The 225101-nt window shown below is 37.5% G+C and overlaps 1 protein-coding gene across 8 annotated transcripts; it reads right to left on the reverse strand.

The window, feature by feature from the left end:
• Nucleotides 1-15756: 15756 nt before the first annotated feature.
• Nucleotides 15757-179321, reverse strand: Arap2 (ArfGAP with RhoGAP domain, ankyrin repeat and PH domain 2). 8 transcript variants are annotated; one of them, XM_040747090.1, is made up of 35 exons: nucleotides 179090-179321; nucleotides 161853-161893; nucleotides 160411-160515; nucleotides 159159-160195; nucleotides 147058-147116; nucleotides 145987-146063; nucleotides 145051-145139; nucleotides 142108-142458; nucleotides 128988-129057; nucleotides 120531-120651; nucleotides 112369-112547; nucleotides 98927-99042; nucleotides 96757-96956; nucleotides 94093-94178; nucleotides 93239-93421; nucleotides 92663-92837; nucleotides 92103-92237; nucleotides 84128-84272; nucleotides 82978-83080; nucleotides 82139-82337; nucleotides 81901-81964; nucleotides 68776-68939; nucleotides 64561-64773; nucleotides 60584-60689; nucleotides 57579-57726; nucleotides 54730-54798; nucleotides 52307-52381; nucleotides 48946-49063; nucleotides 43140-43268; nucleotides 35349-35476; nucleotides 29099-29181; nucleotides 28119-28154; nucleotides 26751-26814; nucleotides 21589-21723; nucleotides 15757-17961 (listed from the first exon to the last, which is right to left on the reverse strand). In XM_040747090.1, the coding sequence occupies exons 4-35, from the start codon at nucleotides 160034-160036 to the stop codon at nucleotides 17578-17580; spliced, it is 5082 nt and encodes a 1693-aa protein (XP_040603024.1). In that variant the 5' UTR covers nucleotides 160037-160195; nucleotides 160411-160515; nucleotides 161853-161893; nucleotides 179090-179321; the 3' UTR covers nucleotides 15757-17577. The 8 variants fall into 8 exon arrangements, with proteins under 8 accessions (XP_040603024.1, XP_040603023.1, XP_040603022.1 ...); XM_040747089.1 differs by having other exon boundaries at nucleotides 160411-160606; XM_040747088.1 differs by lacking the exon at nucleotides 179090-179321 and adding an exon at nucleotides 178730-178923 and having other exon boundaries at nucleotides 160411-160606.
• Between the last annotated feature and the right edge of the window lie 45780 nt (nucleotides 179322-225101).

Consider the following 225101-nt stretch of genomic DNA (forward strand, 5'->3'; position numbering starts at 1 on the left):
AATGAGACAAATCTGGGGAAACCCTGATCCTGAATGTCAAGAAAATACTTCTTGAGGTCAGCTCCTCAAAACGAAACTCTCTCTGCTTTTGCCAATGCAGAACCCAAAAGTGGCCTACTTAAACAAGTCTCAAGTCAATGCTGATTTTGTTGAAGAAGTTACTGAAAATCTGCTTTCTCCTAACGTTTTTATGCATCCCATCAAGATAGCTCTGGTGTGGCACTCAGAAAACAGCATATATTAGGACTTGCTTTAGTACTCTCATCAGATGAACACGACTCATCCTTCCCACCTTTTCCAGCAATGCTTTTTGTTGATCTGAAAAATCCAATAATCTTATACATTTGAAGGGAAAACAATATTATTCACAGTTAATATTTTTATTTTCATGACTATCACTCAAAAATAATTTCCAAGTATTATTTATTTGGTTAAAATTGCCTGATTTGTGATATTATGTCTAGGCTCCTACTTTCAAATGGAAGATATGTCTTAATTTCTCCCATGCTTCTAAAATTTATCATTGAGCATGAAGAATTTATTTTCAACACTATGAGTCTAGAAATTTCTTTAGTGCTGTGCTTGTCATTAAGGCTAATGAATAAAATTTCAAATAATTTTGATGGGTCTGATTTTGGGTGGTCATTTGAGAGTATCATTTCAGAAAATCATTGATTTGAAGAGATAAGTAGCCTCAAAGGCTTTATATTTTGTGATCAGAGGTAAATTCTGTTTTTTAATTTCCTTGTTCTCTTAGTTCACATCCTTAGGATTCATTTATTCCATCTATCTTTCTTTTCCTCTACCTTTCATCCTTCCTTCATTTTCCTTGCTTTTCTTGTTTAATCTTGGAAACATCTTTTAAATGAAGTACTTTTTTGAGAATTAATGAAAATCAATATTTATAAATCTATATCTAAAGACACAGATTTAGAAATATAAACCAAAACCAAATAGTTTTATTTTTTTAAAGTTAAAACTTGAAAATATTTCTAAATCTTAGTCAATAATATATTTATAATAATATAACAGTATAATATAACATAAATATAGTATAAAGACTTTCTTTTGGAAAGTTAATTGTCTGTAAAATATGACTGATAAGCAGTACCTCAATGTTTTCATAAATCTATATTAAATATAAAATAAACCATATGTACATAGTATTCATTTTATTCTTATTATATTTTTGTTGAGCCTGGGCAGTTTCTGGACCTCTACCCTGGTGTACCATTCAAATACTGAAAATAGTTTATATGAAATGAATAAAGTATAATAAAATTTTTGGAAGCTAAATATTGTACATCCAAGTACAGTCATTAAAATCTTAAGCAGAAATAACAAATAATAAAATGTGACATTTACTAGGAAAATATGCACATCAGTACCGCAGTAATTTGAATATGAATATAGAAACAATATTTCCAGCAAACACAGACATTAATAGCATTTAATTAGAACACATCAAAAAGAAAAAATAAATGAAGGCAGCAAGTTATTGAACTTATTCATAAAGAGCAAACGTTAATATATTCTAAGTAGTTATTGTTAATGCAATTTCCAGTAGTGGATAAATCAATGTTAATTAAATTATTAAAGAAACACATGTAAGAAGCAACTTGTCTTGTTATGAACAGTGAATACATATGAAAAGGCAGCTTTAAATTATATAACGCAATTTCATGCTGAATATATCTACAGACATGAAGTAGCATGAATCAGGTATGTCCTTAATGCTTCATGTTTCTTCCCCAATTTTATTATGTGAACAAAGAGGCAGCCAAGTTAAATGGAAATTTTATTTAACCAGCCCAAGACCACCATCCACTACTCAGATTCTAGCAATGTCATTTTACTATGCTAGCTCCATCCTGCCCTATCATCTGTCCTGTCTTTCAGTCCATGAATTCACCTTGCTTCTACACATTTAAGATGCAATGCAAATACCCTAAAGTACCCCCAATACTTCAGAATGCAGATTTTTTTCAAATGGAATTTACATAAAATGAAATATACATATCTTGATTATGTCCACCTCAAATTATGATGTACTCACATGTCTGTGCAGCACAAAATTTGATAAAGGTACTGAATACTATCCACTCCAGAAAAATCCTTCCAGTTAATATTCCTGTAGTTCTTAGGGTTACTGCTGTGGTGATAAAATACTAGTAATGAAAGCAACTTGGGAGGAAAGGGGTTATTTTGCTTATACTTCCACATCACAGTCCATCACCGTGAAAGGTCAGGGCAGACCCCTGATGAAGATGCAGCCTCAATAGAAGTGAAAACCCCAAAACTGAAGAGGTCAAGAAGAGAGGCTGAGCCTTGGCATCATGTTTCTGGGTCACTGAAGGGAGCCTGGGGGAAGCTAAAGTTCAAGTTGCAGTGGAAACCTGAGCTTTTTGGAGGTCTCAGTAGTATGTGATGAGCTCCAATGGCATCTGTGGAGTAGAGTTGGCCTGAACCTTGGAGAAAAGCTACATTTGCTGTAGGTTATTGTCCAAGGTCTATGGTGAAATCCAGAAAATTGTGAGTGAATCCTAGGAATTGGACATTGAGTTACTTACAATGTGGAAGCTTGGTTTTGCTTTGATTTGATTGTGACTGAGTACTAGTTTTCCCTGTTGGAATAAGAAAATACTTAATTTTGATTTTATAGGAGTCCACAGTATTGAGAGCCTCTGAGTATGTAAAAGAGACTATGGTTCTTTAAAAATTTTTAATATTCTGTATAATCTCCCACAGTCTGTATTAGTCAGGTTCCTCTAGAGAATTGGAACTGATATAATTAACTATATACTTTAAAATGTTATTACTGTGGCTTACAGACTGTAGCCCAGCAAAAGTTTCCTTAGGATGTTTCATAAGCCAGGCATACATCATTTGCATTGATCTCAGCATCATGTCCTAAAATCCCACAGAGAAGCCTGTTGATCTCTAGATTTTCTATGGATGTTTCAGCCCCAAGTTCCAAAGTACTTTCACAATTCTCTCAAAACATGATCTGTTCTGTCAAGGCACTCCTGTGCCAATTTTTATGTTAGAGAGTCTAATTCTGTGATAACATCATGACCATAAGCAACATGGGGAGGAACAGTATCATTTTACTCCCACTTCCTCATCAAATTCTATCACTGAACTTAGAGCAGTAACTCATGTCAAGAACCTGGAGGGAGAACCTGATGCAGAGACCATGAAGTCGTGCTGCATATGCGTTTGCTATAAATGACTTGTTCAACTTGCTTTCTGACAGCACCCAGGTCCACCAACCTAGAGGAGTCCTCACCCACAAGAGGCAGGGCCTTTCCACACCACTCACCCATCAAAACTACGTGCTATAGGTTTGCCTGACTATAGTAGAATCCTATGGAGGCATTTTCTCAGTCCAGGTTACCTCCTCTATTTTTCAATAAAAAAATATCAAAGCCAGAGATATGAGTCAGTTGATACAGTGCTTGCCAAGCATGTTTGAGTGCTTGAGAATGAACAGCACACCTGAAATTTCTAGAACAAAAAGAAGCAAACTCAACCCAGAGGAGTAGGTACCAGGAAATAATCAAACTGAGGGCTGAAATCAATAAAGTAGAAACAAAGAAAACAATACAAAGAATCAATGAAACAAAGAGTTCCTTCTTTGAGAAACTCAACAAGATAGACAAACTTTTTCTAAACTAACTAAAAGGCAGAGAATGAACATGCAAATTAACAAAATCAGAAATGAAAAGGGGGACACAGCAACAGACACTGAGGAAATCTAGAAAATCTGTAATCCACAAAATTGGAAAATTAAAAGGAAATGGACAATTTTCTGGATAGGTATCACTTACCAAAATTAAACCAAAAACAGATCAGCAATTTAAATAGACTCAAATTACACCCTTTCTTGCTCTCTCTCTCTTTAGAAAACAGGCAGAAAAAGAAACAAAATAAAATAAAAGCAACCCTGAATAAGACAAAACAAACAAAAGTACTGAAAAAAGAACTAAAGAAACACATACAGATATAGTAACACGTTTGCATATACAAAAATAACTACAAAAACAAAAAGTTTGAAAACATAACAAACAAGCAAAAATCTGTAGGTTAAAAACAAACAAAAATATTCAGATAAAGCATTATAAAACCAAATAAATAAATAACAAACAAATAAATAACTTGGACTCCCAAAATAGCATTGAGTTTCTTCATTGATGGTCATTACTACTGTGTGTGGTGATTACCCTTAAGTGTGATTTGTATACCCAGTAAGACTCCATTGGAAAATCTAATATTTCCTTCATGAGAATTCATCAATTTGAGATAGCATCTATATTAGGGAAGGGGATTTGGGTCCATGTCCACTCTTAATACTGGGACCCTATCTGGCTTCAACCTGTGCAACCCCTGTTTTTGTTTTGTTTGGTTTGGTTTGATTTTTTTTTGAGACAGGGTCTCTCTGTATTGTTTTGGAGGCTGTCCTGGAACTCATTCTGTAGACCAGGCTGGCCTTGAACTCACAGAGATCTGCCTGCCTCTGCCTCCGGAGTGATGGTTTTAAAGGTGTGCACCACCAACGCCCAGCAGCTCCTGTGTTTGATACCACAGTCTCTCTGTCAGTTCACATGTGCATCAGCTCTGCTGTGTCTAGAGGATCTTGTTTCTTTGGTGTCTTCTATCACCACTGCAAAATGTTTGCCCCTTCTTCTGAGGAGTTCCTTGAGTCTAGAGTAGTAGGGTGGGTGGGTGGACACTGATGGAGACATCCTATTTAAGACTGGGTGTTGCAAGATCTCTCACTTTTTGTTATTGTCTTGTTGTGGGTTCCTGTATTTGTACCCATCTACTACAATAGGAAATTTCTATGATGAAGGTTGAGCAAGTCACTGATCTGTCAGTACAACCATATATTGTTAGGAGTCAAATAATTTATTTTAGCAGAACAGTACTATTTGGTTTCCTAGGTGGGCATATGGCCCACCTAGTCTCAAGTTATTGGTTATTTGAACAGTGTTGATTCCATTTTGAGGAATCAACCTTTGGTTGTTTGTAATTGACCCCCCATAAGCTCATGGGGAATGGCACTTCTAGGAAGTGTGGCAATGCTGGAGTAGATATGACCTTGTTTGAAAAAGTGTGGTGGGATTTGAGGTCTCCTATGCTCAAGCTTTGCCCAGTATGGAGATGATTCCTTCTGCTGTTAGTGAATCTGGATGTTGAACGCTCATCTCCTTCTCCAGCACCATGTCTTCCCGCATGCTACTATGTTTCACCACCATGATAATGGACTAAACCTCTGAAACCATAAGCCACTATAATTCAATTCTTTTATAAAAGTTGCTGTGTCATGTTGTCTCTAATAAAAAGCAGAAATCCTAAATCAGGGCCTTAAATCCAATAAGATAGTGGTTGGTTAGTCTCACAATTTTTGTGCTACTTATTGCCCCAATGTATCTTATAGTCAGGTCACATCACTGATCAAAGATTTGTACCTGAATTAGCATTATCTTTTTCTTGTGGTAGCATGCAGAGTACTTTCCACTACCATGAACATGATTTTGTAGAGGTGAAGGCTCTATGTAGGCATCAGCTCACCTTCTCTGTGTTTAACGAGCTATGTAGATATTGTCTTCAGACATAGGGGGATATGTAAAGCTATCTCCATCAGCTTGTGGAGAGAAACTAATAACCCTGAAAAAGCCTAGGTTGTTTGGGGATTTCCATTGGCTAACAACTCAAATAGATACAACCTATTCCCACCAATAAAGGTTTCACTTGGTATTGACAGATATCAAATTGCATGTATGTCTGCTCCACTATTTGGTGATTCCATTTAGATTTCTATCATGTGTGTATATATTTAAAGACACTCCTGTAGTAGGTTCACACATAACCCCTCAAATGGTCCTTAATTTTAGCTGCTCCTCTCTCTCTTCTCCCCTTATCCCCTTATACCTTTATCTCTTCATTTGATCCTCCCATTCCAGTTCCATCCACCTATAGCAATCTATTCTAATTCCCTTCCTAAGGAGGTAATTCCCCACCACTAGTCCCTTACTTTATATCTAGCCTCTGTGATTCCATGAATTGTAGTCTTCTTACTAAAGAATTAACAGCTAAGATCCACATATAAGTAAATGCATACTACAACTGTCTTTTGGGGGTCTGGGTTAACTCACTCAGGTTGGCTTTTCTCTAGCTTTCTCCATTTACCTGAAAATTTTATATTCCTTAATATCTAGAATATTTATACTTTTGTTTATAAACAGTCAGGTATTGACTCACTCATCAAGATGGTATACGCAGGGTATTTTGGAGAATCATTGCTTTGCAAGTTTTTTCCCAAGTTATTTAGTGGCACACTTGTGGATTTTACTAATTGGTGGTCTCCTCTATCATTAGTACTGATCAAATGATTCTCCAAGTGCTAGCACTGCATGAAAATAGTTATCTCTTTGTTATGGTGTAGGTTCTTTGTTATAGTATAGTTTCTCAACTTATAGCTAAATCAGTTTAATATTTAAAACATATAGGAGATGATGAAAGTAATAAGAATGTGATATATTTTGTATGAACCTGAGAAAGGATAAAATAATTATTAAAATGTCTATACTAAAGTCACTTTATCGATTGTAAATAGAGGAAGGAAATATGAAAAAAGTGCAGTTATAAAACTTAAAAATAAGCCATTAAAACGTATTTATGATTACTATCATTGCTGTTTGCTGGTTAGTTAGTACCCAATGAGTTCTCAATTATAAATATTCCAACTTTATTTCAGTATAATTTTTTTCTACCAACACTGGTAAGAATAAAGGCAACCACAACTCCTAAGTGAAATATAGGTATTTCTACTGCTGCTTACTCAATGCATTTGAATTTAATAAATTATGGAAATGACATGTAGAATTTATTTAAATGTCCATCTCCAAAATCATGCTGAATACAAGATAAAATGACAGCTATATAGAGAAAATAAGAGAGATTTTTCCCAATCTTCTACTCAAGTATTATGGGGAAAAGGAAGCAAAGAGTTATCCAAACAACATCAGAACACATACAACATTAAAGATATCATTCCACTGTAACTGTATGCTTTTCTGTGTCACACCTGGTCCTGAAGCTACTTAATAATCTCTCAGAGGCTTAATATTAATTATAATTGTTTGGCCAATAGCTCAGGCTTATTACTAACTTTAATGTTTAAATTAAACCATTTCTATTAATTTATTTATTGCCATGTGTCTGTAGCTTTACCTCACATCTTGTTTCTCTGGTAGCTGCTGGTATCTTCCCTTGACTCCACCTTCTTTCTGCCTGAATTCAGTGTGGCTTTTTTACTAAGTTGTATTCTGCCCTGATATAGGCCAAAACAGCTTTATTCATCAACCAGTAAAAGTATCACATATCCGCACCATACAGAAGATCATCCCACATCATTCTATTGCCAAAGACCAACACATGAACAAGCATTTATAAAAATATCAAATATCTCGAGTCCAGGGAAGCAGCTGTTCATCCAGCAGTATCAGGTAAACAGGCCGGCTTCCCGGCCTGTGCTCCAGTGCCTGCAGATCGCCTGGGACCTGCACAGAGCTCCCAATCCCGGCAGGAGCCAAGCACCCCAGACTCCAGGTCTTCTCTCCCACCAACGAGACCAGGAAACCAGAGGAGGCTGGGAGTCCAGGGAAGCAGCTGTTCCTCAGGCAGCATCAGGTAAACAGGCGGGCTTCCCGGCCTGTGCTCCAGTGCCTACAGATCGCCTGGGAACTGCACAGAGCTCCCAATCCCGGCTGGAGCCAAGCACCCAGACCCAAGGTCTTCTCTCCCACCAACGAGACCAGGAAACTGGAGGACCCAGGGAGACCAGGGGAGTAGCTGTTCTGGATCAAGTACAACAGGACCCAGCATAGGGTCCAGGGGACCAGGTAAGAGGATAAGCGCCCCAGATTCCTGTTCTTCTTCTCCACCCACGGGACCAGCATTTGGACAAGGAATAGAAGAACCACCAGATTATTGGACTTGCTAGCACCCACCAAAAGGGAACTCTGGTCCCCAGACCAGTAAGGGGCTCTTTCTGCACCCACTAAAAGAAGAGATGGGAAAGAGACAATACAAAAACACAGTCAGCAACAGAAAAACAAATATGACACCGCCAGATTCTGGAGACTCCTCACCAGCAAGACCCCAACATTCCATTGCGAACGAAGCAGAAGAGAACGACCTTAAAAGCACTTTCCTGAAAATGATAGAGGCCCTAAAAGAGGATATTGGAAAATCCATCAAAGAAATGGAAGAAAAAACAACCAAAATGCAAGAAATGGAAGAAAAAACAAACCAAAAAATGCAAGAATTGGAAGAAAAAACAAACCAAAAAAGGCAGGAAATGGAAGAAGAAATGAAGCAAAAAATGCAAGAAATGGAAGAAAAAACAAAGCAAAAAATGCAAGAATTGGAAGAAGAATCATACCAAAAAAGGCAGGAAATGGAAGAAAAAACAAAGCACAAAATGCGAGAAATGGAACAAAAAGCAAACCAAAAAGTGCAAGAAATGGAAGAAAGAACAAACCAAAAAATTCATAAAAGGCAACAAACGGACGAACAGATAAACAGAAAATTGCAAGAAGCAATGCAAACACTGCAAGGGTTGAAAACTGAAATAGAGTCATTAAAAAAAACACAATCTGAAGAAAGGCAGAAAATAGAAAAGCTGGACAAACAGTCAGGCACTACCAATACAAGCATTACCAACAGAATAGAAGAGATGGAAGAGAGAATCTCAAGTGTAGAAGATACGCTAGGAGAAATGGATTTATCAACCAAAGAAAACCTTAAACCCAACAAATCCTTAACACAAAACATCCAGGAAATATGGGACACGATGAAAAGACCAAACAAGAATAATAGGTATAGAAGAAGGAGTAGAAATCCACCTCAAAGGGTCAGAAAGCATATTCAACAAAATCATAGAAGAAAACTTTCCCAACCTTAAGAAAGACATGCCAATGAAGGTACAAGAAGCCTACAGAACACCAAATAGAGTGGACCACAAAAAAAAAATTCCCTCGCCACATAATAATCAAGACCCCAAACATACAGAATAAAGAAAGACTATTAAGAGCAGCTAAGGAAAAAGGTCAAGTAACATATAAAGGCAGACCTATCAGAATTACACCTGATTTCTCCATGGAAACGCTGAAAGCCAGAAGGTCCTGGATAGATATTCTACCTACACTAAGAGACCATGGATGCCAGCCCAGACTACTATACCCAGCAAAGCTCTCAATCACTATAGACGGAGAAAACAAGTTATTCCATGACAAAACTAGATTCAAGCAATATGTGTCCACTAACCCAGCCCTACAGAAAATTTTGGAAGGAAAACTCCAACCCAAGGAAGCTAACTACAACCAGAAAAAAATAAGCATTAGAGAATCCCTCTGTACCAACAGCCAAAAGAACAAAGGGGTGAAATTCCACACATAATTCCACCAACAACAACCATCGCAAATCGAAGAAGGATGAGCAATCAATGGTCATTATTATCCCTCAACATTAATGGCCTTAACTCACCCATAAAAAGACACAGACTAGCAGAATGGATTCGAAGACAGAAGCCTTCCTTCTGCTGCATACAAGAAACACACCTCACCCTCAAAGACAGACATTACCTGAGAGTTAAAGGTTGGGAAAAAATTTTTCAATCAAATGGACCCAAGAAACAAGCAGGGGTAGCAATCCTAATATCTAACAAACTGGACTTTAAAATAAAATCAATCAAAAGAGATGAAGGAGGTCATTACATACTCATCACAGGTGAAACCCACCAAGATGAAGTGTCTATCCTGAACATCTATGCCCCAAATACAAAGGCATCCACATTCATTAAAGAAACATTATTAGAACTTAAATCTCATCTAAAGCCCCACACAATTATAGTGGGAGATTTCAACACACCACTCTCACCACTAGACAGGAATACCAGACAGAAACTCAACAAAGAAGTAAAAGGGCTAATAGAAGTAATGACCCAACTGGGATTAACAGATATCTATAGAACATTTCATCCACATAAAAAAGAATATACCTTCTTCTCACCACCACATGGAACCTTCTCAAAAATCAAACACATACTTGGCAACATATCAAACCTCGGCAGCTACAAAAAAATTGGAATAACTCCATGCATCTTATCAGACCACCATGCCTTAAAATTAGAATTCAACAACAACACAAATTATAGAAAACCTACAAACTCATGGAAATTGAATAATGCTCACCTGCACCATCCCTGGGTCAAAGAGGAAATAAAAAAAGAAATTAAAGACTTCTTCGAATTCAATGGGAATAAAGACACAACATACCCAAACCTATGGGACACTTTGAAAGCAGTGCTACGGGGGAAGTTCATAGCGCTAAGTGCTCACATGAAGAAAAAGGAGAACAGTTATACCAGAGAATTAACATCACAGCTGAAAACTCTAGAACACAAAGAAGCACACTCCCCCAGGAGGAGTAGATGCCAGGAAATAATCAAATTGAGGGCAGAAATCAATAAAGTAGAAACCAGGAAAACAATACAAAGAATCAAAGCAACGAAGAGTTGGTTCTTTGAGAAAATCAACAAGATAGACAAACCTTTGTCCAAACTTACCAAACAGATGAGAGTGAACACGCAAATTAACAAAAGTAGAAATGAAAAGGGGGACATAACAACAGACTCTGAGGAAATCCAGAGAATCATTAGGTCATACTTTGAAAACCTGTATTCCACAAAATTTGAAAATTTAAAGGAAATGGATGACTTCCTGGACAGCTATCAATGGCCAAAACTAAATCAAGAACAGATAAGCAATTTAAATAGACCTATAACCCCTATGGAAATAGAAGCTGTCATCAAAAGTTTCCCAACCAAAAAAAGTCCAGGTCCAGATGACATCAGTGCAGAATTCTACCAGAAATTCAAAGAACAGCTTATACCAATTCTTCTCAAAGTGTTCCACACAATAGAAGCAGAAGGGTCTTTGCCAAACTCTTTCTATGAGGCTTCAATAACCTTGATCCCCAAGCCACACAAAGATACAACTAAGAAAGAGAACTTCAGACCAATATCCCTCATGAACATTGATGCAAAAATACTCAATAAAATACTGGCAAATCGGATCCAAGAACACATCAAAACAACCTAGATGTCCCTCACCTGAAGAGTGGATAGAGAAAATGTGGTGCATCTACACAATGGAGTACTATTCAGCAGAAAAAAATAATGGAATCATGAGATTCGCAGGCAAATGGATGACACTAGAAGAAATCATCCTGAGTGAGGTAACCCAGTCACAAAAAGAGAAACATGGCATGTACTCTCTCATATATGGATTTTAGACATAGATCTGGGGAGTGCCAGCCTACAATCCTATGGCCAGAGAGTCTGGGAAACAGAAACTTTATTTAGTGGCTGATCGAAGAAGAGGCTGACTCCCTTGGTTAAGTACTGAGCTGAACTCAAGAAAGCCAATAACAGAGAGGGAGGACTGATGATCAAAGGGATTAAGACTGGGCTGGTTTAACCCCCAGAAGCAGCTGACCAGACAAAGGTTAACTCTTGAATCCCAGGCATCAGCCTGGGAATCCAGCATGGGACTGATCAAGACCCCCTGAATCTGGGTGTCAGTGAAGAGGCCTAGGGAATCTATTGAGCCTTGGGCAGCAGATCAGTACCCATCCCAAGTATACACAGGGACTTTGGACTGCCATAGAACAATGTGAGGTGCACTCTCACCCTGAACTCTTGGGGAAGGGTCTAGGCCCTGCCCTATATGAAATGACAGACCATGCACACCCCCATGGAGGGCCTCACCCTCCCTGGGGAAATGAGGGGATAACGGGGGGGTTGGGGGGAGGAAAAAAAAAGAATCTGAACGTCAGTGACCACTAATTCAGAGGACAGTTTTTTGTAGATTTTTTGAGAATATTTGCATTTTACTAACAAATGCAGTATCATATGTGAAATTTCCTTTAATATGTATATGCTTCTTAGAAAACCAAATGGATTGAAGATATTCTCTTAAAAAATATAAAATATCTCACTACATGTAAAACTGCTAGTTGCTCATATCTATGCTGATACAAAAGAAATATGTACTTTTTTCCTGAGTTTAAAAAAATTAACAAGTCTGAATGCCTGCAGGATCCTTTAACATATTTTAAATGATTGGTTACAGGAGTTGCTTTGCAGGCATAATTTGAAATATGTATTAATAGAAATTGACTCTGTTTAGTTAAATTGTTTGTAAGTCACATCTTTTAACACATGCAATAACTACTTGTTTTGATTGTCATTTGAATAGGCAACTGCACTATCAATTATTTAAGCATTCCCAGTGTCTGAATTCTATTAGTTGAAACATTTTAAAATATTTTTAATTTTACTGAAACCTTCGGTAGACATAACTACAGCCTTCATTACTGATCCTTAGTCTTTCCACTCAAGCTCTAGCCTTCATAAGATGTAATGAATTATCTGTGATAATTTCTTATTTACCTATCAGGTGTATATACTTTGCTTATGAATATACACAACTTTCATGGTTATGTATAAACTATACCAATACATTTTGCAAAAACATACTTATATGAATATAACGATCTTTATTAATGAAATCTATCATGTTCAGCATGTAACTTCTAATGAGTCCTTAAATATTATATAGAAGTCTAATTTATTGTTTTTCCTACATACTTGGATAGTGAGTGATTAAACTATTTCCTTCAGATTCTTCTATCTTGTAATACCACACTTTCAGAGAAAGAGAACAGGTTTTAATTTAGCATAATATTACTTAGGACCAGAGTCCAAATTCATTTACTAGAGAAGAAATATTTCTTTAAAGGTTGCTCACTGTTTTTATATGGTAATAGGCTAGCTGGAAAAAAAACTTTTAGAAACAGGATTGATTCAAATTTATTCAAGAATACTGGTTCTATACATTAAGTCCTGTAGTATTATTTAGATGAATATACAATTCTTTTCATTGGGATAGTCATTTGTTGAAGATATGTGGTGGTATAAAATGTGCTGTGACATGTTTGTAAAATTGGTTATGCTTTTCAGCACCTCCACCTATCAGGGTGATAGTTTCCCCAATAATTGTGAACTTGGGTTTTCATTGTGAAACTTAAAATTAATTTTATTGGATATATAAGAACTTATTAATTTACATCTCCCTCAAGGAAAGACCTATCTCATAGAAAAAAGTAGTTTATCTGAAACAAAGCTTCTGTTCATGAATAATGTTGTATTATGGAAGTTTGGGGACATCAGCTTTGTTGGAAATTAGTGTCCCTGTAGCATGCATATGTGAACTTCAAGTTCTTACTTTAAACACCCATTTTAAACTAAAATCATATCTAAAGTGAAGAACATATTTCTCAATTCACTATTTTAAACTTGAAGTGGTTAGTGGTATATTGGGGATTTTACTTACCACCTTATTGTTGTTCTGACTTTCATCCTTTTAATGTTTACTACATATATATTATACATAACATATAATATGTATGTATAACATATATTTACATTATATACAAATATCTCATTTTCAAGCAGATGCTCTGTATATAATATATGCATCCTTGCCTATGACACTTTTCCTACAAATTTTCCACTCATATTTCCCTGCTGCTTGAAACTTCAAAGGCTTTTTAAAAATTTTATTCTTTGATTCATTTTACATACCAACCACAGTTCCCATTCCATGTACCCCAAACCCACACCTATGCACTTCTCAGAAAGAGTAAGGCCTCCTATGGGGAGTCAATGAAGCCTGGCACATTCACTTAAGGCAGGACTAATGCCCACCCACTCCTGCATCAAGACTGAGCCAGGCTTCAAAAGGCCAGCTCATAGCAATAGTTCAGAGGGTGCCAAAACTGGCCTTCCCTTGTAATCAAATTGGTGACTACCATAGCTGTCACCATAGAACCTTCATCCAGAAATTTCAGAAGTTTTAAAGGCATCCCTGTGCTAGACTGAAAGGTTACAGATAAGTCTCATCAGCTAATGACTCAGTCTTTCTCTCTTATTGACATGGGAAGCAATAAGAGGAGGTTGTAGAGAGAAGCCTTTTCCTTGCCAGCTGCTTTGGTTTTTCCCCAGTCGCCTGGGCTCTGCCACTTTGCAGTCCCCAAATAACACACAAGACACTGTATTAATTATGAAGCTGTTGGCCTTGCTTGCTTCTTACTAGCTAGCTCTGACTTAAGTATTTACTCCACCATTGTTAATCTAAGTATTTCTCTTACTGGAGAAAGGGGTCCGGACATCTTACTTCTCTGGAGGGCTACATTATGACTCCCTGTGTTTCTACTACCCAGAGTCCTCCTAGACTCCTAGTCCCACCTATCTTGCTTCCCTATTGGCCAACAGTGCTTTATTGACATATACACAGGGCTTTCCCATCAGGAGGTGGCATGGAAAGGACAAGAAACAGGGAGTTTGAGATATATTGGAGTTGTCAGTGGGGTATGTTTGGGATAGAGATACAGTGGTTCTATTGGGCATGAATCCACACTACTTTTTCTTTTGCATACCCTATTGTCCTCCAAGGGAACTTCTCGGAACAGAACAGAGCTTACTGTCATGATCCCCTATATTAACAATTCTTCAAAGGACCAACCTCAAAGTAATCACTTTTTGAGGTCTTGATGGTTAAGGCTAAATGTTAGATGTTAGGACAATTCAATCAATACAATGTGGAAATTGGTTTCATTAGTTTGCTATTTAGTATAAAAGGAAAACCACTGGAAGCCCTTTGAAAGCCAGAAATATCTATTTAGATAAAAGAACTATAGAAACACATTAATATTGATTGATACTCATTCTATGGATATTATTTATATATTTACCTCATATACTTGATTCATAATGCATGTCTATACATGGATGAATTTTACATGTATACAATAGCAATCACAAGACAACTATGTACAAGGTAGGTAGTTATTACTATGATTTAAATAGTTTTTTAATCAAAATTTTTAAAGTCTTAACTTAGAGAAGGTATGAATTATTAAAATTTGACATTCTACATATACCATCTTGGTAGAGAAGGTGAAGAAAATGTAACTGTGAATACCTTAAAGTTTACTAAACCAAAATAACTGTATGCTTTAAAAAGACACACTTTAGTAATCTGTAGGACTCATTAGTGTGTGGTTTCCAATTAGAGATAAATATAGATGCACGTGATAGCAAAATGTTCATATTTTAAACTTAAATCTCACTTCTGTTGAGTGATGTGTCTTGGAGGAAATTACGATAGCTACTAGAGTGTGAGTCATCATCTTTGTACATGCTAATCAGATGTCCAAGAGCAACCCCCATTTTCTAAAGTATCCCCTTCTGCTATATGCGCTCTTCCAGTACTTTAGAATTAAAATTTGTCTTATGAGCCATGCTAATCATGCTTTGCCTCCACTGATCCTGCAGTTCTTGCGGTCATTTTGATGAACCACCATGTAATGTCATTATAGATCATGGCTGATAACTGAGTTTACAGGAGCAGAAATGAAAGTTGAGTGCTGTCAGTCCTTCTAGGAAATATCTGCATGTATTCAGTCTTTAAAATAAAACATTGTGGCTTTATGTGTTTTATAAGTGACAGAAGACAATTAGATTTAAATATTTAAACAGAAAAAAAGAGAATACAAAGAACGTGATTCATTTTGCCAGAATAACTTGATATTTCTGAGAGTAATGAAAAATGAGGAGTCATATTCTAGTGGACTTGTAAAACTATTTTAATTTTTACTCAAAATATGTGAGATGTAACCATTAGCCCTTATGTTACATTTTAAAAATGGAGAAAATCATACATAAAAAGAAAGAAAACAGAAGTGATCAGATTTCAAGCCCAACTTTCCAGGAGAAATTCCGGTAGGATAGGTCTAAGTGCATGACATTTTGCCAAAATGCCAATGACATTTATTTCCATATGTCTCTTTACTTCATAAAAATATATCATTACTTATCAGAAATAAGCCTATTAAAATTAATTTTCCTTCCAGAACAACATGATATCTTACTTTAAAGGGAGGCTCATCAGTAGTGTTACCAACTCATAAAACTGCCATGCAGCTTTACTTATTTTTCCACTACATTTTATTTAGATTTAAAGAATAAATATCACTTATACTTGGTAAACTCTGCTATCTTCAACAAATATAAGATGTTAGCATTTCTGAGTGAAGACAGCTCTAGTACTTTATAGCATGTTGCTTGCCTGAGTGACTGAAACAAGGGCTTTATATCTCAAGTCAAAAAGACCCCAAATACAGAAGAGGACATAGAAGCACCGGGAATAAAGATCAGCAAGCCATATAACCTGCAGTTGTAAGACACATCAACTCATCTTGGAAAAAAATTATTAAAAAGTACTGTCTTTGATGCTAGTGTAGTCTGATTCAGGAAAATTGTCAAATCTCTACCTGATTATTATGTCTCAACAAAAATACAGGAATATGTCATTTCCACAGGTAGAAAGGAAATACCAAATGGAATGTCAAGTGCCTACCTACAAATGTGTCATGTAAGTAGCCATTGGCTCCTTCTAATGGCCACATATTGCACATTTCCAGTTGATACCGAGAATGCAGAAGCAAGCATTATGTTACATTAAGACATGAAGCAACAGCAGCAATAAGAAACAGAATAAAGGAAAAATAGCAAAAGATCCCATGGTGATGAATTTTGTTCGTACCAAAAAGACAGTCTGTATACAGCAACTGTGCAAATGACATCTGTGCTGGGCCCATGCACACACTATTCAGTGCAATGCCAGTTCCTCTGAGCAGATGCTGACAAACAGCTCTGGTGTGCTGAACAGGTCCTGGGGCTGGTCTACTGACACCATAAATGACAGTGGCTAGTGCCAACACTGACATGAGTTGGCTAGTTGGCTAGATATTATTTTTGAAAACAGTCAAGACACTGGGATTTCTTTTTTCATAACTAGAAGTATCTCCTTAACATGTTTCATTCTTGCTGAATTAGAGTGAAGGTTCGGTCACCTCTGTGGGCAGGAGAATATTTTTTAACTTCTTGTCTTTCTTCCCAATATTTTTTGAACAGCCACTATAATATCTTTCCCTTTTGAACTCACTTCCCTATCTTTTCCCTAAGAAGGATGCTATGTAAATCTAAAAACACATGGCAACTCAATATACAAGCCTTCTCAAAGTGCAAAATATGATACAGTTTCATGTACACACAGCATTTTATACAATACAGTACAGATTTCTGCTTATAAATTACCCCCACTTACATATCTACTTTCAAAGATCTGTCCACTTACAGTAACCCAAAGACTTATTACAGTTAATACAATTGAACTTTACAAGTTTCCAGACCAAAATAAAGTTGATCTTATACTTAACCACATATATACATATTTTTAAATGATCTTTAAATGCTTAGGCATAGATAAACAAATTTCTTAAATACAGACAAATTTGTCTGGACAGAGGAATTCAAGAATTACAGTTTGATTTCTTATTTGCACATGTTGTACACAATGTTAAAAAAATAACTCATGTGATGTTTTATTTTATTTCTTTCTGTGATGTCTGTTCATCTTGTAACTCTTTTGGGAGGGTTCTTGACCTCTGGAGAACCACACTAAGTTCCTCGATGACTTTTGATGGAAGCTTATGATCAGGGTCTAAAGTAGTCTTGCTATTCCTGTCCTCAGTTTTCTTCAGTGTCTTAGGGCCTTTAAAGCCCTTTGGTAGGCTGTGTGGGATCTCCGCCTCTGTGTCCTCCAAGCAGTTGAAACTGCGGTGTTTCCTGGCACGATTTCGAAGTTTATCATCTTTGTGCTCCAAGCAGTGGGCTATGATGGAGGCTCTGTCTTTCAAGCTGGGATCCATGAAGTCTCTATCATGCTTTTCACCCAACCGCAGGCGTTCAAGTTCTGCTCTTGCACTCTAAAAGCAGTTGGAAATCAAATATGTCACAGTAAAATAATATTTAAGATAACTGATATTTAGAAAATACACTAAGCAAACAATTGATGCTTCCCATCCTATAGTTTATTGTTTTTTGATGATGCATGCTCTAATTTTACTTTGCCCCAGGCAGCCTGCATGTCTGGATTTTTTTTTTTAACACTCTCTCAAAATTTTTACTATATAAAACTATTTTTAAATTTAAATATATTTTCTTCATATTCTTCTCCTTCCCCATGTTCATGCAGATCCTCTCCTCCTCCCTGCCCACCTAATTTATTTTTTTATAAAAATCAAACAAAAAAACAACATAACAACCAAACACCCAAAACCTAGAGAATAAAATACAGCACCCAAGAATAAAACAAACAAATATAACACTATAATCAAATAAACACACACACACACACACACACACACACACACACACACACACATGAAAAATGTGAAGTCTATTACTTGTTGGTCAACTACTCCTGGACATGAGATCTGCCCCAGAGTGGTTGAGATATACAGTGTCATTCCATTGGAGAAAAGTGATTTTTCCCTCTCACAGCAGGTAGAAATGACAGTTCCATTGCTGACCTTTGATGTCTGGATTTGTGTCCATGTCTCAGAGCTATAGCCACTAATTTCAGTGTCACAATATAAGTCAGCATAGTAAAGGAACTGATAAGCAGTGTTGCACAAAAATTTGTTCAACTTGGTTTCCTGTTTACTTTTCTCCCATCATGTTTAACCAGTGGAAGTTTTCCCCATATAACACTTGCTCTGATTTCCCAGTCAACTTTTAAAGTTACTGGAGGAATATAATGTTTGTGTATGTTAATGCCCACTTTTCTATCAGTATGTAAGAGTACAGATTTACACTAAGTATACAGAAAGGATTGGCAGTTTCAAGAAGCAACAAATAAACAGTGGATTCTGAACCCAGAATTCATGCTATCTATTGGCTGGGCAATATATATCTGAAGGAAACTGCCTCAGGTTCTCAGAGTATTATAATTCAGTAAGTGTAGGATACAGCTCTATCATCTATCTATCTATCTATCTATCTATCTATCTATCTATCTATATCTATCATCTATCTCTTTATCATCTCTCTTTTTCTGTCTATATCATCTATTATCTATCTACCCATCCATCCACTATCTATCTCCCAGTGATCATTCTTACTACTTTTCAAGCAAAAACACCAAACCAACCAACTAAACAAACAAACAAAAAAACCTTTGGCTTTCTTAATGCATAATTTAAGGGTCATGTATTCAAGCAATATGACAGACAGCATTAATGATTTATAATTGTGTTTGAATGCAGGACAAGTAACATGTTAAAAGTCAAATAATGGGAAAGTAAGGACAGGAGATCATATGTACTTTACATAACTCATAGGATATGTGCTATATGCCCTGCATGCTGCAACAAAGAAAGACATGAGGAAAGGGGTGTGTTGTGCTGGTATCAAACGATAAAGTCATTATTTCAAAAGAGAGATGAAGGCAGCCAAATTCCAGGAGGGAATTTGGCACAGGCAGGGCCAGTCTGTGTTGCCTTGGTTTAATAGAAACAGAGCTCTTCCCCGAGGTTCAGATAGCAGTTTCCACTGTTACAGCCAGAGCAATGGATGGGGAACAGCTTCTCAGAGCAAATCCTTCACATGCTTTAGTCTGGTGCTCAAAGATTATCCCATGAATTCAGACATGGGGGTCACTGACATCATCTAATGATGGCAAAATATAATGTGACCAATATGTACAAATACCAGTGTGGGAAAATCCTTAATGACTTCCCTTGATGAATTTCTGCATAAGTGAATAATATCTACATTATAAAACGAATAGTCACATTGAGATTTAAGTCCTGAAATAATGTTTGAGCTCACTGCTCGTTTTTTAAGGTGCACATATTTTCATTTTAAAATTTTACCCTTTATTTCTTCCTCTACTGGTCACAGGACAGTGTCAGGAGATGCTGAGGTCACTGAAAGGCCAATACCTACTATATAAAGGCTTCATTGGGTCAAGTTGTGATTCTCTAGCTCAAGTGTCTATGAGAGGCAACTTTTGGAATTAAGATTCTTATTTGGGCCGGGCGTTGGTGGCGCATGCCTTTAATCCCAGCACTCGGGAGGCAGAGGCAGGCAGATCTCTGTGTGTTCGAGGCCAGGCTGGACCGACAGCCTCCAAAACAGAGAAACCCTGTTTCGTAAAACCAAAAAAAAAAAAAAAAAAGATTCTTATTTGGTTAAGAAGCCCACAGCCCTGCACAGTGGGGTACGCTCCCTCAAAAGCTATAGGTACACAATGGACAGAGGTGCAGTCCTAGTTTCTTTCTTTCTTTTTAAATTTAAATTAGAAACAAGCTTGTTTTGCATGTCAATCCCAGTTCCCTCTCCCTCCTTTCCTCCCCTATCCCTCACCAACACCCTATCCCATCCCCTTTTTTGCTCCCCAGGGAGGGTTAGGCCTTCCATGGTAGATCTTCAAAGTCTGGAGCAGGGCCTTGACCCTCCCTCATGTGTCCAAGCTGAGAGAGTATCCCTCTATGTGGAATGGGCTGCCAAAGTCCATTCGTGTAATAGGGATAAATACTGATCCACTACCAGAAGCCCCATAGATTGCCCAGATCTCCAAAATGACATCCACAAATTGCAACAGACCTGCAAACTCATGGAAATTTAACAATGCACAATTGCACCATTCCTGTGTCAGGGAAGGAACAAAAGGAATTAAAGGAATTAAAGCACCCCTAGTTTCTTAGAGACAAACTTTCCTCTTATTACATGAGTTACAAAAGACCATGTAGACCAACACTCAAGTACAGGGTGACACAAGCAAAACATGTACAAGATATGCTACCAGTGTTTACAAAGAATGATTCAAACACTTAGCCCAAATTGAAGTCCAAAGAATATAAAATCTATATCACCTTTTATATAGGTTATTTTCTTGTTTCTTAATTGTTGTCTTTGAAAAATTCAGTTAGGGTACTATGCCAAGGGTAACTCCCAAAATGAGTTTTGAGTGTATGCAGCCATGTTCTTTCCCAAGAAACCCAACTTCATGTCCCAATTGACAGTAATTTGTGTTCTCCCATGCCATAAGATGGCAAAGGGAAAAAAAGGAACTTTTTGGAAAAATGTCGCATTGATATTCAGAGGTTATCTTGTGGCTCCTTTAAAACATGCCAGGTCTTCAAGGCTGGATTGTGATTGTGACACTAGACTTGGGTATCTGTGACATGATCTGGGCATTTTTTGTTCCAAATTCACTCAAAGGCAATTGTGAGTAACCTTGCAAAATTGATTTGAGACTGGCTGACTGGCTTTGAAACCATGGTTTCTACTTAAATATATAAAATTGTTTGGCTACTTGAGAGCCTGGGGTGTCATGTATATGTAATGCATGGTCAATGGTATTAAAACAAGTGGCAGAGGATTACTGACACAGTTCTCTTCATGTACTATGGACATTATTGAGCTGTGCAAAGTGATTACTGCTATACTTCTGAAGCCAATGAGGTAATTAATTTACTCAGTCATGTTAAGTTGTAGGAAAAATAAATGGTGGAGGTTACAATAAGAACAATAAAATCATAACCAACCTCAATGTTCTTCCGGGCCTGGGTTGCATTTCTCTCATGTTGGATGGGAATCAGAGGTAAGCCTCCAATCTTGGGATTTTTGGTTATTGAACGTTTTCGTTCTTTTCCAGCTGGTGGCCATATATCATTCTCATGCTGTGGAAACACAGTTAAGTGCCATTGGTGTGTGATTTCATTATGTGCTACACCACATTAGTCACTTGGTTCCCCAACACATCCTCACCAAATAATCTACTTTCTGTGAGAATGCCATTTGTAATTACTTCGAGATTGACTCTGGCAGGCACATGGCTCCAGGATGTGAAACTCTTAAATGAACTGAGCTTTGAGGTCTCAGTTCAATTTCTACATTTCAAACACATGCCTTCGGTACTACTTATCAAACCAAACAGTAGAAAATATGGGAGGAAAATGGTAAGTCTCTTTGTAAAACAGAAATAATGTACTTGTCTGTATTTTCTAGCCTCTGTAATCAAAGTAAGTAAACATTTATTTCCTCCTTATATCAAATGTGATTTTTAACATGAAAATAATTTGATCTTATATATCCAAAATTGACTCAAGGCATGGATATCTGAAAAAAATTAGCTTATTTTGTGACCTTTTGAAAAATAGTATTTCTTCATCTAATTGAATTTCAAAGAAATGTTACCTTTTACACAAATATTTACAGTGAAAATGACTCTATAACAGAAAGAGTGGTACATTTGTCCTCAAATTATTGGCCGAATTCTAGTTCACTAAACCATCACAGTCATGCCCAGAAGAAACTTAATTTTGCAATGGGGGATAAGTGCCCACAGGTAAAATTGTAATCTCTGAGTGCTTAATCTTTGAAATACACATATAAAACGTTATTTAAAGAAAATATCTATTTCCTAGGGTAGGTTAACATTTTACAAGTAGGGGAAAGCAAATTGATTTTCAGACAGCAATCTATTAAAGAAACAAACAGTAAATACCAAACCGAGTGTAGAGATACTAGATGAAATAAAAATGGTAACTGTATGTGACTAAAACCCCACTCTTTATATTGTTCAAATTTTAAGATACAGCAGCAAATTTTTATGAGTACTTAGGATTTTAGCAAGCAATTCATTTCCAGAAATATTGACACTGTATCTATTATATTGTACTCCTAATTTATAATGAGGGCATATTTTGTCTTTACAAGTATACATACGTTCATTTAATCCTCAAGAATTCTACAAAAAGTTCAATTATTTTCAGACTTGATAAACATCTCTTAGAAGCATTTATCTCAATCCATACAAGCTATAATGATAGATTACATAATATTCAGTCACTGAAAAACTATATTATTTTTTATGTCATGACCTTTGATGCTTTATAAGTGGGATATTCTCAACAAGTAAAACTGACAGAAAACAGACTGAGCAGAAACTCAGTAATTTTATAAATTATGCTTGCCAATTCTTGAGATAAATGGATATGCTATGTATATGGGGCGGGGGAGGGTTCCAGGTTTAAGTGGATATTTTCATCTGACATTTAGTAAGTGATTTCAGAAGTCACATAATGGAGATTATCTAGCTGGGGATTGCGCTATGGTCATCTGTTTCTCACTTTCTTGCCTAGTCCTTTCTATCTTTTCTGCTTACTTCATTCACCCACTCTAGATATTCTTTTGACTTTTGACCCTTGAAGCTCATCACTATCATCAGCATTCTAAGTTCTTCTTTGTCTTGTCCTTCATATTTTCGCTTACATTTCATAGGAATTACTAAATTTACCTCCTAATAATTTCCCTCAAGACCTGTGCTTTTTTCCTTTTATTACATCTGTCTCTTCATAGGCCTGGACTTTATCATAACAGTATATACTAATTGATGATTTAAAGATATGGAGGACTTTTCTGTAGCTCCATTTAATTTTAAAGTTTACCTTATTTAAACTTATAGTGTTTAGCAAACACTGCCAAAGGACAATTAGTTTCCTCATTATTTGAATATTATTTCTTACTTCTCCCTAAAACTTCTAACAGCCTTTCTTGTCTCACAAGCACTAAACCCATTGATTTAATTCAAATAATTATCACTAATCAGTTAAATACATAATTTTACATTGTAAGATAAACTAATTTCCCTACATCCATAGCCATGTAACTGAGTTCCTTTTCTTTGCTGTCAGCAGTTGTTTTAATTGCAAGTAACCATTCTCCATTATACCTTACAATGCCCAGTAAGCCAGGACAAAATTTCCCTGTAGCTAATCATCTGAAGGAAAAAAAATCTACCACTCCATCTGATATATAAAGACTTTGAGTATTGATGAACAACAGTGCTTCCTTGTGTCTGTCCATGACCTATGTGACTCTTCTAGTTACTGGGTTATTTCTGTTGGCAAATGTGAAAAAATATATATTATCCCATTTTCAGTAAATTCAATTGAAATCACAAAACCTACATTGGCCTCATACCCCTAACTTTTCATACTAGTTACAAACTCATTATCTCTACCTGTGTTTTTCTTGTCATTACACCTTCTATTATTTTCAAGTCTGCTTTACCACCAAAATATTGAACACCATAGTGTGTGCTAACAGTTCCCTGTTTCTCCCTGTGTGCTTCTTTTTTAAAATCCCATGCACTTTTACAGCTTTCAGTGCAATCCAAATGCCATCTTCTCTCACATATACATTTCAACTTCATTTGCCTAAATTTATAAAGATGGGTTTGCAACTCAGCATGTTCATTTGTGCATCTCACAGATATCATGAACTCCATTTGATCTAACAGAACTCGGTTTCCTTCTATAGCTCTGGTAACATATTTACAATAATCAATTGTCTAAGTCCTTAAAATTTATTTAAATAAAGGATAAAAAAGAGAGAAAACTCACAAGAAACATACACATTGAAAACCAGGTCATCAATGAAAGGCACACCTTTTCTTGTGTTTACACCCTCAAGTTTTGTATGAAGTGATAAAATTTCGCTTACTTAGAAATATGAACCTATTATCATAACATTATCCCAAATGCTGCAAATTTTCCATAATTTTTGAAATTGAAAACCACGAAGTATTCAAACTTCAAAGTACAACAAAATTACCATTTACTAATTTTGTACTTAAGGAATAAGCTATTCTGACTCACAAGGAGGCTCTGCAGTGAATGTAACAGAAGGTAGACAGACCTCACTATGGGATGTACAGCAAGAAGGTGCCAATTTCATGGAGATGGCCTTCCATACACAGTGTGTATCTTTAGTATGAAACATGACATATCAGAAAACAGAAGATTTGCTTTAAGAAAGAAGCTCAAATGAAAAAGAAAACAGTAAAGCCTACTTCAACAGAAGAAATAAAAGTCTTCTTAGAAACAAACACAAAATTAGACTCTTCTTTAATTTCTATTACTTTCAAACTTAATAGCCCATGAATTAAAGAAAAACACTTCATTTTATCTCAAAAATATTCATCAATCTTCATGTTTGGCACATTGTCTCCACCCAAGTGTGGGGAGATATCTTCTACATGGATGTTCTTCCTGTTTCTACTAGAAGAGAAGACTCTATAGTGCTGTCTCAACATGTTTTTTTTCCAATTAAAAAATACTACAATTACATCTTTCCTAAAGCTCTCACGAAGGATCTCACCCCTTCCTCGTTTCATATCTTCCCTTAGAGTTTTAAGATATTTGTGAAATGAACAGTCTCCGGTGCCACCTCAAGTCTTGGAGCTGTTGGTCCCTTCCACAGAACACCACCATCCAATATCCGGAACATACACATGAACTTCAGCTCACCTATGGGCTTTTCAGAAATCCATTCCCTGAGACCCACTCTCAACCTGTGCCTTATTTACACCACCTCTTTGCCAATACATGGTATTTGCTTCATTTTACCCCACTTTTCATTTAAGATCTGATCCAATTGCCTGCTTATTTTAGTCATTGTTTTCATACTTTGGAAACTCTAAGTACATATTTTGGAAAACACAATAGGCTCCATGAGACAAATAAGGAAGCATTGTTCTTACTAAGTTTACACTATAGCAGAAAAGGCACAAACAAAACAACTAATTACACATATGCTCTTAATTAGTGCTACAATGGAGAAGTACTATTTAGTCCTTGACTGTCAACACAAAGGTCTATTGACTCCATGTCTGAAAACAAAAACATCTCATTTAATTGTGCTATAAACAGATAATGTAACAGCTTTTGAATGTATGCTTCAAATTTTAAACACAATATTTCTCTTTTAGTTTTGGTTTTTAAGTACAGCAGAGATATCTGATTTTTCAAAATGAAGAAATGACTTGTGTTAATAATCCACCTTTTTTTTCCCTCCCTACAAATGCAGCAGATAGGTGATAAAGCAAAACAGGTTAAAAGTGCCATCTATAGTCTTCAAAGGAAAAGTTAGAAAACTAAATCACAGAGAAATGCTTTTCAAAACAAATAAGGACTAGATTCAGGAGTGAGTTAACATATTCATTGTAAGAAATAAGAAAAGATCTAAGAGCAGTAGTGTCACCTTATCCATTAGCCATGCACTCCAATGCTCTGTGAGAAGCAGTGTTTCTAATTCAGCTAGAAAAGGTTAAAAAAGAAACCAATTCAATTAACAGGCTTTTGTCAAAAGAATGTTTCTTCAAGTGGAAGACTAAGTGTGAAGCTAGGTCTATGGCCCTCAGTGAACTCTAGAGGTGTACACTATTTTAAGGAACAGTTTCAAGAAAATCCAGTATCTAGTATGCATCATAAGGGGTACAAAACTTGATTCTTATGCAGTAGTTACCATAGAGCAGGTATCAAAGAAATGTACTTTCCTAGCCTTGCTTCTGCGATGACAGAGGAGACAGGATGAGAGGTGAAGGCAAAGTGTACACTTGGTAGGAAGATATGTATGCCACTGCAGAGCAGTGAGAGCTTAGACAATGCTCCTATTTGGACCAGCACATTCTCCCTAAACTTAAGGAACACTGCACTGAAGGAACAAGAAGCCTGGGGAGTCACATTAGTCTCCTCTCTCAAAGAGCAATGGAAAATATGAATTTCCTTATATTTAAAAATATAAATGAAAGGTTGCCAATTGTATACACTACAAACAAAAATTCAATGAAAATTGCAAGCATATTAGCATTTCCTTTAACCACAGTTTACAGTAGATTAGATGCTCATAATAGATATCATACCTGGGCAATAAAGATACTGGCCATCCACTCCATCTGGGCTTGTAAACTGTCACAACACAGGTGCCTACAAAACAAGGTTTATATAATAAATACTTGCAAACAACAGTAATTCTTCCCACACTGTGGTTAGTAATTTTATAGTCGGAAATATTTCTGAACTCTTCCGAACCTGTGGTTTGATGAAATCAACCTCAGACTGTGTCAGCAGAAGTGGTTACAGTCCTCTGGAACGTAAACCTCCAGTTGGCAGGAGGATAACGATCAGCGACATTTTGGGAAGGTGAAGTCAGTGTCATTGGGTGTTTGCAGGCGCGTGACAGTAAAGCAACATTTCCCCCAGAGACTCTGATTGGGACATATGTGCACATGCACAGGGTGATCTGTTTTAGCAAAGGGCTTAGGCAACGTCTCACCACATACACATCACTACGTGTGTGTTGGCACTCACTCCACTAATGCTTTACTAAAACCCTACAGAAAGCAGCTCTTGCTCGCAAGCTTTGCACAGTACATTAGGGAAGCTAACCACACAAACAAAGAAACAGCACAGTAAAAGAAACCAAGAGACACGCTGTAGAATCCAGGCACAGGGAGTCTGGAGGGGGTGAGAAGTGGTCCCTTTCTAAAGACATAAATTTTGCACCTGATGTTACAGTGAATACTGGACATTTCAATGAAGTTATATTCTTTATATTCTTGGAATAAATAGGGTAAAACAACATTTCTGAAGCTTGTTTTATTTTTCATTAGTTTTGTTAAGACATTGTCTTTTTCCATTACCAAGCAAATGTGAAATTATCCTCTATGGTCACTGGAGAGAAGTCAGTGGTATTTGGGTAGAGAGCTTAGTAGGAAACTAAAGGAGAGTCTTAAGTGTAAGAAACAGTGTACTCCCCATAGGCCAGTCAGATCAAGAAACCCTGGACCCTAGGACTGGGGTGAAGAAGGCATGAGGAAGTGTCCAACCTAATATAACCTGGGAACTAATTACACATTGGTCAGTGAGGAGCAGGTTTTCGAGGACATCAGGGAGACAGGCAGAAGGGAGACAACGTTAAAAAAAAACAATATAAGGAGAAAACATGTTTGAAAACATGCTATAGATTTTTTTTTCTAAGTTTCAAATCAGGTCTTATCTTTAAAAACCTGAACCTTAATTTTGCCCAAAAGCTGGATTCCAATACTATCTACTCTCTATGAAAGAAATAAGTTGAAGTTTCTTGAAAGAGACATTTAAAAGGATGTAAGATTATAATTAACTGAACTTAATGCAAGTTTTTCTTTTTCTTCTCTGTCTATTCCATGATGTCATTCTTTACTCAAAGTTGTCGATATTATGTAAAATCAAAAAGCTGCCAGTCCACTTACCAGTGGTGTTTCTCAGAATATGCAGTCAATCCCCAACTGCAACAAAGAAACAGTATGTTAAACATTCCTGCCATTGTCATACCTCATGATGTGAGACAACTGTAGAAGGCCCATAAACAGAATTCAGCCAATAAAGGCACCACATCCTAGAGCCCCGAAACTTAATCATGAATGCCTTTATTAGATATACTAGTAAACTTTAGTGTTATCCTAAGTAGTCTGTCTTGGATATTGTTTTTATCACAAAACATATGGTGAATATGCTAAGGACAAATATCTATAAAAACAGATGAAATCAGGTGTGTCTATGTGTACATGCGTAATACTTGTATCTGTCTTAAGCTTAAAAAAAAATATGGAGGCAAAAATAAAAAAAAAAAATCAGTAATTGAATCTGAGAACCACGGGTCATTATAGAGTTTTCTGGAATAATATAACAGTATTACTTAGCTAATCAAAGTGACTGTGATAACAAATTATGGTATAAATTAAATGCTGTGTTCACCAAATATTAAAGACATACTATTTAAGAGGGTTCATGTTCTCGGTGCTAAGAGAAAATTCCAAACTCAGAAGCAAAACATTCTAAAAGTGAAGCATCAGAAAGCTGGAGGGCAGTGTGTGATTTCTTTTATTCAGTGTGCTTGGACCATTCATTCCAGATGCTGCTATGTCCTTGTCAAGGAATGGGAAGCCAAGGAATCCTGTTCTGGAAGTTGCTGAAGTCTCCCTAGGATTTCTCAACTCATGCAGGGCAGAGGGCAGTCTGTAAGGAGCTTAACCTTTTCCGCAGTGTGAATACTATGCCTCTCATATACTTACAAAGCCACTGAGTCCACCCAAGGATCCCAGGTACCTATGAAGGATTTCTGGATTTACAGATGTTAAACCAATGCCACTCATCACTAAGCTCTCAGCAGACTAAATTCCTGTTGTGTTTTGTTTTGTTTCTCTCTTACCCCTTTCCTTTCAGCCTTTACCTGGTTGGGGGCTTCATTTTCTTTTTCACACCAAGGTAAAACTTCATCAAGTTAAGAGAAAACATCTTGTCATGTTTGCTGCTCTGAAAGGGAAGCAAGCATAACCTGGCATCAAGAAGATTTTAGCATTTCTCTAGAATATTAATGAATGCATTCAGAAGTCTTTATTTTGTTCACATTTATGATTATACTACAAGTTTTAACAAATAGTCTGATATGATCATAATATGATCAAATAAATATATTTGTTTTTTGTTTTTTTATTTAAATTTAAATTAGAAACAAGGTTGTTTCATAAGTCAGTTCCAGGTCCCTCTCCATTTCCCTCCCCTTCTCCTGTGCCCTCTCCCCAATCCCCCCAATATCCCCTCATTTCCCCAGGGAGGGTGAGGCCCTCCTTGGGGGTTTCTATAGTCTGTCATTTCATCCAGGACAGGGCCTAGACCCTCCCCCAATCAAGACCCCCTGAATGGGGGTGTCGGTGAGGAGACCTAGGTAATCTATTGAGCCTTGGGCAGTAGATCAGTATTTATCCCGAGTATACAAATGGACTTTGGACTCCCATCCAACAACGTAAGATGCACTCTCAAATAAATATATTTAAGTAGAAATGTATAACATCATAATTGGCACAAATACAGGGTCTATATGTCAGGTTTCTCTGGGTTAGATTTTATCACTGAATGAAAAAAGAATTTTATACATTATGGATTTCACAGTTAGGGAAAACAGACTGTGTACATGCAGGGACACATACTAAATAATTCTAAGTAGTTACATTGATGACAATTATCAAGAAAAATTTGTTAAAACATATTCTAAAAGTGATTCATGTTTCTCTGGATCACTGTCTTGTTCTTGACACCCTACCGAATATAAGCGTCTATGACTCAGTATACGTTCAAAGGATGCTAAATATTGCTTGCAGAAGGAAAACGACAGCAAGACCCAGAGGAAGTGGAGGATTGAGGGAAACATCTTCTGGACACAACAGAACTGATGCACGTGTGAACTCACAGAGGCCGTGACAGTGTGCACAAGAACTGCATAGGAAAAAGCCACACAAATCCTAGCCTTCAGAAAGCAAAGTGGACACAGAGTCCAATCACTAGCCAAGAAACCATTTGCAATTGATACCTGCTGAGAAAGGAAATTTCATTTTTTCCAGTGAAATATCATTTTTCTTCTGTTTTCCCATAGTGTTTTTTCATCCCTTCCTCTGCTTTTAAGCGTGTGTTTCTGTCTAATTTAGAACTTTTTTTTAAAACTGTATGTTGCTTTTCCTGCTTTATTTATTGAGAGAGGAATTAACATGAAGTTGGGTTAATAGACTTATGTCTTGATGACAAGTGGCCTCTGACAGTGACTGAGCCCTGGGATTTACATAGGGAACTTACACCTACACAGTAATAGCACTGTTTCTTATTATCATTGAATATATATGCACACACATTTCATTAATTAATTAGCCATTATGGGCCAGTAACAGCAATAGAAGCACATATTATGAGTAAGATGCTTTCACTAATCTAACATAAAACTTCAATCTTGAACAATGTATATACATGTCTTTGCCTATTTCTTTTTGTTAGCATTTAAAATATTAACGTGGAAACTAGGTCTCTTTTAAATAGAATGGTCAATTTGAATTGCTGTTTGCCTTAATTTGCTCTTTTTGTTTTGGTTTTTTTTGTTTTGTTTTGTTTTTACGAGACAGGGTTTCTCTGTATTGTTTCAGAGGTTATCGGTCCAGCCCGGCCTCGAACTCACAGAGATCCGCCTGCGTCTGCCTCCCGAGTGCTGGGATTAAAGGCGTGCGCCACCACTGCCCGGCCTTAATTTGCTCTTTTAAGAGGTCAAACAAACGGATTGTTTTTTCAGTAAAGCTCTTATGTAGCCTCAAACTCCAAACTCACTATGTAGCTGAGTATAAACTAACCCATATGTATCCATTTCACAAGTGCTACGATTACAGAAATGCACCACAACATGGGGATTAGACATTCTTCACTTTTGTTAATTCAGATATTCTGGTACAGTTGACTGAAAATCATTTTCATGGTCTTGGGAATTTTGATGGTTGCTATTTTAAAATATTTAATTATTTTATGAACCTGAAATATTCTAGATTTCAACATAAATAAAAATTTGCAGGAGGCTGTAATTTCTATGGCACTTAATGATTCCTCTATAGGTTCTACTTAAGAAGGACATAGCTGGTCCCTAGGCCTGCATGCTATAAGGTTACCTTTATGGGGAGTTAAAACAAACTACAACTTAGGCTAACTTCCTACCCAACATTTTAGTAGGCTAATCCCTGGTACACAATACGATGCTTACAAGGTAGAGTGGAAGGCAGCAATTCCAACGGCTTGGGAGGAGGGCATTTGCATGTCTTAGACTGCCCATACCCAATGTTGCTGGTCTTTACTTATTCAGGACATTGGTACAGTCATAACTAGAGAGGTAAAGAAATCTCTCGTGTGTTTTGATATTCAAACTTAACATACATAACAAGGAACTGCAAAAGTCCCAATAGAAAGTTATATAAAAGTAAATCTCAGTTGGCATGATACCCTCCCCCTCTTTCTGATATGTCTAATTTCTGGAGAATGCCTCCAAATATTCAACAGTCTAAACTTTTATGAAATATATAATGTGTTACTTGAGTTACTATATTTCAAAGTGAAATCAGTAAGTAAGTCAATTAAATAAGTGAGTGTCAAAATTATTCCTGAGGCTAAAAGGAATCTGTTTATTAGTTCATGCAACTGTTAAAGATATCCCCACTTTCTCATTTGCGTTTTTACCTTTCCTTACCCATTTTTCACACCATTAACAGTGTAACAGCAATATTCTTTGAAACCTCTCACCTTTTATGTAAATCAGCCTGAACATATTTTAATTAACATTTTCTGTGCATGGAAAACCTGCGAAAACAAAATCTATCTTCCCTTGTGTATTACCCTAATTTGTTGTTAATGAACATTCATAAATTATTTCTAATTAACAGTTGCTTTAAATATACTTCTCAGTTTATAATTTCTACTTCCTTCTCAGGAAATAATTTTCTAAATGTATACAGAGCACATATATTAGTGAAACCTGTCCTAGAGTCAAATTTATACTCAAATAAATATAAGGATTTTAACTATTGATTATCTAATATTCAATCATTTGAAAAGTTAGCATTCACAATGACATAATAATCAATATTAACAGACCTATGCTGTGAAAAATATAGGAGCAAAGTAAAATCATAGGGTGAAAACAATAGCAGTTTGAGTTTAAAGGAAAGAATTCCACATCTGCTGTCCTTGATTGCAAGGTAAGGCATGAGCTGCATAGATTTATTTTGGTGGGACAAATGGATTTTAAACATTTAGTAATCATACTATATTCTATAACTCTAGTCCCTATGGTTTAAAATCCTGGATGCTTATGAGATATTGGAAATGACCCTGCATCTATGTCTGTCTACTGTGTGTGCTGTCTGGAACCCACCTATATCAGATAAGGGCATGTGACCACCTAGGACTGGAGACACAGATGTTTGTGAAATGCCAGGTTGGTGGTGGGAATAAAATCTGCGTTCAGAGCCGGGCAGTGATGGCGCACGCCTTTAATCCCAGTACTCAGGAGGCAGAGGCAGGCGGATCTCTGTTGAGTTCGAGGCCAGGCTGGACCGACAGCCTCCAAAACAATACAGAGAAACCCTGTCTTATAAAACAAACAAAAAAAATCTGCATTCAGTGTAAAAGTAGTCAGTGCTCTAACTATTAAGCCATCTCTCCAATCCCTGTATGACCACATTTATTATCTGGATGAAAAGGTCCAACCATGTTCAAATAAATTACTGAGCAACAGTGATATTAATTTATTGTCCTCAGGTAATCTGTTCATAGAGCCTTTGAAATCTGACATCTTGGAAAGGATTTTGTCTTCATTGCTTATTGGATATGCAATTTCTTTATATACCAAGAAGGAATTGTAATAGTCCCTATTCTGGCAAGCTTTTAGAAACATGCCACGAAGCCAACCAAACCACATATTCTTCTGCCGTACAATAGTCACACAAGTGTTATTTTGGAATAGCATGGCCACACTGCTATTCCTTCTTGAAATTAATACCAAAAGATTAGTTGTTTTATGGGCCTTCTATTGGTGTACAGTAAAAGAGTCAGGGCCTTGACTGGACAAAAATATTCAATTTGATTTTGAAAATCCCTAGGGTGATACCCAACTGAAAACATGACTCTTTAACAACATGTTACTAGTATGTAAGATCAATGATCAAGTAAATCAGAAAAAGGTGGATGACTCATTACAGAAGTGTAGGCAATGTAAACCGGGTTACGTTTTAGATCACAAAAATAATCAACTGTAAAATCTAGCTTTGATTTTCCCAAATGCAAATCTAAGGTTTGATAATCTTAGAATTCATTCATATAACTTAAAACTTGAAGTTAACTTATTTCTAAAAAGTTTAGTTTTCCTCATCAGAGATAACAGAATCACAAGACCAAACAGCAACCAAGTGATAAGTCTCTCTTTTGAGTGTGTCAGTTGGAATGAGGAGATAGTTAGTGCTTCCCTAGCAAATACTGCATCTTCTTCCTGCCCCCTGGGAAGTTCATGGCTATTTTACTACCCGGGCCAAGCAAAACCTTTGGAGTCATTTTCACCACAGAGTGAACACAATGGTTTGGTGTATAGCTCTATGTTGACTGCTGTGTTTCTTTTGTTCATCCATGTTGTGTCATCTACTAGAAATATCATAAGTAATATACTATCCATGCATGCATTATTCTCCTGTTTATGGACACATCTGTGAATGAAGTTGCCAACATCATTCATTTACAAGTGCTTGGGGGTTATAATTGGCAGATGGATGAATAACTTAATTTTGAAACTATTAAAGAATCCTACATAATACTGGGAGTTTACCTTCCCACTAACTGTTTATGAACCCTCCAGTTACCCTATATTCCTCTCCAAACTGGAGTGGTCACTCATGATTTTCATCAAAACAAACGGTTTTTAAGATGGTATACTAAAGATGACTACCGATGTTGAACACTTGGTCTAGTGATTCACAAGTCATTTCTATACCTTCCTTCATGTAGTATCTGCTCAATCTTATTCTCAGTTGTCTACTGGGATGTCTATATTGCTGATATGGAATGGCTCATAATATCCTGGATGAATCATTTAATTAAGATATAGATATTTTGAATAAATTTGTTCATTCTGCAACTTACCTAATCCTACTCTTAGGGGCATCAAACTGTTATGATAATATATATTTACGAGTGTTTTACATTTCAAAAAATACTCATATACATACTCTTGTTGTGAGGTGCACTCTCACCCTGAACTCTTGGGGAAGGGTCTAGGCCCTGCCCTATATGAAATGACAGACTATGCACACCCCCATGGAGGGCCTCACCCTCCCTGGGGAAATGAGGGGATAACGGTGGGGGGGGGTTGGGGGAAGGGCACGGGAGGAGGGGAGGGAATGGGAGAGGGACCTGGAACTGACTTGTGAAGCAACCTTGTTTCTTATCTAAATTTAAACTGGAAAATAAAAAAAAAAAAAACAAAAAACATTAATGCCATTGCTCTATTGGACTCACATTATAATCATCACATTCATATAAAGGTAGAAATGCCAAGTTATGTATTCAGTATTTTATAGCTACATCATTTGTTTAAAATATGTAGTTCTCCATGCTTTTTCACATTTCTTCATTAAATTCAAAACTTATAGGGAATAATCTATAGAAGCCAATAAATATGATATGGTGGCGAATTTATTCAAGTGTATAGGGACGATATTAACATTCATTAAATACTTTGAGTTTTGTCTTTTTTATACCACTCGTCATTATATCTCCATTAGGTCACCCAGCCTCCTTTTGCCTTTAGGATATAACACACTCTTTCTCAATTCTATTGGCTGTGATTCTGCTTTATATGATAGTTTGTGTTAACAACTTAAAGTCTCTTTGGTGATGAAGTAATTTTCTTTCAACAACAACAACAAAACCTGAAGTTCACAGAAAAGCCACAGGAAGTTCTCGACTAAGTTACTCAATGGTTTGGTGATACATCTCAGAGACTTAAGGAAGTCACCAGCTTACATCAAGCATTGTTTTGAAGAGACATGATTGTGAGTAGTGTCAGATAAAGACATAAGTATCTCCACAAAATAATAATAGCCATGCTCAATTCCCACGTATCCAATTACCTTTGGATCCTTGTAAAGAAAGAGATGTCCATCTCGTAAAACAATGTATCGATCTTGAAACTTATTTCCAGACAGTATTTTAGATGGTTCTTCTTTGAGTTTTAAGGCACCTTCCTTGACACTTTTCTCTGTAAAACAGAGCAGACTTCTGGAACATGGATCCATCATAATTTTAAATGTTGGCTGCAAGTTGACATAATTATAGTTTGGATACACAATGTTAAATAAAATATACTAACATAATAGTAAAATGAAATCCATCTGTTCATATTTTTTTAATGTGACTTCTCTAGAAGTGTGGGATCCTTATATTCTTTCATAGCATAATAGTTTGTAATAACACACAGGCATCAAGGTAGTCACGCCCTTCACCCGATACTCTTTCAATTGTCACTGGGTCTGTTTACCTAATCAGAAGTTGGGTTTCACAAATAATGTGACCAAGGATATAAAAACTAGGCATGGCACTATGTAATGTCTAAGTATAGAAAGTGTTGCACGAAGGAAGAACATGGAAAAGAGACTTGAAAGGAAGTACTGTGTGCATATCTACTTTCAACTGGGAAAGGGGACCTATTTCACAGAATTGCTCTAATGGAGAAAACTGCTTAGTGACAAGTGCGGGGAAATCATCTAACTCACCTTTGTTAGTGTAAGAGATCTGAATAGACAAAGCACTATCTAGAGCACTAGGTCTCCCAGAGAATGATCCAGATGTATACTAACAGACACAACTTCATTTAGTATCTGTTTTCCTCTAATCAAATCCCAACACCCGATTAACTTCACTGCCACTCAAGCATGACTACTTGTAGCTTAGTGAAACTTGTTTGGTTAGCACTTCAGATAAGGAAGCAAATGCTTTCCCGTAGTTCTCTTGAGGTACTACTTTACAATTAGAAAAATACCTATTTTTCCCAATATAATATTTTATTTACTATTTGGAAATTCCCTTCATGCATCCTGATCACATACTTTCCAGTCCTCCAAGATCTGCTCGCCATCCTTATGATACCCCCCTATAAAAGAATAAAAGGAAAACAAAAAGCCACAAGTCCAATTTGTGTTACCTATACTCACTCATAGGAGTATGGTCAAAATTCCAGTAGCCAGTAGCTAGCCACTTAAAGAATACTGAATCCTTCCCTATGTGCACCCCCACCAGAAGCCTTCATGTGAAAAAAGCTACACTTCAGCATCCGTATCCCAACTTTTTAAGAGTTCTCTTCAATGGTTTCCTGTCTAGGCTGTTGGGGGTGTGGTAGGGTGGGGGTGAGAATCACACGTATAACAAAAAAGGCAGAACTTCTGTCATGAAGGCAGACTTGCTCACCACTGCAAAAAGAAACCAATTTGCACATGTAACCTAACAGAGTAGATGATATACTCAAGTAGAAAAAGTATGTCATGAATCCGAGTCTGCTCGCAAACATAAGATTCACAAACCATTTGATTCATGCTTTTATATTAAAAAATAAGAATTCCCTAACTGATACTCCTTAACACTAATGAAATATACTCTGTATGACATGGCAGCAGTAGTAAGGAGAAAGACATTCTGATGACATATAAATTGTGCCTGTGACTAAAAACCCACTGCCTAATTCACTCTTGATTTCAGGGCTGTAGTACAAATAATAAAATACCAGAGACAGATATTGGGGTTCAAGCTGAAGAACAGAAAAGCAAAGCAGGCAACCATTAGAGACTTCTTACTTTTATGAAATCCTCAGACTGAAAGGACAGATCCTGCCTCCAGGAATTCTTAGACTGCAGTCCTCTGAGTTCCTGATTCTTCCCACTTTATATTCCTCTCTCCACCCAGTCATATCACTCCTGTCTCTACTTCCCTAATTCTGAGATTAAAGGCATGAACTGTTTCTCTCTTAGACTGATTCACTCTCCTGTAGCCCTGGGAGGCCTTGAACCGACAGAGCTACATCTGCTTCTGTCTCCTTAGTCTTGGGGTTAAAGGTGTTTGCCACCACTGCCTGCTGTCTACAGCTAATTAGTGTGGCTGCCTTTGTATTCTGACACCCGAGCAAGCTTTATTAAATCATAAAAAATATATCACCACATAGGGCTTCAAGGGTTAAAGACAAACTAGAAACTGGGCTGAGACAGAACAAGTCTTGATCATAATGCTTGCTCCTCCACTTACCAGCAGGTTCCCTGATGGAGTTACATGTCTCTATGCTTTACTTTCTCCATGGGTAAAGTCTAGTACTTACCAGTGACTAACTCTCAAACATAGGAGGAGGAATAAATGAAATGTTACAAGCAAGAACATCATTGCAAATTCAAATAGAGAAAGGAGAAGAGGGAAAGAACATAGCCCACCATTAGTAGATAGCAATTGCAGTGTCAGGACACACAATCCCATATATATGATCCTATAAGTGGCAAATGAAATGTATAGGTAAGAAAACAAACTGGCATATTCCCAATTACACTGGGAAATTCATTTGTGAGTAATTACATTATTAAACCAGTATATGCCTCTGCTCTTATTGAGAAAGACCATTTCCTCAAGCCGGAACACAATTTGAAAAAAAATTGCCTTGCTGAAGCTTTCCATGCATAGTAAATGCTGAAGGACATAAACAGGCAGCACCTATGAGTGATCCTTAACTGAAAATAAGCTACAGCAAAGTCATCTGACCAACATTTGCAGGCAATATCCATAATATCTTTTAACTTCAAACTTACTCATTTCCCCTTTGTTGAATATCAGTTGCATAGTACATGTATATTTCTTATAATGTAGAGAGATTAGAATTAGTGATCTATTCCATTTATTGTATAGCATTTCCTGTAAAGTATATTTTACTAAAACATAGTTCTAACAGTGAGAAAGAAATTAACCTGGGTATAGTAGCTAACTGTATAATATCTCTCTTTTTCTCCCCCATTCATTATGTTTCATTAACATATGAAGACTTACTAATCTTTAGAAAAAAAGGGCTTTTTCCCCCTTACTTATGTGGTGGATAATAAAAAATAAAAGTAACATATATAAATATTTTGATCTTCCACAAAATAAACTATGTCTTAAAATTCTAAATATCATCCAATTTCATATTTTGAAACAAGGTCTCACTAACTATTCTAGCCAGTTCTGAAACCCATGATCCTCCTGTATAACTCTTACAGACCTGTGACGGCAGGTACATGCTGCCATGCCTAGAATATATTCCCTTATCTGTTACTTGCTTGGAAATAGTATCATTCTATAATTAGATTATATATAGATAAGCCAAATTATAAATAAAATAGTACTGGAATATAACTGGCTAGGCTATTTGTACCAGAGAGATTTTTCAAATTTATACTAGAAGCTATAACTGCATAAAACAAATAATTACTTTGTATGCTGTGTTTATTATTACACAGAATCACAATACACTGTTTCCAAAATAAACCTAGCATGACAAGTGATGCATTTTTAATATTAAATCAGGGTATAATTTTCAACACATTCTCAAAAAACATAAATGTATAAATAGTGCTAACCCTAACCCTAAGCCTAACCCTCCTGTGAGTTTCAAACCTGTTTCTGAACAGAAACAGAAGAGGAGTGGATGGGGAGGCAGGGGTTTGGAGCAGGAGGAAAGGATGAAGGAGAAACTGTGAATTGGATGTAAAGTAAATGAAAAAATTAATGAATAGACAGTAGATACAATGTTATTAAATTTATAAATGTGAAAATTGTGGCTTACTATGGTTCTCTGACAAGTTAAAAATAAACCTACAATTATAATGTAGATATAACATAGAATACTATTTTCTATACTGAGACAAGAATGAGCAAAGAATGACATTTTCCTCACTAGAAGATCTTCCTTGTTAGGGTAGATGTCAACAGTGATACAGTGAATTTAGTTTTATGTGCTTGAAAGCACTGAATAAGCATTTTGACCCACACAGTCATTCAGTGCATTCTGTATTTGTAGTCCTACATTAAATAGGTTTTGGACATTTAGATTTCTTTTACTTCCCTCTGGGTAAAGATGATGCTTAACAATCCTTTAAATTCCTGGTTATAGATTCCTGCATGAAACAGAAAGCTAATAAAACTCACCAATTGCTTTCCTCCCTACAGAATTAGTCTATCAGAAACTATCTGGACATTCACAGCCTACAGTGACTACCAAGGACCATTATCATACATCTTCAAGACAATACTTCCCCTGGAAGTGATCTAGGTTGAACCTTCAAACTTGTATACATACATGAATTCAGCAAGATTCCATGCAGAGTGGAATACAAATAATTTCAACTAGGTTATGATTCATAGTCCTAGTTTTACTGTGATTTTCTTAAGTCTACTAACAGCAAAGGTTTTAAGTGTCCTGTGTGAATTTTCCAAAATCTATTACATTTGGACTGTGTAACCATCTGCCCCATACAGCAATATAAATGTAGACAAACACACTGGATCTGCAGTTGACATACAATGTTCTGTGTTTAGAGTATTTCTTCACTATTCATATCATTAAGATTTGATTCTAGGAGTAAAATTTTATTGGAGCAATTTAAAGTATTTTTTAATTTAAATATGATTCAACAATATAAAATTATTTTATCTGGAAGTTTACAGATGATAAATTTAAACTTTACTCATGAAATAGATGTGGAAAGTTCGTATAAATGAAATGGAATAAAGGATAGTCTTAGAATAATAGCTAGAATAAAAGTCTAAATAGCAACTTAAATAAAGCTTCATTTTCTTTATCTCAGTGTTTCAATTTGTAGTCCATAGGGAAGAAATGAAACCTAAGGACTATTACTCTGTCTTTTCAAGTTAATTAACTCATAACAACAATGGCCATGACATTAAATGATTCTCAGACATGAAAGGCTATTCCTGAGCAAACACAGGCTGAGTTTTAAGTAATGACAAGAAATATTTACTCCATATACTTGTATAAAAATAAACCACATTATCTCATTACATTAAATGAATGAGCAGTAATTAAGTGCTGCATGATTCTAAAATTCACTCCTCCGTATGATATCTACATTTTAAATGGTTTGGGTAAAGCAGGACACCTGGGGAAATTAAAATCCTTATAACACAGCGAATACTGTACAGTAAAGTTCCAAACTTAAAAAGTCATGGAAGCATGACTTCAAACAGATTCATATGCTCATTACACATGAAGAGAAAAACTTACAGAATCAATAAAATGTAAACACATAATGTGGGAATGAATAAATATCAAATAGCTAGGAAAAAAAGAGACAGCAAAGGGTGTTTTAGTGGAATTTCTTAACATTGCTGTAGATTGAAGCCAGGATCTTACCCTTGCTAAGCATGTACTGTGCCAAATTTGCTTTAACGAGATGCTAAAGCATTAGCTGTCTGTTGCTTACACAAAATGTGGTTACATCTAATTGATCTTGTTCTTAAAGCACTGATATCAACTTGGTTACTAAGAATTCTTAAAATTTTAAATATGGGAAAAAGGTCTTTAATATTACTCATTCACTGCTTTTTTTTTTTGGTTGAGGTTGTTATTTTAAATTGAATTTTTACTGTTTTGCTAGTATACACAACTTAATTTTTATCCACACTGCTTATTTCTTTTTTATATTTTTCATTTAAATTAGAAACAAGCTTGCTTCACATGTCAATCCCAGCTCCCTCCCCCCCTCCCCTCCTCCCCTGCCTACTTGCTATGCTACCCCCTGCCCAATCCAGACTCCATTCCCCAGGTAGGGTGAGGCTCTCCATGGGGGATCTCCAGAGTCTGTCATTTCATCCAGGCTGAGAGAATATCCCTCATTGTGGGATGGACATACAAAGTCCATTCGTGTGCCAAGTATAAATACTGATCTACTACCCAAAGCCCCCTAGGTTGCCTAGGCCTCCTCATTCACTGATTTTTTTTTTTTTGGTTTTTCAAGACAGGGTTTCTCTGTGGCTTTGGAGGCTGTCCTGGAACTCGCTCTGTAGACCAGGCTGGCCTCGAACTCACAGAGATCCGCCTGCCTCTGCCTCCCAAGTGCTGGGATTAAAGGCTTGTGCCACCAACGCCCGTCTCACTGATTTTTAACAATGACTATTTTTCTTAAACCAAAGTTTTCTGCTAATGAATTGTTAGGGAAATCCTATCAGCCATGCTTACATTATTTTTATATACAAATTTTAGGGTGTAATGGATGTCAGAAGTGGAGCAATAATTCTAGAAAAGGGAGCCAGAATCATTTGCCAATGGACACAAAGAAGACTGAATACCTACCACATCCAAAATCCATCACAATATAAAAGACATGAAGAAAGTTAAGATTACAGAAAAAAAAAACTCATTGGTGAAAATCATTATTCAAGAAACTGACATTTAAAAAGTCTATAGCCAATCTAAAAAGATAACCCCAACTTGCCTTTAATCCCAGCACTCGGGAGGCAGAGACAGGCGGATCTCTGTGAGTTCGAGGCCGGGCTGGATCGATAGCCTCCAAAACAATACAGAGAAACCCTGTCTCGTAAAAACCAAAAAAAAAAAAAAAAAAAAAAACTGTAACAAAAGAGGTTATTTTCCTTTAACAAATTTGAGTATCAGTCAACCCCCTTTAAAACATTAATGGGAAATTTATAGAAGAGTTAAAACCTTTTAAGCAGCTTGCAATTCCTATCTCGAGCCCCAAATAACAACTACTAACAAAAAAAAGCTTCAATCAAAACATTTACTTTTGAAATTTTTCTAGGATCTCATTCACTTTGGGGGATATATATTAATTCCTGGAAGAATGAGCTATGCACAGTATAAACAAGGAATCAGGTAGGCAGACATGTTGCTGGAGAAGTATCTGAGAGCTACATTCTGATCCGTGTGAATCAGACAGACAGAGAGACTTGGCACATGGGCTTTTGAAGCCATTAAGCCTGTTTCCAAAGCTATTCCTCTCAATCCTTTCCAAAGAGTTCAACAACTGAAACCAACCATTCAAAAAAAAGAAATTTTCACTCAAACCACCATATGTGGTAATGGAAAAGGGGAGAAATTGAAGGAGAGTAATTGGTAGAAGGACTTTTGCCAAACATAATCAAATTTAAATAATAAGTAAAATATTGTTAGAATTTTAAATGATCAGTGCTATCTCTAGTGCTTGGTTAATTGTACATGAATAATAAATTGTAATGGCTATTATTGACATTCCTTATCGTTGTAATACACAAGTTCATATTAACAGATCTTAATGCTTAGCTTTGAGGTTTGTTTTAAGTATAAGACCAGATGAAATGTTGATCTGAATTGTCAGTTGATGACACCACACCAGAAGAAAAGTGTCGAGATCAAACCTTTGACATCTCATGTATTGAGAGACCATTGCCTGTGGTTTGCTCTGCTAGCTGACTTCCTGTTGAGCATCGCTGTGTGTCTTCATTCCCTCCCGTTAAATGTTGTGTCCCTGCATTTGTGTTTATTTCTAAACATCATCAAAATAACAGTGAGGCATATACCACACACTAAATATCAAATGGCCAGAAATTAATGTCTACATTAATCAAGACGACACCACAAAATAAAAACTAGAACACCCATAAGCACAAACTACCACTAGGGAATAAACATCCACTACTTCCATTGCATCCGCAGGTACCATCACATGAGTCAGCTACCACCTCAGTGAAACACACTAAACTTCCTCACAATACCATGGAATCAGAGTCTGTATTTTTCCATTCCTTTTCCCCCATTGTCAGACACCACTTGTGTCTTAATAACTACTCTTCAGCAACTTGAACTTTTAACCACCTTTGCAATGTGAAGGAAGCGCGCCTACCTCTGCAGTGTTTAATTGTGTCAACGGTTAAGAATCTCTTCACCACAAGATAAGCAGAACCGGGTTCAGCTAATGAACTCCACTGAAGCACCTGCTCCAACACATTCTCTGTGTAGTGAAGAGGACGCTCTGAAAAAACAAACCAAGTTAAGCTGAAACTGATATAGAAACATATTTAATGATTACAGGTTTTCAAAAAATCTCATGGAAAGATATGTGTGCCATGGCATAAACATTTTTCATTGAACAGTGACAGTACTAGAATTGTAAACAAGAGAACCAAATACATACAGGTAACACATGGCAGTGCAAATTATTATATAAATTAATCTATACAACCATTATTTCAAATTTTAGATGTGCTGCCTTTCAGATAAAAATCTCATTTACAACAATGACGATGTATCTTAGTCTAACTGTTTTTAATTTAGATAACTTTTCTATTAGCATATACAATTAAATAACTTTAAGAGGACTAGTAGATTAATCTTGTCCAATGTTAGTAGGTACAAATTAATACTTTGTTTATCTCAATAAGATTATAATCTTATAATTTCCAATAAATAATCATGAATAATTTATAGATACTATGCTCATAGTGAATCAATATCAAATCATAAAAAAATGGTTGCAGAGAACCTTTGAAAATAAGAATAGTACATTATTTATTCCTCTTTAACTATGAGTAGAAATATACGAACCTTGTGGTAGTACTATAAATTAACTCTACACAAGAAGCCTACAAGCAAGGAATTAAATGATGTCTGAAGCAAATCTCTTTGATGATTTTTAATCCATATATATTTAGCTTTAGAAAACTGTATCATACATTCTTAGCATGGAGTTTTACAAAACATTTTCAACAATAATTAAAATTTCATAAGGAAGTTATATTTGTAGATTAAAATATGTCAAATTGTTAATAAAGATGTGTGTACAAAAGCATTTTCTGGGGATATGCAACTTTTTAAATTGTGGAATAGCAGCAAATAAAAAAGCAGACAGAACAGAAGTTCTGATATGAAGATGCCACTGTTCTTTCCCAACTCTGCAGCTGGGCATCAGTTAATAATTTCAGTCACCAAATATGCATCACATCAATTCTGGAATATGTTTATAGTTAAAGTACTAATGCTAACAACAAGCAAAGAAGAATATGCCAAATAGTACCTAGCTGTTGACTTATCCTACTAAAACTGATGACAGAATCATGATAACTATGCAATAAATATATCACCTCATCTCCTTCTATTTAGGAGGATTACATTATTTAGGAGGAGAGAAGTCATCAGTAAAACCAGGTATCCAAGAAAGAAATTAAAATTTTGGCTTCTTATACATAAAAGAAAATGTTGTTTGTCCTTTTGTGCCCATTAAAACATGTCTACTTATTATTATAATAGCTATTAACCATGCATCATAAAGATATACACACACAAAGCACAATACTGACTACATAGTAGATTCTCAGTAACTATCCCAGGACTGAAGTCCATTGGGAGTTTATATCGTAGACCATAATTAACAGAAAATAATTATCAGGTAAACAAAACACTGTCTTTGTAAAACCAAAGGACAGAAAAGTGACAATTGTTTTTGTTAAAATGATTTTGCTTGTTACAAATCTTTTCTGGAAAATTGGACAAAAATCCAAATTGCTTATAATTTGTCTAAGTTATAACTCAATTACTGATTAAAGAGATAGACTCACAAAGAAATCCTTGGGTAGTTGGAAGTAGGTACATCCAAATATAAATCTAATCACAATAAGTATTCCAATTACACACCTGTTGTCAACGACATGCAGGCTAATAGTACTGATCACAGCAGAGGCTGTCAATTTCCAGGATAACCACTGTGCAGATACTATATGCATTGTGTATGATATATTAATTATTAACATTCTCACAACTCAACTCTTCAGTACCAGTCAGTAATCTTCTTACTTTACAAGTAAGGGGACTTCTCACAGAACTTTCCTTTTTGGTCTACTCATCTAACAAGTATGGCAGGAAGCAGATTTTGAATCCTAAACCTACTGCACTTTAAGTCCTGATATTTTAAGTTCAATTGTTAGGATTACTTTGGTCAACAATGTAAGTTTCTCATAATGGTTGCTGATATCTGATTTTTGGGAGGGAAGAGAGTCTAAAGATGTTTTTGAGTTCAAAATAAGGTAATATGAGCCAAAAAATTAGGTTGCCTTTTTCCTTTTACTGGTAAGTACATTAGCAACATTACATGTAGGGAAAATGATTGAGCAATAAGAATGACAAGGCAGGTATTGGAGTAGGGGATGAGCCATGCAACAGAATTGATAATGAGATTTCCAATTATCAGAAGACCTATACCAAAGAGCATAACTATCACACTCAATTATAAGCAGATTCTGTCTTCTCACTATACTGAAATGTGTTAGAGTAGACACAGAGGCTTGTTAATGGGTAGATAATTAATTCTTGTGACAAAATTTAAGAGTATTTTTATTCTGCTCAGGATCACTTCATGAAATAATTGAGGAGGATGGAAACCTTGCAATTTCAATTTCCTAGATAAAAAATGAGATTGAAAATTAAGAGACAAATACTACAGCCCAACAAACACAACTGTAAAATCACACAATTTCCAATTCAAGAAAGGGTTGAAAAATAGACTGAGGCATCAATCACTATTAGAACATAAACAGTTACAAATATATGTTTGTTGATGGCGCTACCAGCCTTGAGTGACCTTGTGTCATGGCAGATTATATAGGATAGGGCATGTATCTTGTGGGAGCAGGACATTGTCTAGAATCAGCACTTTGTACTGTCTACTTCATTCAGTGTAAAGAGGGTACAGATTAGGAAGGAAGTTCTCCAGTTTCATAAAAATAATGTCATCAATTGATTAAAATAATATGCAAAGAATTAAACTTTTCTACCTAGTTCAACAGGGAAAGCAGTGAATTTTCATTGGAAATAACAGCTGCTATCAATAAATATCTACCATTGATAGCACAGGTTTCCACAAATGATTATGGCAATTTCCACTTCTACTTCTTTGGGCCAAACTCAGGGCAAAATTCTCTCTCCATTCCAACTGGCATTTTGTTAGCATTTTCCTACAGGTGAGATGAAAGAGCTTGAAATAATATTAACAAAAAGCACGTAGTTCTTCCATACCATAGTATTTTCAAGTTAAAAGGAAATATTTTGCTATCATATTGCTGCACAATAAGTACTTCCTTCATAAAACTAAAATCCTCACTGAAGTCTACTTAAAGGGAGGCTCCTCAAGCAGATAATCCTTTGAAAAGTATAGGGCATACATACAGAGTAAGATCAGTTTGGGGTTAAGTACTAAAACCACAGCACTGCTTAGAACAGAGTAGCTGATGATGGAGACAAAACATACAAACAAAAAAAAACCCTCTGCTACAGCTTAGGTTCTGAATATCTCCTAAGGTCGTGTATTGAAGATTTGGCCAAGGCCTATGGTGCTCTTCTGGTATAGTGGAACCTGTGTCTAGTGTTCTGTAAGTGAAAGATGCCAGCTCACTGGGGCATGCTCTTGAAGGAGAAATTGAGACCGTGACTTCGTCTCTTTGCTTCCTCACTATCAAGTGATAAGCAGCTTTTCCCTGATTCATACTACCCACAAAGATGTTTCGCCCTGCACAGGGCCAAAGATCAACAAAGCACACGATGAAATGTTTGAGTGGTGAGATAAAAGAACTCTCTCCCTCTTTTATATGGCTTATCACTGCTATTTGTGACAAGAACAGAAAGCCGATGAATGGGAATTCAGCAGAAAAAAACAATGGGTCATACACATGATCGCAGCTTATACATGAGTCAGAAGGTTGTGTAATTGATTTGTGTTAGGAGTTTGGAAATGTGTAGAGAAGGATAATAGAAACCTAGCATAGAATAAACAGAAATTAATAAACATTCATGGTCTCTATAACAGAAGCCCAGAATATAGATTGAAATGTCGATAACATAATAAGGTTGTAAGTTTAGGGTAGAAATGAGGACTCCATTGGAATCTGTAACAGAGAGTATTTATATTTCTTCCTGACCAAAAAAAAAACCTTGAGCATATTTGATCCATGTTTAGAAATTTGTGGAAGGTCACAATGATGGAATAATCAGGGAATGAGGAAGCAATGAAAAGATGCTTTTTAATGATGGAACAATATAAACTGGTTTGTGACTTACATAGTTAATCTTGGCAATAACGATAATAGATCTCTTTTACCCACAATTACAATGACAGTGGGAATCAAAATGATTTATTTTGGGAAAAAATTAAAGGAATCTAGATCATAGGGTTATATACTATGCTTTATTTAGTCAAGATATTAAATTTATTGTTATTATTTATAATGCCCAGAGTTGGAAATTAGAGACAAAATCAAATTAAAACAAAAATGTACTAACTTTACCATGAAACATTTATTAAGGCAGGTAGCATGAGCACCAATGCAGAGACACTTTGGTCTTAGTAAGAACCAGCAGTGGGTTACGGTGGGCAAGAACAAAGATATATATAAAAAAATGCTATCTCCCAATGCAAGTCAAACACAATGGGTATGTAAAAGTAGAAAAGGATAACAAAAGGAAATTCATAAAGACAAACACAATGTTTAACAATGGACAGAAGAGGAAGAAAACACAAATTTGATGGAATGACTGAGAAATGAAGAAGAACATGGAGGCAGCACTGAAAATAGACTGGATATCACCACAGGAAAAAAAGAAAGGTCATTAACAATCAATGGCACAGAATGTCAGGTAGAAGCTGAAAGCTGGGCTGCTGAGTTTCACAGTCGGAGGTCACAGGAGTCACTTGCCAGAGCAATTCTGTACACTGGGGACTGTGTCTAATGAAGGGAGATACTGAGAATTGACACCCAGGCACCAAGGAATACTGTATCTTGACACGACGTATTGGCAATATCGTATTGTAAGTCCCATTAATTTTTAAGGAATTATGCATGGAAAAATCAAATGAATACAAATATTGAGATGGAGTGATGAAGGAATGAATACTAATCCCCTTCCATTCTAATTCTGACATCAATATTCCAAATCATGCATCCTGGGTAGCTCAACATTGAATTTTAATTTTTATCTTGAGCTCGGTTTTCCTTTTGGCAGCTTGACAGCTAAACTTGAAAGGGTCCCAAGACCTCAGTAGGTATCATCTAGACAGATGGTCAAGGTACAATGAAATTCTGTATCATATTTTTTTCCTAGATGTCTTTAAAACCAAATGGTGTCATTAGAATGTTAAGCTTATTCAGCACTTCAGAACCAGGCTAGTCAAGGTGTTTGAAATGGTTTCTTTAGTCTTCAGTTTATTTGGGAGGAAAGATGACAAAGTGATACAACGATGATAGAAGAAAATGGAACAGCCAAAAGACAGATTTCTGATGGATCTAAAATTACTGATTTGGAGAGAGCAATAATCTTTTAAATATTTATCTTTTGTTCTTACTAAGACCACACAAAGATAAGGCGATGGGAGGTAACATCATTTAGGATATTGCTATAAATCAAACATTATTTAATGAGGTAGCAAAAAATATACCTATACTTATTTATATAATTAATGAAAGAATTAATTATTCTGATGAGCAACATCATAGGATGTAAATTTCAAGTGGTGATAACATATGTCAAGACAGGCACAGAGGTAGATTGGAATTCACAATGAAACGTGAGTCCTTTGGAAAACAGCAAATGTTAGTAATAGCTAGTCACGAAGTGTACTTCTTTTTATAAGAAATTAAAGAATCTCTAGCATAAAAGCCACTCACCTAGCTCTTCATTTTCAATGACTTCAAATGTAGCCCAAACATCACCTTTAGTAGGAACAATATTTTTTATTGCTAATATGTCACTAGTTAACTCTTCCGCTTCCATTACAGGAGATATCTGTAAAAGAAGAAGCATGTTTTCAATGATGTCTGACATAGAAACAGTTTTGTGCTAGGGCAATCAGGTTCCCCATCTCATGATTCTCCAAGCAATGAAAACATGACAGTGAGATTTTTCTCCACAAAATATATTGCAGTATAAAGTTAAAGAGATATTGTAATATAGAAACATTGGGGATTGGGGGGAATTATTTTTCTTAAATTAGGTCCCTCATACAAGATAAACCAAGTCTCTCTCTCCCTCTCTCCCTCTCTCCCTCTCTCTCTCTCTCTCTCTCTCTCTCTCTCTCTCTCTCTCTCTCTCCCCCTCTTTGACACACACACACAAACACACACACACTATCACACTATCAGATAAGTCATATAATTTACTCACAGCAAAACTTGTCATTTGCCTTTCTATAATCAAGTGTATAGAGTCACTTGTTTTATTCAGCATGGACACTAAATAATATGAAGATGATTAAACAGTATCTGCCATGCCAAGAAGCCCCAGGGTTTTGGTGTTTGTGGTATAAACTGCAAAGCCAAGTGACAGATGGTGGCATACCAACATACAGAGTGCATTTCAGGATTCAGTAGAATCTGCAGTGCCAGCCTGGGGCCCAGATCCACAAGCATCTCAAAGTCAGAGGTCACTGTATGAGCATATCACATTTTTAGGGACTTCTGGGGTTTCTGAGGTCTTTCCAATTTTTACTGTCTATTATTTAAAAACAACAGGGTTTTCTTTAGTTAGAATTTACTGATAATGTTGAACAGCAGACATATTAACAATTAGAAAATTACAACTGCAACATAAGTCTGCAAGAATATTGTAACTTAAAAATCTGTTAAAATTCTCATCAGTTCATATTGTGTGGGTGTGTGTGTATGTGTGTGTGTGTGTGTGTGTGTGCACGCGCGTGCGTGCGTGCACGTACCATTATACATGACTGGCTTGTTCTATCTTCATGAAATTTGGGGTTTAATTTATAAAATAATTAACTATACAATGAAGCATATTACTTTTCCATTTAGAGAAGCATAAAGAATTGTAAACTTACATTGGATCTCAGTATCCAGTAAAAGTGAAGAACATAAAACAATGGAAACAGCAAGTGAACAATTCCATGATGCCTCAAATCGGCGTGGCCCTACATATTTTTAAACTTATTGTATTATTTATTACTTATTTATTACTTAATTATTTATATCATTATTTTATTATGTTTTGGGTTTGGATGCTTTTCCTGAATGTATGTTTGTATCACTTGATAGCCTGATGCCCACTGAGGTAAGAAGAGGGTTTCAGATTTACTAGAACTGGAGTAACAGACAGTGTGAGCTAACATGTGGGTTCTAGGAAGCAAACTACAGTCACATAGAAGAACATCCATGTCTCCTAACTGATGAGCCACTTCTGCAGTCCTGGAAAGAATTTTTAAAGAAGAAATATAGCCCGCCCTTTTTTTTTTGGTTTTTCAAGACTGGGTTTCTCTGTATTGTTTTGGAGGCTGTCCTGGAACTTGCTCTGTAGACCAGGCTGGCCTCAAACTCACAGAGATCTGCCTGCCTCTGCCTCCTGAGTGCTTGAATTAAAGGTGTGTGCCACAAATGCCAGCTTAATATAGGCCTTTCTTAAAGGACTAAAACTGAGTGAAAAAAATGAAATATGTGAAGTAGTTAGCAGGAAGGGCCTTGAACTCCACATGCAGGAAACATATTAATTTATGGAATGCAAACAGTAGTGTAATGAACCCAGGTCTGTGGTGTGCCCCTAATGTCTCTTAGCTCCTATTTTCCATTCCCTAAGATTTGGTATACCATCTGTCTACAGGGCGTGAGGTCAAAATCAATAGTATAAATATAGAAACTTGATTTTTCAGTTGAAGCTATGTGCAAAAGTCACTGATTATTTGATCATTGCTATATAGCTTGCTATTGCTGTTCTGCTTTTTGGTATTATTTAGAATTACATAATCTTTTATTTTAAGACAGTGAGAAAATATGAGAACTTTGCATATTAATAAAACTTAATTAGAAAGACAAAATTAAAACATGCTTTTAAAGAGTATATGTATTCTTGTTATACATATGTATATATATATTTATATTTACACACATGCAGAGTTAAATCATGTATCCTATCTCTTCTAGCATTATCAATAGACTTTTTCTGGGTGACTTAGTCTGCCATTTAATTTGTAATAGTTTTTCATATCCATTATAACAACAGTCACACATTCAGCCTAAGAACTATGCTGAGATAACTGAAGAGAAAAGTGCCCCCCAAGAGATCTGATCATAGACTCTATGATTATGCTCTAGCTACACATCCTAAACAAGGCAGCTAATGACATGTAGTCACCATAAATAACCACTGGAATTACCTAAGTTAATAGTCACACTATATTTAGCATCCTTAGAGTTTAAAAGAGATAATGAAGTGAATTTCTGTTACACAGAAGGATGTATACTAATTACACAGGAGAAAAGAGGATCTTAGCATGATAGAACACAGGCAGGCACTGCTACTGTCCCTAAAGAGAAGTAGTTACTAAAGACAATATTAAGAAAATTATCTATTTTTAACTTAGCTCAAAGAAAAGGAAGAGTTATCTAATATTTAAGTTTAAATGTTAGAATATAAGAAATGAGATTGGGCATTTTTTTGTTTTGTTTTACGAGACAGGGTTTCTCTGTATTGTTTTAGAGGCTGTCGGTCCAGCCTGGCCTCGAACTTACAGAGGTCCACCTGCCTCTGCCTCCCGAGTGCTGGGATTAAAGGCGTGTGCCACCACCGCCCGGCTGAGAGTGGGCATTAATAATACTAAAATAGATACTTAATAAACAGCAGTTTGTAAAACAATTTGCTATGTGCTTACATACTTTTAGATTAATGAGTCATCCCATCAATGACACAATATTAGTAGTGCAATTTTTCCTCATTTTATAATTAAGAAAATGGAGGCTGAAGCAGAATAAATAATTTGCCTCATGTTAAAATTATAGGGAGGGGAGAAGCAAGTCCTTGAGTACAGTTTATTTCCTAGCATATAGAAAAATCTTAACTAATGCACAGATGATGCTATCTTCCAAATAATTAAAATACTAAACTTCTCAGGAAAGATCAATATTGTTGTCACTCACTGTCTGACCTGAAGAAAACCTAAAATACAAAATATGCTGGAAAATATGTCAGTGAACATCAGCTCTTAGGATTCCAACAGTACCCTTTACACTGTTCCTTAGTACTCACCCGAATTATAATACTACAGTCAGGTTCCTTCCTTTCTACAAATACTTCTATTAACAAGTCTCCAGCCTGGGACACCTAGAAAGGGCAGATGTGAAGAAAGCACATGTAAGTATGTCACAAAAAACACAGACACAATACCTATGAGAGCTACAACACGTTTGTCGCACTTCTCAAAAAATGTACACCAATGAAATTAACTCAATTCCTCTGTTAATTGTTGTTAGGTATGTATTTCAAAATACATTGATTACAGACAAGAGGGTCTAAAGCTTAGACGAAACAATTGGTACAGATAGCAACAACATTCACACTCTGATTTTTTTTATGCCATGGTTAAGGCCTTAGTAGCTTCAAATACTGAAGCAGTGACTCTAGGATAGATGTAGACTGCATTTAACAACAGTTTAGGAACCAGAGAATATGTAAAGCTCTTAATCTATGTAGATATAATCTTAAAAGACAAAATATGCCTTGGTAAATTTTCATGCAGCTGACACATGCAAACTCTAAATGGGGAGGAGCATTACCTCAAGCTGAACTAAAATTATAAACAGGAAAAGTTATTTAGCAAGAAAAGTAAGAGTAAAATAATAGGATAAGTAAGACAAGCATGGCGAGGTTCAGTTTTTATTATCCCTGCTGAAGCATTTAACAATGCTTATTTGGGTCACTACATGCCCAAACAGAGACGAAGTGAAAAGTTACAAGGAAAAAGGAAAATGACAGACTGCACAGTGTAGATGAACAGAATAAAATAGAGACCAAAGAATAAAATCAAAATATAAAATCATAATTTGTAAAGCCCTTTCTTCAGAAATCCCCTATATAAGCACTGAAAACATCTGTCACCAATAATTTAAAGAAATTCTCAGATATAATCATTCTGATGTTAAATTTTCCTTAGCATAAAAGTCTAAAATCTAATGAGTAAGAAAATTGAAAATGTACAGGGGGGATAGACTGGAATGTACTTTGAAGAACTATTCTCAGGTATTTTGTCAGCGTATGCACAGAACATCTTATTTACAACTTTTCTTTCTCAGTTTTGGCTTTACATATGATGTCTAGGGGAAAAGATAGCTAACATTTTTGCTTTTCACTCCTTGTATAAACATCACAGCAAGAAGAAAACATTTTAAAAACTGAAAAGGCAAACACAAAAAACACACAGCATAGACAAACAAGTAGCTCAGTAGTTAAGTAATTAAGTAGCTGAGAATTAAAACAAGACAGAAACACTCAGCAAATACTCCAAAACAGGGCTTTAAACAGACTGAAGCAAGACTCAAGCAGCAATAACCATTTTCGACATTATTCTCATTATCTTTCTCAATTTATTTTACATATAACTGTTTTATTTATGATAAGTCCAAGGTATCCAAGACCTTCTTCTTTGTTGTGCAATGTAAGCAGATACTCCAGCAATAACAATATAGGCTAGATGGCCAAAGACTTCCTTTCAGGCTCACCATCCCTCATTTCAGGACTGAAATACATCCACACTGAATTGTAAACACTGACAACAAGTCAGATTATTTTTAGTTTAGTGTTATAGCTAACTCCTCTGGAAGTTGTATTAATTACTTTCAGTTAAAATGGAGGGAATAATTTGTTAAGTAATTAATAGCATAGCATTAGTTCGAGGGTAATCTAAGCATGCGCTCATCTGCTTCATGTTGACTGATAGCTGCAGTGATTCCTTTAATTAGAAGCAGACATTTCAGTACTGATGCAAACTTTGGGTCTGACTAATAAGCAGGAATTTGCCTCATTATCTGAGTGTAATTATGAACACAGTACATTTGACCCATTTCTATTATTTACAGTGAAATCCTGAATCCATTATCATTTCTAGTTACCAGAAGATGATTAATGATCAACCTTAAGACGTCCCAGTGAATTCATCAAAAAAGGGAAGGCACCCTGGAAAAGCACAGTGCACCCTGAACACACAAATCCAATGTAATGTGACTAGGAAAGCAGGACAGAATTTAGAAGAGCAGACTTCAGACAAAAGTTAGTATGTGTTACACAGGTCACCTTAGAAACCTTCTCATTAGTACAATCATCTGAGAGCATGCAGAGTAGAAGCATGTAAGAAATCATTTACATTTCCATAATCATAAGGAAGAAAATCATTATTCTGTGGGATTTTAGCCTAGTATTTCTTTGGCTTTAAATGCTTCCTTTGCAATCCACTGGCATAGCCAATAGTGCTTCGTTTTTAGTAAATAGTAATCATGGCTTTCTTAACATTGAAGGTTACATTAATAAGGTCTGCATATACGCATCAGGTTTCAGAGCTGCTCCAGTCTTATCAGTCTCTTTCACTTTGCTTTGAATAGGAACTTGAACACACACACAAATGTTATTTACAAACGTTTTTGTCTTTAAGTCTTTAGAGACTAACTCTTACTACTCACTTGAGTGTCTTTCCACTTGGTTATAAAGCTATTTTCTATGTCCATTTGTTTGACTTGGTCTTCTTTAACCTGTTTAAAATATAATTTGGGATATTCTAATAATGCAGAGTACACAGAGCAAGAGTGCTCTTTCTCACCTAACTCCTCAGGAATTTAAATAACAGCAAACTGCAAAGAGACCAGGATGGTGATCATTATCACCATCTTGATCACATGAGCCCTACAATTTGGGCAGCATGAAGCCAACGGAACAGAGCCTCATAGGGCTCAGAATACGCTTTGACAATGTCAATTCAGACTGTAGAGATTACTCATGGAAAACCATAGAGATTTACAAGCACAGGTTCCCACAGACGGTTTCTGAAAGTGCTTGCAGGTGAGAAATAAGACTCATCACTCAAATATAAATATTCCTTAATGACTTATTAAACTTTTAGTTCAGTAACTAAACCATTTAGCTTTATTAAAATAGTAAAGAGAGCATGTAAAGCCACTTTTATTTTTGTGTATCTCAGCATCAGATCATTTCAAAGCTGCTGTTGATCAAAACATGAAAACACTAGAAAAAAAGGAGGAAATGAGAAAGAGACCAAAGCACAATTAAAAGGCAGTTCTGAAATGAACTCCCCTAGAAATTGAAGTACATACTATTATATTACTAAAATCATTCATTTTCCTATGATAAGCAATACTGTCCCACTCTTTGGCATATACCCAAAGGACACTTAAATCTACCACAATGACATTTGCACAACTATGTTCGCGGCAGATTTATTCATAAAAGCCAGAAATTGAAAAAAAAAAAACTTAGATCTCCCTCAACTGAAGATTGGATAAAGGAAATGTGGTACATATATCACATGGAGCATTACTCAACTGTTAAAATAAAAAGACAGGTAAATGGATGGTGCAAACATGGTGTATACTCATTTATATGTTGATATTAGCTGTGAGGAATGTATAGTAATGCTACAATCCACACAACCAGAGAGGCTAAGTAACAAGCAGGGCTCAAGGGGGGAATGCATGAATTTCCCTAGGAAGGGAAAACAGAATAGATTTTAATAGAATTCTTAGGTGGACTGGGAACAGGTAAGGATGGGAACAGAAGGAATCAGGTGTCAGGGGAGAAAAGAGGAAGAGAAAGTGTAATTAGGAGGCATTTAGGGGCAAATTTGAAACCTAGCATGATGGAAACTTCCTGGAATCTACGAGGGTGACCACAGGGAAGATGCCTAGTAATGGAGGATATGGAGCCTGATCCTTTCCTGAACAGGCAAGGGTTCCAGTAGAGGGTCTGGCATAACAGCCTAGCTACAAAACCTTCAGCCTACAATTTGTTCTGCCTGTAAGGTATTCTGGGAGTAAAAGTGGCACAGAAACTGTTGGAGTGGACAACCACTGACCTGTCCAACTTGAGAACCACACCTGACATTGCCTGCAGGGCCAGAAACCAGAAGCTGGATAACCCAGAGACCTAGGATAGAATCAAACACTACTGGCGGGTTAAAAAAGAAAAAGTCAATGAAATGATTCCTAATGATATTCTGCTATACTTGTAGACAGAGAGGCATAATCATCATCAGAGAGGCTTTATCCTGAGAGGGGGGTGTTCAGCTTAAGAGGGGGAGGAAGGATTATAGGACCCAGAGGGTTCAAGGATATCATAAGTATATGGCTCACAGAATCAGCTAGCCAGAACCCACAACATCTTATAGAGACTAAAAAGATAATCAAGGTGCCTTGATGGGTCTGACCTAAGTTCTCCAAATATATGTTATGGCTGTGTAGCTTGTTGTTCTTGTAGGAATCCCAACAGTGGGAATGGGGTTGTCTCTGACTCTTTTGCCTCCATTATGATCCTTTTCCTCTTACTGTGTTGCCTCATCCAGCACTGATAGGAGTAAGTGCCTAGCCTTATTATTATGCCATGTTTGGTTGATATTAATGAGAGTCCTACTCTTTTCTGAAGAGAAATGCAAGAGGGGTAGATCTGGAGGAGAGGAGAGGTTGGGAGGGAAGGAGGGAGGTGAAACAGTAGTCAGGATGCAATATGTGAGGAAAGAATAAATAAACTAATTAAAAAATAATAGTAGCAAAAATACATAATTCTCAAGATGATTAAATGGTCCTGCCAACTCATCTGGTTTCATCTGGCACATCTGTTTCCACAGAATACAAGAAAGTATCAGTTGAGCGAGCTCTGAACCACACTGGACCAAAGAGGGGATGTAAGAGTTATTTACACAGTGGAAGGGACTTTTCCCCAGAATTAGTAAGGCCTGATCTTATCTCCTATATTTTATCTTCCTTAAACAATAAAACCATTCCAGTTCTAATAGTTTACTAAAGAACATAAAAATACTCACTTCAGAGAACCACAAACTGAAAAGTGAAATAAACACAAGTGAGGACTCAACAAAAGCCGTAAGATAATGCTCCATAATTCTCCTCCAACTGAAGCACAGTATTTTTTTAAAGGTGATTTCAATAGCAGCATTTAACAGGCTTTTGTTGATCACAGAATTTGTTACTCATAACTTCACACCTCTCAGCAGACATACTTAATGCATATACACAGTGAACAGAAAACACACACACAAGCCCTGTAAATAGTATGCTGTCCAACAGACAACAGATGGTGAAAATTCTTAAAAGCTGCTACATTTAAATAAATGGTTACTGTTTTAAAATCCAATTATATCTAAAATCTTCAAAACAAACTGTCCTTCGTGGTCTCTATTTTTAAGTATTCACAAGGACCCGAGTAACATTCTGAAATAGGCACCATGTTCTGCAAGCTGTGGTGACTAATCCATTGGAAAAGGGGGAAGATTTAGAATTCTTACCTCAAATATTTCAACGTAATTATTAATTAGATCTTCAATTACATTGACTTCTTCGCTAGTTTGTCCCTTAGTTTGAAATAAGCAGGATGAAAAGACCAATGCCAAGTTATGAGCATTCATGTGATTGATTTCTGAGCATTTCTGAACCCTGTTATGGGAAAGTATATCTCATTATGACATACTTGTATTCACGAATTTCATAGAAATGTAAGTTAAAATCCTCAGTTACCATTTATCACTTTCAAACACACACACACACACACACACACACACACACAGAGTATGAAGCTCTTCAAAACAAAATGTTCAGTAGGGATTTAAAGACACTTACAGTCTAGTTAAGAGTAGAAGCAAAACTACTGTTGAAAGGAGCAGTGGTATTTGGTGCTCTGAGACTGACTGCACACAAACAGTTGCAATCAATGGACACCAACCACCTTCCCAGAGCACAAAAATGTGTGAGTCCTGTTTGGAAATGATGTACGCAGCTGCATCATAATGAAATAAGGGGAAGGGCAAGAAGTCAAGATACTACAGGCTCTACAGGGACTTCCTGAACTTGTAATAAGAGGTTCCCAGTCAGAGGCTGCATTTTCCACCAAGTGTACCATCACTTAGGTACATATATTCTTTAGCTTCTCAGCAGAGCCAAGACAACTATTTTCCCCTGGACAGAACAAAATACAAATGGTTCTTTATGGCAAGTCCTTTCACAACAGGTGTTCATCTAGTTATTCAAAACAGATATCATTGCATCTCAAAAAACAAAAGCATAATTTAAAAATGCTGCCCTCCTCATGTTAGAAATTACTAAGAATAGCTTCATTTTATTGTTTATTAATGTGTTTTATTTTATTTTATGAGTACTTACCTACGTGTTTGTATGCGCACCATGCATGTACCTGGTGCCCACGCAGAGCTGAAGGGGCATTGAATCTCTAGGAACTTAATATACAGATGATTTTTGAGCTGCCATATGTGTGCTGAAAATGGAATTTGAGCCCCCAAATGAACAGTAAGTGATCTTAATTGCTAAGGTATCTCTTCACACTCCCAAAGCCTTTCTCAAATAAATAGATATTGACAAATAAATTAATTCTTCTACTAACCTTTGGATATTGTAAAAGGTACTTTAAACATTCACTCATATAAGTTAAAAGTGCATCACTATGGCAGTCACCTCCACAAGGGGGACTTACAAGGATAAAACTGTCAAGGAGAATTACAAATACAAGTGCCTCGTTCATGATCTCTATTGAGTTTTCACAAACTGAATATAGGCCAGCTACATGATTCTTGACTTAATTACATTGCAAAAACCACACACACACACACACACACACACACACACACACACACACACACACACACACACACCATGAGAGAACAGACTGTTTCTGACTGAGAGAGGTGCTCCTGCGTATATAGAACATAGACTCTACGAGATGCATGCAAAAAAAGTAGTAAACATAGTAGTAATATATATGATAATGTCAGAAATCCATAATAAAATGCAAAATTGCATAGCAGAGATTAGATAAAGAAATGGCAGTCATCATGGGTGATTTACAAGATGGGAAAGGAACTTGAATTTAATAAAGGAAGAGGTAACAACTGCAAGGACTCCTTCAAACCATTTCTGCACTTTTATCACACTAGACTGTAAATATCTAGAAAACTTATCTCTGGGTCTCCCTTTTCCTAGAATCTCAGTAAGAGGCTTGCTTTAATCACTTTGTAGTGCATAATGAATACATGGTGAGTGGAATTAAGTGGTTGCTACTAATGGCAGAACCGAGTTGTTATCCAGGGCAGGTATTGGATTAGAAGCTTTATCAATCTGACAGCATCCAAGGTGACTCCTCACATTTTTGATTACATTACTCAATTCCTGAGTTTCTTGAGCTATCCCTCTGGGACCTCTTTACTTATCAATAAACTTAGTTTTCCTAATTATCTTAATTTCTGGAATAAACTGTGTGTGTTTTCTTTACTTCTTGGTACTGAGATGTTATTGTTTCCCAGTATTTCATATCTAGCCTTCTGATAGTCTTACTTACTCTGCCCTTCTCATCTGAGTCCAGGAAAATCTTTCCTAATTAGTGTTCCCTGTCTCTTGCCAAGTGTTACCTTTATAGCACATAGTATGCTAAGTCAGATTATGCCAGTCATTCCTTATAACATCCAGATAGTTTTGCATTCTTACAAAGCCTGCCATAACCTCCTGTCAGGCAGCTACTCTGGTCACTTATTATTCCTGTGTCTCAGAAGGTAACATTCCACCCAGGTATTGGGTCTTTTGCTTGCAAGCTAGTTTACACAAGGTCTATTGTGGTCAGGATGTTCCTGAACTCCTGGGTTCAAGCAATTTTTCTTTACAAGCTTCCTAGTAGCTGCGACCACTGTGTTTTTTGTTTGTTTGTTTGTTTTGTTTTGTTTTGGTTTTGGTTTTTACGAGACAGGGTTTCTCTGTATTGTTTTGGAGGCTATCGGTCCAGCCCGGGCTCGAACTCACAGAGATCCGCCTGCCTCTGCCTCCCGAGTGCTGGGATTAAAGGCGTGCGCCACCACCGCCCAGGCAACTGTGTTTTCTATCCAGTTCTTATGTCTCTTTAGCACTGAAGAATTGTCTGAACTGCAGGCTTTTTTGGGCGTCAACATATATTGACTCCTTCATTTTCTCTTACTTCTAAGATTATACATTAAATTTTATTCTAGCATCTCATATAGTTATCTGTATGACACAATATGAATATATGTTTTATAGGTTTTGCCGATAGCTCACTATGGAATCTCACTTAACATATAAAATCCCAACCACCAGAAGAAAAAACAAACCTGGGAGATAAACAAAAACCCTAAAAATCAGTTTTATGGTATTCTAAGATCTGTAAGTCTTCAAGTAAGACTTGAAAGTCCAGCTACACAACTTTAAGTTTCAAAGACAATGGCATACTGACGGGGTCATGCTTTAAAATGCTCTGAAGCTTCAGGCATCCACCTACCTGTAAAGGTGTTCAATTATAGCTGCCAGTGTCGCTCTGTTGACCCCCGGAAGAGTGCGGATGAATGCTCTGTATTTTTCAGTTCTTACCTTCTCATCTTGTATATCTAGGGAGAAAATTCTTTACATTTAAACTAGTCATTTATATTGTAGACATATCATTCAATATTATTTTTAAATAAAAATTATAAGCATATAAAAGATGCAATCAGGTATCAAGAGAAAATATTCAAATAAAAAAATTTCCTCAATATATGTTTTTATTTAAATTAGAAACACAAATGCTTCACATGTCAATCCCAGCTCCCTCTCTCACCCCTCCTCCCTTGTTCCTCCATCAGTCCCCTCCAGCCCCCCCCCAATCCCCATACCATTTCCCAGGGAGGGTGAGGCCCTCCTTGGGGGGATCTCCAGAGTCTGCCATTTCATCCAGGGCAGGACCTAGGCCCTTCCCCATGTGTCCTCTATTTGGAATGGTCTTCAAAGTTTATTTGTAAGCCATGGTTAAACACTGATCTACTACCCAAGGCCCCAGAGATTTCTGAGGCCGCCTCACTGACACTACATTCATGGATTCTAGATCATTCCCCTGTTGGCCTCTCAGCCATCAGTCTGGGGTTCAAACTTTTAACACAATTGCCTGTAATTGTAAAAAACAAAGTATTTAAACAACATCACACAATCATATATTATAATTCTCATAATCTGTAATTTAAAATTAAGCACATTCAAAATGGGAGGGCAACAGGATTTTTTTCCCTTTAATATAGCCTATTTTATGTACTTTTACATCTTAACAGAAATACAGTCAACAAATTATTCAAATCTCAGTATACATTGAAAAGCTAAGCCTGCCAAACATATATTGTATCTGGCTATAGAGGGATTTCATCAATTATATTTGAAAATGATATTTCTGACCCCTTTTACTTATGAAATCCTAAAAGTCTTTCCAAAGCTATGAGACATCCCAGAACTATGAACTGAACTATTCATGTGATCTACATAAGGAGCCAATTACCAGCCAGGCTACCTTCAAATCTCAGATAAAGCAAAAGGACGATGTGGAGAGGTGATGAACACCATTAATACCATAGTTCAGATTCAGAAAATAATGGTCCTTGTGCCTTTGTCAGGAAAAGAAATTAATCAGACCATCAAAAGACAAATGAGAAAGGATTGTCCTTTCTCCTTTTAACTCAAGAAGACACTTCTGTAGAGTAACTGAGACCTGAGTACTTTCCATATTGTAGAATTCAGATGGATTACAATGCCAATTCAGTCCAAACTACCAGCTGACACAGTACCAACCACTCTTCAGAGCAACAACTTTTGCTGACTCTGCCATTACTCTTTTGGTTCAATGGCCAGTGACCTCTGAAAGCAAGGTGTTTCCATTTCCTGCTTAGTCCTCCCTAGTTACTACATAAGAAAAGCCAGGGACATTCTAAAGATTCTTTAAATGTATGCAGTCACTTGAAAAGTTCCCTAAGTTCTCACAGTGATGCAGGAACTGTGACATACTTCAAAGTACATTCCTATTCAAACTCACAAGTGTTTGTATTATCTTGGAATAACAAATAATTCTAAACTTACTGGTGACTTGGATATTTTCCCTTCCTGCTTTTCTGAGTCATCTGTTCCTTTTATAGATCTCATGTGTAGTTTCAATGAGCCCAAGAGACAACACTTGCATTTTAATACTATAATTCAGATTTAGGAATTAATGGACTTTGTGCCTTTTTCAGGAAAAGAAATTAAGTTGTATATGTGCTATCACAATCCACAGTCTTTGTGAATTCTCTGTGTATCATTCTGTTTTTGTTTATATTGAGACAGAGAAAGACCCGAAGAGAGAATACATGAAGTTGAGTGGGTAGGGAGGTAGAGAAGACCAGGGAAGAATGGGAAATGGAAAAGAATATAATCAAAATATATTATCTAAATTATTCAATTATCAATACCATAGCAGGAAAATCTTGGGATTATAATTCTTGTGTAGTACCTAAGCCCAACTTGACTATCAACACATGGATGACAGTGTTTGGCAGAATTGCCAGCTCTTGTGTATTATGTGATGACATAATATTATGGAAACTTTAGATGATCCTGATACTGAAATAAAGGTAAAATGCACACAAAAAATGTGATTAGAACTACAACTTTGTACCACAGTCTCCACTATACAGAACATGCAAAATGTAACATTTCAATTTAACAATTATGGGGAAAATACTGTATTACATCAGTAAAAAACAAGAAAATTTAAAAAATAATTATAAAGAATAATTCAGATATTTTAATAGTGTTCTTAGAATCTCCATGATTTTACAAATACTTAATATGCTACTATAAGAATTATTTGGGTTTTTCTGTTGATTTCTATTGTTTGCTGGTTTTTCCAGACAGGGTTTCTCTGGGTAGCCCTAGCAGTACTGGAACCTTCTTTGTAGGCTGGCCTCAAACTCATAGAGATTCATATTCTTCTGCCTCTAGAGTACTAGGATAAAAGGTATGTGCCACCATGCCTGGCTTACTACAAGAATTCTTAGCTTCAATTGAGCCAGACCCTATAAGGTCACACAAAGTCTAAGGTGAGACCCAAAGTTATGCATTCAGAAATGGCTAGGTGAGGCATATTGTGTCTAAAAGCAAAAGACCTGCAGGTTTTTCAAAGATGTCTCTAAGAGATATCTCAAATATTTATCAACAAGTCAAAAATGAAAACTTTACTTTCTGAAAAAGTCTTGACACTTGCTAAACACCTCTTCTGGGTTAACTGACAACAGTAAAGACTTCTCAGTTACAGACAATTTTAGCAAAAACTTATTGGCTCTCTATTTCTTGATGAATAATTTTACACGAAAACAAATTTTATTTATCTTTAAATCTTTAAAATGAGTATCGTATCATAGGAAAACTGGTCTTATGGAGACATAATAAGTAATGACATAGTTTCCATCTCAGGAAATTATATTGTTATCTCTTCTTGAGATTATAGTTAACCTTTTTGACTAGAGAAATACTTGGAAGCAAATCAAAAACTACCTTCTGAGTTAGGTAGTTAAATTACAAACACTACACTTTTAGTTGCAATTCTATTCTCTTCTTGCTGATATTACTAAGGGCTATTGTGGAAAATGAAAAACTGCCATAAATTTGTGACTTGATTTCAAAATCAGACCCTTTAAACATACTAGTTGTTTAAAGTTGAAAGACATGGCCAAATTCAAGAGCCATTTTCCAAAGTTTTTTCAGAATAAGATTGTATATATAGGAAATGCCTGTGATATTATGGCATATAAAAAGTTAAAAATTAAAAACAAACTATAAAGATTGAAAATAAGCATTTTGAAAACACTTCAGACACATGAAAAATGCTAGTGAATTACTAAAAAATACATATATTGCTTACAAGTATGGAATAAAAACTATAAAACAGAAAAAGGAAAAATATTAAATGATTACAATGTTATTATCCTTGTATGGCTTCAACAAAGGAGCTAGTTTTAATTAAAGTTTCATTTTATTCATTTGGTTTTTCAAGACAGGATTTCTCTGTGTAGCCTTGGCTGTCCTGGAATGTACTCTGTAGACCAGGTTGTCTTCAAACTCACAGAGATCCACCTGCCTCTGCTTCCCAGGTTCTGGGATTAAAGGTATTTGCCACCACTGCCTAGATTTAGTTTTAATTAATGCATGTAAAAAATTTTTAGTAGAAGTAGCATGACCTAATAAAGAATTTAAATAACCATTGGTCTATTAATATATTCATCCACTAAGATTCCATATGGAGTAACTTTACCTTATTATGTGGATTCCCTAGAAAATGATAAAAATTTTGTCAGTTATATTAATAAGAGGTAGAGTAAATGACAAGAGAAACAAACAACTGTTCAGTAGTTTTCAGAGACTTAAAAGAAAACTCTGAGTATTAAATTAGAAGGCAGGCATGATGTCCTGACTCAAGGGTATTACCTAATGTGGAGACCCAGTATGGATAGAGCTCCTTTGTGAGAAGCGCATCATCAATGTCAGACAGAAAACTCTTCAGCACGCTCGTCACATCTTCAAGTTGATGCTTTCCAGCTCGCAACTTAACACTCCTGGCATCCTTTTTGAAACTCTCCAGGAGTTCACTTATGTGTGAAGAATCACCATTCTTTTGATAAATGTGTTTGCATCCTAACCCTGTAATAAAAATGTAGAAAGTTCTATGAGAAATGTCTGTAGCCATTCTATTTTGATATCTTAGGAACAGAACAGATTCTTCCATGGGGATCATGAACAAAATAAGTCATCAGACATAAGGTTAAAGACCTTGCAACCCTCAGTTTTAAATTTGAATCCTACAAATAGACCACCAGATCCCCAGCCTCAGCTAACCTCCCACAGGTCTCCCTCCAGTTCTCCATATTATCCTTTTCAAAGGTATTTTTACCTGATGGTGAATTTCTCCATATTCTCAGAAAACAAGCTTGCCTACATTTGGAAGAATAGTATAAAACTAGGGTATATATTCCTCATATTCTCAACAAATATTTTGTCTGTTGTTTTTGCTGTGTCTACCTATACCATTGCCCAATGTTTCCAGCTCATTGTCTCATAAAAGTCAAAGTAGGGATTAGTGGCAGAATGTGGGTGGAAAACGATGGTGGTAGTGATACACACAAACAAAAGCTTTGGGTCCTCCCCAAATCTTTCTCCATGTGAAACCAAGATAAATTCAAGGTCCTTTTTCTATGTGCTCATATTCCTGTACAATCTCCAAAGGGAACCTCCTGTATTTGGAACACTGTTATTAAGCATATCAATGGTATTATCTAGATGCCCTTCAGTTTTAGGATAATGACACCACCTGCAGCACATGACAGCCCTCAGAACCTGCTGAAACATTCTGCTAATTTTATGGCTTTGCATGGAATCATGACCTTACATGTATTTTTCTCTCTGTCTAGGACTATTTTCCCAGTGTTCTGTTCATGGGGCTCTTCCAGTCTCACTTGTAGTCTCTTTTTTTCCACATTAGAAAATTCTCCGGGTAGACCTTCCCTCCTTATCATCCCATATATGGTTTACCTGTTTTTACCTGGATTTTAAGTCTTAAAATTTCTACACACACACACACACACACACACACACACACACACACACACACACACACAGAGTCATATATACACAGAGATAGACACATATACCAGTCATAATCTCATAGGAAATCATAAAAACCTAAAGGAATTGATTTTTTGCTCCATTCATCAGCTTCCCTTCCAATCATATTTTTAAATTCCTCTCCCTAACCTCAATGGATGGGTTTACTTTTTCCTTACCTTAAGTCAAGTCAGAATCATTGTAACTAACTTCATTAAATTTGGCAAAAAAATTCACTCTTCTTTCTGTTTATATGCTATTGTCTATGTCTTAATTTCCTCATTACATTATATAGCTCCTGCCCCTGTTCTGCAGATCAATTTGTCCTCACAAAGTTGATGATGTGATACTATATAGGTGTGTTAGTCTTATTGTCAGAAGCCTAACAATCTAGATGCAATTTTCCTAATGCCTGCAGAGAAAACTTACACAATTTTATAATGATGCATTAAAAACCTACCAGAGCTGGTCTAATCTCATGCCTCTTGTATATATCCTTTCCTTGAACACTACACTCTGGGCACACTGAACTACACACACATTTTCCTAAACAGGCAAACATGAAGCTATCTATTATACACCCTCTACTCTGTAGGAAACTTCCATGCACACTATAAAACCATGAGCCTCTCTACTACAGAATCTTATGCCCCAAGATGTTACTATCTCCCCATGTGCCTATTTCTGAACCATCAATGTATGAGCCCCTAGAAGCCAAGGAATCAAAAATTAAGTCTTGATTTCTTTTCACAACCGACCGGAACATGACATGGGAAAACTCAAAAGGCACTTGGTGAATGACTACTAACTGAAAAGATAAATAAATTCGACAAATTAATTTTAGCTATGTGCCTGAGACACAACAGTCCATGCTGAGGGTATTACTAATACCAAGGAATTAAACAACTTCAGCAGCTTCTTGCTCCAAGCTTGGAATCTTGAATTTGGTCCAATGGACCCATAGGCAAATTGTCCTCTGGCTTATATACACTTATGTGCTGTGGCACACGCGTACGCACACACACACACACACACACACACTCACTATTTAAAAGTATTGAATATCATTTTATATAAATTGAAATAACTTCCTCTAAGAATTCATTACTATACACGATTTAAAGATTAAATCCATAATACATTTTGAACTTGGTAAGGTTCAAAATATTAACATGAAGATCACAGAAAATCGTCCTTTATATTTTAATACAGAGCCTAAGACATTCAAAATAATTGCTACTGTAGAGAGACTCTGAGGCAAATACTTGCATCCTGTGAGCACTGTGCAGCATCCAAGTTCCTATCAAACTTTTATGCTAGTGCACAGAACATAAAGGTTTATATTCTACTACAGTTTAAACAATTAAGGCTTTATTACATTAAAGCAGAAATTAATACACTTTGCGTTAGTTATAAAGCTCTTAAAACATATAAAACATAACAGATATAGTTGAAATAACCTAGGGCTTAATGATTTTAAATTCAAATAAACACCGCAGGGAAACTTGTGATTTCCCCAGAGAAACTTTCAAATTGGTTATACTAGAACTATCTGTGTTACTGTAATCATTTATCAGATTAAAAAGATGCTATGCCACTATGAAACTAATGTGAGGTGAAAGTTCCCTGTGAGCTTATACCCTTGCTAGCACAGTACATGCCCCTCACATCCCTGTGAAATGCAGCCAAGCTAACATGGATGAGCACACTATATGAAGACAACCATTTGGAGTTCTCAAACATAAAGAGAACTACAGCTGTTAAGAAATATGTTAGCTCACTATGGAAGCAAAAAAGAAAAGCCCTGTAATAAGGTCCACACACATGATTATTTGAATAGCCTTGGCATACATAGAGCATGAACAATCAATACTGAATATATCCAAGGGGAACTGCTCACTCTAGCTGCATGCTTAACAACACAATATTTTTACTACATTTTTCTCCCTATTTGTGTCTCCTTTTCAAGTTAAAACACCCCCAAAAACCTATAATATTAAGAGACTAGAAAGCTAATACAACTTCAAAAATACTATCATTTTATTCTTTTCTACATCTTTTTTTTGCATAAGGACATTTATCCATCTGTGAAAAGGTAAAAAACACATTATAACCAAAATGCATATCAAGGAATATATGAGCAGTAGAGCACTAGTCTGGCTTGCACAAGGCCCTGGATTTGAACCAAGAGCTGAATGAATGAATGAATACTTTCTATCTTTTATACACATCTTTTATACAAATGAGGTATGTACATATCATTTGTGGATCCATAATAATTTGAAAATAAATATGAAGATATAGATTACTTTATAAGTAAACTTTAAAAGCCTGCCCTAGCACATGAGAATTGACCAAGTAGGTATAGATAAAAACATTTTTGCTTGCTTATTGTTCATGAAAGTATCTGTAGCAAATGATCCAATCATTAAAATGAATGATCACCCTTAATATAAACTTCTGACTATTGTATGCTTAATGAAATAAACACAACATAGTTTTTGCTTACTAACAGAAAGGGCATCAATTTGCAGATTATGCTATAGCTTTTTTCTGATTTTTTTAATTTAAATTAGAAACAAGTTTGTTTTACTTGTCAATTCCAGTTCTCTCTCCCGCTCCTCCTACCCTGTCCCCCACTGATCCCCTATCCCATCCCCTTTCTGCTCCCCAGTGATCTTCAAAGTCTTTTACTATTTCTAAAAACTGTCACTTAAGCACAGTTAGTTACTCTTGGCTTTGTTCTCAAATTTTTACCAATAAAACCTGCCTTTACTATTTTTATATACATTTTATGCCATTTCGTTTAACGGGTTACGTAGCATCTTCATAGACATTAAACTAAGGCAGCTGTGAGAAATCATTACCTAGTGAAAATGAGTGTCCCTGCGAGGAGTGGGAGCAGTGACTGTGCTTTTAGTTCTCACTGGTGTCCTTACCAAAGGAAAAGGCACTGATTCGTTCCAACGGAGGAAGCACTTAGAAGCAGTAAGAAGGATACCCTAAGTTCTAGGAGTTGAATAAACATCCCGTGATACGTACCATACTGTGTAACAAATGCTATGCAGCTGTTCACAATAATGGGCACGTCATTTTTGCAGAGCTGCTGATCTTGTAATGCGTTACCATCTGTACCTGCTGCTTTTTCAATTGCAGTATGCCAGACTGTGAAATCCAACTTGGTATGCCCATGGATGTATAGCGTTCTGTGAAGTTTAAAAAGCACTTCATATTATAATTTTTCTTTACTTAAAATTACTCCCAACACAGATTACCCTAAACTCCACATAAATGTGATATTGTCTCACACATTATACAAACAAACAAACAAACAAGAAACCCTTTATTTTACCTTCTATCCACCAGTTGTCTCTCTGTCCCACATAGCAATAGAGGAAGCCATATCAATGCAGTCTTCCTTTTCCAACTTCCTAGCTCTCCAATTCCATCTCTAAATAACTTAATGAAAGCCACTGAGGTAAACAGTAATAGCACCTAGCACCATCACAAATGTCTGTTCTCTCTCTCTCTCTCTCTCTCTCTCTCTCTCTCTCTCTCTCTCTCTCTCTCTCTGTGTGTGTGTGTGTGTGTGTGTGTGTGTGTGTGTGTGTGTGTGTGTGTTTCCAGTTCCTGTGATCTGAAATATTCACCTTGTCTGCAGTTCTTCTCTGTTACTCCAGAACTTCCCCTCCCTTTGAGGTCACCAAAACACCTGGCAGAATTCTTTTCCTGATGCCCTCATTTTAGTCTCTACTCCTCACTATGACCAAATCATCATGTCAACAAGATGAGGCTAATGACAGCAGTTTGGGATAACTGTCATATCTTTAAACCTTTTGTTTTGTCAACAGAAGGGTCTTCATGAGCGTGGTCTATTTTTTCCACTCTGACTCTGTAACATCTCATCTTTGCCTGCACAGGTGCTTGCTCCCAGCCAATGATGTAACCCCAGTGAGGCTCCCAGATGCTTTCTCCCAGCCAATGATGTAACCCCAGTGAGGCTCTCAGGTACTTACTGATGTCTCTATAGGCAAGCAAAATTGTACTTTGGTCTCTGCCCAAGACTGATAGCTCTGGAATTTACTGATATGTATCTCCAAATGTTATTCTCAGTACAAAACATAAAGAATTAAATACCAATGCATCTCAAGTATATTTATTCTAAAGATACACTACTCAATTTTGGTTTTTAGCTAAGGTTTGGATATTTCACATTCAGCAACAGTAAGGGAAGAACAAGGTGATGAAATCTTGGGGCTTCTGTGGGAAGTCAGGGAGAAGGAATGAAATTGCTCACATTTCTGAACATCACTGCCTATCAGTTTAAAAGAAAAAGGAAATATACTACCCTTTTGTATTTTTTTCTCTCTTCTTGCAATGCTCTTCCAGGAAGACAAAGTAAACAACAGCATTCTAACACAACTCTGAAGTTGCAGGAATTAATTTTTGCTAGCCCTTGTGCTTATAAATCCTTGGCTCTTGCTTTCTGACATCTTCATCTATTGTTTTCATTTTCCACTCTACCACAACTTCCTGGACCCACAGATTCTGTAATTTTCTCTTTGAAGAATTCTGACAGTGGTCTAACAGTTTTGTAGACCTTTAGATTTTCCATGTAGTGTACATCATCGAAAGCATCCTACCTGAGTTTTTGTCTACATAAGATAGCACAGCTAATTATCTAAAAATCAGGAAAGCCTTTCATATATATGACTAGTTAAAATTCTGTTTTTTCTAAATTCAGGTAAATACTAATATTTTCTTGATTTTAATTTTAATAATTGTATGTCATAATTCAGTTGCCAGTATGACTTAAAATCCTCGAAAATCCAAGTGTAATTATTCTAGTAGTCCATGAAACAATCCAAAATGTACAAATGGTCCTTTAAGACCAATATAGCCCTGTTACTAACTCTGTGAATATTTCAAACTCTGATTTTTCCTTCTAGTCAGGAGAAATCCCACAATGGAAAGTTAGCTGTCTGCTTGTGAACTAGCCAGGGCTAGAACAAGTAATGACAAGTCAACTCTTGTGTCAACTTGTCAAACAGTGAATCTTAAAATATATCATCTACTGCAGCCCATGGGATGGTTGACATTTAACTGCATGGGTTCAACAACCTTCCATTCTGTTGCTTATTTAAACTCGAGACATACTTATTAAAGCATCATAAGACATTTCAATGTAAATGCTTACCAACATTTTAAATTTCAGTGTTACTAAGCTACCATTTCACATTCTGAATAAGAATTTCAGGTAAAAATTCAATTGTGTACTCAATATCTGAAAAAGTTATTTTCATAAACTCTGATCATAGCAGATTTGTATATTATAATTGACAATTTCTCAAAATAAATCTCAGTCATATAAAGATATTTTATTTTTAATAAGGAAGTTTGGTAGGCAGTTTTCTACAATATATAAATGAATTTTTGTTTATACTGGTTTGAGTCTAGTCAACTCAAATTAACCTGAAGTCTCTTGAAATAAGCAATCAATAAATCAGAGTGTATAAAAAAACAAATTTATCCATAAATACCTAAAGCAAATGCCATACACCGTAAGTATGACTTAAAAAGTGAATAGCCTAAGCATTTATAGAAAAATTAAAACTTCATGTCCTCGGCAAAATACAGATATCAATCATTAAAGAATAACACATGCAAAAATTGCAAGAGACAATATGCATAAACTAGTTTAGCAATCATATATATACATATATATGTATATACATATACATGATTAACAATCATGTCAAAAATTTTCCAAGTATTAAAATGCAACTAAAGAGTATGTAAAAAGACAAAGTATTTTATATATGGCACAGATATTCTGAAAAGACATTTGCCAAAATGTACAAAGAAACTTAACATGTATATTTTGACAATTCCCAAGCACAAGACTCTGCAACAAGCACATAATTTGAAGTGAAGTCAAAAATCTGTTTCTGTCCCTCTGGCATGCATGTGTGCTTGGCACTAATCATATTTACTAGAGCATCTGAAAAACGGACATAAGCTTAGATCTGCCAAATTTGGGAAAGGTCAACTGACTTGGAATACATTATCCTACATATCTGGATAATGTGTGTACAGAACAAAGAATATGTCATTACACCCATGTATAAATTCTGAAGTATAAATTCTGTCATATTTCCCCAAACATCAAACTGTCTCTAGTTAGAAAACTCATGAATATTTTGTCTCTCTCTTCCTCTATGGTCCTGTTTTAAAAAGCTGTAAGAAACAAATGATATAAATCAAAGTATTCACTCATTACTTACAGTCCAGCCATGTGGGACAGACTTCTGAAGCATGTCACCTGTGTTCTGCACTGAGCTTTGAACCGGAAAAAGGGAAATCTGTCTGCCAGCTCTTCATTTATGAAAAGCAAACTAAAGCATAGAAGGTATTTGTTTGAGGCCCAAGGATGAGGAAGGACTGGGAAGCTAGGTTTTTATTCATTTATTTTCATTTTGAGAATTTTATACATGCATATAATCTGTTCTGATGAAATTGTCCCCCTTTTCTCCCCTAAAATTTCTCCTCTACCCACCCTGCCATCACTTTTCACTCCCACCCTCATATTGTCTTTCATTTAAACCCACTGAGTCCGCTGAGTGCTGCCCATATGTGCATGGATATAGAGCCATCTACTGGAGATGGTTCGCCTCTCAGGACCCACACCTCAGAAAAACTGACTCCATCTCCCTTTGCAGTCAGCAACTGCCAAGAATACCTTTCTAAATCTGCCAACTATCACCTAGTCCATGATCCTGTGCTCAAGAAATGAAAACCTAAATTCTTGGTCTTCAGTTCCAAGATATGCTCGTTACAGAAATAGCATTAATGACACTTCTTCTTAGTCTTTTTATGACAGAATCACAAAACATGATTTTCTGAAGAAGCTGGATCAAAGACAGCACTGGAAGGGGCCTGGAACTTGATCTAATGGAACACAGTAAGATCTATTTCTCTTCATTTAAAGGATAATCAAACCAGGTATGGTCGTGTAAGCCTTCAATCCCAGAACTCAGGAAAGAGAAGTAGACAGAACTCCCTGAGTTCAAAGATGGCCTGATCTCCACAGAGAATTATCATGTCTTCAAGAGAGAGAAAGACAGAAAGACAGACACAGAGAGAGATAGGCAGACAGAGTCAGAGGAAGTGTATATTCTGCCTTGCAAAGTGTTTCATAGCTGCAAAGGATATGGCTCTAAGATACCTGGAAATGCCCGCTGCAGTTTTCTTTCTGCCTCCTAAGATACTCTCAAAGAAGAGCACATTAATCACCACAGCAGGCTTTTTGTGTCTAATGGGAAAAGATGAAACATTTTACTGCTATGAGTGACATTTGCTCATTAGATTTGTAATACACTCATTTTAATTGTGTGGTCAAAATGTTTTTACAAATGCATATTCCCATGCGACTTCTACCAAAATCAATAAGTAAAACATTTCCATCGTTTACAAAACTCCCACATAATTCTTTGTCGTGCATCCTTTCTTTTATCCATCGCGCACACACCCACACACACACAAATCACAAATCTTGTCAGTTCTCTATCATCATATATTAGACTCCTAGATGATCATTTCCTATAAAAGATAGACTATGCTGTTACACTATGGCATCTAGTTTCATTTAATCAGTAGAATACTCTTGAAATGTGGCTATATTGTATATTAGTATTCAATGCATAAGTGTACAACATACTTTGATTATACATTCACTCACTAGAGAACACCTATTCCCTTCCCACTCTTTGGTTTTAGAAACTGAGCTGACTTGAACCATTGTACTGTTATGGCTACATGTTGTAGTGTATTTTGAGTAAATATGCTAAAGCTAATTCGCTAGAATCTAGATTAAGTATACTTTAACTTTATTTTAAAAAATACTGTCACTGGGGAAATGACTCAGTGGATAAAGTGTTTTCCACATAAGTGAGGACCAAGTTAAGCAGTCATGTAAAAGGAAATAGGTATGGTGGCATAACTGACTCCTAAGAGGCAAGTATGTCAGATTCCTTAGCAAAATGGATAGATAGGCTAGCCAAATATTAGAGTTCCAGGCTCAGTCTGAGAAGCTGCCTCAGTAAATAAAGTCGAGAGGTATAAAGAAAGACATCCAAAGCTAACTTTTGTCCTCTACACACTCCAGCAACACATGTAAATGTATGTACCCACATACAATCAAATACACATATATAAGAGACATACATACACAAAAATAATCTGGCTAAATTATTTTCTAAATTGACTATTGTATTTTATGAGGATATCATAACCCTATTTAACCAATCCACTCACTGCTGTTTATATTAATTTTTCTAGTTACCAACTATTTGATTTTTGTCTCTTTTTCTTAATGTGTGTAGAACACGTTTTCTAACTTGAAGGACTGGTGGGGTTCAGACAAGGACTAGCTAGAACTTAATATATAACCTAGGCTGGCCTCTAAATCATAATCTTCCTGCCTTAGCCCTTGAGGTGCTTGCTGAATACGAGAGGTAAGCCATCAAGCCCTAATTAAAAGTTTGTAAAATGTGAAAAAGGTATTACAGATTTAAATTTTCAACTCGAGTTTCAAGATTTGCAACTATATTTCAGTTATCATTCCAATATTAGTGCTTCTTATCAAGTTTATCATACTGACCTACAAATAAAATGCTGAATAAAGCGTGAACATGATTGCCTAGTTCAAGCATCTGAATTGTTGCATTGTATCATAAGTGTTAATGTCATTTATGAGTTGTTTATAAGAATTCCATTTTATTTTAAAGAGTACATGACCCAGAGTTAAGTTTCTTCTTGACACTGCCTCTGGTAATGCACATTTGATGCCCATCCTTCCTGATTTTTTTCCATTTCAGTATGGTAGATCAAGCACAGGACTGTTGACATGTTAGGTAATTCCCAACAATCCAGACCTGTACTGGATGTGTCTTGAAATTCTTTTTTTTTTTTTAATTTAAGTTAGAAACAAGCTTGTTTCACATATCAATTCCAGCCCACTCTCCTTCCCCTCTTCTCCTGCCCTCCCCATCAGGTCCCCCAGTCCCCACCCAATCTCCACTCTGATCCCCAGGGAAGGTGAGGACCTCAATGGTGGATCTCCAGTGACTGTCAATTCATCCAGGGCAGGGCATAGGCCCTCCCACAAGAGTCCGGGCTGAGAGAGCATCCCATATTGTGGCATGGGCACTCAAAGTCTCTTTCAACACCAGGGATAAATACTACCCAAGGCCCCACAGATTACCTAGGCCTCCTCACTGACACCCACATTCAGGGGGTCTGGTCAGTCCAATGCTTTCCACACAGCCATCAATCTGGGGTCCAAAAGCTCCCTCTTGTTCGGGTCAATTGTTTCTGTGCGTTAAACGAGGCCAGTCTTAATTCCTTTGCCCATCAGTTCTCCCTTTCTGACACTGGATTCCTGGAGTTCAGTTCAGTATTTGTGGGTATCTGCCTCTGCTTTCATCAGTAGCTGGATGAAGGTTCTGTTTCCCTGACACTCTGACAGTGGGATTGTATGCTGTCACTCCCCTGACTCATGTCTAAAATCCATAAATGAGTAAGTAAATACCATGTTTCTCTTTTTGTGACTGGGTTACCTCACTCAGTATGGTTTCTTCTAGTGTCATTCATTTGCCTGCAAATTTCAACATTCCATTGTTTTTTATTCCGCTGAATATTAATCCATTGTGTAAATGTACCATATTTTCTCCATCCACTCTTTAGTTGAGGGACATCTAGGTTGCTTCTAGGTTCTAGCTATTACAAATAATGCTGCTATGGACATAGTGGAACAGATATTCTTGTTGTATGAATGTACATCTTTTGGGTATATGCCTAAGAGTGGAATTGCTGGATCTTGTGGTAGACTGATACCCATTTTCCTAAGGAATCTCCATACTGATTTCCAAAATAGCTGTACGAGTTGGCACTCCCAACAGCAGTGGAGGAGTGTTCCTCTTTCTCTATATCCTCTCCAGCATAAACTGTCCTTGGAGGTTTTTTAGCCATTCTGACAGGAGTGAGATGGTATCTCAGACTTATTTTGATTTGCATTTCCCAGATGGCTAGTGATGTTGAGCACTTTCTTAAGTGTCTCACAGCCATTTTAGACTCCTCTACTGAGAATTCTCTATTTTTAGATCTGTAACCGACTTTTTGATTGGATCCTTTGGTGGTTTCAAGACTGCTTTTCGAGTTCTTTGTAAATTTTGGAGATCAGCCCTCTGTCAGATGTGGGGTTAGTGAATATCTTTCCCCATTCTGTGGGGTGCCTTTTTGTCTTGCTGACTGTGTCCTTTGCCTTGCAGAAACTTCTCAGTTTCAGGAGGTCCCATTTATTAATTGTGATCTTAGTGTCTATGCAACTAGAGTTGTGTTCAGAGAAGCAGTCTCCTGTACCAATTCGTTCAAGGGTGCCACCCACTTTCTCTTCCAATGGGTTCAGTGTGCCTAGATTTGTGTTGATGTCTTTGATCCATTTGGATTTAAGTTTTGCGCATGGCGATAGACATGGATCTATCTGTAGTCTTCTACATGTCAGCCTCCAGTTATGCCAGGACCATTTGTTGGAGATGCTTTCTTTTTTCCATTGTATAATTTTAGCTTCTTTGTCAAAGATCAGGTGTTCATACATGTATGAGTTAATGTCAGTGTGTTCAATTTGATTCCATTGGTCTATCTGTCTATTTTTGTGCCAATACCAAGCTGTTGTCAGGACTATAGCTCTGAAATAGAGCTTGAAGTCAGGGATGGTGATGCCTCTGGATATTGCCTTGTTGAACAGGGTTGTTTTGGCTATCCTGGGACTTTTGTTTTTCCATATAAAGTTGAAAATTCTTTCAAGGTCTGTGAAGAATTTTGCTGGGATTTTAATGGGGATTGCATTAAATCTGTATATTGCTTTCGGTAAGATTGCCATTTTCACTTTGTTAATCCTACCTATCCAATAGCATGTGAGATTTTTCCATCTTTTCTGGTGTCTTCTTTAATTTCTTTCTTTAAAGACTCAAAGTTCTTGTGACACAGTCTTTCACTTGTTTGGTTAGCATTACCCCCAAGATATTTTACATTGTTTGTGGCTATTGTAAAGGGGGATGATTCTCTGATTTCTTTCTCAGGCCTTTTATCATCTGTATATGTAGGGCTAATGATTTTCTATGCTGAAAGTATTTATTAGCTGCGGGGGTTCCCTGGTAGAGTTTTTGGGTCTCTTATGTAAACTATCATATCATCTGCAAATAGTAAAAGTAGTTTGATCTCTTCCTGTCCAATTTGCATCCCCTTGATCTCCTTTGTTGTGCCTTCCAGGAGGTGTTTGTGCCTGACCTCTTAGATGTCCACTCTACAAGTGTACAGGTAAGTCCTGAGGAAAGGGCACAAAGAAAACTACGACAAAGACATCAAAGCTTTACATATTTCTTTCTGCTTTGACATTCCTGTGAAGTCAGGCTCACAGGTCTCCTATCTCTGAAATCTCCACATTGTGCCTGGCTTCCCCATTCTCTCTGCCATAAGTGTATGAGAAAGTGCAGACCACCTGAGGGTTCACCTCATTTGATTCCTTTCCTTCTGTAATCACATTCCAGAAAAACCAACTGTTATAAAACCTGAGAACAGTTGCTTCCTCTATTCTGTCAAGCTTTCCAGTTTTTTAAAGAGGAATAACATGTGCCATGTGAGTGATCCCATGGTGCCAGAAACAGGTGTCTGGCACACTGTATTTAGCAATGTGACCCTAACATCTACATTTCACTTTAGGCACTTTTTTTCTACTCCTTCTTGTAAGAAAATGGGTTAGAGAGATGGAGTTTTAGTAAGAAAAAAAAGGCTAATTATGAAGAAAATATGCACATGCAGAGGTAGCATCAATAAGAATGAATTAAAATATTATTATAAATAGATTGCATATTTTCAAGCCTAGACCCCAGTAAACAGCCTCAAGCCACCTGATTCCTCAAGGAGGATGAGCTAGTTTTCCACTCTCATCACTCACAGTATCAGACAACACTGGCACATGGAATGTGAGAAAAAAAATTGTTGCAAGTCTGCTCGAAGCATTGTTGATATTTCACTGACGGAAGAATGAGCCCACATCCTCACATTTAACAATAACTCTTAAAATGTTCTTTATGATAATGTCTGCATTCTTTAAAAGGTCCTGAAATTTTTCAGGATTAATTTAACTGGAAGTGCAATACGTCATCCACTTATCTTCCCAAGCCACTGGCTCAGATTTTGTCTTCAAGTTATCAAGGTTAGGTCCTACTTGGACTGCATCTGCTCCTAGTCCCCACAAATTCTCTAAGGCTGTAGTGTCTAACTCTTGAAAACCTTGATCTCTTAATTCCATCATTGTATTTCTACTGGTATCAAGATCTAGTAAAAATGTGCTTTTTCTTTCTGGGGAAGATTATCCTGCTCACACATACCATGAAAGAGAGCCTCAATATTCTCTACATTTTCTTCACTTACAACTATTTATTAATTAACAAATTTATTAATTTATTCATGCTTTGTAAGATAAGGTCTTACTCTGTAGGCCCCAGCTGGCCTTAAATTCACTATAATCCCCCTGCCTCAGCCTTTCAAGTATTGAGGGTACAGTCATGAACCAATACAGACAGATTTCTCTCCACAACCTTTTATACACTACTGTACTGAGACACTTCTGCATGAACACAAATTGTGAAACAAATATACTCAAAATTCATCTTTTATAAAAACATACTCCATTCATCTAAATTCTCTTTACCATAAAATCATTTTAAATGTACAATAGAATAGTCCTTTGCTTCAAAAATATATGTAGGTATGGTAAAGAAAAGAATCTCATCTTTTTCTGAGCAAAATTCTGATGAACTCATTGCTAAGAATTAAATCACAAATTTTGCAAAAGCAGTCAAGCTTATATTGTGGGCAATGGGCTACTGTTTAATTTGCAATTACATGCACAATTTAGAAACCACTTTAAGATAATTTAGCCTCAGGACGATCACTAACATAACCTCTCCCACAAAGCACAATTCTAAAGGGAAAGGAAGCACATACAAAATAATTTAATAGAAAATAAGGAACTTAAATTTAAGGTACTAATCTTCCAAACTGAGCAAAGTCCTCAGTTCCAAAATTGTGGAACATACTGACATGGTCTTTATTCCCCAGTGTCTGATTCATTATGTCTGGGATTTGCAATTAAAACTGAAATGCAGTCAGCCTTGGGAGCCATCAAGCACAATGTGCTTTCCTATAGGTCAGCCAAGGGACTGAAACAAAACATGAACAAAACATACCACGTTCGCTCCTGTTTTGATAACACAGCTGATTTATTCCCTATGTTTAATATAACCAAAGCCTTTCAGTAAAGGCTCAGTGATCAGTATCTTGGCAAGTGTGCAGGCAGCCTTGGGAAACAAAGGCAGCAAGGAAAGGAGCTTATTTGAAAGACATGCTCAGAGACTGGGGTTAACGAGCACAAACAGTTTCTAATTTTGAGAAAAAGGTGTTGTAATCCATTGAGTATTGCAGTCGAGTGGAGATCAACTGTCTAGGAAAATGCCTTCTGACCTCTTCGTCTGTATGTTAACATGAAATCTACTCAAACCATGATGATTTTTTTTTACACAAAGAAATTCCAACAGGGCATTATAAAGGACACAGATTCTATATTCCAGGAACAACCTCAACCTGCACACAAGAAATGCTTAAGTATGATCATGAAAGCTTTATTTTCTAAAATAGTAGTTTTTAAAGAACACAAAGAATACAAATTAAAGGGAGGCCATCTGTTTTACCTTCTGCTTAGAGCTTTTTAGAGAAAAATCGCTCTGTGTGTGGAAAATATTATTGCAATATTCCTCTCTCTAAATACACTCATGATGATATGCATATAGAGATAATTATCAAGACATATATATATGTATATATATATATGGAACTATATGCAGTGGGTGATTATCAATTTATGAAGTTTTTCAGTTCAGAGAATTCTTTTTCCATCTTGCCATTAAGAAATATTAATGGATTTACACAAAGTTATACAGGGATGGGGAATATGTAAGATTAATTCATTAAATTTATTTACGATTCATGTCTATGATTGAAGGTGTTAATAGCAAAATAACAAACAACAGAAACAAAAAACTAAAGGTTAAAACTTGCAATTGGTTGGTTTGCCTGAACCTGGCTTATTACACTATCTCTACATCAACATGAGTAATTGAAAATTGTTTATTTCCAAAGAAAAAATTTTATCAGTCATCCAAGCCCTATTTTAAGCCTATAGTCACTATTTACAAGAGATCTAACAAAGCAAAGGAGTGAAAAAGTACGTAATGTGATAAAGTTGTTATTTTGCCAGAACATTCAAACAACTTTTCAACAGTCATGGCAATAATTAAAAAGCCAAATGTGAGACAACTGAATATGTGCACACTCTTCATGCAGTCACTCAGACTAAAATAAGTCCAGGACTCACCCTTACCTCCAGTCCTCAAAACAACATTCCTATATCAAGGGGAGTGAGTTCCATGGCCCCCACCATCCATCAGCTCTCCTCAGTGTGTCTCAACTGGGAATAACTGTTTCATGTTTGGACCTTTACACCTTTAATCCCTCTCTTTTCTGATCTCTTTTTATCCTTTGAATTTATTCAAGTCCAGGCCATCATAAAAGAAACTGTGCACATACTGAATTCCTAGGTCAAATATCCTATCACTCTAATCTCATTATCCTCTAGACATCTTTGAAAGTTTGTCCTCACTAAGATGTGAACTGTAATAAATGCAGTCTGTGTTATAAATGGTAACTTCTCAGGGTGAGACAAGGGAAATGAGTTAGCTATGAATCACCATATTTTGTTTACTCTAGTACTTCCACATTTCTTAATTTTCATCTTGCTAACACACATCTCCACATTACTATTTCCAAAAATGAGCTCTTAATAAATTGTTCCAATCTTGCAAATATCCAATTTTACTATACATGAACTATTAGCTCAAAACTAGTACCATAATTTGGGTAACTGTTGGAATAAAAACTTGGAGCCACCCTTGCTTGTGAAGAACACTGATCTAATCTATCAACACATCATCTTCTTTCCTGATATATTCAACAACTCTTGCTTGACTCTGTGACAAAACTGTAACTGGACATTAAAGTTGACTCCTGTCATCCAAAGTAACTCATCAGGAATCAGAGAAGAAGAGTTTTTTTAATATAAATGAGATAAATTCCACTTTCCAGTTAGAGTCACTTATCATACTTAGAATAAAAAAATAGTTTTATCTTTACATCATGTTACTTGTAATGTCCTGTATGATCAGAGTCTGGTGATATGACTGAAATAATTCCTTCCTGTTTTCTCACTCTTTTATCCTCCCCCATGAGCTACAACACCTTTGTGCATGACAAGCACAGACATGTAACAGTATCTTTGACTACCAGTGACTGTATGTCTGGACACAGCATTGAATGTGTCACATCACAGGATGCCTCATTTTATGCAGATATTTATTCATCACAATGTCTGTGCTCTCATCATCACTAACACAGAACACTGTTCTCATTCACTGTTTCATTAACTTGATCATTTTTCTTCAGAGAGTTATAATGATAGGCAATGATAAAGAGGAGGCTCTTGTTTGTGTGTTTGCTTTGGGGCTCTGTTGCTGATTTGTATCATATCGCCCACTACCATACTTGCTTTATGAGGGCATATTTATATGAGGACAGGGAACTTGTTCATTTTCACATAAACCTATCCATAACAAGTCAAGTATCCTGATGCATAGGAGATGCTTAATTAATAGTTCTTGAAAAGTCAAATGAATTCAAGAAATCAAGTTCTAGCTATGAATGGCTCACATGCACAGGCCATTTGTAGTGTTACTGACCCTAAAAATACACCTACAATCATCCAAGTCCTATCGTATGCCTAAATGACAATCTCCCAGGTCTACAGAAAACTATAAAAATCCACCATGATACTTTGTCATAAGACATATGAAAAAAATTACCCTGTGATGAAAGCCTATCAGAGTTTACATTAACAGGAATTTCTAAAATATTAAGATAATGGTTTTCCTTTAAGAACTTTAACAAAATATCCTATTCTCTAACTGAGAAATAGGAGGAGGGGGAGGTACTTACCTTCCTTTTTCTACTAAGAGTAACACATCTAATTTTTCTCCATTGTGAACCATTGTGCTGATTGCTGGAGAGATAAAAAAATATTTCTTTTTAATGTTAAAATGTGTTTAGAGATACAATTAATATAATTCAGTCACAAGTTTGTGGTTAAGGATTCCAAATTCCATTTGAAGCTACCCATTACCACATGCAATTGGGAGGTATGTCCCAAGAAGGGTCAACAACAAGATCCTCTTACTTAGCTCCTGTAGTCTTCTTAGGTGCATTCTTTCTTCCTGAGCTTCTTGCGTTTGAAGGCAAAAACACAAACTAGACTTGTCCATAGCAAACCAGCCTTTTCTCCACTGGTCCAGGGCATGGCAGTCTTTGTAGAAGAGTTGACCAATCAAATCATAGTCAGCTTCTGTTAAGTTTTCAGCAACAAAGGGAACAAAATGCTGTTAAAACAAATACAGAAAAGTAAGAAAGATAGTGAAAATAGGAAAGCCCTTTCCTATCTACAGATGGACAAAAATATGGAAAACTTATCTTCGGTTTCCTATTTTTAAAACACCCAAGTAAATGTCTAATTGAAACTAATGAGAAAAAAACTGCTATGAGATTTTTAAAAATAGGTAATGTATATTTTCAAACAACAGCAAAATATGCCTTGTTTTCTAAGCATATAGAAAATAGTCTTTCTTGCTTGGTGGACTCACAGAAGAGGTCAGGTTCCCATGAGTGCTCCATTCACATCAGTTCTTTTCCTCGTATACATTGAGGTAAGTAACATACCCATGAGAAGGCATGGGAAAAAAATGACTTTACAACATGAATACTCTACCTTAATCATCAAAACTACAGAATTAGCTTTTTAGAATGATTTTTGTCAATTTTAGAATGTCATGTCAAACATGAATTGCTTGTCCTTTTCAGGCCCTAGAAGTTTTCTTTTAACCTTCCATGATAGTCAGCTTTGAAAATATGAAAACTTTCTTCCTAAAATTGTAGCTAAAATGTTCATGGATCTTTGAATCTCAACTACAGACCTCAAGTTAAGGATCCTTCCTGGAATTAGCAAATATCCAATTTAAATACCTTGGCTATGGTCTCTGTCCATTTTCTTTGAATCTGAGATGTTTCAGCTCCAAACAAAAAGACACGTTCTGAGGGTAAGTAGATCTCAAAGACAAAGATTGGCCTACAGAAAACACAATCAAAAGACAACATCACACAGAATAAATGGATGTAATTGAAAACTATAAAAATCAAAAGAAAAGCAAATTAATTAATATCAGTTTATGCAACATTGGCAATTATTCAATAGAAAAATAGCTCCTTCAAATGACTCTCAAGTAGGATATATTCATAATTTTGTAATAATGACAATAGAGTTCTTATAATATAAATAAAATAATCATAAAAATTTCATAGAAAAAATTACTACAGTTTATTTCTAAAACTGTTGATTTTATTTAATTTTTATACATTTTCATTAACTATACTGTAAAGCAAACATAGTAACAAACTCTCTCTCACATTAGTATCTCTCAGGCTGTTTCTAAAATCCCTCAGAGTATTGTTCAAGTATTTAGATAAGTAAAATACATTATATAAATTTTTTTTGGTTTTTTGAGACAGGGTTTCTCTGTATTGTTTTGGACTGTCCTGGAACTCACTCTGTAGACCAGACTGGTCTCAAACTCACAGAGATCTGCCTGCCTCTGCCTCCCGAGTACTGGGATTAAGGTGTGCACCACCAACACCCAGCCCATAAAGAATTTTTAAGCTTTTAATTTCAACATTTTCATACCACAAATGTACTGAAATATATCTCAAAATTTATCTTTGAATGTGTTATTTAATATGTTTAAGAGTTGTGGATGTTGCTTAATGGTAGTATTCATCTGATATTTTGTTCATTTTAACATAAGCCAATAATCACAGAACCTTCTCATCTGTTTTATATATGATGCCCTTTCAACAAATACACAATTTTTGCTTTTAGTCCACCATTAAAATTAAGCAGAGAAACAAAAGTACTTCAGTGATCAACAATGGAAAATGATTTAGTTTTAGAAAATTTCCTGTGGGGGTATCAGATCAAATGAACTGGCTTGAAGAAACGATAGAATCTTTTTACAGGAAGCAATAGAAGAACATAATAGATAACTAAATCCTCATCACCTGGTACAGGGACTGCCAAATCCCTTTCACCTCCCAGACAGATGCTCAAGGGGAGACATACCCAGTATTCAAATAGAAGTCCTCTTTATGAACAGCCAGGCAGATAACTTCGCTGATGTTAATGGTGCCATTTGGTGTGGTACACTTGTCATTTTCATAGTAACTCAAGAAGCCGCCTTCCAAAACACACCACTTTTTATTTGTCTCTAGGAATCAAAAACAAAACAATTAATAAATGGACCTATAATATAAACTTTTTGAACAAACCATGACTGCATTCAAATAAAGAAATAGACAAATTCCCCATTTTAGAAAAGAAGCATCACACTATCACACAGGATATAAAGTTGATACACTTTTGTTTTCAAAGAAACTAACATCTCACTGTAAAGAATGTACCAGACAAAAATGAATATGACATTAATGACCAGAGCAGCAGAACAATTCATAGAGTAAAAAGCTGCAAAGTTCTGGAGCCACAAAGACTGAGGTCTTCACAGAGCACTATGGGAAGAATAAACATAGAACAAAAATAAAGTCTTATTTTTGATTCTGAAGGATGTAAAAGAAGTGTTCAGATCTGTGCAAAGTCTGTAGTGTCTTATTTCAGAGTTTTCAAGTTCTTCTTTACACAGGGGTTAGAACATCATGGATAGAAGCAAAATTCAACCACCATCATCTAGTACAATAAAACTTTATTGGTACACAGTGACATATACTCTTTGTGGATGGCCTGTGGCTCATTTGCTACTACAAGGACTGAAATAAATTAGGGCAGAAGTTATGGGACCCAAAAAGTTGAAAATTTTGCTATGAGATCCCTTTAGGGAAAGGTTGCCAACCCTTGATTAGGTCTATGGAGGAAAAGCCACAAAAATGGTTTTAGCTGTGGAAGACACGCAGGTATGAATTTTGTGCATTTTGATTACTTTAATGATTATGTTTCAGAGGGTGAAGACAAGCAGAAAAGGAAGATGGAGAAGATTAAGGGAAGCCTTTTCTGCTCTGGAACCAATTAATGTTTCTTGCTACCTGAGAGTGACCAGTTTCAGCACAGCTGACCGAACCTCCACAAAAGGAATACCTGCACAGAGACTACAGCAGAGAGGAAGACCCTGATCCAGAATATAAAAACAGTCGGTGAATCATGCATAGGACCAAAGCATATATGCCTTGTGGGTACTAAGAATTCCTTTCAATTTTTTTTTTGTTCCATGTTTTTGTCTTCACAGAATACTTTTATCAGATGGAAGGTTGCACTGCACCCCTCATAAAACACTTTGTAATGTTATTTACAAAAGAAAGGCATTTTGATAGTAAGGAAATATATAAAAGATAAATCAATTCCCATTCCCTCACGTAACCCCTAAGTCAATGTTACTATAATAAAGAAGATCTAATTTCAAAGGAATCACACACACAAACACTTGAAAAAAAAAAGACCTACAGTTCATAAAAACCAAAACAAAAAAACAAAAACAAAATGGATTCTTCAGAAAGACAACAGATGGTACATTCAAATAAAAACAATCATGAAGAATTAAGCAATGTCCTACAAGTTTTCAGAAGGGGTCAGTGGGCTCACATCTCATGAATACAAAATGAGAAGAGAAGAAATTAAATTTGTATTTGTCCAGGTAGGACTACCCACATTCTTACCCCCAACCCACATCTTACCACCAACACCCACCTCTACTCCCCACCCCATCCACTACCATCACCTAATAGCTAAGTTGCTTTACAACATCACTCCTACGCTACAAGAAAACTTGGTCTCTTACTCCAAAGAAAACAATAGGTCAAATTCTAAACTAAGATTCAAGCACTGCCTGAGGCTGCAGGAAAGCTTACTACAGGAACAAAGTGATTACGTGGCAGTCTACTCAACAAACAGAGTATCTGACAATTATCATTTAATAAAAGGTAAGAGCTAGGGCTCACCTAGACTCATATAATACTCTGCAAGAGACTGGGTTCAGCCTTCCAATTGACTCCAACCATTTAGCAGAAATCATGGAGCGTTTAGTTCTCGGAGAGCCCTCAGGACAGCCTAGGGAACACCTGGATTTTAACCCAGTGATGCTGACACCAGGACAGCTGACACTAGTGACCCCTGACACCAGGAGGGGGAAGGACTACATCTCTGTTGCTTGATACCTCCAACTTGGTGATAATTTGTGAACTTGTAAGTTCACAGTAGCATGATAATCACATAATCAATAAATAATAATATTATTTTTAAAATTTTAAACTTGACAGAAAGCATCCAGCCTAAACTACTTTGGAAAAACAACAAGACAACAAAAAGAAGCCTAGCATCAGAGCACTTCCTAAGTTAGATTTGGTACTATGGTTCTTTCACAATAGTTATTTCACTTGCAAATGTTCTTGTAAAGAAATACACTCTGGCCAGGCGGTGGTGGCACACGCCTTTAATCCCAGTACTTGGGAGGGAGAGGCAGGCAGATCTCTGTGAGTCTGAGTCCTGGCTGGTCCAACACCCTCCAAAACAATACAGAGAAACCCTGTCTTGTTAAAAAAAAAGGAAAGAAAGGAATACAGAAGTAATTTGAATAAAGAAAATATCTGAAAATAACAAGTAAATAAAAAGTATGAATGAGAGAAAGACAAACACACGCATAAACACACACACAGAGAAACACAAATATGAGGATAAAACTAATTAAACACTAATAATTGTATCCTATGAGCTACACATAAATGGAAATTTCTTTATATTCTTCTAAGTTTCTGTATGTCTCAAATTAAGTCAAAACTATGAAAGAACAAATGCATTGGCTTGATTCTTGAATTTTCTTTTATGCCTTCATTGGAGACTTAGGGAAGAGTAGCCATGAGTAGCTGAGAAAAAGACAATACAACATTTGACCAAACAATAGCCAGAAACCCTAAGGCAGGCAGGACTGACATAGTGGGAGAACCTGCAAAGGAGACTGACCGAGGAACAACAAGCAGATTAAGTCCTCCATGGCCACTGGAAAGGAAAGTTAACAGAGGCAATGTCAGTTCTTAGAGGAAGGCAATGAGGTATTCCAGGGATTCAAAATTCTGAGTCACAGTATATATCCTGCGACATTACAGAAGAAAAAATAAATTAAAAACCAGTTAGTTTGAAATTAAAACTTTAAACTATTTCCCTAAAATACTGTAAAAAAAAAAGCCTATGCATTAACAAAAAGGAGTTCATGCACTAATTTGAAAAGACAGATGAGGAGAACCTTCAAAAAGCAAAAATGACACAAAGGCACACAGTGCCAGAAATTACTATTCCACACCAACTCCTCACAGCAGTTTATAATCCCCTTAATGGGAAATGCCTGTGGAATGATAACAGTCAGGTAGCCCCATTAGGGACTATGGAGGAGCAGAGCATCCCCAGAAAAGAACAGTGTGAGAAAATCCTATCCTTCCCACAGCTTCTGCAATGTAGTCTTTTATGGTTGGGGAGCAAGTTTCTACAATAGCACACAGATTCAGAGTGAAAACTGCCCAGGCTCCTGAGAAACAGCAGGAGGAGGCAGCCACAGAAAGATACATTGTGAATACCCTATCTGGTTAGACGATCAGGTTAGAGAGGATGGCAGGAAATGGAAAACAAAACTACTACACCCAGTAGAGGTAAGACCCTCATAGTCCTTCAAGACTCACGAGTGTGTTCCTCTCAGAAGACAACTGGGAACTACTCAAAGGCCAATGGAATGATACAGAGAACAAATGGGAATGCTGAATCTAATTAGGTGTTTTCTAATGGAAAACAAATGACAGATCTCTTTAAAGAGGGAGATCCATACAAATGTGGGCTTGAAGAGAATCAGTTCTATACCTCTGACTTGCTTTAGAAACGGGCCAGAGGTCAGACAAGCTAGGCATGGTTCTTCTCTTCAAGGATCGAGAATAACAAAGGTGGGATAGGAAATCGTGACATTCCTGTTGATTTGGGAAGCAATGAAAACCTGTGAAATTGTGGTTGTCAATGTCCCCAAAGAACTCTTCTCTGTGACAGGAAGCAAAAGCGGTTTTGTAGGACGTCCACCAAAGTGAATAAGCGGTGACTCTCGGGACTCAGCTGGCTAGCAAAGTGAAAGATGGGGTTCTTAATTTTTCTTCAGTTGGATTTTTGGGGCAAGGAAGACAATCATAAATCATGTAGGATTTATCCATACCCTATGTGCAATTCCACAATCTATTGTAGTATTCCTTGGAGTGATATGGAAGTTCTAGTTTAGAACTAGGGTGATTAAATGTAGCTCAGAGGACAAGGCACCTAAACTCAGAAGCTGACAGCATTCCAAAAGCTGCTGTGCTGACAGTGAGCCCTCAACAGCTCCTCTCCTCAGAACCAGTTCCATGATTCTTGATCATGTTCACAGATACTTGATCATGTTCACAGATAATGAAAATTCTACTCATCTTATGTGTATGAATCCATGGAGCCTGCAGAATGACATCAGAACCGTGCCCAAACCACTGTCTTGTACCCTTTAAAAATGACTTAATTATTTATTATACATATAGTATTCTGGTTGCAAGTATGCCAGCAATACAGAAGAAGGCACCAGAACTCATTACAGATGGTTGTGAGTCACCATGTGGTTTCTGGGAATGTAACTCATGATCTCTGGAAGAGCAGTCAGTGCTCTTAACATCTGAGTACCATCTTGTATTCAGCCCCATCTTTTGGCTCTTTATAGGCAAAGAGAAGTTGACTAAGTTTCCCCAGGTCACATGAAGAGTTCCTATAAAAGGGAAGGAGAATTCAAACAGGTAACATCTTGAAGCTACCCTTTAACAACTGAGGAAACCATCTGTGTGCATATTACATGACTGGACCATATAACCACTTTTAAAGTGTCATGGTGGAGAAGTCCCAAATTCTAATATGTGTGTGCACAGTAAATCTGATGTAGTTAAGGCAAAGATATTATTTTCCAAAACTATGAAGTCATTTCCTAAAGTTATGATATTCAGCTTCCACTTATGAGAGGAATATGCATCAGTAATTTTTTCATTTAAATAAATATGCTTTGGTATTGAAAACACGTTTTTATAAATAGTAAACAACTTAGGCTTTCCTAGAATAGGGGACTTTAAAAATTCCTCCTTAATGTATGAAATTAACTATAAACAGAATGAAATAGAGTCTAGTAAACCCTATCAACCACTTCCTTTTTTAAAAAGCAAAGGCTGCACAAATGAATCACAGCCAGACACCAAGGGAAACATACAGGCTTGCGGGAGGGAAACAGAACACAAAACTGGGATGCTATTATTCAGCTCTGTGCAGAGGTATAACAAGGCTATCAATCTTTCTTTTCATGAACACTAAACCGAGAAAAAAAAAGCAAAACACAGATCTGTCTTCATAAGCAAAATCTATAAGAACTTGAGATCTAGAAGAGCTGCACTAACAATGCGGAGCCTCTATGACTCTGAAGAATGTATGCATTTCATTCCCAGACTCCTGTCTTCCTGTTAAATCATTTTGTTTTCTGCCTATGCTGACAAGGGCTGATGGAGTGGTACTGTCCAGCACTTGCCTTTCAGAGGCAAAGGTGACAGCCACACTTTAATCTCTACATTTTTGCAAACAACTCATTTCCTTCCTATAAACTTGACATTCAACAATAGTTGGCCCTCTTGAGAGGGCCAAGAAGGATCCCAGGAACACATGCTTACTCAGAGTTTAGCTTCTGCTTCTTGGAGTAGCTTTTTCTTAGCAAAATATGCTGTATGCCAGCAACTATATCTTTTGATGTGAAACTTTCCCCATTTCTGTATGGGAGTAGGGATACCCATGACAAGACTTTCAGTGTCTGTCTGAAACCTAGAAAGTACTGAATCCTGCATGTAAGACTTCAAGCATACTTGAAGTTTAAATTATAAATTATGTGTTTTGGAAACTTAATAATACATAACAATATAACTATAAAATATTTTAATAAAAAGTTTAAATTCATTCATTTTTCTGCAATTGTATTCCTTTAATAGTTTTTAGTCTTAGTTAATTACTGATAATTCAAACTCTGGGGAAACAACTGGCTAACGATCAAGCCATACACATAATCAAATACTAAATACTAGCAAGTGATTTGATCATTTAAAGTTGCTAACAACTTTCATAAAGGTACAGTCTCATTCCACAAATATTTATCACTTAGTAACAAAGGGTTAACATTGAATTGGACATCAAACACTTAATGAATCTGAACAAAACAGAGAGAACCAATGCATGACTGAGTGAGTCTTCACTCCTCAGGGAAAGACAAAGAAATGAAGAAGGGGCTATCTTGGACTTGGTAAATGCCATATTGGAGCTGCACAGCATCCTCAGAAGATGGTGACTGAACAATGCAGAAGACATTTGCATAAGTTCACAGACAGACCTTGCAATGTGGTAATGAAACAACCGTTGAAAAATAAGATAGCATCAATTTGGAAATAGGACTTCCAGATGGTCATGAGGAGAGAATGCAGCCTTTTTAAGAAACACATGAGGCTATGGAGCCAGGAATGCCCCCAAATGAAGAGTCCCGCAAAAGAGAACTTCCAAGTACTAAACACAAGTACCAGTGGTTGGTCTGCCATGGGATCCTTCTCTCTGCCCTTGAGCAATGGCTGAACAAGGTCTTGGTTCTATTCTGAAAGTAATTAAGTCTGCTTTGTTTTTGTAAGTTTGCAGGAAATCTAAGACAACTATAAGAGGACAAAGAGGTAGTACACAGCACGGCAGGGCCCGATGATGAGCAGAGCTGGGCTGGTGTCAGCAGATTCTGTTTTGAACATGAATCTATAAAATGTGCTAATAAATCAAATAGAAAAGGGCACTCAGAGTATCTTACCGGGAGATAATATTTAAATGAAATAATTTCTAGTGTGCTATGTAACCAAATCTGCTTGAAATTACTTTTATAAAAACATTCCAGATGGAAAAAAACCTCCTAATTAACATTCATGTATAGTCAGCCAGCATTGCATATCTATGGGTACTGAATTTATAGATCTAGGCCAATAACTAATGAAAAATACTCCAAAAGTTTAACAACTTTTCTAAATGTAAACAATTTCTTGTCAGTATCTCCCAACAATATTAGGCAGTAACTTTTTACAGAGCATTCCTATCATGTAATATAGAAATAATCTACAGATGATTAGAAACATATGGGAGAAAGAACACTAAGTAACATGCAAATACTTCCCAACTTAATTCAGGGGACACAAGCATGAGCAAAGTTATATTAATATCTACAAATGTCTTGAACCCAACTCTTAGTAAAAACTTAAATCACATGGACAGAGAAGAACATCTTTTAGTTTTGATGTGAACTGTACCGAAAATACTTAAAGTTAACACATGAAATCTAAAGCAACAGATTCAGTAATAAATTTTTATAGAATCAAATGTGCAGTACTCAATTCCAGTACTCATATTTGAAAAAAGATTAAACAGATCTGATGAGCCTATTATTAGTCTAGACAATAGTTTGTTATATTGAAAAACTTTAAGAAATTTCAAGTTCTTGACTATCTGCACTAAATTAAAGACTGAAGAATGGCTATAGAACACTCTAGAAATCAGCAAAGGCATTGTCAAGTACTTTATTTATGGTATTATGAAAAAAGTTTAGCAATAGCTATATTTGATGTGTGGTTTACCCTCTCAAACCTTTTGGAAAGTTTGGCATTTATTATCCCTTAGGCTAGGTAAAAGACAAGAATAAAAATCATTGTATTGTTTAAAATATACATTTAAACATGTATATATTTAAGCATATATATATATGCTTAGATCTGATAATCTTTTTATTTGTATTAGGAACATTTAAATTAGTAAAGGCTATGAAAATATTCTCAAAAACAAAGAACAACAAAGCAAAATAAATCTGAAACAATTCTGGTTGGAAGCATTTCTAATAAGGGATACTGGAAAGAATTTCAGTGAATAATCATTACAAATGAGCAAACATCAGGTAAAAGTTTTATCCAGATACAAAATCTAAGAGGAGCAGAAAGAATACCTTCCAGAAGCTTTTTCTCTGTAGAGACCCGGGAAGCAGTGGCAGGAGCCTGATATAAGAAGTCACAGAGGAAGGTGGACTGTGCAGCCTCCTGACTTGACCCACCCTCAGAATGAACATCATGCTGGGGAAAGTCTAGAAAAGGCAAAGAGATTTTTACACTTACATCTGAAATATGATAAAGTTCCCATTTGTTTAGGAGTTTGTGATGGTGTTTGCAACTACAAGTAATATAGGTCCTGATTTATGACCAAATCAATACAGAGAGATTTATTTTACTTTGTATAAATTTTGCAAATAAGCACATAAGCCACACTTATTATTCAAATATGAAAACTGGATTTAATTTTGAAAGAAATAATTATGTGGGATTAACTGTTTTAATCTTCCATTTATAAGATTGAAGAACATAAAAGATACATAGATGCTATACTTTTTCCACTACAAAGTAGTACTTGAGTAATTACATAATTTTCTTGGTCAAAAGTTAATATACTTGTGCTTCTTATTTTTCAGAGATATATCTGAAGACAGTAGACAGTATAGGGTGAACGACAAACCTGAGAACTTGTTATGGTAGAGAAATTCCATCTGCAGACTCTGGCCAGCCTTCTTGGCCAGCAGGTAGGGTGTACTGTGCACAGGGTCTCCTGTCGCACACATGACATCCGCTCCACTGAAAAGCAGGGCCATTGTTTCCAGGACATCTGGCTTTACTACTGCAGCACACAGAGCCTGGCCATTAACAGAACATACACCATTTATGGGAAGTGAAGGGGAGTCTAGTTCTCAAAAGAAATGCAAGATGAACAATGTGTTTATGAAGCCTGTATCCCTTTTTTCCTATATTTATTAAAATCAATGACCTGAATCAGTCAATGGACATCAAAGGGCTAACCCTCATGTAGTAAAGACGTAAGTAAGGGCTTCAAAGTCTCTGTCCACTGTCTTGGTCCTGGGATGTTTCTCCTCCTGAACCTTCCAAGTCATCATAAGTTCTCTGGAAGACCTGTTTTGCTATTATTCAGTATTGGCTGGGGCTAAGAGATTTAAAACATTTCAAATGTAATAAAGTGTCTGCTAAATAATCTACTTGAGGAGCGCTTATTTATAATGATCTATGGCATTAAATTCACCTTATTTAACTCTTCTTTGGTCAGAGATGCTAAAAGAGTCTTTCTGAATTTTCCTTCTTTATACTTCTGTGTAATAAAATTTTTCCTCTTTTCAACTGGTGAGTCCATGTGTAATTCTTCATCTTTTTGAAGGTTACCAGCCCAAAAGTCATTTGCTCTCTTGTTTCCAATGACAATGAATAGCTGAAATTGAAAAGGCAGGAAAAAATGTATAATTTTATTAAATGTGTTCGGACCTTCAAAATTGATTTACATCCTGAACTAAAACTCAATTGAATATAAAATATAGGCGAGAACATGAAAGCCAGTGCTCACAAGGCAGATGAGGACAAAAAGAGGACAGCAGACACTAGTTCTAATGCAGCATTGGCTGGGAAACCAAGCACAGGCTATACAAATGCAACAGGAACAACCTTACTTTATAACTCACATTGAGACAAATTCATTTTAATGGCCTCTACTAGTCTGTCTCAAGGACAGGTGGTGGAACAGGAAAGGAAACAGAGACAGAAACAGTGACATAGGACCAGTGGGTGAATGACAAAGCTCAGCCCAGAAAAAGAATGCTAAGCTTTGCCAAATATGTCCATTCCCTTTCCTAATACTTTTCCATATGGGTTAAAAAAAGAAACAAGAGTTCTCACTTTCATCAGAGTTGACACGTCTTTATATCCTGAGTATCATTAAAGTTCTTTGTAGTCTTTATTTTAAAAATAACTATCTAATTTGGGAAGCATGTGCCATTTTCATACTATAGTGAGAATTTCATCTATGAACTTCTTTAAAAAAGTAATCACTGCCTACTGCCAGTCTCCTCCAGATTTTGTTCACACAGCCCAGTGAACAGGACTTACCTCAATGAGCTCATTACTCCAAATACTGGCATCCATTTTCAGACTTCTAACCTTGGAGTCCTTTGGCCCCAATGATCTATGTTGTCCTGAAGGAAGAGACAATTACATTTCCATTTTCATTTGAATATGAATTTATTTTGCCTTATTTTTTAAAATATGTATAGGAGAGCTAGAAATACAGTTCAGTGGTCAAGGGCTTGCCCACATGTGTGACACCCTATGTTTATTTCCCAGCAATCCTTTTCCCTCCCAGGCCATACACATATATGTATAGGGGAGGGAAGAGGAATACTTCAGCTGGTAAAACTTGCCTTTCTTGCAAAGACTTAAACAGAATCCCCGAAACCACATAAAAATATCTAAGCATGGCGGTGTGTGCTTATAATCCTAGCACTGGGGAAGGAGTGAACCCTTTGGGCCTGGTGGTCAGCCAGCCTAGTTTACTAGATAATTTCCAGGTTAGTGAGGCAACTTTTCTCACAAAATTAACTAGCCAACAAAGTAACTAAATAAGTGAATAAATAAATGTATATGTACCTGAGGAACAACACTGAAGGTTGTCCTCCAAACTCCACTTGAATGCATAGATATGTGCCATATGTAGAATGCATGTGTGCACATACTAAAATACAAACATGGACACACACACACGCACACACACACACACACACGCGCGCACAACAAAATGTGTATAGGTATATATGCGTGCATCTATGTATATTCATAACATTAATTTAAAGCATTCCATTTCTTACTCTCCTAAATGCCCAAAGCACTTGTATATGATGATTATACAAAAAAACAACATAAGAAACCAAAATGGATAATAATTGTTAGATTAGTCACTATCATGTATTACCATAAAATTATACTTTAAAATAATATGCATGTATGTATATACATATATAAGGGTGTGTGTGTGTGTGTGTGTGTGTGTGTGTGTGTGTGTGTGTGTGTGTGTGACTAGCCTGGGACCACCAAACATTTTTTTGCCTTTGGTGATATGGTGATCACCTTAGGCCTTTGTACTTGTCGGAAGTGTTCTAATCCTGAGCTATTTTTATAAACAAGGAAAACCTTTATGGTCAGTTAAATCTCGTGCAGCATGTAAATACATCTAATAAGATAACTACAGTAAAAATGAGCTTTTAATTGTGACCTAAAGACAACATTAGAAGCCTGAGTTGCAGAAGGAGATGCTACAGCAGCCTATGTAAAAAAAGATGAGCTCAGGGAACCAGAGAGATGGATTAGCAGTCAAAAGAACTGGCTGCTCTTCTAAAGGCCAGGGTTTAATTCACAGAACCCATAGGGTAGTTCACAGCCATTCATGACTCTAGTTTCAAGACACCCAATGCCCTCTTCTGGCTTACATGAGTACCAGGCGCACACATGGCCACAGACATGCATGCAGGAGAAATACCAATACTGATAAAAATAATTTTTAAGATGGAATATATGAGCTCTACATGGAAGCAAGAGGACTGGACAGAAACAAAAATGCCAGTAAGATGGCATGGGCTTTAAGAAAAGCATAGGGCTTAAGAGTGTCTCTTTCATTTTAGGCCTGAGTGTAAGGTAGGCAGTATGACTTCTCATCAGTATAGGACAAGGATGAAAATATGCAGGCTTACACACTGGGCTAGAGGCAGCAATGAAGACTCTACTTCTGACATGTTATGTTTTAGTATCTTTGGGGAAACTAATCTGAGATTCTCATAGGCCATGGACATCGCCTTTTTAATGAGTGTTCAATAAAAATGAAAAGTAACATTGATACAAAGAATGAGAATTAAAAACAGAGCCCAAGGCACACATGTCCTTCAGAAGCATGAAATGGTGAGGTCAATGAAGTATGGATGACACCCATTTAGACAGCAAGACAGCATGGTTTACTGAAGCTGAGGAGGACCAACATCAAAGAGACACATACTAGATTCCAAATATTCCAGAGAAAACAAACTAGACAAGACAGGACCAAACGGAGACTGAGAGGCAAAATACATTGCCAAAGATAATGTAAATACTTGTACTGAGTTGAGAGAAAATAAGGCTTATTACAAAATGCTGAAGGAAAATGAAGTTAAAGAAATGAAAAAAACTGTGCTGGTCACTGTAGAGTAGTGAAAGCCACCCAAATTTGAAGGGGGAACACGAACAGAGAGCAATGCAAAGAAGGGACTGACGAGCATTAAGAAAGCTCAGTGAGGCCAGGCAGTGGTGGCGCACGCCTTTAATCCCAGCACTCAGGAGGCAGGGGCAGGCGAATCTCTGTGAGTTCGAGGCCAGGCTGGACCGACAGCCTCCAAAAAAATACAGAGAAACCCTGCCTTAAAGTAATGATTAGACCATGACTGAAAATATTCATGCAAGCATGCAAACTTGTTCTGGATATATTCCAAAAAACACCAAAAAATTATATATGTTATTTTAAAAACCTATGCATGCTATGCATGGACCAGTAAACCAAAAATATTGTTATATATTTAAAAATAGAACTGAATATGGGATTATATGGTATTTCTAAATGGTCTCCACTTTAATAAGGTTTATCTCATTTCACTTTTCATAACCATTACCCAGGACACATTATGCCTGATGACAAAGAACAGCCAACGCCAATCTGCCACCAAGCAGAGACGAGCATAGTTCATCACTAATTACCTGCACACTTCTTACAAATGACAACACAAAGATTGATGGATGCCCAGTCAGGATCTGGGGCTTTACAATCCGCACAGCTCCTGTTGGATTCATTGAACCAAATCTTCTCTGCTACTTCATAATCAGAGAGAGTTTCTGCTATCGACTGCTGCACAGCTTCAATCCAGTCCTGCTTCTCTTTTTCAGATTCTGCTGTAAAGCTAAAACAATTAACATTCTGCATTATTGATCTGCCTTACAGAGGCCAATTAAGCAGGGTATTCAGTTTGCATATTCATTTCAGCCACAAATTAAATAGAAGCTAAAATTATGCCTGCTGGGCAGTATTGGATTGTCTTTTGCTATTAAAAATTATCTAATTTAACAAATCATTTTCTTTTTCTTCTGATTCTCCATACTGCTTATGGCCCTGTTCGCATATCTTTAGCCAAAATTAACATACTTATTATTTCTGATAAAGATATACAGGAATTGCCTTGGTAAGTCAAAACAAAGAGAGCCATGTTTCTGAAGCAATGGGTTATATAATAGTCAAAAAGAGACTGGCAGTGTTTCATGACTGCTGGAATATTTTTCCAGGAAAGTATGCCATCATAGTCTAAAACTAAAATTATCAAAAAACACCCACCAGAAATTGTGATTTTTGTCAGATTTAAAAATGGAATTTTTTTAATTAGAAGAATGTCCAGATGGCATTAAGAGACTGAGAAGCAAGAAAAGTTTTAAATGGTTACTATTTTAAAGGATTCCTAACTCAATTTTAGCCATCTCTGACATAATCTCATTTCTTAGTGTTAGCTTGATGCCTCACAGAAGGGATGAGATGTTAAACAGAAGATTTATTGATTGTTACTATAGGTAATATCCACATATGCCACAAATGACTCAGAAAAAACCCACTGTAAGTTATCTACCACATTATTTTTTCTATGAAATATGCTTTGAATGTCATGAAAATAATTGATAGCTGAATATTCAAAGGGATTCATAAAATAAGTAGCTTATAGCAGATGTATTTTCTGAAGAACTTTATGACTACACCATTACTACAATATTAACAAAATTCTTATCGATTTCAGGTTCCCCTAGAGGTCAGTTACAGCCAGCAATTCTGTTCAGTTGAGACTGGAATCATTCTCCTACTCTTTCTTTCTCTCTCTTTTTCTGTCCGTGCATGTGTGCATACATGCATGCAGGGAGGGGTGTGTTTGTGTGTGTGTGTGTGTGTGTGTGTGTGTCCTTGTGTGTGTGTGTGTGTGTGCTTGTGTGTGTGATATGCAGTGTGTTGATGGTAGAAACCAAGGTCTTCTGCATGTTAGGCAAACACAGTGCCACTTAGCCATAATCCAAGCTTCAGATCTCCAAGTGTGAAAATAAAACTTATTATTCTTTATTTAATAATTTTAAACAAAGTTGGAGCCCATAGACATATTTTGAGAAACAAAATGTATGAGAAACTTAAGAGTATCTCAGAAAGAATTAAATCATTAAACCTAGAACAAACAATCTGACCTGTGTCATTTGGGACAAATGCATCAGTGTAGTTGCACTCAACAAATTGCCCATGTCTATACTACACTGAACATATAGAATCATTACACACGGTTAAAGTATGCTAAGTACATTATAAGTATTGCTCATTGTCATAGTAATGCAATTACTCAAATACCATAATATATTTCATTTTATACATACATCAAGATGTTGAAAAATTTGAATCAATATCTTTATGTGATCCATCAAACCCAAAATGACTCTAAGTTGAGTCACTGGAAGAAATCACATGCAGCAACTGCAATTAAAAATGAGTCTTAAAGTGGGATTCACCTGATTAGGCTAACAGAAAGTAAGCACAACCCAAAGACAATGCAACATTATTTCATTGCTCCTAAATGTAAAAGAATTAACATATCTACCATGCTCTGCTTATTAACCAACTGCTGAAGAAAGAGGTAATTCAAGACCCATGAAAAAAATATCTTTGCCAGTTACACAGTTCTCCAAGCCACTTTCATCATGAATTCCTACATGCCCAGCAAGCTAGACAATGTGGACAAGATTATGTTGTTTCATATGATAACGCCACCTCCAGCAACATCAAATGAATTTCCCAGGCCTTTTAGTAGTCATAAAACAAAAACTCACATAAAAATGTTTAAAAATAGCTTACCTGAAACTCCTGTAGGGAGTGATTATCTCAAAAGATTGTTTCACAGCTCGATCTACTTGTTTTACATTTGCAACATTCATAGGAATTATGGTAATACCGAGTCCACTCTTAAAATCCTAGTATGGGGCAAAAATACAAAACTGCTTTTGAAAATACAACCACAAGGTCTTTTTGATTCAGAAACTCCTAGTAACCTTACTATATATACGGATGGAGGTAAACAGTTTCAAATAGAAAAGGAAAAGATCAGTTCTTGCAGGAGGGAGTCCTTTCCAGTATATGCTGACACTCCACAAGCCTAAACTACACTGAAAGTTGATATCTTTCATATGAAAGCTAAGTTGACAAGGCCATAGATATATGTGCCTTGCTTTGAACAGTAGACACTATATTTACCTGTATCTAATCAACAAAGGAAACTAACAAATCAGCAACCCTTGTCATATGTCAAACATTTGTTAGGAAAGCCAAAGGGCATAAATAGCCTTAGTATGAGAAGATTCTAAACCGGTACTCAAAGAGATAGTACAAGTGATATGAATCTAGATTTATAATATCGAAAGGAACAAGATATGTACCTGTTGGGTTTTGCTTAATCATATTACACTGGCCCTACTGTGGAAATGTATTCCTCTTCATTTACTTTGAAAGGCATCACCCTCTTATCAATTATACAATTTTACATTCCCAATATTCCATTCAGACTCTTGAAAACCTCCTCTAGTGCCACTGTGATATGAAAACTACCCTTTGTTCACCACTGATAGACACTGAATTCACAGTGCTGTACTGAAAATTAGAATATAGGAGAGCACAATATAAAAGCAACAATGTTGACAATATGCTGCCTAATCATACAGGCTTGGTAACTTAGCAATAAATATGCTCAATATTCGCTAAATCACCACCCCCAGAAGGGGATGATCTGTGTAAATAGATTCAGATTAAATGTTCCTGGAGCTCCTAAATTGTGATAAGAAAAATATATCCATACTGAAGGACAATACAAAAACATTGTTCCATTTTCAATAAGGACACTTCTAAAGATAATTTAGAAAATTGAGAAGGAAAAACAACTGGATCGAAAAACAACTATTTTAACTGTTGCACGGGGAGGGAGAGTATTATGCATTTCTGTTCCATGTAAGGCGATATGTCCCACATTTGATCAATATATCAAATACAACATACAAGGACATGCAGATACCTATTACAAGAAGAAAGGCTTTCAGCCCTTATCTTTCCATATTGTCTAGCAATCTCATCTTGAAATAAAGAGGTCATTTTAGAAGATGGTAGTACTTGAGAAGTCTTTGGACAAATAAGTGTGGAGAAGACCCCTGTTCCTGTCCACAGTAGTGTTTCTTTGCCCTCGCCAGAGTTCCACTATAAGAAATCCTGTGTCTTAACTTTCCTGTAGGTTTTTTGTGGTTAAAACCAATGCATTTTAGTTAACAATACTACAATAAAACCATTTTCCCATATATATGTGTATATATGTATTTATGCATGTATTAAGAGCCATTTTTAAGGCACACATTGTGTAAAGTCATGTATTATGATACTATCATTCATTTATTTTTATATGTTTATATTTCTGGTCTTGTGAATGCATGATTTTATGCATGGAGGGAGATCAGAGGAGGATGCCAGGTGATATGGTCTGTCACTTTGCACATTATTATCTTGAGACAGGGTCTCTCACTGAACCTGTAGACAAGCTGGTGGCATTGAAGCCCCAGCAATTTCCCTCTTGCCATTCTCCATAGTGCTGGGGTTACATTAATATATGTGGACATGCCTTACTAGAGTTACATGCACATGTGTAGACATGCCTGTTTGTAGTTAAATACACATGTGTGGATATGTCTGGCTGGAGTTAAATACACATGTGTGTACTTGCCTGGCTGGAGTTACATGCACCTATGTAGACACGCTTGGCTGGAGTTATAGGTGTATGTGTAGACATGCCTGACTATGATCCCTAGGACCCTAAAACAGGTCTTCAAGCTTGTGTCATAAGTGCTTCTACATACTGAGTCAACCCTCCAGACCCTATTTTTTATTTTTCACTGTAAAGGTTTATAGATAAAATCAGAAAAATGATTTATTTAGAAAACAAATCATCAAACTATAACATTTCTGATAGAATAATAACTGGCTCACAATGTTAGGATAGAAAGTCAGAATTTGAGAATAAAGAATATAAAACTATATTATCCCAAAAAATTAAGAAGACTGTTAAAGCAAAAAGGCACAATAAAATATTGACTATTGTGAACTAGTTAGAATGGGAGAATGATACATTTCCACTTTGTATAGTTATGACAAACAGCATGCTAAGTGAGGAGGGTCCTGAAGCTATTCTAAGCGGTCAGGTTTTAACACTTTTCCACTTATCAGTGCAGGACTGAATTTACTTTGTAAGTTAAATTACCAATTCCTAATTATCCATATAAATGTCCCTTTTGGATAATGCAACTTCTGGATAAACTCTCAATGTTGTGTGCCTAGAAACCTAAGCCTTTTTTTTATAAGTAAGGACTGTGGATGAGGACAGCAAAATGAGTCACCTGTCTAAACTTGATATAGGGATAAAGTCAAGATAAAATAGTATACCTTCGCTGAATGGCCTTCTGACAATTTTCCACAATGAGGCAGGTGACAAGAGATGGATATCAGGCCACTCCACAGTATTCTATGAGGTGCCTGACCTGTAAGCATTGTGTGACACTAAGGGTAGAGGCTCATAATGCTTTGACCACCAGACTAGCAGATGGTGGGAATGGCAACCCATTATCGAAACTGATGAGGCCCATCATGGTTTCTGCCTGGATGGATGGCACTCATCTCTACAAACGAGGCATAAAATCTCTACAGCTAAAGCTGTAATTCCTGGCAAAGTAGGGGTCAGATCAGCATTCCATAGTTCTCCCCAGCAAGACAAAGATGATATTTTCTTATCATAAAAAATTGTAACCCATTTATCAACTGTGTGCCATGACCATATGGTTCTGAGTAATTAGAGGATACACACAGCTCATAAGCACCAATTGACTGTAAAATATAGAACAGAGTAACAAAATAAATGTCAGTGCTCTTGAGAGCCATTAAATGTGAAACAATGGCATTTCTTATTAAGAATACTTTGGTGATATTTAGCCCACTTTCAGACTACTAGAACATGTTCAGACTATGTCCCATTTCTGGGTGTTTGACAAAATTATCTATGTCCATCTCTCTTTCACATCATGAGAATTAACACCGTGAAAAAAAAGAGCAGAACTATAAAAGTCTGTAATTTAAAAAGCTAAAACTCTCACCTAAGATTCTGATAATTACACTGAATCTCAAAGGGAAAATGCTAACAGAACTCCAACAGTACTGAGTCTAGACTATCTAGATACCAGGACCCAGACACTTCCTTCTGCCTTCTGTGGAGTAAAATACAGAGAACAATACAAAATTCCATTAAGACTACTAGTTGCAAACAGGCATGAGGACACAATAGAATTCAGTTACTATTTGTCCTGGGCTTTGAATCCTGCGCAGGGCTGAAAAACCATCTTGCTGCAGCCATGCTTGTTTAAATCACTGTCTAATGTTCAGGAATTTACAAATGTCTACCTAATGTGATTGTCTGGAAAACTCTGAAGTAGGCAGCATGAATCTTACTATTTATCGAAGCAGGGATACTCGTCCTGGAAAAGCTGTATAGATTTAGGGCTTGAATTATGCTAGAAATTTTACTAGAATTTATATTATTAGAACTTACAATGTAACATCAGACTTACAAGGTACATAAAGCACATGGCCTAAGGAAAGATGAGAGCAAGTTGTAGTAAGATCACACGAGAATACATAGTTTTCAGCTAAATATCTTTACCAGCTTACAAACAGACAAACAGACACAGACAGACAGAAAGTATGGAATTTGTATTTATAAATATGTTTTCAATAAGAGCTGATACCTTTCAAATGACACCACCAAGAAGAACTAATGTTCAGAGACATCATCTGCTTCAGTTCATGTGTTCAAAAACAATAATGACACCAGCTCCCTCAGCATCACTTTAGGGAGGAGCAATTTAATGTAGGTAAAAGAGGCTCAGAAGAATGTCCAGTCACACTGAGTGGCATACAAGTCTAGTGAGCTATCATGAACCCCATCTCTTCTATCTACCACTTCCATCTGTAGTCAATGGAATGCATTACCTATTCTCAAGATAAACTTGAGAGAGTACATGATTCAAAGTAACAAACTGACAGGATGCTTTTAAAAGTATAATAAAATAGGAGTGTTAAATGTTCAAAAAATTAAATTACCCAGTAACTACATTCTGACTGTGAGTTTTATTCTCAGTCTGAAAAAAAAAATTGAAAAGCAAAAGAAGTCAAACTTTCAATCCTTAAAAGGCTGTGTGTGATATTTTATGAAAGGTAAAGGGCTAGGGAGGGCTTGCAGAGTAAGCAATCCCCTAAATTTAATTTCTGTGGCTAACACAGATTTTCAGAAAGCAAGAAATTACCACTAGCAACAAGGATCATATGTGTTGTTTAGCAGATCCAGACACTGCAACTGTGTAAATGCCTTGACACTGACAGACTCAAGGAAGAATCCCGGCTACAGAAGCACTGGCAAGCTGCCTATCTAGACCTTAACTGCATCATTTGCAAATAGAGTAAGTCTACCTTAAAGTATTGTTATAAGTATTAAGTGAAATCATATCAATTAAAACCTTGACATGTCCAGACAACTCTTTCACTCTAAGTTTCATAGGCAGAATGATTCCATTTCATCTGTAATCACAGAAGAACTCTGGACTAAATATTCAGAATGAATTTATCACAAATATTGACCAAGATACCAAAATGAGTCATTTATAAAAATTTATTCAATAAGAATAATTCTGAATTGCTAAAACCATATAGTTCGAGAGCAAAATGAAATGCTGATCCCTAAAGAGAGAAATTAAAGAAGAGTTTGTTAACCCCAAACCTGCTGAAATCTCAAACCTATTTTTAGAAATAGTGAATGCTCGGTTTTCTCTGCCAGGAATTTAAGAACTTGGTGCTTAAACATTTGTTGAAAACAGATGTGGCATTGTATGACATTGGCACCAGACTTCTAGGAAACACCAGATGCAGAGATTGGCCAGAGAGACAACCCAGAGAATGTGAGGTCACCACCTACATCCTGTGGCTTCATTCTGTGTCATGCAAACCAAGCCTTCGGAGGCCTATTTAAATTCTATTAGTACTCCATTCCCATGCCAAAGCATCAAGGGACTTTACATTAGGAGGAAGAGCCTCTTGTTTTACTGTGATTTGAGGATATTTAATCAAATGGGTTTATGTAGTTAAAACCCCATTGCCACAGTCAGCATCAAATAGATGCCCAAATCCACCAAGCAAGACATCTGTTTCTAATGAGTGGGCTAAATATAACATGATATTTTAAAAACTCATTAGGAAGAGATGGTAGACTATCAGGAAATCGTAACAAATGGAAGCCAAGGCCAGTTTTCTTAAATATGTTTCATGTCTATGTGCTGAAAGTCTAACCAACTAGAAATACCAGGAACAAATATAATACACATATTTCAAAGTATGTCCATACTAGGTGTGGTGATAAATACCTCCTGGTACATGGAAAGCTGAGGCAGGAGGACTGCCACAAGTGTGAGGCCAGCCTGGGATACACAATGAGCTGGAGGCTAGCCAAGACAACTCAGTGAGGCCTTGTCTCAAAAGACCACACACAGAGACAGGAAAAAAAGTATGGGGTTTACACATACTGGTTTGGTTTGTTATCTATTTTTTGTTCAGGAAAAATAATTTAGAAAATAATAATTGATTAAGAAAACAGAGGACCAGTGTACTTTAAGATCATTAAAAATACTTTAGTTACATTATGCACAAAATTTCTACAAAGTAAAATTAACAAAAAAATGAAATGTAATCAAATGATCAGAAAACATCTTGTGAAATCTCATTGCTTAACTATATAAAGGTCTCAAAGGAATTGCCAAAAAAATTAAAATAAAATAAAGGAAAATACCAAAGAAGACAGAAAAATACAATGAGATTAATTAATTCAAACAAAATATAATTCTAAAAGAAAAGCTTTTCATAAAAAGATAAAATCTCAAGGCAAGGAGACAACTATAAATGACAATTAATTCAATAACTTAATTCTAATTCAGCAAGTTGATGCTGCATGTTAACACAATAGAAGCTTCTTGCTTGAAACTCACAGTGAGAAATGAGACACTGAAAAGAATAAGCATTCTCATTGCTACTTAGCAATACAAAAACTTACAACTCTTTAGAAGTAAAGAGGCTGGAGAGATAGCTCAGTGGCTAAGAGCACTTGCAGCTCTTGCTGCAGACACACTCAGGTTTGGTACCCAGCACCCACATAGTTTAGCTCACAAGTGTCTACACCACAAGTTCCAGGAGATCCAATATCCTCTTCTGGCTTCCTCCCTGTTGTATATATGCAAATTTAAGTACACATACCACACACATACACACACAAATAAATCTTTTAAGAAAAATGTTAGTGATCCTTATTACTCTGTAGATCAGAGATTTTTACCCTATGGGCCATGACCTCTTTGGTGACCTCTATCTCCAAAATTATTCACATTATGATTCATAAAACTAGAAAAATTACAACAATGAAGTAGCAACAAAATATTTTATGGTTGGGTGTCACTACAAATTGAGGACTTGCATTAATGGGTCTGAGAACCACTGCTGTAGACAGTATTTCGTTTTCTAAAGAATCATTTTATTCATGTGTGTGTGTGAGAGAAGTGAAGAGAGACAGAAAGACAGACAAAGAGAAAGGGGTAGAGGGAAGAGTGTCACATGAATGCAGACAGCACAGGGTCCCCGTAGAAATGGAGTTGTGTGCTACCAGACTTGGTTTCTGGGAACTGTCTCAGTCTCTAGTGCACATGGTCCCCTGGGAGAGACTGCCTGCTGCTGAGCCATCTTTCCAAATCCCAAGTAGGCAGCATTCCAAATGTAAAATACCGTTGGTGGAAAGTATCACCACTTTTCACCCATGTGTTTGTCAGCATGTCTATCTATCTGTATGTTTGAGTGTCTCTGAATGTAGGCCTGTTCACCAAACAGTGGCAATGTGGAGGCATGGGGACAACATCAGCTCTCAGTCCTCCAATTCTACCTTGTCTGGGATGAGGTCTCTTTGTTGCCCTTCTGTTCCACACAAGACAACTCATCTCATAGGTTTGTCAGGGTTCTCCTATGTTCATGTCCCATCTCATTGTAGGAAAACTGGAATACTGATGCCCAAGTAAAGTATTTTGTTTTTACATGTGTTCCAGGCATTCAAACTCTAGTCTTCTTGCTTGCTTGACAAGATTTTCTGCCCATTGATTCATTTCCCCAGTCTATTAAAAAATTGTAGGATTAAGTACTGAGTTTACAACCACCCATTTGGGGAGGAGTAGACAGAGCAAGGGGGAGATAGAGAGAGAGAAAGAGAGAGGGGGAGAGAAAGAGAACAAATTTGAATTGATTGAGGAGAGTGTAAGAATGGGGAGATGGCTCAGTGGTTAACATACCTGACATTTTTAAAACCTGAGGAACTCCGGAACACATGTAAATGCTAGCCTGCCTGTCATCTTGGCGCTAGTGCTTAGAATATAGAGATACAAGCTCCCCAGGCACCCTGGCCTGTGAGAAAACCCACTCTGGTGAGATCTTGGCTCAGCTGAGAAACCCTATCTTAGTTCATAAGGCAGAAAGGAATGAGGAAGACTCTTGATGTCAATGTCAACCTCTGGTCCCCTCAGGCATTCACACACCTCCACACACCTTTACACACACACGCATGCACACAGACACACACACTCCCACTCACACACATACACACGGCCATACACCACACATGTATAAACACACATCACATCACATGTATGAGAAAAAAAATGAAAGATAACAATATTGTACAAAGATTCTCAGAAATTTCCTGGGTGTAAGTTTTAGTAATACTCTCACTACAAACAACATTTCCAGATAGCAGAGGTCAATCAGCTTTCCACAATTTCCTAAATGGACAGAGGAATCTAGAAACATAATGACTATAGTATAACCTAAACACATCCAATTACAGAAGTCCTTTCAAACAGAGTTGAAATGGTAATACGAAAATACTGTCACTATTGTAACACACTCCAAGTATATAAAATATAAGCAGGTATAAGGAATAGAAGAAAATGTGCAAAAATTGAAACAGAGAAGACTTTTGAGACAGAACTATGTAGGAAAGGGGTAACATTTGACTTATGTGGTGAGGGCAATGCACTGCTTTGCAACAGCGTAATTAGGCAAAGAACCTTAGTGTTGGTATCCAAGATGTTATTTGCCTCTCTAACAAGGGTCTTCTCTAATTCTTCATCTCTTTCCCCTTCTCCTTAGAGTCTAGCTGGAAGAAGAAAAGACTAAAAACACCTCAGGCTGTATTTAATGTAATTCCCCTCCTGTCTCTCTGCCAGGCAGCCTGAGAGCCCCTCTGGGTTTCAGATCCAACGGTGTACTAATGAAGAAAAGTGCATGAAGCAAGGGAAGGAGGCAGCCTCTGAACTGAGCAGTCAGGAAACCAGAAGCTCTTGTTAAACACGGGCTGGCATCTATTGCTCACGGAGCGAGGACCAGTCGGAGAACACAGTACACATGAGCAACAAGACTGCCAGCAGGCTCGCACCAATGCTCTTAAGAACGAGAGGGAATTTCAAAAGTCATAAAAGCGTTTGTGGCAAAAGTGAGTTCGTGGTGGTTTTAAGTGAGAAAATGCATACTCTTGTCTCGGGACTAGAGACAGGCTCAGGAAATAAGGAAAAAGATTACTGAAGATGTGCCTGCAGGCAGGCTGGAGCTGTGAAAGCATCTTCAGGGACTGGAGGAAATGCTCTGAAACAGCAACTATTCAAAGCAGAGTGACTTCTGCCCATACAAAGTGAAAGAAACCCAGGGGATCAAGCAAATGAAATAAGTCTAACGGCTTTCCCTTTTTTCCTGACTTTCCAATGATACAACTGGATTTGTTTGTTTGTTTTCCAGATAGGATTTCTCTGTGTAGCCGTGGCTATCCTGGAACTCACATTGTAGACTAGGCTGACCTCGAACTCCCAGAGATCTGCCTGCCCCTGCCTCCCAAGTGCTGGGATTAAAGGCATGTGTCACCATGCCTGGCAGATTTTTATTTAACCCTTGGAAGAAGTCACTGATAATACAACTCTACAGTAAGTAAAAAGAAAAAGGTCAGGCAAAATTTCAAGAAAAGCTGAACACAGTACACATTTCTACAAATTACTGACACTTCAGTAAGGGTGCAACAATAACAGTGCAGGTTCCAGACCCATTCAAAATTATGTACAGTGTTCTATGAACAATCTTTCAAATTCTAAAACTATACTACAATAGTTCTTAATTTTTTACTAAAATGTTTGTCAGTTCCTATCTTTTCAAATGCTCAGATGAGCAAAGATTATTCTAGAGTAAAATTAATAGAAAAAAGATATCACCCAGGGTGAATAAGTGAATGAAAGGCCCACTGCTACTAACGTGGGTGAAGGAAATTTCACATATTATCCAACTCCAGGATTCCTATTCCCCTTTGAGTTGGATGCCTACTACTTAGGAAGGAAAAAAAAAAAACTGAGCAGCATTTCATAGTGTGTGGTTTTGGATTCTCATGCTACTGAACCAAATATGATACCTTCATGGATGCATATGAACCACACATCTCAAAGGTTAAATCAACTAACCTGGATCAGGCCACAAAATCTGAAATTTCAACAAAGTAATAACAGCCTTGGAAACAGCCATCCTCCTGCCTTAATGATGACACAAGTTCATAAGAATAACTGCATTACCTGAGACAGGTAGTTACAGCAGAGCAGGAATAAAAACCACCTGCTGCAACCTCCCAGGATCCTCACATGTGTTTAGGATAAATGTGATGTCTCTGTAATGGTCAACATTCACCTCTATCCACTGTTTACTCTTACTGGAATAATCAACAAATTAATGAAACTGTGTATCCACTGACAGAAAGAAAACTGAAGATAATTCCTGGGTTAAAGGATACATTTTAATTTCTCTCTTATTCTCTAATTCACTGCTTATGCATAATAAAAACAACCATGTTTTGTTATATAGCTGTTATATAGATACAACAAAAAATTATGATACAAAAGTTCAAATATGAATAACTCATATTTTAAATTAATATATTTGTTTCATAGCCTTTAAAAGAAACTGGTGTGTGAGTGTGTATATATATAAAATGCTTACATTGGGGGTTGGGGGGTTGTTGTTGTTTTTCATTTTTTGAGACAGAGTTTCTCTATGTAGCCCTGGCTTTCATGGAATATACTCTATAGACCAGGCTGGACTTGAACTCAGAGATCCACATGCCTCTTCCTCACAAGTGCTGGGACTAAAGGTGCGTGTCACCATCACCTAGCTCAAACATTTAGATTTTACATCAAATAAATATCCTCACCATTCTGTGCCAACGCACTCACTTGGATGAAACTGTGTGTTGAGAAAGATTGTCCTATCTGAGCAGGCCACAAGATTGTTGCCATTACCTGTTTCCCTATGAGATCATCAATAAACAGCTCTCCTCCAGAAAATAAGGCATTCACCAAAATGGAAAGGTATCAAAGTTGGATCAGTAGTGTTGAGGCCAAAACATGCATGGCTTGCTCAACTTATCCACTAGTCAAGTTGATTCTATATAATATGATACAAGCATCACACACACACACACACACACACACACACACACACGCATACACCCTAAAATATATATTTAAAGGTAAAATATCAGTACCTCAATGTATAGGGAAAAAAAGACTGAAAAACATACATTAAAAATATGTTTACTAATCTCAAGATGATGTGTGCTCCAGTTCTACTGATTTGTTGTTAAATTATTTATTCAATACTTATGTAAATGAAAGTGTTTCTAGTTCTCAAATTTATTTATTGCCCAGTGTCTTGGACCTCTACATAATGCCTACTCATAGAAGCCAGCACTGAAAGATATAAAGGCTCAGGACTGTAACCTCAACACTTGAGAGGTAGAGACAGGAGTACCAAGAGTTCAAGGTCATCGGCTACAAGAGATCTTGTCTCAAAAAGGAAAAGCAAACAAATGCCCAGGCAGCAAAAGCACTGAACTTATTACCTGTCGCTTCTCTTGCCTGGCATTTCACCCTTGCAGATAAAACTGCCCTTCTGGATAAGCACAGTCCTTTGAGAGTGCACAGCCTGACACAACATTAACCGAGCACAGGCCCTAAAAGTCCTAGGCAATGAAATTAGTCACAAAACTAATTCGTGCCTATTTCTAAAAGATAGAAACTCAGAAGAGATTTAAACCAAGCCTTTAATAAGAAACAAGATTAGTGTTAGAAAACTCTAGTTTTAAATTAAGCTTGGCATGATGAAACAGTTGTGTACTAACTAGGTAAACTTCATTTTCCTCATCCTTAATGCACACATGAGAGGCTTTCCTTCCTATAATTATAAGCAATATTAAAAAATCAGTATTTATTAATTAATTAGCATAGAACCTGGCACTCTACCAGAGACAAGCATTTTAGATTTTGCCTTCAAATACTGTTACTAGAGCAATGATTCCATATAAAAATCTGCTTTCCCCCAAAGGGTTAATAAAGTTCGAAAAGCATATTATTTCTAGAAAAAAAACCCACAAACACAGATGATCTAGCTAATGTGAGCAATGAAATGAGTAACAGGAACTATATTTGGTCTGTGCAAGTGAAAAAAATTAATCCCTCAATTTTCCAAAGTAGCTTCAACACAGACACATGCAAATTATGAATTTTTAACCTGAATTTCTATGAGAAAGATTTTAATCACCTAACTTCAGAAATAGAATTCACACACAGTTCATATACATCACTAAGCTGTATGTCACTATTTTAGGACTATGCTAAATATTCACATTAATAATTTGCTTGTGTCACTCAATAATTCCTTCCACAACTAATTGGCTAAGATATCCATCCCCCCTCAAAAAATAATGAATACATTCATGCTGAATTTTGAGAATGCCTTGCCTAAGATTTGTAGTTTCAGTTTGTAACGACTGCTTGTTTTGAGTTGATAACTGTCTTTGGCAGGAAAAGAGGACATCTCTATTCTTGTAGTCCACTATTAAATGAATTCACCTTAGGTTAGACACTCAAAATATATTCTTTCATCCTCAAATAGGAAATAAGCACCTAATGAGGAAGAATTTTCTTTTACATATAAAAGTCTAAAATAGTAGAGAAAAGGAAGCCTATACTACAAAGTCAAGTATAAAGCTTACAAAACACAGAAAAATACTTTATCCACAAGTTTCCACAAAAATATTTAACTATCTTTGTAGTGTTTCCTATTAACTTAATTCAACAATTTAATAGTTAAAGGCCATTTACTTACGCATATGTGAAATGCATATATATAGTACATATATATTCACTTCTCTTTAATGTGGCTCTACCACCAAAACAGTTTCATAACAAACAGAATATCTGTTCAAAGAAAAATGCAGACAATACACCTGGCGTGTTGGTTTCAATAAGATATGTCCCCCATAGGCTCAGATTTTAGAATACTTGGTCTTCAGTTAGCAGCACTGGTTGGGGGAGGTGGAAGAAGTATGTTATTGCTGTTGGGCTTTGAGAGCTTTCATCTTTGTCACTTAGTTCACTCTCTCTGATTTGTGTTCATGGTTATGGTTCAAGATGTGTGGTCTCAGCTTAATATTCTCACTGCCATGCCTCTCAGCCATGATGGATTCTTATTTATTCTAGAACCTTAAGCTAAAATCAATTTCTTCTTCCATAGGGTACCTTGGTCATGCTGTTTTTACATCAATAGAAAAGTAACTAATACACCTGGCTACTTGTTATTGTCTTCTAATTTTCTATCATACAGATATGGAATTAGTCCCATTTGACAATATCTGTACTTATTCTCAATTATTCTCTGACAGCTATATTTACTTCAACTAAGGTATACATTTCAACAACTCTTTTCAACAATGCTACTTCCTCAGTCTGTTAAAAATGTGGCATGCAGCCTCGGGTCTGATGGAAGTACTTTTCTGAAACAATGCATTCAACCAGATTTTCTTTGTTATTGATAGTGGAGTATTTAAAGCAACAGCAAGACTATAAATAAAAGCATAAATGCAGCTACAAAACTCCACCAACCTCCAAAGCTGAAGAGAAATAAAAGTAAATAATCACGCCTAAGATCACCCAACTGGGTCAAAATAGTAAAAAAGTTAACAGAAAAAAAAAACACAAATAATTCTCAAAAGCAAACACAGTTGCTATCATCAAAGAATAGCAATTTACAATTAATGTAACAAAGCTTACCTGCTCATTTTTGCAAAGCCACACACTATTTCCCCTTAATACAGTAAAAATTTTGGCTTTATAGCCTCTCAATTCAAGATATCCACATTTCTCGGGTGCCATGGTTGCTTGCAACTGTGCAGTAAGGGATGGTGACTTCAGTGCACTTAATAATATGCTGATCCAATCATTTCTCTCTTCTGAAATTAGAGGAGAGTATATATAAGACATGTGGGCATAAGACATCAGCATGAGATCAGCTTGCTTTAAAGCAAGTTACATACAAATTCTTTATCACAACCGTAGTCTAAACTCCACTGTCAGCAGAGGCAAGAGTTCGAATTCAGCAGAACAGAAAAGACTATGTAGATGTCCTGGATCCAGAAAAATGAGTTTCTTCTAGGACCATACAAGAAAGGACACATCTCAGGCTCCATTCCAACCCCAAAGAAGGTTCAACGTCTTAAGAAAACTCCACAAGGCCTATGAGTCTATTCATGCCTGAGAAACACTTTTAGATGATTTAGGAGATTGGGTTTCCTTGTCTCCCTCCCCAGTTGGTGGCACTACTTTGGGAAGTAATAGAAAGTGAGTATAGGGTCACAGCTGGAAGAAGTCACTATACAAAGAGTACTTCTTTTGAAGGCTATACCCAGTGATAAGTGTCTTTCATCCTCTCTGCTTTTTCTCTCTAAGTAGGTCAAGAAACTTCTGACCTACTCTCCTGGCAAGCTCTTCCCAAGAACGTGGGGCTAAGTGGCCAGGTACTGAGCTCTCTGTAACACGTTTTCCTGTAAGCTGTCTGTCAGGTGCTTGGTCTGAGCCTCGTAAAAATGCTGAGTACAGAAGAAAGTAGCATCAGTACTCAACTGGAGGATGAAACAGGGAAATACTTAGAAAAGAAAGCTTTGAAATTCAGCTGGCAAATTAAACATGGTATTCATGCTCTCTCTGTACAAGCCAAGTGACCTTCAATTATGTACCACATATTGTATTACGGACATAGAAATGTGATATAGTCTCCAAAGAGCAATCGAAACAATAAGTCAAGTTAGACTTGAACAGATAATGGAGCACAGACTAGAATAAATGTCATACAAATGGTATCAAGTAATATATGAGTCCATTCAACTGAGGTAAGTGATTTGCTGAAGGTCACTGGAAAAGGTAATGCTAAAATTATAATAAAAATTATTTCAACTGATACACAACTGCATTTGGCAGCATAAAAGGTGGGGGGGGACTTGTGACAGATCTTGAGAGTGAGGAACAATGTGAAAAATCAAACTGAAGCCTAAAGAACAGAGCAGGATTCTAAGTAAGGACAACACAAGGGAAAAAAAGCATCAGGAACCAACACTGGTTCAGGGACTTAAAGAGGGGCATATGGATAATTTTTCACTCACAGGGAATTATGAGAAATATGAGCAGAAATCATCCACTAGCTGCTTTAGATTACAGAAACAAAGGAAGAACACTTCAGAATGATTAACAAGGAAGAGACAGGATTGAGATGCCTATGTTTATGACTGGTAGGCCAATCAATGGAGAGTTCAGGAACAAGACAATAGAGATCAAGTACAACATGTGAATATTCACAGTGTTGGTATATTAAAGGGAGTAAGACATAGCTGATTCATGAAAGTTCACTTAAAATAAACGGCCCAGAATAAAAGGAAGTTTGATGTTATAAGATGGCTATGAAATAAGGCAGGGCAATCCAGTTCACAGAACACTGCCCATTTTCAGGACACTGGCATACCTCAGCAGAGTAGGAGCAACCTGTGAGCAGAGATGTCCTCTACAAGAAAACACCCATAGATGCGGATAAGTGTCAAATGTACAGTGAGAAAACATGCAAAAACCAGGAGTCAAACTTTATCTGCAAGGACAACAGTAGCTTTCGAAACCAAACAGGGAAGGGATTATCAGGACAAAAGAAAAAAAAATAAAACAGACTGAATCTCATGTAGCAAATTTTTTCAAAGAAAAGGTAACCAAAGCCAAACCAGGGGATATAGGACACGTTTTCTGACTGGAATGCCTATCAGAGAAGCCACAACTTCACTGTGGATCACAGTCTCCTTTTGAGATACACTCATACTGAATTAAGAAAACAAAACTACTTCACGATAAATCTTAATTACTAAATTATCACAACTTTTGAAGTACTAAAGAGACTCCTATCAATGCTCAAAGCCAACTTTGCTTTTGTGATATTGCATATCCCCAGTGCTGTTATACATCTGCAAGTATTCCAGAATCCTTAGTCAATGCCAGCAAGCAACAATTGCTCCACAGCATGACATCTTCAGCAGCAGGTTCAGGCTGCACTAGGAAAGTGTACTATAATAACCTTACGGTGGTTATTACTTGTGCACGTTGGTTACATACAAGATATTTCTGCCAAGTCATGTAAAGGATGATTGCTTGGCTAAATATTCAAAAAACAGTTTCAAACATAAATGTAACATAATAAAGCAGATCAAAGCTTTGTGGCATTTAGACCACAGTAAGCTACATCTCAGTTTCTCAAGAAATAATTTGAAATTGGCAACTGCATCTTTTGAGTGTTTCTATTAGGGCAGTACTGAGACAAATGGATCTATCCCTAGGATTATTTGGCTCCTGAGTCTTCCAACAGTAATGGGAAATAGACAAAGAATAAATGAATGTCCTGGTTGGGACTGAAAACTCACCTAAAATTTATTCTAAGCCCCTTGAGGATTCTTTTGTCTACACATGCACTACTGTTCACTACAAAGAGACGTTTCTCCAATGATAAAAGTTGTTTCTATGCATATACACATAAATATTGAGACTATACTTTAGTTCCAAGGCTATTTAACTATAAAATAGTAGGGAGGGTCTATGACCTTCCCAGTCATGGGGTTTGGACCAGGTTTACAGTACCAGGCATGTGTCTCTTAATATGGAGCAGCCCTCAATTTCAAAAGGCTCAGAGAACATTTCAGAAACATGGTAAGAATTTAGGAGGCAAAAAGGGAGGGAAGTGAGTGACTTGCAATGCTATCTTCCACACAAAGCAGTCATTGTCATTTTATTACATCTGTAGTTACCTGAATTGGGCCTGATCAAGACTGCCAATTGCCAATCACAGACTGAGGACAGGCTCATGGACCCCTATCCCTGACTGCTGAATTCCTCAAAACTGTTAGATTCTGGGAGAGGGACAGTCATCTTCAGTTGTACACAAAACTGTTAGGCCAGCAAGTTCCAATGGATATTTGGTTACACTTATAATGATGGTTAAAAATCAGGGTGTAAACAAAACGACACAAAGAAGACATAGATACAGGAAATGAACCTTTAGGAGGATGACATCGTAACAGTGGTGAAAGGAAATTAAGTAGGAGTGGGGAGTGAGAGTATAGAGAATGCAGTGTGTGTGTGTGTGTGTGTGTGTGTGTTGTTTTTATTGATTAAATTTGTTTGTTGATCATATATATTGAATTTTCAGCTAACAAATTCCATGCATTAAAAAAAACAACAGCAAGAAATAACAAGAACATCCAGTTCACTAAACAGAGAGAAACAGTAAAGAGATAATATAAACAGAATAAAACAGATTGTAAGGGTCATTTGTCTTAGGCTGTGCATATGTGCATCCTTAGATGAGGGAAACATGCTTTGACAATTTCCAAACCAAATAATCATTTTCCATTTGATAAATGGTTTGAGACGAGCTAGGTGCTACTGTAGCTGAACCAGTGAACTACAGTTTTTAAAAATGTGTGAAATTCCAAAAACAAGCAATTAATTAGCTTTAAATTACATGCCATTCTTAGTAGTGTGCTAAAACCTTAAGCCATCCCACTCTGTTCGGCTTTAAGACATGGGGCATCTCTTATCCCAGCATATACAATCCATTCTGCATGAAATGTTCTTATATTAGGCATGAAGTAGCCATCTTAGTTATCAAGTAAAACACCATGGCTGTGCAGTACCTGTATTTAGTAATGGTGTTGAAGTGTGGCCACAACAACACATGGAAATTTAGAATATGTCCAAGGATATCAATGTGAAAAAAGCTAAAAGGATACTCAGAATTTTTAGAAGAATGATCATATTGTGTAAGTTTTACAAAACTATGTTGTCACAACTGTTCTGCTTTATCATAAGCTATTGCTGGTCATCTTACTGTCTCTAATTTAAGAATTAAATTTATCATATGTATGCATGTATAGGAAAGAATGTAGTATATTACTAGTATTATTCAGAAGTCCCAACATAGATATGGTGAAAAGTAGATACAGACTTAAGAATGCCTTTGTTCATTTGGAAAACAACATTTTTAAAAGGATTTAGGAATCCTAGCATGGGCCTAAAAAATCTTTAAGAGATTTCAAAAACACCATGAAGTAATCATCAGAGCAAAAAGCTACCCTTAATGAGAATAAGACCAGCGAATAATGAAGAGGTTGAAAACATTTCAGAATTTGCTTCTGACCCTGTTATAACTCCCCTAAACAACCAGGGTGTACTTCTTATGCCAGGTCTAAGAAACTGTTTTTAATTTAAGAACCTCTTGGGTATCAGAGTCAGAGCAACATTGTGGGACTGTCTAGTGCCTAGAGTTGAGTGTCTGACTAGCCCACTTCCCAGGGTCTGCAATGTGCTCAGATAGACAGAAACATAGCATCTAAAATTGACAACCCAGTTCTGAGAACAGTATCGGGCCAAGGAACCCCCAATCAGAACTGTTAAGCTCTGCTCCAATCCTGAGAAGCAGATCCTCACAGTGTCAGCCGTCTGAAAAGTTCTATATATGTGCAGCTATGACTGAGAACCATAGCAGCATGAACTCCACACCCATTCCAGTGTTTCTGCCCCAGAACAAGAGGAGTCAATGAGAGATTTCTCTCTGAGAAGACAATTTTCAAAGTAATTCTATTTTAATATAATTCACATTTAATTAAGAAAATACCAATATTTTATTATGACACCCAGAATAATCAAAACCACATGGTATGAATGTGAAATACGCCAAACTGCAAAAGTGTTTTAGTTACAATTTGCAAAAGTAGCTACTCACACACAATGCTCTACAAAACACTCCAGGGTGGAGGCTTGCAAGCACGTTGGGCTGATATATAAATGAGTCAGAGTAACTGTGGACCAACAAGACTTCTGTGGCCAGATTTAGGTTGTAAGCCGGGTTAATGATTTCTGTACAGGTGTTGTTTTCTTGTAAATACCAAGTCAACTCAATTAATCTGTGTCCTAAGTGTGCAGTGTATTCAGCAGCATGAGCTTATCTTCAAATTCTGAGAGTTAACCACGGGTAACAGTCAGAGTCTACATTGTTTTGGGAGTCACTGTCCTGCAGTATAGTTTCCATAATACCATGAAATACTATCCAAGCTGCCAAGGGAGGGAGGCAATTAATAATCCTACCCAGCTGTGGCATCTATGAACCACAACAATGACAAAACTGGTAAGATATCCATAAAGGTATAGCAAATGGCAGTCACATGTTGATAGTAATCAAAGGGGTCTAATCAGACTGAACATTCGCTCTACAGGAGGGACTGATGTTTGGTATTAGAAACGTAGCCATCTTTTCAGGGCTGATGAAGACACAGGTCTAAGAATCTATAGCCACTTTGCTAGGCAAGAATAATTCCTTAGTATACTCTAAATTTTTTTCATATACTCACCCATAAGTGGCTACCAACCTTCATCAAAGCAGCTTCTCCTTACAGTAAATGGAGACCATTAAAAAAAAAAACCCCTTCAACTAGACACAATGCAGAGATCAATGGATGATGAAGAATCCACAATAATGGATACATCTACATAACAACATAACAGCTCCTGAATCTATGGCTCAGGTAACATGGTAGCTGTGTCACTGCTTCTCCTAGGATTGTCAGCATAAGCAAGATCTGAACAATAGCAATTTAAACAGACATGTTACATAGAAGGGGGAAAATTCTCACGGTGCATACCATGAGCTACAGGCAACTGATGAATTATGAGAAAGAGAATGTTCGCCTCTTCCAGGGAGGAGAACCCTAATTGGCTATCCAGTACAAAGTTGTTATCCTTGAAACCACATACACACAAACAGCAAAACCTCAGAAGGCTGCATTTATGTATTTCTGAATATGTGTGTGCACATGTGTGTGTGTGTATATGTGTGTGTGCAAAACCTCAGAAGGCTGTATTTATGTATTTCTGAATACATGTGAGTGTGTGTGTGAGAGAGTGAGAGAATGAGAGAGAGAGAGAGAGAGAGAGAGAGAGAGAGAGAGAGAGAGAGAGAGAGAGAGAGAGAGAGAATAATACTTGGGGAAGAGGAGGCTATCTTGAGCTTGAGGGGAAAACATGAAAGGAATTGGATGATGAACATTTGGGAGGGCCTGGGCAGAGGAAATAGAAGGGAGCAAGTGTTATGATGATCTTTTAGTTAAAAATGTATTTTAAACTATATAGAAATATGAAATGTTTTCTATACTAGACATATGCAACGTCTGCATAGATTTGTACACAGTACAGTATTCTCTCTAAGCACTGCTCTGACACTTTTCGTGCTACTTTCGAAGGGTTAGTGTGGTGTTTTTTGTTTTCAGCAGCAACATAAGCTTCTAGTTTGATATCATAAATCATCAGCAATCAAAGTCTGGAAAGCACTGCTCCCTGACAGGCAGCTTGGTACACTCACTACTGATTACCTTCAATAATAATGAGAACTTTCTAGAAATACATATTTATTGAACACTTTCTTTGTGCCACAGACTAACACATGTTCTGGGAGTGGAGCAGTATAAAGGGCTAAGATCCACAGTGCTTAGCATCACAGTAGTTCCTACCTACAGCTAGATGCTCCTGTGTGTAAAGTATGACAATGCTCATGCAAGCTGCCTTAAAAGGTTACTTTGCTGAATTTGACAAAATGTCTGGTATGTACACAGCATTAAGTAAGTTCCTTGTGCAATTATTATTGAAACAGAGTACACTAAGAAAACACTTTGTTAAAAATCAGGTCACGTATAAATCTGCCACACAATAGGTTCTAATATAAGGTCAGTCTCTTGTAATTCCATCAAGTGACTGACCTTACCTGTATGATTTAAAACTATTTAGGGTTATACCCATAGTGCATCATGAAAATCAAACAAGTACACAATACAGAACTTGTGAATCCTATTACCTCCAAATACTCTTCTATATATTTTTAGACTCAATTCAAAAATCACAGGTCACAGTTCTACTTTGTGTTCACATTTACTGTGTGTGTGTGTGTGTGTGTGTACATGCACACGCATGTAAATTCACCACAAAAGCACATGCTCACACAGGCACTTAGGAATGAAGGTACACATGTGTCTTATGCATATGGAAGTCTGAAGACAACTTGCAGCAGGCAATTCTCTCCTCCCAAGTTTTGGTCCCCAGGGACAAACTCATGTTATCTTTCTCAGCAGCAAGGATCTTTCTTTGCTGAACTATCTCTCTGCCCCACCTGTCATCTTTGTATCAGGAGACCCAGAGTAATGATTCCCATGAAAATAACTCAGTGACTATAGTCAGTACAAGATCTATAACCCCAAGTTCATTTAGCTAAGAACTTCCTTGTGCATGCTTCCCTAAAATCAACTCACTTATAATTTGGACCATTGCTTTTTAGCTTTAAGTACCCATTTTACATTATTCAAATCTTACATTAAAGTGGTCTCTGTGAAAGAATATTTTCTGTCCATTTTCACAGTTATATAGCTACCGCTTAAAGAATTATCCCGTACTTAATGACTCCTGTGGAACAGTAAACTCACAAAGAGTAACTTGTAAATTTACTTAGGTTTTAATATTGCACGTGAAAAAAAACAAAAAAAAAAAAACTCTTTTTAAAAGGTAAAATATTTGAAACTAGTAGAGTTAAAGTGGCTTTATATTTTCATTTACCTGTTTTATTAACCTGATTTGTAGGAAAGGAAGGGCTCTATGCATCTTGATAGCGATAACGAAATTATCTTTGGCACAGGTGTGTGCCTGAAATCTCGGGCTTGAGGAACTAAGGCCAGAGGATGCAGAGTTCAAGGTCTGCCTGTCCTGTGAACTGAACAGTGAGTTCTGTGCAAGAGTGAGTAACATAGCCAGATTCTCAGAAGAAAGAGGAGGGAGAACAATCAGGGGTAGCCAGTGGAAAATAATCTTACCTTCTTTTTCTACTCTAAAAACAAAAGTTCTTTGTGTTGTGACAATCTCAAATTTGTTGTCTCCTTGAGCCCGTACTGTGGCTATCGCAGTGAGAGGGATTATTCCTTTTGAGTACATCTCCTGTATCAGTTAGAGAAGAAGATGAAGACAGATGAACATGAAATTCTGAAGATCTTGTAAGAACAGCTCAGGTTTCCCAACAGTTTTTCTTTCATGATTTCTATGTAAAAATATAATGTGATAAACAAATACACCGATTTTCAATTCTGTAAAACTATGAAGTGTTCTGTGCTTTTAGGAGAAATCACCTTTTCAACTTTCTAATTACCTGGATTTAAAAGGAAGAGCACCATATAATAAAAATAACACTAAGAGACCAGCAATGTTCACTTCCTACACCCAGAATTAGTCTCTAATTCGGTCTTCTCACAGTGATTCAACGGTGTTTGCAGGCATCTGCTGGCCACAACAGGAACTGTCACGGACCCATCTCGAAATACTGCTACTTTATAGAGAGAACAAAACATAGCAAAAGAGTCTTCCAGATTCCTTAACTAAGCTCATTCTCAATGGTCTGATGATGAGAACTCCGGTCTCATACCAAATCACTTTTTATTTTCACTATCTAATGCAAAATGGGCAAGGAAAAGCCAGGCATGGGAGTTACACAGCTTTAATCCCCTAACATGAGAGGTTTGATGCTACCCCTGAGATACAGTGTAAAACGATGTCCCTGAAAAACAAAAACAAATGGAGAAAGGTGTGTCTGTTGCTGGCAATCTGCATTCACACACACATTATCATTTTACATTCAATGTCATCAAGACTCTAACCACTTCCTCTCAATCTTCGTTTTTCTTAGAACTCCCAAACCATTTGGTAGAATGACCTGAATGATTTATTGAGAGTAAAATACTTCTTGTGCCCTGTGTTAGAAAGAAACTTCAGACTCCTTAAACACTTAAACACCAGGCAACTTAAGGTCAGAATTCAAACTACAGAACACATAAGTAAAAAGATGCAGGGACTCAAATCTTTTAAAGTGTTGAGAAGTGTGTTTATAAACATGGTGAAATTTGATCCTGACTATTAAAAGACTTAACTTTCATCAAAATGCTAAATGGAAAAAGCAGAATTCTGATCAGACAGACCAAATAAACATAACAGAGGGAGGATAATGAGAAATAGAACTCTCCCCCAAGAAAACCAGTAAATAATGAAGAAAGCAGGGTTGAAAAGAAATATGAGGCTGTAAAAACACATCCTCACATCCCAGAAGGTCTGAATATCAGAAGTATTTCCCAAGGCCCTTAATGGCTTTCCTTCCATTCCCTTCCATGGTAGCATCAAAATTTTCTGGTTTGAGTAGGAAAATCTTCTTACAAGGTCATGTGCCAAGCATGTGGGACCCCACTGGAAACCATAATGCAGAAGGCAGGGGACTTTAGGAAGCAGAGCTTAACTGGGGAATGTGGGTGTCCTCACTAGGATATTTTAATTTTAATTTTATATTATTTTATGCAGATATTTTTCATACATTTTACATACATATACAGTTTCATCTCCCTCCTCTCCTCCTGTGCCCACTCCCATCTGCCCCTGTCCCCAACCACTCCTCCTTGGTCTCCATTCAGAAAAGAACAGGCCTCCCATGGACTTGAACAAAGCTTGGCACATGAAGTTGAGGTAGGACTGAGACCCTCTTCCTGCATAAAGGCTGGGCAAGATAATCCAGCATGGGGAACGGGTTCCCAAAAGCCAGCTAAACACCAGAGACAGATCTGATCTCACTTCTAGGAGCCTTACAAATAGACCAAAATCTACACAACTGTCACATACATGCACAGGGCTTTACCCAGCAAATGATAGAAGCAGGTGCAGAAAACCACAGCCAAGCACAGGGCCTAGGTCTAAGAGTTCTCCTAAAGAAATGGAAGAGGGATTGCAGGAGCCAAGGGGGGCTCGGGGAGGCTAAGGTCATGACAACTGACCTCAGCTTGTAGTAACACATGGACTCTGGACCAACAGCTAGGGAGACTGCATGGGACCTACCTTGACCCTCTACATGTGTGAGACTGGGATATTTTAAAGGTTGTATCTAGCCTTCAGGCCTTTCTTCATCACTGCTTGTTGGCCACCATGAAAGTAGGTGTTGCAATATGTGCCTCCATCATGCTGCTCTGCATTAGCTCAGAATCAGTGCAGCCAAGTACTTCAAAGCCACAACCCAAAATAAATCTCATCCCATTTATGTCAAATATTTTGCTATGTAAACATAAAGTCTAAATTAACACCCTATAGAAACTCCCCTTAGGAGCAGAAACTCATATTAAAAATAACTGCTTAGGAGTATATACTAAGCCATTCAATGCAGGGAACAATCCTCCTTCAATAGCCTTCTGCCCTTTCGATGAGAAACAGCTGTCAGCGACACTGGGCTCTTCAGGAGAAACAGGTGTGCCCTCTGCTTGTCCACCCACACCTTATCTACCTGCTATCTTCTTTCTTTCCATTAACAATCCTCCTCCACTGTCCTAATTTCTCATCTCTTAACTGATGTGTCTGTCAAGATTCTACTCACACTCTAATATCATTCTAAGTACACACATACACACACACACACACACACACACACACACACACACACACGTGCACACGCTGCCTTTCCTACATCCAACAATGATCATTCCATTTGCAGGCAATTTAGGAAATGGACAACCTCAGACAGGGAACAATATCAGAGAAAAAGCACTCACACTGAGTTTTTCTCCTTGTTTTCTTTGTTTCTTTCTTCCTTAAGAAGAGAAATCCCTTCTCATACTTGAGCTACCAACTTTGTGTGAACGAAGCTAAAGTTGTTCTCTTTCACTTGTCCTGCCCTCCCTCTTTCCTTCTCTCCCTCTCTCCCATCCTCAGGTATACATTTCACTCAGTCAGACCTCCATATTTTGAGTCATCAGCACTATGTCTAATTTTGTCTAGGTTCCTCAAACATTAAAAATTAATTCATCATCAGCTGAAAAATTATTGTCACTCCATACTTGTCCACTGAGATATCACTCTGCTAGGATTTGGAGAGATGGCTCAGTGATTAAGAGCACTGGCCATTCTTCTAGAGGAGCTTGGTTCAATTCCTAGCATTCCTAGCATCTGAATGGTGACTCCTAACTGTCTACAGCTCCGTTTACAGAGAACTGAAAGTCCTCTTTAGGCTTCCATGGGCAATGCATGCACATGGTACACTGATATGCATACAAGCAAAATGCTCATACACATACAATAAAATAAAGGAAAAAATAAAATAAAATAAAATAGTACTTTTATAGTATTTCTCTCAGAAATAACATTGAATACTCCTTGACCCAAATGGAAACATCCCATAACGAAAATATGAATTTTCCCTACACCTATAGAGTCAACATGCTCCCACCCCATCCCTCAACTCTTCATAGTCTTGGCATTTCTAGTTAATCCCTCATAGCTCTGCATGAATACTCTACTGAACAAATCCTTTCTGCTGGGACTCTTCTCTGGGACCTTGATCCTCATTGTGAGAACATGCTCCAGGTGTGGAGCCAGTTGATGAGAATTCTGAGTGCTCATGAGAACACTCCAAGGAACTACAAGAGACATATAACCTCAGTTTCTTTGAAACACAGAATTGTTCTTGGCATGTGTTTTCACACTGCTGCCAGGTGTAGCGGGTAGGAGTGAGTTCCCTTCCAATTGCTCATCAGTGCTTGTAGATGTTACTCATTTAAATGCTTAAATTGCCCTTTATGGGCTTCTATGGAAAAGCATGTTTTTGCCCTGTGTAGCTTGTCCTTATGATTTTATTCAGCGTGAGCTCATTAGAACTTTACTCATGTCATCTTTCTTAATCCTCAGAGTGTAAGTTGTCTGAGGTTCTGAAAGGCTATTGCATGAGACTTTAGTCTGGCTCATCCATCAGTTCCATTTTAGCCGGTCCTACCACTTCCAGAGTGCCGACAGTCATCACCACAAGTACTCCAATTTAACAGCAACTTGTACATCTGCTTTATAATAATTATACTTTGGAATTTAGATAATGATCTAAGGTGTCATAAAATGTGATAATCTGATTAATGATGTTTTCTCATGCAGATGTTAGGAAATCCATCTATTTCCCTTACCAACTTTCTTACAGTTATTGCTATAGGAATACTTTGGAATGACTGAATCCAGTTTCCAATCAAACACAATTATATCAAACTCTGCTAATTTTTAAAACTTTTTTTGGCTTTTCGAGACAGGGTTTCTCTGTATTGCTTTGGAGCTTGTCCTCATTTTTAATATTTTTGAAATTTGTTTTTAATCACTTCTACTGAACCTAAATATTACTACACAATTTCTTAATTCATAATGGCTTATTTTACTTTGCCTCCCTCCTTTCAACCTGTTTGTCAACTGTCATCAAGCTAGAAAAAATAAAGCAGAGATTTATGGAGGACAACACTAAGATGGTTTAAAATTTTAAATTATTTATTTAATTATTATTTATGTGTATGTGTGTGGGCATGTATATGCAGTTCAGAGCAAAACATGCTGGAGTTTGTTTATTCTATTCTTCTATTGTCTGGGTCCCAGGAATTGAACTCAGGTCCTCAGACTTGGGAGCAATTGCCTTTACCTGGTGAGCCAATCTGCAGGTCCTCATGTAGGTTTCAATGGCTAACAATAGTTTCAGTGGATAACAATAGCTAAAGAAGTTCAAACAGAAGAAAAGAAAGAACATATAAAGAGTGAATCTATGGCAGGGAAATGTGCTCAAGTTGCCCAAAGCAGGCAACCAAATGTTAATAGAGGCTGTTACAGAGAAATACATAACTTGATTAGTTTACCAGAGGAAACTGGAAATATAAGTAACCTAAAATGGAAATATGAGGTCAAATCTAGAGCATTAAGTGCTCTAGAGACTGTGAAATGAGAGAGAGAATATCTTCTCACTGTCATGCAACCTAAAGAGGTGAAAGGAACAGGGTATCTTTATGGGAAGTTTATGATGTTTTTGTTATGCATATGTCATGGCTGACTCCAGCCAGTGGGAATTTTTAAACACTTAAAATCATTTACACATTTTTACCTAGGTGATCTTTTACAAAACTTGGTTTACTAAGAATTATAGCAGCTTAGGAAAAAACACTCCCTAATGAGATAATTAACAGTTTGTTCTGTGCTACCTGCAACCCTTTTGTCAATGAAGAAAATATAAACAGCACTAAAGACGTAGGGAAAAAAACAAATGTCTCTAAATAGCAATGACTTGATATTTAACAGGTGATGACTTCTAGAAGGGAAACGTAGAAAGCAAAGAAGTGATCAAAATATACTTTTCAATCTAAATACTGTGTCACCTCCACCTCAGGAAGTCAGAGGTTATCTAATGATTCATTTATAATCTAGTATGAGATCTCAAGGCAAAACTTGCAGGGCTTTCTTTTTTCAACACAGGAGGACTGACTTTATATTTTTTCTTGTAGCAACAATATAAAGACAATACAAAGCAAAAAGAAAAAAATCCTCAATGGATCGCAGGCTCAAAATGCCTGTTTTCCAAAGTGTGAAATGTTACTTAAAGAAATTTTAAAGCACCCCTTGAGGTTGTACCACACAGATATCTAGGTCAAATCTGTCATTTATCTGCCATTTTCAGACAATGAAACAACCACAGGGCAATTCTTCCCACAGATGAGTGGGAATAAGGGTGAGTTAGATTTCCTAACAGGGGATCAGATATGAAGGCTGTGTGGAAGACACTGTTTCTGGAACAAAATACAGAGATCCTCATAGATGTATCATTGGGAGACACTGGGAAGGAACATGGAAGAACAGTAAAATGGAAACCTCTGCACACCACCTCCTGATGCCCACCACACTTAGGGGCACATCGAGGTATTCAAGGGCTCCGATGTGCTATCCACACAGTTGCTAAATTGCACAGCCAACCAGAGCACTAGTTGGGATCCATAAGTGCATGTCTTTTCAGAGGTCCCCAAGTTACAAACTGCCTCCTTTTAAGAAACAACTCTCAAATGGTAGAAGGTTGTTGGTAGGATGAAAATCATCTGGATGCAAGTGTATGAAATGTTTGGAAAGTTATATAGTTGGGACATTTTTAAAGAATAATGCTTGGCTAAATGATATCTAGGAAATCACATGACTATAAACATTTAATCATAATTTTTGTGGCACGAATATCTGAAGTGACAACAGGCTCACTCCACTGCAGGTGTTATGATACAGTCCACTTGGAAACAAAATAGAAATTCCTTCTTAAATGGGAGTAGTGAAACCCAGCCAACAAAGCTACCAGGCAATGAAGCCTTCCTTGCTCTTGAATACATTTCTTCTGTAGGTCAGTAAAACAAAAGAGAAGACCTAGACATTGAATGAAACTGACAATAGTTCCTCTGATGTCATTTTGGTTATGAATCTAATTTTTAACAGCTAAACCATTTTCTTTGTGGGTTTTTGTTTCATTTTGGTCTATTTTTTTGTCTTGCTACTTGTTTTTTTTTTTGGTTCATTTTAAGTTATTTTCAAAAGACAGAGAATGAACACAAAGTTATGTGGGGTGGGAGATATGAATGATCTGTGAAGAGCTGGGAAAGGGGCAAACAAACTTGATTCATATATTATATAAGAAAAATAATAATAAAAGAGAAAAAACAATGACTACTAAAAAAGATGTCTTCAGGACTAGGAACTCTGAATTTACTGTGTATATCATGGACACCTGAAACATCAAGATGGTAAAATATATAAACAAACTAGAAATAGCTAGTGTAGCAAATGATGAAAAACCTTCCTCCCACCACTTTGCTAACCATGTGGATGTTTGTTTAAGCCAACTTATTACTCTGTATAGGTCACTGTAGAAATGAAACCAAACAACCTGAAGCCTTCTACAGCTCTCAGCATGGCTGCAAGTATTTGTCGAAGTCAGGTTTTTGTCTGTCTGCAAGAATATATGCTCTTCTTCCTTACAGCAGTAAAGAGACATTTCTCTTTAAGCCAAAAAATATCAAAAATGTTATACAGCAAAAACATCTAATGAGAAAACAATATTAGATTGGTATATAAGTAAAAATGATGATGTCTTAATATTAAAATTTTAAGGATAAAATATAATTAGGAGGAAAAGTGTCTCACTTCAGTAAGTTAGAACATGGTATATTTATCAATTTTACCTTTTTCACTGAGAAAATGACCAAACAAAAGTCAAAAGGGAGATTCAGAGGTTACTCATATAACTTCTAAGTTTAACAGCTGATCACACTGTCCCTCAGGATCTGAGGGGGATTAATTCCATAAACTCCTCAGACATCAAGACCCACAAATGCTCAAGTCATTAACTAAAAGGGTATAATGCCTGCATATAATCTCCATACATCCTCCTGCATTCCTAATCACCTCCTGATTACTTATAGTACGTTATATAGGGAAATTCTATGTAAACAACTGCTTTACTGTATCATTTAGAGAATGATAAGAAAAAGGGATGTACATGTTCAATACAGATGGAATGTGTTTCCATTTTTCTGATATGTTTAGTTGTTTCAGCACAAACACACAGACAAGCTAGGATACAGGGAGTTGATCATGTACCATATAACTGTACCAAATACAGAATTTGTTATTTTTAACTACACATGCATTTTACATATCTGTGAATATAAATGTATGAACAAGTAATATTTTTACTATTTTCAGATATAATAACATGATCCCCACACATACTTAATTCTATATCTCCTTAGAAGAAGGACATCCTCAAAGTTCAAGAAGACATTCCTAGAACTCTCCCATGCATTAAGACTCAACTGCCCATGGAATATTCCCCTGCTACTTTCACTGATAAGATTTTCTGTAAACTCTAACTTCACCACCCTGTTAGCATCATCTCCAACATCTCCCATTCACAAAGCCCATTCACAAAAAATAACCAGAAATCACTACCTGTTTTGTGAAATAGCCAATGCTTTCTCATATTCTTTCTGTAAATAATTCTTATTCTCTGACATTTCTACACATATGAACTTCTTTTCTTCCAAACTCATAGCAAACAGAGCAGTGTTTCATCAAAATACTTCTCACTCTCAGAGAATGAGACAAATCCTCCTTGCTTCTTAATTTTATATTTGTAATATGATTTGTTTACATCCCTTGTCATTTTATTGGATGAAGGCAATCTTGTATGCACCTTTACATCACTCACACAATCTCTTATTGTTTAGAGATGATCCATAAATATTAAATACACGAGCTAAAAAATTGATCTTTCATGTCTACGTTAAAAGAATTATTTTGTCATATTCCACTTCTTTTTCACATTGATAATCTATTTTCTATTCATTAAAATGCTAAACTATAAAGTTTCCTAAAGTCTACTTAGTATATGTAAAATCATCTTTGAAGACTGTAAATGTACTTACTCTTTCATTGTTGTAGTAAGAAATGCTAAGGCCATCAAATTTCACCCATCTCTTCTGAAACATGCGTTTTCTGTAAAATATACAAAACTGCTATTTTACATTCCAGTACTGTAAACAAAGGTTTTAAATGTACTTGTAGTGTCATTATACTGAATAATTTTCATTGCTCTGTTAGACAAAAGAGGTAATGAGAGGCTACAACAATGCTCAGGTCTAGCTTCTAAACATGATACACAGGGAAAATGTGTATAACACTTTCTTGTTATATAAAGTTTGTATGTCACAAATAATGTCAATATTGCTACCAAACACAGCTGTGAGAGCCACTGCTAAACAAAACATGGGCCCATGTACCATCCATTATTGAAGCTACATCAAGAAGATAACCCTTAACTGAACATATTACACAATGCTCTCATCCCTCATTAAGTATGTGTGTGCATATTACTTTGCCTTTATCTTTGGCAAATGAATACTATGTTGCTAAGCTAATATGGCATTGTTAATTGAATGTATACATATAAATTATTGATTTCAAGTAAACACAATGCAAACTCCCTGCTAAATTAGGGAGTCATTTACAACCTCTTTACACGGGATACAGTTGAAAGAGGATCATATAAAAGGCAAATGTGGTTTAAAATTCTGACACAAAAATAAAGGCAAAATAAAATAATCCCATTTTGGCATTTAAGAAGATTCTGAGACTTTACGAGGGATGGCTCAAGAAGCTTTTGTGCACATACTTGGTTTCTGTTTTGGTTTTGTACCCTCACCCTACACACCCACACACTCAAGTCCATAGAATTTGAGTACCCTCTCCTCTATACATGTTTGGCCTGGGCTGATGCCATCAGGGTATCCTCTGCTTTTAATAGATACAAAAACTAACTTTCTATTTCAGAAAGTGGAACAGGTCAGCATCAAGCATTTCCCCTGCCTCCTCCACTGCAGTTTTTAAACAAGTGTAAAAACTCGGTATCACTTCCTGTGGCTTTCAGAAGAGTTAAAGATAGAAAGAGAACTTTCAGGCCCTGGGAGAGTTCTTCTTACTGTTTCCCAGCCAAAGATTATTACTTGTGTAAAATATAGAATGATTCTCACATTAATCATTAACAAATGTATGCATCTGGATAGCCAACCAGCCCTAATAACCAAACGGGAAAAAAAATTGAAGCTCACCAGTGCGTACAACAATTTCACAAAAAAACACTGATTGATTAATAAGAACACCAGGGCTTTAACCACATACAACTACACTGACTACTAGTCTTTTTCCATCGGGTTTCCTCATCTGTCAGCTCCTTCCTAAACTCTCTTGGCTTGTCCTAGCTCTTCTCTTTTCATAGCAATGTCCTGCAGAGTTGGTCATCTGGCTTTTCATTCCAACAATCCCAGGGTTCCCAGATTCCCAGCACTAACAGTTGGAAGGAAAGGCAACAGTCAGTAAACACATATCCCTTGCTCCTTGAATGACCTAGACTCTCTGCACCCACTGTTTTCTTCCTCTCTCCCATTGTTACAAAGCAAGAAAATGAGATTCTTGCTTCACAGTCCCAACAGACACTAGGAAACTTAAGAGGTCTGTGTGGAGCCCCACCGGCCGGCCCTACATTGAAAGATAATACAGAGCTCAGATGAACACTGAATTTACCATTTTAAAAAAATAATCAATATCGTGGGAAGAAAAATCCTCAAAGCCCTTCTCCATTCCCTCTTCCTTCCCTTACTAATCTTAAGAATTATCCCTAAGGTAGCTGTGTAAAAATTCCTTCCCTGATAGTACAAAGCTGAGCAGAGAGTTTTACTCCCAAATTGGCCTGTATTTTCCCTGCAGCAGTTAGTACAATCTCTCTATCTACATGTTCACCTCCTTAATGCCAACCTCCCAAACCTCACCTCTGCTTTACAGGCACAAAGTCCAAAAATGTTTCATTCTCAACTTATGATCAGCTATGAACACTAACATCCAAGGAAATACACACACACACACACACACACACACACACACACACACACACACACACTGGAGGAAGGAACAAGTAACATGACTAAACACAGTTCTTTTACAACACAGAAGGAAGACAGAAAAAGAAAACCTCTACACCCTACTCATATGCAATCACCTTCCTTTAAATTAACAGTTACAGAAGGACAGTTAAATTTCTGAAAACTCAAAATTAAATCACGGCCTGCAAAAGCAGCAAGTGAGAAAGACTCAGAAACTATAATAATACACCTTAACTCAGATCATTTAGTTGCAACTATTAGGGCCCATATGCTTTCATTCTTTCCTTTTATGTGTGGAGATTACAGAATGTTTACCTGTGTGTGCAAATATGTATGTGTGCATACTTATACATGTGCCCATTCCTATAAAACCCAGAAGTCAAGCTCAAATGTCTTCTATTACTCTTCACTGCATTTTCTTTTTTTAAGACAGGATCTTTGAGCCAGAATCTTGCCATATGAGCTAGAGTGGGCTATGGAGCCCCTGGGATCTGTAAGTTTTCATAACCAGATCTAGGCTTCCAGATGTGAGTGGCCATTTCTGACTTTTCTCATGAGTGCTATTGAGTCTACAGGCAAGCTCTTCACAGTCTAAGCTACTTCCCCAGTCTGAATTCACAAGCTCTCACAGAATTCTGTCAAAAGCCAGGAGTGCCCAACTGTTTATTTGACTATATATGTTGCCATTGTATACTTCAAGCTCAAGAACAATGCCCTTGGGTTACAAACAAACAGGCAAAAAAAAAAAAAAAGCAAGCAAACAAAAAGACCTACAAAACCTTTCCTAATTTAGGGTCCTATGTAGGACCGAATTCACAGCTGACCTCCACTGCACTGCAGACCAGACTTGTCTGCCTATGTGAGTTGCAGGGGCATCATGCAAGAGAAAATGTGGAAGGCGGCGGGGCTGTTGTAGGAAGACTGATAGATCAGTACCCAGCAGACTAAGTGAGCAAAGTGAAAGAAAACTTTAATTTTACAGCAGCCTTAACATGTGAGTCTACCCGCAACTATGATACTCTCAACTGTAGTAACTATTTCATGTGCTCATCAATTTTAAATCAGTTTTTTCCTTCTTTTAAGATTTCTAAATCTCTAAGAATATACGGAGTAAACATTAAGTCCTGGCCTGTAAAGAATGGAATGGGAATCATAAGGTATGTAGCCCAAAGAACACCCTTCTAGAGAAGAAGTGAGGCATTTTGCTCTCTTACTCCAAAAATGCCACTTCTGTCATGCAGTTAAGTCTTTGGGTACTTACACTGGGGAAAGTTCCGAGTCATATTGCCTCTGTCTATTCATAGAACCTTCCTTGCCTCTTGACCTTCCTGTAAGACATATTCAATGCTTAGAGTTTCCACCTGGTTCCTCACATGGCTCATTCCTCTTGTCCTCAAGTTCCTAGCTTAGATGCCATTCTAGCCAAATATCAATATGGGCCCACAGGGGTCCTCCAGCCCATCTTTTTCTACTCTACAGTTTACTAATAGCACTCAACAAAAACTTACATTGCGTATTTGTTTCCATCATTCATTCACATGTTATATTTGATATTCTTACATACAAATAAGTTTGCTTCCATTTGTCCATATAAATTCAATGATTACTGGATTTCCTAGTACCCAAAATATACTCATCAAATGTTTCTTGAGTAAATGTGTACTGCACTGAAAAGACAAAGTATACTGAAATTTGTATTTTATAAGTAGAAACTACTTCATAAACACGACTCCTTAACTTTTATATTTTTGGTTTTTTTAATACTAAGGATCAGTTTGACTATATGAAAAGAAATATTTATAAAACTATCCTGTAACAAAAAAACTATCCTGTAATTAAAGGAAAAATATGAGCACCTACAGGTGGTTCTAAAACCTCGACATTTGTGTGAAGTAACTACAAGTACAGTTTAGGATTAAATATTTTCTGTAACCAAAATCTCCCTATACTTCCTGTCTTCAGCCTGTGATAACCACCAGTGAACTTTCTGCTTACATGGATTCAACTTTATAGTTACCACACACAAATTGACAATTTTGTGATTTTAAGAAAGAATGAGTTCTTGGTACCTAGCATACAGATTGATGATTATAGTTAATGATACATTTTCAGACAAAGTTGGATGAAATAGCTCTCAGGCAAGTCAAAACTGGATAAAAGACTAGGTCTTAACTGTGTGAGACGGCATCATGTAATTAATGCTCATTGTGGTGGCTGGTTCACAATGTGTACAGGTACCAAATCATCCCATTATGTATATTATGTATCATGTTTATCAATTATACTTTTTTTTGGTTTTTTGAGACAGGGTTTCTCTGTATTGTTTAGGAGGCTGTCGGATCAGCCCAGCCTCAACCTCACAGAGATCCACCTGCCTCTGCCTCCCGAGCGCTGGGATTACAGGTGCTCAACACCACCGCCCAGCCAATTATACTTTTTAAAAGCTAGGAAAAAATAAAATATGGCTTCTTATATGACATATTTATTGAATTTTCTCATTTAAAATGAAAATAATCAGTGTAAGATATATTTATAAGATGTCTATTAACACTGAATAATCTATGTTGTTGATTAAATGTGTCAATATCCAATGAGCTATTTTCTACATGTAAATGTCAATACTGAATTCTAATAATAATATAGACAAGAAAAATAAGAGAATTACAAACAAATATAGTAGTTTTATGCTATCTTATAGCAAATATAAAGTTGAATTTAATTAATCCTAAAAACTGAATGTCAACTAAATAATAAAAGGTAGTTCTTGAGTAGTATTTTTCTAATAAATTTCCAAGCAAATCTTTGTTTTTAATTTAATTTAATTTTGACTGGGCATGACAACACATGGTAAGTAAATATAGCACTGAGGAGGCTGAGGCAGGAGATTTATCTGTTGGAGAACAGCCTAGTAAGACACAACCCCTCTGTTTTTTATCTTTTTTATTTTAATTACTTTAAGGTTTTCTGTGTGATAATATCTGTCTTTTGAACTTCATTTAACAGCAACTAGAGAGATGGCTCTGTGAATAAAATGTCTGGTTTTCATGCATGAATACTGGGGGTCAGATTTATGGCACCTACTTAAATGCCTAAATAGCACATTGATGTGGAAACTTGTCTGTAATACTTGCATTTGGGAAGGAGACACATGAGGATTTCCAGAGCAAGATAGATAGCCAGAATAGCCAAATCACTCATCTCTGGGTTTACATGCAAAAATCTGTCCATATTATAAAAGACAGAGAATAATCAGGGAAGATTGTCAATGTCAATTCCTGGCTTCCACATAAAGTCCCGCACACAGGCATGTACACCTACACACATGCTATATACACATGCATACCACACACATACACAAGCAAAACTATGCATTCAACAACTGAGTTGAATCTAAAATCAATTAAAAAGAAATTATGAAAGGTAATGACATGCTAGCCAGTGTTCCGGTGTGATTGCAATACAAGTTAATTCAGACACACTAATGCATTACAGGGAAGAAATATTAAAGCTCCAGTCAGTAGCACAAGTAATGCTTTGTTCCAGGCACTGTGCCAAACCACTTCCAAACATTAACACGTTTAATCCTCCAAACAACCGAAGGAGAAAATAATATTATCCTTACCTTACAGACTTAGACAAAGAGTCACAGGTCAGTTATGTAATCCCTCCCCATCACACTGTCAATACAGACACATTCTTCCTGAAGACTGCTTCCTTAACAGCCACCCACAACGGTCTCTAGAACATCTAACAGCCACACAGAGTAGCCATGCCAATACTAAGTAGTAAGCAATAGCGTTTGACCTCCACGTGGTTTACACACAAGTTCAATTTTGAAAACTGTTTCAGAGTCCCTTCAGGAATAAAGGTAACACAGATAGGAGGCATATTAGCCTGGGCTTTAGCTTCTTTTATTTTTAGTGTTCTGAAGGGAAACATTTCTTTAAGAAGTCTTTTCAGAATAATTTATAGGGCTTGTGAAGTATTACTGAACAGTTTTCCATAAACTCTTCCCTTGAGCTCTGGTAAGGCAGGTGTTTTGAAGTTCCAATTGCTTTCATAAAACCAGCTTTAGCTCCTGTTGTCAGGTTTTGTCTCAAAATGTATATCTAAGAAGGCTTTATTTCAAAACAGTGTAAATACATGCAATTAAATCTCTATTTATGAAGGACTCGCACAGAGGCACTCTCCTTTAAATTCATCCTTAGGAACCAGCAGGGTTTGGGATTTTTGTTGTTGCTGGTTGTGGTGGAGTTGGTGGTTTTGTTTTATTATGCTTTGTTTGTTGTTTTGTGTTTTGATTTTGAAATATGCTCTCACCATGTAACTGTGGTTTATATAGACTTAACTATGTAGATGAGGCTGGCCTGAAACTCATGAAGATCTACCTGCCTCTCACTCCCAAAGTCTGTGACAAGAGGCATGAATCACCACCCTGGGTTTGTTTCTATTTTGAAAGATTACATTTTTAAGCTTCAAGAAAAAGAGTTTTCACCTAATAATCATGCTAAACAATAACATTAACAAAGGGTAAGGTACCAAATTGCTGCTTTCAAGATATACAACAGGAATGACCCTGAAGCCATCTTGTCAAATTCATGCCTTTTATCAGTCGTGGTATTTATGCTCAGAATATATTTCACATTTATTCTAAATAACATCAAAGGGAAAAAGGCATCCTCAACATGCTGCTGAGGTCATTGCCTTCTTTGAATAATCCTAAAATAAATGCACTGTCCTTTCTAAGTCACTGTTCTGACACTATCCAGGTTCAGTCTGTCTCGAACACTACAGTCTAGACATCTACATTTTAGTTACCTAATTACTCATCTTGCTTTGCTATTTGTCACTAATTCCTCTCCAAAGCATGAAGCTTTTAAATGATTCAGTATTAACAATGAAGTAATTTCAACAGAAGTAGATGCAAAATGATTCTCCAGTACTTCTATAAAATGTCAGCACTCATCCACAGTTCATTTCCGCACATTTAAGCAACTCCAAGCAGTAGTTTCTAAGAGTATCTCACCAGATATTTTCAATAGCAAAATAAACAGACTTCTCTTCAGAATCAGCTGCCAGTTCTCATATTTAAATCATACTGATCAAAAAAAATATTTACCAAAAGATTTCAAGAAATCAAGAGTTTTAGAAGTCAAAGTAAAAGGCCAAATTTTATTTTTTTTCACCTTTATTTTTATCAGTATATAATTATTTGTACATATTTATAAGTACAAAATGGAAATTTTCATTCCTGTATATATTTCATTATGACTAACTCAAGGTGATTAGCATATCTATCTTCTTAGACATGTATAATTTTATGATGAGTACCTAAAATTCCTCTCTTCGAACTGTATCATTGCTGATTTTATTCATAATGCTGAGGCATAGAACACCAAGCCTTTCTCAGATCTAAGTATAACTCTGTACTTCTTGAATAACCTTAACCTACCTCTCCTACTCTCCCTCTGGTAACCACTATTCTACACTCAGCTTCAATGAGACTGATTTTAGGTTCCACATCTAAGTAATGTTGGGCTATTTCACTGCAGATAGAACCTTCCAGGTATATCCATTTTGTCACAAATGCCATAATTTCATATGAAACCTAAGGTGTATGTGTATGTACATATGTGTGTGTGTGTGTGTGTGTGTGTGTGTGTGTGTACACATATTTTATGCATGCACCTGTGTAGACCAGTGTCAATGTCAGGGGGTCTTCTCAGTTTCATTTCATCTTATTATTTAAACAGGGTCTCTCGCTGAACATGAACTATTAATTCAACTAGGCTGGCCAAAAGACCTCATGAATCCTCCTGTCTGTTTTCCCATGTCCTAGGGTAATAGGCACACACTGCTGCCACAGTTTTTTTGTGAGGAACTGAACTCAGGTCCTCAAGTTTGTGAACTACAAACTTTTTGTTTTCAATATTTACTACATCCTCAAGTTTGTGCAATAAAGACCACTAATTGGTACTCTCCCAGACCTATGAAACCACAATTTTCAGATATTAGTATTATGGGATAGAAGATATGAAAATCTATGTCAGAAGTTCCCATTACTTCCTGGAGTCATACTTATAGAACCCCAGTATATACAATGTGGATAGACTGATTGCCCAACAATGGAGTGCATTGTTTGGTCTTCCAAAGTACGCACATTTACTTCCCAGCACCCACAAGAAGGCTAACAACTGTCTATAATTCTAGTCTCAGTCAATCCAATGGATGCATATATATATATACATATATATATATTCAACTAAATCACAGATACAATTCTTAGAGTACTATAGTAAGAGAATGATAGCAATTGCTAGAGGAGAGGATGGTGGTAAAATAAAACATCATTCTCAGTGGCATGCCACAAAATAACTTGTAATAGCAAAAAGTTAAAGCCCATCAGAACACAGTACTACTAACTTACACACCAGAGAAGACAACAAATGTCAAACTACCGAAAAGTTGCCGAGTAACATTTGAGAGTGCAGGCATTTTTAACCTGACTGAAGCATTGCAGTATGTACACATGTATGGAAAAAGAATATTTTCATTAAATTCATTTGTCATGCCTCTGTATGTCAACTGAAAAATTAGGCTATAGTTGTAACTCAGCAAGTCAGCACAAATCAACATGTGCAAAGTCTTGAGGTCGAGAAAATCCAGTCGATTTTTCAGTGCCAAGAAAATTCAGTACTTAAAATTCAGTTACTTAAAGATACAAATACATGAAAAAGTTGAAGAAGGCCTGTGAATAAACTGTAGAGGAAGAAGAGTAGTCAAGCATTTATGCCTGTGTATTTGATTGTTTAGAAAACTTTCTGACTTAAATAAGGTGCTCTCAGTGCAGTCAAAGGGACTGGGTTCTCAAAGTTCAATGTAGACAGATGACTTCTTTACCTTAAGTATACCAAGGAAAGAAAATGACTAGGAGTCTCTGCCAGTAATGGGGTCAAAGGTCATCTGCAATAAAAAAGTGTTCTGAAGGGACAGAAGGCTGAGGTTTACCAATTAAGAGTCAGCTCTAAGGATGCTATGAAGCTGACCTTGGTCTTGGCCTTACACAAGCATGTGGGAAATGCAGGTGCCCAGTTCTAGGCAGGTTTGAATGACATCTTTGAGAGAGAGGAGTCTTGGAAGTTCTAATGTAACCTGTCTGGCTCCCGTGGCCTTATGTATTTTTTTTTTTTGGCAGCCAGACTGACTGAATCAGTCACTTTACTTCAATGGAAACTAAAAGTAATATTTGCCCCCTCAGACTTCAAATGAAGTGTTTTGTTTTCTTGTCACAGTCTTTACAAGAAATAAGTGATTTGTAAAATGCACAGCGATTTCACCAGTATAAAAAGATAATTGCAATCAAGGATTCTGACCCAACTTTCAGTTCAAACAAGTAGTCGTTACTTAGCATTTTGGTCAGAAAAATAAATGAGCCGCATTCCCAGGGCCGCCTTCCGCTGAATCACAAGGACTTCTGTGGCAGCCACATCCCTGCATCAGGACAGGGAACTGTTCTACTCGAAGAGCCAGGTGACTGGACATGGGTTGACAAATCATCCACAGACAAAGGCACAAACACCATGAACTCTGAACTCCCAAGAAGTCATAGACAAGCCTCACCCGGTGTAACTCAAGCCGTGTTTGCTCTGACCTTCCCTTGGTATCTGTCCACTGATCGTTTTACATTTCCCGCTTTTTCCCCCATTTAACTGGAAGTTTAATTTCACTGACAGCTTCTCCCCACCAGTCCTGGGGCATTATCTCCTTGCTCTGTTCCACTCTGCAGTATCTGCTCACATCACCCACCTCAGAGCATTTTCCCTCCTGGCAGCCACAGAAGTGACCGGGGGGTCACTGACCTGCTAATGTACACGCATTACTTTGAAGGCCACCTGCACTTTCATATACTAACCCAGCAATGAATTCATCTGATTTGTATTAAAAAATCCCTGTTGATTTAAGATATTTCTGTCCCAGAAAAATTAAGAGAAAACGTCCCACAATAAACATTTCAGGAACACATTTCAGTGACATATACTAACCATGTATGTGGTGCTAGGTAATTACTGAGAAGCAAATGTGGTGAGCCAAAAGTAATGTAGATGGCTTTTGCTAAGGAGGTAATGTGAAATGAAGAGATTATAGTTTATGAACCCTGCAGAAGAAAATTAAGGGATCAAGGTCAATAGGGAAGAAATCCTCTTGTAATATTACATACAAACAAGGCATTAAAGAAAGAACACAGAGAGGAGTGTGTGTGGTCATGACCCTTTTCCAAGAGAACGTTTGGGGTAGAAAGGAGAAACCCCCAAAGAATCCTGCTTTTTAGTACTTCTCTCTTCAGTAAAACAGGAAGTAGCTTTCCTACTTAGCTATTTCAGTTTTTATTCTGTTTTTGTCTATCTGGAATACAGTGAGGTAGAGTACGATGGTTAGGTGAGATATGAGCCAACCATCTCTGCACTTCATGCTTTTAAGGGTTTTGAAGAAAACCTGTGCCCCCCATTTGAATTTGAAATAAACTTTGTTGGAATACAGCCTCGCTTACTGCATTATATCTTCGTGATATCTGTGTTTCTGCTGTAGCTACTGAGTTCCAGAATTGCAATTAAAAGCATATATAAATAGGGCTTAAAATAGTGACCATTTGGCCCTGTAAGTAAGTTTGCTGATTTTTCTTTCCACTGCTTTATTATATGGATTTACATACATGACTATTGGCCCTTGCTTATGATATTTAAATATGCATTTACCAATAATGCTGGAGACTGCCAAGGGGGAAAAATACACACAGGAAACTAGTTTGTCATCACAATATAAAACAAAGGAATAACATGAATAATAGTGAGACATAAATTATTGCATTCTATCCAAAGTCTGCTTCTCAAAGGACACATGTCTCATGGCTAGTAATTATCTGACCAAAACTCAACTTATGTTCCGCTTTACTTTTTAAGAAAGATGATAAGTCCGGGCTGGTCCGACAGCCTCCAAAAAATACAGAGAAACCCTGTCTCCTAAAAACCAAAAAAATAAAAATAAAAATAAAAAATAAAAAAGAAAGATGATATCTATCTACTCTTACTATGCATCAGATTTTCTTCTAACATATATTTTTTCTAAACTTATTTTGGATTAAACCAAAGCTTTGCAGAAAAGTCACAGGGGAACAGTAAACAAAAACAGCACACCATCAGAACTCATATTAGCTCCTTACACATAAGAAATTTGACCCCAAACTAATGTAACAATTCTTAAAGAACAGTACAAGTAAATATTTTTAAGTCTAAAAGTTGGGAATTCTAATTGAAAAGGTCATTTATCCCCAAAGATTTTTCCGTACTATAAAATGAGAAAGGGAAAGAAATTTATTCTTAAATATCTGAAATGTTAATCTAATTTTAAAACTGTATTTAACATTCTGACTTTCTGAGCAACACATAAAAACTAAAACAGTGTAGTCAAAATATGAAAATGTCTGAAATTTGCTGGCAGGACAGCAATAGAAGAAACCATCCTGAGTGAGGTAACCCAGTCACAAAAAGACAAACATGGTATGTACCCACTCATATATGGATTTTAGGCATGGATCAGGGGAGTATCAGCCTACAAACCCACTGTCAGAGAGACTGGGAAACAGGAAGTACCATAAGAGAGATATGCAGGGTAACCCAGAGAAGGTGGAATGAGACTAGATCTCCTGAGCAGATTGGAAGCATGGGGCAGGGGGAGCCAGGAAAAAGAGAGGGGGAGAAGAGGAGGGGAGAGGAGGTCATGAGGTGGCAGAAAGGTTGAGTCAGGGGAAGAGTAGAGGAGAGCAGGAAGAGAGATACCATAATAGAGGGAGTCATTTTTAGGTTTGAGGAGCAATCAGGCACTAGTGAGATTTCCAAAGATCTACAAGGATGACACCAACTGGCAAACTAAGCAATAGCAGAGAGACTACCTTAATAGCCCCTCCCTGATAATGAGGTTGACACTACCTTATATGCCATCCTAGAACCTCCATCCAGTAACTGATGGAAGCAGAGGCAGACACCCAACGCTAAACACTGAACTAAACTCCTGGAACCCAATGACAGAGAGGAAGGAGTAATGAGCAAAGGGGTCAAGACTGGACTGGTGAAACCCAGAAAAACAGCTGACCTGAACAAGGGGGAGATCTTGAACCCCTGACTGATGGCTGAGAGGCCAGAATGGGACTGACCAAGACCCCCTGAAAGTGGGTGTCAATGAGGAGGCCTAGGCAACCTAGGGGGCTTTGGGTAGTAGATCAGCATTTATACCTGACATACAAATGTACTTTGTATGTCCATCCCACAATGAAGGATGCTCTCTCAGCCTGGACACTTGTGGGAGGGCGTAGGTCCTGCCCTGAACAAAATGACAAACTCTGAAGATCCCCCATGGAGAGCCTCAATTTCCTCTGGAAGCAGAGTGGGGATTCGGTGTGGGTTTGGGAGCTTGGGGGGACAGAGGAGGAGGGAGAGGGACCTAGGATTGACATGTGAAGCAAGCTTGTTTCTAATTTAAATAAAAATATTTTAAAATGTCTTAGTAAAGCTATATTAGTAATATGTGTTCAAATATAAAATATACTTTAAATAAAATAGAAATCCTTGACTTATAATTTTTCATAATTTAAAAAATCAGGATACTACATAAACAGCAGACCTAAATTTTGAACAATGATGTTCTTTTCCCTAACTACAATGAGCATTGTATTTTCAAACAAAACACTGCTATGATATGAGAAAAATCTAAACAGTGTGGGATGAGTAATGATAACTCTGTCTGTGTTGTTTTGTTTTAATATGAAGCAAGACACAGGAAAGTACATTTTACTATCAATTTAGAAAATAAATTTAAGAAACTGGTTTAAACTTATAAATTGAAGTTCTATTATTCCAAATCTTACTGTAGCCCTTCACTGCGTATATGCTATAGGCCTAGGACACAGCATTTGTAAACATGTGTCCTGAAAATCTCTTTCAAAAACAGCATTTAACATGGGGGTGTGGGATGGGTACAGAAAACTGGCAGATTTAGAAATGAATAAGCTTGAATTTATCAAATGGCCATTAAGGAAATAAAATGTATCAGTGCATACCCTTGTGGAGACAGTTTGTCCAGCCATCCAGATTTGACCTTTGCTGCAGAAGATCCATAGAAGCAGGCATAGGGAGAGATGGCATTTGAGATGGCTGAAGAATCGGTATTTCCACTTGTGGAGCTTAAAGGATAACTGTGCCTATTAAAAGGGTCCAAGTAGAAGGCTTTTTGAGTCCTAGACTTAGATGCCTTTGAGTTTTTTCTTCTTAAACTCTGGAAGCATTCCTCTACTGTTGAATATTCTGACTCAGAAGCAGAGTCCTTTGGAAGGTTATTTTTATCCTCTCGGGGTATCCAAATATCTTCTACTTTGTCTTCATTCACTTTTTCCTTGCTGTTATCATATATGCTAAATAGGAAAGAAAGGTAATCAAATTCAAAATGATGTGGTTAATTTAATCTATCAAGTCAATCTTTAAAACTTATAAACCAACCAATCACAGAAAGGTAAGGTCAAACACTCCTCATTGTTCAATTACCCAATCTTGCAATTTAAAAAATTTATTTAGGGACTTGCCACCCAACTAAGAGGATCTGAATTTAGGTCCACTGAAGTTATATAAATTCCAGAAATGATGATACATGTCTATAATCCCAGTACTGGAGAGGCCGTGACGTGAGTATCCCATGGGCTTGCTAGCCAGCCAGATTAGTCAATCAGAGAACACCAGGTTAATAAAGAGACCCTGTCTTAAAAATATAATATTAATATGGAGAGCAATTGAAGAAAACATGTAACATTGATCTCTAGTCTCCAGACTCATGAAAACATGCATGCATACATACATACACACACACATACATACACACACACCTTTTTCAGAAAAAAATTCAACAGAAACATTCTATTATCCCATGACATGCAAAAACTATAAATAAAATGCCTTATGTATAATTTAACCAGGTTCTATCCTTAGGAGTTTAAGTGCATGTAATAATGCAAGGGAAAAATGAGTTTTTCCATCAAAATGTAAACACCATAAAGAGCACAAATATCCTACTCAATCTCTAGTCTCCAGGCAACATAGTGAACCATGAACTCATCTATTTGAGGACATTAGTTCCTACTTATCTAACTATCTAATCTACTTGAAGGACTTCTAAGGTAATACAGCAGAGAACAAGGCTGATAGCTCAGTACTAGGTTACAGTGCTCGAGGACAAACACTGCACTACATTGCTAGCCAACAAAAAAGCAAGGGGTAGTATATATCACAAGGTAAAAGCCGAGTTGGGTGTAATTGACAGGAATGCACTTATAATTGCTAAGCATGTTCCTACAGATTTCACAAATGACAAAGTAAGTTCAATAATTTATAGGAAATAAATCTCATTATGAAGAAATTCTTTTGCTAATAAATGTGACAGAATACAGGTCATACACATCTTTCTGACACAATGCTCTAAACACAGATTCTTAGTCATGTAACCTAGCCCTTACGCATTTAGTATCATAAAAGATTCTGATCACTTAATGAAGATGCATTATTTATTTTTAATTCAAAAAAATCCACCATGGTATTAGCTTTGGGAAATTAAGGTATAAAGTAAAGTGAATATGACTAATAGTCCAACTAAAACTGAGAAAAATATGAAATGTAGTTTGGGTCTTTATTTTATGTTTTACCAGAATACCTGAGTCATCACAAACTCATATCATGAGTGAAATTCTAACACAAAGGACATATTAAATTTGTATAATTCTAAGCTCAGTGTGATTTTCTACTGTCTCTTTTTCCTTTGTACTAACATTTAGTCCACCTTAAAGAACAATATATTTACATACAACATAAACAATATGTTAAATATAATATAAACAATATATTTAAATATAATATATATTAAAGAACAATATATTTACAAGATTGTCACATATCTGCAAAGTATATAATAGATATTTGGTGGTACTTGGGTTACAGAAACTGCAGAGTCAAATATGCATTTAATTTGTATTTTTAAGCAAATTCATTGCAGTTAAAATACTTAGATATTTTGTCTCAATCTGTATAAATAAAATATCCTATCTCAATCTGTATAAATCTTTTTAACCTTATTAGTCTTTAAGATGATTTGTATATTGCCCAACCAGAGCTGAAGAAACTGTGTTTAATAAACATCAAATCTATTTTCTAGATGGACAAAAGTGTATACAGTCACCACATACCTCCTAATTAAGCAAGGATGAATGGACAGTTAGTAGGAGACAAAAAATAACCCTCTATTGCCCAACCAGAGCTGAAGAAACTGTGTTTAATAAATATCAAATCAATTTTCTAGGCAGACAAAAGTGTATACAGTCACCACATACCTCATTGAGCAAGGATGAATGGGTACAGTTAGTAGGAGACAAAAAATTACCCTCTAGGGAATATCATTCACCTTCTAAAATTAAAGAAGCTGCTACATTTACACATAAAAAGTCAGTTATTAAAATATCCACAAAACATCCAGGAAGGAAAGGGAAGCTTCGAACTTGACCAGATAAACTCCTTTCTTAGAACTGCTGAGCAAGGCATCCCACCATATCGAATGGGTGGGCTCCAAAAAGCCAGCTCATGAACCAGGGATAGATCCTGGTCCCACTGCCAGGGCCCCACGAATAGACCATATGCAGAGAGAGGGTCTAGTTAGGTCATTTGCAGGCTCCCCAGCTGTTGTCCAGAGTTCATGAGCTCCCACTAGTTGGGGTCTGCTGTCTCTGTGGGTTTCCCTGTCATCTACATCTTTTGTTTGTTTGTTTGTTTGTTTGTTTGGTTTGCTTTGGTTTGCTTTGTTTGGGTTTTGAGACAGGGTTTCTCAGTTTTACAGCTCTGGCTGTCCTGAAACTCAATCTGTAGAACCAGGATGTCTTAGAACTCACAGAGATCCCCCTGCCTCGGCCTCCAGTGCTGTGATTAAAGCCTTTTGTTCTGTAGAGACTCATCAGCAGTCATGGGTATACCTTGACTTGGTTGAGATGGAGTTCGTAGTGCCTGTATCCTCTTTGACTGTGTCCTCATGAGCCCAAAACTCATTCTTTATAGATCTCTTCTGTTAAAAAATAAATACATTCATTTTTTGCAAGTTGGTTATTGTAGTTATTATGCTATAACCATGCAATATCAAGACCTACAATATTTGAGTTTATTAAACAAATTTAATTGCTCAAATCATTTTTCAGGTGAAAACAATTTAAATGAAAATATCAAACCAACTCTGATGTCTTCAGCATTTAATTGAAATTAATTCATTATACTAAAAAATAATAAACAATGTTAACTAACAGTAGAACTTACATACTTTCACTGCCCTGTATGATTTGTTTGGTTGTGGATTTTAGCTGTTTCTGTTTTATCTTATGGAGAGAAGCTATGCATCAGACCCAAGACCTTGTGCATGCCAGACAAGTGCTTTGCCATTGATCTACTGTCTTAGCTGTTTCTGATATGTACTTTTCTCCCATGTGTCTTTTATCAACTCTAAGAAATAAAGAAATAAATGAGGGGAAGTTCTAGAAACAAAACTTGAGTCAGTAACCTGGATAAAATACATGAATGCAAACTTCCAGACTCACAAAGACTGCCTCTGTATCTAAGGTCAAGAAAAGTCTAGGGAGTTTTATGCTTTATCAATGTTTAATCATTTTAATGTAGTAAGTTACATTGTGGGAAATCCTTCGATGCACTATTCCATACTGCTGGAATCAGTGTGAAAATGTGTTTTCATGATTCATGGCTAAAGGCATATATTATCAATATTTACCAAGCTGAAGTTTCACTATCGGCAAATCTCATAGTAAAGCATCATTACAATAGTTTATAGGAGAATGAAAAAGCATGGATAAGCTACAGAACAAATAACAGCATATGGAACATAAAATAAAATGAATGGAACTAACCTTGGAACTTTCTAGTCTCTGGAAGAGAAATGTCTCTCCATATGGAAAGATGGAAGTTGAATTATCCTCATTTGAATCTTTTGGGGGAATTACAGAATGACAATGGAAAAGATGAATAAGGTGGAAGAGGGCAAAAATAAATATAAAAGCATTGTTTAATTATTTTATAGCAATATTACAACCTAAATATTATTCTACAAGTGTCCAAAATGATATGCCGAGTTCTTACTTCCCAAATCAATTCTTCTCACAATCTCAATCTATATCACTCACTTGACAATGAGGTCACTAACTCTGAAGTCAGAACTAGTTACATATGGCCTACAAGCCTCCATGACACACATGAATACAACCAAGAACCCTGCCTGGGTATGACAGAAACTGCCACAGTACCATTTAAGCTAGTTCAGAAAACTAAGAATATTTTAAAAGGAAGGATCTAAATTCTAACACTCAATAAACAAATGTAAACAGTTAAATAATATAATATCTAGATTTCACTTCAAACCTTAGACCTCACTGACATAACCCCTCTCAGTTACTAACACACCTGTAGAGGAGTAATTTCAAGAAGCTGCCCTGTATCTTCAAACTACATTAATCTACAGGACAGAAGCCTCAATACTTGCATTTCATCTAGGGCAACTTTTTCCAAAAGTGCAGTAGTCAGCCATTTGCTACTTTATAATTTTTTTAAAAATGTTCTGGAACATGTATAAGCAGATTTTCAAATAGCAAATGGAAAGATTCGATAAATTATCAATTTACTAAAGCAAGAGTATCAAACTGTTCACACAACCAAAATATTTTTCAGACATAATTATTCTGTAACTCAGACCGCCACAAAACTTTTCATTTAGCTAAATACTTTTGACTAATGATAAATGAAGAGTGTGTTTAATTTTTAATAATTTAATGTAAGCATGGGCAAATTTCTAGGAGTCCCAATGCGTTAAGGTCCTAAAGTGGTATGGAAGTGAGAATAGTCATCCGCCTTATTCCCTATTCCACAGGCAGGCTGCTGCCACAACACAACTCTACAATTTATGAGAGTTTGATGCAGAGACTCACTTTTCAGTGTCAAAGGTTTTGCAGCGGAGGTAGTAGCACTTCTCCTGTCACGGAAATAGCTTAAAGCAAAAGGAAAAGTTATGTTATTACACTATATTTAATATAGGATTATAAGACCCAGACTTTAAGTAGAAACAGCAATTCTCAAACATAGATCTCACTTGAATTATAGATCAAGGACACCATTTTTTATTTATTTAGTATTCAAGGGAGAGATTTCATAGGATATTACAAATCATTGAAATCCCCTCCCTGCAGTACTCCAAAATTTTAAAAATGTATTTTTCCATGTTCATTTGCAATTAATTTATGTTCAAAAAATATAATATTAAAATTCTTCTTCAAATGCCTCATAGTCTGTGAGTCATTTATGACATGTGTGTAAAATGAGAGAATAGTATGAAAACAGCAACAATGGAGCAGACAGTGTCCAAAAGAAAGCATAGAGTATCTACTGCTAGATGATAGTTTGGTTTAAGCATCTAAAGGGAAACATACAGGCATATTTAATTGCCCTTAAATAAATATTTGCCCAAGGAGTTAGAGGTCAATAAACGTGAAGCAAGCTTGTTTCTAATTTTTTTTAAAGGGAGAAACAAAAAAAGGCTGAAAATAATCTACCTCAAGATTCAACTGTACTACCACTCTTGGACATATACTCAAAGGACTCTACATCTACTACAGAAATACTTTATCATCCATGCTCATCATAATAGCTGAAACTGGGAACAACCTAGATGTCCTTCAGCAGATGACTAGATAAAGGAAATGTAGTACATTTGTACAGTGCAGTATGACTCAGTCAATAAAAATGACATCATTAAAAAAAAGAAATGACAAAAGAACACAAGTCAATGCATTAGAATATGGACAAAATTTAAAATGTGCTGCTACATAAGGGGTTTCTATGGGTTCAACAAAATGGATACATTTCAGTGAAAGAAAATAGGAGAGAAAAGAAGATAAACATGAACAACATCAGAAGTGAAAAGAGAAGACTTTATTACAAAACCTGAGAACACTGGAGACACAGATTAGTAAGAAAGGCTTATGACCAAAGTATTAACAAACTGGGCATTACTCACATATTCGAGTGATTACATCTGCAAAGGTTAAATAAAAACTTAATAGTTCCATCTCTATCAAAAAAAAGTTAAACTTAGTAATTATTCATCCACTCATAAAACCTCCAGACCCAAATATTTCAAGAGTAAATTCCAACTCAAAATTAAAGAAATAGTGTGTGTGTGTGTGTGTGTGTATATATATATATATATATATATGGAAATAGATAACAAATTTTTGTTCCTCAACTTATCCTAATAAACCAGTGTAAACAGTAATTAATTAATAAAAACATATACATAAGTATTGCTCATGACATAAATGAAAAATAGTAGTAAATCAAGTTCACCAATACATAAAAGGAATAATGTAAGTAAAGAAAAATTTACAGCCAAGAAATGAATGTTTATTTAGCAACGGGAAAAAGCAAAAACATATTACTAACAAGACACAGCCATTTATAATAAAAGTTGTCAACACCTAGAAGTAAGCCTCTTTATAAAGGATACACTAAAAGCAGTAACTAAAGACTAAGTTTTTCCCCTGACTGAAGGAGATCTGCTCCCATCCTTCATGTTCAGAGTATTCCAGGGGCTTCTGCCTAAGTAACAAGATGAACAAAATAACAAAAAGTGCCTGCAGCCTGTGAAAGGGAAAGGAATCACCCTGCATATGTTTTGTTGGTTTTCTTGCTGTTTTGTTTTGAACTTTTAGTCTTCGCTCATATATTACATCCCGACAGCAATTTGTCCTCCTGCCACTCCTTCCAGTCTTTCTCCCTATTTCCCACCTCCTCCAGATCAGCTCCTCCTCTGTTCTGTCTTATATACCTGTCAAATGGCTGAGATAAAAAACACAAGTGACAGCTCACATTGACAAGAATGTGGAGCAAGGGGAAGACTCCTCCATTGCTGGTGGGAGTGCAAGCTAGTACAGCCACTATGGAAATTAGTTGCTGCTTTAAAGCAGGGCTTTATTACATAGCTCAGGTCAGTCTTGGATTCTCTCTGTATCCCAGTCAGGTCTGGAACTAGTAGCCCCGAAGGCTCTTTAGGCCTTTTAGGTATAGGGAAATAGGTAGATGCCAGCATAGGTTCTTCTCAAACTATTTAACATAGCAAAGTCTGAGGAGAAAAAGTCAATATTAAGAACTCTAATAGTTCTATATAGTAGTAATGGCAACTGGAAAAACTAACTTAAAATTCAAATCTCCTTAAAACAGTACATGTGAACATGAAATGCCACTAAATTAATTTTGAAGAAAAATGAATAAGTCCTAGACAGTAAAAACTGAAGGATTACTGAGGAAAAAACAAAAAAGATTTCGTAAATAGCTATACCACGTTCATAAATTGGAAGACTCAATGTTATTAAAATGTCAATCCTCCTCATACTGGTATATGCATGTGTACATATGTATATATGTGTGTATAAATTCTAAAAAATAACCCCAAATAATATTACATTGGGTTTGAAACTTTAAAATACAGCGGTATTTAAGGGAATCATAGGTTAGAAGACAGATCAGGCACCAGAGTGACCTCAGTGATCTAAAGGGATAACACCAATTGGCGAGCTAAGCAATAGTGGAGAGACCACCTCGAATGCCCATTCCTGATAATGAACTTGATGTCTATAACCATCCGGGAGCCTTCATCCAGTGATTAATGGAAGCAGAGGCAAACACACAATTAAGCACTGAACTGAACCCAAGGAACCCAGTGACAGAGAGAGGAGTGATGAGCAAATTGGCAAAGAATGGGCTGGCAAAACCAGCAGAGACAGCTGATCTGAACAGGGGAGAGCTCTTGGACCCCAGACTGACAGTGGGGAGGCCAGCATGGGACTGATCTGGACCCCCCAAATGTGAGTGTCAGCGAGATGGCCTGGGCAACCTATGGGGCCTTGAGCAGTGGATCAGTGTCTATCCCTGGAATACAAACAGTCATTGTGTACCCATAGCACAAAGAGGGATGCTCTCTCAGCCTGGACTCTTAGGGGAGTGCCTGGACCCTACCCAGAGTGAAATGACAGACTCTAGATATCCCCTATGTGGAAGGATTTGGCAATAGGGTGGAAGGCTGGGGGGGAAGGGGAGTGCGGGAGGAGGGGAGGGAGAGGGAACTGGGATTGACATGTAAAAGAAGCTATTTAAAATTAAAATAAAAAATGATAAAAGAAAAAAAAAGTTTAAAAGCAAGCAGAATAATAAATAAAAAATAAATAAAATAAAATAAAAAATATATGTTACTAAGATGACTTGAAAGTTTACATGTAAGTACAAATGAGCTACAATGGTCCACATAAATTTTCAAAGAACAGCAGAATTATAAGACACATACTATGTAATTTCAATATTTAGTTTAAAATTGCACTAATCAAATCAGCAAACCAATAATGAAACACTAGACATATATCAAATGACTGAAACAGAGTCCCCATACAGTCCCGCAGTCTATGGCCCAATTATTTGTTTAAAACATATAGAAATTTTTATAATCAGTGGGAAAGAAAGAGTAGCCATGAGTTTTGCAGGTAAATGGAAAGCACTAGACAAACATCATCCTGAGTGAGGTAATCCAGATTTGGAAAGACAAACATTGCATGTTCTCTCTCTGAGGTTCCTAGCTCCAAATATCCAGATGTGAGTATGCAATCTTGAAGAACTACAGAAACCAGGGAAGTAAATGGGGGCGCTGGAGAGGCTGGAGAGGTGGGGGAGCATAGAGAGGGGAATAGCTGGTTTCTGAGGGGAAAATAAGAATATTGTACATATAGTTCTCCCAAGATCCATAGACTAACAAAAATGCCATCACCAGGCACGAGAAGTCCTCCTTTAAGTTGTTTGTCATGGTTGTTCAAGAGAATAAAACATTATAGACTATTCCTATAACCTTTGGTTGTCTTTCATAGGTGGAATATGCATTCTATTGAGGAAGATACTACGCACTTCAGATACAGGCATCAGAGGATCTGTGCTGGATCTGACCTGAAAGCCTACTCTCTGAAGGCTAGCATTCATAGTATCAGAAGGCATACCTATGCAAATATTCAAAGGAAGGAAACAACCTACCCAGCTATGGCTCCTATGAAGCACACCAATGACCAATATGGCACGATAACCTTGAGGACTCTTGGGGGAACTATATGTACTGACTTATATGTGTTTTATAGGTATTTGTAGGTAGACGGTTAATACTATTACTCCTGACATGTTCTATACCCATGAAATCTCTAGACTATGGCTGTCTAAGTTGACCTGAACAAGGAGGATAGCAATAAGCACGCTAATAAACCAAGACAAAGAACTACAGGCAACTAAACAATATTGAGAGCAGGAGAAAGTCTTATCCGGGAAGGAGCATACCAACTGGTAACCCAATACCAGCTGGTCATTCTTGAAAACATACACACACGGGTAAGATATGAACAGAGGATGTTGTTTTATATGCTTAGAGGATAGATAGAATGATTCATGTAATATGAAACTTAGAAGAGAGCCAGAGAGATGGCTCAGAGGTTAAAGCATTTACTGCATTTTCAGGGGTCCAGAGTTCAGTTCCCAGTACCCAGTCAGATGGTTTGCAACTACCTTCCCTCCTAACTCCTGATATCCAACATACTCATCAGGTCTCTGAGGACACAAGAAATCACAAGCATACACACCACACACACACACACACACACACACACACACACACTCTCTCTCTCTCTCTCTATTTCTCTCTCTCTCTCTTCCTCTCTCTCTCTTTCTTAAATATAAAATGTCTTTTTTTAAAAAATATGCAGAAGGCTGAACTAGAGATGAAGGCATCCTGCTGGAGGGGGGGAAGGGGCAAAGGATATGGCATTAGAGGAGGATAAGAAATGAGAACAAAGTATGATATATATGAAGATATCATGAGGAAACATTGTTTTTGTGCTAACACTAAAAAACTGAAAATTTATTTAGAAACAATTAAAACCCTAAATTAAAAAAAATAACAAAATGTCTTTTCCTTGAAGCATGATAATGTCTTAACCAAAGCTCATGAGTTAACCTTGAACCTTCAACAGTCTCATAAAGGAGTGGCAGATGATGTCACTCAAATAGCTACAGCTCTTATCCTGGCAGCTGTCTCCTCTCCGGGTTGTGCAGAATACCCCATTGTAGTTAACTGTCCTTGATGCTGACAGCGGGTTCTTCCCAATATATCAGACATAAAATACCAGGCCACTCCCCTGTGCATAGGGAAGTGTGAGTGTGCACCCTCAGAGCCTGCCTTTACTGCAACATCATCATCACCATCCTAAACATGAGCTTTCCCAGAGGACTATAGGATGAAACACCCTACAAGGAAAATCAGGTCTACTGTAATTTGGGAGTGAAAATGGTCACTTTATTTCACAAGTACACCATCCACTTCCTAAAAGTTCATAAAATATTTAAAATAGACAACACAGAAGCTACTGGGCTCACTGCCCTTCTTTAAGAAAGCTTCAGTCTCCTTCTGGAGAGCTTCCTGGCTTTGGTAAATCAACTCTGCCTTTACCCTTTCTGTCTCAGTGGCATTTGTTCCATCTAGAAGCTAAGAACTAAGAGATCCCTGACCAAAGTCTTTAGCTTTCCTTGTTCTGAGACATGGCACTTAGGGACTTATCCTCAGTGCTCACCTCACTTGTATAAGTAATGAATCCTCCTTCACACCTTTATTTCCATGTTGTGCTTACTGTCTTGCACTCATCAAGGGGTGACTCATTGTTAACAAAGCTCCTGGCTCAGGCGTGAGCCTGGCTCTGCCTGGCTCCTCCAGTTATCTGCTCATATCAAGAGAAAAGCATAGTGCTTTTTTGTTCATTAGAAAGTTTAAATTAATGACTTTTTAATTTAATAAAGTCCTAAGCATATGGAATTACATTGTTACCCTATAAAGATAAATCTATTATTTAAATTTGAATTATGTGTTCAACTCAGAAACCTGCAGATCTTAAAATACTTGTCAGGTTTTGTTTTGTTTCATTTCAGTTTTCAAAGGGCCAACAAGCCAGGTAGATGGCTCAGCAGGTAAAGGTGCTTGCTGCCAGGCCTGAGGACTCAAGTTTGATTCCCAGGACCTACATGATGCAAGGAACGAAGTTCTTACAAGTTGTCCTCCGGTCTCTACACATAAAACAAACTAAAATATTTTGAAAGAATACATTGTTTTCAAAATAGCATTAAAAAGAAAACAGGCTGAATTTTAGGCCTCCTTAACATTTCTCTGATGTTCAATAAAATATCAGGTTTTCCCTCACCATAAAATATGATGTTGATTCTCCTTATTCCAAGGCTTTACAGGTTCCTCTTCAGATAATATTACCTGGGCACAAACACTACTTGGACTGCAATAAAAGTGATTTTACCCACTCTATTCCATTCCCTATACTATTTTTTATTTCGTTTGTTTGTTTTGCTTTTCGACACAGGGTTTCTCTGTATTGTTTTGGAGCCTGTCCTGGAACTCGCTGCGTAGACGAGGCTGGCGTTGAACTCACAGAGATCCGCCTGCCTCTGCTGGAATTAAAGGTGTGTGCCACCAACGCCCAGCTCCCTATTCTATTTTTAGGACCCGCTTGGTAGCCATTATTCAAAAAATTGAAAACTTGCATTTGATGCCTACACTTAATCTCCTAAAATTTGTATTTTCAGACTTCAGCACATCCATGCTAGAAAGACACTGCTGCAATATCTATAGCCCATCCTAACTTCAGGGTCACCAGCAGTACCTCAGATACCCCCAGATCAGTCTGAAACGCCCCTTCCTTCCACAGTAAGGTCAACATGCTGATGTTAGCTGGAGTAGTTTTGGGAAATGGATCTCCTTCACTTTTCAATTCCCTAATAAGAAAATCTCTGAGTAGGAAAATGAAGTAGCCTTGATCTAGACAGGCATGGGACAGCACAGGAATTTGGGGGCACAAATGGCATGGGGCTGAAGACTGACACAATCACAGAGTTGTTTTGTAGCAAGACTACTTCCACTCCCCTAGGACCAACAGGACCTACCACAAGTGACTGCTAACTGTCCTTCCTTTAGGGCAGTGACGTTTCCATTATCAACTGCCTGCCTGCAACCTGTACGTGAAGGCAAAACACATCTGAAAAACTTCATATAGGACAAAATGGGGATAACCTATTCTGGAAAAGTCTGGACCCATCCCTGGATTCTCCCTTTTCTCTCCCCCCTTACCTTATCAATACTCTTCCATTAAGGTTTGCTTACCAAACATACCTGCTAGTGTGCCACAGGCTTGTCAGGTCAGCTACACAGGAGGCTACTGAGGACTACTGAGCTATAGAGTGAGATTAAAGCCAGGCTGGGAAACTTGGTGTCTGCTCATAAATAAAAAAGTTATAAAGAAAGGATGGTTGTGTGGCAGAGCATTTGCATAGCCTGCAGGGGGTCCTAGGCTCAGTTCTCAGCACCAACTAAACAAAATATGTGTGCAAACACACACCACACACACAGTGGGAGAGAGAGAGACAGAGACAGGGGGGGAGGGAGGGGGGGAGGCTGGCTGGATTCTCTCTATGTCTGCATATATACCATTAGGTGTGTGACCATTTGGTGTTGGGTAACACATTCATGTGGTCTTTTCTTGGGAAGTCTATTTCTCCCACTCCCAGCATTCCTTAGTTGTCTATGCAGTTCTGTGTAGGATAAGGCCTTATGGAGTCCCCTCCCTCTCCAGCCGACTTTATCATTATTGTTGTTATCCTTGTTCAGATCATGTTCAGGCAGTCATCCTAGTGAGACTTTAGGGGTGTGGGTTCTGAAACGACTAGGATGTGCAGTCTCACAGCAAATTCCCTGACCTCCCAGCTCTTCTAATTTTTCTGGCCCCTCTTCTGCAATATTCACCCTTAGATGTGAAATTTGTTTTGTAGATGTATTCAGGGATTGGCTCCACAAGTCTACATTTTGATTGGCTGTGGTTTTCTGTAATTGTTTCTGTTGTGTTGAGAGTCTTCTCTGATAAGGATTGAGGACCTACACATGTTTGGGTATAAGGGCAGATTTAGTAGTGTTCAAGGGATTATGGTGGTTTAGTAATGTGGCAATTGTAGATCCTCATACAGGGTTCATGACTTCACTAGCCCTGGGTAGTTAGCTAGGTTTCCAGTACCAAATATGTTTTCCCTCTTGATGAATGGGCCTTAAGTCTAATTAGGGAGATGTTGGTTACCACCATGGTATGCATGCCTCTTACTGTAAGGTTATCATGGCATGCTGGTGTAGTGGAACCCAACTTCTTACTACTGATTTAAAAAAAATGACCTCATATATAAGAATTTGACTCCACATTATAGATTAACCATTATTGTATAAGCTTTTAGCTTTAAAATACTTGCTAAATTTGATCAGTTAAATGAAAGGAAAAGTCTACAAGTCTTCCTACGTCAGAAGCATTCTCTATGTGAGAGGTCTACTGTGAGTGCACACAGTGAAACTGAATCCCTTGGTAACCCTTGGCAGATGACTGTGAGCCGGGAAACACTAGGTTTAAGTCAGGAGCAAGTTTTAGAGACTATTGATGCTCCTGCGTAGCTGCACAGGGCCTGTGACGCTGCACTCTCATCCTCTGACAGTCCTAACAGGTCTAGAATTTGACGGATGCCGGAGTAAGAGAAGAAAGCATCACAAGCAAGCACAAGAATTGCTGGCACAGGAACCCTCATAGAGAAGGAAAGGGTAAGAAACGGTGAGCAAGCACACTTACAGATTGAATGGGACAAGGTGTGACCAGCTATGAAAGGAAACTAATTCTATGGAAAGTGCAAACAAACGCGAAGGCTCCTTTTTATTATGAAGTCTGAACAGATTACTCTGGGTCTAGTGGTCCACTTCTGTCCTTGATGATAAGAATGCCATTCCTTTCACTGGGAAATCTCATCTTCTGCTTTTAAGAAATAATACCAAGGTTAGAGCAATGCCCTCCCACCTGCTGCTTTTAAACACCTGCATGAAGTGCCTTTAATTTAAAATAATTCACCTGCCAGAGTGGTGTAGTTTTGACTCCTTTAGATGGAAACAATCTCTGTACCACATGCAAGTCTGTTGATACTAAAACTGAGAACATTTAGAAGCAAAATAGCATTAAGATAAATTATAACTAGTCTAGTATTTGCTGTCTGTGTACTGTTCACAGTGTGGTTTTTAGACTTGGTCATTGAAATCTTTCCTTTTTTCTACTGTGGAGTAAGGAGAAATATACACATGCTTTAGGAATGGGGGAAACCGGGGATGTAGCTCAGTTGGGCATGTTTTCCTAGCATGCAGGAAGCCCTGTACTGAATGACTATCAGCACTGAGTAAACCAGGTGTGGTGGTGCATGCCTGTTATCTGAGATCTCAGGAGGAACTCAGACCATAAAAGGAACAAGCAAGGACAAATACCTCCTGAAGGCCACTGTCTGTTTTCCCTTGTAGTCCTCTGCATTAAAAATAGCACATGCACAGTTTCCTGTGCTATAATATGACCCTCAAATCTGTGGGTTACAGAACGGGAGTTTCTCTTTGGTCAAATAATTCATCTACAAAAGATACTGCACACATTGTTTTTTGTATCAGATAACAATATTTCCTTGTCTCCACCCTCTGTCATCTCTTCTTCTTATCAGACTCAGGTGACGTTCTAGTTTAATGGATTGTTTCTCTTCTTGCCTTGACTTGTTCTGAATTCACGCCTGTTCCTTTTCTCTGGAGGGCAGGTCTGCTATGATGGGGGAGGGCAGTGAATCACAGGCTAGCTTCCTCCTTTACTACTTTGAGTTGGTGCTATTCCTTTGAAGCCTAGAGCAGAAAGTAACTAGCCTCTTGCTGTTTGCCTTACGAATTCTGGGAGTGTCCTGGGATCCCATGAAGGATAGTCCTAAAAAAAAATGTCTGTTCCCTTTCCTCCCCTATGGTTTAATGTTTTTTTGTTGTTGTTTTTTTTTGTTTGTTTGTTTTTGTCTTGTTCATGCAACTGTTTGGGACTTGGCACGGCTTGCAGAAGCCTCCCTTTTAGATAAAGCACCTTATTGTGATTGTGTAAAGAGAAGGAAAAGGAGGCCTCCGCAGTCATGGAAAGAGGATGGTGCAAACCTGTGCAGTAATGGAGAGTTATCTGCCCCAGAATAGTTAAAATCTAAACCCGCAGTCTCTAACCCTCATTAACCTTCTTAGAAACCTTGGGTCTGACATGGGGGTTAATGTCTATAAGCCCTCCCTGTGGAGTTAGAGGTTGAAAGATTGAAGGATCCAAAGCAACCTGGGCTACATAGTGCCAACCTATGTTAGATAAGAACAGCAGACTTCTTCCCTGTGTGGAAGACATGATGTTATACACTTTGGGAGCAAAATATGCAGAAGGTAGGAAGGAGAGTGATAAGCAGTTACTGAATTGAATAAAGAATTATATAAAGTAATTTGTTTCTGAAGCAAAGTTAGGCTTTGTTGAGAAAAAGATGTAAATCCTTTAATATATTAATATATTAAATTTACATACGATGGGGGAAGAGTGAAAGTCATGTAGAAGGAAGAGGCTGGCAGAGACGCACACACCCAAACAGACCCAGCAGTGTAACTAGTGTAGCATGTGACCAACATGCTCTTTATTGCAGTTATTTAGTACTATAATATTGTGCTTTTTTTACAATTTGTTTTTTAACCATATACTTCTTTTATTGTCTTAAAGATATATCTCATATGCTAAAATTTCAGTCAACATATTCCAATAACTGTATGTAAGAAGAAATGTGCTGTTTGCTCCATTTGTTTCCTCTATTCTGCAGCAGTCATGTTCCTCATGTATTCAGTTATGCCAATTTTTAAACTCTAGTTACCTTGGGAGTGCTGTCTAGTATTTCTAAAATTAAATCGTGAATGGCAAATATGGAGGAAAAATGAAATTGGGTTCTAGACATTTTAGAGCAAGCTAGGCACTTGCTTGTGACATTATCACTGATTTCTGGTAAACACCAGGCTTCTTCCTGTCTAATGACATTGACACTTCTCTGAAATGAGGTCTTAGTTCCCTGATCCTGAGATCCTAAGAAAATTAACCTTAGATTTCTACGTCATAAGTAACACAGAGTAACCTCTCCTTTGTAAAAAAGGAACAACAGAGTAAAAACTATGAAGCAAGCTAGGACCTGCATATTTTATAGATGATATTTTTACTGCTTATTCCCAGAAATACCAGACCTTGCTTTTGGTTTCAGGCCCATCATGACAGAGAGAAATTGATTAGGGTCTCTGCCCTCAAAGGCTTTATGTTCTAATATATTAGAAATACTTAAAATTTGACCCACAGATTCAGGCTGTGAAGGAACCCTGGAAAAAAGCCTGTCGGCCTGGAGTGTATGCAGGAAGCCTGAAAAGCTCTAGAGTAGCTAGCCATAAGCCTAAGTCACATCTGAATGTGTTAGCTATCAGTGGAAAGATGGGTCAGTGATACCCAACCCGTTCCTGGAGAAAGCCCTAACTTCCACCATTGATCAGTAGAAGAAGGGTCTCTCTGCTTCTCTGACATTGTCAAGCTACTTCAGAATACCTGCGACTCACTTGTATTTAGTAGGGTCCCTCTCAGTGGAGTTCCAGAGTTCTGTGGTCCATGAACATGGCTTCATACTGTACCTCCACTATCTTTTTACGCTTGTCTTCTGCACTAGACTATAACCCTTTTGTTCTCTATATCCCCCTGCCTAGCATACATACTTCCAAGTTCAACAGATTTCTGTTGAATTATTAACTGGTGCCAAGCACTGTGCCAGACAATGAGAAACTGCCATTAAAAGGGAAAGGTTACAGTCCCCAGTAGCTATGTATGAACTTGATACAGATGTTGGAACTTAAAGGGAGTACAGATAATATGGGGGTAAAACTGTAGGAAAAAAAGAAAAAGAACAATGGAAAGGCTGGTTCAAATTATACAGAGGTCAAATGCCTTAGAAAAGAACATAGAAAACATTGTTGTTAAACATGAATAAAGTCTCCCATATTGAATACATAATGTTTCTTAACAATTCTTACCTCCCAGAAATTGCTTTTGTTGACCCTGGGATTTCTGGTACAGGTCGATGTCTCAGCATAAATGATCGAGAAGGTCTGGAAACCAACTTGCTCCGGCTTCTCATAGGTGTGTGAGCTGGGGATGATGGAACGTACAAATCATTCACAACCATCTCGCCTTGAAACTGAAAGAACGGGGATGCTGGGGAGCCTTCAGATAAGCCATTAGTACCACTGCCAGAATGTGTTTCTGATGCTGGATAGTCCACAGAGGGAAGACATTCAGGGTTTGTACTAAAAGCCACACTAGAACTTTCTGATATCAAGTTGATTTTTTCTGTTTGTCCTTCTCCAGCTGTACAATCCATTACCTTCTGGGTAGCCAAAGGATCTATTTTAACATTTACACTACCAAATAAAGAATCTTGTGAAGAATCTACATTCTGGTGTAGCTCTTCTTCTGGAGGAAGAGATGGCTTATCATGTGATTTAGGAGACTGGCAATTTCCCACACCAAAGGTACTCATTGTAACTGTCTCCACTGGTGTCAGGCCAGGTCTATGAACACTAATGCAATCAGACAATTCTACACAGGCGGTGTTGCTAGAAGATGGAGGATTCTGATGCTCTTTTGAGGTGTTGCCATTCTTTGTTTTATGAACATTTGCATATATTGGGATGTCTTGCATTTTTGAAAAGATCATTTGTAACTGTTTAAGTATCCTCCTACGGTGTCCTGTTGGTGAGATTCCAATTTGGTGTAGCACGCTATCATTTATCGATGTACAGTCCTTCACAGTATAAAAACCAAATTCCCGGAAATGTAAGAGGTACTGCTCCAAATTGATGCTCATTAGGAAATCTCTGATGTCCACATTTACTTCACTGACTGAGGACATAATGGTGGCTTCATTACTACCTGAGTATTAAAAAGCAGCCCGATGAGACACACAGAAGGATATACTTCTTATATTTGTTTTCCTCTATCACTCTTTAGATGTTTTCAGAATGTTATTTTTTTGTTTTCAGAATGTTATTTTCTGTTTGTATGCTCAAGCCTGAAAAAAACAATTAGAATATTTTTATTATTATGAAAAACAATATACATATAAAATATATATACATATATATTATATATACATATATATTCTATCAGTGGTACTAGGCATCAAACCAAAATCTTCAGACATGCTAAGCAATCACTTTACTCCTAAGCTTCATTCTCAGCCTAGGATCTTTTAATTAGTAAGGCCTTGTTTTATACTAAACTTACCTGTGAAAACAAAAGAAGCAACAGTTGTCACCTGCTGAGACTGGACTGTTTGGTGGCACTGAAAGCCAATCCCTAGGCTTCACACAAAGTTGTAGGGCAGAAATGCTTTCATAGCGCCGAAAATTTTTTACAAAGAAAAAAGAATGAGTCTCACAAATATAGGAACATGCATGTGACAAGTTTTTCATATCATTGCCTGATGAAATGACATAAATGAAACAAGTAAAATGATAAGACAGGCAGGTTCTCAAAGCATTTGTGGAACAATTTCATAGCAGTCACAAAAAAAAAGGATTCAAAGTAGACTCACACAGCTGGGCAAGATAAAGACCTGGTTAATATTCTACATACCGGGTAATACAATAATATCTAAAGATATTAACTCCCTAAATAAAATTCCAGGTGCTAATAGGCAATTTCCCAAGGCTTGCCTTCAAGTGAAATAGTGAAAATAGTAAGCAGCCAGTCAGATACAAGACAGAATTAATATTAAAATTCACAGGTGGGTATATTACACCTGATACCCCAAGGCACCAACAGTCTTGAATTCTCAGTTGCTGGTAGTTTTTCTTAACAGTTGTTCAGTATGGGTATCTCCTACTCTTGTTCTGACCCTGAAGAAGCAGGCTCCTGCTGCTCCTTACATTTCATAAGAGCAGGTGGCATCATGTGCTAACACTCAATCCAGCTGTATAATAATTAGGTAATTTCTAAGTACATTAGTTAAAAGGAAATAAAATAATACGAGGGTGAACTGTACAAGTTTAAAGGTCATGTTTTACTTCAATGTGTTCATAGCAGAATCTAGTGGCAGGTACATTTTTTTCTCAAGCAAAGTTTATTGCTTTGGTTTCATATTTTTGTTTGCTTTTTGTTTTTTTCCTTACTTGTATTCTCTTTCTTCTTCTTCTTTTTTCTCAGTGTAAATATAGAGCCTAGGATCCTATTCACACAGTGTGAGCACTTTATCATGGAACTACACTCCTAGCCCTTTTTACTTTTTAATAAAGCTTTAAATGGCCTCACTTTGTTAACTATGCTGATCTTGAACTTATTCTATAGCCAAATCTATGAAACTCCAAACTCTCCCAAGAGTAGCTCATCATTAGAGGTGTGTACCACCAGCCCTAGCATCAGCAAATTTATTTCAGTTCTTGATTTATGGATGTTTTGAGTATATGCAGATACCTATGTCTCATGCTTCATGGAAAAGAAAGTAACTGCAAAAAAAGTTTTAACACAACATAAAACAAACGAGATAAAATTCGCTAAGCATTTCCTTTCTGCAGTGTGTCTGGAATCCACAACCGCTATAAGCCCTCCCAAGGACACTGGATAGACTCAGCATGTTCGAGGGAACAAATGGTATAAGTGCTTGCCTTGGATATTTAAAAAGATCTGCAAACACTGTCAAATGGAAGGCTTCAGAGGAGAACACCCACCTTCATCCGGTCTTATAACAGAAGCAGAGAAGTCAAGATGCCTGAGAGGAAAGCAGGAAATGCATGTATCAGGGAGGGTGTAGGAGAGGGACTAACCCATACTACCAAATACACCATTTATTTTGTAGCTGCTTGCGCGTGTTTTTTCCCTTTTTTCTTTTAAAACACTGACTGGCTGAAATTAACTGCTACAATGTATAAAACAAGTGAGTTTAGCATTCAGCTTGTTATAAATTACAAACACAATGAACTGCTTAGTAATTTTTAAAGGATCAGACACATTGTCCTTTTAGGTAAAATAAATTCCAAATGCCACAGTCATGGTTACCAGCCTTCACAAAATCCTATTAGTGCAAAACAAAAACAAAAAAATAATAATTTTAGCAAAACATATGCATATTCAAAGAAAATTTCAGATTTTTCCCTAAGTGGTACTCACCATCCACCCAGTCACTCAAATCTGAGACCCAAATCTGAGACCCCAAGCCCACACTTGTTTCATCAAGTACATACAAGGAACAGGCACACTACTGATTTTATTCTTTACTACAGACTTAGTGCGTCTTTCACCCCTAGCCTTTAATAGGACTGTATTTGAAGACAGTGATTTCTGGGAACTAATTACTTAAATGATGCTATTCTGACACAATAGGTTTAGATCCTTGTAAGAAAAACCACAGAGTTTGTTATCTCCCTGCCCAGATCATAACAACCCCACCCAAGTGAGGAAAAGGCAAGAAGAGGGTGTTCACAAGAACAGAACCAGAATCTGAAAGTCAGCAACTTGACTCAGCCTCTAGTACTGAAAAATGCATTTCTGTTGTTTAAACCACACAGTCTGTGGCATTTTGTTCTATCAATTGGTCTTACTCACATATTCTTCTATTCTCACTGTCCAGGACTGAAAAACTGCAACTGTTTCTAAATAAACCCCTCATTCCTTATATCAGTCAATTATCAAAATTCATAGTCTCAAAATTGTCAAGTTGAAGTTTCTTATGTGCCATGCATACCACATAATAGCCTCTGTTTAATACACAATACTATTGCTAATAATAATAATAATAATAATAATAATAATAATAGTCACGGATTCTACTGATGCAAACAGCAAACATATGCCAAGCATCATACCTTGTAAATATTTTCTTGTAGGAATCAATCCTGTTAAGAACTCTACTATTACATTCAAACTATCTCAAACTGTCTAACAGCATCCCTCACTCACTCCAGCTCATTGTTAACTGTCTTTCCTCTGAGGCAGGAAGCTCGTTTATTTTTGTCCCTTTAGCATATGTTATATCTGCTTGTTTATGCACCATGTATAGTTCTGAGGAGGCAGCTATTACCTCCTCTATGTAGGTAACAGTTGGATTCCCTAAAATAGAATGGCATGCCCTTTTCTCCATATGTATCTCTAACTTGGGCTGAGAATGTGAGCTAAGGAACTGGACTGTCAGGGACAGAAGTAGAAGTCTTATACTGCTAGTTTCGTTTGCTGTGTGCACATGTCTGTGTTGTCATACACAAAGTCTTTCCTGTCACACTACATACTTTATTTCCTGGGTGTGTGAGCCAAAGACAGATACATCAGTGTTCTACTCAAAACCATCTCTCTACTACCATTCAACATGCTATTTATGGCTACATGGACAATGCTGAGGACATATAAAAGGCTCTCTACCCAGAGACCTTGCAGCTCTTTGTACTTTAATACTAAGTCTGTCTTCCAATCACATGACTTTTTAACAGTCTGACTTCAAAGACTGAGCAGCCAATGGTGTCCGCATGTCTATCTTTTCCTGGGAGACTTCAGCTCCAAAGAAAGCAATGAGATTCAAAGATGGGAATAGTCTTAAGTATGAAATAGCACCAGTCCTCTGTACTTTGACTTCCCTTGGGGCTATCAGAAGGCATGGCCTGACTCAGTGGTTCTCCAGGACCTGGTGTGAGAATCGACTAGACAGCAACCACTATGGATAGCAGGAACCAGGAATGTCTCTTAACAGCCTACAGACACAATTGGGCTGTGTGCTGAAACTAGTAATTAAGAGTTCCAAATCCTCTACAGTTCCCAAGACTGCTCCAGAGGTACCAACTCAAGTTGTACCTTTATCACTCTTTTTCCCTTGAGTGGAAAACCTATTAAACACTGCACAAAAAAACTGGCATCAAACTATGTTCATGTCTTGCCTCCTTCACTTCCTAGAAGCAATAACTCAAGTACATGTCTAATGTGGTGATTTCAGTTTCGTTTTCTGTAAAATGTAAATATTCAAATGTTTTCTAGCATTGGTATAGATCAAGTAGCAGAAGTCATTCCACTAAAACTCTGCCTAGGGGTCACCCATATTACATATTCAGCTCCATTACAAGACGTATGGATACTACTTATAAGTTCCCGCTGATTCCTTTCTATTCTTAGAGAAAGGACAGGGTCAGAGTTAAAGTATCAAGAGTTTAGAGCTCATAGATGCAGATCTTATCACATGTCAAGAAAAGGTGTTGGGGAAGTCTTATGTCAATAAAGCACTGTTGAGCCAATAGGGAACCAAGATAGGAGGGACTAGGAGTCCAGGAGGACTCTGGGAAGGAGAAACACAAGAGAGTTGAGAAGTAACGCCATGGGGTATGAAGCCTGGAAACGTCTCCAGTAAGAGAAATACATAGATTAACAATTATGGGGCAATTACTTAAGTCAGAGCTAGCCAGGAAGAAACAAGCAAAGCCAACAGCTTCATAATTAATATAGCCTCCTGTGTGTTTGGGACTGATGCAGCTCTAGAACCAGGACGGCGGGAAGGCTTCTCTCAAAGAAAAGGATTCTCTTTACAAAAAGGAACCAGGTTCTTTAGCTCTACTCAATATGTTCAGTTGCAGAGAAAGTTTTGAGTGTAGACTTTGGCCTGTATGTACTTGATTAAGTCACCCAGAAGAATATAGGCATATGAAAAAGAAAGATAAAACTAGGTATTAAAACACAACACAAGCATGTGTGTATGTATGCACACAAATGTTGGGGAAGTCCTGTGTATATGTCAATAAATTACTGCTGGCCAATAGGAATCTAGATAGGTGGGGCTAGGAGTCCAGGAGGATTCTGGGAAGGAGAAACACAAGAGAGTTCGAGATGTAACGCCATGGGGTAGGAGCCTGGACCTATTCTCCGGTAAGAGACATACTTAGATTAACAATTATGGGGTAATTACTTAAGTCAGAGCTAGCCAGTAAGAAACAAGCAAGGCCAACAGCTTCATAATTAATATAGCCTCCTGTGTATTTATTTGGGGACTACAAAGCGGCAGAGCCCAGGCAACTAGCGGGAGATAAACCAAAGCGGCTAGCAAAGAAAAAGTTTCTTTTAACATAATGGTTGTCAGGAGTGGGATTGAATTTCCACGCAAAACAACAAAAGCTTTAAAGGAATTTTAGAAACAGAAGAACGTAGAGAAGCACAGAATTTTGGTAGCAGCATTTTCTCAGGAGAGCTCTGTTTTGCTAGCAGCAAGCAGAGACTCGCGGCTTGATTAAGGCAGTCATCCTGACTCGGCATAAAAGAAACAAACAACAACAACAACAACAAAAAAAAACAGCAAGATTGTTTTAAGAAGCTTTGCTAACGATTTAAAAATTGTACGTACAACTGGAAGTGGCAGCTTTTGCTGGAGGTCAGCATGGACTGAGGCGGTAAGCTGATGTCACGCTTATGCCCGCCATCTTGACAGAAAAAAAAAAGCCACGGTTTTACAGATAAGACACGTGGCCAGAAAAACGTAAAGATTTACAGTAAAGTCAGACTTGGATGAAGAAAAACCTCTAAAGGTTTACAGTGTGTTTTAAAATATACGTGAGATTGAAAGAGAAAATGAAACGACAAAGTGGTAGGCGGATTTCCAAAGAGAAACCCTGTCTCAGAGAAAAAGAAATAAAAGTAAAAGAAATAGAGTAATAATGGATAAATAAATAAGCCACGTAAAGATGGAAAATACACAGAGAGTCTGGATACTGTATGCTATTGTGTTTTTCAGTTTTTTCATTGCTAAGGAAGGAACAAATGCTAACGTACACTTGATTATAAATGCTGCTGAATTAATTCAACTTATATCTTTTAAAAATACCTTGACTTCAAAATTTAAATATAAGGATATGTTACTTGGAAAAGGAGATTTTGCTTATGTTTCTACAGAAAATGAAAAGCTGAGGATTCCTTCCAGGCTTCTGTGGTTTGACGAACCAAGACCCCCGGAAGCAGTGGACCAGGTATTCCAACAATTGAGACAGCTAAGATGATGCAGCTTTACAGACCAGAAAATATGGACTTATACAGGTTTCTGAGTTTTGTCATGATCCCCATGGTATAAACAGCGCCCCCCTTCCAGCAGGAAGCAGTTTGGAATGAGCAACGTCCTAATTCCCATCTTGTTTATAAATCTGTTTTCATTTAAATGGGATTGTTTATAATTGGTTAATGATCACAACCAATCTCCTTTTAATGGTAAAAATGGGAATTATGGTATGGGTATTGTTTTTCATTTATTGATACAAATTCAAGGTCAATTTTGTGATGTGTATATTTCTCCTCTTGATTAAGTATTGTGCTTATACTGATCTTTTACAACGTAATGCATAATTGAATACAGATTATAGATAGTTACTTATAATAGTTAGAATTTATAGTTAGGTAAGTTAGTTAGGTTTTCTAGATATACAGAAATATATTTGAGATAGATAAACAGTCTTCAAACCTCTCAAAGACCTTCAGAAAATGGCATTTAAAATCGTTTAGGGTTTTTCTTGACAATGAGAAATGTCTGCTCCTGGCAGCACCAATTACGTCTGAGAGGAAGATGGGCATCAAAGAAACTCGTTATGGAGTTTGCTTTCAACATGGCAAGATTAGCCATTTGGGCAAGAAACTGCTCTTGCCTAAACTGACTGTTGGTGTATAAACTGGACATGCAGGACCCACAGAAAAATGACTGCTAAACTCAGTCTTACAGGGTTCCTGCTTCATGGAAGTGTCTACCAGACTTTCTACAGGACAGAGAAATGACTGACAGACTGCCAATGCAGATGGACAGTTTGAAATTTCCTGCTTTGCTGAGAAATCCTCTGGACACAGCCTATGGGCTGAAGATGGATGCCGCAACGTTACAGAGGAACTTCGGGTGACTGTCCAGGCAGTAAAATGTCTCTGTCAATCCTAGTGTTTATATATTATCCTTCTGTGGTCTTTGATGGAGTTGAAGATAGATAGTTATAATTATAGTTTTCCTTAGTTATGATAAAAGATGCATATAGAACTTTGGACTCACAAGGATGGGATGGATGATATTTTCTTTAAATCTTGCTAAAATATTGTAACTATGTTCTTACTTGGTAACTGTTCTGTTATATATAATTTGACTATGTTAAAGTTAAGACCTTTCTTTTTGTTTAAACAGAAAAGAGGAGATGATGGGGGAAGTCCTGTACATTTGTTAATAAAGTAATGTCTGGCCAATAGGGAATCTAGATAGGAGGGACTAGGAGTCCAGGAGGATTGTGGGAAAGAGAAACACAAGAGAGTCAAGATGTAACGCCATGGGGGTAGGAAGCCCGGAACCATTCTCCGGAAAGAGAAATACTTAGATTAACAATTATGGGGTAATTACTTAAGTCAGAGGTAGCCAGTAAGAAACAAGCAAGGCCAACAGCTTCATAATTAATACAGCCTCCTGTGTGTTTATTTGGGGACTACAACACGGCAGAGCCCAGGCGGCTGGCGAGGGATAAACCAAAGCAGCTAGCAAAGAAAAAGCTTCACTTAACACATACACACACACACACACACACAGACTTATTTCTTTTTTATTCTGGTTTTGAAACATCTCTGCCATCCCTACTAACTTCTCTCCATTGTTTAAAAGAGTTCTGGGGAGCTAGATATAGATATATGTGGAGAATGGAACATTTCGATCTCCATTTGGAGGTTATCCTAAATTTTTTTAGTATTCTAAAGCAGTGGTTCTCAACCTTCCAAATGCTGACACCTTCTAATACAGTACCTCATATTGTAGTGACCCCCAAACCATAAAATTATTTTGTTTCCCCTTCATAACTGTAATTTTGCTACTATTATGAATCCTAATGTAAATATATGTGTTTTATGTTGCTCGTGGGTAAGCCCTGTGAAAGAGTCTTTGAACAACCAAGGGAATCTAAACCTCAGGTTGAGAATTTCTGCCCTAAAGGTAACTGAAGGAACATGGAAAAGGAAATATTTGGGGTTTTTTTGTAGAGAAAAGAAGGAAGAAAGCCATGTTTCTGTTAGATCTCAAAGACTTACAGAGTTTCTTCACAATATTTAGGCTGTGGGAACAAAATACCTTAGACTGGATAACTTACAAACTATAGATAAGTGTTGCTCACAGTCCTGGAACACAATCAATCCTAGAGGAAAGCACCTGGAGGTCTAGTGTCTAGGGAGGGTATGTTCCTCCCAGACATGCTCTCACATTTGGCAGAAGAGCAAAAGAGATAAAAAGCTCACTCTTTCCATTTTATAAACTCAGTAATCTCATACATGAATGCTCCACAGTTTGAGTTAACTACCTCCCAAAGGACTCACTTTTAAATATGGTTACTCTAGGGGGTTCTGGCTTCACATATGATCTGAGAGACTGAACACATTCAGACCATAGTCTTAGCCATATTCTGCACATTCCATGGGCTACTTCAGTATAAAAAGCAGAAAGTCTAAACCAAAGTGACCTAGATCAAATAATAGGTTCCCACCTACAAACATTATGCACATGGGTATTTAGTGTCTCTATACATCAGTTTCCTCAACAGGAAAATGGGTATAAGTGGTTCCTATATCTCCTTCATAGGACTGCTGTGAGAAATGAATGCATTAATACATTTGAAGCATTTAAAACGACAACTAAGACACAATGGAATGCTAAGTCAGGGTTTCCCATTATTATTTATTACTTACCATTATTATTTTACCATAATATATTCTGTCAAAACGTTAATCACCTTCTAACGCTTCCCTATAAACACCAAAGTGTTTTATTACAAATATCCTATTATAAGGATTCAGGCATTATGCTGGTGGCCACTGTTACCTGGCAGAATGTACTCAGGTAGTACCCTGGTCAGGCCAGGTACAAAGGACCCTTTTAAAGACAAACCTCACCCACTTATGCTTTCTTTCTATTCTCTCTTTTTCTTCTCTATTTCCTGCTGTTCCCCTGGGGCAGACAGGACTTTTCCTGTCTCCCTCTTCTCTTCTGTCCTCCCTGTCTCTGTGTCTCTTTACCTCTTTTCTCTTTCCTTCCCCCATCCTTTCCCTTTCTAAAAAAAACTCTTCACAAAGCTCTGTCTGCCTGATGTGTTTGTCCCCCACCTAGGTCAAGCTCGCCTGCCATGGAATCCACAAAGGTTCCCCACGTGCTTTATTCTGAACACCTATAGTATATGTTGAGGGACAGTACAAATGATGAGCATTACAAACATGACTGTACACATGACCATACTATACTGATATACTTCAGTGAGGAAGCACACAGAAGCAGAATACCACTTAGACTCACATGACATAAGCTGACCTATGTGTCACTTAATAAACAGTTTTATCATCTCACCAAGCTCTACTCTGAACTCAACTGCATCTCAATTCCCTGCTGCCATCACTCAGTCTACCAGCTTATTTACTTTAGACCACTACAATAGGTCCCTGAACCAATACCCCTAAGTCTGTCTTGGCCCCCTCCCTGTACATACCAGATTCTCCATATCTGAAATATTGTAGTTAATTTGATAACATAAGCCACATTATAAACACTCCCACAACTTCCCAAATTCACTTTCCCTGTCTTTCTGGCTCCACTCAAAACTACCAACTAGCCTCAGCCTGATCCTAAAATAGACCCTATCTCTCTCACTTCCATCTCTTCCAATCTCCAGTGTGCTGTGGAATGTTAGTTGAAGATGTGTTACATTAGATTATGCTGTGGAACATTTGTTTAATGATGCAAAAATGTGCTGCCTTCTTTCATGTTGGAATTGTTTAACTGTGAAATTGTGTTACTTTACCATCTAAAACACCAGATGGTCTAATAAAGAGCTGAATGGCCAATAGCTAAGCAGAAGAGAAGATAGACAGAGGCAGAGCAGGAAGGCAGAGAGAATAAATAGAAGGAGAAATCTAGGGAGAGATGTGGAGAGCAATTAATGGAGAGGCCAGCCACACAGCTACACAGCAAGCCAAGGAATAAGAAGTAAAGATATATAGAATAGAGTAAGATAAACGCCCAGAGGCAAAAGGTAGACAGGATAATTTAGATTAAGAAAAGCTGTCTAGAAACAAGGCAAGCTAAGGCAGAGAGTTTATAAGTAAGAGTAAGCCTCCATGTATTTATCTGGGAGCTGGGTGGTGGGCCCCCAAGACCAAAGAGTATAACAAAACCAACTACACCACTGTGTACCCCACATTCCCATGGCTAATGGCTCACTCCATAAGTTGAATGGCCCTAATCAAACGTGCCTTTTTCGAGAAGGGCTTCCTCCACCTGCCACACTGGTAAGCGGTTTGATGCTCTCTCTACTTTTTACTCTTACCTTAACTACACTCAATCCATGGTTTTTAACTACCTGACACCTCTTATCTATTCAGGATGACAGGTAGGAAGTATTCATTGTTTTAAAATTCAGTGTTTCTAAGTCAGTGAGCTAGTAAAGAGCAGAGAGAGAGAAGATTCAAATTCCTCCAATCCATCAAACCACTAAGAATTCTTCAGGACAGGAGTCAAAATTGTCAGAAAACCAGTGGGAATCACTCCAGGTCATTTTCTGGGCACCTACAACCTCTCCTCCTTCCTCATGTAAGAAAAATCAAGCCACTGAGCACTTCTTCACCTCTTCACCTGTCTAAACCCTTTCCCAGTGGAGCTCGGTGTATGTTTTTGAACCAGGAAAGAAAACAAGTGACAACTTTGGTTTGAACCTCAGTCATTTCATTAAATATAAGGGCATTGCATGCTATGTCAGGCAAGTTCTGGAATCACCTTTGTTGATTCTAATTCCTTATAGGAAGAAAAGGGGAAAAAAGCATTCATAGAATTGAATTTTATTATATGTTTAATCCATCACGTAAACACATCATCTTAACTCTAGGTGAGTTAGAAGCTGAAACTATAACAAAAAAATAAGTTTAATAATAATAAGGTCACTTGATTAAGAGGAACTTTCGAAAATAGCTATGGGGGGGTTGCTAAGTGACTAATGCAACTCTCAATGTCCTACAGTACATGTCTTACAGAGTCTAATAACAATAGGTGATTACTGTGTTCCTAGTAGATTGGTACTGTCTCCTGGGGCTAGAACCAATGGATACTAGAAACTGTTTTTACTCATCTCAATGACTGAGTAGCACAGAAAAGAGAGGTGATGTAATATATCCTACCATGGTACCAATTCTCACTCCCTACAACAAATCGGTTCCCCATATGTTGTGAGAATTATAGATGGTCATAGAGAAAAATGTTTCTGCCTTCAACTTGTCAGCAAACGTTTAGAGGACACATAGATTATTCCTTGGGAGATTAAAAGGAATTATGTTAATAGGATGCTGCACCAACTAGTTTATGCCACAGAATGTAAGAAATTCACCTCTGCCTTGATGAAGAATATAGTCACAAGAAATGGGTATCATGTTATTTGCACACAGAGTAAGTCCATTGCTTAATATTGAGATATTAACTTCATGTATCCATAAAGACAACACACTCGACAATCTTGTTCCTTACAACTAAGCAGAAGAGAAAACGCTGCTGAGAAAATGTTTTTTTTTTCCATTTTACTCATTTCCATGGGGTAAAGCAGTCTACAAACTAACTGCCTTACAGTCATAGCCTGATGTCTTATATATTTAGCCACAAGTTAAAAGTTGATCACTTGCCACCCCTCTCCACTGCCATTTCTTTACCTAGCCTATCATGTGGCAAAATTAAACTCCTTATGGAAAGACATATCCCTCAACTGGTCATCTTTCATAAATGTGGTCACCTACAGGGTATAATCTTCCCAGTCCCATGTTCTTAATTGAAACCACTATTCCATCCCCATTTCTCCAGACACATGCATTCTCCTTCTTTTTTCCTAGGACTTATATTGTTAATAACAGCCCATTGCTGTGACTCATCTGTTTAGGGTCCCCTTTTAATCTTGCAGCTCTCTTGGGAAGCAAGTATCAGACCAAAGACTAAATAGGGGATAACAGTGAAGCCAAAATTCTAGAGGTGGAATTCCACAACTCATGCTGTTGGTCTTGATGCTTCTTTATAGCTGTCCAGTTCATCAAATGGTAGAAAGGTGACAGTGTCACATTCTTCTTCTTATTCATGTCCTGTGCATGGAACACTCAAGATTCATCAGAGAAGAAGTTCTCAACATCCCTAGTGTTGAGACCCTTTAATACAATTACTCATATTGTAGTGACCCCCTAACTATAAAAGTATTTCATTGCTACTTCATAACTGTATTTTTGATACTATCATGAATCATAATGTAAATATCTGATATGCAACCCAAAAGGGGTCGTGACCCACAGGTTGAAGACCACTGTACTAAAGAGTGCTGCTTAAACTATCTTCCATACTTTGTAAGCTCAAGTCTTATATAGCTCTTAGGTTGATCATGGGTGTGGGTGTCCATATAGGTTGTTAAATATAAAAACCTCATTTCATTTCCATGTTAATTGCCTGAGACTTAACAGCCAATAACAAGTTAATGGAAAACATCTTTGATGTCATTTCATATAGCAATGGTAACATACAATTTAATAACATTGCACCTACCATCTCAGAAAGATAGTTTTTGTGTAACTGCGGTAAAATTCCCCCAGCAAAATATCAAGCCAAAGTCAAACAATTAAGAACAAAATCACATCCACTGACTAAATGAGCAAGCAGTGGTGAAAATAAAAATACTGCCGGACTGCAAGAGAAAGGGCTGACACAAGAAGAATCAAGTTACATTGAGCAACCCAATGTGTGTAGGCAGATGAATGGGATAATCAAAATGTATATATAAGCAGTGGGAGAGGGAGTCCTTTTTTTAAATAAATGGAAGTTTGGGAGATGACTGTCAGTAAAATAGATGCTGTACAAGCATAAGGCCCTAAGTTCTGGTCTCCAGAACCCATGTAAATGCCATATCTCAAAGCTGCCTTCCATAATCTCAGCACTCAGTAGACAAGACAGGGGATCTGAGGGTTGGATTGGCTAGCTAGAGTAGTAGAAGGTGTGATCTCTGGGTTCAAAGGAAAGACCCCATATGCAAAAAGTGACTTAGTCTCTCTGGTTAGCTTTCCCCATGCATGTGCACTCATATACAAGGGCATATATACAAACATGGATGCAAAACACATACAGATGCACACACAGAGAAAGAAAATTCTATCAAAGTGTTGAATCTTTACAACTTTCTGCCAAATAATATAAACCAGTCATAGAAAGGAAAGGACCATATGAACACACTTGTAAGAGTTATCTTAAGTGATCAGTTTCACAGGAATCAATAGTAAACTTATGAACATCAAGGAGGGATACAGAGTTGGGGAATTGTTTAATGGGCATAATGATTAAGTTTTTGCAAGAGGAAAAAGTTCTGGAAATCTGTTCTACAAGAATGTAAACAGGCTTAACACTATAAAACTGTACACTTGCAAAATGGTTAAGATGGTAATTTGATAAAGCAGAGAGGAGAGAAGAAACAGAATGAACTCTTTGTACGTGTTATCCCCCTCCTTTGACAGTTCAATCTTGAAAGTGCAGTACTATCAGTCTGTGAAATTTTCCTATTCCATCTGCCCTTAATCCCTTATTAATTCCACCCACACCAGACATCATAATTCCTGAATTCTAATCCAGGCTTCTCCACTTTTTATTTATATTCTCTCTCCCTCCCCTATTCCATTCCTCCTCCCTTCAGTCCCCTTTTCTCTGGGGTGCCTGTGTGTTTCTATTGCTGTGCTGTGCATATATATATTTATCCTCCAAGGCTTGTAGACCCATCAGTTTTGGAGGGTGGAGGGTTCTCAATACTTGCCCTCCTATATAGCAGTAAGTGTTCTGGGATTACCGGGCATCACTGCCCTCAACATTTTATGTGGGTACCTAGGCAATCCTCAGGACATCACATTTGCAAGATTAGTGTGTTTAACCACTGACCTACATTTCTCTACAGTTTTACCGAGTATCTTCATAAAATTAATAACTTCTTTGAAACTCAAGCGTCCTTACTTCTAAGATGAGGATAACATATCTCTTCTCGTACAGAATTGCCAATAAACAAGTACACAGAAAACTATATATGTATACATATACACTTTCACACACACACAATGACATAACTACAAGCATCTGATGAGTGCTGGCTGGCTATTATTAATCCATCTATTATAATCAATACTGCACTTAATTATATCACATGATGTGAATGCACATGCTTTGAGTATTACTCTTTGGCCTACACAGTAATATCAGTTTCTTTAAAGGAGGACCATAAATTATTTTTCTAATAAACTTGCAAAGCAATTAAAAAGCGGTAAGCAGAGTTTTGTTAAGCTGGTGAGATACAGACATGATGAGTGTTTTGAGATTGGAAGACTGTAGGCTTAGGACTGGGACCAAAGATCCCAGCTCTGCTGCAGGCAACCTTCATGGACTTCAACAATGTCTCACTATTGTCTTCTGATAAGCAGGGAAGATACAATACATACAACTCAAGGCTGTTGTAAGAGGAAGTGTTTGAATATGCACATGGCCCTTTGAATGGTATCTGGCAAACAGCAAATATTTAGTCATTAGCTGCTAGATGCAAAATAAGTGAAATTTGATCTTAAAATAGCAAGATTCTCAGCAAAATCATTTGGCTTTTGGATCAAGGGAAAAGATTATTCTGAGATATTTTTATTTTATTTACTGAGTATTCAGAAAAACACAACTCTGCAATCTAGAATTCAGTATCTGTCAAAGCTAGGAAAGACAGCTCCTTTACTTAGTATTAGGGGTTATTTCACTGTGTTATGCCCAATGCCTAGGTTTGTGTGTTTTAGATATCATCTTTTTTTAAGATTTTTTTTATTTTTATTTTTAAATTTTAAATTTAAATTAGAAACAAGGTTGCTTCACATGTCAATTCCAGATCCCTCTTCCTTTCCCTCCCCTCCTCCCACCAACCCCACCACCACCAATATTCCCTCATTTCCCCAGGGAGGGTGAAGCCCTCCATGGGGGTGTCCATAGTCTGTCATTTCATCCAGGGCAGGGCCTAGACCCTCCCCCAAGAGTCCAGTTTAGATATCATCTTAATACTTAAGTTCTTGATAATCTCCTTGGCCACAGTATCTCTCAAAGTTCCCATCTACGTTTATGTTAATTAGCTAAGGTGTGAAATGTCTTCTACATTCTAAAGGAGAAATCTTTCAAGTAAAGCCATGATTCAGGAGCAACCAAAGAAGGAGTTTATCTCCCACAGGTTCCATGGGGATGGACAAACTGGAGCCAGCATTACTGCAGTCAATGCTCACCCATGCACTCCAATTCCTAGATCTTCTTCCATTGAAAACAGGCCCTTCCCCGGCCCTGCCTAGTCTGCAGCACATCTGCAGCTGATTCTGATGCCTTCAAAATTGTTAACTGAGAGGAAGGCCGGTTTAAACACAGCGTTAATGTTCAGTTTTCCAGGCAAAAATGGAAACAAAATGACAGCACAGTACAAAGTCCTTTAAATGTAGAGTTAAGATATAAACACACTTTTATGTGCATTCATCTCAGTGTTGTAGTACAAATCTCTATTCACCATCTCTCTGAATTTAAGAGCAGCATTTTTAGACCAACAACCAGATGTTTCAAAATAGCCTACTGTGAATGTTTCCTCTCTGCATTTATAAATAGCACCCTGACCTCTTTTCCAACTGAATTCAAGAGCTTCCTCTTGATTCTGTGATTCTTAAAGTCTCTTGTTCTTACCAAAAGACAAGGACTTCAACTGTCTCTGAACTTATATGCCCCTTTGTTTACATTTATTCCTTCAATAAATATTTAAGGAACATTGCTCTCTCCAAGAGAATAGTGGGAAATATTTCCAGTTCAAGATAACAGTACTCCTTATCTCACTCTTGAACAGTGTCAAGGGCTACAGAGTGAAGATACAATGTCTTCCCTCCAATAGTTTAAAAAAAGACCAGGCTTAGACAGGACAATAAGCAAAGGAAATGACATGGGTATAAACAGTCAGCCCTGAGACAAACTGCTCAGTGCAAGTGAAGAAGGACTAGGGGGACAGAACATCACCCTCAGAAGAGTGTGACTACGAAAAACAACACTTAATTGAAAGCAATGGGAAAACCTCAAATTGTATGACCTTGACTTTAAAAACAATGGGGGACTCCAAAAGTGTCCCATCACTTTTAGAGGAGTATCATTAAAGACTGCAGCCAGTCAGAGCTTTCCAAATGCTTCCATCAGAGTAAGGGCTACTGAACAGGGAGGGTTTCAGGAGGAAAGGCCACAGGTGGAGACACCAGCACCTGAAAGTAGACCAAAGGCCGTGAGGGAGGTGCCTCGAGAGAAGATAAACATCAGGCAGCAGCAACAAGGCAAAGCAGGTGCAGTGGATCTAGACTTCAACAAGGAGTTATGTCAAAATGGCAGGTGTTGTGCATCAGCCAAAGATCTGGTAGTGAAGAGTCTGCACTTCTTCAGAACGCGGTGAAAGGCTCCGCACAGCCCTCTGACCATCTCACCCTGTAATCCAAGTCACCCGACAACCAGGAAATGGCCAGTGAGCCTTGCTCAGCTACACAGTACAGCCAGTGGTGGGTTTTTTGCTTGTTATTTTTTGTTTTGCATTCTGTATTTTGAGAACCTTTAGGAAAGGTAAGCCACTTGAACAACCCATCTCAGATTATTCCCTCAACTATGCATACATATATGTACATGAGTCAGAAAAAATTCTCTCCACCTCTCACAAATATCTCTCAGCAAACTGCCTTCCTTGCCTATATCAGTGTATCTTTGTTCTCATTTGAGCATGGATAGACAGAAAAGTCTGCTATGCTGGGTCAAACTTCAAGAAAATGTCTACACAGACAGAACAATTAGACAAGACTACCATTGCTATTTCACTCAAGAAAACAAAAATAAATGAACCACATGACTTCACTACTATTGCATATTAGATATGGCTGACTTTTTATCTACATTTATTTATCCTATGTGTGTATGTACATATGTATGTACATGTAGGGCGGTAACATGGCATTTGTAAGGCAGATAGGACACAACTTGCTAGAGTTAGTTCTCTCCTTCCACCATGAGGCCCTGGGTTTTGGGGATCAAACTCATGCCAATAGGCTTGATAGAAAGCATCTTTACTGGCTAAGTCATCCAGCCAGGCCCTGACAAGAATGTTTTTGAAATCTGAAATAATCAACTCTACGGTAGAAACGATTTAAGATGGCATCCCATACCTCTACTTTTGTATTCACCATGTTTGGTTAAAGTTAAGACATAATTCCAGCACCAATAAGAGTTAATCCACTTGATGAGTGTTTAACAAAGAATCCAAAACACCCCCACTGTCTAGCATGTGCAAAAGCAAAGCCTGATAAGTGAATCAATAAACAAATCTGAAGGGGGTGGGACATGTGACAACAGAAGCTATTAAAGAATGGCTGTCATTCTAAAGAATGAATTCAAATTCATACTTTGAATTTTATGGTCACTTTCACCACACTGAGTTAGTTGCAAGGCAGTGCGTGAGAAAGTAACAAAACACAAGACAAAGTCTCCTTCTTGGACCTCATGAAGTCTATAACCCAGAATCCGTGGAAGCAGGCTTTGAAAGCTGTAGTTCATTATAACCTGAGTTCAATTTAACCATAGTAACTAAAGCAGTTGAATCTGCAAAGCATTCATTGAGTGCCCCTGAGTCTCATAGCCGAGAACTTGAGATGTCAGGAAAACAAGAATTTATTTTGAAGTGGACCATCAGCCTCTCCTTTCACAGACAACCCATAAAACTCATCTGACAGGCAAAGGAGAGGAAGGAAAAAATACAGGACAGCAGATCCACATAAATCCATTTTAACAAGCAGTTTGACTTACCCTCTAGGTACATTTTATTTGAAAAAAAAAAAAACTTTGACTCTGACACATCAAGTCAATATACCACCCTCCTGGTGTGAAGAACCACCGTAAATGTGGGTTCAATCACTTCCTGGATGGGAGCCAAGGGATATTTCCATTTTAGGATGTAGCCTACTTGTACGACCCACTTTTTTTTCTCTTTTAAAACACTGTTAAATGGTGGAATACCAAATGCCTTTGCCCACATTTCTCTTGTACTCGCATAAAAATAAAAACCAATCATACAGATATTCCTTTTCTTTAAAAACGTATTGCTCCCATAGCTATCTCCCACTTGCATACAGGCAATTCTCCATACACTTCTGGTGCAGGGCGCTTAAGTGAGGAGAATCAATACCGGGATTTTAAGTGCAAAGCTATTATTGGTAATAACAATGACATCTGATTAAATATACTTTTAAAAATAGCGTATTTCAATACTTAAAAAAAGTATATTCCACTAAGCTTCCTATACTTCAAGGACAAACTTGGTATCGCTCTACCAATTTACAAGAGCCTGAGACAGTTTTCCACATAGCGTGGCTTATCACTTCTTTCGTATTTTCCCTCTAATTACCAAAGGTTCACAAGATAATTCCACAAACCTTCTTCCTAACCAAAGTAACCCCAGATCGCCACAAAGAAATCCAAGACTGATTTAAAAAGTAAGACAGAATAAAGTAAAATAAAACTTACTTTAATTAATAGATGGACACCAATTCTCCCACGAGAACTGCTTCCCACACTGAAGAAGAAAGAGCTGCCCGATAAATGCACTCTGGAGAGGTCCCCGGGTGCAGTGCTGGGTTCAGGCAGGTGGAGGCCGAATGATTGTAATTAAAGTTAATTAACAGGGCTGCTGTCTTAAGTGTGTAACCAGCAGGGTGCGGGGGAGCACGGAGCCCCAAGTCATTACCTCTACCGAGAAAATAACTCGGTGCCTGGAACTCGCCCAGGCTGCATTGGGGGGGGGGGGGGAGGCCGAGTCCGGTGGACTGGATTGTCACCCGGGCGGGTCAAATCCCAGAGGCAAATCCCAGCCTCCAGATCACTTACCGGCTCTGGCTTCTTTTCCGACGCCCACTCGCGGGAGCGCAACCCGAGCGGCACAATCCAGAGCCCGAGCACTGTGCGAGCCCCGAAGCGCGGCGTGCCGAGCCTTCCTCGCACCCGGGACTGTACAGCGGTCAGCCCACCCCGGGGACTCGCCTCGCGCGCCGCCGCCGAGCCCGGGCAGGGCAGCGCCCGCTGATCCCCGTGGGGCGCTCTCACCGGCGGGCGGACACCGCGCCGCACCTGGAGGCGGGAGCGCGGCTGGGCTCGGCGAGCGCGCAACCCCGGAAGCCGCGCCCGCCGGGGCCGCCCAGGTGCTCGGCGCCGCGCTCGGGTGCTTCCTCCCGGGCCCTGGGGGCGGGGATCCGCGGCCGGCGGGGGCGGCCCGAGCTCAGCGACGGGGGCGGCGGGGCAGGCCGTCCCGGTTCCGCAGCATTGCTGCGCGGCTGAGTCAGCCTCCCGCCGCTCGACCGCGCCTGCCACCCAGGCCACCTGGAGCGTGTCCGCCCAGTGGGGGGAGGGGGCAGGGGAGGGCGCTTCTAGGGGCGTGGGATCCGATCTGTCACCCTCCCGCAGGGACCCTCGCCTGGCTCCTATGGTCCGGGAGCGCTGACCTGGGCTGGTGATCGAAGGGGCGGAACCTTGTTGCGGCCTCTGATTGCAGAAGCTAACTCCACCGAGAACTTTCTCTGTTGCCTCAGCGTTTCCCAAACTTCACACTCATCTAAGACACCGGTTTTTCCAGGTTCAGGGAATCAGTGTATTTACCAACCCTGTAGGATTCTCCCGAATCTCCCCTGTGGCCAGATACTAAGATCTCCTTTTCTGGATGAATCTGAGGAAGCAGCCTAAAGTCAGTGTCCAGAGGATCCCATACTCCCTGGGTAACTAGGTTCAGACCTTGAGGTTGTGAGAGTCTGCAAGCACTTTCTCTTCTTTGAGCCAGTCCTTGCCTGATCTTGGTGATAAGATGTAAAGAGAGGATTCCAGAAACCTACCTGACAGCGAGTAGGCTTACCCCTAGCCTGCTTCATTCTACTGTTTGGGGCTTTTGTGTTTGTTTGTTTTTCATAGATTACCTACCTGAATTTCTCTCTCCCTTAAAACATGAAAGTACTTATCTTTGCGCTCTATCTGTTGACGAAGGGGAAGCAATTACATGAAGTACAGACCTTATTATGAAAATAAGATAATGGGTGACTCTCACAGAGTGGAGCCCAGACCTTGTTGGTCTTGAGACTTGTGAGGGCAGTTCCCCTGACACATGGAGACCCCAGAGCTTCAGTTTCTTTTGCACTAAATTTTTCAAAGAAGGCCCCATTTCGTAGGCAAACTTCCTTTACTTTGGCCAAAGCCTGGAGAATTATTTTGTTTGGTTGGTTTTTGCTCTTGTTTTCCACGGTGTTTAGAACAGATTTTCTTTATTTGGCTCTTTTCTGGATTCATCCTTCATCCTATATTCTTGGCATCTTTTCCTTTCTTTCCCAACAGTTCTTACGTATTTTTCCCCTAATCTTCATTAACCTTCTTAAATCCTTCTCTGAATAAGACAGGTTATAAATATACAAGTGTTCTTACATCAGTTACTGTGTCTCATGAGGTCAACCTTAACCTGTTCTCAATTTACTTTCCCGTGTTGTTTTATAAAATAGTTGGGGTTTGGGGTCTCCTTACAATATCTTAGTTCCTTGATTTTGTTATTTACTTATTTGGAGTTTTCTGAAACTGGTCTGTCTGGTAATATGAGAACAGAACACTGAAGATACAGTGATAAACAACTACAAAACAATCTCTGGAAGCTACCCTTTCCCAGGGGAAGGAATTCAGTGTTGCAAGGTGCTCCAGTGATTTCATAGCAGCAGTGACAAATAAAACTCCACTCCACCACTGATGGCTTCTAAGTCCTAAGCCTGTCTGATGAATTCTCATATAGGGAGGGAAAGGAAAGATGGCACAGGAAAGATGGTAAAAGCTGCCTTTTATTAATTGCTTGTTAATCACCAGTCTCTAGCCAAATACCTGATACATATTTTATATGCATGCCACAACTCTGAGTTGAAATAATTCTTGCAGTTTTATAAATACAGACTTAATCGAAGCTGAAAGAGGCTAAGTAGCAGAGAGCAGATAAATTGAGCACATCTAGGCTGTATTAGCACTACATAAATTATTTAAGTGAGGCATTAAGAGGACAAAGTAGTCAAAGAAATTGACTTTCTATAAGAATTAAGATATGGAGATCTGTTGACTGCCAAGGTCTTAAACTATATGTACATTCCCAGTGTTTTCCATTGAGGTTGGAACTATTCCAAGGTGACCTGTCCCTACCCCTACTTCCTAGGTTTTTTTATACCAGAGGGAATGGAACTGCTTAACCTGTTCTTCCCTCTGCCTTTGTTGCTCTGGTCCTTTTTACCCTTATTGCACTGGCATGAAAGAGGCGATGAATGGAAACTCCCCTCCTGCCTAGCTCTCTTCTTTCTCTTTCCTTCTCAGTGTTCCCCTTATCTTACCTCAGAGCATCACTATCATACACAGACCACATGCATGAAAGCTGATGCACCATGCACTTTACTTGTAGGAGCTCATGGAATGATGTCAGCAGCTCTTTGAAGAAAGAGGAAATAGTGGTGTTATCCACAAATAAGAAGCCTGAAGAAAATGGGAGGTGAGTCACTCATGCAATCATATAGGACTATGAGGTGGGGGATAGTTCCAGGCCAGTCTTCTCCAGGAATTGTCTCAGGTGAAGACAATGGGGCTGGGCCTAAAGAGGATGGAGCTGAATGTACCACATGGGCTGAAGCAGTTTGAGTACATTCTCCTAACATTTGGTCCCTGGTTTCTCCATCAGTAAAAACAATATCTATTGGAACACAGTTTCCTTACTCATCTAAGGAAACTAGGAAATAGTAACTCAACTGTGATCAGAAGGGATAAACCAAATAAACCCTTTCTTCCCCAAGTTGTGTTTGGTCACAAGTGATTCTCAGACTGGGCAAACACCATGTCATGCCGAGTTACAACTTTTTTTTGGATTTCCTATATAAGAAAGATCACGCAATATTGTTGTTCTGCAAGTAGATTACTTACTCCATATCTTCCAGCAGTTCAAGGTCACTCTGGAAAACATACTAAGGTGCTGTTCTAATTGACTTTCCACTGCTGTGATAAAGATGATGATCAACGATCTAACACCTCACAACACCATACTGCTAACTGGGGTCCAACTATTTTACATATGAGGCTGCATCTTTCCAGCCTCTCCAGCACATCTTCACTTGTCCTCAGAAGTCAGAGTGTGTCATACAGAGTAGTTTTTTTGCCCAACCAACATGTTCAGTGCAATGAGTCACTGATCTGGTTCCATGGCCTCTGGTTTCTGGTACACCATCATCACTGGATCCTTACTGAAACTTGACTTGGATCTCCTGCAGCCAACCAGAGTCATGGAGATCCTGGAGGTATTGTTCCACAGGACCAGTCCCTTCAGGAGCTCCCGCAGAATAGATTTTAGGCTGGGCCAACCTTAGGCCCAGTTGCAAATCTGGGCGGTAGCTGATCTGACCAGACCTCTGGGGCCACCCTCCTGAGGCAAGGAGTGGAGCCAGCTCCCTGACCAGTACCAATGCCATCAGAGTCAGCTCCCCTTTGCCCATGGTGATGGGTGAGGCCAGCTCTTATGAGTGCTGGGGACCAGCAGTTCCATGAGGGTGGGTGCAGCATACAGCAGTTAGCAGGGGCCAGCTATCCTAGGGCCAATGAAGGTTATGACCTGCTCAACATGACACTGTGATTCTATCAAGCATGGCCCCCAAGATTCTATGAAGTGACAAAGGCCACAGACATCAACATAAACCCCAGCTGCAGCAGAACCACTGACCCAGACATGGTTCATGGCAGCAGCCTGGGCCCAGACACCATGCTGGCTCCTGGTGGGATATTTATGATTTTTGATCCAGGTGTTTTGCCATTCCAACTTTTTTATCCTTCTTAGTTGGGCTGAAAATAGGTTCTGTCATTATGTCCTTTTCAGTATTTTAGAAACTGAAAGTTATCTAAGCTAAGAATGCACAATCTGTAAATAACAGAACGAGGATTCAAAGACATGTGATATGGATTCAGCCTGTGCCTTGCGCATTACATTTTGTGACGATACAGAAAGTGTGGTGATATATTGTTTATGATCTAAGAAAGTTTGCCTGAGGATCAGAATGCAAAGCTAGCCACAGCCACACAGGCTAGGCAGTGGTGATACACACCTTTAATCCCAGAAGCCACAGTAGTTAGCCATAGAAGCTGGACAGGGGTGGGGTACACTTCTTTAATACCTGCACTAGAGAGGAGTACAAGACAGGAAACTCAGAGTCTCAGTCTGTATTCAGACTGCAGTCTCACTGAGGACACAATCACCCCAGCCTTGGTAGAGGTGAGAACTCTCTAGTGGCTGGCTGCTTTGCTTTTCTGATCTTCAGCTTGAACCCCAATAACTGTCTCTGGGTTTTTATTATTCGTGCTTCAAGAAAGTTCTTATAGAAGTATGCAGCCATAAAGAAAAGTAAAGCCATGATGTCTGCAGGAAAATGAGAAGAACTGGAAATTTTGAAGAGGGGTTATAAGGAAAATGAAAGAAGATGACAGAATAAATGTGACACATAAACTGAAAAGAAGTTCCTGGGGGAAAGGAAGCAGGGTGGGGCAGAGCTAGAGAGGGGAGCAATAGGAGATGATGAACCACAGCAAACTATGCATTGAAACACCCTAATGACACCCACTGATGTATATGCTAATTTTAAAAACTTAAATAGTTTGACCCCACAGACTTCTTTTCTGTGGCTAATATTTTCTTGAACAAATGATCTGCTTGGTGCTGAGTCATAGGCAGTATTCTCTCATGATTCTCCCTGTAGCTTTTATTAAGTGGAAAATCCTTGTCAGTTAACTGTGCAGTTTGGCTGCACAGACACTCCTCTTCTCACCGTTCATAATTCCTGAAGTACCCATCATCGGATCTTAGGTAAATGTTTGCTTTATTAACTTGAAATACTTTGACACCTTAACTAGACTCCTTATGGCCCTTAGTAATTGTAAGAAAGTTGCTTTGACAGTGTCATTTAACTCCTCACCACAAGAAAACAGTACCAAAGGGGTACCGACCACAAGAGTAGTGGAAGCGGCAGAAATTGTTCAAATAATTCAAATATGGTATTGTGGAAACAACATATTTTAAAGAAACCCATTAAATATTATCAAGAGGCTGGGTAATAAATGTTTACCCAGAAACACTTTAAAACTCATTTAGACACAAGAGCTGAGAGTTTTATACTGATGTACATATATTTATACTCTCCTGCTTATGAAACAGGACTCCATCTCAAAATGGATTGCTGTTGGCCAGGCAACAATCATAATGGAATTGCTATTGCTTATGTCCCAATGAACTAAACCGTAGATAACTATATTGTCAGCACTTCCTGAGAATTATTTACACCTACAGTTCTACTTATATGGAGCTTGTCAGTTAAGAAATTTTCAGGCAGTTTACAGTGGGTTTCAACAGAAAACAAGGAACAGGACAGTGAGATATTGCTAAACATATATGTCTATACAACTTGAAAAGAAGTTTTCCTATATATAGTAAAAAGATTAAATAAGTGTTAAAACTACATGTCATGGTTTAGGACAGTAATTTTTTTTCTGAGAGATAGGAAAAAAGACATTTTAAAATTGCCCACATGCTCTGCGTTTTAATTGCTACCAAAAATAAATCTGACTTTACTGTTCTCTGGTATAACATCTCGTCCTTTTTTTTTTAAAGATTTATTTATTTATTATGAATACAACATATCCTGGCTCCACATCTGTCTGCATGCCAGAAGAGGACACCAGATTTCATTATAAATGGTTGTGAGCCACCATGTGGTTGCTGGGAATTGAACTCAGGACCTCTGGAAGAGCGGTCAGTGCTCTTAACCTCTGAGCCATCTCTCCAGCCCCCTCTGGTATAGCATCTCTTAAGAAAAATCATTACAAAGAGAAGTTTCACAAAACCTAACTGTTGCCACAAGGATTTGTAGATGAGATACATCCACTGGTCAGACAATTATTACATCATTTTGATATGGCAGTTCTTTTCTCTTTTTTTATTGTTGAATTTAATAGATAACTTTTTTTAATTTAGTCTTCTGTACTACAGCGTGGAAGCACTGTTTGGCTCCATTTTCCCCTCTTTTTGCTAATCCATATACTTATAAAAAGCTTTGAAAGCGTTAAATAATGCAGATTTTTAGCAAAACCAAAGATAAGGGTTATGACACAAAGTCCATGGCTAGAAATAGACTCCTTACGAAGCAATGAAACTCTCACATTACCAGTGTAAGCAGTAATGAAATGCAAGAGAAGGACTGATAAGAGAGTGAACCACAAGACATCATAAATGAAGACTGAGGTCACAAAATAGACACCTGGTGGTATGGAGAAAGCAGGAAGTCCACAGTATGGCCCCAGAGTTCACCAAATTATAATCGGTTCCAAAATGGAGCTTTACACTAAAAATATAGGCTTTTTTAAACTTCTCTTGAACAATCAAAAGGCCTGCTGACCTTGCTTTAGGACAAAGCCAGTCTACATTGCAAAGCTGGCTGTTCTTACTCAGTCAGGACAGTGTTTCTTTTGCTGTTTTCTCCACAATGGTTGTTCCTCTCTGAGTTGATGACTCAGGAGCCATGGCAATTGCAAATGTGATTTTTTTTCCCCTGAAATTATCAGTGAAAGATAAGCTTCCCTTAAGGTAAGCTTGAGGATTTCTAAAGTAGAAATCTTAGAAAAACACAGTCCAGATGATAATTTTAATACCAATCATTTTATCATAAGCAGCAGTACAATTCATCTACTTCAGCTATTATTGAGTCTTAAGACAAATCACACAGTAAATATTTTCAACATTCAACTTATTTTAATAGATATTTTGGGATGTGAGGGACCCCAAATGCAGAGCCTAAGAAAGTAGACAATCTTTATTATACTCTTGGCCCCTACAATGCAATTGTAGAGGCAGAGAGTACCCAAATAATAATATTTAACATGTATACAAGTGTGTGTATGGCATTCATATGTACTGTGTATATGCAAATATGGCACATATGCTATGTATATAACATATATTAATAAATAATTATGATACTTCTTCCACAGTATGTTCATGTATACATATTGATGTTTCATTTGTAAAATATACATGCATTGTGATGCTTGAAACATATGAATTGTTGGTAACTCATCTCTAAAGTGTAAAATAGTCATTCGTTGTGTCTAGTTTAAATTATTAAATTTGAGTTAGAAACAGAAAAAAATGCTTCTCTGCTACCCCCAGTCTGGTGTGCTCATGTGGTAGGAGATTATAACCTTCCTGCCCCCACCACCCACCCATGGCACACTGTCTGTCCAGTGATGGGGGTAATTTATCTGATGTACTTGGAAGGAGGCATGGGCCTCAGGGGCCCTGCTCCTTCATCCCTGCTTTCTCTTTGTGTGGGCCTCCATTCAAGAATAAGAGTTCTGTACAGTTCTTCCCAGCTGAGAAACCCTGGGAAATCTCAGTCTGTTCACAATTTCCCAAATCTGGCATGTCTAAAATAATAAAAGTAGTATTTGTCATCATGTTGCCTGATCCCTTTCAATCTGCCCATTCATTTCAAACCAAATTCCCGATTTATGGTATTGGAACAAATAATATTTTTTTGCTAGAGAATAATCAGGAAAGGGAACAGTTTTGATTGGTAACTCAAAAAAGTCTTTTTTTAAACAAGTGACATTTAAGCTGAGAAATGAAGGAGTGGGTGTGAGATTTGTACAGTGCATGCATGGAGGAGGCAGAGGCATGTTTCAGGCAAAGAAGCACATTTCAAAAACCTTAGAGGGAGGAAAGGAGAAACCTTTCAGGAACTGAAAAAAAGTCTCTCCCAGTGACATAGCTAATACAAAATAGAGCAAGTTGGAAGAACAGGTTCTTGCAGGCCAATACAGGGTGTGAGATTTTATAAGAAGAAAATGGAAAGTTATTGGAGGGCTTTAAAAGGGAAAAACGTAGTTGCTTTAATTTCTGTATTTTATATAACTTTCAATTCCTGATAGAAAGCATTTTAGCTAGATGAATTTCAGTACATGGAGGTTTGTTTCAGGCAGTTTTTCTCACTAGGCTGAGAGTTGCTTGTCTAGGCTGACTGATCATCTGTCCCTGCCTCTGCCTCCCCAGCAATGGAATTAGAAGCATGCTCACCTTTTTTTTTCTCTTAAAGGTAGCTTCTGGGAATTCAATAATTTAGGTACTCATGTTTGTAGAGCAAACACTTTACAGACTGTGCCATCTCCCAGGCCCAACATGGAGGCTTGACTGCAAATGCAGTAAAGCTACAACATAGACATGAGTCCATGGGATATTTCATGTGTGCAGAAGAAGCCCAAGGTCTATACAGAAATGGAAGGTCATTTGTGAATTTCCAGGTCATACCTTAGAAACAAGGTTTATGTATAAAAAGTCAGCAGCCCTTCAGCTTTCTAAAAAAATATTTTCTATTTGATACCTCTGTAGAGATTCCAGTCGTGTATACTTCCAGTTTCTCCAACGGAAGTCTAATAAATATTTATGTGTTTTATTAAGCCTGAGATGCTCTTTTGGCATGTGTTATAGAAATAAATTCAACTGCCATCCCCACACCTAGTCCATAAAGTTAGTTTAAAAGACAAAACAAAAAAAAAAAAACAAAATAAAAACAAAACGGCTAGAAATGGAAGTTTTGGTTGATCTGAGAATAGAGATACTAATTCGGTTAATTTCTTTTTAACTAAGAATTCCAGAAATTGGCACATGAGTTTTAAAGTTCTTCAGTCTCCGGTTTAGTCCATCCGTTGCTGTTGCTCATACTTGTGCTTTTACTTTAGTAACAGATACCCATCCCATGTAAGAGCATTTTTCTATGGTGCCACTGCCGTGTGAGAGAAGCCTCTGCCACACTGTCTCAAGTCATCTAACAGCAGGTACAGACCTTCAAAGGCCTAACTCAAAAGCTTGCATTTCCTTCTCTCCACATGGTTTCCGTAGCATCTGGTGTGATGGTTTTGTATTTTTTCCTGTGGAAATGCTCACACACACCCCCACTACTGTAGTTTCAGTCTGGTTTAGCAATCAAAACACATCTTCCCAGAAGGTTTTGCAAGTCTTTTAAGAACACCATGGTAGCCATGCATGATCGAGCTGTTCTTTCTTCTACCCAAGTATTCACTGAGGTGTCAATGCAAGAATTTTCCCAATGCAGTTTCCAGTGCATCAGAAAGAGAGATTTTTTTTTTCATTGATATCCCTAAGGGGGAGGGGGACAGCAAAATGAAGTGGCATTGGAACTAGTTCCTTCTTTCTGTGCTCTGGATAAAGACAATTTTTATTAAGCAATATATATTTTGGTTTTTCAAGACAGGGTTTCTCTGTATTGTTTTGAAGCCTGTCCTGGAACTCACTCTGTAGACCAGGCTGGCCTCGATCTCACAGAGATCTGCCTGCCTCTGTCTCCTGAGTGCTAGGATCAAAGGCGTGTGACACAAATGCCGGTCTCTAAGCAATATATTTAAAAACCACTGGTTTAATTCATCAGATCATCTTCATGAAGTACATGGGACACCTTGCCAATAAGGAGCAGGGCATCTCGAATGTCACCAAATGGGCAGGTACTTTATCAGTATTTTATCCAGTCCCACTTCCAATTTGCTTTTGAACTTAACCCTGCCGCTGCTTAGGATATATGGGTCTCCCTGACTTTCCATTTTGTGTCCATGATGAAAATAACCTAACCTATGTGATAGAAATATTTAATATGAACTAGCATACAGGAGCAGCATCAGTCAATTGTGCATGAGACTCATTGATCCTCTCTCAGTGCATTTTCTCACAAGGCTGCCAAGCGGCTGAAGCCAGACATAAGATAATGAGTAAGATGGGAAGGGCAACACATTTCCATTCCTCTGCTCAGTTCAAGGAGGGACTGAGAAACAAGGCAATGTTTTGGGTTGTAATTCTTTGGTACTCTCACTCTCAACTCTCCACTCCATCTCCCCACACACACCCTTTAACTCCACCTGGGTATGTTAGGAAGACTCAGTCAGCAGCTATCACCAGGTCTTTTAAGCCCTTTTAAATGTTCTTTGTTTAATAAATCCACTGTCTCCAGAGCTCTTCTCAAGCTTCTCTCACATTTCCCACAGCCCTTGAAAAGTTATACGTATGCAAGTGGTTTTAGCATGAATTATCTCTGGTCTTGTTAAAAAAACAAGGAGTCAGCTAGCAGGGGTGAAAGCTAAAGGACCAGAGAATCAGATTGACCAGCCACTAGAGGAATTACCTCTACCAACTCTCAGACCAAATGGGTGATCCTGTCCCCAAGAATCCTCAGACTGCCTCTGAGCTCCTGTCTCCTCCTGCCTTATATTTCTCTCTCCACCCAGCCATATCACTCCTGTCACCACCTCCCTAGTGCTCAGATTAAAGGCATGTGATCCCAAGTGCTGCAATCACTTTTGTGGGAGCTCTGTTTCTGTTTTAGACAGATTTAATCTTGCAGATCTCAGGTGACCTGGAACTCACAGAGATCCATCTGCCTCTGTCCCCTGAGTACTGAGATTAAAGGTGTGTGCCACCACTGCCTAATTAGTGGCTTAGTTTTGCACTAAAGCATAAACAAAATATCACCACAACTGGTATTTACTTTAGGGGTATAAACTGTCTTACTTACTTTCTTTGAAGTTAAGATTGAAACTACCTATAGACTTCATAGATCACATGATTAAGAATAGCAAATAAAGCTGGGGCATTGGTGGTGCATGCCTTTAATCCCAGGAGAGGCAGGCGGATCTCCTTGAGTTCGAGGCCAGCCTAGTCTACAGAGCGAGTTCCAGGATAACCTCCAAAACAATACAGGGGAAACCCTGTCTCAAAAAAACAAAATAATAATAATAATAATAATTATGATGATGACAAGAATAACAAATAAGATCTGTTGCAAAATATTTATTTAACTATGCAAATATGTGTTGAATTTGTTTAGCTGTACAAAGATGTTGTATTTGTTTATGTTGCACAATATTTGTCTAACTATGTAAAGATGCATTGCATTTGTTTAATTATGTAAAGATGTGTTAATGTTTTATCTTGACTTCCTGGGGCACCTGATTGGTCTAATAAAAAGTTTAATGGAGAATAGTGAGGGAGGAGGTATAGGTGGGACTTCTGGGCAGGGAGAGTAAGTAGGAGGAGGAATTTAGGCTGTGGGGAGTAGGAAAAGGAGACAATAGGGAGACAACAGGGTCCAGTCAGTTAACATGGAAGAAGCAGGAAAGTAGGACATACAGAATGAAGGAACAGTAAAAAGCCCCAAGCAAAATGTAGATGAATAGAAACAGGTTAAATTAAGTTAAACATGCCAGTGGGACAAGACTAACCTAAGACCCACTATTCATAAACATAAGTTTCTGTGTCTATTTGGTAGCTGGTTGGCAACCCTAAAAAACTGCTAACTACAAAAATCTTTTAGCCAAATGTACTATTTCGTGTATGTGAATTAGAATAGCAACATAGCATTCTGCCAAGATGGAAGTGTTTCATTAATGTAGGAGTATGTGCAAACACGTTCTTGTAGGACATCTTATTTCCTAAAGTCTACCCAGTTCCAAACCTAGTAGACAAACTATTTCTTTAACCTCAGCTTAGGGGTTGCACTGTATGGTTGATATAATTTTCTACCTGGTGATTCCTAAAGCTACAAGAGTTTAAATAGCTTTTGCAAAGTCATCTGAGTTGTAAATAGTGGAGCTCCAACTGAAGATGAACAGCATAGTGAATACAGAAGCTAGTTCACTGTAATTACTGCATCAGCTTATCTTCCCATAGATAGACTGTTATTAGCTTAACTAGTGACTGGAACTGGCTATTAAATTTTTTTTGCATCTATTACTAATGTTTCCCAGATAACAGACTTTAACAGCAACTTTGATCTCTTTTATTGATAGACATCTTCTGCTGAATGAGACCTGTCCTGTGTACAGGCCAATACATGACTATAATTTTCTTATTAACTAATATGAAACAATGACAAAAGTCTTCAAAGTATTCCGGTCTTCAAAGAATTCTTGCTGGTACTTTACACGTATTTTCACGTATTTTATCAATAATACAGTCAAACACATCCTGACTGAAATTCCTGTTGATGACTAAATAAAGTGATACTTTATTTAGCTATGATTTCTTAGAGCCAAGCTATGAATTTTGAAGGCTAGTTTACATATTCCTTTCTGTGATCATTAGGGATGGCATTATTACTCATGTTAGCTCATGAGAAAGAAAATAGAATGAGTCAATTACATTACCAGGATGGCCATCCACAAAGCACATTGATATCATAGTAACTTCAAAGTAAATATACTTGCTAAGTAAGCAAGATAGCATTCCAGGGCTTTGAACATATGAAGGTTCTTAGCTCACAGGCAACAGGGGTGTCAGTAACAGTAGAGAAAAGAGAACTTGGCTGGAAGAAAGCCTCTGGTAATAGCTGTTACTATTAATGTAGAATATTGAGACACGTTTAAGGAGACTGAGTCACTAAAGGATTGTTTTAGTGGTTGAAGTGAATAAACAGACATGTTAGCAGAGGCTCACAGTGCTCTTTCTCCTGATCCTGCTGGCAACATAAAAATCGCATTTCCTAACTCAAGTCTCATTTCAGATCTGTGTGTGAGGCTTTAGGGAGAGAAGAACTACTTGGTTAAATAATCCTGGAAACTACTCCAATTAATACTGTCTCCTGAAGATTTAATGCCATGTGTTGTGTGAAAGTCTTCAAGGGAATCATGCAGAGAAGAATCTGCAGTAATGCCCCTTAATTTAGCACTCCCTAGAGTCATTTCATCAAGACACCAAACTTACTTTACTGAACCACACTTTCAAAACTGCTGACTCTGTTAAGGACACTTGCCACCGTTTTGGAGGATCAGGGTTCAGTTCCCAGTGCCTACATGGATCCACACAACCATCTATATCTCTTGTTCCAGAGGATCTCTCACCTGCTTTTGTCTCCCATAGATACCAGATATGCAAGTGGTGTACTTACCTACTTCAGGTAAAATACTCATTCACTTAAAATAGATATTTTTGTTTGTTTCAGATGTAGTTTTAGACATACCAGGAAGTTCTATAGCAATATCACTTCTGAAAAGCTTATTCTAAATGGGCGATGGATGTAAAGATATATGTGTCTCATGCAAATGCTGATCAAAAGGTGACTTCATAAGCAGAGGAAGAGTTCAGTAATTAAGTAGATCAGATCTGTTTTGTGAAGAGTTAGCCTCTTTCCACAACCATCCTTGCCATTGCCCAGGGGCCCATGAACAAGGTAGCCATAATAGAAGAAATAGAAGTTATGGGTGAACTGAACAATATGGATTTTTTGTTTGCCACAGCTACTGAATGCCAAATCTGCTCATAGCAGAGACCAACATTGAGCCACAACTATGGCACCATTCCTTGGGTTGACCACTTCACAACCTGGTGGCAGATTGACCACACTGAACCAGTTCCATCATGGAAAAGACACTACTTTGTCCTTACTGGAGTAGATACTTTTCTGATTATAGTTTTGTCTTTCCAGCACTCAATATTTCTGTCAAAACCACTATCTATGGACTTACAGGATGCCATATCCACCATCATGGCTTTTAATACAATATTGCCTCTGACCAAGTAATTTACTTCACAGTCTGAGAAGTGCAACATTGAGCCCACAATCATTGAATCTTACTATTTCCTGCCATCCTGAAGCAGCAAGCCTGATAGAAAGAAGGAATGGCCATTTGAAGACAAAGTTATAGCACCAACTAGGTGGCAGCAGCCTGATGAACCGGGCAAGGTTCTCCAGAACGCAGTGTATGCTTTTAACCAGTGAGCAACATGTGATATTGTTTCCCCCATAGCCAGGACACATGGGTCCAGGAATCAAAGGCAAAAAGGGGAATCGTTCCACCCACTATCACCCCCAGTGGCCCACCAGGAAAAATGCTGCTTCCTGTTCCCATGCCCTTAAGTTCTGCTGTCCTAGAAATTTTGGTTTCAGAGAGGAGTGCCCCTGCCAGGAGCCTCAAATAAACATTTCATTGAACTGGAAGCTAGACTCTCACCTACTCACTTTGGGCTTCTAAGGCCCATAAACAAAGAGTAAGAAAGAAATAGCAGTGTTAGGAGGGGTGATTCATCCAGACTACCAAGGGAAACTGGATTGCATCTCCACAATGGAAGTAAGAAAGATTATGTCTGGAGTGCAGGGGATCTTGGTCCTACCACATCCTGTGATTAAAGCCAATAGGAAAATACAACTTAATCTAGGCAAGATAACAAAGGGCACAGGCCATTCAGGAATGAGGGTATGGGTCACTCCTCTAAGAACCATGACCTGCTGAGGTTGAAGGAAATACCAAGTGGGCAGTAGAGAGAGGTAGTTATAAACACTCGCTACTGCCACATGACCAACTGCATAAAATGTGATTATAATTGACATGTTTCTGTCATGTTTTGTTAAGAATGTGTTTGTATAGATATTTGTATTTTCTTTCCTTGATTTCTTTATCATATAATGTAACATCAATCAAAATAATATCATTTGTTAATCATATTTAAGTTCGAAACAATAAAAGAATGTCCCTTGTCACCTATTCTAAAATTGGTATTGTATTTGTGGTTGTGTGAGGTTAGTTACATCATGGTAGGTGTAATTACTACCTGGTTGAATATATAATTTGTCTATGATTGTATTTGGGAAAGTTATATCATGCTAGTCACAATTATGACCAGGTTATTGTTTTATTTGGAAATTAAGCATATCATTAGGAGATATGGTTTGACAAGAGTTAGATTTGTGGTGGCTGTACTTGCTTGTCAATTGTCTATATCTGCAATTGACTAAAAGCTAGGCAACTGGCTACACCTGTGAGGGATTTTTTTCCTTAATTAAATCATCTGAAGTGGGAATGCCTACCTTTAATCTGGATTCCTTACAGTGGGAAGGTCTACCTTTAATCCAAATTTTTTGAGGTGGGAAGAACAACATTTAATCTGCTCCACAGCTCCTGCTTTTGAGGTGATGAAGTCAGAAGGCTAGAGAGCTTTTAAATGAGCTATTGTCTTCCTCAAATAGAGCCCAGGGAGTTCACTAAAACTGTTTCTTCCATCTAAGGATGGGGTGAGAACTCATGGGGAGTTTATCACCAGACATTAACTCTGCTGCCATGCTGATCTTAAACTTCCAGCTCCAGATTATGAGACATCTCTGTTGTGTAGCCTCACCCCCACCCCAGGCTATAGTAACTTTTTATAGTAACCAAGTAACCCAAACAAAGGCCTGTCTTTATCAAAATGAAGTAAACCTCCCACTAGCAAATGTGGCTGCTCTTACCACATCCTCACTGGTAGAAAGGAAAATAAAGAGGCTACAGTCCACAGGTCCATAAACTAGACCAAGAAGTGGCCTGTTACTTTTACCCACAGTCTTCATATTAGAACTTAATGGAGCAGCTGCATCTACCTTCAATTTCTTGTAAAGTGAGATATTAATTCTGGGTCTTCATTGTTTACATTAATATCTCAGGTTCTGTCACTTATAAGAGGTTCTACATGTGCAGCAACTAGGCATAACTACATAAGCATGAACTACAGATTAGTTACAGCAATTTATAGCAAATATTTTCATTCAGATTCAAAGGAGTTAAGTTAGAGATAACATCAATACTAGTTGGGTGGAAGAGCATGAAATTTTGGTCAACACGAATATGTTCTTTCTAATGATAGGAGAGAATCTAAACTTAATAATGACTTGGAAAATATCATGTGATCCATTTAAAGAGGTCACAACGACCTATGGTATTTGTTGTAATTTAAGACAAGCAACTCATTAGAGAGAAAGATGCCATGTTATAAGGAGAGGAAGACTGGCCTCTGGGGAGAGAGGAAAGAGGGAAAAAGGGAGGGGAAGGGAGAGAGGGAGGGAGGGAGGGTGAGAAGGAGAGAGGGAGGGACAAAGAGAGAGGGAGAAGATGGAAGGTGGGCAGGGACCTTTTAAAAGGGAACATGGTGAATGTGCACAGGTGGTGCTCTTAGTGGCTGCAGTTGAGGGCATATCCTGTCAGAACCCCAAGGACAGGCTAGTGCAGATGCCTGAATACTAACAGTATTATTATAAGAATTTTAAAATGCAGATTTATTTAATCAAAAAGATCTACATTGAGGCAAACCCATGCAGATGTATCCATAGTTGTCTATCTATAAAGCCGAGAGGATTGTCACTGAACTTCTTGACAGCCCTGTCAATTTGAACAATGTATGTGTGAGAGAAATCCGTGTTAGAACAATTCCTTCCTAAATCTAAGGAGATACAACACATCAAAAAGATTCTGTAGAGATATACTTGCATACCCATGTTCACCGATGCTTTCCACAATATTTAGGAACTAATTAACGAATAATTATATATATATATATTCACAATGGAATTTTATTTAGGGCTTCAAGAAAATAAAACAAGGGTCACATTTTCTTTATCATATGGGGTTCCTAGCTCAAGCCTTTTATATTTTGCATGTAATGGAAAGTATACATGGAGGGGAAAAACAGAAATGAGCCATTGGTGGTGGTTTGATAGGGGATTGTGGATGAGCAAAAGTGAAGGCAAAAGGAAAGGTTAATAAAAGTGATAGGTGTATAAAAAAGCCATATAGTAACATACATCGTACAACCAAATTTAAAGTATAATTGAAAGAGTATATAGAACACATATTACATAAAGAAGAGAAATGCCATAATTAAAAGTTTAAGTGAGTATAGGATCAAGGAGATAGAGGAGAGGAGAACGTAAGAGGTGGATTACTTAAAACTGAGATGTGAAAAAGCCATATGGAAACCACAATTATGTAAGATAATTTTAAAATACAACTTGAAAATGAAACGTAACTTTGAACAGAGGAGCCCTGAGTGGGTGAACGATGCTGTTCTTACAAGACATGTATTACCAAGCACAATTTAGTCTCAGGCCTGGGATACCTCTCTACAAGTTATTGGTCAAGGAGGCCCAGCGTCCACCAATACAATACATCACATTGGCATCACATTTACTTACACACAGTAACTAGATGGTAAGACTATTTTTGAAGATACCAGTCACATTGGATGTAAAGTATAGTAGAAATTCCTCTTGAATTGATTAGGAAACTTCCTTCCTTCTGGGAAGCTTTTAAAATGCCAGAAAGTGTTACTCGGTTATATGGGAGAAAAAAAGCCAAGGAACGTAGGAGGAAGTCTGATGCCGCCATTAAACATGTGACTTATTAGAGGCACATACAGATGAGGTAATAAAAGGGCAGTTTACCACACCGCTAACCACACCCACTTTAGGCAGGACTAAAGACATATACGGCTGGACGTAAAGACGTATACGTACGTAGGCAGAACTACGTTACTAACCAGGCCCACTTTTGGGCATGGCTGGGGCGTTACAGGGGAAGGCATAAAAGACAGCACACAGGAAGTCTCGCTCTCTTTCCCTGGAGTTCGGCTTCTGGTCCGGATGCTAGCTGAGAACTGCTTGGCTCCTCTGGGTTTGGTATCTTGTGAGTAATTTTCTACATTAAATACTTAGCTTTACTGTCAGTAATTGTGTGTCGCGTATCGTTACAGCGTCCGTTGAAGCCTACAGTTTGGTGTCGGGAGCGGGATTGGAATCCGGATCCAGGCACCCAGAAAAGCGGCTTCTCTCGGCCCGACCAGGCACACGTGGACTCTCCTTTCACTAAGTTCCTCACCACTTCGCTCGGCAAGGCACGATTCCTGCCGCCAGGAACCAGTACCTTCTACCTGCCTGTAAGGTTAGGCGGTATTCCAAGATTTCTCTCGCAGCCACGTGCTGTTTTACTGGCGGCCTGCTGACTCCGGCCACGTGCTCTTTCGCTGGCAGCCTGTTGATTTCGGCCTGAATTACTCCATTGGTAACAAACGTAACTGCTTTATACAATGTCAACAGCTAACACTATGATGCAGGATGTTAAGAATTTTCTTGTTTTTTGTATGGATGGGATTTTAGAAAGGGTTGAGGACCTACCTGAAAGGTACTTCCTACCCACGATGGTGATTATTAGCTTCATAATCAATATAATTTTGTTAATGAAATGGCTCAAAAATAGGAATAAACTTATACAGGTCATACAGTCATCGTAGGATAGTTTTGAAATCTTAATACAAAGGATTCAGGAAGTACAAAATTCATTGCAGGAGAGTAAGAAAGGGTTGGTAGATAATATTCAGGATATTAAAAATGATAATGTAGGTCTGACGAACAGGTTTAAAGAGACGGAACACAAAATTGAATTATTATCAGGAAAAATGTGTTCCACAGATAGAATTGAAAAATTGGAACATAATGTGGAAACATTTAACGAAAAACACGGTTCCATGTTTGATGATTTCACTAGCAAATTACAAAGACTGGAACATAAAATTGAAATGCTAGCAGAAAAGAATTGTTCCATGTCTGAGAGCAATGATAAACTAACTGATAGAATATCATTTGTAGAAGGCAGTTTACATGCTATTGAGGTACTTGCTAAGGATGAGAATATTAGAAATTTGGAATCACATGTAAATAATGAATGTAAAAAAATGAAAGATTCTATGACGTCCTTAGAAAATTATTTCTCCCAAGAACTACAAGAGCTCCGAGAAACAATGATGAATAGACTGCAGGATTTAGAAGACACTCAATCTGATACTTCAGTCTCAGAAATACAGGCAACAGGTCAGGACAGGAGTTTCCCAAAGCTTCTCAAATGCCGGAATGATTTCCCTAAGGTTGCTATGCATTCCCCTATGGTTTTTCCAGTATCTGTAACAGAAAAACCAGCAACGAAAAAACAATCAAATGGTCCCATTGCTTATCACTGGGAGCCTATACAGATGAAGGATCTAAAAAATATTAAGGAGGCCATTGTCATGTATGGTCTTCATTCTCCCTTTGTCAGAGAGCTCCTAACCTCATGGGCGACTGTAAATAAAGTAACCCCAAAAGACTGGGCCCAATTAGCCTCTGTAGTGCTCGAAAATTCTTGTCAAATTCAATGGAGAGCTTTATGGAGGCAAGAAGCAAAAGCTATAGAAATTCAGGAATTACAGAACGGTCATGAAGTATCCCAAGACAAGATTCTTGCGGAGGGTCCTTACGCTGACACGCAGGTTCAATCTGTATATGACGATTACATGTTGTCTTTGTGCCGTACAGCTGCTTTAAATGCCTTGGATAAGGTTTGTGAAACAGGAGAGATAATGCAACCCTACACCAAGGTATTACAGGGCCCAAGGGAAAGGTTCACTGAATTTTTAGAGAGATTATCCAGAGCAGTAGAAGTACAGGTAGCGAACCCAGAATCCAGGCGTCTCCTTATAGAATCTTTGGCATATGAGAACGTGAATCCTCAATGCAGGCAGGTAATTTGGCCATTAAAAATAAGATCAACGACATTGGAGGAATGGGTCCTACATACAGCGAACCTGGAATGTAAAAGTCAGGATACAGGAGCTTGGGTAGGTGAGGCTATTTCTACAGGCTTGAGGAGGCACCAGGATGCCAAATACCCTACCTGTGATGATATAGAGGCCTGGGTAGCGAAGGCAATCTCTAAGAATTTTAATAGGCATAAAGACACAACATGCTTTAACTGTGGTAGAATAGGACATCTTAGTAGGAACTGTAGACAACGCATTCCTAGAAATAATGCTTTTACGAGGAATGCATCAAACAGAAGGCCTAAGCCTCCTGGCCTATGCAGGAGGTGTGGGAAGGGGCGCCATTGGACTGATGAATGCTTTTCCACAATAGACAGACAAGGTAGATCTTTAAAGCCAAAAAACGGAACTCAGGGGCTCAACCGAGCCCCAAAAAGAGAGATTATCCGGTCATTCCCAGTGACAGTGGAGGACAGCCTCTCCCAGGACAACTAGAAGATCCACTGCCCATTGTAAATAATTCGGCACTGGATAATACATTAGCTCCAGAGGATGAATAAATTACATCAGGAGGAGATACAAAACATATATTTTGGCAAACTTCTATACAATATCATAGACCCAAGCTACCAGTTAAGGTAAATAATAGGGTGATTTACGGATTACTGGACACCGCAAGTGACGTCACTATCCTTAATCAGCAGTCCTGGCCACACAACTGGGCTTTGAAAGAGGTTAATGTTCAATTCTTAGGGATTGGAACCCTATCTGAAGTTAAACAGAGCGTTAGATGCATTGACTTTATTGGGCCAGAAGGACAGAGAGGAAGGTTAAAGCCATATGTTGCAGATATTGCTATAAACCTCTGGGGTCGTGATCTACTCCAGCAATGGAATACGCAGATTAAAATTCCTCCTGTATCAGCTAGGAATTATAGACAAGCTCTTAGTGGTAGTAAGAATATAGTAAGACAGTACAGAAAACAGATGCCAAATGTACAGGCTGTACAGAAGCAAGATGCTAGTGCCAAACCTACAGAGCAACCAAAAGCTCTACCATTAAAATGGCTGACAGATGAACCCGTCTGGGTGGGTCAATGGCCTATGACATCTGAGAAGTTAGAGGCTTTGGAGAAGTTAGTTCAGGAACAGCTAGATGCTGGACATATTGAGGAATCAACTAGTGCATGGAATTCACCTGTTTTGGTTGTCAAGAAGAAGTCTGGTAAGTGGAGAATGGTGACTAATCTTAGAGCCATCAACAAGGTAATTCAGCCTATGGGGTCTCTACAACCTGGGATGCCGTTGCCTTCTCTAATTCCTAAGGATTGGCCAATTATAGTTATAGACTTAAAAGATTGTTTCTTCACCATACCGTTACAAGAAAACGATAGAGAAAAGTTCGCCTTCACAGTACCTACCTATAATAATTCCCGTCCGGTACAGAGATTCCAGTGGAAGGTACTACCTCAAGGTATGTTAAACAGTCCAACTTTGTGTCAATATTTTGTGAATAAACCTCTAGAAATAATTCGTAAAAAATTTCCACATTCGTTATTATATCATTATATGGATGACATATTATTGTCTGATTCAAATAAGGATACTTTGGAAAAGATGTTTGAGGCAGTAAAGGAAATTTTGCCTCGCTGGGGATTACAAATTGCCCCAGAAAAATTACAAAGAGGAGATTCTATTAACTATTTAGGTTATAAAATAGGTGCTCAGAAAATTAGACCACAGAAAGTACAGATCAGAAGAGATCGTTACCGGACTCTTAATGATCTTCAAAAACTATTAGGAGAAATCTCTCAATTACAGACGATTATTGGTGTAGAAGGGCATGATTTAAAACACCTGAAAATGGCTTTAAAAGGAGATAAAGACCTAAACAGCCCACGAGTACTATCAGCTGAGGCTGAACAAGAATTAGAATGGGTAGAAAAGAGAATATTAGAAGCTCATGTGGACCGTGTGGATCCAAATCTGGACTGTATTCTGGTTATTTTACCATCTAGAGAATACCCCTCAGGAATATTAATGCAGAGGGACGGCATTATTCTAGAATGGGTATTTCTGCCACATAAACAAAATAAGAAATTGAAAACCTGTATAGAAATGGTCTCAGATTTGATATTAAAAGGTAAATTAAGGCTTCGTCAACTGACTGGGAAAGACCCAGCTGAAATTATTGTACCTTTAACGAATGAGGAAATTTCCTCCTTATGGAAGGATAATGAGTATTGGCAAATAGCTTGCAGTGACTTTTTGGGAAGTATTAGTAATAACTATCCCAAAACAGAGAGACTTAAATTCATAAAGAAAACAATTTGGATTCTTCCACGTATCGTGAGGCAAACACCTACTTCTGGAGTTCTTACCTTCTACACGGATGCAAACAAATCAGGTAAAGCAGGGTATAAATCAGGAAAAATAAGTAAAGTAGTTCAAAGCCCTTACAACTCTGTACAAAAGGCAGAGTTATATGCCATTCTCATGGTACTTAAAGACTTTACAGAGCCTCTCAATATAGTCACGGATTCTCAGTATGCAGAAAGAGTTGTCCTGCACATTGAGACTGCAGAATTTGTTCCTGATAATACAGAATTAACCTCATTGTTTTTACAATTGCAGGAAATCATCAGAAACAGGACTCATCCTATATATATAACACACATCAGATCCCATACAGGGCTGCCAGGTCCTCTGGCACAAGGCAATGATGAAATTGATCGTTTATTAGTAGGTAATGTGTTGGAAGCTTCAGAATTTCATAAGAAACACCATGTTAACAGCAAAGGTTTAAAGAAGGATTTTTCTATCACCTGGCAACAAGCCAAAGAAATAGTAAGAAATTGTCCCAGTTGCTCATTGTACAATCAAACTCCATTACCAGCTGGTTGTAATCCTAAAGGTGTTCACAGAAATGAACTTTTGCAAATGGATGTATTTCACTTCCCATAATTTGGCAGTTTGAAATATGTACACCATACTATAGACACGTACTCAGGCTTCCAATGGGCTACTGCCCTCAGCTCTGAAAAAGCTGACTCCGTTATTACACACCTCTTAGAGGTAATGGCTGTTATGGGTATACCTAAAACAATAAAAACTGACAATGGTCCAGCATATGTCTCCAGTAAATTGGAACAATTCTTCAAATATTATAATATAAAACATGTAACTGGTATACCTTACAATCCCACAGGACAAGCAATAATTGAAAGATCTAACCGAACCTTAAAAGAGATGCTTCATAAACAGCCAGGGAAAACAAAGACACCTAAACACAGGTTACACAATGCTTTAGTAACGTTGAATTTTCTTAATGCTGATGAAAAAGGACAAACTGCAGCAGAAAGACACTGGACTACAGAGAAGACTTCTGAACTGAACCAACTGGTGTATTTTAAGTATGTTATGACCTCAGTCTGGAAACCAGGATATGTGTTACGTTGGGGAAGGGGTTATGCTTTTGTTTCCACAGGAGAAGAAAAGGTTTGGGTTCCATCAAAATTAATTAAAATTCGATCAGAACAGAAAACATCTCAGAAGGAGGAAGATAACAGCCCATCTACAAATTCATAGTCCACCATGGGTAAAGTGACCTCCTAAAAGGAAAGAGAAGTGTTTTGTTTTTTTGTATTCACAGGTAAACTCAGCAAAGAATACTGGACTTATGGATTACTGAAGAAGAATGAATAGCTACCCTGAGGACCATCAAACAAACAGTATCTCACCGTGTGGTATCAAAGTCTAAATCTCTCTATATTGTTTTTTCATAGTACTCTTTTATCTTTATTTCTTCACATACCTCAGTTCCCATTCATTTAACTGAAGCTGGCTTTGGAGTTGGATTGGCTCTCCTACTCTAAACTCAAGCATATTATTTAAATACAATTCAGAATTTCTGTATTATATCAAAGAGCCATTGATATAAGACAGAAGAAATAAAATGAGGGACTGTTATCTGTGGATTTCTTCTTCTGAACAGTCTAATTTCCTCCAGGTTTTCCATCTTCCCTATTGTCACCTCTTCTGTATGCATACATATGAAAGTTAAAATATTTCTTTGTTAACATTAATGTTTGAGTTTTCCAGAGAACAAGGGATTTCCTGACAGCAATCTTCAACTGCTTCTGAAAGAGAATAAGGATCCACTTCCTTGACTTCACCTGATTCGACTGGAGGCACCTGAACTGCCCCACATCATTGACTCCACCTGACAAGCACTATCCTGAAACTGGCTTGAAACTACATCACTCTACACAACTCCGGATCAAGAAACTGAAACGGCACATCTTCTACAATCTGGCCAGAGCTTCAGATGAGAGCTTCAATCAACACTAGAACCCCAGTCAGGAACTTCAATCAAGCATCTCCTGCCATACTGAGACTGTCTGATCTACTGAGATTTTGTTATACTAACATTTTCTTTTCACAGGTCCCCATGAGATTATCATCGTCCCATCTCAGCAGGAAGTAGTTTTGAGAATTCCACGCCCCCCTCTCCCTACTATTGCTATTATAAGATAGTTTACACCTGTTAGTGTTAGTTTTCAATTATTTTAGAGTTGGGATTGGAAGGAGGTGTTCATATTTGGGTGTTTCTTTCAGATAAGTTTAGGTTTAGATAGAATAGATGTTTGATACATTTTGTTCATGGACACAAGTTAGTTGTCCTTTTTTAGACTAAAAGGTGAATTGTAGGAGGAAGTCTGATGCCGCCATTAAACATGTGACTTATTAGAGGCACATACAGATGAGGTAATAAAAGGGCAGTTTACCACACCGCTAACCACACCCACTTTAGGCAGGACTAAAGACGTATACGGCTGGACGTAAAGACGTATACGTACGTAGGCGGAACTATGTCACTAGCCAGGCCCACTTTTGGGCATGGCTAGGGGGCGTTACGGGGGAAGGCATAAAAGACAGCACACAGGAAGTCTCGCTCTCTTTCCCTGGAGTTCGGCTTCTGGTCCGGATGCTAGCTGAGAACTGCTTGGCTCCTCTGGGTTTGGTATCTTGTGAGTAATTTTCTACATTAAATACTTAGCTTTACTGTCAGTAATTGTGTGTCGCGTATCGTTACAGCGTCCGTTGAAGCCTACAAAGGATGATCTTACATAGACTGAATCTGGCATCCTACACACCAATTTGCTAGGCAGGATGTACACTAAGGTGCAATAATGGCATGCCTGTTACAGGAGTACTCAACTGCTTTCTGACTGGGTTTGTAGCCTGCTTCACAGGAGGAGATTCAAGTTTGGTACTAGAAATCTATTCAAAAGCTCATGACTACAGAGTCATGGATCCTAGGACAGAACACATTATTACTACTACTATAATTTTATCAAATATTCACATTGCCAAATTGTCTAAATTTCATGTTTATGTCCTTAGATTTGTACTGCTCTCAACCTTGCTCTGAGAAATTGCCTTTTGCAGTGGAAAATGGTTAATATAAAGACTTATAACAAGTCAAAAAGCTGAGAATTGGACACTGTTGAGCATTTAGCTCTAAATTGGGCACCCATATCATCTTTCCACAGGAAACACTACAAAAAGGGAAAGAGAAAACAATGTAGGAGCTAGAGGATTGGGAAGAATGTTGTGGAAATGCTGCCTACAGACATGACATGAACTTTTTACTTATGAATTTACAGTAGCTGTGGCTACCTTTGTAACAACCCAAAAGGATCAAGGCAGTCAGAATTCCGACAAAGATAAGACAGAACCTTATGAGGCCCCATCCATAACCGAGGGGCTATTGGTAGATGATGACAGCTGGAGTAGTAAGAATTGTTTTGCTTTAGTTGTGTGGTCAATGGTATGTTGCCCATACTAGAGTGGATGGCCCAATATCTTTGTGTACTAACTGAAAAGGAGTGACTAAGAACAAAGAAAGTAGACAAAAAGTTGTGGCAGTTGGGGGTGATCCAAAGGGAATTAAAGGGAGGAGTGGATATAAACAAAATACATTGCATATATATATTAAATTATCAAACTATAAATAAAATATCATAAAATAAAGGATATTATGGAAATTTATACTCTCAGAAAAGGAGCATATATTAAATATATATTACTATGGGAAAATATTTCAAATGTAGTATGCTTGGAGAGTAGCATTTTTATATTTGCTTAACTAGTAAACAGTAATATCATGAATTTGTCACTTTGAGATAGTGACTTGAGTCCTGTTTTTATATCGTTTCCACTTACCTACACTTTCAGTGACATTTTCTACATTGTCATTCACTTTCTTGCATTTTTCCAGATTTTTTTCTCAATATTTATTTGTATTGAGAAAAGAACTACAAATATGTGCATCTCATTCCTTTTAATACTTCATAACCTCCAAATCCTTTCATATACAATTTTCATTTACTCCCTGGAACTAATGCATATTAATGTAGAGGGTAATGACTTAGAGTCTTGGGAGCTCAATATGTTTCTTAATTTAGTCTATATTGGCTAATGAAATCCAGGGAATTAAATACATCATTTTTTTACAGTGGAGAGCTTGTCTTGCATGGTGGCGTTGTGAATTTTCACTGAATGTACTTTTTCTAATAAGTTATTTGAAACCAAAAGTACAATTTTAACAAATATAGGCTTTGAATTTCTGTGTACTTTACAGGAAAATAGCAATATTCTTAAACAAATAAAAAGAAAATAATTTTCTTTTCAAAATGTTATAACACCTGAAAGAAAATCATTTACTGAATTCTGAGTTATAGGTCATGTAACATTTTTAGTATTTTTAAAGAATGTTCCTCCTTAAAATGCAGACATTTTTATCTTTAGATTCAGAGGAAACCTATGCACATATGGAGGAGAATTTATGCTAATATTTTTGAAAATATTTTTTGTCAGAAGAGTTCTTTTGTCAAGTGAAGTCTTCAGGTAATATGAAAATGAAGTCAAATTGATAATCTAGCCGAAGTGGAGTACGGTAGACAGGGGCCTGTGCCCTTCTTCCAGTCTGAGTAACACAAAACACTAAGGTCTATCTGTCAGTTTGTCCTTCAGGTTAGCTCGCCCCATGACTCAAGTCTCTGCAATAAAATAAGACCATCAATTAAATAGATTGCAAAGGAGAAATATGCTACCTGCATGCCTGAAAAATACAAAATCTCAACAGAAACATACTTTTTAAAGAATATCTAAGAAAACAGCTCAGGATAGAGAGATCATATCACATAGGGTATGTCCAGAGCAGAGTGAGGAGAGAAAATGAGCAACAGAACCCATCTGGAACATCTTTGATGTCTAGTGCCAGGAAATTCCAACAGTACCTGCAAAGTCAGCAGGAAGAAGCCACAAACAGAAGTTTCATGTTTTTTTTAGGTCTTGACAGCTGAAAGGAAGCTTCTTGATGAAGACAATTAAAGCACATCACAGAAACACTAGAAAGTATTTGGAGAGAAGAGTGAGTTGTGTAAAAAGATCTAAGACTCTTTCCATATGCTAGAATCATAAGATGTTGAATGTATTCCACAGGATGTATAGAGGAAAAACTACCCTAGTGAGGTCTTTGACAGAGAAAAGTTTATGGAAGAAATGGTGAAATAGGTATTGGAGGCTCTGAGTGAAAATCAAATAAAGACAGAATGACTAAGAGCAGAACCACTTACCCCCAGGACTGTGTGGACAAAGATTAAGAAACCCCATCTCATGCTAGAGCAACAGCTAGGGGAAAAGGATTCATCCCACCTGCCTGATGCTTGTGTGTTCAGTGCTGTCTAATTCACGTGTTCTGCAGATACCATGGTGAATAAGGATAAATGGGCAATCCTAGAGTAAAAGTACCATCACCTCCCCCATTGCTTCCCCTCTAGTCCCACTCCCATTCTGTCTTCCATTAGAAAAAAAGTAGGCTTCTAAGAGATAATTACCAGTCATGACAAAATAAAATATAATAAGATGAAGGGGTAGAGGGAGGGGAAAATGTAATTAGGAGAGTGTATGAGAAAGGAATCTATTTTCAATAAAAGAAAAGAAGAAAAACAAGAGGAAAGAAAAGATTTTTTAACTATTTCTCAGAGTGAACAGACAAATGGGAGAATGGGTTCTTTCCTGGATGTGTGAGAAGGATTTCAGAATCATTTCACCCAGTATGTATACAATGGGAAGGGAAATCTATCCCATAAAACAATGCAGCCCACCACACCTAAAGTTGCCTGTAGAGATACTTAACTCATTTTTGTGTTCTCAGTGCTGCTTACACTCAATGTTAAAATATAGCCTTTTGCAAACTTGAAAATCAAATTGCTTTATTCTCTGAGAAGTATTTAACTCAGTGTGACCAGTTTAAAGTTAACATTTGACATGATTAATGACATCATGTTATATTTCAGTTATTACAGGATACATCTCTGTAATAAATGATAGCAATAACATGCATATTAAGTCAATAAACAGCATTTTAAATACGTGGAAAACGTCAGTGCTGTGTAGTACAGATCAGTTGGCAGATCACTGGTATGCCTTCTCTATCCTCTAGACTCTTCAGTGTCCTTTTAGAAATCCCAATGGGACATCAGACAACCAAACATACCACACAGAGGCACAAAGAGAATGGTTTTAAGGATTCACATTTAAACAGAGTGAGTTGTCACAGATAAGTGATGTGTATGACTTCTAGTATGGCCCTAAAAGTTTTTACTCAGGTGCCAATAGTAATAATTTTCTAATCTTATTTGTGTATTCAAAATTTAAAGCATAAAAGTAGAAGATTTAAATGTTCTACACAATTACTCTCAAAAAATTTACACAAACTGTAGTCATTCCATCTTTTAAGAAAATGTTTTTCAGTACTGGGTTTTATACACCAATATAATAAAAATCCTGAAGCGCTATGCTTGGCTGATAGTCTTCCCTCCTACAATTGATGAGACTAAGACACCATCCCATTTCTTTACATGAAAACATAGAGTTACAATACATACAATAATGGCCTTATTCCGTTTAGACAAAATTCTGGTGTGCATCATACAATATGAAATGGCAGAAAGAACAACCTGTTGAGAAATTAGGCATGAGGCATTTTATATATCAAATAGGGTTGAAATTTTAATAAGAGCTGGCCAAATTTTCTCTCATAGTTGATATTTTTGTGCTTAGTCTTAAGGCGAACAATGGGATTGTCAACTCTGTAGTCAACCTACACAGGTCTGATTCACCAGATAATCATTGTACCTAGTCAGAGACTAGTCAGAGGAGAAGAGTCTCTATAGGAATCACAAGTGGAAAAGGTCATCTTTGAGAGGAGACATAGAAGTTAGAAAGTAGTTAATCTAAGGAAAAAAGTAATCCAGGTGCCAGATTGGATTGACAAACAGTCAAATATTTGATGAAGGTCTGAGACTACCACTGACCATGACAACCAATAGACTGGAAGAAGACCTGACATGCCAGTGAGGGAGAAGGAAGTTATTGTGGAAATCAAGAGAATAATGCTTCATCTTTCCATCACTTCATTTGCCTGCCCATCAACTTTTAGAGATGACTATCAGCAGCATCATTTTTTTGTGGTACTTTGAATGAAAAATGTTCCTGATAACTACATATATTTGAACACATGATCCCCAGCTGGTGGTACAGTTTGGGATGGGTATAGAACCTTAGAAGATAGAGCCTTGGTGCAGGAATTAGAACACTTTGGGTGGACTTGGAAGATTTACAGCTTTGTTGAACATCCTGTTTTATCATATGTTGCTTCTTGGGTGTGTATGAAAATGTGATCAGTTAGCTTCCCACTCCTGAAGCTGTGCTTTCCATGACAGTTTCCATGCCTTCCTTGCTATGATGGACTCTATTTCTTTTTGATGATAAGACAAAATAAACCCTTTCTTCATTAAGTTGTTTCTGTCAGTACATTTTTTCATAGCAACAGAAAAATAACTAGTACATTTTTTCTTTTTTTTCTGATTTTCTTTTTTTATTTAAATCAGAAACAAGCCTGTTTTACATGCCAATCCCAATTCCCTCTCCCTCCCCGCCTCCCTTGCCCTCCACCAACCCCCTATCCCATCCCCTTTCTGCTCCCCAGGGAGGGTGAGGCCTTTCATGGGAGATTTTCAAAGTCTGTCATATCATTGGAGAAGGGCCTAGGACCTCCCCCTTGTGTCTAGGCTAAGAGAGTATCCCCCTATGTAGAATGGGCTCCCAAAGTCCACTTGTATACTAGGGATAAATACTGATCCACTACTAGAGGCCCCATAGATTACCCAGGTGTCCTAAATGACACCCATGTTCAGGGGATCTGTAACAGTCCTATGCAAGTTTCCCAGCTATCAGTCTGGATTCCATGAGATCCCCCTTGTTCAGGTCAGCTGTTTCTGTGTGTTTCTCCAGCCTGGTCTTGACTCCTTTGGTCATCACTCCTCCCTCTCAGCAACTGGATTTCAGGAGTTCTGCTCAGTGCTTAGCTGTGGGTGTTTGTTTTTGTTTCCATCAACTACTGGATGAAAGCTTTAGGATGGCATATAAGGTATTCATCAATCTCATTATCGGAGAAGGGCATTTAAGGAAGCTTCTCCACTATTGCTTATATTGTTAGTTGGTGTTATCCCTATAGATCTCTGGACATTTCCCTAAGGCCAGATTTCTCTTTAAACCTCTAAAGGCTCCTTCTATTATGGTATCTCTTTGCTTGCTCTTCTCTATTCTTTTCTCAACTCAATCTTCCTGCCTCTCCTGTCCTCATCTCTCCTCCTCTTATCCCCTTCTTTTTCTTCTAATATCCTGTCCCCTCCCACCATACTCCCAATTTGCTCAGGAGATTTTTGTCCTTTTCCCCTTCTCAGGGGGACCATGTGTGTCTCTCTTAGGGTCCTCCTGGTTTCCTAGCTTCTCTGGCAGTGTGGATTATAGGCTGGTAATCCTGTGCTCTATGTCTAAAATCCATATATGTGTGATTATATACCATGTTTGTCTTTTTGTGATTGGGTTACCTCACTCATGATGATTTCTTCTAGTTCTATCCATTTGCCTGTAAATTTCAAAATTCTATTTTTTCCCACTGAGTAGTACTTCATTGTGTAAATGTACCACAAAATTTCCAATTTTCAAGTGCCTCACACGTTCTTTTTTTTCTATTAAACACAAGTAAAGAAACCACCATTCTTAGCTTAATCAGGCCAACTAAGTAGCCTGTCACAGACTGTGAGAGAAATTAGACTAAGTAAACATTAAGAGGTGAATAATAATGGAGCAGTAACAGAATGAAATAATAAAATATTTGTAAAGCTACACAGTATATTTGCATGCACATGCATATACATCACATTAAAGGGGGGATTTCATGATTAGTTCTCATCAAGAAAAGTGAAGGCTATAATATGTACATTGCTGTGGATACCACAAGAAGTTATCTCTTAAAGTTTTAACTGCTGAGAGAAAAAGTAACCAATGGACCCAGTCCCTAAACTCTGGAACCAACTGTCTTAATTGTATCAGAACGCCTTTTGCAACATGGTCCCCAGGCCAAGGTCTGGGTGTGGTGGTGAAAATTAGGTGTGTGTTCCTGAGTACAAATAGTCATGTGGAAATTTCCTTAAAACTGAAAGGTCTACTGTTTCATAGCACTAACCTCCAAGCCAAACAATTGCCTTCTTGCAAAGAGCAGCTATGTCTACTTGTAAAAATCACAACTAGGCATCTTGACTACTGATATTCCCACATAAAAAGGATGGGAGAGTGAGTATAATTGGATCTTCCTCTGAGTATCTAGCCAGTTCATTCCTAAACGGTAGCATGCCATTCTGCCCTCTGTGGTTGTTTGGTTTCTAGGAGATACTGTAGCACATAGACTGGAGAAAGTTATCTGAAAAGAAGGCTCATTGTATATAGCCATTGAGGAATCAGCATCCATGCTGGATAAAAATTTTTCACTGTGGTTGCTTTGGGGTCACCCATGCTCTGTACGACAGTCTAATCAACTCATTGGTTTCCCAGGGTGAACTATGGTGAAATTGAACTTTGGTTTGTCATTATAACCTCACAGGGAGGTGTGTAGACTTTGACTAGTCCTACCCAGGAAGACATTTCTGGCATCACCTATGTATCCTGATTCTATACTTTTATTCCTTAACCTCCTATTTTCTCATTTATCCTTCATCCAATGTCAGACCAAGGCTGTTTGTCCTCCCTTCTCATTCTCTAATTGTAGTTTTTCTAATATATTTAACTTGGCATAGTTATTTGTTTCTGGAAGTATACAGATAAATGCATTCTCAGAGAAAATTATCATCACTTTAAAAATGTAAGATAGAGTAGGAGGCAGTGGAACACAATTCTAAGTCTAGCATGTGAAAAGTACAGGCAAGTGGATTAGGAGTTCAAGGATAGCATTGGCTACATAGATAGTTAGAAATCACCTGGGCTGCTTGAGATCTTATCTCTAAAACAAAAACAACTAAAAAACAAAAGGGAAAGAAGGCCAGACACTAAGGCTAGAAGCAAAATACTATTAAAGGGAAATTTAATAAACGTGTAACTAATAAAAAATTACTCTTAGTCTACCAACAAAAAATTCTTGATTGTAAACTTCATTCTTTATGCAGAATTAATTTCTTTTTGAAAATGCAGTTTACACTTACAGTTCACACATCCTGTTCTCTCCCACAGGTGCCAGTCTAGCCAGCGAGTTCTATACTTAGGAGAGGAACATCCTGCTGTTTGGAGCCTATGTTGATAGAACCTTGTAGAAAACCCTTCCAAGCTTCCTCATTGCACTGGATCTTTGGAATGATGATATTTTTGGGAGGTGTGTCAACTTTAACCATATTCAAATGAGTTAAACTGAATAAAGTTAACTAAATAAATTAATAAAATAAGCAATATAATAAAATATTTAAATAAAACTAAATTTCAACTTGGCATAAATTACCTGAACTCACTGTTTTCAAGAACCAGATCTGATCTATTCTGGCTTCAGGCATAGATCTTCTAATAGTTAAGTAAGACTATAAAGAATCAGTTAATGTTCATTTTTCAATTGTACTACCCCTGTCCCTGTATTAGTTGACATTATTGCAATCTTAGTTAATAGTTCTTTGATTTGAAATTCTCCTCCCAGGGAAAATAATTAAAAGGCCAAATATTTTCACTTAAATCAATACAAGAAACAAAAAAAATGTGATACTTTTCATGTCGTCTGTTGGTGACCTTCATTATATTAATATTTTCAGATAAAGATCTAGAAGGTAAAATGATCACTAGCAACTTCTGCCTTACTGGCAAAAGTCAATTTCCATGCCTGAAAAATATCTCAAGCCCAGTATTTTCCTTCCCTTTATTCTGTATGATTTCTGATCTTGGTCATTTCATTTGTAACAATCAAATTAATTGTGAGTTTAAGCATACTTAGGTGTTTGGACTGCTTTGAAGTGCAGGATAAGAGATAGACTATGCATTTTTTAAGTAATTCACATGCATGCATTATAATAATGTTTATTATGTACAAACCACAATTATACACAGCTAACAATGTTATAGAAAGATTTAACACTTGTATGAGATTGCAGATCATTGGTAAAGCCCTTGCTAGCAGTCATCACAAGGTCTTCAGCACCATCATTCATAAAACACTAGCTGCACTAGGGAGCCATAAAGGATTTCTACTTTTTAAACTGTGCAATTCTTTCTAAATTTAGGCCTTTTTGTTTTGTCATTTAAACACTAATTATCCCAGGAGAACATAGCCAGGAAGGACAGGCAATAAGGGATGGCCTGGCCATGTGGGAGATTCAAAAGTCCTTTGTGTTTGCAAAGTCATTCTCAGGAAATAGACGGAATTAAAGTGTTGTCTTCCAAAAATAAATTAGAATATTATTGCACACAATAAAGTTTGAGTTCTAAGAACCCAAAATTCCATTCACATATCTGGTAGTATGAAAATAAATTCTGAATCAGTCAAAAGTGCTAATTCGTTATGGGAGAACATGAACAAGAACATCTACTATTTCTTCATCATCACAATAATTTAGTGACACTACTACTAGTTTAAAATTATGCTTTTTGGTGTATCCCATGGAAAACCCATATTAAGCTTGATAACAATAGAAAACAGTTTTAGTAACTGTTTAACAAGAGCTACTGTATAGTAATTTTTCGAGCATAATTGTTAATGACTATTCTAACAGTCAAGATAAGCAAACACATGAAAGAATTCACTATTAACTTTGTTTTGAAATATGGAATTATCGTTAAACATGCCCCTACAGGCTAAGAACTACCCAATTGCCAGTAGTATGAAAAGAACTCTAAAGTCAAGTATATACACACACAGAAAACTTATGCAACATTTCAAAGCTGTTTAAGTCAGTATTTTATTGTTAGCTCTCTGGCTCTTCCTTGTAGACTAAACACAAACAGGATATGTGACACATGTAATAAAGTACGCATGAAGAATGGGAGGGGGTTATCCAGTGCCCAAATAATTAAATCAATGTAAACAAAAGACAAATGCATGGTAAGACATGTTAAAGGAATAAAAATGCCTTATGTTTTTTTGCTCAATTTAGTGTCAAAAATTGGATTTATCAGCACTCATCAAAGTAGAATGACTTTCCACAATACATGGAGTACATGTGAATATGTGGTATAAATATGCACACATATTTAGATGCATTGATTTTAATTCCTCTTTATGGTGTACTGTACAACTGTGTGATATGGTTACTGATGTTTTATCTGAAACTTTATAAAGGGAATGCTCTACTTGTGGGAAATCCATTATGTCTAAACTTATGAAGTGTTAGAACATTTTAATTGACCTATGAATCTTTTTCTTCTATCTTTTGTATCTTCAACACCTGAGATTCTCTCTTCCATTTCTTGCATTCTGTTGGTTATGATTTATCTGTAGTTTCTCTTTGTTTACCCAGATTTTCCATTTCCAGAATTCCCTTGTTTTGTGTTTTCTTTATTTCCTCAATTTTGAAGTCTTAGACTTGTTTGATTGTTTTTTTTCTTGGTTTTCCTTAAGGGATTTATTGATTTCTTGCATTTTTGTTTGTCTTTCACTCCATTTCTTTAAGGGAACTCTTTATTTCTTCTTTAAGGGTGCCTTTCATCTTCATAAATTTATTTTTAAGATTGTTTCCTTTTGCTTCACTTGTTCAAGTCTTGCTGATGTAGGACTACTGGTTTCTGGTGGTACCATATTGCTCTTTGTGTTGCCGAATGTATTTTTACACTGCTGTCTACCTATCTCTTCCTCCAATTAGTACAGTAACCTGTAGTTCTGATGGTCGTTGGAGCCTGTTCCTCCAGGTGTGGGCAGAGGTCTGGTGGTCTCTCTTTTGAAGTGTTATAAACTACATTGTACCTTGATGCTTAGTTTTTATAAAAGATGTAGCCCCCAGACCTGAGAAGAAAAGGGTATTTTATGGAACAGAAACAACCACAGTACTTGCCTGAAGGCTTATGTGGCATTCCAACACTTTAAGTTTCAACATTTAACTCAAAAGATATGCAGGTAATCATCTAATTATATTGGTTTTGCTTTTCTATATAGCCCCAAATCACCAAAGGGTGAAAGTGGGAAAAGTCACATGGGCTTTTAACACACGGGGGAATAGAAATTCTAGTACAATCTACAGATGGAACAGGTATGAGCAAGAAAAACTCTCTCAGTGTCCGACATGTTGTGGGTCATAGAAAATGTGATAAGAATTTTGTCCAAACTCATGTCTATGAAACCTTTTCTGGACCAAGTGAATTGAATGATGTCTAACAAACTAATATTCAGGATCAAGCAGAAGAATATTGACAGAAAATAAATTGGCAAACAACCTGGAGGATTCCTCTCTTTTAAGTTTAAGACGAGACTGCCTCACAGCTATGATTTTCATGAAAATAGGGGGGTGCTTAGTACAAGCTGTAACACATGAGGAGGGACACAGCTCCTTCACAGTTAATTCATGGTGCATGAATCCTGGGGTCAGAGGAAGGGGGAGCTGATTTACTGCAGGACTTTTCCTCAGAGTTACATAGTTGCTTCATCTGTGGCTTCACTGATCTTTTCATACCTTTGGGAATTTGCCACAGGTTGAAGCTGCTAAATTGCTTATATCACTAAGCACTAAATTGTTTATATCACTAAATTGTTTATATCAAACATCTGTTACTGTACTCAATTGCCCCTATCTATCAATGTGCCCCTTTACTGTCCTTGCTTAATCTAGTGTAGGTATTGCTTCAAAACTCTAATGTGGGACTAATTTCTTTTTTCTTGAATGCCAATATTTTGGTTTTCTCTGTTACTTAAAAAATGCAATTTTAGTCACTCAAATGTCCCACTTCAGAAGGTCTGTTTTCTATAAATGTATAGGTGTACATGGCATTTTCCTTAATTTTTGACAGCAGAAATTTGGTGATAAGCACCTGCTTTCTCTGGGATAGATGATTCTCAATATTCTAATCTTCCTGTTTGGGCCCTTAAGTAATGCCAATTAGAGTTGTTCTCAGATGAATTGTAATCTCTGCCATTGGCCCAGATCTCACAGCTGAACTGCAGGGAGTTCTCACCATTGTCCTAACAAAGAGATTCTCGTGTAAGGAGACCGAAGGGGCACACTCTGACACATGGAACTCATTGGTCTGATTCTGTGTTGTTTCTTTGTATATCATACAAAGGGGCATTGACACAGCTGTTGCATCAAGCAATAACTCTAAGTATCTGTTTTCAAGGTCATGGAAACATACTCTGTTTCTTTGGACAAAGATAAAGATTCCAACTCCCATTTAAAAATCCTGATTGGTAGTCCTATTTGGGAATATCTTCCCCATGGTCACTGATTTTCAAAAGAGCTTATCAGCTATTTGAGTGCATGTGCTTTATGTCTCAGGCATTTTCTTTGATATATTCTTTTTTCACTCTATCAATCCCTATGAATGTTGAAATTGTTTTCCATATATTACGTTTAGAATGTGTTGTTTAAATGAAATTTATAAAGTGCCACAGAGTATTTCAGAATAAACTTTCCCTCCTTTAAATATCAATTTTCTATTGTCAGGGTTTTAGTTAAGTCCATAAAGGACCCAGTCTGACAGCTGGGGAACCAGCATAAGACTGAACAAGGCCCCCTGAATGTGGGTGTCAATGGGGGGACTTGGGCAGTCTATGGGGCCTCTGGCAGTGGAACAAGTATTTATCCCTAGTACATGAATGGGCTTTGGGAGCCCATTCCCTACAGAAGGTTATACTCCCAGCCTAGATAATCAGAGGAGGGCCTGCCCCAAATGATGTGTCAGACTTTGATGATCCCTTATGGAAGGTCTCACCCTCTCTAGGGAATGCTTGGGGGGTGGGATGGGAGCTTGGTCGGGGGAATGGGAGGTCAGGAAGGAGAAGGAACTGGGATTGGTATGTAAGATAAGATTGTTTTTAATTTAAATAAAAAATAATTAAAATACTAATTTTCTTAATGAAAATATTGTGAATACATTACATGTATCTTTAAAATATCCGATATCACTTTATTGTGGTGATATATTGTTTATGGTCTCATAAAGCTTTCCTGAACCAGTGTCTGCCTCTGCCACTCTTGCCTTCTAACTTGTAGTTACCATGCACAAGTACATCTCCATCCATGTTGACCAAGCTGGTGTCCAGATTGGCAATGCCTGCTGAGAGTTCTACTACCAGGAACATGGCATCCAGCTTGACAGCCAGATGCCAAGTGACAAGAGGACTGGGGGAGGAGATAACGCTTTCAACATTTTCTATAGTGAGACAGGCACTGGCAAGCATGTGCCCCAGGCAATGTTTGTAGACCAGAAATCAACAGTTAATGATGAAGTTCACGCTGGTTCTTACTGCCAACTCTTCCACCCTGAGCAGCTCATCACAGGCAAGGAAGATGCTGCCGATGAAGGCCCGAGGCCACTACATCATTGTGAAGGAGATCACTGACCGTGTCCTGGACTAGCAAACTGGTTGTCCAGTGCAAAGGTATTCAGGACTTCTAGGTTTTCCACAGCTTTGGCAGGGGAACTGGCTCTGGGTTTACCTCCCTGGTGATGGAGGGGGTTCTCTGTCGATTATGGAAAGAAGACCAAGCTGGAGTACTCCATCTATCCAAGCCTCCAGTTTTCCACCACTGTGGTCAATGATCTAATAAGCCCACTGAAGATCAGAAAAGCAAAGCAGTCAAGCTATCACAGTGCTCTTACCTCTACCAGGGCTGGAGAGAACCTGACCTCAATGTGGCTGGAGACTAACTACCAGAATACTGGATACTGAATGCTCTGCTCCTATCTTATATACCACTTCAGTGCTGGGATTAAAGGCATGAACTCTGTTTCTCTTTTAGACTAATTCCTTCTCATGTAGCCCTGGGTGGCCTTGAAATCATAGGGATCCATCTGCCTCAGTCTCCTGAGTCCTGGGATTAAAGGTGTGTGCCATCTCTGCCCAGCTTCTATGACTGTGGCTAGCTGTGCCTTCTCATCTTCAATAAAGCTTTATTTTATCATAAGCAATATATCACAACACTTTTTAACTCATTGGTTAGTAATTGCCATTTATTTAGAAATTATTCTGTTGGACGATGTTAAACTGTATCATTCAAATTTGGAAGACTTGAACTCAACTGTGATTTTAAAAGTAAAGAAACATAGGAGACAGTTTTCCCCATGGGTGAACATAGCAATTCTGCTGAGCATTAGAAATAAACAAAAGAGTTCTAGAACTGAATCCTCATACGCACAGGTGTGCATGCACAAACACTCTCCCACACACACACATGAACAAACACACACACAAGACACATACAAGTCTACACACATACATGAGTACACACGTGCATGTACATTCAAACTGACATGAACATTCATATTCACATGCACACACCCACATGGACACACATATGTATGTATGTATGTACATCTGTATATCTTAGTATCATTGGTCCTTCTTACAACAACAATGAAGCACCTGAGGAATTAAGTCTTTCAAAGACTTAGAAAGCCATTTCCTATACACAGGCATGAGCTTGTGTACCAATCTGTAGAACTGAATGTATATTTATGCCAATATTACTGAGATGTAGCTTAATCATTAATTCACAAACACCTTGCTAATTCTGGGATTGGTTTTAGATATTGGAAGACTAAAAATTAGCTGAAGAAGTCATACTGAACTGTAGGATTTAAACAGTTTCATACTCTCATTCACATCTGAATGACACAGCTTTTATAAAGCCCATGATGCATTTCAGAGTTTGGTTTTAAGATGAATTTTTGCCACTTAGAAATGAAAGTTTACAATAAATGAAAAATTTTTCCATGTGAAGTGTGGACCTAATTTGAAGGTCTGAATTTCAAATGAGTCTCTTCGATCTTTTCAAGATTGCATCCAGGAATTAAAAACGACCCCATCTTATGTGGTTAGATAATACTACAGAGAGTATTTCCAACCTTAGCTTCTGCTCCTATCTAATGACTAGACCTACTTAAACTGACTAACCTCTTTAACGAGCTCCAAAAATAAATGCACATTATAGAGGAGAGCTGAAGCCACCCACTATTTACCGAGAAATGACAGTGAGAGGACACTCTTCGGTCGGTGACCCAAATAACCCAGCTCAGATTTAATTCAATATGGGAATCTGGGATTACACTAGTGCTGTTATCTGGGTCTACCATTAAATACAAACAGTCATTTCTTTCAGAAAATAATATTAATTCATTTTTGTTCTCATTTTTATCCTGAGCAGTTAAAAGAGGAATTATTCAAATTAAATGCAGTTTCCTTAGAATTTTTATAACTAATTCAGAAATATAAAATCGATGTGTAAGTAATCGTGTTATTTCTAAAGGTCCTCAAAAAATAACACAAAGAGAACTATCTTATGATACCATATCACTGTGCAGACTTAACATCCAGGCTGACAAGTACCTGGGCAGGCTTAGCATAGAAATCTCAGGAGCTGCCATTGCCTGGTAATTCTTTAAAAATTCAAATAATGCCTGTGAGGAATCATGGACCTGCCAAGATCCTAGTACAAATGGGTTTATGCAGGTGATTTTGGCAAGTGATGCTAGACAGCAAGGGAAAGAAAAACATGGAAAGTGTGTTGAAATGGAAAAGCAAGCAGAAAACAGGGCCATAAAGGATACACCGACAATTGCCTCAGGTCAAAATGCCTCATCCTCCCCACATTGCTCCTCACTGATATCTTCAAGCTCGTCCTGAGCAAAAAAGTGAGAACAAGGGAAAAGAGTGACATGAAAACAAAGATTGACAGCATGTTTTTTTCTGATTTTGAATATGGTTAATAATTAGATATAGATTACATAAGGTAGTAACTGACACCAAAGATGTTATGATAACACCAGTTTAACAAGGGATATATTGCGGCTCTGAGGAGCCTAAGATTTTTCCACCCTCAATGAACTTTGTTTCTGAAAAACAAGGGCACTGAGGTATGTACATGACTCTCCTGGTCGTGATGAATATGATGGGGTGTTAAGGTGATCCCAGCTCATTCAAATGGAGTTGAATAAGTTCAAATATGTCTGACAAGCATGGTAGTGGGCATCCTATTGCTTTCTTGTTTACCTCAAGACAGAGTTTCATGATGGTGAGTGTGTGCACTTCATGCTTATGAACTAGCTTGTTGCAAAGATAATTTTTGGCAGTATGAGGAAACCTCATGTTTATATTTTGCAGTGTAAGGTATCAGTTTTCTGATGGCAGTTCAGTTTTCAAGGGAGGAATCTTTGTATATTTCTGGGATTAAGGTTTCTAGGATGCCACGGAGTAGGAAGAAGAGAACATTTGTTGAATAAAACCTAGAAGAAAACAAGAGGCAAAGATCAAAGATCACCTAGAGGGGATGTGGTAGAATAAGTGAATTGTGTTCAAGTTAAAATATATGAAGTACCTTCTTCCTCTCCTCTGCAGAAAACATCCTTTATTCACTCATTTGTGTCTTTTCTTTTCTGGGTCTTTCACTTCAATCTATAATCATGGCCTGACAAACATCAAGCCACAGGGAAGGCAAAGCAAGTACTTGAAACACTGAGACAGCAAGGGATACTCATTGGGCACACCCTCTTGTGAAAATGTGTTTCAGAAAACTTTGGCAGAGAGGAGAGCTGTCTAGTCTTTAGTTCACATGAAAGTTACTTCACTAGTTTCATGTGATAGGCCCATGACTGTATAACGAGTCAGAATCTTTACAAACACAACAATGACTCAACAGACAAGTGTTGCAAGGCTGTAATGTGAGGCACTGGCACTCACTTTGGAGGCCATTAATGCTATTGAAAAGGAGATTTGCCAAGCAAATCACAGAACACATAATTGCTTGTCAAGTCAAGGATAGCTCCTGACTTGTAGAATAGAATAAACCATTTGCTTTTTGTTATGATTGAGGAACTCCTCCAAGAACAATGAAGTTTCAGCACTAAAATCTATATGTAAGAAGCCATCTCAGAATCACTCACAGTTGTAATTGAATGGCAAATGTTCCTGAATTTGCTTAATTGGATGGTAAATATTCACGAATTCGCTTACATACAAAGCAATGAAAACATCTCTGTTGACATGTCTGCTATTAATTTCCAAATCTGGTGACTTGGTTTGAACAAATTCTTTCACTTCTGTTCCTCATTAACATGTTCAGAGTGACAAAATGAAAGATGCTGGAAATGTATCATTAAACTGTTCTATTACCATTTCTTTTGGCATGAGTTTTCTGTTGTTTTAAACCACTAACAGGGAGTCAGTCACCTTCAAAAACTTAAGATATAATTTTAGGAATCTTACAAGAAGATTCTGACATTTATGAAATAATGTAAAAATATTTGCTGATACTTATAGCATTAAAAGATATTTTGCTTGTTTGTTTTTTAAGATGGATAAAAGGTACTGTAATATTTTAAAAAGCATATGTGGGATGTTTATGAGCTTTCTTGTCTGTCTGAATCACCAAATAACTGTTGACTTTGGCTGTGCCTGGAACTTTGTTCAGATGAAGTGCTTGACTCCAGGTCACATCCAGTTGGAGATCACTCCACCTCTGAAAGTCTTGCCCAAGCAATTAGTTCTTTTTCTTACTATTAAACAAGTGACACTGGATTCTAAGCATTTTCAGATGATAATTTTTCTTTATAAAGTCACCAGAGTCTATGTTAATACCTTTGAAGTAATTCCACAAACGAGATATGTTATGTCAACTTTAATACATTGCCAAAACATCTGTAGGGATGATGACTCTTGAATAAACTCTTCAATATTGTATGCATATACCTTTTCCAAAGGGAATATAGCCACATTGTTTTTAGAGTCATATAGTATAATAGTTCTATAGAAAAATAATAGATCACTCAACCTAGAGCTCTCTCTGCCCCAAATTCCCAAACATTTATATTCCTACCAAAGACTGTCATGAATAATTGAAATTGACTGAGTAGCACTAATCAATTCTTTGTTTCAGTGAGGGAAAACCTGCCATGGAGAGCTGTGAAGTGCCTCATCTGGTGGTCTGATTTGTACTTTGATTCTATGCCTTGGAGACTATATTCCAGTTTGAATTTTAATGGTATGCAAAATAGGGGATCATTATTTTTTTACTGGATATGTAAGTATCTCAATACTTTTTTTTGGGTTGGTGGTGCTAAGAATGGAACTCAAGGCCTTATGCAAGCTAGACAAATGCTTTACTCACTAAATCTCTGTAAGAAGGGCAAACTACGAGACTGAAGATGCAATGGCTTGGAAGCAGGTAGCACAGAGACTGGAGAAGGGTACATGCACTATTACATGGATTAGACAACGATTACATATTACCTGTTTACATGTGATTATATGGGATCTTCATTTTTCTCTTCTTCCTACATGATATTGAGTTTCTATAAAAACTTTTATTTTCAAATTGAGAATACCAACTTCTAGCTGTGAAGGCCAGAGCAGTCCCTAGCAAACACCAAGGCAATACCAGAGCAGTTTCAAGAAGTCAGGAGTTGATTTTCTGTTTGTGGTCTTCTTTCCTGAGACCATAACATTGAGGAGTCCTCTTTTTTTTTTTGGCTTTTACGAGACAGGGTTTCTCTGTATTGTTTTGGAGGCTGTTGGTCCAGCCCAGCCTCGAACTCACAGAGATCGGCCTGCCTCTGCCTCCCGAGTGCTGGGATTAAAGGCGTGTGCCACTACCGCCCGGCTGAGGAGTCCTTTTTAAAGCATGTGATGTGTGATGCTTGTGTGTGAGCTAAAGTGAATGTGTGAGTGTGTGTGTGTATGTGTGTGTGTGTTTATACTTGCACAGAGGATGGTATTTTCTTCTCTTGCCTGTGTTGGCTAAATTTCTTAGAAATGCCTCATTTGGGTTTGCTTGGCTTGCACTCTAGCTTTCCACTAGAGGCTTTTGTAGATGCCTGCCTCATTGACTATTTCCACATATTTAAAACTGAGGTACTAACTGCACTGTTTGCAAGCTTGACATTCATAGGCAGGGCTTAAGACTAAGAGACTTTGTTGTTTGGACTGTCCTGTGCAGTCTGAGCAGGTTCTGAAGGGCTGAGAGCTGGGGAGGGGCAGTGAATGATTCACTCCCGGTTGTGTATCTCTTCCCATGCACAGCTGTTGTTGCCAGGCCCCTGCTTCTCTCTGGGAGGTTATAATCATCCATCCATGCTTTCAGAGGTGAGCAGAACTGCAGTGGACTCTCATTATTTAACACTGCGTTATCTGCCCATTCTTTTCCTATGAGAGACAGAAAAGAGGTGGAGCATGATGAGATGGGGGAGGGACCTTGGAGGACTTGTGGGGAGAGGAAACCCTAGTCAGAATATATTTTATGAAAAAAATCCATTTTCAATAAAAATGAAAGAAAGAAAGAAAAGTACAAACCTTCAGGTTTTCACGTAGCTCTGTGGTTGATATGGAAGCTCTCTCCAAGTTGATGCTAAAGAAAGACCTTCAGCATTTCTACTGGTCTTTTATAGTAAGCATCTCAAATTTTGGGGAGTAGGCAAAAGGCAGTGATTGTGGGAAACATGGTGGGGACAGAAATATACCTGCTTCCAGACCAATCACAACAAGAACAACTTACCGTCTGAGGTTCATGCTCATGTTAGGAGTACTGGGCCTTTCTAAGTGCTGGGACTTTGTGGGCATCTCTGGTGAATGTCAGCCTGCTTTCCACCATTTATGTTCTGGAGTTTCAATCGTCCTGTATTGTCACACAGCTTACTGCTTTCAACCTTCTTGGCCTTTGTTGACCTCTATCTTCTATGATAATTCCTTTTTTTCTGTGGAATTTATATATTAAAAATTTTTCCTTTTCTGAGGCTTTGAGGAAGAGTTAAAACAAAAAGGAAGAACATCAAATCAAGCTCTAAAACCAGAAGTGTTGGCTTTGACTTTTCCTATTTGATTTACTTACTTAATTTTATTTATTTATTTTAGCATGCACAATAATGGTATTCACCATGGCATCTTTCATATCTTCATGAACATATGCTATTACATTTAGTCTCTCTCATTCAAACTCCCCCCCACTACCCTCCATCAGGTTCTCCCTCCATCATGCGATCTTTTGAAACATTTTTAAAACAGATAAGGAAATTTACTATGTTTACATTTACATTGTGTTTAACTTCTTGTTCTGGTATCTTAACTATGCACCACTAACCATCACAACTTCTATGAGAATAGGGTAACCAACCATTAAACCCTTTATTGTTCTAATCCCTTGTTTTCAATCAATAATTTGTCCAAATATTGTAGCTTTATTTCTTTACAGAAAATACTAGTAACTATCCCACTGTCCTGTTTTAAGTTCTGATTGCATACTTTCAAGGACTATCATTTTTTTCTTTTTTAAAATTTATTTAAATAAGAAACAGGCTTGCTTCACATGTCAATCCCAGCTCCCTCTCCCTCCCCTCCTCCCTGCCCCCTGCCCCCTACCAATCCCCACAACCCCTCATTCAATCCCCTCTTGACTCTCCAGGGAGGGTCAGGCCCTTCATGGGGGATCTCCAAAGTCTGTGATATCATCCAGGGCAGGGCCTAGGCCCTCCCCCACGTGTTCAGGCTGAGAGAGCATCCCTTCATGTGGAATGGGCTCCCAAAGTCCATTCGGATGCCAGGGATAAATAATGATCTATTACCCAAGGCCCCAAAGATCTCTGAGGCCTTCTCACTGACACCCACATTCAGGGGGTCTAGATTAGTCCCATGCTGACCTTTCAGTCACAAAAAAGAGAAACATGAGTTTTCATCCAGTGACTGATGGAAGCAAAGGCAGACACCCACAACTAAACAATGAACTGAACTCAAGGACTGTCACTTTTTTAACCATATGATATTTTATAGAACTCAAGACTATGTGTTAATTTGTCTTTATGGTAGTGAAGTACAGGAAGCTTTGTAGGAACTGAAAGCAGTCTGAATGAACCTTGGCAAAGATTGGTCTAAACCACTGTGCAAAGTGTCCACATGAACTTTTGCAGTTGGCTTCTCTGAGTGTCTCTACTGTAAATGTCAGTTTTTCTTGTGGTCGGTGACATCAATTAATTGAAAACAAAACTCAGAAACATGTAGATGCCTGTTTTAACAAGTGCATGCAGCATGGCCTGCGGTAGGTTTTATTTTGCAAACATTGCCTATTCTTTAGAAGCTAGACAGAAAACAAGTATAGACTTGAAATGAGCCAGTAGTGTTGGAGGGAAGGTTTCAGTGACCCTTCTTATCCTCAAAGAGGATTTCCCACACATGTATAAGGAAATAAGTATAAATGGATCTAGTGACCTTGAATTTAATATTGTTTCATTCAATATTTAAAATATGCATTGTATAAGTTCTTCTTCATTGTCTTCTACCACTAGGGATTCATTTACCATCTATTTATAGAAAATGCTAAAACATTTGTCAATACTCATCTGACCTATCTGCCATATTTCTAACGCAGTCTCAATGATTTTCCTGAGCTAACTTGAAAGCTACAAGTCTAAAAATCAATCAAGAAAGCTGAAAGTCACTCCTATATTTCTTAATACATTTACCTTCAAGGACGGGGCCCAAGTGAAATGATTTAGTTACATTCCATTTTCAACAATTTTTCTTTTATCAGTGACCAATAAATAGATGGGTATACATCCAGTGCTTTCAATTTCTTTCAGTCTGTCTGATGGTTTGGTAAATTCTAGGCACTCTACTCCAAATACAATCTGCTTTCAAGATGTCCACTTTTGTTGCTTCCCCTGTAATTGCTTTAATGTAAATCCTCAAGCCTCCCAACAATTAAATCTATGACATAATTGCCGTATGCAACATGCAGCACAGATTTGAAAACCGAAAAAGACAGTGAAAACATCTTAATGTAATCTTTTATATGATATAGATTAAAATCTCAAAAAACCAGTTTTACTGGAAAATAAGACTTACTCTGTAATTTTTAAAAATGAAAAC

This window comes from Mesocricetus auratus, unplaced genomic scaffold, assembly GCF_017639785.1.
Source record: "Mesocricetus auratus isolate SY011 unplaced genomic scaffold, BCM_Maur_2.0 Super-Scaffold_100006, whole genome shotgun sequence".
NCBI lineage: Eukaryota > Metazoa > Chordata > Mammalia > Rodentia > Cricetidae > Mesocricetus > Mesocricetus auratus.

What these genes read in the sequence shown, in the direction of transcription:
- Arap2 (XM_005074391.4), bottom strand. Translation starts at nt 160,036, where the DNA reads ATGTCCTCAGTCAGTGAAGTAAATGTGGACATCAGAGATTTCCTAATG. An exon ending in CTTACTACAACAATGAAAGA is followed by an intron (nt 120,652 to 128,987) that starts GTAAGTACATTT and finishes TAACTGATACAG; the next exon opens with GAGATGTACTCAAAAGGAAT. An exon ending in CTCTTAGTAGAAAAAGGAAG is followed by an intron (nt 68,940 to 81,900) that starts GTAAGTACCTCC and finishes TAAACTTCACAG; the next exon opens with AACGCTATACATCCATGGGC.